Source organism: Ptychodera flava, chromosome 21 (assembly GCF_041260155.1).
Source record: "Ptychodera flava strain L36383 chromosome 21, AS_Pfla_20210202, whole genome shotgun sequence".
Classification (NCBI taxonomy): domain Eukaryota; kingdom Metazoa; phylum Hemichordata; class Enteropneusta; family Ptychoderidae; genus Ptychodera; species Ptychodera flava.
Window position 1 is genome coordinate 26,504,021 of NC_091948.1, and position 288,037 is coordinate 26,792,057.

At 36.9% G+C, this 288,037-nt stretch overlaps 9 protein-coding genes across 13 annotated transcripts; 6 read left to right on the forward strand and 3 right to left on the reverse strand.

Moving 5' to 3' along the window:
- The first annotated feature begins 7,258 nt into the window (after positions 1-7,258).
- LOC139121861 (CUB and sushi domain-containing protein 1-like) lies at positions 7,259-38,668 on the forward strand. Its single transcript, XM_070687118.1, has 19 exons — positions 7,259-7,602; positions 17,905-17,940; positions 19,264-19,290; positions 19,549-19,665; positions 20,153-20,212; positions 21,311-21,658; positions 24,015-24,131; positions 24,895-25,242; positions 25,821-25,937; positions 26,605-26,952; positions 28,221-28,337; positions 28,788-29,135; positions 30,661-30,777; positions 31,139-31,489; positions 32,727-32,837; positions 33,513-33,857; positions 35,681-35,800; positions 36,309-36,656; positions 37,949-38,668. The coding sequence occupies exons 1-19, from the start codon at positions 7,539-7,541 to the stop codon at positions 37,984-37,986; spliced, it is 3,477 nt and encodes a 1,158-aa protein (XP_070543219.1). The 5' UTR covers positions 7,259-7,538; the 3' UTR covers positions 37,987-38,668.
- Positions 38,669-38,750: 82 nt separating this feature from the next.
- Positions 38,751-43,651, reverse strand: LOC139121862 (sulfotransferase 1B1-like). The gene is made up of 7 exons (XM_070687119.1): positions 43,629-43,651; positions 42,654-42,875; positions 41,521-41,765; positions 40,914-41,040; positions 40,024-40,118; positions 39,367-39,553; positions 38,751-38,905 (listed from the first exon to the last, which is right to left on the reverse strand). Exons 2-7 carry the CDS (start codon positions 42,829-42,831, stop codon positions 38,793-38,795), a joined length of 945 nt encoding a protein of 314 aa, XP_070543220.1. The 5' UTR covers positions 42,832-42,875; positions 43,629-43,651; the 3' UTR covers positions 38,751-38,792.
- Positions 43,652-46,636: 2,985 nt separating this feature from the next.
- Positions 46,637-61,736, forward strand: LOC139121863 (uncharacterized). Its single transcript, XM_070687120.1, has 5 exons — positions 46,637-46,814; positions 47,904-48,041; positions 50,107-50,256; positions 52,131-52,280; positions 55,137-61,736. Exons 1-5 carry the CDS (start codon positions 46,733-46,735, stop codon positions 58,859-58,861), a joined length of 4,245 nt encoding a protein of 1,414 aa, XP_070543221.1. The 5' UTR covers positions 46,637-46,732; the 3' UTR covers positions 58,862-61,736.
- On the reverse strand, positions 61,672-68,147 carry LOC139121864 (aquaporin-3-like). The gene is made up of 7 exons (XM_070687121.1): positions 67,945-68,147; positions 67,394-67,520; positions 66,142-66,279; positions 65,241-65,359; positions 64,413-64,630; positions 63,956-64,101; positions 61,672-63,061 (listed from the first exon to the last, which is right to left on the reverse strand). Exons 1-7 carry the CDS (start codon positions 68,041-68,043, stop codon positions 62,898-62,900), a joined length of 1,011 nt encoding a protein of 336 aa, XP_070543222.1. The 5' UTR covers positions 68,044-68,147; the 3' UTR covers positions 61,672-62,897.
- A 2,856-nt stretch (positions 68,148-71,003) lies between these two features.
- Positions 71,004-91,873, reverse strand: LOC139121866 (mortality factor 4-like protein 1). 4 transcript variants are annotated; one of them, XM_070687123.1, is made up of 12 exons: positions 91,766-91,873; positions 90,416-90,462; positions 81,090-81,157; positions 79,194-79,280; positions 78,649-78,696; positions 77,088-77,206; positions 75,781-75,899; positions 75,107-75,208; positions 74,273-74,364; positions 73,661-73,763; positions 73,018-73,087; positions 71,004-71,962 (listed from the first exon to the last, which is right to left on the reverse strand). In XM_070687123.1, exons 1-12 carry the CDS (start codon positions 91,860-91,862, stop codon positions 71,793-71,795), a joined length of 1,122 nt encoding a protein of 373 aa, XP_070543224.1. In that variant the 5' UTR covers positions 91,863-91,873; the 3' UTR covers positions 71,004-71,792. The 4 variants fall into 4 exon arrangements, with proteins under 4 accessions (XP_070543224.1, XP_070543226.1, XP_070543225.1 ...); XM_070687125.1 differs by lacking the exons at positions 90,416-90,462; positions 91,766-91,873 and adding exons at positions 85,581-85,628; positions 86,274-86,408; XM_070687124.1 differs by lacking the exon at positions 78,649-78,696.
- Positions 91,874-92,075: 202 nt separating this feature from the next.
- Positions 92,076-100,684, forward strand: LOC139121865 (alpha-methylacyl-CoA racemase-like). The gene is made up of 6 exons (XM_070687122.1): positions 92,076-92,225; positions 93,878-94,181; positions 94,863-95,006; positions 95,642-95,802; positions 96,646-96,838; positions 99,968-100,684. The coding sequence occupies exons 2-6, from the start codon at positions 93,935-93,937 to the stop codon at positions 100,378-100,380; spliced, it is 1,158 nt and encodes a 385-aa protein (XP_070543223.1). The 5' UTR covers positions 92,076-92,225; positions 93,878-93,934; the 3' UTR covers positions 100,381-100,684.
- Positions 100,685-102,393: 1,709 nt separating this feature from the next.
- LOC139121868 (death-associated protein kinase 1-like) lies at positions 102,394-225,845 on the forward strand. Of its 2 annotated transcripts, XM_070687127.1 has the most exons (23): positions 102,394-102,634; positions 116,887-117,108; positions 147,148-147,286; positions 170,678-170,801; positions 171,668-171,716; positions 172,273-172,299; positions 173,089-173,241; positions 174,102-174,147; positions 175,377-175,466; positions 176,059-176,157; positions 204,442-204,582; positions 206,061-206,159; positions 208,429-208,527; positions 209,640-209,837; positions 213,202-213,399; positions 215,438-215,536; positions 215,919-216,017; positions 216,374-216,451; positions 216,859-217,174; positions 217,771-217,965; positions 218,526-218,785; positions 219,520-219,708; positions 220,274-225,845. In XM_070687127.1, exons 1-23 carry the CDS (start codon positions 102,573-102,575, stop codon positions 220,721-220,723), a joined length of 3,432 nt encoding a protein of 1,143 aa, XP_070543228.1. In that variant the 5' UTR covers positions 102,394-102,572; the 3' UTR covers positions 220,724-225,845. The 2 variants fall into 2 exon arrangements, with proteins under 2 accessions (XP_070543228.1, XP_070543230.1); XM_070687129.1 differs by lacking the exon at positions 213,202-213,399.
- A 2,765-nt stretch (positions 225,846-228,610) lies between these two features.
- Positions 228,611-241,050, forward strand: LOC139121869 (very-long-chain (3R)-3-hydroxyacyl-CoA dehydratase 3-like). The gene is given in 12 exon segments (XM_070687130.1): positions 228,611-228,839; positions 231,920-231,962; positions 232,455-232,528; positions 234,742-234,912; positions 235,266-235,341; positions 235,743-235,853; positions 237,328-237,423; positions 237,426-237,454; positions 238,097-238,209; positions 238,825-238,931; positions 239,640-239,774; positions 240,453-241,050. Coding segments are annotated over 12 exon segments (1,140 nt in total). The 5' UTR covers positions 228,611-228,737; the 3' UTR covers positions 240,536-241,050.
- Positions 241,051-263,543: 22,493 nt separating this feature from the next.
- Positions 263,544-271,055, forward strand: LOC139121870 (S-adenosylmethionine-dependent methyltransferase Rv2258c-like). The gene is made up of 4 exons (XM_070687131.1): positions 263,544-263,990; positions 265,567-265,769; positions 267,573-267,695; positions 268,754-271,055. Exons 1-4 carry the CDS (start codon positions 263,743-263,745, stop codon positions 269,323-269,325), a joined length of 1,146 nt encoding a protein of 381 aa, XP_070543232.1. The 5' UTR covers positions 263,544-263,742; the 3' UTR covers positions 269,326-271,055.
- The last annotated feature ends 16,982 nt before the right edge of the window (positions 271,056-288,037 follow it).

A 288,037-nucleotide genomic window follows, 5' to 3' on the forward strand; every position in this document is an offset into this window, starting at 1 on the left:
CGTTCCAGAACGATATCCGGGTACATGAGAAAGGAGCTACCAGCTTTACCAAAACTTTCGACTTCAGGAGGTCATAGCAGCCACGGTGATGCATCATCAGCCTCAAACATGAAGTCGATCATGGGAGCGGTGATCCAATCAACTTTCTCGACGACGACAACTGGAAAAGAGAAAGGGAAAGTGATGAAAGCACACTGCTAACATCAAAACCATGTAACACAACGACATCAGGAAGATGAACGTCTGCGTCAACAAGTGCGTTAGAAAAGGACAATTCAAAAGTAAGTTAAATTACGGTGAAAGGTAAAAAGAAGAAGACGAAAAGAAGAAGAAAATAAACTCGGAACTTTTCTCTGGTTTTCTTTGAACATAATGAACAATTTGAACTTTTTATCTGTAAATGTGAGAGGTCTAACAAAAACAAAAACGTCGACGACTTTTACATTGGTTTAGAGCACAAAAAGCCAATATTGTTTGTGTCCAGGAGACACATGCTTTCGGTGATGAGTGGGAAGAATGGAAATATGATTTTGGTATGAATGTTAACGTTTTCTTTTCAAACGGCAAATCAAACAGCCAGGGAGTCGCTATTCTGCTTCTTTCAAATTGTAAAAATGTTCTTGTTGAAAGTAAAGTTAGCGATAGCGATGGCCGTTTCGTCTCGATAACTTGTAAGCTCGAGACACAGAATCTCTCAATAGTTTGCATTTATGCACCAAATATCACTGATGCTTGTTTTTTGATAAAGCCAATGATTTGCTGAATTCAATGGAGAAATGTCATACGATAATTTTCGGTGGTGATTTCAATTGTATCTTAAATGCCAACCTAGATAAAAACTCAATTTGTAAGAAAAAAGACACATCTGCGTCAAAATTGAAAAAAGTAATGTCTGAACAAAATTTTGATTGACATATGGAGAGAACTTCATCCCAATTCGTTACAGTTTACTTGGAGAAGATTTACAAACAACTCTATCCACAGTAGATTAGACATGTTCCTCATTTCGAAAGACCTCAAGAGAAATGTCACAAAAGCAGACATTAGACCAGCCGTTGAAACGGACCACATGGCAGTTTTTGTTCAACTGAAACTGAGAAACGTGGTCAAGGACTCTGGAAGTTCAACAAAAGTTTAATTTGTGAAGAGGAGTACAACAACATGATCAAAGAAACCATCGCAAGCACTGCACGCGAATATCAACATTTCAAATCAGGCATTAAATGGGATCAGATCAAAATTAATATTAAAGAAAAAACCATACAATTCTGTAAAATAAATCAATGAACAAGAAAAACGAGATTAAACATCTAGAAGATCAGCTGAAGAAAGAGGAAGAAAGACTGTTAGAGAATCCAACCGATGAAAATATCCAGAGTTATGGCAATACAAAAAAAGAAACTAGAGAAACTGAATGTATGGCTGGCTGAAGGCGCGTACATATGTTCCAGAGTGAAATGGATTGAAGAAGAAGAAAGAAGCACAAGATATTTTTTAGGCTGTGAAAAGAAAAACGCAAAACTAAAAGAAATCACAAGACTTAAAATAGGACAAAATTCATTTGCTACTGAAACAAGCGATATCTTGAAAGAAGCTGCAAACTTCTATGAGAAACTTTATGAAGAACAAAAACAAAATATTGACCTTCATGAGTTCCTTGATGACGTCATAATGCCATCATTATCAGAAGCAGAAATAGACACATGCGAAGGTCTACTAACAGAAGGCGAGTGTCACATCGCTGTTCGGAAAATGAAGAGAAACAAATCACCGGGAACCGATAGCCTAACAACTTAAATTCTACCAACATTTCTGGAAAGAAATCAAGACACATCTCCTTGACGCCATAAATTCAGCTTACGAAGATGGGAAACTCAGTGTGTCACAAACCAGAGGAGTAATTTCATTAATATTCAAGAAAGGAAATGAAGACGATCTGCGAAATTGGAGACCAATAACGTTGCTTAACATAGATTACAAGATTATAGCACATGTACTGGCCAACAGACTGAAACGTGTACTGCCATCTATCATACACAGAGATCAAACGGGTTATTTACGAGGCCGTTACATTGGCGAAAACGTTCGTATTATTGATGATATTTTTCATTTTACAAAACGATTGAAAAAAAAAGGCTATGCTCTTTTTGTCGACTACGAAAAAGCTTTAATACTGTCAACTGGAAATTCATGCAACAAGTTTTGGAATATGTAAATCTCGGCGTTTCTTTTAGACAATGGGTGAATACGCTCTATGCGTCTGTATAGAGCTGTATAATTTACAAAGGGCATTGTAGTGCTTTCTTCGATTTACAGCGCGGTGTGCGGCAAGGTTGCCCGATATCTGCTCTTCTGTTTCTACTTGTGATCGAACCTCTAGCATTTAAAATAAGGCAAACAAGCGACATCAGAGGCATCCGTATCCCATTTAAAAGATCAGCTCACATACCAGAGAAGGAAATAAAGATACTACTCTATGCTGATGACACAACGTTGTTTCTTCAAGACTTGCACTCAATATACTTAAGTCTACGAGTAATGGAAAGTTTTAGCAAATGTAGTGGTTTGAAGATGAATCAGAGCAAATCTGAAGCTGTGTGGCTGGGAACCTGCCAAGGCTCAAACGAAAACATCAGCGACTTCAAGTGGACAACAGAACCTGTCAAAACACTCGGTGTCTATTTCGGAGGAAGCGAAGTGCAAGCAGCTGAATTGGGACAGTAAAGTCGCTAAATTAGAATCTGTTTTTAATGCCTTTAAATCCAGAAACTTAACATTGTATGGTAGAATTCTTATTACAAAGTCGTTAGCCTTGTCACAAGTACTTTATTTAGCCTTTTGTATTGCTATACCTGAGCATATATTAGACGCAGTGCAAAACCTGGTTTTCAATTTTGTGTGGAAATCCAGGAATAGGTGGTAAATTAACAACAAAAACAATGCTACAACGTAGGAGGTGTCAAATACCCCGACTTCAAAGCACAGGTGGATGCACTTAAGATTATTTGGGTGAAACGTATTATTGGTGCGAAAGATGAAAGCTGGTTATACATTCCATTGTATTATGTATCGCTATCGACTACGTTATTCCATCAATGTCATATGTCACAAAACTTTGCAGAACACACTGACAGTTTACCAGCCTCTTACAAGCAAGTTTTGAAATCATGGCTTTTAAGAAAGCGTTGTATTCAACCAAATGAAAACGCTTCTGTCAAATGGTCAACGTTTTTGAATATCTTATTTGTAGACAATGGATATAATAACCTTTCTGTTTTAAGCAAAAGCGACAGAGTTCCCTTACAGAAACTTACATGTAAACAAATGTATACGATTTTAACCATAGATCACAGCTGTCCTTCAAAATCTCTCAAAAAATGGTGTCACAGAATACAGATTTCACTTGAGGATATTAAACTCAATAAATGTTGGAGTCTAACAAAATCACTGACAAAAGAGTTTAAATTGATAGAATTTAGTTGGAAATTTTTGTCACGGATTATTCCATGTAATAAATTTCTCTACTTTTGGAACAAGAGAACGTCAATGAATTGTAAAGTGTGTAAGGAGGTAGATACCCTCGAACACAGATTTTTACGGTGTCAAATTGCTAAAGTTGTTTGGAATAATATAGAATGTATTCTTAGTAAACTTTTGAAAACGCAAATGTACATAAAAGAAAAACACATTGTACTTTATTGTTGTATGAATAATATTTCTCAAGATGATGAAACCTTTGTTAATTTTCTTATACTGATCGGAAAATGGACTATTCACAAGTATTGGCAAATGGAGAAAAATATTGCAATTGGTGGTCTACTAAAATATGAGCTCACTTGTAGAACTAAATACAGTCTTTACTCTGAAATGTACAAAGAAATTCATACGGTCCTATTTTAAATTTAATTAACTTGCTATTTGAATACGAACTTGATGTTAATGCAAACGTTTTGTTTTTTGAAGTATATATTTTAATAAAAGATAAAAAAAAGAAATGATTGCATAATATTTCACGATTAACAAAAATCCAAAAGGGTAGCCAGCATCAAGCTATAAAGCTCCGAGAACTTTTACTTTGATGCATTTTCCTCTATTCTTGTTTTGTAAGTTAAATGAAGTTTCCTATTCTATAACCTGTATCATGTCGCTTTAGGCGAGATGTTCCATTACAGTTGACAACTTTATTTGACAACTTTTTTATAGAGTGCATTTGTGGGCAATGACGTCGCATATTGTATAAAAGAGTGGAAAATACTTGGTATTTCAGCATACTTTAGGAGTAAAAAAGGAATTGTTATCGTGTTCTGGAAAGAAAACAATGGAAATGTTACCGTGAAGTTACATCTTTCTACCCCGGGCCGTTAATCTTTTGTGTATCTAACCTTTGCAATTGCGATTCTGGCGCAGTGAATTGTGCTAAGATTGACGCAGGTCACGCTGCCTTGACACGAAATAAATCATCAATGTGAGTGTTGCTTCTATAAAACGATAATTGAATGAGACAGGATTAAATGACAACATGGAGAAGTATGTTATTTAGGATGCTTACAGAACGGAGTTATTTCTTAAAACTTGATCCGTTGTGTTTATTTGTACGGTTCATTTATAAGGACGATTTTTCTAGAATCTGACCTCGCACGGCCGTTATTATCGCGGTGACGTCAGTATCCCACCCGACAAATAAGCCTCTCTACTTATCACTTGATATATTTTATCAGCTTGTCAATTCGCTGTGTGTTTTTCAATCTGTTCAAAGTAGGAGCACTTTCAAGAAATTTTGGACTAATTCTTTTGTTCATCTGAAATACGTAGCGTAAAAATGATATCTGAAGGGGAAGTTTCTAAATATTCAGAAAGCGGAATCTTTAAAACTTATGACAGTTAATGATTAAGTGATTATTGCCAAATATCAACCAGATCTTTCTGTGTCGTATTAGCATAACTATTGCTTTAGATGCTCATGGCACCGGTCGTTTCTTCATCTATATAGACGGCGCCACCAACGGCGATAGGATATTCCGCAGAAGTAATGGTGCACAAAACGTTTGCTCCACACCAATCTGACACGATTAAAATCAGATCTAAAAATGGCGACGTTTACACCTTCGCTTGTCGTTTGATGTTCTTGTCAGCAGCTAGTCGTCTCACCACATCTGAACAACTGCCATAGAAGATCCCGTTCAAATCTCCCGAGAACAGCCGACCTATCGGAAAGAGGTTTAGACCACCTCTCACTATGGATTGTAGTACATGTATTGTATATAAAAAGGCAACATGATGGCTGCCGCTAAGAGTGAGATTTGAAGGCGGTCCTCAATGGCAGTAGTTTAGATGTGTAGTGAAGCGACTAGCAGAAGCTAATGAGGAGGGCAAAAAATCAAGAAAAGCTGGAAACGTCGCCATCACTACATCTGATTGGCTTCAAATTTGACCCCGAGGTCATTGCTTAAAATTGTTGACCCGAACATAACTGTACAATAAATAAGAATACTGTAATTTTCTAAACTACGGCAACTGCGTATAACTAAAGCAAATTCTGAAAAGCTTGCGAAAGAATAAAAAAAGCAAAATGCCTGGCCCAGCGTTCATTTTCTTTTCTTCTTCTATTCGTTGGGTTCGATGTACATATTGCTATTGAAAACACCAACATGTGAGTGTACACGACAAACATTCAGAGCTCTGATATGGTGAAGCACTTGCAAAATGTTCACACAACTACCCCATGGAATTGGATACTGTCTATCACTATTGAGAAACGTGATGATTTGTTTCACATTTGAAATTTTAAAAAAAATTGTGTGAAATCTGATATATTGATGTTGATGTTTTGAAATTTTGTTATTAGTCTTTTTCACTTTGGCCTCTTGTTTCATTGGGGTTAGGTGAAATTTATGGTTGAAAATGCGTTCTAGCAATATTTTTAACAATCGCTATGCGTCTTTCATCTTAATTACGCCATATTGAGTAGCGGGAGCGAATATGCCCTCTATAATTAAATATAAATCATACTGTAAGTTTTTTGGTTAGAGAAACACTATAAACGTTTATTTTACTGCCCCCTCTGGTTTAATTTACATTGCAATCGCAATAAAGGACGCAAACGTCTTGCTTCTCTTTCACTTTTTTTCCAGTGTTTGCTCAGTTACAAACTTCATTTTTAAAGAAGCCCATTGATCCTGAGGGTGCACAGAATAGAGTTTTCAGGACACTTTTTCTGTACATTGAATTTTGAGTCTACTCAGTTGTCTGAGAATCACGTGTACTAATCAAGATAGTATGATAAATGTGACCCAGATTGTTGTGCTTGTTTACTGTTGCCACGCCACTCATGATACTTTGGATGTGTACAGAACGATGAGGCCGAACAAAAAAAATTGTGCTGTTCCGATAACCCGATCTACCCTATTTTTTACCTGCCGACCCTAAACTTTTTAGAGCTACGTAAACACGGAAGTAGTAAAAAAGACAGAAAAACCCGTAAAATCACGCGTTCGTTACTTGGCATTTAATTTTTGCTTGAACGAAGATGTCTTTATGGGGTTTTTTTGCTTTTTATATGTATGATACATTTTAGGAAATGTTGTGGCCAGTATTTGACCGCCCTGAAACTCTGAAAATGCATATTTAAAAATAAAAATATTTTGACCTACCTACCCTATTTTTGAATACAATGTTATCGAAACAGCGCAATTTAATTTTTTTTGGCCTGACGAACGGTGTCAAACGTTGAGAGTACTGGTATGTACTGGCAGCGTTAATATACCATATCCATTACCCATTGGCAAAAATGCACTGAGAAATTAACTTTTTGACATTTTCAAAACAAGTAAAGAGGCGGTTTCTTTTTCCAGTAAAATAAATTCACTCTTATTATCCTGGTAACTTTCGTAAATACCACACCTTACGTCAGTGACCAAAATTCTGTTACATATGCTAACAATTGGTATGAATGCCGGGACGCAATTTGCTTCACCTCGATGACTTTCAAAATGCTAAACTTTATATTTATTCGCAAAATTTTGAATCAGAAAGCTTGAAACACTTGAAGCAACTGACTGATTTATTGTACGTTTTTTCTGATAATTTTGTAGTTCGTTAAGATCGTTGAGAACAAACTGTTGACCCAAACACATTTTCTGCCTATTTGACCTTTGACCTGAGTTGACTGGTAGTTGTGCAGCGGCGGTGTCCTTTCAGCGGTATCTCGTGTGCAAAATATATCAGAGGCTACATAAAACGGTATTCAGGGAGCGATTTTAGTTCGATGTTTCTCGCAGTGTCAATATTATCATGACATCGTTGATGTATAATGCAAACAACGCGTCAGAGGAATTCTAAATCATCCGTTCATTTCGTAGAATGAAGATAGGCATATGAGAACGAAGCATCTGCCGAGAGATACGTTGCCATGACGAGCGATAACCCTAAAAACTCATTACAGATAAACACGTACAGACCTACACAGACATATAAACAGGCGTTTCTTCAACGGTGTCAATTATAGTTTCAACATAGAAAAGACTACAAGCGTCGATAAAATGAAAGCTCGAAAAGTGATTCATCTGATTAGCCTTATATTTTTCGTCTCAATATGGCCGAGTGGTAAGTACTTGTATTAGATTTTATCAACTTCGCCCACTGAAGTATGAAGTTCCTCACGCATCCGACTCACACGGTCGCATCGACTAGAGAATTTTACTTTGATATCAGGTGAACAGAACACCGTTATAAAAACTTAAAGTACTGACATTTACAGCCGTGCATGAACAACTGTTCAAATCCACAGTGGTAATACAAACGACAATATTTATTTCAGAAGCCTGAATTTTATCAGCAGAGCAACGTCTGCCGTCGTCTGCGATTGATCAGCAGACATACTTTCGCTTTGTTCTGCGCAATCTTGAATTCTTTTTATCAACTTAAATATTTCAAAATCACACGGCAATCGATAAAAACGAAGGCAACATTACAAAACGACAGGAATGACAGTATTGAACATCAAGTCTATCACGAAGCCAGCGTAAAATTCGCTCTCGGAAAAGATCTACGTAAAAAGTGGCTGAAGTGTGTCTTCTGCTCACGCTATAGTTCTGGTTTTTCAGTACGCGAACTCACATTCGTCAAATAAGACGCACGCGTGACCAATGAGCTTTCGTTAAACAAAAATACATTCAAACAGAGAATCGATACCGCTCTGGCGTTCTCACACTGCCAGTGTACCAGTTTCGTGGAAAAAATGTTTCTTGTCATGGAAGAGTTGTGTTTCTCTCGATGTTGAGACCCCATTTTGCTGTTTCTTACGTTGTCTTTCCGACGCGTCTGTAAAAAAAGCTGTGAAGCCGCCCCTCCAGCGAAAGCAGGCAATGTTAAAATGTATATCGTCACCAGGCTCCAGCCATCTTGAGTTCGATCTACTTTTATAATCGTGCCCTTTATGGCGCGATATCATATCATTCAACTACTCATATTCATATACTTTTATTGGACTATAATAGCTGCCATCGCTGACTGTATTTATCAATAGTATAACTGAATATTATTCAGTTTAAAACGATAAACACAAATGTAAGTATATGGAAGCAGGGGCGCGTTCGTTGTGCCGAAGATTCATCTGTTTCACTTCATCTTCCCCACGGAATCTTTTTTAAAAAACATTTCACTGCTTCAAAATAGAAAATAATACCGCTTTGCACTGTTTTTTAAAAGAAAACATATTGCTATCAAGACAAGATAAAATCTGGAAATCCATTATTTTCATTCTTTATTTTGGAAGTAATTCAAACTTATAAGGTTTGTAGAAAGATCAGTGTTCGATAAAACTTACGAGTTGGAGTTTCAAGGGAAGATAAGTGCTTCCTTGTGATTTTTTCATGATTTTGTTGTGTACAACATGTAATTGCTTTATACAATACAAAGCAAGAGCCTCGCAAACATATTATGTACACGATGCATTGTTATTGTTGACAATGGAAACGATCAGGACTAGTAGTTGGTGTTAAAAATAATAATTTGATGGACACTACATATACGGATTGTATTGACAAGTTGAAAATTGGCAATTCAACATGATTTCGGTTGATCTAGATTAAGGTACTACTAGTATTTACAAAGAGAAGCAATGATCATGTAAATAACTCTAGGAGTTACATCTAATGGAGCTTTAACAATGTCGTTGAACATAACAATTCGATTTCAGTTGTCAAAAGACTTACTAGGACAAATCCCTGATAAATATTGTCGGATTAAGTTTTAAAGAGAAGTGCTGGTATTTCGGTAAATTAAAGGCGTTGAGTTTTTTTACTTTTTAATTCGGCTCTTTACTCAAAAGCAGGGCTCGAAATTAGCGGTAGTCCCGCGTCCACAGACTACCAACTTTTCCCTGGGGCTACCAAAGTCCATGAAATGGTAGCCCACATGGACTACCAAAGCCTGGGATATGAAATTCAGTCAGTACTTGGCGTGCCATGTCCGGTCTTTCACTTTTGGACGAGCTAAATGCAGTCAAACCCAGCTGGACACAGTAAGGCCAGACTATGACTTTGTTTTGCAAATTACAAAGACGACCTTGCGATGGAACTTTGCAACAAAGTTTCAATATCTCAACTGATGTACTTGGATGACAGGCACAGAAAATGATGGCCAATGAAAACGTATTCTCATTGCATTTTGATCAAAATGTATCAATCACAAACCCTTCCATATTATAGAAAGCCCATGGTCTGTTTTTAGCCCTGCTGAGAAGGTGGTGGTCATTGCCATGACGATTATCAAAATTGGCATGCAACTCTGAGAATGAAACGGGTTGTCAATACAATGATAGGTCACCAAACTTTTTAGTGTCACTGTCGTCAATTATACCAGTTTCTTTTGGGTAATATAGGTGTGCAAGTATTTACATCAAATGACTAACAAATTCACTTCATGGCAGAATCTTGGAAAATAGCTTTTTCTTCTTTGATAATGAAAAAATTCCCTAAACTAATATATGCATGGGCTACCAGCCATTGTCATTGGGCTACCAACTTCAGGAAATGGGTAGCCCAAGTGACTACCAGGGAAAAAGTTAATTTCGACCCCTCAAAAGTATACCGTAACGAGGCACGCTGTTGCTCTATTTCGTCCTTTTCTGTTATTACCAGAGCTACGGTCTTGCCATCTAGTTATTAAGAATTATTGGATTACACGCGAATTCGAGATTTCAAAATGATAATACGAAGTGCCTGTATATAGGTTTCTGGGCTAAGTACCTTGTTTATGTATCGCTGGTGATAATACACTACAAAGTGTCCCGCTTTCTCGAGACCTACTCGGGTCGTGATAACCTTTGCTTAAATACCGTAGCATGATTTTCACAGGAGCTCTATTGTGCACTTGATTAATTGAATCCCACACCCCAATGAGCTAAGATGGGATTTCTCACACACTGTCAATACTGGCAAACAATTCAGTTCTTGCACTTTCAGTGAGTTGTCATCAGTGAGTTTTTATATCGTTCCTCCTCGAAAAATATATTCCACATAAAATGGTGTTCGAAAATATCCTGCAGTAAACTGAGGAAAGAAATCACATTGTAAAATCTGGAAATGATCCATTATATACATTCCTTTTTATGGTTGTAATTTAAATGGAATAACTTACGTGGGATAATGTACAAACATCAAAGTTAGATAAAACTTACGGGTTCGAGTTTCAAGGAAAGATGGCTGTAATTTTTTATCATTTCTTCATCATTTAGTTGTGTACAACATGTTAATTACAAAGTAGTGACCTCGCCAACACAACGTATTGTACGAGCTGCACTCCATATTGGTGACAATAAAAACAACAGCTCTACGGCGAGTGGAGAGGGCGCAGTCAGAATTGTAACATCCTTAGCTCGGTTATTGAACCGATCTTTTTTGAGATTGGGGATTTAGCCGAGCGGTCTTGTCTGTGGCCTCTGCGCTAGGTGATTGGGTACCTTGTGGGTTCGAGCCCGATTGAAACCATCGTATATCTACTATACATACTGGCTGTATTGAGAAGATATGGAACGTTTGGCATTTAGACATGATTTAGGTTAATATAAACCAAAGACAGTAGTATTGTCTATGCATAAACTATTCACGAACAGAAGTAAGAATAATGGAAATTACTCTGACAGTTACAGCTTATGGAGCTTTAGCGATGTCGTTGAACATGAAAATTTAGGTCAGTTTTCAAAAGACTAACGACAGATCCCTGAAAAATAATGACGGGATTGACTTTTGAAGAGGAGTTTCATGAGGAATGGTAGTATTGAGATAAAATTGGAGGGACTTTGCTTTTTCACTCACACTGACTTTTTAATGCTGCTGTTCACTTAAAGTGTATCACAATAAGGCAATGTGGCAAAACTTTTCGTTCAAATTAGCATTTAAGGCCTTCAAAGAAGGTATCAATTACAGTAACTTTAAAATTTTGTGGACTACATTTTCAACCGCGTGAGAACAGACGGATTTAAATTTACGCTCAATATAGTTTGTGAACATGACACTGCCTGTTCTAAAAACACAAAGAGAGCCATAAATTATCGTAATGACGGCACTGTTTGCAAAAGCTCGGTCGATAAATGTTGATTTTTCATCGTCAGCAGATGGGCTTCCTAAAACTTCGCAGCTTTACAAACATTGCAGCTCTTTCACCGATGCGTGCGTCGACACGTGTTACTCCTGATGTCGAAATGAGGTTATAGAAATCATGGCAAAACAATTTTATTAGATACATTTTATTAACATGTCACAGATATTGGTGACACTCAGTCCACATAAATTTAAAGTACTATAAAAATATGTGGGCTGAAGCTGGATCCTACTCCACTCTCCACTTGGGATCAACTGCGTGACATATTCACCTTCAGAGCTTTGAGTATTAATGGCGTGAGACATTATTACCCAAGACATGTGTATATCATAACTAATTGATTGCTAGGTCAGATTGAAAAAAATTTAGAGATAAGATCCGGAAATCATCTAAGCGATTGACGTCATCAAACTGAATATTTATCATAATAATGGGGGCTGTTGTCTCCTAAAATTGCTGGTACAGATCATGTCGAAAAACGTCGCATGCATTGGCATTGTGCAATATTTTCCTCAGGAACATGTGTTCAAAATGTGCGCTTCGAAAATCTCGACAAAACAGGGAAGTCTCCCTCATCGAGAAAGGAAATCAGTCTTCGTTCAAGCCTCACAAACATAGCTTGTCTCCACAGCCAGTTTACGCCACTGGAATACATTTAAAAGGTTTGAGAGCAGTAAAACTTTCAAATTAGTTATGTACACTGGTAGTTGGACAAAATGTACAAGACTGTGTAGAAAAATCAAATTGATACTGCCAATTTGTTAATTCGTGGAATAAAAAAATGGAGATTTATCTATTCATACACGTAAAATAAAAGAGGAATACGCGAAGATGAACCGTTGTTAGGTGCTCGCTCTTGACTGAATTTCTCGTCCCGAAAAGTTTCAAATCTGCAGTATGATTATATTCTTCATTTGTTGATAAAACCACGTGGTAGAATAATTTCCGATCTGAAATCTACACATTTTTCACACTTCTGTGAATGTCATCGTCGGCGAAGGAAGTACACCTGTGTGAGTAATTATTGCCTGAAACGACTATTGTGGACTATGATATTTGTTTTTACCAATAAAATGATCATGTAAGATTCCAAAGATTTCCAAAAAAAATCCGTTTTTTAATTTTTAAAAGAAAGAGTTGATAATAGTCAAGTTTTCATAATCCATTGAGGCACAAATATGATCGGAACGTAACTTTTTAAAACTCAAACAAAGGAAGTTAACGTTGTCTGCACACTGTGATATTGGTCAAGATATCTATTCACCATGAAACTAATAAAAGTTGTACGGCCGGTATGCCTTAGCTACTTCCATTTTTGAACACGAAAAAAGACAAATGATACAAAATTATTTTTTACCGTCGGAAATGAAAGATAAAAATGTCCGACTCAATGAATTCGCATTGGGGCTGCATGAAGCTATGCATCACTATTAATGTCTGCTTAGAGTTAGTTCCTTCCCTGTGATGCCAAATGTCAAGTCCAAAACGTAAGAAAACAAACTGAATAAGGAAAGTTTCACAAGGAAAATCACCAGGTCTAGAACACGCGTATAACAGGATTATTTGATGCATTCACACGAGAAATACCTGCTAATGAGAAATATATAGCCAAATTGTATGTGCAGTTGGGGCTTAAGTGCTTCCTACGGTGAGCTAATGATTTCGACGATGAAAGATCAAAAGTTTAAATTTTTACTCGTATTACGCACAAGAAAACTTTAAACCACTCTTTCTAATCAAGAGTACACATATCTAAGGTTTACAGTACAAATAGTTGAATAACAATGGACAGACATTCGGACTCAATTTTTTAATATTTCTCTTATCTACCACTTTAGGGTCTCATTTTACAGCTTGTTGAATATCGAAAATTTTAACAGTTTTAGTTTTTCCAAAATTGAAAATTGAAGGTTTTTATATAGCGTTAACACAGGGATGGCAGGCATTTTCAATTTCAAATATCGGTGACTGTCAGGTAATGCCTTCCTGTAGTACCATACTTTTCATGGTGACCCCAGATGTTTATTCTTGGTCTGATAAGAGTGTGGTTGAAATTATTTTAGGAAAGTTGAAGCACAAGTTCAATTCTTTCACTTTCGAGGCGCATACTTCTTATATTCGGAGTGGTTACCTTTGTCTGTGTTAACATGATAAGATTTTTGACTTAATTCCGACTTCGTAGAATCACGTCATTCACATGGCGATACGAGCCAAAAAGGACACAAGAACCTCAAAATACTAGCAGATTTGTAAAGCCATAGCCCATGACCTTGAAGCAAACTCAAAGACCAAAAGTCGCAGTCGGCCTAAATTTCAGTTGCGTGAATAATCTATGACAACTGATGAAAACTGGAATCAGTCATTTGAAAAACTAGAATGAGGAGATAAATATCCAAGTAGCTCGATGACAATAATTAATTTCAGTCTAAAAAGGGACGCATGAAGGGGATTCCCCTTTCCAAAGATTAGACTTTTATTGCCCTGGTATATCGGGTGAGGTCTTGTGATATCTTGTATGATTGTGTGAGCACAGACAGATGCTACAATTTACGCCATGTCATTTACAGTAACTCTGTCATATTGAAGGTTATGATGCTGATTGTTAACGACAATTATTACCGTTACAGCCTGCCATTTTGGTCATTGTCGAGAAATCTGACCGGGGCAGTTACAGCTCAAGCACGCAGAGGGTGTCAAACAAACAGTCATGTTTTTGAAATAATAGTGAGAAGTATCATACTGCAATTTTTAGACACATTAAATAGAAATGGTCGGTTTACAATTTATAAATTTGCACGACACGCTCTGTATTGATCGTACGTGGATTTTATATAGAGGAGGTTGAACCCGAAAAATAAACAAGAAATCAAACTCTTGCAATATAAAATTTGCATCACGAAACCATTCTGACTTTTTATGACAAGTGTTGAGTACACGTATAATGAAAGGGATGCGGTGATTAGAAGAAATGCAACAACTTTTGATATAAGGGAGCATTCGTTATTTACGGGAGGGGGGCCGGTGGAATTTGAGCGACAAATGAAACGTAAAAAGCGACCCCCCCCCTCCAAATCAAATTTCTAAAATTTGACCCCCCTCAATTCATCAATTGTAGAAAGCGACCCCCCCCCTCCAAATCAAATTTCTAAAATTTGACCCCCCCCCTCAATTCATCAATTGTAAAATGTGACCCCCCCCCATGAAAAAAAATTTCATCAGATTTGATTCATTATCCCTTCGCACCCTGTGGCCCCGGGCTGAAAAAGTTTCCTCACATACTAGAGAATCAACATTTTTGGTGAAATGCCAAAATCAAATTTTTTGCACACACATGAACTTGTAATCGCTCTAGTCTAATCAAGTACACTAATATCAATAATCAAGAGTACATAAATACACAGATTTACCCAGTTTTATATTGGAAAAAATTAATCATAGTTACCATATAGACAAGATAGTGAATCAACATTTCGGTGACATTCCAAAATCAAATTTCTTGCACAAACATCCACTTGTTACCACCCTAGTCTAATCAAGTAAATTAATATCAGTAATCAAGCGTACATAAATACACATATTTAACTAGTTTTGTAATGGAAAAAATTATTCATAGTTTCCTCTGACAAGATAGTGATTAACAATTCGGTGAAATTCCAAAATCAAATTTCTTGCTCACACATGCACTGGTAACTACCCTAGTCTTATCAAGTACATTAATATCAATAATCAAGAGTAGATAATACACAGATTTAGCTAGTTTTGTATTTAAAAGACATTATTCATAGCTTCTCATAGATTGTGTATGGAGGCCTGTGTATTTTCTATTTTGCCTGGGAGTTCTTGTGTGTTATCACTGTATACCTAGAGAGTCCAAGACCGGAACTTTCCAGAGAGTGTTTTACGTTGCATGCTGCACTGGCACTGGAAGGTTGAGTGTCAGCGTGTGCTTTTTAAGTCAGATATTTCTCTATTTTGAGTCTTACTCAAGTCAGCAGATATGTAAAGAAACCGGTGAGTTGCAGAGATCGAATTTTATGCGGACCGGACTGTTTATTTAAACCCTACGCCATCCTCTACTTTAGTCGATGGAACGAACATTGCTCACACAAGTGAAAGCCGTGCCGTATATTTGCAATATACGCACTGCACGCTAAGATGATAATATCACCACAAGTTGAAAGCTGATCTTTCTGCAGCAAATTGTGTGTTAACTGTGAACTTTATTCCGTTTATGAGTTCAGTCAGATGTCTGAGATTGTCATGAGAACATTATTTATGATCGTTCCACTGAACTTTTGTCGATGCGCGGAGTTTGCAGAGGAAGACTTCAGATTAGTTCGGCATGTCCGACCGGAAGTAAACAAAAGATCTAAGATGGCTGCTCCCGTGGTAGCTGAACTGGACGCTGCTTAGCAGTGAATTGCGTGTGTTGTCGCCGACATTCCTGTGTAGACATTACACGGGACTTACAATTGTGCTCATAATCGAACATTAGTTAAAGTCGCGAGTGAACTATTTGTGTTTCCCAGCCGCGTGGTCAAGTCTGAGGTACCTCTGCGGTAACGTTAAGTTTTCCATAGAAATTGTCAAGCATTTAGAAAGGGTTTGAACAGAGTTTGTTCTGAAAGTGTGTTCGACTCCTGCCGTCGGGAGGTCGATCAGTAAGGTTACTGTTACCATGGAGTAATATTTATAGTTTTGAAGTACGGTTTTACTATTTCATATGTAGACCCCGATATTTGACACAATATAGTATACAGAAGTTGTTTGTTACATTATATGACTGTGTGTTGGTTCCTCATTTCATGCCCCATGCTGTGTAGCCCTGCGTACAGGTGTGTGCACGTGTGTTCCAAGCATTATATGGCCTCTACCAAAGCCCTGCAATGGTCTTTGAACAGACTTGAGGTCTCTGCGGCCTGGATCTGGACCGCAATGAAGAATAAAGGGGCTTTTGGCCGAAATTCTGCTCTATTGGGGCAATCCTTTCCCTGCCTACCTTTACCTCCTAACCAATCCCAGAAAAGATGCGATTGACTTCTCCTAACGTCCAAAACCGCTCATTTTCTGAAACATAACATACTCGACAAGTTGTTTACCCATGGAGATCCCCATTTTGAATCTCGCTGCAGAGACCTCGTTGCAGGGCCGTGGTGGAGGCCGTATACGCCAGGAACACACAGACCTGTACTCAGGGCTACATGCTCTGTTGCTGCTCTAGAGAGGTTAACGCCAGTCTCAGACTTGTTGGCCCTGCTAGAGAAATAAATTTGGCTGAGCTTCGGTCGGTTATTATTCTGCCGTCTCGAAACATCGGTTACACAAGCAACATTTCGGTGAAATTCCAATGTCAATTTTGTTTTCCATAACTCAATACAAACCTTTGTAAAATTTTACCCCCTTCAATCATTTATTGTAAAATTTGACCCCCCCCCTAAAAAGCGGTTTTATAAAAGTCAACCCCCCTGATTTCCACCAACCCCCCCCTCCCCGTAAATAACGAATGCTCCCTAACCTAATTAAACGCGCATGAAATGGTAAAAAAACTACAATCTTTAGATACGTTGTATCAAGGAGCTTTATGCAGTCAAATTTTCTACAAGCGACTGTCAATACGATTACTTTACGGGCTTCCTCGCTCTCCCCTTTGTGTTTGTTAGCGTTACTCATTCCACATGATACTCCGACAATTCAAGGCCTGCGACAATTCCAACAGGTCATTTTGCGCCCTCGACGACGGGTCTAAGATAGTGACGTGATTAAACCTTGCGTTTGGCAACCTTGTTGCAGTGAAATTCTCAGGGTGGAAGTGTTACTCACACCATTTTGGTCTGCCTCAGATAAAAAAAATCCTCTATGGGACAGTGGACTATTTTAACAAAACTGATTGACAAAACCTTACATCAGCAATGTTTTGTACAATAAGCAAGTTATGGATAAGATTCACCATATTTAAAATTCGAAACTCCCCAAATCGTTTCATATAATTTCCTACATTAAAACAATTCAGACAACATCGATATCCGTAACACCACTTTTAACTGTACGGTTTAAATATTTCTGATATTTCTAGGTAGAGTTTGCCAAGTTCAGCACATCTATAGTGTCGTAACTCAGGGGCAACACAGTGCTCGTTATGAGGACCATGAACAAACCAAAAAATGCTAAAAGAGACAGTACATGTTATAGTGCAGATAAATCATCAATGCATGAAAAGATTGATTTGCTAATAAAAGAGCAATTACCTATTACCGAGGAGATTGGTGAAAAACAACTTACTGTTGGAATTTCTTCAAATTTCAGGTTATTCTTGGACAACTCCGTATTGGTACACTCAGGGTAAGGTACAACCTTCTACTCATTTCATAGGTTACAACGAGATTTCATTATGCACAGACTCTCAATGCGATTGGGTGGTTAAACATTGTGTTATTCACGCAATTAGATCATATAAGAATTCTATTTCAATAAGAGCAATACCTAATAATATTTTGTTTCCCCAGTGTCTTCTCAAAGGAGTGATTTAATTTTTTCGGAATGTTATCGGTGAAAGTACGCATTCGATCAGGTCTCTGCGGGCGACTTTGTCGGCACATCTGTGCACCGAAGTAGCACATTACTGTAATGTGTCAACAGCTATGTTGTGATATCCTTGATTGGTTCATCATTTCATTTATCATACACTCCATATGTGCATAACCGCATATCTTCAAGCTTCAGTTAAAATCACTTTAAGGTAGCGGAAAAGGCCATTATTGGTACCAATTCTTCGGGATGTAAACATAGCAGTTTTAATACTTGAGTTGTGATCATTTCCTCGAACCCACACGATACGTTCTTTCTATATACTGACCATTCACAACACAAAACGAAGTTGCTCTTGTTTGTCTTAATCAAGTAGTTTTCCACGAACAATATATCTTGAAATTCTGCAAGAATTAAGGCTAATTTTTCATGAGCAGTTTTAACTCTTTCATATCATGCACCTTTTCTGCTGTTTAGTATTAAGCGTGACTTTGTTTAACGGTTCATAGTTTTGAAGTTTTTTTCATTGAATACCACAGGAAAATTAATGAGTTTTGAGAAAACGATTTTCTTCAGGTTTTGCGATGGACAAAGCTATCAAGGACTACCTATCTAATACCTCAACCGCAATATTTTATCTTATCTCTACATCTACTGAAGGCACTCATATCAACCTGAAAAGAATAAATTCTGTGTATTTGTTTAAAGTTTTATCAATCGTGCCCTTGCCTTTTCCACTACCGTAAATAATCACATATACTCAGTTCGTGTAATATTGCACGTCTTTTCACAGTGCAAATGAAAGGAACAGTGTCACACGATCACTGTTTCCGATCTTATGCTATGTCATGGACAAATTTCCAAAATCATAAGCTCATAAATTAATTCGACACATTTTGTGATGAACATTCCACAGAATCTCGCTGTAGTATCAGCAAATTACCGCCCTTTTGTTTCAGCATTAAGCTTTTGAATTGATCGAGTGGTCGATTTTAGTATTATATTACCGCTACGCCACAGTTTGCGTCCGATCGTAATGGCGCGTTGTTGTGATATATTGTCCATTCCACTGCATACGTTCGAATATCTATCTTTGATTTGAAATTAATCGTTCTTTCTTTGTTAATATTTTATCAGAACCAACAAAGACCACCGGTCCACCAGGTAATGTATTATTTTCATATTTGTCACTTTAGTAGTCAAGGATAAGAAATGTACCCAAAATGATGAAGCACAGCGAAACCGCAGTTTGATGACGTCGACACTTGTGGTGAACTCAACATAGCTGAAAAACACAACAAGATTTGTTACTTACCTTGTCCATAACCGCAAAATGGAGTACTCCTTTGCTGCACCGTTGTCATTTCAATAGTGTAAATTTCGTAGAAATAAACACCGTAATCTTTAAATATTCCTAAACAGGTTCTTGTGCAGGAGTTTGTGGCCTGACCTTTCCAGGACAAGTTTGTTTCTGTGATCCACTTTGTACACTCTATGACGACTGCTGCCCAGATTTTTTCGATGAATGCGCGCCGGAGCGTGAGTATCAAAGTCTAATTATAGTGACTTTCAACTTTGCTGCAACTTTGTCATTTTAGAGTATGTAATCTCCATTTTTAATTCTAATTTTTATGGCAGAAATTGATTTTGTTTGTTGTTTTATTTACTTGTTTGATTTCTGATTTCCGCATTTGTTTGCATATTCAGTTTATTTACCCATTATTGAACTGATATTTTGTTCTCTCTGTTTATCTTTACTGTTTCGTGGGTTTAATTTATGTTTATGAGTACATGAATTTCCGTACATGGGATCAATGTCTTTATTTTCATCTTTAAACTTCCGAGTCTACCGGTGATAAACGACAAATTGACCATTACTCATGAGCACACCGTGGCATTTTATTTATGACGCCCTCAACGTTCATGTCCAGTTTCAAACGTTGTTGAACTGCATGCCGATTGCGATCGACTTTTCAAGTATTGTCACTAGTTTCGTCTTGAGATAAAATTCTTTTTGCTTGAACAGCAACAACAGAGGCACCATTCATACCCACGACGACAATGGTAAAACCTACAGGAATTCAATGTAAGTGAAACCACGTTAGGGGTTGTTTATATGTGTTTTGTTGTCATCGTTGAAAATAGCCTGAATGTTTAGACAATTACATGTAATTGTTTTATTAAAGAACTAATACGTGCATATCTTCATCCGTCCTCCATCATTTTGTCACATTCCTGGGGGATGTTTTTTACACATTTTCCCTAAAATATAAAAAAACTTTCACTTGTTAATCCCGTTAAAAATTACGTTAAGGAATAAGAAGGAAATAACTTCGTGAAAATAAAATTGATTATAGAAGATTGTTCAGACAGAAAAAAAGACGAATACGATGAGAAAAGAAAATGTTGGTGAAGAGACGAGCGGCGGTACAATAATGATATCGTGACAGAGATATGCGTATAATGTGTAAACAAACCCAAAAAATTGTAATTTACTGTATTTTCTCTTATTTTTTTACTAGATATTTCATATTTCACAGTTACTATGATATCGTTGCTTGTGTATCATTGTGACTAAAGTTTTCGGTTTGGAAATTGGAATATTTGGACGGTCCATCATGTAAAATATGTTGTCGCTGAGTAATAACATCACCGGAATGTCGCTGTTGTTTTTTGAAAATCATTTTAATTAGTATCCTCTCGCTTACAACGATTGCAATTGACCAATTATATGATCCTTTCTCCATATACCGATCAGACTACCAGAATGATTGTAAGCAGATCAGCTCTACTGAAATTTTCTCTGAGATACATTTCATACTCATTTTCATCTTGCGACCGGACGAGTCATTTACCGCTCCGCACATTGAATAGTAGAGTCAATTTTTCTATGTATTATTCAATCACAGGGAGGATTGCACTGTTGACTATGTTCGAGGGGGGCTTAAAGGATTTTACAGACTTATTTGCGGAAAATATCTGCCATTCAGTGCTTTTTATGACATATTCATTCCTCGAACTCAAAGTGTACGAACGTAGAACCCTCCAGATTAATATCAACATCATAAAATTAATTGCCATTTACCAACACAGGATAAATGTAAGAAGATGTTCAATACCTTTGTAAACAGTATATGATATCTGATTCTATGCGGTATAATTTGTTTATTGTTTTTTTTCTCAGTCAATTGTTCCGAGTTTCTAGTGATACCCGAGGATGGCTTTCTCGATGTGACATCCCCCAATTATCCCCAAGATTACCCGGATGACACAGCCTGTGAGTGGCTCGTCACGACGGCCAAAGGAGCAAGGATCTACGTGCAACACTTGGATTTTAACACAGAGGAGTGTTGTGACTTCTACTCGGCCGGCCAGGGACTATACCCACATTATAACTACAGTGAGGTCTGGCAGCATTCAGGAAGGTTCCTTCCACGGAACTTCGATTCCATTGGTGGATCTGTGTGGATTGTCTTCACCAGTGACAGTAGTGTTACATCCAAGGGATTTCTGACAAGACTGCATGATACTGGTTAGTTTCCGATAACCAAACTTTTAGGCTTCAGCTGTTCAAATTATCTCTTTCCCAATCTTGCTATTGTATGGCAAGTTCGTGGACATGATTACTACCTGCCCGCCCGTCTCTGTCTGCCTTTCTTTCTGTCTTTTTGCACATGTTTTGTAATAGTTGCCTTTGCCTATCTATCTTGTTTCTGCTCTGTTGCATCGTAACTATGTTTGCCTGGGTCTGTGTGTCCGTCTTCTCTGCCTCTCTGTCTGTCTGCGCATGTTATTCGCATTTAAGGATTACCCATTTACAATTTTACATATCTGCTAGTCTTGCTGTCTGTTTCAGTCTGTCCGTTCCTATCTGTCAATGACCTCCCTTCTGATGATACCTGTCTCTCTGTCACTCAGTCCCAACAAAGCTTACCTTTCGTACCTGTGCACTTGTCGAACGTTTGTATATCCAGACAAAAATTGCACATATAACTCTAGGCCTACAGTGTTGTCCTTATATCTAAAAGTAGCCGGGCAATTCAAGAAAGTAGCCGGGTGGACTGCGACGGAGCGAAGCTACCGAGGGCGAGTGAGCGTAGCGACGAGGGGGGAGAGCGCGAGAGGGGGTGTCCCCCCTCTCGCAAGGCGAAAAACGAAATTTTGGAGTGGAAATGGTGTTCTCTGGTGGCATCTGAGGTGACATTTAGCTGAGACTGAAACAGTACTTTTGTTGTGTGTCTTAGACGTGGCTCACATACAACAAAACAAACAAACATGATTTTGTTTTATTTGTATTATTTATGACACACTTATGGTTTTATTTGCATTGAAGATTTAACATTTAATCTTAAATCTCCTGCAGTCTGCTCATTTCATTGCTCATTTCCCAAAATGAGGTTTGAAAATTCAAAATACCGACAGTATTCTAATAAAAACACATTCGCTGTTGTTTAAAAAAACATCGGTAAGATAATTCACTGTAACATGTTCGCATTTACGCAAAAAAAAATGCGTATATCGAAAACTCATAACAATGAAAAATGCGTAGAGAGTCGATCCAATGTGTAATAATATTACGCATTGGATTGAGTCTCGACGCATTTTTTTTTATTATGAGTTATAATACGCAAACAATAATAGTTGCGAAAGCACTCTCCGCGACTTAGTCTCGCATGCCAGACCTCGAACCTGCATGCGGCGCGAGCGGCGAAGCTGTCCCCTAATTTGATCAAAGCAGATATGCAGCATGGCGTCGGAAGGAAACAACTCTATTTTCTTCAAATTTGCTCCACAAGTCCGTGAAAAAATGATTCAGAGAGTCCATCAAAATACACTATCGGGCAACCCAACATGGAGAACATGGAGAGGCGCAGTGAAATTGAACCCAGGGGATCAGCGCCACAGTGAAGCCGTGAGGCGTGACGATGATGCGCCGGTCGGCAACGGTCGGCAACACACATGCCTGTGACCGTGGATTCTAGTACGTAAAAATAATCAATGAAAAAATACCCATTCAAATAAACAGTTGGTTCTAAAAAATTCAGTTCTAGCTCATTGTTTTTAAATCTAGAAAATGCGTCGCTATTGCTCTGAGAATAACTTGATTTGTTGAGAAGATCATACTCGTACTGACCGTTGGCAGCCAGCGCGGCGGAGGAAAACTAGCTGCGTCATGAACTTCGAATAGTCGATCAAAATCACATCTTTTCGGCGCTTTTTTCTCTCACAAATTTAGCGAAATTGAAGTTTTTTATACATAAACTAAATGTATTGTTGGAATCAAGTATAGCTTTCGAACGGGCTTTCTTCGGGAAAAAATATTCCATCGGCAAGGTGCCGGTGGCCGACGCCACTTTCATTTTACGCTATCGTTAAAAATGACCTAAGATGACTTCATACTAATCAAACCAATTACACTGCTCGTTACAAAGACAACACCATAGACGCGTCCATCAGCCAATCACACTATTTAACAAATAAAAGATCGGACTCAAAAAGCCACAAACGGGTATTTAGAAACTGTTTTATGTTTGTGCAGTTCCATGCGGGGAAAGGGGTCGCGAAACTGCTAATCGTACGTGTGCCGTCTAACAGCTGGCAGTGCAATCCCGAAATTACAGGTCTATAAAAATAATCTACTTACGTTAAAAGTAGCCGGGAAAAAATGCAAAACAGCCGGGTTATTTACCCGGCACCCGGCTTCTAAGGACAACACTGCGGCCTACTATACCCCTGTTTTTCCAAACTCTAAACATCCAATTCGTCAACTTGAAGCCTAAAAAACAGGACGTATTAAAATTTCTGCTTCATTGAAGGTGGGCACCTGTAGTTTGGGAAAGATAAAATATAATGACATCAACGTGAAATGGATTTGCTTTCCTTTTCAGGTCATGGGTCATGTGATAGCATTTGTGGAGGCTATAATACAGTATATGACTGTAGCTGTGAGAGAGATTGTGCATTGAAGGACACCTGTTGCAGCGATTACTTTAGCTTGTGTGCAGGTACTTACTTTTAAATTTCTTTTTGTGAAAGAGCATCGACTAGCAAACGCAACAGAGCGTCTACATATATTGTATAACTACAGGCTCCATAACTTAACTCCAAAAAGTATGGGGTACGTAGCATGGAAGCCTTGTTTCAGGCAAGCTGAAATGCGAAATAAAACATGCCATTTCAGTTTGTTGTCCGCTTTCAGCGACTATTTTCACAAAATCTTATGGTTGAAAAATGACACACTGATTTTTATGATGGTTATGAAGGTACAACTTTAAATAACGGCAAGATGGCAGTAACTTTTGATACACACAGCACTTTGAAGCAAAACGTGATAATCTCACCGACACATTTGATTGTTCACAGTACGCAAAATAGCTGTCGACAAATGACAAATGACAAATTTGCCTGGACTTAAGTTCAGGAGTCATCAACAACTTTGGGACATGATACACGTACAGGCTGTGTTGACAGGTTGAGAAGAGATACTTCGAAATAGAACAAAACACTTGAAATCATGAATTACAGTTAATTTAGCAACATTATATATAACCAAAGTAACTCCACAGCTTGAATAAAACAATGAAGTATTAATTTCCAACAGCATTTGAAATATCTTTTTGAATGTCCCAGCAATAATTCAGTATCTAATCTCCTTGGCTTCTTCTTAGTTCCTGTAACGAAGATGCGACTATGTTATGTCGTGAATTGATTATAAAAATGAGAAAATTGACAAGAATTTGTCACCAGTGATCCATAATTCTCTTCCAGGCAACTGCACTGAATCTCTCATCTTACCGATCAACGGCAATTTAACGATCACATCTCCAAATTATCCACAAAATTACCCGGATGACGCGAGGTGTCAATGGATCGTCAGCACTCAGGTGGGGACTAGCATCGACGTGTACTTTGACGATTTCAACACCGAACCTTGCTGTGATTTCTTCTTTGCCGGCAATGGCGACACACCCTCAGAAAACACGAGCGTCATCTGGCTGTACAGCGGCTTTGCAAAACCAGACGACTTCACGTCTACTGGGGACACCGTTTGGATGAGATTTGCGTCAGACAGTCGTGTCAACTTCAAGGGCTTTCAAATCACTCTTACAGATATAGGTAAACGATTGTTAAATAAAAATGTCTGTCACCAACGTTGAGTTTTAAGTTACATCGTTGTACACATTTGTATCGAACACTGAGACGTCTGTAATTTTGTCCTATTCCTAGGAAACTTTGAACATCGCTATAATGACACATATAGGAACTTCACCTAACCTCTGCAAACAGAGTTGTGTATAGGCCCATGCAATTGCATCAGTGCACAGCTCCTTCCTCCACACCAATATTCAAATTTGCCAAATCTTTCCCGAGAACAATGTTAGAGAAGGTCTTTAAGCAGTCGTCTTGGTTACATGACTGAATTTGATCTCAATTCGCAAATAATACTTACATCTTTTTCCTCTTCCGAGCTGAAATATTTAAAAAAATCTCATATTAAAAAGCATAGCATCACTGCAATTTATTATATATTGCCCTACGAAAATAATTACCTAAAGTTTACGCATTGCAGGACCAAAGCAGGTCTCACGTAGTGGGCATTACGCTTATGTTCAGATTGTCCAGTCCGTCTGAAGCATGCGTATATATAACAGTTGACGAGCTGGTTTAATTGTTTCTTATCTTTCTCTTATAAGGAATCGGAACTTGTGAAGGACACTGTAACTCGTACCATTCAAGGTATGGATGTAGTTGTCTTCACACTTGTTTCTTGGATGGAGACTGTTGCCATGACTACTTTGAAACTTGCGCAGGTAATACTCCAAACAATACGGACATATTTGTCGATCTCCACTGGGACAAAAGCGGTAGCTTTTGATAATATTTTTATCATTACGTTTTATTTTCTCCTCTCTGTGGTATGTTGAAATACTAAGTATTAATCTTGCGAACACTCTGCATCTATAATGTATCCATTGCTTTAACTTGTTCAATCCGATCTGTGACGCTATATACGCTGTGGACAGAAACGACATAAGCTTATCTTCTATAGCTCATGAAGAGCTGCCCAACTTTAACACAAAAAGGGGCATTCCTAGTAAGAATTCTTGATAATCAGAAAAAAAACATGATGCCATTAAAGTGTTGTAATAGTATATCACCCGTTCGTTGATGTTAGTTAATAGGAACCGAATGCCGCAGGTGACAATCATTGGAATTTGTGCAATTTCGATGTACCGATAAAGAGGGGGCCGGGAAATATATCAGGTGATATAAGTTGTCTTTAAAGACATGGGTTTTCTGTTTTCGGTCGAGACTTCATGTTCATTCCCAATTCCTCCGTTAGATTTCGTTTACAATATAATGCACCCATAACTGCTATAGTGTGCGATGTTTTAATCCAAATTTTTACAAATTATGCTGAATATGTATAGCCGTCATTTACTAATTAAAAGCTTGGAATGTTGTCGCTCTTTTCAGGAAACTGCACTTCTTATCAAACAATTCCAATCGAAGGAAGTGTCTCCATTACGTCTCCTAATTATCCCTTGGACTACCCGAACTTTGCTCGTTGCGAGTGGATAGTCGACTCTGAAAGACCGACCTATCTATTGGTCGAATTCCGAGACTTCCTCACGGAGTCTTGCTGTGACGTGTACTTTGCTGGCAATGGGTACATTGCTGGCAACGAAACAAGTGTCATATGGGCCCACTCAGGCTTTGTGAGACCAAGTGACTTCATTTCGGAGGAGGGAGTGGTATGGATGAGATTTTTCAGCGATGGGAGTAACACTTTCAAAGGCTTCCATGCTATCGTCACAGATATCGGTAAGTGTTTCAACACTTTTATGGGCTTCCATGCTATCGTCACAGATATCGGTAAGTGTTTCAACAGACAGTTCCAAGTTGAATGATATGTCGAAGCGATATTATAGCCCGCACTTCAAAGACTATAACTGAGGCTTGGCATTTTTTATTATAATACTCAATGTTGTTTCTCCACGTGAAATAACTCCCAGCCACAGACATTGTCGGGAAATACGAGTGATACAGAAGGTCACAAGAGTTGAAGCGAAGGACAAAATACTTACCCAGTTGTCCGGACAAGTTCGACAAATTCAAAATACCTTACTCAAATCACAGGGTGTTGTCTAAATGTCCGTCCCCAGGGGTGGATAGGTGTTTTGTTGTTTTGCTAATAAAGATATATTCTACCAACCTTTGGTGTTTGGTCTTAAACTTAGCACTGCCCTTGACAATCTTGCGTTAACGTTTTATCAACATGCTGTATCTATTATCTGATGAGTTTGAGTGCCTAATTGGCCAAAGTAAGCAAGGGTAAATTACTAAGCTGTGGACGCTGTCACAGATTATCACCGGATTAAATTTGACAAAGTCAACAACGAACGCGCATCTTCAGTTATACCTTACTGGCGCGTTCGTTGTTGACTTTGTCAAATTTGACAAGTTGACTTTGTCAAAAAGATTGTCAAGGGCAGTGCTAAGTTTAAGACCAAAACACCAAAGGTTGGTAGAATATATCTTTATTAGCAAAACAACAAAACACCTATCCACCCTGGGGACGGACATTAAGACAACACCCCTTACTCAAATGTAAATCTACGCCATGATGGTCTTTCAAGATGTGTGTTACTAACACGATTGGAACTAATTTGGGATAATTGGATGGTGAAATATTGTCGGTTTAATCTGTAAATGTCAGCTCATCTACTTTTGAGTAATTTGTGATATTGCAACATTCAGCTATATGGCACCCTACTTTTTTGAGAAATTTGGAAAAATATGAAGATCCAATTATCCCAAATTAGTTCCAATAGTGTTTACTTAAAAATCAGGAGCATTTCCGCTCTGCTCCTTTACAACTTACGGAACATTTTTCGCTTTGCAGATTATTTTGCTAACGATATTGTTTCAATGGCATTACATTTAGATTTTTTTCAGATTATCTCCGCTGCAAAGCGGCGAAAGGTTAACCTATACATTGTGGCGAAAACCCAAATTCTTGGATTTTATGTTCTGACGATGCAGACTTTGCTATAAACACCTGACTTTCAAAATCGCTTCTTTTTGTTCAGGATATGGATTATGTGATGAGCACTGTGGCGAGTACAATGACATACATCAATGCAGCTGTCAGGATGACTGTATTTTCCGCGATAACTGCTGTGGTGACTATTTTCAGATGTGTGCAGGTAAATAGCCGTCATCTCCTGTCAGAGGACAATTAAATTTTGGCTCCATAGTATATTCAAAAATCCGAACAAAAAAACGTATTTATGAAGTATGTGCCTCGAAAGTTCCTCGAGGAATCTTTCAATCGTTCTCTTTCAAAATCAAGAACAATAATCGGGGTCACGGTGCAAATTTTGGTGCTAGAGAAACAAATTAACCAAGATTTACCAAATATTCAAAATTCAAAATGGCCGCCATCCCAGTGTTGACTCCATGGAGAAAAAAAAAAATTTTCGATTTTCGAACAACTACGACGGTAAAATATTTTTACCGTCGATAGCTTCAAAATGAGCTCCCACAAGTGGTAGATCAGAAAAGAATTGGAAAAGTTTGAAAACATCTGTACCCGGGGTGCATTTTACCTTAAGTAAACATCACTAGAGTCACTATATGTCTATGTTTTGTGTCAGGTGATTGTTATGAGCAAATTGAGATAGCACCGATGGGCAGTGTTGTGGTAACCTCTCCCAACTATCCGAACAATTACCCCAACAATGCCAGATGTGAATGGATTATTACGAGTAATTCACTTGGGCCAATAGAGGTCGTCTTTGAGGACTTCCGGACTGAGGCTTGCTGTGATCTCGTCTTCGCCGGGCATGGATTTCTGCCAAGCCAACAATCAAGTGAAATATGGGCATATGGCGGAACAAGACCTCCACCAGATTTCACATCGGATGAAGGAGCTGTTTGGCTGAGGTTTTTCTCTGACAGCGCCCTCAATTCCAGGGGCTTTAAAGCTGTTATAAGCCAGGAAGGTAAGATCGCTCGACGTTTGTCGAAACTACTACAGGTGTACCAGTGCTTTGTTTATTCTAAGTGATTGAACTTACACTTTTTCAAATACACTGCAATTAATAGACCACGGTCATCATCTTCTGATATCATCAGGTCATTTGTGTAGCATGTTCGGGTTGGGGGATGACCGTGTTACAATCGCTATATGAAGTGCTTGCTTGTACACACGTCTACTCAAGCCTGGTCAATTTATTTACTGTAATATACGCCATCCAAGGAGAAGTTTTGACCGCTGAAAGGATTATATTAAATAATAAAAAAGTGTCAGGATCTGTTTTCTAAAGGCCTGTATGATGCACTAACACACTATACACCAGTCCTAGTCATTTCCAAATATATATGCTATACCATAGTATGTCGTGATGGATTGATGGAAAATACGAGAGAAGGCAGTGGCTTGCAGCACTGAAAAGACTTGTCATCCCCATGTATTGAAGTTTGAAAGCTGTACATCGAGCAGGGACATTGACTTAACTGAATGTATCTCTGAATATATCCTTGAGGGTTGTGTAACTTTGAAATAAAGCCATTTATGTGCATGTGACGTGCAAAGATATACATCTATTGACATAATTGAATTAATGTTAAAGGCAAGTTGCTGTAATAATGTTCACTGATTATTTTCAGTACTTTGGCCCAGTTTCACTACAGTTTGTTGTTTTACTCTCAATGGTTACACACCAAGAATTACAGTTATTACATGTATACACTGCGTTATTATTATGCAAGATTAAATTTTAGTTCGGGCTGAGATTCATTTGTACACAATACTAATGTACTTTACATGTATACTTGTTGTGTTCACAAGCTGAATACTAGGTATTTCAATAAACTCTGAAGACTAGAGCAAGAATTAGTTGTTGGTGCACTGTAACACGATTGGAACTAATTTGGGATAATTGGATCTTCGTATTTTCCGAATTTCTCGAAAGTGTTAGATGCTGTACAGATGAATGTTGCAATATTACAAATCACTCACAAAACAAGTGTATAACTTAAAAAGAAAAGCTGATGAGCTTGTATTTGCAAATTAAACGAGCATTACTTCACCATCCAATTATCCCAAATTGGTTCCAATCGTGTTACATTTTAATACTAAAAAATCAGCAATAGTTACAGCTACATGTGAATGTTTTTGTTTGTTGTTGAAAAAAATTCATTGACTCTACTGCGCAAAAATAAAATTGTGTAAAGGTGACCTTCAAAATAATTCTTGCAATACCCATTTTCACCTCCCCCCTCAAATCAAATGTTCCAACCCTAGCCCAAAATTTTGACTCTGTGTATAGGATATTATGTATAATATCCAAACAGTTTATACAGCAGCTTTGACAAAATTGTGACATCACCTTCAAGCTGTGATCAAATAGCTTGTAGGTATAGCCATATGTCCAAGCTGCTTTTGTCCATTTTTACATTTTGCATTCAGCGATGACACTACTGTTCTGGGATTCAATTTCTAATAATTACCCGTGTTTTCTGCAGACGTTTCATCCTGCGTTGGGCTTTGCGACGAGTATAATATGGGAGCAGGCTGTAGCTGTAGGCATGACTGTCCCTTCATGGATGACTGTTGTCCTGATTACTTCGAAAGATGTGCAGGTAAGTGTTACCTGTTTTGATTTAAACATGTCGCACAATTCATACTAATAGTTTTCATACTTTAAAGAGGGGTGGTCGTTGGAACTCTGCTCAGAGGTTGCCAAGGACCCCTACGACCCATGTAAATACTGTGTCTAGGATACGTTGGTGATTGAAGAAAGTTGAAACATGCTTGTTAAAAATGAATATCGTAAACTTTATAAGTTGCAGCTATGTTGAAGTGATGCATATAGATATCATACATGAAATACATTGTTTATAAACAAGAACGTCGCACACGCGCAGTTCCGACGACCACCCCCTTTAATCTGCAGTGGCGTCTATGTAACCTTTACACTTAAATTATTTTCATCACAAACAGGTGACTGTACAGAAACAATATTTATCCCCGCTGGAGGCAGCGTAAATGTCACCACACCAAACTATCCGAGCAATTATCCGAGCAGTGCTCGTTGCCAGTGGATTGCCAGTGTTTCTAGCGGATCGTACATCAGTGTGGTATTTGAGGATTTTTCCACAGAGTCGTGCTGTGATTTCTTCTCAGCGGGAGACGGAGACACTCCATCTCAGAACACCAGTGTCATTTGGATGCATTCGGGCAGCACACGACCCCCTAACTTCCTGTCTGAAGGGGAGTCTGTGTGGATGAGGTTTCTCTCGGACAGTTCTGTCAACGCGAGAGGAGTTCACGTGACTCTGAGCCATGCCGAAAGTGAGCAAACCCTCAAAACAATAAATTTGAAAAAAGTCAATTAACAGTAACGTAGATAATGAGTTAGAACAACAGAATAGATTGATGTCAATGTCGTTGATTAGAGCCGTAGCTGCTAGAACGCAGCCAATTGATTAGAACTGAAAAGGTTTATAAATGATCATAAAGTTGTTCTATAGAGTTGTGCTACGGGCTGATAAGGCGTTTAGAGTTTTGGTATTCAACCAGGTTTGGGCTTCCTTTCCGCGCTCTGCACATTTCAAATTCACTAAACAGCTGATGGCGTGTCCACTATAGAATATATCTGTATGTAATAAAGGGAAAGTGACCAGCTCTCGCAAATTCTCTGTATATGCACATAATAGACACACCGTACATTGACCCGTGATAAGTGACGGTCTATGAACTGCAGAGCAGAAAGGAAACTCAACCCTGTGGAACCCGTCTAGCGATTTTCAGGCATTACAGAGCGTAAACGAAGCTTAAGCTTGATTAACTACCACACTGATTTTATCGATGCCATTCATATTTCATAATTATGTACATACTTTACTTAGACTGCAAACACCTTATCGGCATGTGCAAAGCTAAAAGTGTCGACGCCAAGGTTCCTACACTGGAAAATTATGATAAAATGATCAAGTCAGCAAAACACTGATTCAGTTGCTTTAGTTGACTTGCACGCTTCTTGGTATCGGAGGGAATTTCTCCTCGAATAGGAAGAGAGTACATTCTTTTTATCCTGGAAATGTTTTTGAGTCACCATGTTTATTTTTTTCAATGCCAAGAAGAACAGCAGCGTAGAGAGAATCAATATTCACAGAAAGAAAACAAGGGCACAAGGGAACCTCGTCATATAAAAAATCAAGAAACGTTTCGATTTTGCGAATCTATCCACTGGCACTAATCTCAACTCTTAGTCTGTGTGTCAACACATTGCATCTTTAAAAAAAATTTCGCGCCTAATATAGAGATGCTTTTTCCTTTTTTTCGAAGGAAAGGAGAATCAGATCTATGAAATGATGTTACCATACATTTGTAAAATTATCGTAAAAAATAATGTTGAGTCTCAGAGGATAGTTAAAAATACCAGTACTCTGTACTAAAATGTGATTTTCCTCCCGTGATATTAATAAAAAATAGCGTTAACTTCATTATCTAACAATACTTGTTCCCGTAAGCTATGGCTCCATGCATTAGTTTATCTTAACACACAACTCTTTCTTCCTGTGTCTAGTTGATTCATGCAATTCCATAGGATGTGGTTATTCAAGCGTTCTCTGCAGCTGTGAGTACGACTGTATGCTGACCGACGATTGCTGTGAAGATTTCTTTTCCGTGTGCGCAGGTTCGTATGACTACGATATAAGTTTGCGTTAACATGGGGTTGTGTTTTATTCGAGTGACAAGTATCGAAGTTGTGGTGTTATTAATCTTCTCACTTGAATGTTATGAAAACAATGCTTTGTGTACAATGCTTTTGTTGGCAAATTAATTCTCGTCCGGACTAAAATTCCGTCGTCAACAATGACATTGGACAGGTTTTGTTGACAGCTCAAACACGAGGCATTTTACCATGATTTATCTGTCAGTGAGAAGATTATCAAGAGACGATAGTGCAAAATCAGGGGCTAATATGTCAAAAGTTTCAGTTCATGTTGCTATAACCACTACATATTTTGCAATGAGAGACTTTGGATATTTACTTTTCTGAATCGCCCATTTCGATAATATCACGTTGCCGCGAAACAAGTCGGAAACATCTTATTCGATTTTCACGACCCGCAAATATCGAGATGTGCTTGTTTCCAAAGTAAAACATTCAAATTTCGTTTGTAAGTTCAAATACATCCACATTGACAAGCAGTATTTATATTTCACATTCATGTCCTCATCTGATTTTGCATTGACGTTTGGTTTTTCCCTGTGAGTTCTCTGAGTCGAAGAATTTCTAGACTGCCGAAGGATTCATTAGTGTGCGATAGTATTTCATGACATACGTTGCTTGCTTTTATTTCCCCAGGTGATTGCATTGAAAACTACACCGTGCCCATCGGCAGCTCCATCACTGTTAATACTCCCGGTTACCCTATGCCGTATGCAAATAACCTCCGTTGCCAGTGGATCACCTATGCAGAGAATGGAGGGGTACTTTTCGTGGAGTTCAGGGATTTCAGCACTGATCTTTGCTGTGATTTTCTCTCCGCCGGTGTTGGTGACTCTCCTGGCAACGAAACGGCTGTTATATGGGAACACTCAGGAACGGCATTGCCTGAGGATTACTATGCCTCTGGGTCCACATGGATGAGGTTTTCGTCGAACTCAGATGTTTCGTTTAGGGGTTTCCAAGCTGTGATTAGTGATATTGGTGAGTACTTCTTCTTTGAAGAATAACCAATTGACGATAAAGGACACAAGACAGTTTGCATTTTGGGACAATCAGATGTAGTTGTGTGATATTGTCTGATTGTCTCATTACCATGTTGGGCCAAATTTTAACCCACTATATACACAGTAACATTACACTATAGGAAAAAATTGCGAGACTGGAGCGAGAAAATGGCTCTTTCTCGCAATTGGTGAGAATCTCTTGTCATTCTCACTGCTACCAGTGAGAATTTTTGAATTAGGGACTGGACACAAATTACAGGGGGGGGCGGTGTTTTTTGGGGGTGGGTCGCCATTTTTCGCGCAAGCATTTTTGAAGGGTCATAAAATTTTGTGTATGCTTACTATGGGGGAGGGTCACCTTTTTTATGCATCAAAGCTGAACTTGCATGTGCACGTATTGAAGAATATGGAATACTGAAAAAAGAAAAAATGCCTCCCGGCACTTTCATTTTCTGCCATTTCCATTTTCGGCGCGCCCTTCGGGCGCAATTTTAAGGGTATAATAAACAATGTATTGATGATCCAAGCAGCCACATTGATTTAAGTTGTCATGATTTCTACTTATCCAACTCCTCTATTGTGCATAACTGTCCCCTATTATGACTCTTTCAATAACAATTTGGAGATCACTTATTTGATATCATTCTCCCATTGGCAATACATTAGGTACAGGTCGGTGTCAAATGTTCATGTCGCCGTATGTACATTTTTTATTTTTTGAGGACATTGACAGAATACAAACTATTCAGAATTGTGCAAAATGTCATCAATAACAACTGGAAGTTTCAGGTCGAACAACTTTTGAATAACAATTTAGGATCAGATAACCTATGAGTTATTTGTAGTGTCCTCATAGCCTACAATGTATAGTGAATCAACATTTCGATGAAATTCCAAAATCAAATTTCTTGCACAACCATGGACTTGAAACCACTCTAGTCTAATCATTAACATTAACACTAATAATTAAGTGTACAAAAATGCACAGATTTACTTAGTTTTGTATTGGAAAAAAAATATTCATAGTTTTGTCATAGACTGCTATGCATACCGTAGTGAATCGACATTTCAGTGAAATTCCAAAATCAAATTTCTTGCACAACCATGGACTTGAAACCACTCTAGTCTAATCATTAACATTAACACTAATAATTAAGTGTACAAAAATGCACAGATTTACTTAGTTTTGTATTGGAAAAAAAATATTATAGTTTTGTCATAGACTGCTATGCATAGTGAATCAACATTATCGATGAAATCTAAAAATAACATTGTTTGTACACGCATGCACTTTTTACCTGCCACTTCAAGCAAAGTACATTTACATGAATTATCACACACATATGATTTGAAATTTTTTGGACAAAGCGTTATATCAGCCACATTTTGCTGCCTTCCTTTTGGGAGGGGGATTTCAAAAGTATAGCAAGTCAGAAGGGGGGTCTTGAACACATTGCGGGTTTGTTGGGGGGTATTGAGTAACAGGGGAGGGTCATTTATTTTCATGCACGGATAAGGGGGAGGGTCACTAATTTTTGTGCATGAACTTTTGAAGGGTCACTATTTTTGACGCAGTGGTGTTTCGAAAAACACCGGCCCACCCCCCTGTAATTTGTGTCCAGTCCCTTATCACCGGTGAGCAGTGAGAAATGCACTCCTTGGCGAGATAAGAGATTCTCACCGGTGAGTCTGGCAATTTGTTCCTATAGAGTTAGCAAACCTGCTTTTAAAACCAACCCTTGGTGAAGTCTTATAACACTACAGCCTTCTATACGACGTTTTTAATGTTTTCACCTGCAGGTATTACTGACTCATGCACAGGACTTTGTGGAGAATACAATACGGCTTTCTCCTGTAGTTGTACAGACGACTGCTTTCTAACCGATGATTGTTGTCTAGACTATTTCGAAGTTTGTGCAGGTAAGACTACTCGTGTCGTGATAGATAACCCATGCTGGAGTAGCCTTTACTTCGCTTTTCGTCAGCATTTTAGTAACTTAAGGCTTTCTCTCTAGTGTTTATGATACAATGAATACACCTGTAGCTACCCAGTACGCGACGCGAAGACCCCAAGAGAAAAAGACAGAATGGCATGACAATATATGGAGTGTCAGACAAACAGTCAGTCAGACAGTCAGACAAATACAATATATATATATATATATATATATATATATATATATATATATATATATATATATATATATATATATATATATATATATATATATATATATATATATATATATATATATATATATATATATATATGCGCGCATTTGCGCAATAATACAGAGACACCGCGACTCCTTTGAGCGAAGGTGCTGTATCTTTTGAGACATTCGTTAACTTTTCCTTGCGCTATCCCGAATATTTTTTTTAAATTGAACTTTTTGATTTTCAACTGCAAGAATGTGTTCACTTTCAGGTAATTGCACCTACAGTATCACCGTACCGATCGGGGAAAAGAGCACTGTTATGTCTCCAAATTATCCGAACCAATATCCAGCCAATGCTAGATGTGAATGGATACTGTACAACGCCATCGGCAACAGGCTCTTTGTCGAATTTCACGATTTCTTAACCGAACCAACTTACGACCTTCTGTCTGCTGGGAATGGAGATATTCCGTCCCAGAACACCAGCGTAATATGGATGCATTCCGGTACCGAAATCCCGGCCGACTACGTTTCATCCGGGGACTCTGTTTGGTTCATGTTCTACTCAGATCATGCATTCAACTACAGGGGTTTCCACATAGCGGTTCACCACACAGGTATGCATAACATTTGTCTTTCACGAACCCCTATTATAAAAAAGAAGCGACGATACCAGTACATTCATGCTATTTTTATGTGATTCGTACAATGAATATCAGAATAATGTGTTATTTTGATGTATAATTCAGTTTCATTGTAACAGTGGGACTTTTGTTGTGAGTAATAGACGAACATAGGTGCGAAATTTGAAGAGGGGCTTGATTTTTCAATTATCGGTGTTGGTCGATTTCTTGAATACATTTGAAAAGTAAATCTATTCCAAGCTGCCGAATTTAGTCACCACTTTACTGTTTATTTATATGTTGAAGATTTTTTCTTATTGTAGGAAACGGTGCCAATATTTTATCGCTCTCATAAAAGGGTTCATTAAGGGACCGTCTCAGATTGTCGCAGAAGTTCAAAAGCGAAATTTATTCGTTTGGGGGGGGGGGGGTTTGACCTCCATTCAATTTGTGAACTTCACTTTCGCACTTTTATTTTGTGATCACAAGTTTTCGTGTGTTTTTTTAAATTAAAGAAAAACTGCACACTCGTGCCAACAAATTTGTAACTGTTTCCATCTCGTTTGTGCCCCAAACACAATTTACTGATAGGAACATTATATCCCAAACATTCCATTCATCAAGTTAAACAAAGACAAAAAAGTATCATTTTTTTTAAATGTGCTATTTATAAGCGTCTGCTCTAACCACTAGATGTCTTATTCTCACTTGTTATGCACCTGGTGATAGTCGTTTCAATATAATTGAACATGCCTGGGCCCCCTTGTCAAGTTTCTCGCTTATTTACCGCCCCTACCAGTACAAATTGGTGTTCATAAAGACAAAGAACAGCACAAGAGATGCAAAAAGGGAAAGTAAACTAAAATGAAACTTTTATGCGGACAAATGCCCTGTTAGTACTCAAATCTGATCGATTACTTTATTTGTAATGTGGCAAGGGGAATACGTCTTTAGTAGCTATAGAAAAATGCAACATTGTACTCTTAGGCAGACATGAACATTTCGCACTTTTGAAGTTTCGTTTAGAGGGAGGGGGAGGGGGTTTTGATCTAAATGAAGAAATTTCGTTTCTTGAACTTCTGCGACCATCTGAGACGGTCCCTAAGAGAGATGAAACTTCGATTTTTTACTTTACCATGTAACAGTTGCCTTCTTGTGAAGAAACAGAAAAAATGCTTCGTTTTAATTGCCCCTACAGTTATTAATATAATCAACTGATTTAGGGTTTCTCTTCTTTCAAATTGATAAAAACATCTCTCTATGACATTCCTTTTAATCACTTCCAGAACTCTCCGCGTTATCATCGGACGAAGATGAGAAGTAAACAAGACAAGAACGCCAAACATTTATAATTGATTCGGTTTTTTCAAGCATTTTGTGTTACAAATAATGTAGGACAAGTCATCGGTTATTTGACCCTTGTATTACTGGCTGAAGACAAAATAGCTGTCATTGTGTGCAATGAAAACAACACGTGACCAAACAGCTTACTAAGAGACAAAATTTTCACATAAAATTGAAAAGGAAGTTAGTATACATATATGGGATTCAAAGCTACGACAATTCTAATACAATACTAACCTTTACTTAAAACATTTCTTCCACGGCTGTTTTCTGACTAATTTCTTTCCAACGAAAATAAATCCAAATGTATTTGCTTTTAGACTTCCAAAGCTTGCAGAGCTGAGAAAACTGATGCCAGAGTTATTATACCGGGACATTAATTTTAATATATTATACGTGACGTGAAGTAATTTCCAATAGTGTTTTGTGGTCGTTTTTGTTTCAGAAAATGTCCTTTTATTTCCGTACAATATTTTACCGTACAATATTTTACTCGTGGAAATACGATACTTTTAGCAGTGACATTGATGTCTTGAATAATAAGCATAGAATATGATAGTATAAATTTTCTTCTTTCAGTTATTTTATTACAGACGATCAGTGATGATTAAATGTCTATTATTGTATGGACTATCCTTGATTATTAAATGTGTATCATTGTAGACTGTGAGTGGTAATGAAATGTCTATCATTGTAGATTATCAGTGGTAATTAAATCGAAAAACGTTATGTACTCTTTAATTCGTGTATGGTGTAGAACAGTATGAGAATTTTGCGTATTACGATTTAGATTTCAAAATCAAAATCCAACCCAGTTCCATGCATCCATCGGCGATACAAGCGATTTAGAGCCTCGTTCTGAGCCACAGTAAATTGATCTTTCCAACCACCAACTTTGCCTGGAAAAGGAAGAAAATACGTTATTCCTAGAATCTAACATCGAATCTCACTGCCGAATCGACAACTGCCAACGCTATTGTGTATTGTATTGTATTGTATGTTGTATTGTATACAAATTACTGGTATACTTGGTGTGGTCCATTCTTGAAAATACCAATTGACAGATGACAAATGAATTAATACGGTCATTTTATATTATAATTAATATTGATTGAAAATAATGTTTACCATACTTGTTTTTATATGTTAAATGATAGGCTCGACACACTCATCATGCTCTGTCATGATATATCTTTGTGCGCCACCGCGTTACATAAAATTCACTAGGAAATTTCGGCGACCCCGCGTCTCCTGTGTCTCACATGCGTCTATAAGCGCGTACATTCGCTCAAGGAGCAGAAATAGTTACATGGCTACGTTCATGAACCAAGTCAAAGTCTGTGAAATCAGTTTTGTTCACCTTTGCGGACGAATGGCGATTCCTTATCGGCATCAATGTCCATGGCTGCACACAGATAAGTCTTCAACGTCATGGGATTCTTCTTCATGCTGTCAAAGCTACAATGCTCTGCTATTCGGCTGATTGTGCTTTGATCTAGCTCTTTTCCCATAAACAGCGATATTTCTTCAGTTGCAGACTTAAGGTCCTGCAATAGAGATTTGAAATATTTTATTGAACATGAAAATCAAGAGAGTAGACAGTTTAAATAACAGAGATACCGAATGTAGTAAGTATATCCACTATAAAACGAAAAAGTCTGTAAGAAAACTGTAAATGGATCTATAAACTAAACAAGCTGGAGGTTACTTTTTCTTGCTCTGACAAGATAGGGAAGATGCTGCATCGTATTGTCTTTCCCACTATGGAAATCTGTGTTAGAATCATCCAATATGGTTACAATATACGTAACTTAAGCTAGAAACTTATTACTTTCAAGTTCCTTTGTTTAAATACGCTTTCAAAATTCGATGCTATTTTCAAAATAATTGTTAAAACAAATATGTTGATGACCTAAGACAGAGAAAACTTTCACTTGCAAAATATCTATCGAGGAACAATTGTTTTTGTTTTTTTTGGTTTTTTTGCAACGCGCAAACAAATGAGGAGTCGCCATACCTTCTTCATATCTTCATATTTCAGGAACAAAACATTATCACTATGTCTTTCCTTCCACCATGAAATCACGTGGTCACACCATTTCCCATAAATCACTGCGTATATGAATGAAGTTTAGAATTAACATATTCGGAGTCCTCGGTTTGTGACGAGGTCATTGTCACACATCAAGCAATAAATACATGCATGGCGGCTTATTCAACTGCCGTTTGCATCATTACAAAATCATAAAATTCAGGTGTGCCATAAGTGAGATTGTTATCTTATCGGTATCAGACGGCAAGTCGTACTAGCAATTGTACAAACTATTTGAGAGGGTATACAGACCAAATAAATTCTTCAAATGCGCGACCGTGATGTTGATGTTTCACGTTTAAGGTAGTACATAAACACTTTGTTCAACATGAAGAAAAATACAACTGTGTCCAGACTTAAGCTTAATGATATCATTGTAAGTGTTGCTGTTGATTTTCTGATCAGTTACATTTGAATTCCCTTCCTATAAGCTTATATTGTTGATATTCTTTACTTGTATACACAATCTGTTCGTGGTCAAATGGCTTCTTACTAGTGCTCAAAGTTTTGGTTTGTTAATTTTTTTCTCTAATAACCGTCACACTAGTTCGGGCAAGCTGTGGTCCTCACTGCTCTCATGGAAAACTTTGATGTATATAGTTATTATGACCATGAAATTACCAGTCGGGAGACGAAAACTTGGAACAGTAAGCTTATGTGATATGACCCTATGACCCGCTGCCAGCAATGCAACGAGGAATAATTAATATCGTTTTTCAGAAAAGTTCAAACGGTATTCCTAGAAACATAGATCAGGAATGATATACAGTATGTAGACTGGGACATCGAAAGTGTCAAAAAAGAGGTCATCTTACCGTCTCCTTTCATGAAATCTGTCAAAAAATCTCCCCATGCTTTGTAAGTAGCTAGAAACGGATTGACTTTGTAGAAGTGGAAAAACGAAACGGCAAGATCCTTGGGATTTCTTGCAACATAGATTACCTGATGGATGAAAGGAAAAAACACATATAAACATCATTACATGATAATGAACATAAAGATTACGCCGGGAAATGTATCTCTCCCTGTCAAAGGTTTTCATGTTGGATAAATCTATGAACTAAAATAATCACGGTGATCAGAGTGATAATTGGTGTAATTGTATTTATATTGGTTGGTTGTTATTTGGGAGTAATTCAAAAATAAATGCGCAACAAAGATTATTTCAAGATCTCTGAGTAAACATGGTTTGCATTATCTCTTTACCGGACATGGATGCACATTTGATACGCTCGACTGCCCTAAAGCAGCCAGCGGATAACGTGATCCCACAAGGAAATGGGGTTTAAATGAAATTCTGCGTTAATTTATGTGGGCGAACTCACAGCTAGACATTGATGCTTGTATTTACTGCAGAAAATATACACAATTATTATAATTGTTGACATTTATAATTACATCTAGGAACACAAAGTGTTTTACCTTTGTGCGTTTCTCTTTGATCTGTCGCGGTAGTAGGTCCATGGGCAAATGCGTTTTGATGAGTCTCGGCGAATCCATTGTTGCGATGCTCAAATATGACGGCGGTGCCGTTATGGTGCCCTGCCGGTCAAACGGCACGGTGATCTCCAGATGCGGCGCCCTGGCATCGACCGGAATGTCCACGACTTCGTCGATATCTCCGTCCATACTGATCAGAGAAACCAGTTCTTGAAGCCATGTCGTACCTGGTGTTTAGAAGAACCATCTCATTTGAATGCACAAAACTATTTTCTAAGTTTAGCGGTTTGATATTAATTATGCAATAATCAAGTCGATCTTAGATCTTTGCGCGTTATAGGTCTGTGAGAGGCTTAACCAATAGCAGTAGACATCTCATTTAAGCCGACAGATAACACCAGGTCAATTTTCTGCGATTTCAATTCAAAAATGATATGAAACAATTGTCAGTAATGGTTTTGTAATAATTTGGAAATAACATTGAAAGTACCAGCAAATTTGAAATTCTGTTTTGAAGGTACCATCAAATCATCCTCAACTTTGTCATAGCGTCGTTCTGTTTACTTCACGTGAGAAATGATCTCGTTATTCGGCGGATTGACCTCCTCATCATAAGATCATCGTTTCGAAGCTATTGACATGACGTTTGGTAACAATCTGTGATATCATTTTTATTACTTTTAGGCAGTTTAAAGCTCCATTAGCCGTAAACTTGCTGTCTTTTCAGTATTATGTTCGTTATTGATGCAAAATTTGTACCTCTCCCAAAACCATGTCGAAATGCCCAGAGTATAACCATTCAAAACAGGCTGTATGTGACCGATGCCCAATATTATTGTAGAGCATTGAATTTTGAGTTCGGACAAGAATTCATTTGCCATCAATAATGTTGCACAATGTACTCGATGCATTGTACTGGCAAGACTACTGCTGGGCATTTCAACACACTTTCAGGAATCAGATAAAGAAGAATATATTTGCTCTATAGATTGAGCAAAACAGCGAAAATACCATCAAAAGTTACTATCCCTTCAGTTCACAAGTAAACGCCGGAATGTCAGTTTCTACCTACGTATTATCTGACTTATATATCAACATCACTTAGTGTGACAAACCTGCTTTCGGATAAGTAACGAGGAATACATCGTCATCTCTGACTTCAAACGTTTTCAATGCATCCAGAGTGGATGGCATACATGTCCACATTAACTTGACCCCTCCATAGACATGTGTGTCTGTTTTATCCAAGCACTTGTTGTCTTCTGCTGTGGCAGTATCATTCCCATTAGACATGTTCAACCAACTGACACGTGACAAAGAAGTGGTAATAATCCTGTCTGAAACCAAACATTAAGGAATCGATATTTTGTGGTAAACTGATAATTTGACATCGTAAACTCAAAATGAAAACGAGTCTGTTAGTTGTGCCCCTCTGGACGTAAACGTAGTTTGCGAATACAACTTTTTACATTGATGAACAGTTACTGTTATCGATCACCAAAAGCATTAAAATAAGCACTAAGTATACAAAATGATTCGGGGAAAGAATCTGAAAATGAAGGCATATTCAGAAAAAGCAGTCGGAGCTTGCCTTGGATTTTAAGTTCGCCTGATCGTATTTCTGTGAATTAAAGCGTTTGATAAACCACCTGTCTCCGTGCTAGCGTGTTTAATGGTGTCTTACCCAAACGGCATCGTCTACGTATGTTTCTGTTGGATATGCTTGATGATGATGAAGAGAGACGCGAGAGAGAGAGAGAGAGAGAGAGAGAGAGAGAGAGAGAGAGAGAGAGAGAGAGAGAGAGAGAGAGAGAGAGAGAGAGAGAGAGAGAGAGAGAGAGAGCTAAATGAACGTGAAAGACGACCATCGCAATTAACGAATGAGAATGGCTGTCTTGTCAGAAATCTGAACATTTCATTTTATGAATTGCAGAGATGAGATATGTATTTTCGTACAGATAGCTGATTTTGGTGAAGCAAAAAAACAACTACAAAGTCCAATTAATTAATTAATTTATGTATAGCAACATCTTACCACGTTTCAAGGGGAATTGCTAGATAATATACAAAACATTGTTACGAGTCCTTACCTTTTAACCGCAGAAATTGCCCGTTTAAATGACTCGTTCTGGGAATTCCTTTTGATACTTATTCAAACATTTTGTTTATTTCGGTCACGTTAAGGGATCTCTAATTACGTTTACAGACCCCATAAGTGAAAAGTAAAAGTTCGTATGGGCATATATTTTCATTTAATTTCACGGTAAAACAAGCAATTAAGGACGTCTTCATTCCTTTTAAGGGATCGGGTAAACTAACCATTTTCTTTTATTCCACTTTCATATGGGACAATTAAATATTGGGATCGGAAATTTTCAACGCTTGAGGAAAATGTTCGATGACTAAGTAGCCATATTTTAAGAAGGAGCCAATTCCAACAAAGGATGCAATTTTCTAGATCGCTTTTGATGGTACTACCAGGATATGCACTCTTTCAATTTTAGAAAGGTAGGGAAAATGTTCCCGGTAACCCCAACTAGTATTTCTAACTATTTTCTCGTGTGAATGTTAATGATAAATCTATCGAAGTCAAGACACTTTCAGTCACTAACATCGCAGGACGAATTTGTTTGCCTAGAATACAGGTCGGCTTGTTTTGTTTTTACTCTGTTCATAATATTACACTTTAAACTCAGCTCTTAGCACAATTTTAAACCAGAACGACGTCGATAGTAAACATTCCAAAGACACTTTATTCTTTCTCGGCGATTGGAATTTTACTCCGACATCCATGACATAGATGGAGAAGCAAATTAAAGAGGGGAAGGTCCTGAGGAATGAAAACACACAAAGAACTTGAGACAGCGAAACGTTTACGGCACCCTCTTCCAGTGACTAGTGATAGGCAGGTGATTATGCAACAAGAATACGAACACCTCTTCATTACTGTGTAAACCGATGGCAGGGATCAAGTTTGTTTACCAATTTTACGGGTACCCTGCCAACCACCTGACCTTCTGAACGACGATTCATATTACGGCATTGTTACAAAAATACCCGTAACTCTCATTGAGCGAACAAAGCATGTCATACTTCATCTGTCCATTCATTCATTCATTCATTCATTCATTCATTCATTCATTCATTCATTCATTCATTCATTCATTCATTCATTCATTCATTCATTAACTCTTCAAGTGGAAATCGCTGTTGAAGCAACTGCTTGAAAGAAATTTGAATTTTCAAAATACACAATACAGTCAGACGGAAATGTCACGTAAAACCAACATGGAGGTAGTGGGAGAAAACTACAGAGGATAAATAGTGACGGAATATAAACCCATAACAGCTTTTTAGCGCCCCTAGGAAGATTTCTTGTATAATTTAATGGCTCTTTTTACTGCAAAACCAGTGGTATACACTACATTTGATGACATGCTCATTATGCGAAGTTGCAAAGGGAGTGTGTTAATTGCAAAAACAGACGGCCGAATGTTAAATAGATAAATAGCGACCACAATGGAGACAACTTTATGCTGTATTCCATGGAGAGGGGCAGTTGAAATTCTTGGGATGTAAGATCCAGTTTTGGCGAATTTTTAGATTGACGTCTCAGACGGTTTATATTTATCATTTCTGTTTGTTTGTTTTCTGCTTGCTAACTTTGGCTGGGTTCTTTTTCAGTTGCACCGCCCCCACAACCCCTTCATGAATCTTCTCCGTTAGAACTCTTTCAATTTCCCGCGCTGCAAGATATCAAATGGTCCAAAAATCTTTAAATGCCCGATATCATCCAGTTATTGTGCTGCCCGTGAATTGTAACGCTTAATTCTGGTGAGCACTAGTATAATGAGAATACAAACTTACTCGACGTGGGGCATTTAAATGAACTCATAGTTAGTCAATATTCGTAATAATTTCGCTGTGTGGTACTATTCGTCATGTGTGTAACAATAGATAAATTTATTTCATGAAAAAATCATATTCTCAAAAACTGTATTCATCGCAATAGAGTGACTACACTATATTTGCAAAATGGGTAGTCACATGATTAAATACTATATTGTTGGCAGTCCCGTGATAGCGCATTTTCTTCTAGAGAGTTTCGATGGCTGGACGGGGTCACTCACTCGAGCAGACCACTGTTTTGGAAAATATGATTTTTGTATTAACTTTTAATATGGTTGATGATGATGATGATGATAATGATGATGATGATGATGATGATGATGATGATGATGATGATGATGATGATGATGATGATGATGATGATCATGATGATAATGATGATGATGTATTAATTAATCCCAAAATAGCCTATGGCCAACTAAAAATATGAAGATTGCGGTAATTATGAGGGGTGGGCCGGATGAATTTAGGAGGGTAATTCTTTACAAATCTGTCCCTGGAGGAAGGTCACATTTTCAAGCTTAGCATCTACACGGATCACATTTACAATTGCTAATTTTATGGCGAATGTAAATTCTAACATGTGTTATGAGAAACTTTTGTAGTTAAAAAGATGATGATATCAGTAATGATGATGATAATGATGATGACAATGATGATATGATTTTAAATGTGCTTTAAAAAGTTGTTCAAGCTGTAGTGAACTACAAACAGTGACAATGATAGCGATACAGACACTGATATACCCCAGATTTTCAGAGCGACGCGACCATGTAGAGAGTACAAAACTTGGTATCAGTACTGATTAAAGTAAGTTTGAAGTATGTGATTTCCAAAGATCACGCATTTATGCTTGTCTAGCCATCGGTTCGAATACCTGTAATAATATTGAAAACTAAGTCAATAGTTCCGACAAGGCCACAGGACCAACATCAACACGCATTTCAAACTTTCAGATTTGGAGCGGGCGATTTTATCCATATTTCAAAGGGAGGGAGGGTTACAAAATAAGAAAGGGGAACATGGGAGGGTCATATTTTACATGATGGACCGCCCATAATTTCCTCCTATACCCTCCCCAATATTATCCCAAAGCTTCCTTTAGTTCTCTGACATCCATGGCGCCCTCTATGGCCTGCTATGAGAGGATCTGGGAAAGACAATAGATGACCTGTGACATGACCTGGTTGAACTTTGAAGCTCGCATGAGACCGACCGACCGTGCAGCTCATCGTGTGCCGTGTCCCTACAATATATTAACGAGGCTCTCGTCACAATTAGAATAATGGCAACCTGGTTTGTCGAACATGGAAGAATTGTACGTAGAAAAGATACAACAGTCGCCTCGGAAGAAGGTTGCGTTTTCGGTAAGTAAGGAAATCGCTGAATGATCATGATCGCGAGGAGACCAATTTCAAGTGGAACCTGTGGATACACACCTATTGTTACATGTATATTATTATTCGTACGTCTACTGCATATCCATGACGTACCGTGCCTACGCTACGGTAAAACTGCAAGATGCACGCGCTGTGTATGTATATAGGCCATGGGAGTGTAAGTGAAAGAAAAAATCCCAAATTACGATCGCCCGTGCCTTAACTCCGCCGCTCCCTGGCTATGATTTTGTTGTTTTATGACTTGAAAATCTGCTGCACAACCACAGGCGTGATGTTTTCTTGGTAGTTTCTATAAGTGTAGTTTATGCTACGTTCCGACGTTCTCGTCCGTAGCCTACGGACGAGAACGTCGGAACGTAGCATAAACTACACTTATAGAAACTACCCAGAAAACATCACGCCTGTGTGCACAACATACATGTATGTAACTGAGAGAGAAGTAGAAACTGATGTGCGAATCATTCATATGAATACTCATTTTTCAGTTGACGCTCAGTCACGATTTAATATTCCAAAGGTCTTTGCAAGTTGGTCATATTGTAGCAGCTCCCTCTCACACTCTCATACAATAACAGCGTGGCAATACCTACAACAACGTACATTATTTGTTACTTCTTTATTTGTTCAGTACTAAACAGAAGAGAGAGACACTATCAGAGAGTGCAGTAAGCAAATAACGTACATTTCATGAAAACATATGCCATTGAACTAGAACATTTTAACATTTTAAATATAATAAACTAGGAAAAGTGAGAGGTGGCTGAGGAAATAGAGGTAATAGAAGTAAACTTCATGGAAATGCCAATGGGTAATGCATTATGCTTATTAGAACCTAATTATTTTCTCAACTTCAACAATAAAATTGTATAAGGTCAAACCACACTTTTTGAAGAATATTTCTCAGTCTTCATCAAATTTCTTAACAGGAATTTTCTTAATATTTACCATTTACCCAGGAAGTCTATCGCAGTATAGCCAGGGTAGGTGTGTGATCATGTGACACAGTATGAACTTTTACCTTTTTTTTTAAACTGCAATTTTCTTTACAACTCACAGGCAACTCGTTTCGCAGGGCTCCAGAAAACATATACATACCAAGCTCATATGTATTAGGTATTAAGCGTGAAGCTGACGAAGGTAGTGTCATTACCACATCCAAGCGCATCAAGCAAGAATCTGATGCGGAAAACTCAGGTAGAAAATACCGTTATTATTATCACATTAATTCTGTAAGAGTCATCCTGTATAATGTACTAAACTATTAAGCAGTTAGGGTAACGGACTCACTATCGGAGGATGGTGAGTTCGAGACCCGGTTAAAGTCCCGGTAGATCCAGAGTAGCGGATTCACTGTCGGAGGACGGTGAGTTCGAGACTCTAACTCGGTGTTGTGCCCTTGAGCAAGGCACTTTACTCCTCTGTGCTCCATTGGGGTTGTGGATGATGGGTATTTAGAAGTATTCTACCTCCACGAAAAGAGGTGTTTCACCTATGGAGTTATCGAGTTTAAATATAGATTAAAAAAAAGGACCCTTGATCCAGAACTCTTCAATTGGATTCCAGTGACATTACAGTGCTCTGACACATGTTAAGCTTTACACAATTGAAGCACAAAACAACTGACTATCACAGCAGTCGCAGATACTAGCTCAGTCACCACAAATTTTGATTTATCTATGCTTATTAAAAAAGGCATGTCAACCAGGTTTGGATGTCAACCAAATCATTTGTTTTGGTAGTTTATGAAGACAAATTTGCAGTTTCTAATGAATCAAAGGTGTTGGTCTTTCAGTTTTCCATTCAATGTATATTTGCAACTCAGTAGTAGTCAGTGCTTTTGATTATAACTGATGATGGACTGGTAAAACTTCATCCAAGATACTTCTAAGCAATTGTTTATTGGGTTTAATTTGCACTGTTACAGTGTGTTTCAAACCAGTTCTACATATGTGCCCGAAATGTGTTTGAAATGTTTTTGCATTTGACCCAGAGACTTGAATCAAGTGTCTGTGATTTGACCAAAAATTGTTGTTTGGTTTGGAAGAATTTAATTATACGATGATATTGCTCATATCTCAGCAGGGATTAACCTTTCTCATAAACTTTCAGCAGTGTTCTCCCAAGGAATTTTTTACAATAGGGCGAAGATGTGGTGCGAAGCGCCACATGCGGGGGTAGGTCAGGAGGGGGGTGTCCCCCCCTCCTGCCGTTGCAGCTTTTGAAAAAACAGAGATTAAAATGGTGTTATTTGGTGGCACTTGGCGGGTATTTTTGTTTTCAGACTTTTTCGTATAAAAAATTCAAAGGAAAAGAAATCTGAGACAGTGTTCCATAACTTTTATTCCAAGTTCACTGATTTCAATGAAGATAACATTTTTTGAAAATGAAAACATAGCTACAGAGACATACATTTATTCATCGATGTCAAAATTATCACCATAACACTCACGTGTTCTAAGCCTGATACACGTCCGGCCGAGCCTAAAAATAGGTTGTTTTTTGCTTTGGCAAGGAATACACAAGCAAAATTCTAACCTCCTATAAAAACTTCAGTTTACTCTGCTGTCCTTGGTTACCCTCAAGCTCCTTGGCATGATTACTCAGCTAAGTCGGTTACCTAATGCACGGTCCCTATGGAGCACCGTGGCTAACGTTACGGCCTGAGCCATGCAAATATGGCTGCCATCGATGAGCTGCACATGAGCTTATGATCTCGGATGACATCACAAACTCGCAAGATTTGCAAGATCGATGAGAATTACGTTTGCAGCCTGCGGGATCGACGCTCATGCTTGCATTTTGCCTGTAAATCACTGTCAACTTTTTTCCCTGTATATTTTATTGCTTTATTTTTCAAAAAAAATAAATCCTTTCATTTCTGGCAAGGGGGCACTCGGAATTTACAAGAGGGCACCACGCCCCTGTTACCTTATTCAGGGAGAACACTGTTTCAGTATTAGTGCAGCAAATTGTATTAATCATGTGTGAATAACTCATTTACAAAAAAAATTATAAAACAACACAAGGCAGAATGCGGTCTTTGTGAAATTTTCATCATTAGTTTGTTGAAAAAATGAAGGGGACTCTCCAACACGAGAAATTCAAAATCTTATGCAGCAAGAAGAAGGCAGTCAATCAGAATGTTATGTGGCTTCAGCTTACTCAAGAGCCTCTTCTTTATGCCATATGTGGGTACGAAGCATCTTTTTTTTCTTTTCTTGAATTTCAACATTTCATTTTTTGTATTTTCTTGGCACAGATGCAGAGGACAAAGTGATGACTTGCATGGTTGCTGGCTGTACAAATGAAATCAGCGGACATGAAGTGACAGAAAGTGACGGTGAAGACAGATTCATACGCAATGGAGTGAAAATAAAAGGAAAAACTGAATCAACTTCACATAAATCAGGTATGTCATACATCCAAATATATTTTACTGTCAGTGCTATTGAATCAAAGGTGTTGCTCTTTTGGTTTTCCATTCAATGTATATTTGCAACTCAGTAGTAGTCAGTGCTTTTGATTATAACTGATGATGGACTGGTAAAACTTCATCCAAGATACTTCTAAGCAATTGTTTAGTGGGTTTAATTTGCACTGTTATAGTGTGTTTCAAATCAGTTTTACATATGTGCCCAAAATGTGTTTGAGATGTTTTTGCATTTGACCCAGACACTTGAATCGAGTGTCTGTGATTTGAGCAAAAATTGTTGTTTGGTTGGGAAGAATTTAATTATAAGATGATATTGCTCATATTTCAGCAGGGAATTAACCTTTCTCATAAACTTTCAGTATTAGTGCAGCAAATTCCCGGTGGTGGCAGTCTCTGGATGGGTGGGTACCCACGCTCGTTAGCAGAGTTTGAAATGTGCCCCTTTTCCCCAGATTTTTTCTCTGAAAAACACCCCCTTTTTTGGGAAAATCTGGGAGAAAGTCACTGCGAAAAACACCCCTTTTTTCCGATATCTGGGGGATTTTACCTAAATGTTTGCCAAGACATTTGAATACCATAATTTACCAATTTCAAAGCAAGTGTGCTGACTTAGAATCACCTTCACAATGTGATGTACGGTTCTCCCGGGACGGTTCTGGATCATGGCTTGGGGGGACTGCTGCTGAGTTTTACTCTCTCGAGTGAGAAAGCGTCTTGGGAGAAGAACCAGACCTATTTTCGGAGGATGATCTGAAAAAGTACCCCTTTTTCTCGATTTCATGGACCTAGATGTCTCCGTGATGTCCGACGAAAATCACCCGCTTTTCTGCGAAATTTCTAACAAGCGTGTGTACCCAGCTGCTCCGAGACTGCCACCACTGGGAGCAAATTGTATTAATCATGTGTGAATAACTCATTTACAAAAAAAATCATAAAACAACACAAGGCAGAATGCGGTCTTTGTGAAATTTTCATCATTAGTTTGTTGAAAAAATGAAGGGGACTCTCCAACACGAGAAATTCAAAATCTTATGCAGCAAGAAGAAGGCAGTCAATCAGAATGTTATGTGGCTTCAGCTTACTTAAGAGCCTCTTCTTTATGCCATATGTGGGTACGAAGCATCTTTTTTTCCTTTTCTTGAATTTCAACATTTCATTTTTATTAGCTCACATTTGGTTTACCAATGTGAGGTTATGAGCTGAATCAGTTCATTTGCATCTGATTTGCATGTCTGTATATTTGTGGGTATGTGCGGATGTATGTCCGTCACACACAAAGGCTCCCATACCGCCAAAGCTACCATCTCAGTATTTGGTGTACAGGTAGATGCAGGGGTTGAGATGTGAATTTGTTCAAATGAACACATCAGTGTCAAAAATGTGCAAATGAGGTAAGAAAAAGTGAAATCCTGCAAATGTACAGGAGGCATGCCATTGAGAAACAGGCAAACTCCACTGATCTTGACTCATTTCCTGTCATTGTTTATGAACTGTTACATATTAACTGACCAGCTGCAACCATGGCAGTAGATGGGGAAGACCGTTTATACTAAACTATATGCATATGCATGTTGCTAAAGTTGACCTCCAGTACCTAAAGTTATACCTAAAGTTAGACCTTAATTACTTTTGTCATTCTTGTTTTTCTGGTTTAAATATTTCTTGTCGTTTTTCTGGTTGTACTGTGCAGAAATCATTGTCATAACATCAACGTAGAATTTTCCTCCACTGAACAGATAGAAACAACATTTATTGTTGATCATTGGGAACCCATACTGGTACTTACCAATTCTGATCAAATTTGAGCGACACCGTATAATTGCGGTATTTTTTGTATTTTCTTGGCACAGATGCAGAGGACAAAGTGATGACTTGCATGGTTGCTGGCTGTACAAATGAAATCAGCAGACATGAAGCGACAGAAAGTGACGTTGAAGACAGATTCATACGCAATGGAGTGAAAATAAAAGGAAAAACTGAATCAAATTCACATAAATCAGGTATGTCATACATCCAAATACATATTTCATTTTCAATGCAAACTTCTCTTTAAATTTTATTGTCAATGTGAAGTATTTATATTGCTATCTATCGGCTAAAGCAGCTCAATGTAGGCTGCTGAACTGTTCATGTTGAGTATGTGGAGCTGTTAGTCTTTGTTTTGATCTCAGTCCTTAAATGTCCAGGGTGAAGAGATTGTCAGCCACTGGCTCAGAATTAGAAACAGTATTTTTCAACAAATGTTGTTTCATTAAAGCAATCACACTGTGTACTTTTTATATTATGCTTATAAAAACCTCTTCACATGCTTATTAGTCCCCACGGACACCGTCCGGGGGGACTTATAGGTTTGGTCGTGTCCGTGCGTGTGTGCGTGCGTCCGTGCGTCCGTCCGTGCGTCCGTCCGTCTGTTCACGCAGATATCTCAGAGATGCCAGAAGCGATTTCATTCAAACTTGGTACAAGGATTACTTCATATGTCATACAGATGCACGTCGATTTGTTTTGTGATACGATCCAATATGGCTGCCAGGCGGCCATTTTATTACGATTTTTTCATGTACAGAGCCATAATTCAGGCATGTTTCAACTGATTTTATTCAAAGTTTGTACAAGGACATTGACCAATGTCATAGATATGCACGTCAATTCTTTTTGTGATACGATCCAATATGGCCGCCGTGCGGCCATTTTGTTACGATTTTTTCATGTACAGAGCCATAACTCAGGCATATCTCATTCGATTATATTCAAACTTGGTACAAGGACATTGACCTATGTCATACATATGCACATCAATTTGTTTTGTGATACGATCCAATATGGCCGCCAGGCGGCCATTTTATTACGATTTTTTCATGTACAGAGCCATAACTCAGGCATGTTTCTACAGATTTTATTCAAAGTTGGTTCAAGGACATTGACCAATGTCATAGCTATGCACATCAATTTTTTTTGTGATACGATCCAATATGGCCGCCGTGCGGCCATTTTGTTACGATTTTTTCATGTACAGAGCCATAACTCAGGCATATCTCAACCAATTTTATTCAAAGTTGGTACAAGGACATCAACCTATGTCATACACATGCACATTGACTTGTTTTGTGATACGATCCAATATGGCCGCCGTGTGGCCATTTTATTACGTTTTTTCATGTCCAGAACCATAACTCAGACATGTATCAAGCAAATTTATTCAAAGTTGGTACAAGGAGATTGACAATGTCATACATATGCATGTTAATTTGTTTTGTGATATGATCCAATATGGCTGCTGTGCGGCCATTTTGTTATGATTTTTTCATGTACAAAGCCATAACTCAGGCATATTTCAACCAATTTTAATCAAAGTTGGTACAAGGACATTGACCTACCGTATGTCATACATATGCACATTGATTTGTTTTGTGATTCGATCCATTATGGCCACCATGTGGCCATTTTATTACGATTTTTTCATGTCCTGAACTGTACAACTCAGACATGTATCAAGCGAATTTATTCAAAAGTATTTTTATCACAGACCTAATGAAGAGGACTCTATCCTCTCTGAGGACCTGTAATCAAAGCACCCATTAACTAGTGGGGACTGTGTCATCAACGATGACTTGTTTAATCCCGTGTTTTTGAACGTTCTACCTTGGTCATGTTCTTGTCAAAGATATTTCCAAGTCCAATCACACTATGTCGTTTTACACAAATCACTTATTTTATTGCTTAGCAAACAAATTATCCTGAAATGCTGGTAATTTTGGTGTGTAAATATCAAAATCATCTATACTTCAACTTTAGCTGTTGCATGTTAAACACAAACCCTTTTAGGCCTTCAGCCCTGTCTAAGGGGCCGTGGATAATTAAAACACGCGCATGGTAAATGCAACTTCTGTGTTTAGGGGGGGGTTGGGGGGTTGGCGGTCTTTCGATTACCATGCGCAAAAATCGCACTACAAGTTTTCCTATCGCAACATCTCGCTTCATGTTTTTCTGTATCGCATAATATCGCTACATTGTTTCGCGTGTACCAGGCCATTACGGCAACGGTGCTACACCAGCATTCTTTTGACATACATGTGAATCAGTGAACAAGTAAAATAACTTAACAATCAGTTTGGATACACTGCTTCATTTCATTCTATTGGTTGCGTCATTGTTGAGTTGGCGCTGAACAGAGATTGATTTTAGAGGGAGTATTGGGAGGAAGGGGGTGGTCAGTAGCATATGCATGATTTCATAGCGATGTAATTACCAATAGTTGGTATGCAGATACAGAATGAGGCTTGGTTGAATTTCCGCACTTCCAAACTTTCGTTTAGGGGAGGGGGAGGGGTTGAGGACAAACGCACTTAGTTTCGTTTACCGTGCGCATGTTTTAATTATCCACGTCCCCTAAGTCATTCATTAAATTGATATATAGTTTGCAAATTTGTAGTGTGCCACTTCTAGCTGTGATTAATGAGAGATGAAACACCATATTGTGGCATTTTGGCATAATGAAGTGTCTTAAATTTCTACTGGTAGATGTAAAAATGTGTAAAGTAATCGTGTAGTTTTAGGGAAGTCTATGTTCCATACAAGTGGACATGGCAAGATGTGATGTTAATGATAATATGACAGTAGAGATAAATCTTTTAGGCCTGTAAAAACTGACTTCTTCACTCTTATGAACTTTAAAATTATTTGAGGGTTTTATCATCTCTAAATATTTCAGTTCTATCTTTTAACAATTCAAAATATAAGTAGAAAACCAGCTTTAAAAAAATGCAAACAGTGCAAAAACTGTGACCGGTCAACCGGCAGCAATCATTTCTATGTAAGTATCTGTTGTTTACGTGTGTTGTTCTGGCCAATTTCAGAGCAGAGCTACATTGATGATGGCTATGGAAACTCTCCACAGTGCTGTTGTGAGGGAAGTAAGTGCCGTACACATAGTCAGTGCAATTACAGCAACACTACCAGCAAGACAGATGATGATCTCGAAGATGCCAAGTCATTGTCCTGTGAACAGTATCCTCCTCACAGTATAACAAGCTCCATGGTAACAGATGCAGTTTCGATGATTCTGGGAGAGACTTCAATGCTGCCTGCGTCACAGGAGCAGCACACATCTCAGGAACACGAACCTGAAGTACATGCAAGAGAAAATGATGGTGCACGTGACAATTACCAGAATTCGCACCAGGCAGGTAATGACACTGTTGTAGATTCTGTGGATTTACAAGATCGTCGGCAACAGATTGCAGTTTCTCTACAGTCAGGGACAGTGGGTCAATGCAGCTCAAATGGTTGTGAACCCATCCTTCAAAGTTCAGCCTCATCTCAACCTGAAACTCTGCCTGAAATGAATGATGATAACATTGATGACGATTGTGATTCAGCTTATTCTGACAATTCTCCTGATGACTTTGCACTGCCGTTTCAAATATACCAAGAATGGATGGAACAGGAGAGACCAGATGAACTCCGACCTCTTCATCAAATACCTCCCAAGGAGCTGGATGACCTCCTTGAAGCTTTCATCTCAAATGCCAAACAAGATGATGGTGAGATGTATTCGACTGAAATTTTGCAGTCGGCTCTCGAACTCATTTCTGATCACCTTCAGAAACACAAGTATACAGTAACGCTTGAATCAAAGGAATTTGTGAAAACTTTTAGGGCTCTTGAACGTCACAGAGCCTACTACGACCTGGTCATGAAATGGAGTCAGGAAGGTGAGAGATTTGATCCATCGTCTACGAGAATCGATCTGATATTGTGGAGACAGGGAATGGTTAGCTGTGATGGACCCCATGAATTGTTGACACTTATGTGGCTCATGGTTTCAAAGTTAGTCGGGACTACATCTGCAGCCTTTCATAAGAACTTATCATGGGGTGATGTTATTCTGAGAAAAAGTTACTCTGGAAAGGAATACATCAAGTTCAACTGCAAGTCGAGTCTCAAGAAACGTGGGCAGGGGCGATTACTATATGCCAGCATGGTGGATACAGAGTTATGTCCGGTCCAGGCGTACAAGGAATATCGAAGACGTCGCCATTCAGATGCAAATAGTCTGGACTGTCCGTTCTACCTCCAGCCTCTTGACGACTCTGCAAGCACAAACTGTGTATGGTTTTCAGCAAACAAAGGATTGACATTGGCAGAACTGGTCGAAATGTCATTAAAAGTGCATGAAGCACGGGCCCTTCCAAATAAAAAGTTTATATACAGCACTGCCATTTCGAATCTTCAGGAAAAAATATGGTTTGTACCAGAAAACAGTGTTACCATGGAAAGCAGTGACTTACACGATGACTGGACTGGCAATATATTCAAAGAATGGCTGAAGAGCAACAGACCCAATGATAACAGACAGATCCATAAAATTCTATACCAAGAGTTGGAGGATATATTGCGAGACTTCGTTGAGACTGTTACAAGGAAAGACGGTGATTCGTACTCTGTTGAAACACTGCAGTTGGTGCTGGGCGGTATTTACAAACACTTAGCAGAACATAACTACCCGACAGCTGCAGATGGCAAGTATTTTGTACGAATTCAGCAAGCCCTGAGAAAGAAAAAATATACCACTACAAGTCCGGATTTTGAGGGAAGTGTGAGAAAGTTTGATTTGTACTCTCAGAAGACAGAAACGGTGCTGGTCGAGAAACAGCTGCTGGGCCTGTCAACTCCATTCAAGTTATTCACTGCAGTTTGGTTCATGAATGCCAGGCTTCTTGGATCAACAGAAGCAAGTGTTCACAAGAAATTACGCTGGAATGATGTATCTCTCGCAAAGACTGAATTTGACAAGGAGTATGTGGTATTGCAGTCTCCTGACGCCAACCTTCTCAAAACGGAGGAGGCTCCACAAAGGCTGTATGCTGTTGACTCTTCTTATGAACTCTGCCCTGTCACTGCGTACAAACTGTATGCGCAGCAAACTTCTCGAATTACCAACGCACTTGAAGATGACAGTCCATTTTATTTTGCTGTTAATGAGGATCTTGACTTTGATACTGACAAATGTCCATGGTTTGTTTGCCAGGAGGTTCTACAAGAGACGCACTTGAAAGAGATAGCAGTAAAAGTGCATAGGGCTGTTGCAAGCCTTCCCTGGCACGCACTGACACGAGAAAAAAACAACCTGCCTAACCTTTCAGACAAATGTGAACTTGAAGACATGTCTCAGGACTGGCTGCTTGATATATTCAAAAAGTGGTTGAAAAGGAGTAGAGAGGACGAAACGAGAGCAATAAGGGAAATTCCTCATGATGAGCTGGATTTCATTCTTCAAGACTTTGTGCTCACTGCTTCTTGGGAAGATGGCAGTCCCTACTCGGCTGAGACACTGAAGGCAGTGTGTGAGAAGGTCAGAGACAGCTGGAATAGAGACGGCCATGGGTCAAGTACAGGGATTCCATCCTTTGATCGTCTGAGAAAGGCACTCCTATGTAAACAGCGAGAAGAACGCACCTTAGCATGGAAAACAGATGATGGTAAGTTCGATCTGTTTGCACTGCAGACTGAATTAGTGCTGCGCAGGAAGAAGATCTTAGGTGTCTCCAACCCAAAGCAGTTATTAACAACCGTGTGGTTTATGAATTCCCGATTAATTGGAACGACTGCTCCTGCAATTCACCATGACCTCTACTGGTCAGATGTCACTCTGTTCCGGACAAAATCGGGGACAGAGTGCATCGAAATTCAAGCAAAGTACATTATTAAGAAAAATGGTGTCAAGAGACTGTATGCAAATAAGTTCAACCCAGAACTATGTCCAGTCAATGCATACAAGGTGTATGCCCATCACAGACAATGCAGAGAATCTAAGAGTCCCTTTTACATGCAACCAGTGGAATTTAAGAGTGCAATGGACATGAAATCCGAAGTTGGCTGGTACTCGAGATGGAAGCGTCTGTCTTTATCAGAACTGCTTCAACTGTCGCTGAGTGTCTCTGCTGCTGTATCGGGACCTGGAAGGTGTAACACAAGCCAAAGTTCCAGTGGAGCCAGTGGTGCTGTAGAGGGTGATCAGTGCCGTGGAGATAGTGCTTGTGAAACGGAGAGTAGCACAACACATTGTAGCAAGTCATCTACAACGGTGACAGAAATATCCCATCAACAGTTTTCTATGAGTGCTCTGAATTGCATGGAAAGTATACCCCTTCAGGGCACTTTCCGTACAGGAGGTGATCATACAACTCCTCCAATCACAACTTTGACTACTTTAGAAAGTTCAACTCCAAGACCATATCAACTATCTAGCCAATTTCCCAGCTCATCAAACAGCAACACAAACATTACTCTCGCTGCAAAAAATATCTCTAACCCCGCTTTGATACCTGTCAGACAGAAAACCACTCCTGACTCAACATCGTTGCCTCAATTTTTCACACTACAGCACGTCAGCAAATTATTCCCAGAACAACACAAGTCAATTTGTCATCACCAGTCAGTAACAATGTCCTCTCGATGTCACCTCAAGCGACTTCATCAACAGACAGAACCTCAATCGCACCTGTCGCTGTGGCAACAAGAGTCAATCAATCTGTTGATGAAACGAGCATTGGCAGTAATGCTGGTCCTGTCATTATAACACCTGTCAATTTCAATGTCTCGCAAATATTGTCAAAGACAATAGATGTCATGACAATGAATGCCACTGTGCAGGGATCAGTGGTGCATATACCAATACTGAGTAGTCCACCTCTATTCATGAATCCACATCCAACTTTATACTCAGTGCAGGGCCTGCCTCCAGCTCAAAATGCCAAGACATCAATGAATAATTCTCATAATCAGTCTGTGGTTGTGCCAACGCAGGAGCAACAGATCGTAGCAGCTGGTTTCAAAGATACATCTCACAGAATACACACTGAGTCAGTTGGCAGTACAACAGCATGTCCAAGAGGCAACACAGCGCAGCAACTGTCACAATCCAAAGACACCGACAGTACGCAGGTGACCTCATCAACAGAGAGCGCAGGAAAAACGCCCTCATCATCAAGTGAACAATCTGATACAGGAAACAAGAACTGTGAGCATGGCCCAGAGCAAACAAGACATGCTACTAATATAGATACAAATAGTTGCATTCAAACTCAGACTGACATCTCTACAGGTGATGAGGGTTTAGACAAGTGTTCTTCATCACACAGTGAAGAAAATTGCAGAAAGAGAAAGCAGACAAGATACAATCTAAGACAACACAACAGAGCATGCACAAAGGTCAATCGTGCAAGGGTTGCATACATGGAAAGACTTAAAAGGGCCAAACATCTGAGATACCGCAATAACAGTAGTAACATTAACTTATACAGGAATGAATCAGTGAACAGACAAGGAAGTGATAACATAGATGTAAGCGTAAGTACTGGACTGGAAATCAGCCAAGTACTGAGAATGAACAGGTTGCAACTAGGATGGAAAGCAGACAAGGCTGCAGCCCGGGGGAAAGTTTACAAGCGGGACATGAAGACCACACGCAAAGGCAACCAGCCATCAAAGCAGTGAGGCCCATTCAGGAACTGAAACGCTCTCGTAGAGATCCAGCTAGCCTCAGCCCACTGTCTATCTCAAGGGCCAAGCAGGAAATAAAGGTGCTGAGAGAGTGGAGGAAAGAACGTGGCAACTACCAGGACACAGACATCAGTGAAATTCCACCAAAAGAGTTGAATGAACTGTTGAAGGATTTCATTCTGAATGTTCAGAAGAAGGAAGTGTACTGGAATTCTGGGAAGTTGTTTGCTCCAGAATCTTTGACCAGTAAAGTAGCATCATTTGATGTCTACTTGAGGTTGAAGCAGTACGGATCGTCCATTAGAACTGATCCTGAATTCCAAGGCTTTAGAGAAGCTGTCACACAAAGAAAAGAGGACCTTGCAAAACTGAAAAGATATGATGTGAACTCTGGCCTGGCCTTAAGCAAAGAAAGGAGGCCAATCGGTGAGCTGCATGCTAATGAGGTCAGAACACTTGAGAAGAAACATTTACTGGGCATCAAGACACCCAAGGCTCTACTCAATACACTGTGGTTGATCAATGTAAAGTTACTTGGTACAGCTTACAAGCATGCTCATCAAAACTTGAAGTGGGGTCAAATCCAGCTTGAAAGATGTGACAATGGACAGGAATACATCAAATACTGGGATGCTGCAGACAAATCCACCTTGTCAATTAATATTATCATGTATGCCACTCCCAACAAACCTGACCTGTGTCCGGTGAATGCGTACAAGCAATACAAGAAATACAGACCCAAGGACATGAATCACAGTGATGCACCTTTCTACCTGGCACCTAGCACATCATTACGTGCTTTGATACACGGTCGATGGTTTCACAGCAGGAAGTTACATGTCAGAGTCTTGACACACATGTGGTCTGTAATAACCAGCAATGCCAAAGGGTGAACTCACTGGAAGTCGAAAAGAATCATGGAGTCATATCAGGTGAACCACTTCATTGTTGAGATGTGATAAATTAATGTCATCAGCGGCAATCAATTTTAGTCGCACAGACATTTTGTTTTGGGAAAGATGCAACTTTGTGAAAATCCAATCTGTATTAAGTCATTTATGTATTTGCCATTACCTGAAGAAAACAGTCACTCAAAGAATCTGGTATAATTTCTTGTAAAGCCATCTGTACTCATTCCTCAAAAAGTGATGTATGAAACTGTAAATATTTACACCACTCCAAGTGCCATTTATCTGGAAGGTTGCATTTACCGCATTCCATTGTTTGATTTTGTGTATTATTACATGAAAAAGTCAAGGAAAAAGTCACCTGAGTAAATATTGTTTTTTTATTGTACTGCAAGTTTGTAATGTCCAGAAAAAACTGACAAAGATCAGATCAGTAACACTGTAAACACACTCTGTATCTCTTTGCATACATCTTTGCTTGCCAATGTCTCTTGTCTTGGCAGCTTGATACTCCTAGTGGGAGACTGTAATCGAACTAATGACCCGTGCATGCGGATGATGCTTTTACATGTAAAATCAAATGCCTTCCAAACTAGAGCAATTCACCGACTTCTGCCAGGATCTTTAACTTACAAATGTAAACTGCCACCAACGTGGTATGCAAACCATAATGATACAAAATGACTTCGTCCATATAATTATGAAGGATAATCAACAGACTTTGTCAATTAATGAGATCCAGTACTTGTAATCATGTTTGTGGTGTAGACCAAATCTGATTAAAATCAGATGTAGAGTACAGTGAGAGGCGACAGCAAGAGAATACCGCGGAAGTATCAACGTCGCCATACTCTACATCTGATTTTAATCAGATTGGGTGTAGTCCATAATAATATCACATGTACATGTAAGCTTATGGTATAACGGGCAGATATATTTGATCTCATGTATATTTGTCATGCAAACTTACATATTATGAATAGTGTAATAAAATACTTTATTAAGTATTGTTTAAAGTTTAATAAAATAAATCTCTTGATAGAACTTTTTGTTATTTTATTGGTGTTTTCATGCACAGTTTTCATTGAAAACTGAAGTAGCTGGCCTCTGTATATAAATGTTAGCTCCATGACGAGAATACTTCACAGTTTATCTCATACCAGGATGTTGGTGTTTTTTCACACTGCACATCAGAGGGCTCTTCACGAGATCAACAAACTGTAACAATATCAGAACAAGTGCTTTGTATGCATCAGTACTTCCATTTTTACCATCCTCAATATTGACTGTCAGAATTGACATATGTGAGATGAAAACTTTTACTCTGTAAAGAAATTTTCAAAAGACATGAAAGTCATACGTCAGTATTTCTTCAAATTGGGAAAATGCATTTAATGTTCCATATAAAGTTTTTCTTCATGTTTTCTGATGTCAGTCAGAATAAACATTTATCCCCCGATGCAAGGAAAAGTGTAACAAAACAAACATACAGAACTTCATCTCAACAAGAACAGTATGTGAAGTCAAAATTTTCCCTGAACGAATCTAAAACATCAAGTTATTTTGGTTAGATATTTTGTGATCTTATAATTCTGCGTTCTCGGGAAATTAAAAAGATACATGCACTTTGAACAAACTGACTCGCTCACTTCTCCATGTGCTTGCTTTGCAAGTTCAATATATTTGATACAGTGCGTCATTTCTCTAAGATGAACAAGGTTAAGTCTGTTTTTAAAAAAGTGCGAACCTTGTAAAGAACAACGCACAATTCAGTCTTGACTTTTGGGAATCCATTCTGAATAATTGTATGTTCGCCAGGAATGCCATTCTCGGAAAATGAGTAATGGTTGAGGGCGCTGCACAAGATCGACTATCACCATCACACCCATGGAAATGTTAGTGGTGACTGCGTGCAAAGTGACCACCCTTTTAAAAGTGATAATTTCAATGCATCAACGTCTGGAAACTTGATGTTTATATGAAGTGTTACCGGTATTCAGTGCAAATATTGTAAAACGTCTTCCCTTGGAAGTTAAGATTCTTCGATAAACTACAATGCATGCAACCTCGAGGCTCCATCATATTTATCAGGAAGGTACAGCTCCGTTTATGATTCAACCAGCTATACAGAGAATGCCCACGAGCACTATGAACAAAATGTCTTTTATGGTGAATAAGCATTTGGTACTTTTTCTTTACGAGTACTCAGTACACCGGGTTGCCATGGTAAACAGGATTTACAATGCCGCTTTCTTTGTTCTGATGATGAGTTCCTGTATGTATTGTCGTTATGCTGTCTCCAACTCCAAGATGCTCGAATGTGACGTCGGATGGTTCCGTGGAGACAGGCGCTTCTGTCTTGGCGGAACCTATGAGTAAATCAAAAGATTTTGAAACACTAATTTAGTCAGTGAATTCCATCGGCGTTTTTCAGTGGCATGACGTCTCATCGTTGCGTAGAGAAAATACAAGTCAGTATTCTTAATGTGGCTTTCATGACGATAATGGTGAGTTTTTGTACATTTCTTTTATGCAGTTATATTCTCTGGAGTATCAATATAGGAATATTGTCGTGTTTTTGGTTCAAATTTGTAGTACCATTGAGCTTAGCCTAGACCCTATTTCTTCACTTTGGCCTCCGCGCCTCCGACCACAGTGGTCGAAGTCACGGAGGCCAAAGCGAAGGGATAGTGTCTGGGCTACATTGAGCTAAACTAATTGAAAAAAAAACTAAAGAAACGTGTCGGATTTTTACCGTATGATTTCCTGAGATGAATTAAAAGCAACAAATGAGCATGGAAATAAATACTAGACAGATTTCACCTCACACTTTTGACGCTTTATATACTCTATATTCGGAAGGGGTCTTGCAAAGCTGCGGCTTTCATTCTACTCATCAGATTCGGATTGTCGCAAAATATCGGAAACGTGGACGGCAACTTCGAAACGACACAAGATAATAGCCTTTAGGCTTTACGTCAGCTAAACGTTATACGGGAGGGCAAAATCAACTTGACGGTGGGAGTGAAAATTGGTCCCGAAGTATTCCCAAGGATAACAATGTGCACTGAAAACCCGTTTGGTCATAAATTGCCCCGGCGGTCATGTACCGTGTAAATGTGTGAATCATTTATTTCAGTTAGAAACTTATAATGGAACCTTCGTTTCTCCATGACAGGATATCTGAACATGCCTCTACTGATTGCCATTAGTATATAATGCACTGATAACCTAATATCCATTTTAATCTGCAACTCGATCACCTGCATTCTCTTCTTCGACATATAGCTCATGGTTTGGCGCCCTCTTGATGTGGTATCCCACAAACGTCGCATAAAGTACACCGCCGAGAATGCTGCCAAGGTATGGTCCAACGATAGGAACCCACCACCAGTGTATCCCCCGGGGACTTAAATACAAGGATTAGAAATACAAGGATTAGAAATACTTAAAGACTTTGTTTTGTTTAGTGAGATTTTCAAATACCCGCTCATTTTTCCCTCGTCATTCTTTCCTTCTATCTCAGCGGGTCTTGGCCAAAAGTGTCATTTCTGTTTTCCAAAGGTTCAAGGTTTTGCCAAAAGAAAGTCATAATAACTGCACATTTTTAAATTGAAAGTTATTTTTTTTTTCGTTCGGCCATTTCAATTACATGCAAAAAAATACGTTTTTCGAATATTTTCTAATCCCCGTGTTTGAAAACGCAGAATGTTTACGTACGTCCATACTTCTCGTCCATATCCAACCATATATGTGAAAAGTCTGGGCCCTAAGTCTCTCGCTGGATTGAGAGCGCCGCCACAGTTGAATGAAAAGGTGTTTCCTAGGGTGAACACAACTATCCCGATAAGTAACGGTTCCAGCCCTTTTGTCGGTCTGTAATTATCAGGGTCGATTATGGCTAATATACAACTGGCGAGCATCATAGTACCAAATATCTGTTATAAATAGGGAGATAAAATTTGTCAGGGTTTATGCTAGTTGCATCTCAAACATGAATTACTGAATATTGTAAGTTGTGTCTACTTGTTTTAATGAAGACGGATATGTTTTGCAGGGCTGGAATTCCATTGAAATCGTCAGTGTACAAGTGGGGTATGTTTTACATATCTTCACTATATATATCGACCCATTTACCTTTTTCAAAACGAAGTCACCGCATTTATCGAGGACACTTTTCACTGTCTTGTGATGAAACTTGTAAACAGGACTATCAGGAACGGAAAAGTGTGCACGACATATTCATACATTCTTTGTAAGTAGTTGATTGTGCTGCATTTAAAGTATAAATTGTAGCTCCTGCAACATGTCACAGGTAGTCTAAAATATAGCAGAGCTCACATTTCGATCATATTTTTAGGAGTTTACGGCTCGTTTTTCGTCAGATTACCAAACTTGTCCTTCACGTACCCATAGGTCTCAGAGAAATCCTACAAGTAGTATTTCCTTCACTCGTACTCCGTACTTTCTTTTTGCAGTAAGTTTCCAATACCGAACGCCCGTTTTTGAACTTACTGTAATTTTTATTCATGTCGATTGAACACGTACCTGGTCAGCCAAACCACCGCCTAGGGTTACATGTTCTTGGGGATATGTCGCAAAGATATTCGCCGTTGCATTGACACCGAGTACACTACGTTTCCCGCCATCTAGGTTGTTGATCGACTCTGGTAAATTAAGATTTAGACAGACAATGCTACATACTGATATATTCAATTATAATTAGAGGGAAAGGTTGTCTATCGATATTTTTGCCAAATTCGTATTTTCTTGAGAATTCACCCAAAATTGGTACCGACAGAGTTGTCGGCAAAACATAACCTTTAACCGTGCTACAGACACAGCAATTTAAAAAAAAAAACCCTGTGACATAACGTATTTGGCCTTTCAGAAAGATACGTTACTGCAGAGATAGTACAATTACAAGCGTCTTTGGTTACAGAGCTACAACAGTACCCAACAAAAGCGAAAACCCAAGACCAAAAACATACCGTACGCTACGGTGAACTTTCTTTGACATCGGTGTGATGCGTGATCAATATTGAGTTCATTTTTGATTTTGATACCCCTTGGAATATACAAAAGACTAAACAAACAAATACAAAAACACCGGGAAACTTTTATGCTCATTTTATCAGAAAGGATGTAATATCGAAAAACTCAAATTGCACGAGCATACGTGACAGAACCTCACATCATTCTCTTTTTCATGCAACCAATAGATCTTTTTAATTAAAATAATTTTGTTGAACGACATGGCATTGTACCTGTTCAGCGATTTTGTGAACTTCTCCTATAGGATCTCAACTAAAAGATGTATAAAAAATGAAATCGCAAACTTCTTAAAGCTCTTTAAGATTCATATCATAAATTTAAATCAGATCCAAAAGTTCAGAGGTACTCCGAGTCCACTCTCGATTGTTGGCGAAATCACTGAATTCAAAATTACCTAAGTATATTCCATAGATGCAGCCCGCCGCTACGAAAGCGCCTAGAATCTGGGCACAAGTGAATAGCAAAACCCTCTTCCAATTGACGACCCTAAGTATTCCCATGATCAGTGATATGGCTGGGTTTAAATGTGCCCCTGGGAGAAAGCAAATAAATAAGAGCGAAATTAGATCGAGTCATGGTGAGCGCATCTTAGTAAAATGTATTTTCGTATCTTATTGACATTACTGTTGATCGAGTCCTATTATACACGATGATCAATGCGATGTAAGTTTCCACCCGGAAGTTTCCATCACGCGTCGAGTATAAAGCCTGATGTTAAACTTCCTCTTGAGAAGAAGCGAAACCAAGTGTTTAAATGTCCCGGATGTAACATTGGCAAACGATATCCCGTCACGATCGATGATCTACTTTCGACAAGACACGCGCACGTGCCAGGCAGACGGCTGTGACATCACAGCGTCTTCCACGTTTGTGGCCGGGGATTCTATACTCTTACACTGGTGTGCAGATAAGAACGGACAGTGAAATTGATCTAAATGTTGTCACACTTGTGTAATTGGTTTGTAAAGTTGTTCCAAAACTTGCCTCAGAAGCTGCGGTGAAAATCAAAGAGCTTTTATGGACCCATAATAAACACACACCAGGGAGTACACTTTGAAGTGCACTTCACATACACAGACTCATTCCTTATATACTGCTGCTTTGAGTTACATTGTATCACAGCCAAGTCAGAGTCTAGTTGTCATTAGAATCTTGTTGCCTTTGCATTGCATAAAGTTCTTTGGCAAAAAAATTATGATCTACTGGAAAAGAGGTGTACACACACCAGAAGTAGTAAGTGAGAAAGTTGTTGAAATGTATGGGGATAGAAAGTCAGGACATCTTTACCCTACACACACAGACACTAATCATTGTCTACTTTATTGCTTTATATCAACAATTACAGCAGAAGCCTACTGTGAAACAACACTATCATCTGTCTTTAGTTTGCCGCAACTCAACTAAAGTTACCAATCCTGTAGTAAATTTTGGAACAACTTTACAAACCAATTACACAAGTGTGATAACATTTAGATCAATTTCACTGTCCATTCTTATCTGCATGCGACAGTAATAGCCATGCTCAGTATTTGTTTTACTTTGTAATGTGAAATCGTTTGCTTAATAATATAAGCTTATAGTGCATGCTGGTTTACGTGAGCCACTAGGCTATGCTTGCCAAAGAAGTAGAGTTTATCAAAGCTTACCTGAGATGTTGAATGCCCACTGCACTCCTAATGCGATGCCGAAACCCCAACCCCAGTTTATGTTGAGAGTCGTCCCGAATTCCCCTCGACTCAAGACAACCTGAGCGATCGAGGCGCAACCAAACGACTGGAGAGGAGGAGAGTACAGTCAGTTTAGTAAAGAGATAATTTGCAGAGTTGTGAATCTGCCACAATAGTTGATCGTTGCCAGGGTGTATGCTGAGTTTGTTATGACGCCTAGTAATGTACACAACTTCCCAATGACAGAACATTGCAATACCATGCCCAGGTGTCATGGAAAGTGACAGTTACCATATATTGTCACCCTACATGTTAATGTTATCGTAAGCATTGAAGATCTCTGTCGAATGACGGCATAACATGTCGCTTGCACCAGCGCAAGCGCGCATCAGCCATTCGGGCTTTACACTGAACAAAAACAGTCCCTCCATACACAGACTGTGCCTACAAACGAAGTTATATAACTGTAGTCAACGCAATTCTGATATACAGGCGCTTCCGTACCTACGTATACATTAATATATACTTACAACAAAAATAAAGGTCCCTATAAACTCGGCCAAAGTTTCTCGTATCAGCATATTGTTGATCTGAAATCGGTCTCGTAAACCCGGTTTTTCTTCAGCCATCGTCCAGGTGTGTCGAAATTTTGTTCAGAGCAACGGGACTGATACGTACGGTTATAAGCTGTACGCAATAAAATGTAAACGCCCCTTCACAGTCAAGAATACATATATATCTCTTCCTCTGTACACTTTTAAGTCGCGACATGATTACATAATTATTTGATACATATATATTACAATCTAGGGACCGTTCATAAACAAAGGACGCAGAAAATCTCTGGCAGGGATGCACACAGAGCTTTCTCCTAGGGGGCGTGGCCGGTAAAACCAAACAGACATACATACATGCTACCGGCACTGTGATAACAGGAACACCTCACACCAGCCAACATATATTTGGCGCAGTGACGACGCCACGATCAAGGGCTTGAATCAAATTTTGAAATGCACAATCAGGGGGCGGTAACATTCATAACTATTTATAGCTGTTGATCTTATGATCAACCTGTGGTTTCGTTGTGACAAGGCGTTTAGGGGGCTGCTGTTTCCTTTTCCTGGAGTGGGGGTTTAGGGGAAAAGCTGTCAGCGGGCTAGGAATCGAAATGTTTCAAGATCAACTTCGTAAAGTCTTACTGAAGAACTTTCCGCAACACTCTACGACATGCTATACATTTAAAGGGATAAAGTCGTCGGAACTGCGCTCAAAGGTCGTATGGGGCCATACTAAACACTGTATCCAAGCACTGTCCCTCTATCACAAGGTACTAGTACGATGGTGACTGATGAAAGTTAAAACATGCCTGTCATAATCCACATGGTTGCAGCTATGATGCTGGGATGATGAGGTGCATCAAGATATCGTGCACGTCATTGTTTGTTAACAAGACACTCGCGCAGGCGCAGTTCTGACGACGATTTGGGATGTCGGTTTAATCTGCCAATGTAAGGGGCTGTCGATAATAAAAGCTGACGCACGACAAACGTAATTCTTTCGTTGGGGGGGGGGGGTTAAAGCTTACTTCGTTTTGTGTGCGTCAAAATCGCATAAGGATTTTCTATTGTTTTCGAAGTGCGACTTTGCAGCGAGAACGCACAACTACCTTCGCGATCATCGAGAACAGAATGACCACAAAGTACGGAGACGGAAAAGACAACGAAAAGACATGAATGTGAAATAAAAACTTGTATGCTTTTTCAACGTGAAACATGTATGTAAAACATTTTCCTACGTCCTAAATACATTAAAATGTTCTGTCTTAAAAAGTGAAACGCGTAAAGTGGAGGTTTATTAATTAATGTGCTCTTCCGGTATTTTTTCATGGGCGTGCGGATCGGAGAGGTGCGTGTGGGTTTGTCAGAAACTGCATCATAATACGAAATTGATTTCGCATAAGAACTTTTTGAGGGGGAGGGAGGGGGTTTCAAGTAAAACGAAGGAATTACGTTTCTTGTGTGTCAGCTTTTATTATCGACGGCCCCTAAGCTCATTTGCTTTTCAAGTTATATACTTGTTTTTATGAGTAATTTGTAATATTGTAATATTCGCTATAGAGCACCTAACACTTTTGAGAAATTTTGAAAAATACGAAGATCCAATTAGGCCAAAGTAATTAAATTCTTTGTTTTGCGTCCCCACCCGCTTAGGTTTTAAGGTTTTCATGAAAAACACACACAGTGTATTTGAATAGGAAATTTTAGGACATGACCGCTTAGCTTTTCTGAACTGAAATTTGTTACAATTTTTTATTTGCTGCAATCATATTACATTGTGTTAATTTTATTGTGTGTTTTTCAGCTGCTTAGACGCGTACCTTTTCCCATTTAGAGTGGACGCAAAACAAAGAATTTAATTACTTTGGCCTTATTCCAAATTAGTTCCAATCGTGTTTTCATCAAATCTCACTTGTCAACTCGGTCACATTATGTCAGTCATCATATGACTCTAAACAGTCTCCCATCTCCTATCTGTGCTGTAAATAAGCATATTAGTCGATAAATGAATGAATGAATAATATGACTATGAAATGGGTGCTGGGTGACAAAAACGATCTATTGGTTAGTAATCTATTTGTGAAGGGAGGGGCATAGAACTTGCAAATGTAATGTTACTTCAAATCATTGTTCATTTCTCTCAGAACAGTTGTAATGTTACACAATGGCTGAGTTGACAGTAAATATATTACATTCTATCATAAGACTGGCAAAATTTGTCACTATTTGTATTATTATCGTTTATGGTATTAGCCAGTCAGCATTATACTCCTGTAGGGAAGCACAGCCAATTGTAAGTTGAGGATGTAGTATGTACCAGATAGTCTCAGTAGAACATGTTCCAGTATAGTTTTCATGAGGAAGTAGCTGCAAATGGAGTACTTTTCTTGGACAAAATAAATAACTGATTTTGCTAAATTGGAGCTGTGTGGGAGGAACATAACATTTGTATTTTCCACATTGGTCCTGCTACTTTTCAAGACACATGTACATTGACATATCAATTTCCTGCAGAGTACCAAGTTCAGTGTAAATGTTGAAAAGAAACACTGTCAAAAGACCAGAAATAAAGAGAGATCAGTTCAGCTAAGCTGCATTCTGGATACCAGTAAAACTGACGTCTTCCCATCTAAATGGTTTTGTTGAAGTAGAATGTGAGACTCTGGGACAGATACCAGGACTCTCAAATTGTTACAACTCTTTTCTGATCTACCACTTTTGAGGGCTCATTTTAAAGCTCTTGTAGTAAGAAAAATTTTCATATTCCTAGTTCTTTGAATTTCAAAAATTGTATTTTTCGCCATAGTTTTAACACAGAGGCAGCAGCCATTTTGAATTTCAAAAATTGGTCATGTTAGGTAATTTATTTCTCTAGAACCAAACTTTGCACAATGACCTGTGATTTTCATTCTTGTTTTGGTAAGAGAATGGTTGAAAGTTTTATTAAGGACAATTTGAGCAAAAGTTCAAGTTTTTCACTTTCAAGGAACATACCATGAACCCTTTCATCCAATGAAAAACACAATTCAGAGTCATTTCAAGAGACGGACCCTCTCTGATTTATTACAGATTTCAAAGTGAATAAGACACGGTGTACAGAGCTTACAAAGCCCAATCATGATCAAAGGTATCTCACTACCCTCTACATCCTACTGTTACGATGACCAACCAAACAGCTTGTGAATAACTTATAAAAAATACACATCTTGCATCATAAAAGGAAATTCAAGGAAAAAAGAAGAATAAATTTGCTGCTGGTACCATCCATGATCAGTTGGAAATAATTGAATCAGAGCATAGTTTTTATCAACTGCAAGACTGCACACATTGAGTTGATATCCAGGGTGTTCTAGAAATTGCATCGTATATTCTGATGATTCATTTCAAAAGAGTTACCGTGTCATCAATTTTGACAGTTTTATGAAAAGTGGTGTAACTCCGCTACAGTATTTCTACTTGATGTATACCGGTGACACATATTAACTATGTTTACAAGCTGATATTATTATTACAGCCACGAGGTATATGACAAATATTTAATACGTCACCAACACAGCTCATCCTTTGAGGTGAAAGGTTCAGTGAATAAATCTTTAGCAACACACAAACCTATGGCTGTCTAATTCTTGATCTCTGACATGTCTGAGGTATTCAAGTTGAGATAAAACATTCTTCACAAACAACTGTGAAAACACCTAACGATAACTTTGTCAAGCTTGGGATCAGAATTCAGCCAAGCACGCACAGAAGTACCAAGTGTATAATCTTCATTGAAATAGGCAGTACATGTATATAGACCTGTCTAACTCTCCATTGGAGATCTACACAGCTTTTCTGTGATACTCTGGAGGTGCTACTTCGTAGTCACTGACGCTGAACAGCTGGGAGGAGTTCTTCTGTAAATATTTCAGGAAATCATGGACATGTGTGAGCAGTAGCTGCACGCTCTTCTCATCAAGCGGTGTGTAGGCCAACATGCTGCCTAGTTTGACTGTAAGAAAGTATAAACACTTCAAAATCAGATGAGATTCCAGCAAGTTCATGGTTGATTTAACAATGCCTTAACACTCATGCAAAACACTGTCTTTTGGCAAAACTTGTCATTTAGCTAACGTAAAATGTGCACAGACTAAAAACTTTTACCTTTCTGGTCTACCACTTGTGGAGGTTCATTTTGAAGCTCATACAGCAACTAAAGTTTTCAACCGCTTATTTTTGTTAAATTGAAAAGTTAATTTTCTCTAGTGAACACAGGAATGGCGGTCATTTTGAATTTTGGGTAATTTTTTCTTTTGTACCAAATTTTGCATGGTGACCCTGGAATTTTAATCTTGATTTCCAAAAGGAATAGTTAAAAGTTCTGTTATGTTTGCACAAGAGTTCAAGTATTTCAACTTGAAGGCATGTACAACTTTAATTTGCCTTTTATCTTGTTACAATATGATAGGCAAAGTAAGTATTTTGCTAAGATTTGAGTACATTGGATACCATTTGGGTACCAATGTTTCATATCTGTTGTCCCCTATACGATTGCATTCATAACACTAGGGAATCTCCGTAGCATGACTTTTGGAGGGGGGGGGGGAGAGAGAACCCTGAAAAAATTTACAAAGTAACAGCCTTAGCAAAGACACATTCATAGTCTCTGAATGTAAGTTTTGTCAACATTGTATGATTCCAGATCTACTTATGTTGGACATCTAGAGGGGATGACAAAGGGTTCATTCATCTTTACTTACAGTGAAAACTGACAAAGGAAAGAATATGATTTTTGGAATCAACCTGAAATGCATACTTATTGAGGGCCAATGGTGTTCTGACACACCATGACCCTTACAGAGTCTTGAAATATTTGACGCTTATCACACTGAGCATTAGTGAGAGCTCTTTGCTGATATTCACAACAACCATTTTTGACTTAGGAAACAAAAAACCCCAGTAACTCTGTCTCCTTGAAATGTACAGAGTCAGTTTGTTGGAGATTCACCTGCATAAACATTACACTTTGTTCGACACAGAAAGGGAAAAGACAAAGTGACGACTCACCAAAAAGTCTGAGCAGATGAGGAGCACCATATATCTGTGACATTGTGGCATCTGGATGGGATGCTAAAATCTGAAGGGGAAAAACAATGGTCGTCAAATCTCTATAACAATTACTACAAAGTAGGCCATGAATGATGTATTGGTGTAGTACACAGTCAGGGTAGTTAAATCTTTCAGAATATCCTGCAATGGCGACTCCTTCCTCTGCTGTAACTTATGCACACAGAAGAACATCTCAGTATCTAATCCAATATCATGCAATCAGATAATGGGCATAAAATGTTCTGTTCTAAATTTACACGTTTTGTTCTGAATGTACTGAAGGGTGGTCAAATTTGCAAGTTTGATTTTCCAGAGGAACAATGCAGGCTCATTTAATGTGGACCATACACAAAGAGATAGGACACTTTACATGTAGCCCTATTTTTCTGAAGATCAACAGTGTAACCACTATAAGACACATCCAGTATACAGTGACAAAGTCCTGATCTGAAAGTTGTATTTGTCAATGCCATGAGGGCAGAAATCTACCGGTATATTCATAGTGAGATACACACTGATATACTGCACATACTATGACATAGTTAACAAATGCAGGCATTTCTTGGAATTCCCATTTGCATGCACATCAACGTAAACTCACCTCAGCATATTGAGGTCTTTCAAACTTATACAGCAGCTGAGTTCCTAGCATGACGTTAAAATACTCCTTGATACCAGCCGAGACTTCAATGATGGCACTCTCCCTGCAATGAATTGTTTTTGAATCAAAACTTGAAGCTGTCCAAAGATGTACATATCAATGTCCCAGGTTATAAGGACAGTGAATAAATTATTCTGTATAATGATCAATTTCACTTAGATGAGTTTTAGGCAAATGGAAAATACCTGTATGTAAGGAAAGTTAAATACATCAACCCCTTGCCTTCTATTGAGAATGCTATCTCCTATATACCAAAGACAGTATGAACATGTGTAGGATCATGTTGGAATTTTCTGGCACACAAGGTTCATAGTATGACCCTAGGAATTATGCAAGTTCATTATGCAAGGTTCTGGCATTCCAGATAACTGAAGGGTTAACAATGTGCAAGCTATGTTGATATATTCATTATCACAGTAGCCAAAGCTCAGTAGGCAGAAAATCAAAAGATAATATTGCAGAGGGTGGTGATTTGCAAATAAATGACCTAATCAGAAGATATGATGGCACTATTTCAACAACAATGAAACTTAATTAACATTAGAAACTTACTTGCTTGGAGTCAGTTGTCCCCGTGATGTTTTGTGTTTAACATAATCATCTATGACTTGGTCAACATTGGTCTTGGCTGGTAGGTGGACAAGCTGGGTACATGAGAAAATATAATGAGACCAACATGATATATATTTAAATGGCGTGGATACAGAGCTTTTACAGTCTGGTGTAAGGCTATGTTGCAAAAAATCTCTGGCATGATCACAACTTTAATATTCTTCTGACAAAACACTGTGGGCACATGTGTGAGGATGATACATGTCAACAGTAGATAAGATTATCGTACGATCACTATCGGAGTGAACCTTGTAGCAGAAAACTGCAAGCACTGTGGGATATTATTCATCATTAAAGGGTCAGTAGCTGTAATTTTTGATTCTTTTCTTCCCACTATTTTCGTTTTAATGCCAAAATCAGTTTCTCAACCTACTCCCCAAAGCATGCTGAGATGCACAACATTCAGCTTGAAGACTCAGTCTGCATATGTGCAGATTGCGTTGTCATTGTTGACAAGTGAATTCAGGTCCTGACTACAATTCAAACGTAAACAATAACAATGCATTCTCCACATATAGATAGATTCTATCTTGATGAGCTACAAATTAGGTGTTTCAATATTACTTTGGGGAGTAGAACAAGAACTTGCAATTGACATACAAAACAAGAATGGAGAAAAAATCATCAAAAGTTACAGCTGCTGGCCTTTAAAAACATACATACATACACACAGACATACAGACGCCACCGACTCACCATATAAGCTCTTTTTGGTAATTATATACATACCAAATATGAGCTAAAAATAGGGATGAACTACGCCTGTTAACTCACCTGTTTCTGTCTGGTTATCAAATCCCAATCATCAACCAACACTGGCTTCAATTCATCAGGAATTTTGATCTTTATTTCAACTCTGTTCACAAACGACTCTTCCTGAAAATATTTGGACAAAGGGTAATCAAAGATTTTACATGAACTGAAGCTCTGGAATGAATAATATACTTGGAACTGATGCAATAATAAGACGTCCTTGATCCTATGTATAATGTGAGTCTAGCAGCAAATTACTTCCAGTGTGATACATAAAGGTAGAGGGATCATTAGTTTTCTGGAGGAAGATTTCATACAAAAATGTGATAGGGAAGACAGTGCAACTTATTAATATTACTGTCAACAATTTCTTAAGTATCACTGAAATAAACAATTATGTACTTTTCAAATTTAGACCAATTGGCATATTTGACGTGTGAAGAGTCAGGTGAATGAGTGACAAGACCTGAAACTGTTCCTCTCAAATGTGATAAATTTCAAAGTCTATAGACATTTATACTTTACACAATAATATTTACTTCAAACATTTTCCTTTGATTGATGAAACATTTCATATAATCTTCATTCAGGATATGAACGCACTGTGCATTTTTAAATGAGTTTTACACACAGTGAGTGAAAATGATTCCATGCAATCTGTCACTGTGTCAAATCAGCTATAAGTGAAAACCTACGGATTCAACAGTGGCATCCATTCTTGCCCTTTTCCTCTTTGGCTGATCGGAGGTTGTGGAGGACGCATCGCTGGAGGCAGTAGGTGTAGAAGTTGTGGAAGTACCACTCAGACCAGAACCTTGAACATAAAATACAACTTTGTCAGCCAAAATCATCATATTGTGTGAACGTTATGCTGGATATTTAATGCTTGCATTAAACTTTTGTTTAGGGGAAGAAAAACTAGTTATCAACAATATGAACTGATGCAAACTCCAGATTGGATACCAGTAAACATGCCTCTCTCAAAAAAAATGCAAGGGTAAATGGATCATTGATGTTTATGAGTATTCCTTTAGAAACAACTTCACGGTAGAGCATGAAACTCAATGACTTGATACCATAGTAGGGAAACATATTGTGGTCACAAGCCTGGTTTCTCTGTTATTGCTAGCATGAGGCTTCTTTTCTAGATTCTAGGACAATAACCCCCAGACACTGACCAGGTATGCTTACCTTAAGGTAGAATGTGCCTCAGGGAAAGATATTCAGACCCTCAAATTTTTATAATTTTTTTCCGATCTCACTTGTTGGGGCTCATTTTAACCCTTTCACCCCCAATTTCCTGTATACAGGTCCAACTTTATCATAGAAAACAATGGATTTGGGACAAACCATGGTGGTGAAAGGGTTAAAGCTCTTGGAGTAAGAAAAAGTTTCACCATCTCACTTCTTCGAAGGAAAATTTGATCCTCCTGCATAGTGTTCACACATGGATGGTGGCCATTTTGAATTCAAATATTGGTAAATATTTGGTAATTTTGTAAGCTGTTTGGTCAGAAAATGGTTGAAAGTTTTATTGAGAATAGTACAAAAGTTTCAGTCTTTCACTTTCAAAATGTATACTATCTTAACCAAATCACACTAACTCTAGCCACAACTTGAGAGTAGGAAAGGTTCAGAGAGTGACCATACTGAAACTCTATTTTCTACTGGCATTGCAATGTCTGTTAAGTATAGGACTCCTGACTATACACAGCCGGATTTCAAGATCTGTCATATCATTTCATCAATATCAAGGAATTGTTTACTTTGCTCATCGTCATTTTAATAAATACAAAATAAAACAATGAAGAGTATGAACTATTAACCTACACCGCTTTCTGTATGTTACGGTGTTAGCAGTCTTCATTGTGATAAATTCTGGGCAGGAATCTTGGTGGTTGCTATTCATATAGTGTGAACAACACCCTACACTGAGCAGATTATTATAATAGTAGTGATAAGTCTGACATTTTTGCAATGTGCAAAATTCTAATATTCTTACTTTTCTTTGACTGTGAACTTGTCTGTCCTTGTCTTTCAGAAGAGGTGGTTGGAGTTGGAGCCCTTTCTCTCTCTTTTTCTGGTTTCTTGTACGCAGAGAGTTTGGATTTCTTGCCTTTCCTGGAAATTTCCATAAAAGAAATCAATATGAAAAAAAAGAGCGTGAAAAAAAGTGGTATGTCAAACAAACTTCACTATGACATACTGTTAAGTCTTTTTGTTCTACTGGTATTGAAAATGTTTGGTGCAATCATGGTAAAATGAAATAAATGGAGATATGATATTTTAAGACGCAACATGGAAGGAAAGAGTGAACGATATTTTGACGATTAAAATTGTTTGTCTTGCATGGCAGTTTGTGTACCATTTTACAACACTGGTCCAGTTTAAAGCATTTCTCCATTAAATAAAATCCATGAAATGATGTCATGATGAATATTTTATCAAAACACTCAAGTGGAATTTGATAAAAAACAACTTGTACAAAAGCAAAGCAATATCTGAAAATTTTAACACAAATAACGAATATAAAATATACATGGCAAAAGAGAATTTTAAATGCACTTGTTGGATGAGCAAGGCATGTTAACATTAATATATGCAATTTATCAAGATTTCTCCTGTCCCGTGTCAGTCATCTTTTCATCAGGAAAACTCAAAAAAACTTTCTCATCAAAGAAGTGTTGGATGTAGAGGTACTTTCCCTTTTCTTTTCTTACTTTGTTTATTCAGTTGCATAAATATGCAAAAGTCGCATTAATATGTAAAAAGAAGGCTGGTTTCTTTGTTCTAAGATTTTTCTATGAAACCTGAACATAAATAAAAGCGTTGACAGTTTGCGAAAAGAAACAGTTGTAGTGCTTGAGTGACTTTTGCCTCTGATCACAACTGGTGGATGTAATGCTCTGGACTTTTCCAAAATTGCACACATTTTTATAGAAATGTAAAATTGCAAATATTTACGAAGGATAGTAATAATAAGGCCAGAGTAACTGAATTCTTTGTTTTGCATCTGATCACACTTATTTTGTCCGACATTTTCAGGAAAACAACATTTTCTTGCAGAATTTTCTGTCATTGGTGAAAATCAACCCATGACTTTTACACTGTGACAAAACCCTTCCTCATTAGCAGTCATATTACAACCACTGAATCATGTGGTGACATAAAACGGTACCCCACAGACGCATATAGTTACAGGAACACAAAATCGCTTTGTATGAGAAAACTGTCAAATATAAACAAATTGATTATGTGTTGAATTGTTTTTGTGCATTCTGACCACTAGCCTGCCAACCTATCAGAATTCATAGCGGATGCAAAACAAAGAATTTACTTACTTCAGCCTAAATTGTTTTGTACGGCGGTGAAACAGGACATAAAATGAAAGACGTATCTTTGCATAGATGAACCTATTCATTCCAGTGTACTGAGCCATTTATAGGCAAAAACACACACTTACAAACTTTATTTGCCACTCTGTATACACATATACACACATTCATTCGTAAGCAGTACACAGAGTTTAATTCTTCTATAGTAGAGTTTCAGAAGACTATTACCCTATGGCTAATGTCCTTATTCCACTGTCAGATAATTGGTTCCTCTGTCTGAAATGACAAAACATAGCCAAATATACAAAGAATTGTGTACCAATCCTATGCCGAAACCAGCAACTCAAAGAGTGTTGCTTCAGCAGGTGTTTTTGATGTGAAGATTTTAAGTTTTAAATTAGATTGACAGTAGATAATCATTGTCTGCTTGTGCAGCTCTGCCGAGATGAAAAGGGTATCAAAATCGCATTGAGTAACTTTAACGACTGCACACTACGGGTTCTGCTAAGTGGTATAATTACCTTGAATCTATTCTACATTTTTGACATCGTTGTTTACAACTTCATCCACAGACGAAACCCTGCTCTTTTTGCTTACGGATAATATACTTTTTTCCATACTTGGACTCTGTCAGACATGGCTTAATCAACATGCTACCTGTGTGCAGAGATGTACAATGACCAGCATGCACTTATCTTGTCTCCATCACTTACTGACAACATGCATCCAGACCCAAACTACCAACGGCATGCAGGACTCTTTGTAATACTTACGCATGTTGTGCCTGAAGCTCCTTTTGCTTTTGTAAATTGGCTTCATTGTATTTCAGGACCCGGCTTTCCGGAACCCATTCATCCCAGCTGCAACCATCATATAAGAGTGAGAAAGAGCATAATATATTAGCACAAAATTGACACAGTAGTTCATTATCAACATATTTTAATTTCAAGTTGTCTACATCATTAACCCTTTTGAGTGCCAGTCTATTTTTGTCACCTTTATAAAATATACCACAGTCAATTTTTTTCAGATTTTTGCCAAAATTTTGGTAAGAAACTGTAGCAGATGAAATGTGATATCCATTTGGTCCAAAATTATGAAAAAACTTTCAGAACAGTTCACAAAAATTGGTAAAATATTGCACTAAAATTTTGGTGAGAAAAATTACACCAGTCAAAGGGTTAATTGACAGATTTCATCATATCTTTGTACATACTATGGTACTGATTGTTAGGGCAACTCTTGAAAACAGCAACAATAGTTTGATTTTATTAAGGTACATGCTGGGCTATGCTAAATCAACGTGTCCATTAATTCAATAAGAAACATTCACTACTCCCAACATTTGTACATTATACAGCAATTCCATAAGATCAGAGGATTCGATTGCATTTGTTGAATCCTACCCATGATGTTGAATACGTTGACCATGACAAAATGTGTCTTTCGGATCGGAAATTTTGCTGTGCTGCAGATATTAAAAAGTTGACCTACTGCTATCTCTCAGAATATACTATTACTATTGGAACTATCTATACTATTACAACAACAAAAGGAAAATTTAAAACTGGGTTGGATTTACTGAAGAAGAAAAAAGGTATGAAGCACTATTTGTAATGATAATCAACTAAGTGTATCCCTTATGTTATCTCTCTTTGATAAACTGATCAGACCTATCAGCGTGTATACTAGCGAAATGTTGGGAGACCAACATAACCAGTACTTCATTCATCTTTGTAATGTACACCTAAATTTTTCTTGATTTTTACGTAACATAGTCAAAAATTCTCCTCAGTTGGCAATTTCTAGTCAACCCCTTGGAAGATACCATACTGCAATTTTCATACAAATATAAAATATTACGATAGGATTTATAATAGTGATAACCTCTTTCTGAAAGATGGCTATGTAGTTAACAAAAGCTTGAACATTAACTGGTACACTCAACATATTGAATCCCTACTTGAATGTATGAAAGGAAATATTTTCTTTGAATATCAGAAGATCCTTTCACAGACAGAAATAATTTAATATATATAATGAATACGGAAACTGAGTAAATACTTACCTTTAGCAAAAATATACAAGAATGTATGAAAATCAGAAATGAGATAACCTAATATTCATCCATATTATATCTGATATGGTTTCCCTATGGGTCTCTTTGTTGTTTTTTTTCTTCACTTTTGTTTACATATGTCTTCTTTACTTTTTTCCACTCACTGATACAGTATTACTGTTTGTACTACATTTGGCCATACTACCTCTATTTTGGTGTAATGTCTTACCACTGTCCATCCTACATTTACCTACGGTGAGACTAGCGTTATGATAAGCTCTTACTATTGCTTTACATGGCTGTGCTTCTTGGTAATACAGACTAGCTCAATGACACCTGCTAGGAGGCTACATTACTGTTAAATTCGGAGGAAAGCAAATCCTCTCAGGATTGGTGATTGACAGGACATTGCCACTTTCACTGAAGTGGTCCTGCAATAGATTTACTCTGATAGTTCTGTATTCATTCTTTATAACAGCATTAAACTTAATCGGCCATAGTCTTGCGAAATTGCAAATTGACTAAGTAAGGCCTCAGACAAATGGAATTCCTCATCCCTGTTATATTCAAGCTATATTAAGAATAACAACAAAATAAACTTGATACCTACTTTTTATTCCAACCATTGTAGTGGATGAAGTATTTCGTCTGCTTTTCCTTCACCTGGTATTTCACACACTGTACAATGGAAATCAAAAGGAATAGCTAGATGATGAAAACAGACGTCTGACATTTTTGTCAGATTCTTCATTATAATTTTGAAAACAACCTATTCTCCTAGGGATCAGAAATTTGTGAACTTTTCTTGCTTTCTGAATAATCTCATGATAAAATCACTGGTAGATGTACTCTTCTGGAGACAGTTGCATATACTGGTAAAAAATATTGTCTCTCATCATTATCACATTCACATGAATCACTGATAAAACAACCCCACACTGTTCAAGAACAGCCATTGATTCAACATTCTATGAAGTTGAAATAAGGACTAATAATAATTATAATGGTAATTCCTTTATCAGATTCAGCTGAAAATTAAATTGTAAACATAGTGCCTGAAAATACAACCGGCTCAACATTGTTAAATGTTTGTATGGTAGACAATATTATATAAATGTTGTAGGGCTACATAAATGGGCTTGTGTGTAGTCCCCTATAACCCCTGGACATCTTCACAATACTTGCATTTCTATCAATGCCGTGTAACATGGGATTTACACTTGTTGGAAATATCTTAACCCTATATGAAATTTACTGCCCTTGAGAGAGTAATTAAGTCATATACAATGATTTTTTGAAAATTAAAGAAACCGTAAATTGTCTTAAACGTATTACCAGATACACATTCTTCATTCAAATTTTGCTGTACAATATAGATGCGGGTCCTACACCTCATCTGATGAAAGAATCGTGTGTCGGTGTATTGTGTATGGCAAGCATTAATGACAACAGTATCAGACGGTGCATATCATTTACAGCTCACAATGAGAACCTTTATTTATCTTAACATTGCTTCATACATTACAATCAGTGTTCTCCAAGGAATTTCTGCTAGCATAGTGGCTAATTTGCTTAACAATATAATAAATTATGTTACTAAATTTCTATTGTTTTACCAAAATTGAAGAGTTGTGGCCATCATGCTTAAATTGCTCTGAGCAGAACAATAGCAATATCTCCTGTATACAGTTAAATACAATCAAAACTTGAATCACTTTACACAAACCAATCTGGCACAAAAAATTAAAACACAAAAGGTACACAACGTTCAGAGTTGGCTAACATTAGTCAGTTGTCCATTTCATACAATGTATAGAACTGCAATGGTTGTGTATCAGCAATTTGTAGTGTGCCTGATTGACTGTTTACACTGTGAGAATCAATAGTTGCTTTATCATGCCTTTTGCAAAATGCATGAATACATCTGCAGAGATTATTATCATCAATTGGAATATGATAAAGAATGTTCTTCTTCCTATTGTAGGCAAGTCTATCATCTGTATAGTGCCTGCTGTCTCTTTGACATGTACAGTACACTAGGAATGAATCTGACATTCCCTTGGTAAATCTCTGGCACTTATTGTTTACAACACAGAACAAACTCTATGAACTCCCCCTCATAAGGTAGTGAGCACTACCACACCACATATTCCGTTTTAGTATGGAGACTGGGTACTCCACAACAGTACGTTGTTACTGGAGACACCAAGCTCTCTACAGATGCTCTGAAAAAATAAAAGATTGATGGAAGCATTAATCACTACTAGCTTATGAAAACTGGAAGTGTCCTTTCCTATGTTACCAACCTCTGACATTAGGCAACATACTCAGACAATCCAGTTTTTATCCAAGGGCAGTTCAACTTTGTTGATCCAGTAATTTTTAGTGTGGTGTTTTAGTGTACAGTTTTGGGGGGCATCACTCCGCAGTAGTTTTATTGGTTGTAATTTGTTTCTATACTATTTTTGTTGCAATTTTGGTGTTTTTATTATATTGTGTGCTGTATAGTGGGATTGTGTGCGTGTGTTTGTTTAACAACACCAAGTCACAATCCTTATCGACTCCATTCGGTAATAATAAAGTAATAATAATACTATGCTAACAAACTTTGTTCTTTAATGCTAATGTTCAAGATGCAATAACGTTAGGAAAACTGAATCCTATCAGAACATAATTTTGGTAAAAAACCTCAACTGTGTGTTCATGACTGATGTAAAAGTTCCTAATCAAAATGACAAAACACATCTTGGGTTTACTTTAGTACAGCTTGTAGACTTGGTTCAAGTCTGTGATTTGTGAATGTTTGAGTGGAGTAAACGCAATGATTTGTATTCTGCTTTCATGTGAAACGCGCGCGTGAGTGGACGCAATGAGTAGGGTGAACGCCATGAGTGGAGTGAACGCTATACAGCGGAGTTTCACCCGGAATCACAGACTTGGCTTTCTTGCACGATCTGCGTTGCTATAAATTATTCATGAGATGACGTTTTCTTTACTCATATATTATTCATAAGATGACATCACTAAATTTTACACATTGGGAGGAGTTACCAATTGACCCTAACGAGACGTGCATAAAACTCACATGGGGTTGTTGACAAAATGTCGAGTGCGATCACTCCCACAAAAGTCAGCACGACCTCTGTTGTATCACCGAAAACGCGTGAAAATATCTGTGTTGTTTGTGGGGCCCATGTGAAAAAATGCGAAAATCGTCGCCGGTTATTCAAGGATGGAAAAAGACACCGTCCTTACAGTTGTAGCCTGTTCTCTTACGTGCCTAAAGCGATGGAAATCAAAACAATGTGGGGCGACTTCGTATGTCAGTGATTTTCCGCTGCCGGTTGGTGCGCAGACGAACACATCTTTTCCCTCAATGTAACTCTCAACAAGCTTTCTTTGGTAATCTCGCATGATCAGCGATGGTCGACCGATCAGTTGTAAAATGTGGTTGATGTACGAACTTGATGCCATTAGGCCTATTCGCCCAGATATAAAACGTCCTCGATGTCTAGCTTTGCACGGAGATGACAACAAACGTTTTAATACATGCAGAGGTTTATTAGCATGCGTTCTTCTTATTGGCCAGAATAACGGCGGGGGCTGTCAATCATTTTGTATTTGCTCTACGTCACTGTGTACACAGTCCGTCTCACCGCCTGTACTTTGCAAGAGGTCCAAGTCGGTGAATCTGGCAGAAACTAACTCACTACTGTGCAGACTCAAACGTGACGCATTCAATCACTGGGAAAACCTGGTGTGAGCTGCCAAATTCCGGATAGGTTTGTACGAAATAGGAGAGACACAAGAGAAACTATTATAAATGATTTTATTTTTTTAAAATTCACCGACTTGAACCAAGTCTATACAGCTTGCTGAAACTCTTGCTAATGTAAGAATGTAATACTAACAATGTCAATGTTGGAACACAACAGCAGTGTTTTCTCTAGGGTTATGTCGTCCTCTTCTTTTGAAAATCTGGGGAGGGGGATTTGGTTCTGATTGTGGCGGACATTAATAAATCATGCAAATCTAAGGTATGCAAATTAAGATTTTGTTCAAGGTATTAGCAAATTAAGGTTATAGCATTGATCATATTTCAAATAAAAGAGAGTCTTTCAGCTTTATCTCATCCTTGTATAGATAGGAAGTTTGAATCACTTTACTGTGGCTACATATAGTGGATTACATCAACTGTATGATACCACATCATCGACAGTAATCATGAAGTGGAATGCTAAGTACCCAGTGTAAATTGTAATCTCAGACCTCATTATGGAAGGGCGACATGTTGCCTATTTGTGATTATTTAAAGGGGGATTTTGATCAGAAATGGAGGGGGGGGGGGAGGATTTGGTAATCAGGCATCCCAGAGAAAACATAGAAACACTGACATGTAACATCTAAAATCCTGCAAAGTTCATATGTTACTGACTGGTAAAGTTGGTTGAAACCAGCAAGGCATGAAAGAGATACCTACCTTTTTACAACAATGTTGAAACGTGTGCCCCTTGGAAAAACGTTTTCTTTACATTTTAGCACATGCATTGCATCATGATTATCATGAAACCGAGTGTTTTCTGATAATTTTTTGTCAGAAAACAAACAGGTGACATCTCTGCAAAGCATTTTTTTCAGCCATATCTAACTATATAAATGAAGTAGCCATGGGCACATATAACACATAAAATTCATTGAGTCAAGAAACCATGAATTCAACATATCACATAGCATACAGAGGCACTTGTCAGCTGTGGCATTTGAATACCAACTGGACAAATTACAAATGTCAACTGAGCTCATGGTTCATGAATCTCACGCCTACCTGAGCTATTAAATCAGCTAAAAATTTGAATCAGTGGAACAAGGGAACTCTGAATATTGAAAATGAAACTGGATGAATGGTCAGGATACTTGGCTACATAATTCTGTTGAAGGTCAAGTTGACCAGGGTCAAGCTCAAGCTGACTCGCTTGGGATCAAGGCAGTTGAATTTTAAGGTTGCCTAGAAACTGCAGGCAAAGAATATAAAAGTTAATGATGTTTTTCACAAAAAGAAAATCCCAACAAGGTTGTACTGTTCAGCTGTTAGAGTACCTACCTTTTTTTTGGCTTCAGACTTCTTCCAGTTTTTCTTCCGCGGCATTTTCTAAAATAAACGAGAAAGCTGAAGTATCAGTGCTTTCTCATTCCATGGCAAATATTGTTTCTCATAAAAATGCTCTAGGAAATAATTTTATCATTGATGATTAAGAAAAAGCAACATTTACATCATGTTTCTCCATGACGACCTACTCTTTATGTCACTTGTACGGACGTAAAAGCTGTACTGAAACGACTCGGGCCTTCGGGAACACGACCTGTACTGTGAGTGTCATGTCAGAGCGTGCTGGAAAACCTGAGCTGCTGACATGATACAGAAAAGTGACAGAACTAGGTATCTTTGTTGAACGCCGTCAATATTTACTCTCCTTGATAACAGCTTTGCTGAGTTTGTTTCATAGGTAAATGCCATGGACGCTTTCGACCGTCGTGTTGGTGTGCCATAGAATGGTGCAAGCTCTGCCGTCCCGTCCGATACGGACGTACACCAGTGACGGCAGCAGCGGCCATGTTGATCAAGAAATTAATATCCACTTCAAAAGTTGTTTCCAAAACAATGCCGAAATAACTAAACAAAACACCTTGAAATAACGGTCTGACATCCCTATTTCATGAAGAAATAAACACAGGATTACGTAAAACAACAGAATAGAAGGTGTTCAGTCGGGATTATTAGGACTGTTATACTTACCGGACGTGCTTCTTGCTGTCCCCCGCCTTTCTCCTTTGAAACGTGTTGGTGGCGCACTCAAAATGGCCTGCGATGTCGAAGTGAGCGTCGGGATATATTCGGTTTCGAATTCGTTTTCAGATTCCATCGCGCCAGGTATAACACATACACCACATTATTGGGGTTTTCAAGTTTTCAATTTTAGGAAAATAACGAAGGCATACCAAAAAGATGCTGTCGTAAATTTCATCACTTATTTCATCAATTAAAATCAATTAACATGTTTAAGAATCGCCGACGAAGATGTGACGAAGATGTGTCAGAGGTGAAAAAGCTATATCGCCCAATTTACAATAGAAATGACACTGATACGTTACAAAATGATCTGGACAGACTCCAAAAGTGGTCACAGGATTGGCAGATGAGTTTTAATGTCAAGAAATGTAAGTCCATGCATATTGGAGTGAATAATCCATCACATGTTTACCAGATGAGTAATATACCACTGCAACATACAGAGGAGGAAAAAGATCTTGGTGTAACAGTGCATTCCAACCTCAAACCTTCATCACAGTGTATCCAGGCAGCAAAAACAGCAAATAACATGTTGGGCATCATTAAAAGAACAATTACTCACAAATCAACTGACATAATTAAACGTTTGTACAAGCAGCTGGTGAGACCAAGATTAGAATATGGTGTGCAAGCATGGTCACCGTGGTTACAAAAGGATATTACCCTACTAGAGAAAGTTCAACGCCGGGCCACAAAATTAGTTCCAGAACTACGTAAACTACCATATCAAGAAAGATTACAGCACTTTGGCCTTACTACACTGGAGCAGAGAAGAACCAGGGGAGACATGTTGCAAGTTTTCAAGATTTTAAACGGATACGACTCATGCATGAGTATGTATGAGTGAGACCAAGATTAGAATATGGTGTGCAAGCATGGTCACCGTGGTTACAAAAGGATATTACCCTACTAGAGAAAGTTCAACGCCGGGCCACAAAATTAGTTCCAGAACTACGTAAACTACCATATCAAGAAAGATTACAGCACTTTGGCCTTACTACACTGGAGCAGAGAAGAACCAGGGGAGACATGTTGCAAGTTTTCAAGATTTTAAACGGATACGACTCATGCAATGTATCACTTCAACTGTCATCAAGTACTACACGTGGACACAATTATAAACTGTTGAAACCAACTGTCAGACTAAATATACGAAAATACTTCTTCTCTTCTAGGATAGTCAATACATGGAACAGTTTGCCAGCCAACATTGTTAATGCACAGTCTGTCAATGACTTTAAAAACCAGTACGACGCTCTGCCAATACTTGAGAACTAAGGGATTTTCATTATCCTCTGGATACCTTATCCCTCATCTAAACTGAACTGAACTGAACTGAACTGAACTGAACTGAACTGAATCGCCTGGATGTTTACCTGAATAGTCAACCAATGCAGGGTTAGCGGTAGGATTTTCAAGTTAGTAGCCACACTTACTCGGTGTGGCTAATTTGGTCCTCATTTTATTAGCCACACGCAACTTTCATTAGCCACACATACTAAATGCTGGTAGAAATATGCTTCAGTCTTCAAGTTTTTGATGTAATACATTCATAAATGCATACACACACACACACACACACACACATATATATATATATATATATATATATATATATATATATATATATATACGAGATACATGAGACTATACATTTCTTTTTTCACTGCAAAGGCTACATGGACAGTAGACATGATCTTTAAGTAAACTAAACATTTGTAAAAACACATTCAGAGACACACAAGACCTTATGAACATTTTTCAAGAACAATCAAATCATCATTATGTGATTTGGGAAAATTGTTTGAACTCAGATCAAAATAAAAATGAAAAAGAGTAAAATATTGATGAACATGTTACATCCTCATCTATATATACTCTTTTGTTGTTGATTTTGCAAAACCTGTATTGTACTTTATGATCAAGATCCCCAATTGGGATAGGATTTCAATAAAGGCTTACTTCACTTTACTTTACATGCCTACCCTACTTAAACCCCGATAAAGAAAGGTGATGCGCGTATAATAGATGATTACAGTTAGTAAAATTACTTTTCCGATCAGAAAAACTATTAAAAAGGTGTTACAACAATGAGACATTGAAGTTCCCGCGACAGCATCGCTAGGAAAATGGCACGTTTTGCCAGTACTTTCATGAATCTGTGTCCCTCCGTACCCCCGTTACCTAAATAGAATAGTCCCACTCCGCACATCCGCAATTGTTATTCTCACTCAAGGCCACGATGCGACGTTGGTTTTCCTTCTCTAAATATGCAATTTCATTTGTTTGACGCTATTATCCTTTTATCAGTGAAGAGTTTTTACCGGTGACTATTACAACTTTCACTGGTCTGTCATTGTTTTCACAAGATGTAGACCGTTTGATATTGCAATGTCGACTTGCTTTTTTGTGCAGTCAATGCACATGCCATGCCAGTTAGTTTACGTTTCACACTATGCTGTTGATCGACAGCATACACGACGTCTTTGTTTCACGTTTACTTTTTTCAAGTTATGATTAATGTGGAAATTTCACTAAATGTCGCTGATCTAGGGATTGTGTAATCAATTTGATTTGATACTGCGATATGAAATACTGTGTCAATAAAGCTCGGAATCGTCACTGAGTTTTGCTGCTTTTGGCTATGGTTGTCTATCTTAGTATCAACGTGATCGGAATGCCAGTTCATGGAGATCGAGATCGCGAGAATGTAATTGTAACTGTTTTCTGTATTTTGTCTTCCTTAACAATTTCAAGTAAGTGCTTTAACTAAAGAGTTTTTATGTTGTCTTATATCAGTGGAAAAGCATTAAGATTTGGACAGTTTAGTTTTATCAATTTCGACTATAGAAATCAGCTGTCGCCACGCTTTTGAGATCGTGGCGATTGCCGATGAGTTTTTGTTCGCCACAAACGAGTTTTAGTCGCATTTTGCGACTGTGGCGACCTCTACCGCGAACCCTGCAATGAAATACAACTACATCGAACAGTATCTCTACCAGAGTTGACAACTCAAAACTGAATATATAGAGGCACTACAGAGCCTGCGTTCAGAAGCAACATAACATAACATAACATCACATCTTTGAGATACCAATGGTGACATTTGCTGGCTTTGTTCACTTAAATGACATGCATAGGCACCCTGTCTTTCATGTTTTTTTTTTAATATTGAAAGTGTGATCAAGGTCAGCACAACTGCTTAACAACTACATTCCCATCATCGGCCAACTTTTTTAAATTTGCAAAGATGCATTGTCAATTATATCAGTAAAAAGTAAAGGCACCAAGACAGTGTATCTGTTAAAACCTGGGACAAACCAGTGGTTTGATATTAGTAGCCAGGTGGACATGGCACCTATTCACATGCAGGCAATTCATCGCCTATCAGTGCTAAATTGCAAATTTGCCGGTTTTTTTTCAGCGTCTCTCTGTCACTACAAAGTAAGTCTCTCACGTCTTTGGTATCTTGCTATTGTGATCGCACAGGGCTTGTTTTATCATTGCTCCTGGATGGGCATTTTATAAACAATCTACATTTATATTGGTAATAGTACTCTGAGACATCACTGTGCAGAAAGTTAATTCTTACATGAAAGTTATTCAGTAGATAACCATGCAAGTTACTTCTACAAGTTGAAGTGATAGCAGGTGTACCGTGTAACACCTAAAGGCGTATCAGATGTGTATGTGCAAATGTGCAGATTGGGGAGGTTGTATAGGGCCTTTAATACTTTTATGCATGAAACTTTAATTTCTAATATTACAGACATCTAATCCCCTGTATCTAAACAAAATCCCCCCCAAAATAAACACAAATGGTTGCTATGTCCCTCTTTACAATGGGATCTTGAGATATTGATATGAACTGAGTATTACAATAGGCGTTTGCACCATGATTGCTGCCTATATTTGATCCACGCTATTATTACCTTTTTTGCTATAAACATTGAAAAAAACTTCATGTGCATAACTTAAGTTCCCATAATTATGGTCTCCCCTCAGTCAGCACCAAATTTTTCCCCCACAATGGACATTTAAACGCTGCTATTCAGTCATAAAATTGGATGAAAATTCATCAGCCATACCTTAGCTTCATAGAGTAAGGGTCCATGGAAACACAGAACACGCTCACCTGTTCAAACATGCAAAACATTCAGACAGTTGGTCATCAAAGATCATAGAATGTCTCTGTTTGTGTAATGATAAAACAATATCATTTTTGTAAAACTAGATCTTTTGCATCTCAATTGAAGAAACAAATGAAATATAGATATTTACCTAGTGAACTCTCTATTGCAAGATCTATGTGAATGACAATATAAATTTTGTACTATAAGACAAAAATATTTATAGAATATTTTGAATTGCTGATTTCATTAAAATTTGTGAAGATATTTGAAGAAAAGTGACAAGTATGAATATGCAAATGTCATGCAAATTGTAACAAACTAATAGGTGCAATGTGGATTACAGAGTCATTTTGACAAATCAAAATTTTAAAGTTAATCACATTTAGAAACCTGTCTTTTAGTCATCCCAGGTTTTGAAAAGGTTTAACTCTCATTGTATCAGATAGAATTTTTCAACGATTCTTTCTTGAGTTAATTTTGCATCAATTCATCACTCTCAATCACATAGCAGATCTGGTCTTGTGATTTTGTAATCAATGTATTTTTTAGGACTGCTTGGGAGCTGTTGTCGACTTGCATGCTTCTCAAGTTTATAAGACATGGTTGAAAAGGCATGAAAGTTGACGAAATAGTTTAACACAGTGTGTTTCTTATTGTCTACAAAATTTTCGAGCCAGAGACTTTTCTCAGGGTTAGTATTGATCAACTCGGTACTAGTAGTAGTACTACGCTTGCACATCATGGAAGAAAGAAGCGAGACTTAGCAGGGTAGTCATATTCCTTTCAGTTTGTTTGGCATAGTTAATTTGTTTTGAGATATGCCTCTGAGGCTCATACACAATGTTAACTTCGACGGTAAAACATGCTCTGTCTGACTGCGATTCTACAAGTGAAGTCTGGGGGCGCTGCAGTATTCGACAACCACAAACAAAAGCGTGGCGAATTTTATATTCAGTGAAAATGTGTAGAAATAGATAAATGGATAGCGGCATCAACGGTTTTCGACCGTTGAAATGTAATTTTAGTTAATAGGTAGAGATGACTTAGCTAAAAGGTACAAGGTTTCGTCTACGTAACAAATCAACATTACTTAGGCTACGCATGGCAAACGCAAACCAGCATGGCAAACCGCAGCAGCTCCGTCAGTCATTGGAAAACCTGTCACTGGGCCATCGCGTAGGTGATGTAGTACATGCGTATTTCAAGCTGAAAACTGATAATATGACGCGATTTTTGATGACTGAGTATGGAATGGATAAACTCTACGAATAAACAGGAATGCAAACAAACAAAGGAACAACAAACCTTCTGCAAATTTCATTTTCGTGTCGCCGCGGTCTTTCGGAGGCGCCATTTTGGTATCATACGAGGAAAGTAATCCGAACATATATACACCGAGCATGTGAATACTAATACTCTGTTCGAGTGACTGACAAGACTGCAAATAAATTACTCATTTGCCTTTAAAAACAACATCTAATGTTGAGTATTTGATGATGAGTAATTGTGTTCGACTTGTAACGACTCTTAGCTTTTTGTCGTTCGTGTCGGTCGAAATTTCTGCAAAATCCTTTTTGAATACTTGAAACAGCAGCTGAATCTGAAAACTATCCGGTATGTGTGCGTACGCGTAGCAGACGCTCACATTCCCTTCTACCTGAGCCAAAAACTGACGACTTACTGAGTCATTTATCAGTGTTTTGATCCCAGAGTCCGAAGTATCATCTGTTCGCTGGTTCAAACTCCAACTTTTGCTGGATCACAGGTATTTCAATCTTTAAATGTTCTGCATGTGCTTGTGGTAGTACATATTCTGACACAGTGACAGTCAAAATATTTAAAGACGCACTTCATTTTCATTGCAATATTTGCAATGCATGTGACCGAGAACTTGACCCGATGTAGCCCCGCGCACAGTGCTGTGTGTTCCCGACCTCCAGCCACACGCCGGGAAAACACATCACGGTACGCAGGGCTAGACCCGATGGTAGTCACACCGTTGAGACATTTGTATTTGCAGAACTTGTTGTAGTTATTATTATTATTATTCTTTATTTCAGGCCATAAACCCATACAGTAAAATGTACAAAAAATACAACATTACATCTAAAAAATAAAGCTAGAAAAAACTTAATAAAGAATACTCTTACAATGTTTCCAGAAACTGGACTGAAAATAAGAGTCGGAATTAACACAGCTGCGAATAACAGGGTTTTCGCTTTTCCACAACCGTTCACAAAATGCAAACAACAATTTACGGTGAAGCGAGGTAAAATTCAGAATATTTCTGCTAACAAAGTTTAAACTTATACTTGTATCACGCTTCAGATTAAATATCAATCTCAATGCATTATTGTAGGCTACTTTCAGTGAAGACATTTGTTTGACACTGTAATTACACCAAACATTAAGACAATAAACGCTATATAAAAAACTCTTGTAAAGAGTACACTTCACTTTATGTGAGCAATTGCCAAAATTACGTAAAATAAAATTAGCTCTAGCATAAAAACACCGCAGCTGCCGTTGCACATCAGCATCATCTGTACCTGAAGAAGACATAATATAGCCAAGATACTTTTTTGTACACACAAACTTAAGAGGTTTACCATACAGTAGTACACAGGGTATTCTCATACTGTGAGCTTTCCAGGACTTTGGGAAAATTGCCATACATTCTGTCTTTGCAGTATGAAAGATAATGTCGTGCTGATTCCCATAATGTTCACAAACGTTACTTAGTTTCTGTAATGTTTTAACAGTGAACATTTGACGGTGAGACCGAGAAAATCTAGACACTGAGACAGTAGCGAACCTTTTCTATCCAGGGCATTTGATATACGTGCACAGCACATACAGTACTCTGAGCTGCTTGCCAAGGAAGGAGTCAGACCAAAGAGAACTCAAGCTGCAGTACTGTAGCTCGAGGTTTTGCCTGGGTATTTGGGTCGAACCCAAATACCTAGGCAAGACCTCGAGCTACAGTACTGCAGCGAAGGGAACTCTGGCTCCTTTTTGTTCATTTGTTTGTTGGTGTATAATTTGTTAGTCTGAGTATTTCCAAATACAATAACAACCAATTAACATAAAAATGTTCATGTTTCTCAATGAAGAATAGTGTTTGTTTGTGTACATGTATGTAACAAGTATAATCAATAAATGATACTTTAAAAAGTTTGTAATACAATTCCAAATATGAAATAAAACATACCCCTCCTTTGCCACAAACACTCATGCGTGTCCACCGCCCAGGCTCATACAAAAGCTAAGAGAGAGGCATCGTCTTGATAGGATTATGGTAAGCATTGTTTCAACCGTGGACAGTAAAACAATTCAGTTAAAAAAGAGATTTGGTAGCTGTACAAAGTCAAAAAGATGTCCCTTTGAAATTCATTCGTTCATTTTTGTCATTTCTAGGATTGCTTGGCAGCCATGAATTTTATTATTTCATGAAGAAGAAATCTTCAAGTAGGCATGGCACTGACCGGTATTCGAGTTCTTGAGATGGCAGGTCTTGCACCTGCACCAATGGCCGGAATGATCCTGTCGGATTTTGGAGCAAAGGTCGTCAGGGTTGACCGGGTCAAACAGAGTGACACTGTTGACAGGTTGGCCAGAGGAAAAAAGTCCATTGCAGTTGATGTCAAATCCAAAGAAGGGACAAATCTTTTGAGGAAACTGTGCCTGCAATCAGATGTCTTGATAGATCCATACAGACCAGGTAAATGTCATTGTCTGTATCAATAGTCATTCTATTTAACATGTGTATGAAATGATCATCATCTCTCATCTCAGTGACTAAACATATAATATTTATATCCCTTTTCAATCATACCGGTTTTAAATACTTAACCATTTATTCAAAAGAACAAAATTAAAACGTAAAGGTCAGGGACTTGATGCCAAGAATGAAGTTTGTTCTAGTTTGTAAGAATATTGAGTGTCATAGCTGTTTGTTTTCCATTGAAATTGTAATCTAGTAAGTAAATTTCTTTGCAAGACAATCTGAGGCTGACACAAGAGTATGTTAAGGTAAAAGTTTTTATTCACAAAAGTTAGTTTTTCTTTAATTTATTCATTTTTGTGTACCATTCTTTAAGTGTAAGAAAAACCCGTATCTAAATGCACAATATAACATTATAACTACATTTTATTACCTCCTATAAACATAGATAGACTCCTATGTGTAGAAGCAAAATGTTTTATTTTGATCAGCTTTGCTGGTGACAGATGGTGCCAGGTATTTTTATTTGTTGCACTATTAAAATTCTCCCTTTGACAAATAAAAAACATTTAACATTTCCATTCCCTAGGTATATATCACTTTTTGTTTTTGTAAATATGAGCTCAAAGTACTGAAGGGTACACCTGATTTTTGTAATGTCCAATTCGTTGATTGTAGGCGTAATGGAAAACATGGGACTTGGACCAGATTCTTTGATGAAGGAACATCCAGAGTTGATCTATGCAAGACTTACAGGGTTTGGTCAGTATGGACCTTTCAAAAGTATGGCTGGACATGATCTCAACTACTTGTCTATTTCAGGTATGAGGCAAGCAGGCAATAGGTTTATTACATATGTGACTATGTACCCTCTAGGCCTGAGACCATTTGCCTGATGCCGGGAAGGCAAATGGTCACCTGCCCTAGGGGACAGAGTCCCTTTTTGAAGGCCATCATATATTGATTGTAAATGGCATAAAAAATATATGTAACTTTGAGCACAGATTATGACAATTAAAATGTATGCCACGGAAAAGTGTTGAAGTTGTTTGAATCATAAATTAGAGTCATTCTTTCATTGCATTTGGGTTATCCAAATTCATTATGCCATTGGCAAAAATATGAAAAATAAGGAGAGAGGTATTCTTCAAATGGTATGAAAGACAAGTTTGATGCACATGCAGGGCAAACAGAATGAAAATTACTTTGTTATTGTACATGTCCTCCTGAAACACAGTGTTTAGAAATTTCCGACATCTGTACTTTCACAAGAGAAAATGTACAATACATGTAATTATATTTGTATGTGCTGATCATCCATCGATGGTCTTTTTTTGCCAACTGTCACAATTATATAAATCCTAAAAATACAAAGCATGCTTGTGCGTGTGCATGTGTCCACTCCTGGATCTTTCAGGCTTTAATCTTTAATTCAACATATCCTATGTCTTCACCAGGTGTTTTATCAATGCTTGGAAGGCGGGGAGAGAATCCACTCGCTCCGGTCAATCTATTAGCTGATTTTGCTGGTGGTGGCGTGATGTGTAGTATGGGCATTATGATGGCTCTGTTTGACAGAACTAAAACAGGAAAGGGGCAGATTGTGGATGCCAGCATGGTGAGTAATATACCTGTGCTAGTCAGAGTTGCAGTATTAGATGATATGGAGAGGACCAAAGCAGTTAATAATATACCTGATGAAAAAAGCAGATATGAGGATTTGTTCTATGTCTATGTATCTTTTAATTTTTGTCAACTTTTCCCCCAACATCTACTCTCCCTGTGAGGACAACAGTGACAATAATTAAGCAATAATGCACCCTCTCTTGGTTGTGCATAATGGACCCAAGCAAACTTTGCACTCCATAATGTACTCAGCTTTGCCTCGCATATTATGTTGTGCAAAGTTTGTTTTCATCCATTATGGACCGGGAGGGGGTACATTATCACTATATTTTATAGTTTTGACAATGCCAATGAATTTGTATATGCAGAAAGCATCTAGGGTCACAGTACTAAATAATGGGATACATTACCATTACTAATGTGGGGATCATATCACAGATTTCACTGGTATTGACAAAGCAAATGTGTAGAGTCCAAAAGTGTCCCTCTTAAGGCTTTAAGTGTTGTTTCTAACTTGATACTTTATTCTTTATGACTAAGGTTACTGTGAAATTAACATTGCAACCATATCTTTTATACTGGTTGATAAATTTTAGGTCATTTAAGTTACATACTGTGGTGACTTTGAGTTTCAATAAATCTGACAGATTTCACTTTATCGATCATCAATGGTATCGCAAATTAAGTCACTTTTACATATACAATTTGTTAAAAACATCCTCATAATGAACAAAAATTGTCGTGAAAAACCTACATGTGACTGTGAATGATATTTTGCCTTTGATAATTAAAATAATTTGCGCATCACCTTTCTATAACCTTTTACTGTTTACAGGTTGAAGGTGCAGCTTATGTGGGTAGCTGGCTATGGAGGTCACAAGACATGAAGTTTGCTTGGCCGACCGAAGTCCGTGGAAAGAATTTACTTGACTCTGGAGCACCATTCTATGATACCTACATGACAAAGGATGGTAAATACATGGCAGTGGGTGCCATTGAGCCGCAGTTTTATGCTCTTGTACTGAAAGGTAATTTGTTGTTTTTTAAGCTAAAACTGCATGTGTGTCATGAGAGAAAATGCCGAGAGAGTTTGACCGGTTGACCTCGCTGTTAATTTTATGCAGGAAATTACAATAACAATGCTTGGTCGAATGACGCAGTGCCTTGAGGGTGGGATCACCAGTGGTATATGGGGAGGAGTACCTTCCCGATGGTGATAAGTGGTGCAGATTACCGTCGCCTAGGTGACTGGCGTATACGCGTGCCAATAGACACCTATGGTTGATTTCCTGTTGACCAGTCGGATGGCAGAGTTGCAAATACCTGGACTGAACCATATGGTTTTTTGTGGGTGTCGGTGGTACGTTGACAATATAAGTAAAATGCACATATATTGAGTTTATTGTCTTGTTTATGAGCGGCCAGTATTTCCAACAGCATAAATTATGTGCATTTGCCCTTGAAGGAATAAATAATTTTCGAATAAAACATCGCGAATGTAACTACATTCCTTAAGCTCGACGTACACTTAAGTGCCCCAAAGAATCATGAAATCGCCCGACTTTCGATTGAAGAGATGAGTTTTGCCAAACCGCGTATACAGAAAAGGTGGCAGATGACTTTATTTTTAGAATCATAGACAGTATAGCGAGATGTAAAAAATTTGAAACAGGCTCCCCACCAAACTATCCTAAATGTTTTTGTGTCGAGTTTGTGTTTGATTCGTTTCGAAAATGTGTTCCTACATTCTTATCCGATTGTTTGTGTTAATGAAATGTTTGTTTCGCTTTGGATATTTGTAGAGAAGTTTGGATTAGTGTGTACGGTAATGTTTTGTTTGTGTGGGGAAAGCTTATGGCGAGACGCAGCCGGACCTATGTTGTTACAAAAGTTGATAGAGTCGCCCTTTGACGCTTGCGTTTCGAAACCCGAGTGTGGTTTCTCATCAGTCGCAGTGTAGATTCTTTCCTTAGTTTGTGTTTGTGAAAATTTATTTTAATGCATTTTAGTGGTCTTGCTTTCTGATTAGCGAGGCAAGTATATTAATTTTGGTCACGTTGTGAGTCCGTTTGGTGGTTCGGTTTGTTTGTTCTATACTTCTTTACTTCGGTAAATTTTGTTTTGACTGGTGTGTCTTTTAGATTTTTGCGGAGGTTTGTGAATTTTTAGGCAATAAGTACCACTGCGGGGTACGGATTTTATGTTTATGGATCAAGATACTTACAAGTATCCTGGTTGATGTGCTTGTTCTCGTACATTTTAATTAATAGTTCATTTACTTTGTTTACTGTTTGTTCTGGCTTGTTGTGTATAATACTGAGTGTTACGTAATTGCCTTTCGCATTCGAGTACGTAATCGTTTGTGTTGACAATAACGAAAAACCGACCCTTGTCGAAGGGTTATTTTCCCAAAATTTGTCCAATGTTTGCAAGCTGGTTTATCGCGATTCTTTGGCACGCGACATGTTTTGTTTCCTTGTTTGAAAGGGTATCTCTAGAAGTGCGAGTTTAGAAGCTTCAGATAGCTTTCAAGTTTTTGTTTTTTTGTTGTTCGTGGAGTCCAATTTGACTTTTCTTTGAATTGGTGTTGTTGCGATTGTTTGTGTCTCACGATGTAGCGTAGTCACATTATACGACTTTATTTGTTGAAATCCTGAGGTGGTTTTATTCTGTTTGGTTTTGTTGGTGTCCGAATGAATTTTAAGGCTTTTGCCTAGTACTATTTTTCGGAGTTTCATAGTTTGAGCGATGATAGGTTGTTGTTGAATTTCATGTTGTTGTCGGTTTTTCTTTGGAAATAGCTGATTTATTTCCACGGCCATGTTTTCTGTTACGTTACTGTGATTGTTTATTTTGTATTTAATGTTGTGTTTCAGTTGTTTGTTATGTGTACGATTTTTGTTATTTCTTTTAAGTGTTTGTGTGTTCTATGTCATCTTATCGTATTTTTTGGTAGTTCCCTTTTTGGAGTATTTGGTGGCCCTGAAAAGGGCCACTTGGTATGGGTTTTTGTTAGCGCTTGGCGCGTTTGTTTGGCGATAAGCCTAGCTTTTTATGCTTCTTTTCGCCGATTCGATGTGCTTGGTGAGTAGGTGTTTGCCGCCTTCTTGTCACTGTGTGTGCTTACATGGACAGTCTGCATAGCCCTTGAATGTGGTCTCGATTTTGATCAAACTTACAATTTAGGAGTATATATCAAAACTGATAAATGATTTATGTGATTACTGTAGCTATAGATAGGCTACATTCAGGACGGGCAGCGACGGGCAGTAATTAGTAGGCAAAACAGGTGGTTTTCACCGTGGGCAGAACTCGGTGCAATGATACTGAACATTAATAGTAAGCCTGTCACCTTGAAGGTAATGCTGTAGGTGAAACAAGGACACACGATGGTACAAACAACACCACAAGTGAAACGTACACACAGAAATACACGCGTTCCTACGTTGTGCCCACCCGGGCCACGCGATTAAAATATGACTGATACTGCTGGATAGTGTTAATTGGGTCGGTAAACAGTCAATTAATAGTTTAATTGACTACCTGGGTGATTGGCAGGTCGTGTCCAACGACGCATATGCAAAGCAGGCCAAAAGACAAAAGCCCCCAAAGTTATTGACAGCTGGCCAGGGGTCACCATGAATACGTAATGAAGCTTCACTACGCAGAAACTGCGTAGTCAAGCCCTTCTTAACCGGTCAAACTCTCTCGGCATTTTCCGGCATGGTAGCAAATGCATCGTTGAAGTCTATGGTGCCTTTTTCAATTCTATTCAATTACTTTGTTTAGTCAACTTTACTTAAATTTTTTTGGCAATCATTGTTGAGAAATGTTGATTACTTCACAGAGTGATAAATGATTCATGTTAAATGCTTTCTGATTTTGAATACAAGGGCAATTTGTTTTTTATTATCTCAAACAAACAACGTGTTCAGAATGCGTGTAATTGTTTAAAGGAATTTAGATTTGCTGAACACTTGATATATTTAATCACTGAAATGGTATTTTCATATGTAGGATAATAGTGCAAATTATGTATTTTTGGTTGAACATTTGACAATTGTGAGCATTAAGATAATTTAAATATGAATATTGTTAACTTGTTTCTCCCAGTATTTCAATTGATGAGTTTCTTTGAATTTCTCCTCTCATTTTAGGCCTTGATCTCACAGAGGATGAGTTACCTGGAAGTCAAATGGATGTAGAACAGTGGCCAAAGGTCAAAGAAGTCTTTGCAGAAGTCTTTGCAACAAAAACACAGAGTGAGTGGTGCTCAGAGTTCGACTCCACAGACGCATGTGTAACACCAGTGCTGTCACTAGAGGGCGCTGCCACTCATCCGCACAATGCATCAAGGGGAAGTTTCTTCATGAATCAAAACAAGAAATATGAACCCAGGCCAGCGCCACGGCTGTCTGCAACAACAGGCATATCAGGTGTAAAAGCATCTCCTCTCATTGGGCAGCACACCAAAGAAGTGCTGCTTGAAGCAGGGTTTTCTGATGGGGAGATAGCTCGTCTTGCAGACAATGAAATCATTGAAATTTCGGACTATGATGAACTAGATTGATGCAGAGCATGAAATAAGAGAGCATTTAATGATAAAAGTAAAGTTTCACTAATGTGCATGTAATTCACATTGATCTGCAAAATCAATGTGATGTTTTCATGTAATTGGGCTCAAGGGTATATTTTAATGGAAGACTCACCTGCAAATTACTTTATATGGTTCACCCAAGCTTCGGCATTAGTGGGAAACTATGCTGTATTTTGTACAGCTTTTTATGAAAATTTATCTGAAATAGTACATGTAAATAAAATCACCATAGATATTCTACTGCTTCACTGAATAAAATATAGTATCATCTACAATACGTCTGTCTTATTGACTTAATTCGTTTCAATTATATCAATCTCAAGTGATCAAGTGTTCCAGACTCTTTTAGTGTTGTTGCTGAATACACACCTGTGAATACTGCACCATTCTGTTTTGTCCTCCTATTAGGAGACAGTATTTAGGTATGGTTGATTCTAGAAACTCCTCTGACACCATAGAGTTTGCAGATTTCTTTCTTCAACTCGTGGACAGCATTGTAAGGCAGAGTGGCCAGTATTTACACAGTTGCATGTATTCTTAAATCAATTGAAGAGACGAAGCGTCATGCGGCATAAGTGATCACAATAAAAAAATAAATTGTGTTATAATATATCTATAGATATGAAGATTGTTAATGATAAACAAAAACCCCCACCTATCATTGACTGTCTACAGACAGTGGAGCAATACTGTAACTGTGATTGTCATACACATTGTGTCTGTGTCTGGTATAGTTTATAAACATCAGTATTGTTTGTATGGTATTTATGTAGATCTACTATGATGATAGCAAAGTCATTCTTGTTTACAGACAATGTTCATGCTTATAAATTTACTTACAATATGAACAGTGTAAATATTTATTATGACCTACTATGCCTAGTGACCCTATAAAGTGGCAGATTTTTTCATCAGCTTTATCTCTGAGCATTTTGACGAACCATGTACGACTTTCAAAGGAGAACAATGGACTGAAATCACATAAAGAGTCAATGTTAACAACCTCTAATGCAAGTACCAAGGATTGAGGACTGCCGCTTTTTAGTTGTCATCTGCATTTGCATTTTTATTATGTATGTATGTACAATTTCACATCATGAAATTGTTCCATCAATTTTGCTTCCTACTTATAAAGGTTTTTAAAGTTTTTTTCCCCTTTGATCAGAGCGTGGCATCTACTGTTGAATCTATCCACTCAGTGTCAATTTGTCAACAAGGCCTCCTGTTCTTTTTTGTATTTCTCAGAATACAGTCACAGTATATTTTCTCACGGTCCCTCCCTGGCACAAATCGGTAGCTTACTCGGTGAAAAACAAAAGCATATGTTCAAGTCACTGTGAGGGCACGCTCTGTTTGCAAAGGAAGAACCTGAGTTGAGGAACTGTGCATGGACAACACAACTCTGTTCTTATTGTAAGCGTATTGGGGGTAAGGAAAATCCATGGTTACTTGTCCAACAATAATCAGCCCATCTGTATTACGCAAAGGTATGATCAAAACAGGGAACAAAAATAGGTTGTGATAAAGGCGGGTGTTTATCCTACAGCACTCTCTACTTTCAAAATGATTTGACGACAGCCGTCGCATTGTAGTATATCTATGACGCAGACCTCCCGAACCAAGCAGCAATAATTTTGCCCCTTTTATGAATATTATCAAAGTAGTAGGTCCCCTGGCTGAGTCTATGCTACAACCAACTGGACTGGGTCCTGTTGGTCCAATTACGTCTGGCTACATTTTTTCAGTAAAAAGGGTAAATCTATTGTGAACTCTCGCGCGTATTTGAACGATTACATGCGCACCCTTTATCATCCCATTTCGCCTTCAAATGGCGAGAAAGACCAAAATAACAAATAAATTTCCAAGTAGCTCATTTCAAAGATCCCGCTGTCATGAAACAGGATTAGAGTAGGCGTGAACCTGTGAAATGTAAACGAATGGTCGTGAGCCAGTCAATACTCATTTGCATAATTGGTTGTCCTGGGTTCAAAGGCCTTCCATACGCGGCAGAGGAGTACGAGCTCGATCGAGCTCACCAAAAATCTTCCATTTCAGCAAATCTGCAGCTTTTTGTAAATGGATGACGTGAAGAACTGGTAAATGAGTAAGTTAAGTGAACACAAGTGGTAAAATCCGTTCGGGGACGGCATTGTAGCGCTGAGAAAATGGCCACGTTCAGAGACGAGCCGGTGGAAACATTCTACGAAATCAAAGAAGAGATCGGCAGGTAAGACTACGTACAGTGAGCTAGCTTCCGAAAAAGTATATATATATGGTAGTAGCGTTGACGATTTCCTTGTTTACCTCGAGCGATCAACTCCGGTAAGAAATATAAAAGGCGTTGAGATATTTATTAAGCTGATGTTACTCCAACTTTTGAGTTCAAGTCCATGAAAGCGGGCTTTTAATTTCGCCATGAACGTGTAACGGCCGTTCTCGTCCGCGTATGTACGTGGACTTCACCAGTTCGCATTCCGGGCAATGTCAGTTGCCACTGGCTTTTACATTTGTCCGCTTTCAATACTTTCTGTGTTGACTTAGTGGCTCACGGAGAGTTTGCCCGAATCAACTGTTTACAATGCAAGCAAAAATCAAGCAAGCTCAACAGTCAGAGCAGGGTCTTCCCTCTAGCTGAGAACGCTGCCCGAACACAACCGTGTGACAGCAGACCTGATCAGGGCCAGCCACAGTTCTCCTGGGGGACTGCGCGGCCCAGCACTATTTTTGTCTGACATTTCAGAATTATTTGAACAATAGGACGGGCGATAGAGACCTTGCTAATGGTATCTCAAATACCTTTACGGGTAGTATTTTCCCGCTAATGATGCTTTGTTTTCATTCAATAACCCCTAAACGTAAAATAAAAGATTGACAAGGCTCCAGGAAAACAACCTGTTGTTAGCACCGCTGTATGTGCGAATCATCTCAATTATCATGCACGATTATGGCAGTTAAACCAGTACACTGCACTGGTTCTCCGAGTTGTACGGCTTGCAATGCAAGACAATCATTCTGAACACATGTAAAATTACCAGGGTTACTTCAAGTAATATTAGACAGATATTTGCTACCGCGTTATTTACCCATTATCTTTTTTTCTCGATTGACACCATATCCATTCTTTCAACGAAATCAGATTTCGATGAACCCGGCGCTGACGTCAGTCAGCTTGAATTTACGAGCCTGAATTTATGAATTCGACAAGTGTGTATCGTACATTCTGTGCTAAGACATTTCATTCCAGAATTTTATTGCCTGTCTGTATGTCAAAATCATTACAATTCCGAGAAAGGCGTAATAAGCAGGATTTGTAACGTTCACACTTCTGTAAAAAAGATTGTACTCTCACAAATGTAAACAATCAATTGCCTTGCGTGGAACTGACTTCTGTAATTTTTATTGTCACAGTATATGTTTGTACTAAATTCCAATAGTCATTGTTCGCACTGTATTAGATGTGTTTATATTCCTTTGTGTAGCAATGTATTGACTCCCTGACTGCATTCTATGACGATGTTTCAGTCGATTCCCCAGCTTTGGTGGCCTTGCACATTATAGTATAGTCCGTGCTACCATATGCGTACACCATGACAACTGCCAGTGACAGATGGTGTCTGCATGCGGTCCATTATATGCCTACAGAGGCACACATTTCAAAAAATGAATTCACTTTATGATTCTTTGCTGCGATAACAATGCACGCATTTATCAGGTGTAAAATAAGACTTCCTGTGGACGACATTAATTACTTTGATTTTTGGCATAAAGCGCCTTGTCACTAGCAGATGGCGTGACCTCTGATGGATTCTACCACAGTACAACTCACAGAGTATTGATTAATCTGATATTCAATACAATATCATTCTGTAAATATATGCTGTGATAAAATAAAAGTAGGTCTATATGTATATGAATGAGTAAATATTGTTTTAACAGAAAATCGACATTCACTTTCAACCAGATGAGTTCAATAAATAAAACATTTACTTTGTTTTAGTTGTCTGCTAATAGCTTACAGAACCAACATTCATCACTGCTTTAGAAATTTAAACCAAAACTTATGTCACAATGAATCATTATTAGGGTCACCTTGGGGGGGAGGGGGTTCAGCTGTTCTGTTCATTTTTAGCTCCGCTGTCAGAGACGCGGAGCTTATCAAATAGGCTGATTCTCCGTCGTCGTCGTCCGTCGTCCGTCGTCTGTCAACAATTGCCTTCTTCTCTGAAACCGCAAGTCCGATTGCTTTGAAATTTCATATGCAGTTCACTTGGGGTGACCTCACTTAAGTTTGTTCAAATCGCGGTGAAATTTGCATATTTGTATTTTTGGGGCATTTTTTGGTGTTTTTGGTAAAAAAATCTTCTTCTCTCAAACCGCTTGTCCGATTGCTTTGAAATTTCATATGCAGTTTACTTAGGGTGACTTGAGTCAGATTTGATCAAATCATGGTTAAATTTGCATATTTGTATTTTTAAGGCAATTTTTGTCATTTTTGGTAAAAAAATCTTTAAAAATCTTCTTCTTTAAAACTACCGGTCAGATAGCTTTGATATTTGGTACATATGTCCCTAGGGATAATCTATTTCAGATTTGTTCAAATTTTGCAGAAATATGCAAATTTGCATTTTTAAGTCAATTTTTGCCATTTTTGGTCAAAAATGTATTTCTCAAAAAGTACTGGTCTGATAGTTTTGAAATTTGGTATACAGGTTTCTATAGATGAACTAAGTAATATATATTGAATTTCTGATGAAATCTGTAATTTTTTACTTTTGGGGCAATTTTTGCCATTTTTGGTCAAAAAATGTGTATTTCCAAAATTACTCATCTGATAGCTTTGAAATTTGGTATACAGGTTCCTACAGATGAACTAAATGATATTTATTGAAAGTATGATGAAATCTGCAATTTTATATTTTCGGGGCAATTTTTCCATTTTTGGTCAAAAAATGTGTATTTCCAAAACTAATCATCTGATAGCTTTGCAAGGTAGTATACAGGTTCCCACAGATCACCTCAATGATATTTATTGAAATTATGATGAAATCTGCAATTTTGTAATTTTGGGGCAATTTTTGCCATTTTTGGTCAAAAAATGTGTTTATCAAAAAGTACTGGTCTGATAGCTTTGCAATTTGGTATACAGTTTCTACAGATGAGCTAAGTAATATATATTGAATTTCTGATGAAATCTGTAATTTTGTATTTTGGGGCAATTTTTGCCATTTTTGGTCAAAAAATGTGTATTTCCAAAACTACTCATCTGATAGCTTTGAAATTTGGTATACAGGTTTCTATAGATGAACTAAATGATATTTATTGAAATAATGATGAAATCTGCAATTTTGAATTTTTGGGGTAATTTTTCCCATTTTTGGTCAAAAAATGTGTTTCTCAAAAAGTACTGGTGTAACAGCTTTGAAATTTGGTATACAGGTTTCTATAGATGAACTAAATTTGATCTTTTAAATTATGATGAAATCTGCAATTTTTATTTTTGGGGGCAATTGTTGCCATTTTTGGTCAGAAAATTTTATTCTCACAAATCTACTCATCAGATAGCTTTGGTTGACATGTTCTTAGGAATGATCCAATGTGATATATTCAAAGTATGATGAAATCTTCAATGTGTATTTTTGCAGCTTATTTTAGCCACTTTTCTCCGGCCACTGCATTGAGCTATCAAAGATTTCCACCTTCTTCATCAACATGTGTCAAAAATAGTTATTCTCTACATAAACACAGCGGAGCTATATCGGCCGCTAGGTCGCTTGTCTTATTGAATGTTCCAAGTTTAGCCACAGACATTTGTCTGTATGCAAGTTGCAACAGGATGTAAAGATAACAGGAGTGTGTGTTTTGTTTGTCTGGAGAGATTAGACCTGGTTTTCTGGAAAGGAAGTGCAATCCTTTTTTGAAAGGTAAAACTTAGGACAGTAGAGGGGGAGGAAAGAAATTATCATGACTAGCGCCTTAGCTGTTCTTACACTGTGTATGTGTAACAGCCAACAGATAAAGTGAAGCATTTGACAGCCTCACCATAGCCTGCAAAGACTACCAGGAGGTACAGGTATCATACCCCATTGCACGGGATAGAGGGACGTGCCCATTGGTATGTTCACAGATCCCGGCTAACTATGGTTTGTTGTACAAAGTAGTTTGATCAGCATTTTGTTTACGTCAAAAGTCACCATGGCAAAATTTTAAACAGAAAAAAATCTTTTATGTTCTGACCATGACAAGATTTATGGAGTACTAGCTTTTCTGTTTGTACTGAAGATACCTTTTCAATATTGTGGTGGAAGGTACAAGTAAAATTTGTAAAGCATCATGGAGCAGAAATAAAGATTGTACTATACTTGCAAGAAATTTTAGAATTGATATATGGTGGCTAAGACAACGCCACATAAGTTTTCTAGTGTTTTCCGAGGGAACATTCCAGTTGAGATATGCATATGCAATTGATTCTATGCAGATTTTATTACTAATATCTACAAATTCATAATTTATGTTTATGTATATTGAGCTATGTAGATTCAACATGGCGGATTTCGATTTTCAAGTTACGTTTTTTCTGTGTAAATTAATAGCATATACAGGCATCTCAAGTGTTGATTCAAAGACCAATCAAACGCATCGCCAGGATATGTAATCCTAAATCTGAGCCTGAATAACGTCGTTAATTGTCAGATAATCTGGCTGCAGCCATTAAAATCAATAAAAACAATAAATTATTACATCACCCATTTTAACAGTACATTAAAAAGATGTTATCTTGCTTATTCAACCATGATATCATTTTGCAAATATGATAGTGTAATTACATTTAAAATACAGATAAATAATGCATTACTTATTTGCATATGCCTTTTGAATCCAACTCAGCTGATAATCTCTTTTTACATCAAAATTTTTTTCAGCCTTGGAAATACTGATTTATTTGCATTTGCTTAACAATTGAAAATCGTGAACTAATTAGTATTTTGCATATCAAATGTGTTCTTTGTTTGTAAGTTTAACAAATTTCTGTTTATTCGACCGTGTAGATTAAGCAATTTCAAAATTGTAAACAAACAAAATACACTCTTCAGTACAAGATGCGACACATGTATCTAGTTTCTATCAATTCCCCTTAGTTCAAATAAGGACCGATTTTAAAATAAAAGGCAATTTTATTGGAGACCTTTGTACATTGTAAATGCTGGTCACATAGAAACATACATGGCAGACTATCTAGGGTTGCATCGCATAATGTGCAACTTAGTTAAACTCTGATTAATTAGAATTGCCAATGTTAGAGAAAATTTATTCAGATATCATTCAGGATTATATCCAGGTACTTCTGTTTCACATATTTTCACGTCCAGGTACAGTCGGCCAAATACCAAAGTGATATAGCCAAATAATGCGTACATTTTAGGCATTCTACAACAATTTTATCTCCCTAAAAATTCCCCAAGCAATGATTTTTATCGCCGACAAATTATCAATGTCAGGTCTGGAATTTCTGATGCGATCTTAATCATGAATTTCTCATTTGCATAAGAATTCCCAAATTTACTTATGTTCTTTCGATGATGAAGTTGTAGATGACAATCGCACATTTGTCAATACATAATCATAAAGAATATGACACCAGCTTATCAGTGGAGTTTATCAATATCAAATATAATATGTGGAGGCATAAAGGGCACAAAGATACTAACTTAAGGTGACTGGTTTGCGTTGCATATGCTACATGTGCAATATGCTTCCATATGAAAAGGCCATATGTCAAAGCATGTGATCTGTTTGATATGAATATGAGTGGTTGAAATTTTGGCATTTAACCGTCGTGTGACTTTCCTGTTTAAAAGAAAAAAAAAAAATGTAGCCTTTCATAGGGTAACATATTTATTAATCCAAATGTGTTTTCCTATAATGCATCATTGAATTTGAACTTGGAGAATGTAGTGGTAGCTGTTGTGTTTTTGTCCTTTTGAGGACGAAATACCTCCAGAAATTTTGGTTGGGGAAAATTAAACATTTTGTTCATAGTACCGGTAATATAGCCAGCCAGCAGGAAATGTAATTATTTTGTATAGCTGATTCCAATGACGTCACTGTAACATCAATGTGCAAAAAATAAATATTTGTCAGAAATTTAACAAGATTTGAAAATAATGGCAGAAAAGAATGATGAAAATGCTGCCCTGTTAGTTCTATACAGTTATGGAAACTGTAAAAATAACATGTTAAAGGCTCAACTACATGCTGCATCACAAGTAGTCAATGTAATTGTAAAATGGCCAAATTTCTGTCAGTATAGGTGCCAACTTTGTACACATTATGTATATTTAGCAACAAATCTATGATTGCATTCAGTGTTATGGAAGCAGAATGGTTTTTATCAATGGTTCAACTGAATGGCCGATTTATAGTGACATCACATTTCCCATCATTAATATGCAAAAATAAATATTACTGAAAATGGAAACAAGATGTTTTGAAATCACCATTGATGGCATTGGCATGATTGAAATTTAAACCATCACATAATCCATGGGTGTGACCACGGGCTGCAGTAATGGAGGCTGGTACACTAGGACAAATTTTTACATGAATGTCTGTCTGTAGTACGTGTTGCAGAGGCATTTCTGTATCTTATCTACCAATTTGATCATGTCTATTGTGGGTCATTGTCATTATTGGTGATGCAGAAAAGTGTAGGTGAGCAAGGTCAGGTGTTAGAGATGTTGCCATGGTCCCAGTGAGTGTAGGCACAGCAAATGTACATTTTTAGCATAGCACTGTTCGTCAGAATTCAATGTGTCTGCAGGCTTTTAAATTTCTAAAACAATGCCATCTTATGTGAAAACAAAGGAAACTATGCAGAACATGTACTGTAATTAGCAAACGTCACTGTTTACCATGACTGAGGACAAAGCACATAGTGTCCTTCCAATTTCCAAAACAATGGTGCACTCTCATGTCTGTCAAATCATGGGTGTAAAAAATAGACACATCCATGGTCAAATGGAGGAAAGTCCATCCGTAGCCAATGCAACACAATAGAACGGTATAAACAGCTTGTTTGTGAGAGTCTTATAATTATTCATATAAAATATTCTAACAGTAACACAACAAAATGATCATTCTAGACTGATCAATGTTCTCAAGTTTACTGATTCCACCAACAGTGAAAGCTGATCAATATGTGGTGCCTACCTTTGACCATGAATCAGCTGATATAAACAGGTCATGGCAGTCTCTGGTGAGAGAATGTACCTATCAGTATTAGTCCGTGGGCTGGAGGGGCCCACCGTGCACCCCCCCCATAAACCTACTACATGGGTATTTTTTTGTTCTTTGGGATCTGCTGAACTAGAAAAAAGATGTTAACATTGGATATTTTGGGATGCACTACCTGTCTGCACTGGTTTTTGATTTGTATGTACCGCAAAAAATGGCGAAAAATGGGTAGGGGTAAGGGGTACTATATCCTCCCCTAAATTGAGTAAACAAGCATGAAATAGCACAAACCTTACATTTTTGGAAAGCTCAGATACTGCTCTTTCTAAGGAATACCAACTTTAGCAAAATTAATTTGTGTACATAGAATAGGACGACTTTAAAATGAATTTTTTTGACAATTTTGAAATTTTTACCCAAAATACCATGTAACAATTGTGATCTACTTTTTATTAAGCAAAATTTTCACAACTTTTTGTGTTTAAATTATTCATTCCGACATATTAAACAAGAAAAAAAGTGTTAACATCAGATATTTAACTATACACTACTTCTCTGGCGTCAATTTTGAATTGCGTGTATCTGTATGGGGTGTGCAAAAGCTAGGGGTAGGGGTACAACATTCTTTCCTTGATGAAGTAAACTGGCATGAAATGGCATATACCTTATAGTTTTAGAAAGCTTAGATACTGGCCTTTCTAAAATGCATAAGTTTTTAGTAAAAAAAATATGACGTCATAGAATTGGATAACTTTAAATCGATTTTTTCTGGTAATTCAGCAATTTTAACCGGAAGAAAATACGATAACTATTGTTTCCTCCCAATGAAGCAAATCAAACAGATTTATGGATGTTATTTACTAATTGCAATGTGCTGAAGAAGAAAATAAATGTCAAAATTGGGTATTTACAATCCATTATTGTCCCTGCTCACTCAAATTGCAAGTTTTGCTACATTGGTATATCGTGAATGGGCATTTTATTGTTATGCAATGAACTAATGCACAGCCTTAAAAAGAAGATTTTAAAACGCACACACATAGTCATATTGCCATTTTCTCCTTAAAGTAAATAGATTGTTGATGACTGTCTATTTTTATAATTTACTTTTTAAATATTTTCTATGAAATAATTTTGATAAGACATATTTGGAAAATTGTGTATGCCTCCTTGTCTTACTTATACAGCAAGCATTACTAACAATCTATTAGGCCGTGGGCTAGAGGGGGCGTCTACGTGCACCTCCCCCCCCCCAACCGCACAGGATAACAAACCTGTATTTTTCAGAAGCCTTGGGATCCCTAGAATAAGAAATAGGATTTTAACAGACCAAATATAGGGACTCAATAGCTGTTACGGTCATGTTTTGAAGGGTGCCGCAAAATCACGATTTTGTGACCCACATGGATTTTTGTCAAACCTGTCTTCATGTACGTCATCTGCTGAGCTTACTGTTTAACATGACCTGGCTTATGGGGTATCATTAGAAAGGTGATGTATTCTTCTTGATAATGTTATATAGCAATATGCAATATCTTCTATAGTTTTTATGAAATAGGGCCATGATTTACCCCATACCCCAAAGTTTATGTCGCAAATTACTGTCAAAACTAATCTAAGTTCTACCAATTATTTACCTAGACATAATACAAAGGGTAATGCTGTGTATTAACTTTGTGTTATTTGCTACAGGTACATGTTAGAAACTGAAATAAACTTTTGACAGAAAAAATATTGGGATCCTGTAGCTGTAACAGTCATATTTTGAAGGGTTCCGCAAAATCACAGTATTACTGAATCACATTCGTTTTTGTTAAACCTGTCTTCTTGTAAGTCTTCTGCTGAGCTTATTTTGAACATAAAGAGGCATATGCGATATCATTTGAAAGTTAATTTACTTTTCTTCAAAATGATATATTGCAATATGCAATATCTTCTATAGTTTTCATGAAATGAGACCAAAACTTACCCCATACCCAAAGTTTATGTCACAAGTTACAGTCAAAACTAATGTCAAATTCTACCAATTATTTTCCTAGACACTTTACAAAAGGCAATGCTTTGTGTAAAATATATTTTATTTGGTACAAGGACATGTCAAAAATATGAGTTAGACTTTAACAGACAAAATATTGGGGTTGAATGACTGTTACTTGCATGTTTTGAAGGGTACCGTGAAGGCAGAGTATTACCGATTCGCATATGTTTTTGTTAAATGTGTCGTCTTGTAAGTCATCTGCCGAGCTTACTTCTTACCGTAACCTAACTTATGGGCTGCAATTAGAAAGACAATTTATTTGGCTTTAAAATGACATATTGCAATATACGATATCTTCTATAGTTTTCATGAAATGAGACCAAAACTTACCCCATACTTCAAAGTTTTATGTCGTAAATTACTGTCAAAACTAATCTTAAATTCTACCAATTATTTACCTAGACATTATACAAAAGGCAATGCTTTGTATCAAATTGTTTTATTTGATACAGGTACATGTTAGAAACTTGAAATAAACTTTTAACACAAAAATATCCGGATGCTGTAGCTGTAACAGTTATATTTTGAATGGTACTGCAAAATCACAGTATTGCCAACTCGCATACATTTTCGTTAGACCTGTCTTCTTTAAGTCGTCTACTGAGCTTATTTTTATTATAACGTGGCAAGTTGGGCATCATTAGAAAGTTAATTTACTCTTCTTTAAATGATATATTGCAATATGCAATATCTTTTACAGTTTTCATGAAATAGGACCACAACTTACCCCACACCCCAAAGTTTTATGTTCCAAATTACAGTCAAAACTCATCTCAAATTCTGCCAACTTTTTACCGGGACATAATACAAAGGGCAATAATTTGTATTAAATTTAGTTTATTTGGTACAGGTTCATGTTAGAAACTTGAAACGAACTTTTAACAGAAAAAATATTGTGATGCTGTAGCTGTAACAGTAATATTTTGAAGGGTACCACAAAATCATGGTATTGCCAACTCGCATACATTTTTGTTTAACCTGTCTTATTGTAAGTCATCTGCTGAGCTTTTTTTTAAACATAAGTTGGCTTTTGGGGTATCATTAAAAAGGTTTTTTTCCTTTGATATAACATATTGTTATATACAATATCTTCTTTAGTGTTCAGGAAATAAGACCAAAACTTACCTCATACCCCTAAGTTTATATTGCAAATTACTGTCACTACTGATTTCAAATTCTACCAAGCTTTTACCTAGACATATTACAAAAGACAGTGATTTGTATGAAATTTGTTTTATTTGCTACATAGACATGTCACAAATATGAGATAGACTTTTAACAGACAAAATACTGGGATTGAATGGTTGCTGCTGTCATGTTTTGAAGGGTACCGTAAAGTCACAGTCTTGCCCACTCGTATGTGTTTTTGTTAAATGTGTTATCTTGTAAGTCATCTGATGAGCTTACTTTTTACTCTAACCTATCTTATGGGCTATCATTGGAAAGACAATTTTTGCCAGAAAGCAACCGACATATTGTAATATGCAATATCTTCAATAGTTTTCATGAAATAGGACCAACACTTACCCCATATCCCAGATTGGCAAACTGCAAAGTTTTAGAACAGATGTAGTTTGCAAATCAAACTAAGGGCTGGGGTGATGAGATGTTTGCTATTTCATTACAACTTAAGATGATATTACAATATTACAATGCATATTACAATATGTCAGTCGCTTTCTGGCAAAAAATTATATCAAAGGAAAAAAAGCTTTTTAATGATACCCGAATAGCCAACTTATGTTAAAAAATAAGCTCAGAAGATGACTTACAATAAGACAGGTTAAACAAAAATGTATGCGAGTTGGCAATACCATGATTTGTGGTACCCTTCAAAATTTACTGTTACAGCTACAGTATCACAATATTTTTTCTGTTAAAAGTTCGTTTCAAGTTTCTAACATGAACCTGTACCAAATAAACTAAATTAATACAAATTATTGCCCTTTGTATTATGTCCCGGTAAATAGTTGGCAGAATTTGAGATGAGTTTTGACTGTAATTTGGAACATAAAACTTTGGGTGTGGGGTAAGTTGTGGTCCTATTTCATGAAAACTGTAAAAGATATTGCATATTGCAATATATCATTTTAAAGAAGAGTAAATTAACTTTCTAATGATGCCCAACTTGCCACGTTATAATAAAAAATAAGCTCAGTAGACGACTTAAAGAAGACAGGTTTAACGAAAATGTATGCGAGTTGACAATACTGTGATTATGCAGTACCATTCAAAATATGACTGTTACAGCTACAGCATCCCGATGTTTTTTGTGTTAAAAGTTTATTTCAAGTTTCTAACATGTACCTGTATCAAATAACAACAATTTGATACAAAGCATTGCCTTTTGTATAATGTCTAGGTAAATAATTGGTAGAATTTAAGATTAGTTTCGACAGTAATTTACGACATAAAACTTTGGGGTATGGGGTAAGTTTTGGTCTCATTTCATGAAAACTATAGAAGATATTGCATATTGCAATATATCATTTTGAAGAAAAGTAAATTAACTTTCAAATGATATCGCATATGCCTCTTTATGTTCAAAATAAGCTCAGCAGAAGACTTACAAGAAGACAGGTTTAACAAAAACGAATGTGATTCAGTAATACTGTAATTTTGCGGAACCCTTCAAAATATGACTGTTACAGCTACAGGATCCCAATATTTTTTCTGTCAAAAGTTTATTTCAGGTTTCTAACATGTACTTGTAGCAAATAACACAAAGTTAATACACAGCATTACCCTTTGTATTATGTCTAGGTAAATAATTGGTAGAATTTAGATTAGTTTTGACAGTAATTTGCGACATAAACTTTGGGGTATAGGGTAAATTATGGCCCTATTTCATAAAAACTATAGAAGATATTGCATATTGCTATATAACATTATCAAGAGAATACATCACCTTTCTAATGATACCCCATAAGCCAGGTCATGTTAAACAGTAAGCTCAGCAGATGACGTACATGAAGACAGGTTTGACAAAAATCCATGTGGGTCACAAAATCGTGATTTTGCGGCACCCTTCAAAACATGACCGTAACAGCTATTGAGTCCCTATATTTTGTCTGTTAAAATCCTATTTCTTATTCTAGGGATCCCAAGGCTTCTGAAAAATACAGGTTTGTTATCCTGTGCGGTTGGGGGGGGGGGGGGGAGGTGCACGTAGACGCCCCTCTAGCCCACGGCCTAATAGATTGTTAGTAATGATTACTGTATAAGTAAGACAAGGAGGCATACACAATTTTCCAAATACGTCTTATCAAAATTATTTCATAGAAAATATTTAAAAAGTAAATTATAAAAATAGACAGTCATCAACAATCTATTTACTTTAAGGAGAAAATGGCAATATGACTATGTGTGTGCGTTTTAAAATCTTCTTTTTAAGGCTGTGCATTAGTTCATTGCATAACAATAAAATGCCCATTCACGATATACCAATGTAGCAAAACTTGCAATTTGAGTGAGCAGGGACAATAATGGATTGTAAATACCCAATTTGACATTTATTTTCTTCTTCAGCACATTGCAATTAGTAAATAACATCCATAAATCTGTTTGATTTGCTTCATTGGGAGGAAACAATAGTTATCGTATTTTCTTCCGGTTAAAATTGCTGAATTACCAGAAAAAATCGATTTAAAGTTATCCAATTCTATGACGTCATATTTTTTACTAAAAACTTATGCATTTGGAAAGGCCAGTATCTAAGCTTTCTAAAACTATAAGGTATATGCCATTTCATGCCAGTTTACTTCATCAAGGAAAGAATGTTGTACCCCTACCCCTAGCTTTTGCACACCCCATACAGATACACGCAATTCAAAATTGACGCCAGAGAAGTAGTGTATAGTTAAATATCTGATGTTAACACTTTTTTTCTTGTTTAATATGTCGGAATGAATAATTTAAACACAAAAAGTTGTGAAAATTTTGCTTAATAAAAAGTAGATCACAATTGTTACATGGTATTTTGGGTAAAAAATTTCAAAATTGTCAAAAAAATTCATTTTAAAGTCGCCCTATTCTATGTACACAAATTAATTTTACTAAAGTTGGTATTCCTTAGAAAGAGCAGTATCTGAGCTTTCCAAAAATGTAAGGTTTGTGCTATTTCATGCTAGTTTACTCAATTTAGGGGAGGATATAGTACCCCTTACCCCTACCCATTTTTCGCCATTTTTTGCGGTACATACAAATCAAAAACCAGTGCAGACAGGTAGTGCATCCCAAAATATCCAATGTTAACATCTTTTTTCTAGTTCAGCAGATCCCAAAGAACAAAAAAATACCCATGTAGTAGGTTTATGGGGGGGGTGCACGGTGGGCCCCTCCAGCCCAGGACTATATCTTATACATTTATGTCAATCAAAGCAAGGCAGACATGTTAATGTAACAGAGATCCAGTCACAGTGTATGACCTGTTACACAACATGTAATAAATTGTACAGAGGTTATTTCATTCTCCTCAAAAGGCTACAGAATATCAACAAATGACGTTTATGAAGCTGTTGTTCCATGTGCAGACTCTGTGTGGACGGACATATTTGCATGACCAAAACAATGTAGTCAGACATTAAGTTGAATGCCTGTCAGTAGTAATTGACAGCTCTGAAGTCAAATTGTTGAAAACTTCACACAGTGGTACATGTCTTTGTAACTTTTGTACCCATTTAGGTATAAACTCTCAGGGCTGTGTATACTTTTTCTTCTTTTAAGTAATTCAATGAACTCTTTAAAAAAGTTTTAAAAAATTGAAATAAGCATGTTTTAAACACCACTGTTTCACATCCATGCATTGCTGTAACCCCAATGCCATGTTTGAAATGTGGACCCTGTGTTGAAATAAAGGAAGATTTTTTGAACATTGAAGTTGACCACATGTGCTTATCTTTTGTGACATATGTTATCACACATGTTCAAATTTTTTCTGAGAAATCATCTTCCTTTTCCATATTTTAACACATGGTCCACCCTCTAAACATGGCGTTCATCATGTTTTGCAAGGTGAACGTATTAAATCCATTTGGGTGTTCAGGTCTGATGTGCATTAAATACAGGGATAACTCAGTCTAGTCTTCACGTACAGTATATGTGTACTGCAGCTGAAAGATCCACTTGTACACCTTTAGCCATTGCCCAAGGTAACAAACAGTTGGTCTTGCATTCATCAACTCTGTGACCTTACTTTTTTTCTCTTGCAGTGGCCAATTTGCAACAGTCAAGAGAGTAACGGAGAAAAGCTCAGGAACAGACTATGCAGGAAAGTTTGTGAGAAAGAAAAAATATGCATCGTCAAGACGAGGTGCCAAGAGGGAGGATATCGCACGAGAAGTTGACATCTTGAGTGAGATGGACCATGGGAACGTTATCTCTCTACATGAAGTTTTTGAAACTCAAACAGAAGTGGTGCTAATCTTAGAACTGTAAGTATAAAACAGTGATTAAATTCACATGAAGGTGATACGCACCTTGAGAATTAAAGTTGTAAACTTCGCTCAAGCTGTGCTCATGGAAACTTAACCCGCTCACCCCCAATTCTCTTTAAATAGATTTGAATTACCATAGACAACAATGGATTTGGGCTAAACCATGGTGGTAGATGGGTTAAACTAGCTTGCTTTCATAATGCAGAACAAGAATTTTGGTCACAGCACATACTTTTGGATCAGAGGAGCAAAATCAACATAAATGTACTGATATTTGAAATTTTAAAAATGGCTTCTATTTTATGTACGGATTGTCTTCATTGAAATGGAACTGTGTAAATTTTTTATTGCATTTTATACACAAGAGACCATAAAAGCTGTGTACAAGCAATGAATTGGATGATTTTAATTGCCATGATATCTATTGCTGGGGGGGCTTTCTGCATGAAGACATTCTAGATAAGGCTTTTTATCACCGTCAGTTTAAATAACTTTAATATGCCTTCTCTTTTGATAATGTTAATACATATCTTCACATAACTACACAAAGACAGATAATAATTAAGCAAAGATAGTTTGTTCATTTTTAGGGGATATTTATTATGGCAAAGTGTCAGATTAGAAGTTCTGAATTTTGCTGGTGCTTCATGTATTCTGATAAAATTATACAGTCATCTTACGTGACCGTATTTTTGTGGTAGCTGCCATCATTATCTCTGAAATGGGCTGTACAAGGTGACCTCACATGGTACTTTCAGCAGCTCTGAAATCTGTAGTTTCCTACATGCAACCACCTGTTTGATTCTGAAGAACATTTCTTGAAATTAACAAGTATTAGAGTATCCTTCATATTAAAAAACCATGAAAATATCCTCAAGAGACTCAATATATGCATTTAAGGACTCTGCATTGTTAAATCAGTATTATTATGACTGACCTCCATTTTAACATATGACATACCATGTGTCGGCCTTTTACCCGTACTTTAGCATGCATGTGACAACATTGTCGTTGCATTCCAGTCACAACCGTGTCATTGGACTTTAAGTTACTGTCGTGACAACTAAATCAAAAACACATGAAAACTTATCACTCATTTACGCCGTATTTAAAAAAAATCCTTTGATTTTTCTTTCATTATGTTCATCTTGGTTGTAAAATATTTGTGATTCTACTCCCAAGATCATGTCTAAATGCCCACTATTAAACTTTTCAAAAAGCTTTATTATATATGTCAAATGGCTGTCCAGGCTATTGTTGACTACTGAATGTAGTTTCACCTAGAATCCATTTGTCACCAATATGATATTGCATATTGCACATAATAGGCAAATACCCGGTACTTTTGAAAATGTATTTGTTTTACAGAACAAAGATAATAAAAATATTATCAAAAGTTATGGATACAGGATATTGACCCTTTGATAAATCATGTGCATGTAACACACATGTTAACCAGTTTCCCATGGTCGTTTCTCAACCCTTTCTGCAACACTTCAAAGTTCAAGTGTTCAACCTTCATGTGTTTGTTTGAAGTCGGTGACCGTGAAATCGCCAACCAGGACCAGTCCTTACGATAACCCCTTGTCTGGTACTTGCTATGCTGAACAGCTAAATTAGATCACAAATGCTTACTGAGACAATTTCTTCATATATTTCCCTTTGCATTACGACCATAATTTCAAGAGAGAATCGCCTCTACAGGCTTAGCAGAATGTAACATAATTGTGTAGCATTGGAGTAGTACCTGGAGCTGTCTCTTATCATAAGATTTAAGGTCTAGTGTGTTTTAACATTGGTGGTGTTTCTCTGTGGTAAGTCGTGGCCCCTTCGTCAAAAGTGATTAAAGGGAGACTTTCGGGTATAACCCTTTCACCACCATGGTCTAGTCCAACTCCATTGTTTTCTATAGCAAAGTTGGACCTCTGAAGAGGAAATAGGGGTGAATAGCTTACAACAACCCCTAAAACCAAATTGACAGTTCTAAATCTGTATTCAAGTCATGGAATCAAGTAATGACAAACTTCACAGCTGCTGAACACCATTGATATATCTTGTGTTGCAGTCTGTCTGTGTTCATAGGCATGACTAATAAAAGTAAATGGTCCGTGTTTTACCTGCAAGGGGTTCCCACAGGTTTGCCAACCACAAGTTCTTCATTCTTGACCAAGTCTAGGTCCATCTCCCATTAAATCCTATGACACAAGCTGAACAGAGTGCTAGGAAAATAAGCAAAATTCTTACTCGTAACGATGATTCCTTACAACCCATTTTTCAATGCAGAATGTCTGATTGTAGCATTTGTCATATCAATCCTCTTCTCTATCAACCATAAAATTGCAAAAGATCTATAAAATGGGCATGAAGCTATACACAAACTGTCATGTCTGATTTATCTAATTTGTTTGAACAGAAAAACATATTTAAGTCTCAGATCAGCCAAATCTGGGGATTGATATCACTTTGTAAATCACCAAACCTCAATTCACAGAGAAAAGGGAACAAATATAATCTTGCTTGATTAATGTGTTTATCTGAAAACTTTGCCCAGCTTGAAGGTAATTCTCAAATGACACATTTGTTATCTTGTCGAAAATTTTCTGGTTTTTGTGTTAAAACAAAACTGCATCTGTACCTGTGCCCTTGTAAAGGATATTTTTGTTCATTTCACAAAGGAATACATTATACAACACTACATGCACAGCGCTGCTTACTAGTAATGTTATTTACGGCGTAACAGCTGGCTAATAATAACGCTAATTCCAATAGATTGCAACCAAGCAAGGCCATTTGTTCCTTCAGACTTTCACTCACAATCAAGTAGATGCTTATCAACATTTGACAACTTCGAAAATGTACCCACATACATTTTGATGAATAATAAGTCATTTAGGCGTTGAATTTGCAATCTACGTATGCAATGATTATCGGACAAATGAAATTGATTGGTGTATGTTACGTTCCACAAGAAATTAAAGAGGGTTTGTCACCAAATTTATTGCAATTAATATCACTGACACGTTGTAGGATAATTCTGCAACCCTTGCAAAACATGAGTTACTTTCCTGATGGTTTTATGATATGAAGTCCTGAAGCAAATTCTCCCAAGCCTTGTCTAAAAAGCTATATCTTATAGAAATAAAATCAAGTGAAAGTCATAGCATTTTATACCTCAGTAAAGACTGATGAATGTGGCTTAATGGGTTGCTGTATTGGTGGCCATGTAAAGTCCTGGTGCAACTGGAAAAATAATGAATAGTGTTGTACCTCTGGCCAAATTGTATTGTAAGACATTCGACCTCTCTCTATTGTAAAATAAGGATTCTGGGAAGCATAGAGTTAACACAGTCACTTTTTAACCTGCCTTAGTTCCATTTTTGGAAATATACCTAGTGCATGATTGCCAAGCAATGTTGAATTGGTTCACAGTTTGTAATTATGTAATTACCCAGGTACCAACACTTTTCCAAACACCAGTTCAGAGTAACTTGACATTTAATCAACACCGGGAGAAATCCAAGGATTTTGCACAGTTTGCAAAACCAACAGTCTTTCCACTGGATCTATATGTACATGTATATTCTGTTGAGTTGGCTCATTCACTCAGTGACACCAATATCCAGGTGAATTGCTTTGTTGGGATGCAAATTGCTGGCTATTGTCCTGATGTAGTGGGCCGAAACTCAGTGTCATTTCTTTCCTGTCTCTGCATCACAGTTTAGTTTGTTGTGGTCTCCCCCTTCTCAGCCACTTTTGTCCAAGGCGTATTTACATTTTGTTAAGGGCTGGCTGCATTTTATGTGTCCTTAGGGTATACAGATGTGACAATGTTATGAAAACTTGATTGTGTTCATGTTCTCTGAAAGAAAGATATTAAGAGCATTTCAGTAATACATCTGTCATCTACCCATGTTATTCAATACTTTTCAGTTATACCTTTCTCTTGTTTCTTCATCATTGCTGTCCTAAGGTTCTTCCCACTAAGTTCAAATTGACACTCCGTGAACATGATGGACGTATTCTTTTGGAGTTACTCACACGGAACAAATTGACCAATTCATGTCTTTGGGAATCTGGAGGAATTGCATGAAAAAAGAAATACGCTTTTTGTGTTGTTTGTATGTTGATGACAATTAGAAGAAAAAGGGTGGTTGTTGTACTCCGTTTCAATTCACTCTTAGCGTTTAAGTTCTCTTAAAAGTTAACACACTTTCTTTGACGTACAAACTGTATACACTTGGACGGCCATTCTCTGTGCTTATTGGCAGTGTACAGTGAGATAGTGCTATCTTTGATTTACCCAAACTGTTCCAAAGCTTTGGAAACACAACACCCAAGAGGGACATTGTAGACAAATGTGAGGGCAGAAACATTTCACATCAAATATAGATTTATTTACTTCTCACAGATTGATGGTGAATTTTGTACTTTTTATCACAACTGGAAGTTGTGATATAGAGGTGGTTTCAACCGGTGTTTGATGTCGTCCATTTCCGTAAACGACAACAAGTCAAAAACTGCTGAACAGACTGCGTTGATATTTGATACCGATACATAGACTGGTTCCAAGGTTCCAATTCGGAAAAATGGAGCCAAACGGAGTGCCGGTTAGATAGTTTTGGGAAATTTCTAACCCCCCTTTTTATCTAATTGATTTTAGGGGTCTTTCATATATGTAGTTTTGGAATGTACACCAATCCTGCATTGTGGACTGTTTTATGAGTTGTTGAACAGAAATGAGGTTTTGATGAATGTTAGAAATATGCAGGATGGCTGATTCGAAGTATAAGAGATTTCTATGGTCTTTTGGGCATCAAAAGCATTAAAAAAAACATATTTCATAGTTTAGATTCTCACTTTTGAGATGACCCTAGGCATTTGTTAAGTAAACATCCTTGAGTCAATATACAGACTTTGACATTCCAGAGATTAAGTATCCACAACCTCACATGTTACAGTCTTTCACTACGATGGTATGGCCCAAACCCATTGTTATCAATGGAGAGTGTGGACCTGTCTACAGGAAATTGGGGTGAACAGGTTAGACAATGACGTTACAAGTTGTAGGTTAGTTATCAAGGTAGCACCAGCATAGAGTCCTGAGCATCTGTCCATGTGTTCTCACAGCAAATTACAGGGAAAAAAATTATTTGAGAAGTTTCTCTCCTTTAAATATTACAATTTAAACCTGTCATGGATAGATTGCTCTCAAATGATCTGAAACACAGTTATTGCCCATTAGCAACAAATCTATAGCAAGATTTATGTAAAGTTCATGAACTTACACAAGGTATTAGACAAAAGATGACCATGACTTTGCTACTTTTCAACATTTATTTCAATCAGATTTCCCCAGCTTAGTGTATAATTTTGTAATCTTAATTACTGTCAACTTAGCTTTACTAACTTATTCATACCTCATTATTCTTACACTACTGTTATACCTTATAACCACAAAATTTCAAGGGATGCATATATGATTGTCACTTAACAAACAATTTACAAATATGTCTTCTGCTTTTTCTCCATATACATATACCGTTACATGTCTCTTTTCTCATAAAAATGAGCTTAAAATCGCAATGTGAAAAATAGCCTTTCAGCTGTATGTTGCTCATTGACTTTGTGGTCTGTCTAATTCACAGTGAGTGTGGTTGTTGATAAATGCCGATAATACTAGGCGGTCATAATGTCCAAGCGCCATTGGCGGTATTTTTTAACATAATGACCATAGGTCATTATCACATCTGGAAGTTGTGATATAGGGTTAGCTTCAACCGGTGGTGGACAGTGTCCATTTTCCGTAAACGACAAAAAGTCAAAAACCGCTGAACAGACTGCATTGATATTTGGTAGAGATATTCAGACTAATTCCAAGGTTCCGATTCCGAAAATGGAGCCAAACGGAGCAGCAGTTAGATAGTTTTGGGAAATTTCTAACCCCCCCTTTAACTAATTGATTTTAGGGGTCTTTCATATATGTAGTTTTGGAATGTACACCAATCCTGCATTGTGGACTATTTAATGAGTTGTGGAACAGAAATGAGGTTTTGATGAATGTTAGAAATATGCAGGATGGCTGATTCAAAGTATCAGAGATTTTCATGCGCTTTTGGTGATAAAATTGATAAAAAACAACATATTTAATGTTTTAGATCTCTCACATTTGTTATGACCCTTAACATTACAGACTTGATGACATAACCCGCTGCTGGACCTGTTTACTGGCGCATTGATTTGAAGACAAAGATCGTTTTATTTTGTAATAAGGACGTGTGATTTCGTAAAACATAGTCTATTAGCCTGGAAATGTGATTTGTGCGAATATTGCTTACCCCACTGACAAACAGTGTGGTTTGAAAATGGCTGGAATTCGCTACTTCGGGACTTTGTTTTCTGTGTGCATTTACTGACAAACTCCAAACCCGCAGCACCTACCCATTCAGTATTTCATGTACAGGTGTACCCAGAGATAGAGTAGTTTCACAATGTGCCAGTTGTGATCAAGTGCAATTGGCGCTATTTTTTCATTAATGTAAATCTCTGAATAACTGATTAATACATGAAGATCACTTTACCAGGTGAAATTGTCTCTGAAGTTCAAGACTTATTGTCAGCCCCAAGTGCAATAAATTGACCAAGTCAATCTACTTACTGGTATTAGAATAAAAATAGTTATAAAAGTGTAAGATTTGATGCATGTCCCTTTGTGTGCAAGACAGAGTAAGTTTATTGTTTACTGACAAGCAATTGAGAGTACCCAGTGAGTTTGTAACATGTCTACAAGTATTTTCTTTTAAACTGTAGCCCATGGCAAAACTCTCCATAAATTCAAGGCTTGTCCCATTGTAGCCATCAGACTGCTACATTGCTGATGTTAGGTAATGTACATGGGGGCATATTGAAAAGTAACCAAACATCAAAGGGACTACGGAATGTGTGTGTTGATAAGCTAAGTGGTTTGAGACCTTCCTCTAAAAATGTTGTTCTTTAGTTAATAGACTTTGCCAACAATAATGTCTGGGAATGCACTAAACTTGCAAAGAAAAATAGACCTGTTGACAAATATCTGTGAGTGATGTCTAGATGTATAAAGTGAATCTGTCGTACGGGGTATGGTTGGCACACGCAGCCTGTATAGTACCATAGAGTGGGCTTAACTTATTTGCAGAGACTATACCAGCGCGCTAATCATGACTCAAACACCGGGACAAAGTGTTCAAACCAATTGAAGTGAATTTTCATATATGAGGAATAGCAGTATTAATCAAAGCTTTCTTCCAAATAGAATGAGCAGTTGAAATAGTTTGTTATTTGTCAAAAACATGGGAGGAAAAAGTCACTCAATGTGAAAAAATGGACTACATGACTACATGTGAGAAAAAAAGACTGCAAAGGGGCAGCTGCTTACAAGGCTTGAGCGTTATGAATCTTTACCGACCAAAGAATGCGCATTCTCTAATGTAGAATTTATTGATCACGTACAATTGTGTGATTGTTGCCGAGTGGATGTCGGAATTACATAGCAAGCCCTAATTAGGCTCATAACTTTCGTGAAACTATGCTAGCAGTAATGAGTTGCGGAACGTTTTATTGCCCACATCAAAGGTACACATGTAAGGTGGTGAGTGTATCTGACATGTTATAAGTTGATTGATTGGGTAAACGTTGCTACGTAATTTTAGCTATGATATCAGTTATATAGGTGGCTGTCCTTGATAAGTATGCTTGCTTTCAGAAGAGATTAAACATTGGAATACTTCCACTTCATACATGTAAGTAGTCTCACTGTGGAATCCTGTGAACAAAAGGTGTTTGGGTATTGCTAATTACCGGAGACTCCAACTTGCAGTTTCAAGTTCAACAAGATAAACAAATGACTTTGAGGTTTAGTTCTGGTAGATTGTCATTGTCCAATATATAAATGACAAAAAGGTGGGCATGTTTTTTGTTTATCATGGATGTCAATTGTAAACATCAGAGTATACTGTGCATACTGGTGTATTAAATTTGTAAATTCACTTTAAAGTTTTCTCGTTGTAGGCATATGCAATGTATTCTTGCTTGTCTGAAATATTTTTCCAGATGTGTTATGCAGTTCAATGGATGTCAGTCCAGACCCTCTCCATAGTTTTGGTACGTAATGTTTAGGGTACGTACCATACCAAAACTATAGGAAGGACTTAGAGGTTCTAGACTGAGTGAATGAACATGACATTGTGATTAGGCCCACTGTTAGTACAGTATGTACACAAAGGGCTCTCCTTTCTCGTTTTTGTGGGTTATTTTTCAATTCATGTTTCGCCAGGGCACAATCCACTCAGGTCACATTGTATATCCACTTTCATGTATGGACGTCGTCATACAATATTAGATACAGAATTATTCACAAACAACTGAAGTATCATTGAAGAAGAAAATTTGAAGTTGCCATGGTGCTTGAATTCCAATCCTACCGGTGGAAAAAATCCATAACAGTACAAATACTAAATGTCATGCTTACCCGTGTTGTGCTTTTAGTGAGTCACTGCCTATTTTTTGGCTCTCTATTTTAGGTTTCTATCTTTAGATTTCTGGGTGTCAACCTCAAATTCCAGTGGAGCACAATCTATTGAGCTCGATCATTACATGCACATTGATTTTGCACTCAGAAGGGTATGGGTTCCCACAAAGGAAGTCATGCAGAACATACGTATCAGTTTTCGAAAGCAGAGAGAGGTTGAGAAAAAAATGGTGTCACTGTTAGAATCTTCAGTGTGTTTGGCCATGGCATAAAAGGGAGAAGGGGTGATGACTTTGTGCAGGCTTCAAATGGTTTTTGCCAGTTCATGGATGGGTCAATTGACCCATCACTGTTTTTTGTGTGTGTGTGTACACATTGCCTCAACTTCACCTGAAAAATCAATCAAAGTTTTGTTTATTGTCTCTCCCTAAGTCCAAATGAGCAGTTGAAGGTCTGAAACACTTGCCTTTGTGCTCGCCTTTCACCGTGTTAGGTTGGAGCAACTCAAAAAGGCAGCCTTGAGAGAAGAGACTCTTGTGTTTTGTGATGGCAAAGTGTCAGCAAATAGAAGATGATTAACCATTGAGAAGTTCTGTCAACACCAGCAATTTACCTGGTGGTCCATGTTTTGACTTCAGTGGATTTGTTTTTCAGTGTACTGTGTAAGCCCATTATTTTAATGAAACCATGCATGGGTCCCTTCCTCAAATGGTTTAGGTGATGTTGTTATTCAAACTAACATCAGAATCAATACATCCATGCATTGTGCGAGTGTCACTGATATGTTATGGGTGGTCATTTTCAACGATGATTAGACAGTTCCATTCACCTTTTACAACTTTGCATGGTGACCTTGTCTAGTAGTTCTTTAACGATGGCTATGCATTGGTATAGGATTATGATTTCACAGGGATCTGAGTAGAGCACCACAGAGTGCTAAACTTCATTTTGCAAATTTTAATGAGTTCGATTATTTTGTGATTATGTCTTAACCATAGTATTTTTGTTGGCGTTGAAAAGCTGGTGTAAACCACCAGGGTGTGAAGGATTTTTGTTTAATTAGCCATGGTGGTCTGGATTTTGGATCTCACTTGTCACTTGTACTACACCACTGTCAGGTTTATATCATAGTCTTTTACAAGGGTTTTAATGATTGAAGCAGATGCAGATGCAGCGGGTTACCAGTCTCTTAGCAGACCATACAGTTCTGGCAGTAAATCTTTAAACTGTGAAAATTAATGTGCCACCATCATACAGGTTGATGACCTCATCTGTAGTTGCAGATGTTGCCTCGGGCAGATGACATCTTGTTTGGTCAGCATCACCTGTTTTAAATCCATTTCACTTTAACCTATGACCTTTTGGATGTCTACTGCATGCAAGTGTATTTACTATTCATTCTGGCTTTAATTAATCAATCAGTGAATTTTGCTGTTTTATTTTACTCATAAAAATTTCTTTATTTTTTTTAGATACTCATATATTTTCTCCCTGCAATCAGATATTTTAAGTGCTGGTAACAAAAATTTTGACAATTCACCATAAATATGTGGCCTGGATCTGAAAATTTCCATTTGCATTCATAATTAACACCAAGCGGGACATTGCGTACTTCAAGGTCTTGCATTTGGGTAGCAGGTACTTCCATATGAATAGTGTCATGAAGTGGATTTACACACACTGTTCTCATCATGTATTATACAGAAAATCCACTGAATTGGAGATTGTTAATGTTATGCATTATAAAACTGGATTCCAAGATTTAAACCACCAAAGTTGCATGTGGTGCTCAAACACAGATTGATATACACTGTACATACATGTATCATGATGGAAATCCAGCTTCAGTTCCTTGCCCAAGAGTAAATAAATAGTGATGCGACTGCAGCATGGACATTTCTTCAAGATGGCATCTCAAGGAACTTTTTACAGAAAATTACCTGATGAAAAGGTCAAACCACTTTCTTTCATTAAGTACCATTAATTTTGGCTGATGAAGGTATGGGTATAGTAAATTTTGACAATAGTCAAATGAAATTTGTCATTTTATGTGCATTGTACATGTAAATAATCAGTTGTTTAAATTAGATGAGGTATACTGAATTGTGGAAAATGCGAGATTAAAGAGCAGATCACTTTGCAATTTCATGACTACTTGAAAATTCAGTGACAGTGACAAATTATATAAATTGTACTGTACCTTACGTACCAAAACAATGTCGGAAAGGGCACAGCCAACATGATATTGAAGTCCCCCCGTCATTATCTGTTCCCACTTTCTGAGCCAAAAACTATTGCTGTTAAATATTTTGTAATTTAAGTTTGAATTTGCCATGGACACTTGCAGTTTTTTTTCTGTAATTACTCGTTTGTTTGATATAGTTGGTGGGATTTTTGTCTAGTTATTGCATTCTGTTGAGCTTTTAAATTCACAACACCAACTGTGCATGCCCCTGGTATGACATTGTCTGTATTCTATTTCATAAACTGTTTAAAGGTATGGCAATCGATCCCAGGGCCTAGGAGTGGTACATGTAAAACAGTATGTATCTTTGCGTCAGAGGCGGAATAAACTATGAGTGTATCTATTTATCCAGGAAATCTTAATCCCGACTGCTATGTTTGTACGCACATACAGCCAGTCGACGTTAGGGACACAAAAAACAACGAGGAGCAAACAGGCAGTGGTTTTGAACAAAATCAATGTACCGGTACTTCACCGATGTCTGTAACTCCATACATGAAAATATTTGTAGCTTGACGCACTTTGAACATAGCTCGTAACAAGGGACTGAAGGGACAGTGGAAAGCCCATGGAACTACGTGTACAACTATAACAGCCACTCATGTAGTTGGTGCACTGTGCAGATTTTTCCGATCAACAACTTTGACGGATGGTGGACTGACCTTTCCTACCGCAATTGTTATCTCCCTCGATTCAGCACAAAATTTTCGTATGGACTGTTGATGCGGTGTTTACAGTTGTTACGTGGTGGTAAATCCTAGTCGTATTTACGACTGCTGCGTAAACAGTCACTGAATAAACTTTGCAGGCATTTACGAGCACTGGATATTTTTACCGTTTTAAATCAAAAACCGTCCGTATACGCGTATGACGGTGACAAAAACAACACAAAGAATCTGGCGTATATTGTTACTGAATTACTTTGACCAAAAAAATTCACCCAAATGCCGAACGGTGATCATACAGCACTCTGCAGGTTTCTGGACTAAACGACCCCAAACCGACTTTACCCTACAAACTTGGAATATACTAAATTTACCTTGAAAAAAATTCAAACTGTGTATCGTATTGAAAAAATTTACCGGGGCCACGGAACAAATTAAAAAACCAACAAATCCCAACAGAAACAGTGGAATGATCATTAGTGTGCAAGGTCGCTGTATTATATGTCAGGGTAAAAAAATTCTAGCTTTGAAATTTCTGGACGGTACAAAAGGCGGGGCAGAATTAGACAAGATTACGACCAATGTGTTACCGCCGATGGTACATAACGTACTGTTGATAGCAGGTAGTTCGGTGTCCAGTGAGAACACTATTCCCGATATACTACGGCTGTTGATTTGAGCTGCCTCCGATAGAAAATTTTCAACACAAAGACATGATATCAATAATATTGCGAGATTATAAGTACCCGCTGTCTTCTCGCCAAATCGCTGCGATCAAGATCATTATGATAGAAGCAATTGACCGCCGAACACCTGCTTGCTGATCTTGCAACGTATAAAAATGGATTATTCCTGCTGAGAAATACGACAGCAAATATTGCAATGTGAATTTCTTACTATCTTCCTCGCAATGGTTTTACATCTGTATCTATTTTATCGCGGCCACTGGACCATTTCTGACGATTTTTACGAACAAAGAATCAGTTCACACTCATCGTGGAACACATGGCAAAGCCGTTCAAAAAAATTCATCACATGAAAGATTACCGTAATCCCCGTTTCAAAGATGTAGGAAATGTATAATGTGTTGCTGTTCATCTTGAAAAATCCCGAACTGCAGCCTCTAAATACAAAATGCTTTTTCTTCTGAACAACTTCCTGACAACTTTACAATCACACTCCGGTCATCACATGACGGTTGTAACCGTACGTGTGCTGCTGCCAATGGAGAATCAAAAGACTTTAAATCAAAAGTCACAAAGTATAGAAAACATATCAATATCCAAGCATTGTAAAACAGAGTGATTTTGATAAAGTCAATTTATTGTATATTATAAAAAGTCTCCAGGCCACTCGGAACAGCGTAAGATTTTGATCTTACTCGTTCGAATACTACACTCACACGCCGTAGGTAAAAATGGGAACTCAGATCGTTATTTACTGCTTCCGCCAAGCCAGTCCGCTTAGCTAAAGAAGGTGAAATGACCATAATTATTATTGCTAGTCTCTGTAAATTTTGCCGACTATTCGTTAGTAGTTGTCGAATTTCTTCAGTTTGTCCGAAAACTATGTCAGTGAATGACGTAAGTTTCGAGACACCTGAGTGCGAACTCAATGTCGATATCGGGATAGCAAAATCAGTTACAGACAATCGAGGGAGAACATAAGAGTCTATAAATTTGCGAATTAAATGAATCCTAAGTTACTATGAAAGTAGAAAAGGTAATGTTGTGCCCTGGTTGGGAAAGAAAAGTTGATTAAGATTTCAAAAAAAAAACGTCAGATAGTAAAAAACAAGCCCAGAAAAACGTATAGAGAAGAACGACATCACGGCGATCTTCAGACCTTTCATCATGTTTCAGTCTGAACGGTCAACATTTGGTGCTATAATCTATTTCAAGTGTCTATTTTTGGTCAAATCTGACAGATCTAGAGATGAATTGCGATTTAGTTTCATCGCCCCGACCCGACAGGAAATAATGCAGCTCATGGGTACCTGTATAATCGTGGCGTGAACGTATCCAATGGCCGTCCACTGCATGGGCCATTGACGTGCATCGCCAGCAAACAACGGTTTTGGACGTCACGAGAGCATTTTTTCGCAGTCTGTGAGCAGTTGAGTGATTTGGGTAGGCTTCATAGATCGGAATCAAGCTGATTTCGTCCGAAAACAGTTAGTATTTTTCGTGCTCCGTCCAAATTGGATCCGCATGTTGCCGGTTTTATTCATGGCAATCAACAGAGCTGTGGTGGGAGGCCGTATAACGCCGGGACACCACGGCATCGTGTGCAGGGCTAAGCCACAACATATTTCCAAAAGAGATCTATCGTAAAATATCGTACTGCAGGTCAATATACACATCACCCATTCATAGGCCTACAGGTACACAGATCAACAAACAAACAGGGAGAGGCAATCTGCTTGAAACCATGAAATAGTCCGTTTGTGTCTGAACTCATCTGAGACTCGTGTTCAGTAACCGTTGGTCAAGTATTTCGCTCGGTTGTAAGAATCGTTTATTCATTGTTGACATCGTAATCGATCCGATGTACACAACAAATGTTTGATCGTTTTGCACCTTTGCGCGTCCCCTCGTGATTGACAGCTGTTTGAATGCTTTCATCTATTGTTCCTTGGACGCTTCGAACACAGGATCGAAGCAGTTTTGGCATAAAAAATCAACTTAAAATGGAAAAAATGAGAGAATTTAGCCAACAAGGTGATGCCACAAGTATTCACAAAACGTAATATGTTGGAACAGTGCTTTAATTTACACCATGGTTCTTGAAAGCTCCAGATTTTCGGGAGCATTCGTTGACGCTGTTACCGTGTGCCACTCATGTTGGATTATGAATGCCCAGGGAGATAGGGAATATTTATAGGCTCCCCCTGCCTTTAAGCATGTCATAAAAATACATGTGCACTCTTGCACACATCACAGAAATGGAATTTCCAAATGCGTTCAGCTGCTGTGCTGAAGCATTGCTGTGTTTATGATGTCACAGGTGATGTAAATTTCAATTGGTATTGAAATGTACATGGCTGCAGGGCTGCCAATCTGCAGTACTCAGTGTCTAATGAGGATGGTTTGACAACCTTGGTATGCAAATAATTTGTAATTGTCATGATGCTCTCCTTCACAAAACAGTCTTTAAACTCTCATCAGTAGATAAGTTGAAGAATATGAAATGTCATAGATTTGGATCTTTGGCAATTGCAGTTTAAAATATATGCGTATTTTGGTAACATTTTGATGTATGAGGAATGTAAATATTGACAAACTGATAGCAAAGTTGATTGAAATTTTATGACAAACCGATTAGGACTGTTTATTCAGAACTGCCAATTATGTGCATTGTTATTTTAAGAACAAAAATATGAAATGAGAATATCAATGTTTTACTTTATTATCTACATACTTGATCAAATATGCTGATGGACATATACTTTTTTCCCTGTTGTCAGATGTCAGATGCTTGACGTAATTAATCAGTTTTGTTACGTGGATTCCTACCATGGTGAATTATTGCATCAGGTTGAACAAAAGACCAATATCTGTGTAAAGGGGACTGAGGCTATTGTGACACCTTATGGTATGATGAGTCACTGATGGCTTTGTTAAATACCATATAAAAATACTTACCGCAGATAACAGAGGCTTCATTGTCAAGTCATGTTGTGGTTTCTTTGATGTGTAATTTTGCATTTATACCATGATTTAGCAAGTCCACTTCAGCCCTGATTTAGTTCATTGCTTATTCTATTATTTTTGAAATTGACTTGAAATTCAGTTAGTTTCACAAAAATTGCATCAGCTCAACAAAAAAGGTACATTTAGGACGTGGTCTATCGCTGGCGGGTACAATGTATCAAGAGAATTGCTGTTATTTGCTTTTTTGATTTCTAATGCCAGTGACTCATATAAGATTTTATCATCTGCAACATTTTCAATGATAAGAAAAAGTAATTTGCTAATATGTGTATATATACCAGTACCATAAATGCCGGAATAATTATTTGTCAGTCAGAGTTTTATCCTTTTAATTGAATCTGCATCAAAAGACGTTTCTTGTATTTCATGGCCTCAGTGTTTTTAACCCATTTCCTGCCAGGCTATACATATATCCAACCAGGGCCTACACATATTTCTACCTTCTAGCATGGTACAGGTATGTCATAACAGACAAAAGTCAGTAAAAATCATGTGTATAAGTGTCTATGTTTTTTGATCCTTCAAATGTTTAAGTATTTGGTGAAATGCATCATGGGGGACAATGCTATACAGCACTTACTTTAAAGGGAGGTGGTCGTCAAAACTATGCTCAAAGGTTGCCAGGGACCAAAATGACCGATGTAAATACTGTATCTAGGGTATGTTGGGGATTGATGTTAGCAATGTATATCATAAATTTACATGTTTTTTTGGAGCTATGTTGAAGTGATGCATCCATATGTATATTGGATACAATGCATGAAATATATTGTTTGTAAACAAGAAAGTCGAATGCACACAGTTCCGACAACTGCCTCCCTTTAACCCTTTCGCCCCATTTTCCTCTTCTAGAGATCCAACTTAATCATAGAAAACAAAAAGATTGGCTCAAACCATGATGGTAAAAGAGATAAACCAACTTGACCTGATGGTGAAATATGAACTTGGCAGCTAGGAAAAGGGTTCAGGAACAGTAATAATATCACTTGCTAGTCGTTAAATATTGTAAACGTAATATTTAAAATGCTGAAAAGTGCGGCAGTGATGTCTTTCATAATTTTTCACTGCAATAAAAAGAAACTTTTTGTCATAAATGTTTTCTCTGTTGTATTTCAACACTTCATTAAGGGACCGTCTCAGATTGTCGCAGAAGTTCAAGAAACGAAATTTCTTCGTTTAGATCAAAACCCCCTCCCCCCTCCCCCTAAACGAAACTTCAAAAGTGCGAAATGTTCATGTCCGCCTGAGAGTACAATGTTGCATTTTGCTATAGCTACTAAAGACGTACCAGGTATTCCCCTTGCCACATTACAATTAAAGTAATCGATCAGATTTGAGTACTAACAGGGCATTTTACCGCATAAAAGTTTCATTTTATTTTACTTTCCCTTTTTGCATCTCTTGAGCTGTTCTTTGTCTTTATGAACACGCAATTTGTACTTGGTAGGGGCGGTAAATAAGCGAGAAACTTTGACAAGGGGGCCCAGGCATGTTCAATCATATTGAAACGACTATGACCAGGTGCATAGCAAGTGAGAATAAAGACATCTAGTGGTTAGAGCAGACGCTTATAAATAGCACATTTAAAAAAAAATGATACTTTTTGTCTTTGTATAATTTGATGAATGAAATGTTTAGGATACAATGTTCATATCAGTAAATTGTGTTTGGGGCACAAACGACATGGAAACAGTTACAAATTTGTTGGCACGAGTGTGCACTTTTTCTTTAATTTAAAATAAACACACGAAAATAAAAGTGCGAAAGTGAAGTTCACTAATTGAATGGAGGTCAAACCCCCTCCCCCCCTAAACGAATAAATTTCGCTTTTTGAACTTCTGCGACAATCTGAGACGGTCCCTAATATTATTGAAAATAAGGATTCTCAAATGTAGCTGTACTTCATTAGCCTGAATTGTACCTGGACGTGTTCACTTTTGACAAGGATATTTGTAGCGTGAAGACTAAGATGTTAACTTTTTTGAGATAAGCCTCCATCATGGCAATTACACTAATTGGCAAGTCAGTGTCCTCAAACCAGCTTGTATGCCGTGTTTACAAAACTGAAGGAAACCCGCCCCCAGGAAAATCTAGCAGTGGTATTTAACTTCTGCAAAGGGAGAAAGATTGCCCATGGCGAGGTCCATGCCTTTGTGTGTGCATTGTATGTATACACTGGTTGGGTGTTGCAGAAATGCCTGCACACGACAGTCAACAGTTTGAACATGTTGCTACTTGATGTGTATAGTCAGTGGTGCAGTGCCCATAATTGTCCAATTGAAATTCCAGTATGATGCTCCAATATGCTGGATACACCACAATGTTATGGACACACTTTACCTGTTTCCTGTGCCCACGACAATTGACTTAAAAAAATTTTTGCAGAAATTTCTCTCCTTCCTTTTGTTGTTGTTAAGTTCAAGAAATATCTGGTGAAAAATTTTAAGGACAGTACAGTCGATCAACAGAACTTTTGGTATGTCAATAGCTAATATTGACCATAGCTGGAGGCTGTACAAGGATCTATGTTCATTGTACATAATAGAGTCAGACAGAGGATTGAGTGTATGTATTGTTGACGTTTCACCCATTGCATGCTGAACCCTTTCAGCTTTTTCACCTTCCAGTTTCTCTGTATTTCCATAGGCAATTTGTTGAAGTGTCTGTCAAGAGGAGAGCTGGGGTTGTTTTTTAATTGACAGCAGTGTATCTTTTGTGAACAAAATGCAACCAGTGTTGATTGATCATACAGTTTTCAACCATTGGTCCCTATTTATCCAAACTGTAATGGACAGTCATAGCAGAATCTCTGGAGGAAAAAGAGAAATTTGATATTATGAAGGAGTGTGTAAACTGCATGAAATTCCTCTTAAAGTATGAAAATATTGTTCCTTTCTTTGGAAAGATTTGTGTTCATGTTTTCTGATGTTTCACGGCAGTTAGAGTAAGAAGTCAGGTTTTGCTATTGGAATGTTGCACAAATTAATTAATATGCAAACTCCATTTGCAAGTACAGGAGGATTTGCGTGGATTTGAAAAGTCACCGTGCACTAATTGAAGTCAAAATCGCTGATGCTTATTTGCAATATTGAATAGCTGTGACCATCAAGATCCAAGGATTATAATGTCGTGTTGGTCTATGGGAATCAAAGATGTATATTCTGTGTAATAATATATGGAATAGTGATACGGCTGTCACTCAGTAACTTCAGCTGTACGAGCTTTTCCTGTCAAACCTGGCGGATGATATAGTTTACACCACATTGGTACAATTTCATTGATTTAGTTTCTCCAACTGGTTATGTCATGCAGAACCATTGCCAGATACAATCAATTCTGGTCCCAAGCTCTTGAAATAGCTGTCTCCTTTAATCACAAAGGAGATCAAGATATTAAACCTTTGAAAGTCGTAAGCCAGCCAAGAATTCAACTTGAGTTCCTTCCTGCCGACGTTACATACTGATGATTTGGAATGCCAATTTCAGGAGAAATACGTGACAAGCTCTGAGAAGTACAAAGATCATCAATAGATTCAGATTACAAGAGTAGACAAGATCGATAATTGATCTTTAATGGCAACCTTTATTCAACAGGTGTCAATCTTTGACATGACGGTAAAGAAAATATGTATAATTTTGACAATTCTACTTAGTGGCAATGTTGCTGAACTATCTTCTGAAATTATCTTCATTATTAGATTTGACATTTTGAAACTGATAACCTCGACATTTCAGGACTAAGGGATTTTTCCTATGTTTGGTGTCTTGTCCAATGATTTGGGCTAAAGATAAAGACTTCTAAAATCAGGGTTGAATGTGTTATGTAAGTGGTCTTGGGTTTAGGTCTATGCCATACAAATTTAGACCAACATTTTACTGCAGGTTACTGTGGGCATGTGTTCAGACCATACAGCTGATTAGAAAAAAATTAAGTTTGAAAAGAAATTCAGTTTACGTTATTCCAATATTAGGTAGACTATGATCTGGATTGAAAATGTTATGTAACAAGTAATTTGTTTTAATAGGTTTGATGAATTGATACAAAGTTTGACCAAACTATTAGCGCAGGTTACTCTGGGCGTATATCCTACTATATATAGAGTATTGGGGAAAAAATCAGTTACAGTATTCCCTTGGGTAGACTTCTATGATCTAGAAATTGAAAGTGTTATGTAACAAGTATTCTGTTTAGATTTGATCATGTACACAAAATGAGACAAAAGTTTTTCTGTAGGTTACTCTGGGCATATATCTAGACCAAAGAGTATTGGAAAAAAATTCAGTTCACTACACTCTGTTGGGTATTTGTCACTCATCCCTCTTTAATTGGTATCGAACACCTGATTAATCAGAGCTTTATGTCAAATGCACTTGGTATACACATTTGAAATAAAGCTCTATGAGCTATAACTTTGAGAATATTCTAACATTTTGTACAGTTTGGGTTTTCTTGTCCAGCTCCCAAAATCATGTCGTACTATCTCAGGTCCAACTTGACAAGACAGCCTGTGTGTTTGTAATGTTCAATGTTATTGTTAGCAATTGAATTCCTGTCAAAACCAGAATTTAATCGGTAAACAATAACACTTTGTATTGTACACAATGCATTATTTGTGCAAGGCTAATAATTAGATATTATTCCCTAATATTTTTCTTCGTTCAGCGAAGGAAAATACGAGTGACGTAATGACCGTGTCACCACGAGTCGAAGACGAGTGGTGACACGGTCATTACGTCACGAGTATTTTCCGAGCTGAACGAAGAAAAATATTAGGGAATAATATACTTATCACATGCACAAGCCAAGAATTCGTTATTTTTTGCAAAATAAATAAGTTTTCCATGACGATTCCGCGTTTAAACTTTTGAACTACTTTAGGAATAAATATCAGTACGCCGTGCACAAGTTGTCAATCATTTCCAGTCGTCGGTAGTGTGCGTTAACGCTCACGTTCGTTCGTGTGTGGAGCAAATGACAGCTCTCGGTCTACACGTAGGCTACCTTCCGCAAAGTTATACTCTATTTCAAAGATAGTATAGTCCTAAAAATTTATCACAGACGAGATACGCTATTTTTCGGGAACAAATATCGACTGAATCTCGACGGCGCGAACACTGTAAACGTCGCGCCTGACCCTGCCTGCAATGCGTACGTACGGAACCCACGGTATACGCGACCAGCTTCGAGTTCGTTGTTTCCGCAAATTATTCACGTAATTCCCTCGGGATATACAGGCGGTACACTCTTGTGTTTACATTGTTCGGATTAGTAATGTCGTAGTCTGTGAAAATATCGATTTCATTACTTTTGATCGTGAGAGAAACATCGGCCGCCATGTTGTTTGTTTACATATTTACGAGCACACCGAAGATCGACAAAAAAAAGTCCGACGCACCAAAATTGATGACATAGACGCGGGTTGTCGTGACGTAGAACGACCAGAGAATAAATCCCGTATTTTTTGTTCGGAGACGACAAACTTGGCTTGTGCATGTGATAATACTGATTATTTCAACATACTGTAGGTGGATTAATAAGAAAATGTATTTTTTCTGTAGAAGCAGAACATATCAAAACATGTCCCTTCTCACAATAATTTCTCACCTCATTTAGTATTCTTTTATTGCTATCATGTATTGATCTTGAAGAAAGTGCTGTATACCTTAAAAAGTTATCAAACTTGCTAGTATACAGTAATGATATTTGCATGATGCACCCCAGTATATTATGCATCTTACGATGATGTATTGGTGTGTGTGTCTTCATGATCAGGAGCATAATGGATATAAAGAGAACTGTATCCCCTACATTGCTGATTTTTCTTCAAACTTCATTATGTATAGTATCCCTGACCCCTAGGTGTCACTTTTAATGATTTATAACTGCTCCAGAATTCAAGACCCAATGCTCAATGGCAGGATATACTGTGAATAAAAGTATCAAAATCAGAAACCAGTATTAAATTTAGACAGCTATCATATTGCAATGACAAGGACAAAGAATGGGTGAAAGCATCTACCGTGAATTATTTATGTTCTTTGGTATGTCAGACTATATTAAAGGCACATCTTGAAGGACTTGTGTCTCAACTCCACAATGATTTCTGTCTTGTATGTGATGCTATCTGAGATAATCATATTTTTAATAGTTCAGTGAGCAGCAATTGATGAATCTAATTTTCCAGTGTCTTATGTATGGTATGTCTTTCAAGAAATGAGATTTGCTACCCAAGACTGAAGATTGGTGAATGATAAGTTCATGGAAATTATAATGCATGTTGGGTTCGCTGCTAGATCTATGGGACCAAACACTCCCTTGTTTCGTGCTAAATTTTGTTCTTTCCTCATTGACATGTATGACAAATTATTAGCATGCGGCGATGACCAAGTTTTTTCAAAGGGTTACATCGATACTGGGTTAGACAAAATGGGAAAAATGTTGACATTGCAGACTCATTCATGTATATGATAAATGGCCAATTATAACACAGAGAAATAACCAGATTTCCATTGAAATTTTAGTTTTCCACATGTGGAAACTTATCAATGTATTTGTAGCTTTTAGAAAAGAGCATTCATAGTGTCAAATCATTCAGTGGTGGCAGGTGCTATTGAAATTTGAAGCTGACACCACAATTGTCCAACTGTTTCAATGTCAAGCAGCTGCTAACCTTGACATTGACAGAGTACGTGCAATATAATCTGGTACAGTTGTTGTTTAGGTGTGGTATTTGCATCCCAGCAGACTTGCGGTTCAGGTTCGTTCATCATACAACATTTTCATGATATTGATTTTTAAAGACAACACAAAACCTACTAACATTCTTTTGTAGAACTTGAGGCTCAGTTATATCATCTTTGATTAAAATGATCTGCAATTTAGTCAGATTTGTTGTGTGTGTATGTGTGTGTGTGTGTGTGTGTGTGTGTGCGTGTGCGTGCACACATGTGTGTGTTAGAGAGAGTCTGAGAGAGAGAGAGAGAGAGAGAGAGAGAGAGAGAGAGAGAGAGAGCATATTATAAAATACACGTAACTAAATATCTGCAATGAGTAGATACTGCCAAAGGCAATGAAAATGAAAATTTCATCTTGATCAGATAGAAGGTAGATAGGTATACAAAGTACCATTATCATATCAGTTTGATTACTAAAAAACCTCCAGCAATCTTTGTGAAAGTTTGATGTGGGCTGTTCTAAATTATCAGTTTGGCTTTTGAAAATTTGTTTTGAAAATTTTGTTGTCTTGGATGTGAAAAATGTCATCAAGTAGTTTGATTGATCAGTGGAAATATTCCACAGCTTCTCATAAGTTCAGACCCAAACACATGTCATGAATAAATTGAAGAGTTTTATGGTGATCGATAACCTCCTGAATTTTCAAGGTTTTTACACACAGTGATTATCATACAACCTTGAATATGGCTGCCGTCTCAGGGTTTCAAAATAATTTATATGATTTCTGTAAAAGATAAATTGCTATTGTAAAAAAGTCAGTGTCGGAAACTGTCAACATTTGGAAGGAAGTTGAGAAAGATGCATTGGCAATGCAATGAATACAGACAAGGTCAAAATATTGTGATTTCATGTGGAAAACATTTCCTTGACCACAAAACCCGAGAGGATGACTTATCTATAATCTCTTTTATGATGTCGCAGAAACGTGATCAAAATATCCAACCCAGATGATTTCATATTGTAGCTCATTACATGTCATTGTCAGCAGTATTTACCAATTAGTCAATTTTCAAAACTATTTTGTAAAAACTGGCAGAATAATGTATCATTAAAGATAAAAAATTCCAGTAGAAATTTTCGGTGTTACGTTTATGAATGTTTTTTTAGTCCCCAAGGACACCGTCCAGGGGGGGACTTATAGGTTTGGTCATGTTCGTGCGTGTGTGCATGCGTTAGTGCATCTGTCCGTCCGTCCGTCCGTCCGTTCAGGCAGATATCTCAGAGATGCCCAGGTCAATTTCTTTCAAACTTTGCAAAAGAATATTACCCTACCTCATACAGATGCACGTCAATTTGTTTCACAATGCGATCAAATTTGGCCGTGTTCGAGGACTTTTTAGTTTACATCTCCATAGACTCCCATTTATAAGGCAGCTCTCCATAGACTCCCATGTATAAGGCCAAGAACAATAAAAATTTAGTTTCTCATCGTATTCATATTGCAAAAAGGATGCAGTGACACAGTTTTTAGTCCCCACAAATAAAGTGCAGGGGGCTTATAGATTGGGACATGTTCGTCTGTGAGTCCATCCGTGAGTCCATCCGTTCACGCAGATATCTCAGACACTTTGACAAAATGTCATGTGACCTTGGTGACCTTTGACCTCTAATATACATATTTGTCCACAACTCAGTATTACCACAAGTGGGAAACCTTTCATATTGGGTATAATGGGACACCTTATGACGCCACATATTGTACCTCATTAATTATGCACATATCTAATTATGAGTGAGCCAATAGAGCTAGAGGTCTGATTTTTGGTATATAAGGATAACTTAGCAAAACAATTTTTTTGACAAAATGTGACGTGACCTCAATGACCTTTGACCTCAAATATATATATTTGTCCATAACTCGGTAACCACAAGTGCTACACCCTTCATATTTGGTATGATTGGACACCTTATGACGCCACATATTGTACCTCATTAATTATGCACATATCTAATTTTGAGCGAGCCAATAGAGCTAGAGGTCTGATTTTTGATATTGTCCATACATGTAACTCAGTAACCACAAGTGGTACACCCTTCATGTATGGTATGAGGGGACACCTTATGACCTCATTAATTATGTGCATATCGAATTCTTGGCAAGCCAATAGAGCTCGAGGTCTGAATTTTGGCATATAGGGATTTATTAGCAATACCGTTTTTTTTTTCAAAATGTCACATGACCTTGATGACCTTTGACCTTGATTATACATTTATATGCATAACTCGTAACCACAAGTTCTATACCCTTCAATTTTGATAGGATATTAGACCTTAAGATGTCACATCTTGTACCTCATTTATTATGCACATATGTATTTCTTGGCTGGCCAATACAGCTAGAGGTCTGATCTTTTTTCCTGATTTAGAACCATAACTTAGACATGCGTCTTGTGATAAATTGGGAAAAATGACATAAACCTATGTGCCCATACATCTGAACATATACACTCCAGTGATACTTCTTAATGACCAGATTTCCCTGCCCCATCAAGACTAATACTCCTATTACAAGTGGGGACTATGTCATTGTCAATGACTTGTTACTCAAAAATATGATTATTGTGTTCCGTGATTGATTGTCATCATGTTTTAATGTTTTATTTGTATTTTCAGCCGGCAAAATTTTCAAATTATAAAGACAATATTGACACATAGCTCTGTCAATCAAGTGAACATGGTACAAATTGAGTAATAGCTTCAAACTCATAGGATTTGTGTGCTCAGTGAATCTGTTCCCAGTGAATTCTTTCGTATTTTTTGTGATCAGTTTAATTCATGTAAATATTGTAAAGTACCATTCAACAGTACACGATTCATCCAACTTCTATTTGCAAATATTGCAGTATATTGTTCATGCTGCTGTGTTTATTTTCATACCAGTGACCACCAGCCAAATTATAAACATGTACAAACATCTAATTTTAGAAAAATATTACTGATCGCTTTTCAACTATCTCTGGTGAAATAAGATATTGAGTGGCAAAATTCTCAGAATGCTGAAATATTGTTCAAGATAGTACGTGTAGCCCTGTCACACAAAGCTAAATCACAACCTACCTTTCTGATTTTTCAGGATTTTAATGTCATGTGGCCTGTTTCTCTTTCACCAAGCACTTTTGCTCTTACTGCTTCCACTATAGAGGGACAGCAGCCTAATTAATCTTACGGTAATACCCTCATGATATTTGTTTCATTGAAAGTAGCTTTATTTAACTTTTTATAAAATTATAGAGAATTTTTGATATTGACATTATTGATGTTTTCTTTAGGTGTGTTTTAATGCAAAGTATTGCCCTTTCCAGCATAATACATTGACTACAATGTGTAATGTTATTGCCCACAAATGAATTCTACATTTGGTCTGGACTACAAATTAATAACTCTTGACATAACACACATACAGACTGTGTGTAGAAGTTGAACACTAGGTAATCAACATGACCTTGAAAGCAGAACAAGAAACTTCATTTTAAGGGTAGCGCTGAGCTGTTGCCGCAAAGAGGCGCGTGGTTTACGACGATGTTTGCAAACTGCAAACGTTCTATAAATGATTCCAACAGCTAAACGTATAGTTCATGGCTCTCTAATCCATTCCAATACTATGGTCTACATGTGAGCTATACCCGTGCATGTACATGTATGTGTTGATGTATGTGCTTTGTTGGCATATATGTGGAGTTATTGGTGACCAACAGGATTCATGTAATCATCTCTTGTGAGTGACAGAGATCTACTTGGTATCATACGCTGACATCACCTATTTTTAATATTTTCATGAATAAATGAAGAGTCTCTAAGTCCACAGGAAATGAAATCAGAGATAACAATCTCCACGGCGGACAGGTACAAAGTCCTCTTGTTTGAATGTATGATCGATAAAATGTCTGACTTTGTCACAGAATGTCAGAATCTCCGGAAAAGGGTGACATTTCCTTGTTAATTAATGTTTATCATAATAAGACTATCATATTTTTGTGCCAGTACAAAAATATGAATTTGTCATGTCATACGTCATACAGTTGTCAATCTTCAATAAGGAAATTAGCAGAAGTTTACAACTGATGGTGTATTACATTATTTGAAGTGTTTTTCTCCGGTAACAAAACCGCTTACTTGTATATATTGTCATGCCAAATGGTATGAATAGGTTTTAATTATTTCAGTCTCAGTTGGTTGCAGTTTACGACAGATATAAATTAAAATCATGACAAGTACATGTATCAAGATATGGCAGCTTTAAAATTGTGACAGAATTGATTGAACAAAGCCATGTCTAATTGAAGACTTGTATGTCATTAATGTATAAGTTTATCAAGGTCCATAAAAATGTTGTATTTCATATGTAGTGTGTGATATTAGAAATGCCAGTATGATTGTATTTATTCTAGAATTCAGTGACTTTAATAGATGTGTATTAGTTTGATATGCAGTATGCACATATAGAGAGATTATGTTATTATTTCCGTTTTTGGAGTATTTGTCTTATAAATTAAATAGTAGTTTTGCATGTGACAAATTAATTTCATCTCAAGGGTTTCTATAACTAGACGTTTTAATGGTAAAAACACTTTGGTCCTGAGGGCAGTTTTGCAAAATTGTATGCAACCTACATTTAGCATGGTACTTTATGATCAGTAAACGTCAGCAGTAGTTTTCCCCAGTATGTTTGAAGTCCACGATTTCAGCTGTTCAGTCCTGTAACCTCTGAGTCAGGTTAAAACTACTAACAAAACGCAGCTGATAAGTTAGGTATTGTGAGATTGGCATGAGATCATTTCCTGAAATGTCAAGAGGAAGCTCAGCCAGGAAAAAGGTATATCTTTCATGTATACATTATTGAAAGACTAAAGGAAGAGCATGGCAACGAGATAAGATGATTCTTTTCTCTTTTATTCATCATAACTTAGGGGGTCTACTTAACCCCAGTATGGCTCAGCAGCAGCTGCATGTGATGAGAGGGAAATGAGAAACTTGTCATTTTTACAATAAAAGAACATTCATCACTGAATGTGTGTCTGTGGGTTGAAGCAGGAATTTCCTGTGCAGTGACTATTTTCATCCAATGTATTTCAAACATACAATACTGGAATGCTCCTCAAGTCAGTTGTACATTTACATAACTGATGAAATGTTTGACTAGGCTAGGCTGCAAGATTTTATTCATACACTGTGACCTTGTCTTGAGAGGTACATGTACAACATGTACAGATGCACACCTGAATGTGGTGGATTCTGGAAGATAGTCTCAAAGCAAGCAAATTCCAGGATTTAAAACAATAGAGAATATCACTCCATGGTTTTAGACCCCCAGTCTGTTGCTTTGCATTGTTGTCCAACAAGGGAACCCTGGGAAAACAGTTTGAGCACATAAATTTATAAATATTAATTTCTCATATCTGTTTGATTTTTTATGTGTATTCAGTTATGCAAAGTGTATTTATATGCATTGTTTAATGATAGAAATCAACCAAGAATTAGCCATTATCAATGAAGAATATCATTTGGCCTTAATCTTGAGCTATAGGACTTCAACTCCTTACATAATCAAATATGCATTGTTTTCTCTGAAGTATATGGCCAAGTATTATAATATATCCCTGACAAATACACAGGTATTACAGAACTCAAGAGTTGTGTATGTTAATATTGTACAGATAATCAACACAACACAGGTGTCGGTGAAGTTGTAGGTAAATGTTGGTTCTATTTCAAGTGCCTCTTGTGTTGTTACCATGGGAACAGTGTATGAGTTTGGAGCAAATGGTATTGGCCACTCAAGTGCTACTCAGTAATAGATGTAAAAGCTATTATTTTGTGCAGTCTACATCTGTGGAGGTCATTAAACCTGGCCAGCAGTGCCAAAGATCAATCGACTTAGACTGAGTGCAAGGTTATGTGCCCTCCGTAATCACCGTTTTCTTTGATTGTAGTGATGCTGTTTCTATGGAAACACCAAGGGTCAATACCCTTCTCTTCAATAATAGATGAGAAACCGTGATTAGCAAGAATTTGCCATTCATTGGCAAAAACAATTACAATGAATGGTGGAATTAAAGGTGGAATTGAAGAGATTTGCATAATTTGTCAGGAACACTCACTCTCATTGATGATGTTAAGGGTTATATACATGTATACCCATGAGGCTGTAAATGGGTGTGTTGATTTAAACCCATGAGGATTTGCATGAGCGTGTAGATTTTCATCTCAAAGTAATTGCTTCTAAAACAAATCTGCTGTGTGTGATTCAGCCCTTTTTTTTCTGAGAGAGACAGAGACAGAGAGACAGAGAGACAGAGAGTACATGCAACTGACTTTATATTAATTAGTATATGATAAATACACAACAAAATACTGAAAACATTTTAAGACATACACTCGTGTAAAGACCATTGCTTGAGTGAAAGAAAGTGAATTCCAGAAGCTATGAGAAGGAAAGTGCATAATAAACATCTAACAGGTGTCTGTTGTGTTGAGTACATTCCATTGCTATGACATCACTCTCAAAGTACACTCTCCATTGGTGGGAAATGGACTTCTCTGACCTGCCCTATTTGCTCTGTGGATGTATATCCACTGTTAACCTTCTCTGTGTAGAGTCTTTCAACCTAGACGTTATCCCTACTGCAAAAGCTAATGTGAATATAATGGAGAGGCCTGTTTCTTTGCAACCATGCGGCGAGGGATATTGTGTTGTTGTGTGCTTCTCACTGGGTGTCTGGCCAGGAATCCTGGTCAGATCAACGAGGGGGGTCAAGCAGAGTGGGGATAAGTACAGTGCAGGGATGAAAATCACGATTGAATTGCTGTCAAAATGTTTTGTCGCTGTAAATACAAACTTCTTGTGCAATGGGAGGTATGCTGTTCTAGTACATGATATTCCATCTGTGCTGATCACAGCTTTAATAAACATAGCATCATTGTGTGATGCGATGATTTAAAGTTTTCACTGATTGTAAAATTGGTGGTAATGATTTGCCATTCCTGTGAATTTTGTCGTGTAAACATTTCAGACAAACACTTATTTTTGCATATTGATGATAAAGTTTGATATCATTTAATCAGCCATGTTGTCAAGGATGGCTCCATGGACCCTCAGTACTAAAACTGATAGACTGATGGCATAATAATTTGATATATACATGTGTGTGATATATTTTGCTCATGAAGAATTTATAAACCCATGATATTAAACCAGGAGAAGTTTATGTTCTTGAAAATCAAAGGTATCATTCATAAAGTAAAAGCTATACCCATTTCAGTAAGACAGCGTACATTCTGTTGACCCCCCCCAAAAAAAAGACTGATTTGCTTGCAAGTCTAAGGTAACATTGCAACTTGACCTTGCCTTTGAGGTCATCATTGTTTACTTTGAATCACCATCTGAAAGAAAGACAAAGTCATCACTTGAACTGAAACTACAATGAAACTTTTCAAGTGAGATTGTGTGACATTGAAATTTAATAGAGAAATGTACAAAGAACACATCTGATGATTTTTTTGTGTTCAAAGACATTCAATATTCTGTATTCATCATCTGATATGTACTTGAACAATTCTACCCCGGCGACATTGGAAGAGCAAACTTTGAGAAAATTCTTCTCAGAGTTCCAAACCTTGCCAAGGGCAGCAGTCATTGTTACATAGTTTTGTTGTTTCAAGCTGTGACAAGTCACGGCAGGGTTCAACTATGAACTTATGTCACACTGGTATTGACCTTCAAGAACTTTTTAAAGTTCATCAGGTTAAACAGGGGCACTCACCTTTGCATTTGGAAATGACTGTACTGGTTAAGTTGAAATCTTCCGAATAATGTTTGGTTCAAAACATTTCAATAATTGAGATTTCTGTAATTACTGATTGATTAACACATATAGCTAAAAGTACTGATTTTAATGTGCCCCAAAGAATATTTTCATGATTTGTGCATGCACTCTTCAGCAAGAAATGAACCATTCAGCGACTTTGGATTTTTCTTGTGATTGAAACATGGAATGTCATGAAAGAGATGCAACATACGGTTTGTAGGGCTACGTCAATGGTTCAACTTTGATCCCTGTATATACCAATGTGCTTGACTTTTAAAGTGTATTTGAACTATAAAAGTCAAGCCTGAATGAAGTTTAGACTCAATATTAAAATTTCCCTTTTTTTCCCCACAATTTGTCTATTTTGCAGAGTTGCTGGTGGTGAACTCTTTGAATTTCTGGCAGAAAAGGACCATGTGACGGAAGAAGAAGCAGCGTTATTTACAAAACAGATGTTGGAAGGAGTCCGACATCTTCATGACAAGAATATTGTGCATCTTGATTTAAAGGTGAGTCAGACTGGACATCGGTTTAAGATGTCAACAATAGCAAGTATGGCATTTCAAACTTCAAGATCAACTTCAAATCTAATAACATGAGTTACATCCATTCAGGTTTCAGTACACATTTGATATCATATTTACTCGTTCACACCTCTTGATAACAAGATTCAAGTTTCACATTTGATGTTAACAGTTTGTATTGTCGACATATCATCAGTGATGTGGCTGAGGTCAGAGAACATCAGTCAATGGTTTTACAATGTCAGTAACAGCAATGCCTTCTCCAAGACTGGTTTGCTGTGCATAGCCAAGGGTAAAACCTAGTAAAAATGACTTTGAAACCATGGTAACATACATCAGCTTATCCTCTTTATCAAACGCAAGTTTCCCACAGTGCAACATTGATACAGATAGCTGTTATAGTGCTAAATATCCTCAGATATCAAGAGAATTTCAACAATAAAGGTTGGAAATGATTGTAATAAGAGTGCAAATCATAAGCAATATGTAAAACATAAGCTTATTCGGAAAAATAAATATTTCAAAATTTTGTTAACCCTGTCTTAGGCACTGCTGTTTTCATATGTATTGTACAACTTACAGTGACAAGAATGCTGTCAGAGAAAAATTTACTGGTGAGAGGACATTAATATCAGAATACATGATACAATGTTTGCCAATGATATGCTCTCCATTCCATTAACATTTATTACATATTACCTTGGTTCCCCATGAGGTTGGATCTGAAACTCCAAATAGCAAAAAAACAGAGCACTGTGCTCTCTGTAAACACACAGAAGAGTAGTAAAGTGAAACCAGGGTTCAGTGTTTGACTTTCTATTGGCAAACAGACAAACCATTCAATCTATATTGAAATGCAGTGTTCTACGCTCTACTTTCATATCCAATAGTTTACATGGTAAACAGATCAGTGACAGTCAATAATTGTATTATAGACTAATGTCCTAGGTGAACCAACTAGACTACACAGCCAGAATCAGGAAAATCACTGCCAGTTTACTCTCAGTTTCTACCCATCTTGAGACTATCAATATTTTGAAATAAGCTCAGTGAGTTCAAACCTGTGGTATGAATATGAATGTCTATTTTTACTATTTCGTATCTTAGGTAATTTATTCCTGTATTAGTGTTGAATATAACAATTTTGTAGTGGTCATTTTAGTAGTAAGAACAAACATGAACCAATGTACATATCGTTAAATATACTTCAACTTTGAAGCAGCAGGCTCTTGAAAATTGTACTGATAGATAATGGATGATTTTGTGACCCCTGTATGACCTCACATCCTGGCATTTTTGTTTGTACTAGTGTACCAGTTCATGGAAAAACATAGTAACAGCAGTCATATTAACTGAATTCTACTCTGGATTGCAGCTATCAGTGCCTCAATTAAATTTTATGGAACACAATTGCAACATGCTCATGAATATTAAATAGTGAATCCCATTTACAATGTACAACCCCAGAGTCCAGGACCTCAGTTCAAGTGGAGGTCAGGAAAATTGACGTACAAAATAAATATCAGCAATGTATGCATGGAAGAGACAAAGTTAGGTTTTCCTTACTGTACATGTCATGTACTTCTACACTGTAAAAATTCATAAACTGAAGTAAGATAATCATGCTTGCACATCGTGTATTTCATGCAAATTATCACAACAGTACTGTGATACGCAGAGGTTTGAGATTTATTGTAGCAATAAAGAAAAAAAGTTGATTTTGTAGTCGATACCAGAAATTTTCATCCTTTTGTCACCTTTCTGTCTGTAGCTGGGGTTAAGGTTTTATTTTGTTACCCAATCTTCCAGTGTGTTTGAAGATTCTGATATACCTGACCTCTCAAATTCTAGAAAAGTGATGACATATTGTCTCGTTAGTATTTTCTATGAAGATTAACTTTCAGTTTGCTGTTTAGTAGCATCAAACAAAACCCGTTTTGATATACAGAAACTACATTCCTCAAATACCTGAAAATAAATTCCATTTATAATTAAAGTATAGAATTGCCTAATAATTTAGATTAATCTTTAATAGTAGAAAGTACATGCAAGTACGTGTAAGATGAATCAACAAGCCAAACACTGGGACACTCAAGAACACTGTGAAAACACTTGTAATTTAAATCACTGAGAGTGATTTATGTCAGGTGATAGTGTAAGTACATGTGCTAAAACACTGATGTTAGTCAGTCATTTAATTTGTCTTGACTCCAGTAATCTGATACAATGATGAGTCAACCAGACCTCTACACACATTCTGATGTATCAAATGTTGATACTGTACACGTGCACTTGTTTAGCATCTGGTGTCTTCCACTTGTGTTTTAGGGCCATATGTCATCAACATAGATTTGGATGGTTAGGAACACAGCGGGACATATTCTTGATTAATTTATTATTCTCACTGAAGTTTTACAAATGAACAAAAGAATGAATGGTTTACACCAAAGATCTCATCAGAATGTACATGTAGAGGAAAAGTAATATGCAAATGTCCCATCCTCACTATTGATCTACTGGTACATGTAGTGTCTGTACGTGTATTTTGAAGTCAGGGTTTACATGCCCAAATAACAGCACAGATACTGGGCTTCCTCTCTGTAGACAGTGTAGGTAGAGTACAGTTGCAGTCCTTTTACTATTACATGTACATGTGAGTAGCTCAACAAAAAATACATGATTTTACCACGATTGTAGTTTGCTTTTCCTTACTTTGAATTTCCATCCAATGTTAGTCCAGCAATTGTGACAGAAAACACCCCAGTACTTGAAGGAAATATGTCATATGGAGACTGGCTTTTGAAGTAGTCAAATACACTTGTCCAATTCATTGCTGATGGAGAAGTCGGATGGCAGCTGTGAGAGACCATAGCTACCTTTCAACCACAAGTGACATGCATGCCCACACTGCAAACACATTTAAGACATGGATGGAAAGATAAATGTATTGAATGTGCTGTGGAACGGATAGCCAAGTTTGACGAAACCGGACAGTGGTGAACCTGAAATTTAGTAAAAATTAACGAACTCATAAATGAGGTTGACTCAGATAGGAGTTCCTAATTATGATTAAACGATGAAATCAGTGACACATTTAAAAGGAAAATTGAATCAAAAATCCATTTGTTCAGAATCAAATCACTCAGAATGTAGCATTATCAGTGACACAGTTGACTGCACTTGTAAAGAATGACTCACTCATATAATACCTACTTTCAATATGTACTAAACTGACCAATTTTCACCTGATAAAAATGTCATGGGTTCGATAAATAGGAAAGTTTTCTCAGAGTTTTACACTTTCATGACATCTGTAAATGTACACCGCAAGTTGATACAAGACAGGTGAACAGGCCTATTTGTACTATGTATTTGTTGATAATTTTGTTTATCTCGAGAAGCAAATCCTTCTAAGTCAGGATTTGAATACGCTAGAATATATCCAGGAAACTATTGGTCGTATCAAATCTCTGACTAGGATTTGGTTGAAATGAGACATATGTAACAAAACCTGTCACAATATTTTAACACTGTATATGAGAATATTACATGTTTTCAATGTAGAAATTTCCAAAGAACAAAACAGAGCCCCCTACAATATTATTTTCCTCATTGATATTTTTCAGATATGTTCCATTCATTGCAGTGAATTACTCTACAACTATGATTGATCAGAGTGAGTCATTTGTAAACAATGTTTGATTGGAAAGTACTTATAAATAACCGAGCAAATTGACCAAAATAACAAAATCTACTCAGCATTACAAACATCCACTGTGTGACCTCAGAGGCCATGATGGTAGCAATTTGTTTAAATGGTGTCAAATTCTTCCTCTCATATTTCCTGTGAATGCATTCATATCATATTTTGGTTTTTTGCAAATGTAGCGAAGTTATACTTATGACTTATAGATTTAACTGACAATCACTGTGACTCAAGTGGAGATAAGATAACCTGAGAGACAGAGAGAGCACAAGTGAATAAATCTCTCTCTCTCTCTCTCTCTCTCTCTCTCTCTCTCCATTTATTAAATTGAAACAAGAGGGTTGTGTGAAAATTTTACATTGAAGGGGTTTAATACTTCAGAACTACACTGGTTCTGACGATTTGGTTTCAGAGTACCGTACTCGTCCGAGTATAAGCCCCTGCTCGTGTATAAGCCCCCCTACTGATTTTAGAGGATCTTAGAAAATGCATTACATCCGTGTATAAGCCCCTACCCTAGTGTAACTCAAATACAGAAAGGTTAGGAGAGTATATTTGGTCATTTAACTTGGTAAAATTAATTTTAGATAATAAAGAAACCATTAAAAGATGTTAAAACAATGGGAAACTGGAGTTCCCTTGACAATATCGTAAGGAAAATGACACGTTTTTCCACTACTATCTTGATTCTTTGACCCTACTCACCCCGTCGCCTAAATAGAATAGTCTCACTCACTCCGCCATTGTTTATTTTCATTCACGGCCACGATGTTTTCATGCTTGAAACATGCAGTTTCTTTTGTTCGAAGCAATTATCCTTTCATTTGTGAAGACTTTTCCTGGTGACTATTACAATTTTCACTGCTATGTTGTTGTTTTCACAAGATGTAGACAGTTTGATATTGGAATATTGAGTTGCCTTTCCGTGTGGGCAATGCATGCCTGTTTACATTAGTCACTGTTGATCAGCAGCATACATGACGTCTTTGTTTCAAGTTTAGGGTTTTTTTCGACGCTGAAATTTCACCAAAATGTCACTTCTGTATTCAGAGATTGTACAATCAATAACTTTGGATGTGTAAGTCGATTTTGAAAGCGAAAGAAAGATCGAGTGGTGTTGAAAAAAATCGTGCATAAAATTAGCATAAATTAAGCGTCCATGCCAGATAACATGGGGTTGCTCGAGTATAAGCCCCTCCCCTAGTTTTACCGCTGTTTAGTGTTGCCGAACCGGGGGCTTATACTCGGACGAGTACGGTAATACTAGTACATGTAGGTCAAATCATTTACAGAGAAGATTTGAGTTGTCAAATAGGATAAGACAAGTACATGTAGTTCATAAACATATTTGGTAAAGACAGACTCTATAAATCTTGTATAATCATGGACGTCTTTTTTATGTCCATGATATAATCCAGTGCAATGTAGGAGTATGCTATATGAGCCTTCCTTATGGGTTTTCTGTGACAGCCAATCCAAAGGGTTAAGGTGGTTAGAAAGGCTAGAGCGTCAGTTATAACTTTCAACAAAACTATTAAAATATAAAAGTAGTCAACATTCTCTATGGAATAAAAAAAAACTAGACATTTGGGCACAAAGGCATCGCAGAGTTATAGCCTGTTAAAACTTCTGAAAAACTGACCAAATAAGAAGAAGTTGGGGAGTCCTTGGTGTATTAACTATGGTAGAGGTCCCCTAGCTTTTAATAAAATGTTTGAAAAGGGAAAGTCATTAATTGCGGTTTTTCAGGAAAGTTTGACAAGGCGGTACTGGCATTCAGAGTGAGTGACTGCTATTGTAAATGCATTTTTAGATTCTTTGAGTGTCAAAGAGGTGTCAAAAGTGAGATTAACCAAAAAAACTGCTCTATGACTTCAAAAGAGGGGTGCAAATATGGCTTGTTTTCAACATTTTTGACAGAATAACAGTTTTCCTACATAATTGTATACCAATTTAATCCAACTTTGAAATGAGATATGGACATGGAATTTTTACAGCCTATTAACAAGGTTACAGATAAGATTTGTACGGCACAATTTTCCTGTATTCGAAGTACGTTTTGAAAAATCACATTTTGAAATTTGAAAGAATTTTTAATAATTTTTTGATATATAAACCCATGTAAAATCATAAAAACAAATTTTATTTACAAATCCTGCCGTACAAATCTTACAATAAATAGTGTCAACATATTTATAACTAATTTGGTAATATTAATACTATCCAATTATTATTAAATTCAAATATGTAAAAAAAATATGAAAAATTAAATTTTAATATTTACTGGTGTCATATTTCAAAATTATGGCTGTAAATATACAATTTTTATATTCTTTGGAGAAAATATTAACTGAGGGAGTCATCCTGAAAATTTGAACTAAATATCTTGATTTTAACACCACAGGCGCACGACGTCTTTTAAAATCACTTGTCTGTAATTTTAATGTCGAAACATGCATTTTATTAAAATCTGTGCAAACGGAAATCGTGCGGGCAGCTATTGAGGCATACAGTGAACAGTGCCCGGCCCCGTGCACGGCTGTGGCCGCTTAGCTCAACTGTTAACGTTACTAATTTTATACAAATGGCGAATTTTAAAATCACTTGTCTACCATTTTATTGTTGAAACATACATTTTATTGATAACTGTGCGAACGGAAATCATGCAGGCAGCTTTTGAGACATACAGTGAGCAGCGCCCAGAACACGGCTGTGGCCGCTCGGCTGTCTTGTACACATTACTCTAAAGGTACGAAACTATTTGGAAAATAATTTTTAAATTAGACAAAATTAACGGTTATTGCCCATCCTCGAGATTCAAACTTCAACATAATCAAGGGGATACTTACAAAAATCGATCGATCGGCTTCCTAACTTGTAAAGTTAACATCGGCCCTAACTACGGCTGATAATTAGCGCAATGTTTTTTACATGTTTTTTTACAGACAAGTCCCCTGCCAGCGCCATTTTCAAAGTGTGCAGCTTGAAGTTGACGCATGCGCATACTTTCCTTTTAAACCAATACGTCATTGTTATTCGTACTGAGGAATAGCCTTCAAAATGGCGGTGTCACGGGAGTTGTCCGCAGGTGAAATTTAGCGACTTACCAGCAATTACATGGCACGGTGCAGTTTTTGTGTTTCAAGAACCCAATCGATCGATTTGGTACCATGCATGCGACAACACAGAGAAGTTTAAATCCCCAGGGTTGCCAACAACGTTTTATTTTACGGATTTTATTTAAATTATTTTCCAAATAGTTTCGTACCTTTAGAGTAATGTGTACAAGATAGCCGAGCGGCCACAGCCGTGTTCTGGGCGCTGCTGTATGTCTCAAAAGCTGTCCGCATGATTTCTGTTTGCACAGTTATTAATAAAATGCATGTTTCACCATTCAATTACAGACAAGTGGTTTTAAAATTGGCCGAGTGTATACTATAAGTAACAGCAGAGCTAAACGGCCACAGCCGTGCACTGCACTGTAGTGTAGTGATGGGCACTGTTCACTGTATGCCTCAAAATCTGGCCGCACAATTTCCGTTTGCACATTTGTTAATAAAATGCATGTTTCAACATTAAAAATTCAGATAATTGATTTTAAAATTCGTCGTGCGCCTATGTCTAACACTTGAAACTTGACATTAACTCTGAGAAAAGAATTGGTGCAAAAATAGCCTTTCCAACAACCTTAATTGTGGCATTTCTTCCTACATTTTACCAATCAAAACTATCCTTGCCAAGGACCTGACAATGTTTTAGCCCAGCAAGGCACTAAATTCCACCACACTGTGGATTCCTAATCAGCACTTACAGAGATAACACATACTGGTCTGGTTTGCAACTCAAGGCCTCATCAATACTCATTTCATATTCATTAGTCCCAGACTTCTCATTAAACCAGAGCATTGGTTTGCTGAATCAATCAGCCATTTATCCTGTTTTCACTGCCTGATGATCCAAGACAGGCAATTCCGGATGCGACATTGGTGAAATTGAGCATTGTGTCCTTGGAAATGAACAGAAATTGAGACTGATATGATCCCATCTTCAGCTACTGGGATCATGACAAGGCCAGCCAATTGGATGCAGGATTTAGACGGATAAGATCAGACTGCTATACATATAAATGGCTTCACTGTTTAAAGCAGACAAACTGATGGAATGTTATTTAATATCGATATTGATGGTGTTAGTGCAATTTCCCTCTGGTTAACCTCAGAGGAAATTGCATACAAAACCTCAGCTATACGTTTGTGTACATGCGCAGACAGCGAATAAAAGACATCAACAGCAATCTTCTCAACATGAAGCTCCAGTCAATTCATACACAGTAAAACCTGTCATCATTGACACCTTATGAAGAATTGAGGTGTAAATTGCAAGTTGAATAGAGTTACATCACTGTTTATTGAGAACACATCTCTATCAAGGACTCTGTATGTTCCAAAGAAAAGACACGTTTTTACTCTGTACTTCAATCATATGTGTGCAAGCAGTAACCAAAATGATGTTTTCTAACCAACCTTTGCAACAACAGTGTTCATATCATTCTGTTGTTGATGTATTTTCATGCATCTTTGAATTGTGCATTCATAATGAGGTTTTTTATAATCAGGTTGTGTAGTGACCTACAGCTTGATTAGTTACAAATGTGAAAGTACATGTACTTTCTAGTACTTTCGTTCCGTTTATGAAGTACAAGTTTTTGTTCAACCCCCGAAATCATGTCAATATGCATACCGTTTAACTTGTCAAGATATAATATCCAGTGTGATTGTTGACAATTGAATCCTACTTCAGACTAGTTTGTTCATTAACAAGAACATTTCAAATTGCATTGTATTAGCTAGGCATTAATACTTGTTGATCAATATGCCCCATGGAGAAAGATAGGAAAATGTTTTATTTTATAGAAAGAAAATAATAAAAATATTTTCAATCCATGTAGGTGTGTAGCAAAAAGGCAAAGCTCCATATTACAAGATGTAAGAAAACAGAGTCCCATATTTGCCAACTTTAATGCATCTGTAAAACAGAAAATGACAATTGTCAAAAATTACAGCCATTTTGCCTTTAACCTGTTGGAATCTGCAGCAGTATACTGCCTGGTATGTCATTTACAGTGTAGTAGCCCACCATTATCAGATAGTGAGTCACATTGCCTGTGGCCGGCGCAGCAGTGATCAATGTATATAGCCCCATTTTCACCCGGAATTCAGCTTAGAATCACCTCTCTGGTCACGTAATGGAAGCCGGGGCTATCACTGATGATCTAGAGATTTTTCATTGATGATAATAGAGAGTCAGGTCACTTCAGGGCACATTCTCTTGAAACAATAGCTGCTCGTGGAGGTTAAAGGTCACGATGAATTATCAGCATTAAATTGCAGGGTTATGCCACTAATGATACAGTTTGAGTAATATTTCTTCGTGAAAGTGTACGAAGCATGCTTAGTTTGTTCATGCCAGCAATTTGACAATCAATCAAATGACTTCCAATGCCAACAGCGTAGTGCTTTCATATTTGTTAAATCTAAAACAGTTCATGATAAAGCTTTGTTTTAAACAGTAGAATAATTTGAAAGAAGTGTCTACCAATAACTTATGGGGCTGTGATTTTTGTGTTTTTGATCTTGAAAAAAACTGTCAACAAATTCATCATAATTCACCATCATTTATCCTTTACACCACAAACACTAATTCGTATCATTACACGGTAGTCCATCTTTTACCATATCCCCTATAGCTTCTCAAAAAGGGATTTGATTCAACGGCTGACTGTACCTGCACAGACTGAATAATGAACAATCAGGTTTATCCTAGGGTAAGCCAAGACCAGCAGCTTTAGGGAATTCAAAACAAACACGTCAACCAAATACTCAGCAGAGCAAAACACTTGCTGTATTGCACAGATTCATCAACTTATTGCACTGTTTGTCGTGTCTCCCTGTGCGTTGATCATGATCCATCACATTGAGATGTGTGAATCAGACATCACTAAGCTACACTGAGTTATTGTTCACACTGTCATTGAACTGGATTCGGTCTACATAATGTACCATAGTCAGATGATGATAATACTTTATAGTCATAAACGAATAAATAGGTAAATAAATAAATAAATAGAAACTTTAGGAGAAATTAATCAATCCTTGAATCAAAATCTGATATCTATAGGAATGAAAGGCATAATACTTACTTCTATTGATGTTTAATTTTACATACATACAATGATACACACACATACACACAAACAATAGAATACATGTACATACATAAACAAATACATACACACACACACACACACACACACACATGTGTGTGCACACATTTGTTAAAAGAAATTGTAACATTTTTTCCTTTATTTAGCCTCATATGTTTATGTTAATAGTAAAGGACAAACTACCTTCTTAAGATGTCATCATTATTAAAGACTGCAAGTGACCAAGTTCAAGAAGCAAGATGTTCAGGTGGTGTGAGTGGACCAGCTTATAACACGCATTAGCTATAGCCAAAGTGCATCCGAAGCATTTGGTTGGCTAGTGCTATCAAGTAGGCCACCCAAATCACATGAAAAATGTCTACAACCAATTTACATACTCTTCATGGTATTTCTCAAATAAATGAAATTAATGATCAAGAAGAATAGAAACCCATGGCGGTATAAACAAAGGAATTTTGAGGAAATTGAATTTTTCAACTGGTATGGTAGACATAATGGTCATTATCTCCTATCTGCCAGTGTCCCATTTCAGGAAATTAAAATTTCTTGCAACAATTAATTAATTAGAAAGTAATTTCCTGTGCTTTCTCTTGAGTCCAATTGTCTATTCAAAAATTTACGTAATGGTTTAGGCGAAATTTTCTGCCGATCCAACGATCACAAGTTCACTGTATGCTCAATGCTTACACTCACAGTGCATGCAAATGGAAATACCCACCAGTAAGTACAGTACAGTGTAAAGCTTTTGTACTTCACATACACAGAAACAAAACTGGATAAATTCTATGTACAGCATTTTTTTCTCAATAACCTTTTTTTGCTTTGAAAATCAAACATGAAAACCCAAACAAATAACATTGAAAATTAAAATTTTGTCATAAAAAACCCAATAAACAACCAGTTCATCTGCGTCTGTGCATATCAAAGACAAAACTAGATTTGCTTTTTTCAATTTTGGTGATAAGAGAGAAGGATGATAAATTCCACCATATCAAATTTCTATCATTTAGAAATTACAGTTGGTGGGGGGAGTAACAATAGTGAACTGGTAATAATAGGGAAATTGTGTATATTTTAATTGTTGGAAAAACTATGATGAGACAATATTCACTTGTAATAAGTCATCGGATCATGTGACTAAAGATCTTGAATATATTCTCTATTGCCTTATTTGATGTTTATGAAAAAGTGTTCTGAGTTTCATAAATTGTAAGAAAATCAGTTCAGAGTAATTCTGTACTGTCAATCAGTAAAATGCAAGTTGTGGCCTAGAATGCACTGAAATCTGATGACTTACATATACGATTAACCCCACCCCACCCACCTCTCCCTGGTACATGTATTTTAGACAGAGAATGATGGGCCACAGCTACATGAACAGCCGTGGCTATAAGTGTATGCACCGGTAATGTGTTTTGAGTCAGATAAGTAGGTGAGTCTTTTAACAGAATTTTGTTGGGGAAGACACTGGTTAGTTTGACATGAGTCATCCATCAATTTGATGAACCCACACTGGGATATAGTAGAGATAATACCAGCCTTCCTAGTCTAACTGTGCTATTCAGAGATGAACTATAATTACACAGCAAGTGCGTGTGTGTCAGATAACAATTATAAAGCAAACAGCCGGTCAGATCCATGACTTAACCAGTGGCTGCCAGCATTGTTTTCCACCAAAATCATCTTACAGCTGACTCATCAGCAGTTGAAATAATAGTTTTCACATCATGCTGGTAATTATTCACAAAAACAGCAGTTCACTAAGTCCAAAATAACCCTACTTCCTGTTGTGTGCTTGCTAATGAATCATAACGAATTTTGATGAAGAAAGGTTCTTTAATCTCTCATTTACACAGACCGTATCGATTACAACGATAACTGTAACATTGAATGTGATTTATTGTATTGCTTCTGCAGACTCCTTGACGATGTTTAATTTCATTAAATATAAACAGACTTTTACGTATGGAGATTGAATTACACACTTTCTCCATTGGATTAGCGCCCGATAAGGATCCACTAGAACACCTGAGGTTCCCTTTGCAAATAATAGAACTGTGCAGTTTTGGTAACTCTCAATGTTCACATTAAAAGCAAGAGAATTATTTGTGTCCTAAATGCATTAACTTACCGTACAACCCTAAACCCTAAAATTGATGCTATAAATACATGGAAGGTGTTCGAACAGCTGTGATGTCATGGTTACAGGTGACATTTTGCAAAGTGGCTACCTGTACATCTGTTTTACACATGCTTTACTTGGCTTGTCATGATCAATGATACATGTACCAGGCTTGTAATGGTCAATGATACCAGCATATTTTTGCTATGGAAAACATACATTCTTTTATGAGATTGAAGGATTGGTGACCGAGGCATGTGTGTACCTTGCTCCTGGCACTGACTACGGTATATTAGTGTGATAAAATTATCGCTAAATGAGTGAAAAATATTTTTTGTTAATCAACTATCATGGTATTTGCCATGTGAATTATGCTGGAGCCAACCAACATCATTGAGAAATATTTTTAAAGAAGCTGTCTTTGTATGTTACAAGTGATTTGATTGGTTAAGCCAAGTACCAATTAGGTAAAGAATTAGGCTCTGATAATATGAAGGATCATAATATGACCATTTGACATATATACTGACTGGGTGACATTTCCAGTACACACATATGTACATATACAGTCACACATTAGGAAATACTGGGTACTTGACTTGAACATGTTGTGAATGTTAATCCTCAGTATAGAGGGACCATGTCCTCAGAAATCCAAGAGGGTAATCCAATCATATATAGATATACATACGAACAAAATTAGCTTCAGGCGCTGTAATGGTGCACCACAGTTGCATGGCTATCATTTCATCCAAATCTCAGAGACAGATTCTTGTTACATCGATACACGAGAGATTTGTTCTATCTGGATCGTAGGTAGCATCATGCATATCAAGAGCCCTGTGTTCACATACATCATGAGTGTTTTCTCCTCTGATTACAATGAACGAATGCTCAGTTCTACGGATGAATCTCAATAGTCCCTCCTCACACTGTGATTTAGCCAACTGAAAATTTACATATTATGATGTGCATATAGCCATGGATGTTTAAAAACAGTTCTAGTCTAGCATCTAATCGTTTATGAATTAGGGTTCTTAAAACCCTTTGAGTGCTGTAATTTTTCCTACCAAAATTTAAATGCAACATTTTGCAAATTTTTATGAACTTTATAATTTTTTTTTGACAATTTTGGACCAAATGAACATGGCATATCATTGAGTACAGTTTTTTATCAAAATTTTGGCAAAAACTTGAAAAAATTTCACTAGGGTATATTTTATAAAGGTGACCAAAATTGACTTTGGCGCTCAGAGGGTTAATTCCAAATGGATAGCCAGAAGGTGACATGATTGAGTACATGTAGATACTAGACTAAAACAGTTCCATTGAAGGTACAGAAAATATTTGGCCAGTCCTCACATTTATTATACATTTTACCTTTAAAACACTCTCCTATAATGTTATGACAGTCTTTTCTGTCTGTGCAAGAGTTGTTTGCCAATAATGAACCCTCACACACATCTTCAGATAAGCATATTAAGGCTGTCTGTTGTGTACTTTGAAACCATTTGCAAAATTTACATCATAATTTCTCTTCCAAATTCACACGTTTGGAACCCTGCCAGGGTATTTGCCACAGATTTTCAGGTAAACAAAAGCACATAGTGAGATTGCAAAAATTCATAACCTTAACCACTGATGGCAGTTGCGGTATTAAAAAAATCCATTCACAGCATTTCATATGGTGTTGCTGAATGACATTGGCTGTTATTACTTGACAGATGCAGTGCCATGAAATAGCATAGGCTATGATTGTCACAGTTAAAAGTCAACAACGTCATCAAACATTTATGATGTCTCACAAAACTGTAACCAGAATGGTGTTTTTCTGTTAATAAAGTTGATATTGATCCATTTTGAATATGAATGTTATTCTGTGTTGGCTGTAAAATGTGATTTACATATATATAGTAACCAACTTTTCAAACTGGAACAAAACCACAAGGTTTCATCCAGACGTCTTTATAGCTGTAAAGAGTATTTGAAAGCAGACAGTGTTTTTGTGAACATACCAATAAGCTCATCATAATGTCAGACGTTGTAGTAATCCACTCGATAGACAGTTCAGATTTTGTGGTTGAAGATAAATTTTCACATGAGGTGGAAGAAAACCCAATAAGTGCTGAATTCAAGACAGTCTTTGGTGGTGCTTAGTCACAATCAAATTACATCAGCTATTGTGATGGGTGTTGGTGAGATTTATGTTGACATTTGAATTCACCGGATTTATATGTAAATGACTAGAAGCCGTAACTGTCTGGATTTTAAACATTAATTTTTGGTAGTCCATGCAACTAGTTCTTGTTCTTCCCCCGACCACGTTGATGCACCAAATATGATATTTAGTTCATGAGCGGCACCTATTTGTGTAAAATGCACTATTGTTATTGTTTACATTTGAATTCTAGTTGGATCAGAATTTACTTGTCAACAATAACAATACAGTCCACAGGCTGAGTTGACAAGCTAAGTGCCATGTAAAAGCTGTGAAAAAATCATCCAAAATTACATCTATACTGTCCTTTAATTGTTAAACTGTGTTGATGTCTGTCAACCATTTATGAAAACTGTTGAAATTCACAGAAATAAATGTAAATAAAACATTTGATAAAACATCACATTTTGATGGAATACTCAAGTTGAGATGAGGTTAAATGGGGTTGTACTATCATTGATGATGTCATCACTGACCTCCCGGCATTATTTTAAGTAGTTGTCCAGGTATCCGTAGACAATTTCTAAAGTAAAACTGCTTCTGTCAAGTGTTCTTTATTTGCTAAGAATACCATAACAAGTTCCAGTCATGAATAAATTTACCATTATATTTCAATCACTGATGTATTTGGAGTATTATGATTCAAAAAATATTTTGGGAAAGTTACATGTTGAACTTTCATCAATTGAAGATGTGCATAAAACAGTGTGATATAAAAATATGCCTGTGATTTGTGTGAGATTATGAATTTGTAACTCACATGGATATTTTTTCAGTGCCGAGAGGAAAATTAGCAAATTGACAAGATTTTTATGAAACCAGATTATACAGACATTCTCCTTTTTCTTCCCAATATATTATTGTATGCAACGTATTGTCTTGTAAACTCAATACATTTAATACAGTGTTATTGTTGACAAATGAATTCTAGGCCAGACTGAAACAGTCAATGCCCAACAATAACATTGGTCATTTAACTCACATATATGTCTTACTGACAAGTGGAGTACTGGACATCTGCACATAACTTTGGACATAAATTTTGGAAACAGAAATAAGTTGATAATATATCAAAAGTTACAGCCTATGGAGCTGTCAGATCAGGAAGAGTCACAAAATAAAAACTGAAACAGTTACAGCAGTATTCTTATGTCATGTACATTTTCATATCACCAAGCAAGGTCAACTATTATGATTGGAGATTTGTCCAGAGAGATGATCCGAATAATGTCACCCTCAGGTAATAAGATCGTTTTTTTTAATTTGTTTTGAAACGTCAAGACAACAATAGAGAGAATGTCAGTAATTTAAAATATGCAGTATGTGTTGTGTTGTACATGGACAGACATGAAAAAAGGGAAGTCTGATTTGCCCAAAGTCTATTCACTGAAAGCTGTTTGCTGAGAGTGTTAGAATTTGCTGTATCAGTCAATTAAAGGTTACTTGTATTACCAGTACATTTATGCAACCAATATTCTGAGGAGCAAGTTTTGTTCTGTACAATGAATTTCTCACTGACCACAAAAATACTAAAGCAAATCTAGAAATGAAGATCCAGTGACTTGTTCTTTTGTGCCTCAGATGTGACAATTTTCTCCGTCGGTAAACATTGAATATTTCATAACGAAGTCAATCTTGCATAAAATGGATGTCAAGTTCAGTTTCATAACTCATCTTTTGCCCTCTGTGAGATATCTTGTGACCCTTATTTTCAAAAGCGTACAATTCTTTCCAGTTCCCTTGATTGTATGCTAAACCAGACAACGTATTTATGAAATTAACCGTAGAATGTCAAACGATCAATATCATTAGAGAGAGTGATGCGAAATTGATGACACTTTAAATGGATTGTGCTAGCAATCTCCTAAAGGAATGTTGTCTCAACAAGTTTGTCTTGTGTCAGAATTCAATCACAGAAAGCCATGTTAAGAAGGGTTCTTATTTCTGTGGATACAGAGTCTTGCCTCATCTTAAGTAGGTCTGCATGTAAATTGAGTTTGGGGTTCATCCTTTGATTTCATTCCAGGTTTTGACATCCACATCAGTTTATCAGATGAAATGAGAGCATGAGAATTATTCATGTTTTCAAGAACTTGGTGTAAACAGACATAAATTTTATTGTAAATTTCTGAAAAGTACATGCTTCCAGAATAGGTAACACTTTCATTAAAATTTACTATATGCATATTGCCTTTACCTAAATCATATTTAAAAAGTAAAATTGAATCAACATTCTCAAAAAGAAACGTATATACCTGCACAAACATGTACAAAGAAATGTTCAGTACTTTAACCTTTAACCCCAAGAAATCAACAACAATATAACACAGTGTTTTAGTCAACAAATACAGAAAAAGATTTATACTTTTGACCATGTACCTTTTATTGTGAAGGTTTTAAATGTCCAGGCCTCTTCTTTGATAATACGTTCTGTAAGAATAATGAGAGGATAGCTTGAAATGTGTTGCAGATATATCATAGCAATTTTAACAATACAATCCTACATATTGGGCATTGTGTGTATACAACAACAGACAGTGGAATGTAGGTCACCTCATAAATATTCAGGTAAGATATCTGTGGAGACAGCCTGTAATTCACTGTAGAGCAATTCCCATCTCTGACTCACTGTCTTCTGGCTAAATTGTGTTCAACACCTATGCTATCTGTGCCACAGACGTCAGTGAGTTCAAAACATCAAATCAAAGAAAGGAAAAACACAATTGTTTCAAAGTAAGACACTATCAGTGTAGGACGTTGATATCTCAAAATAAGTTTAGGCCTAGTTCAGGCAAAATTGATGTGCAGAAATGGTTTGATAAGGTTGATCTTGAACTTTTAGAAACATTGATGATAATTCAAATGAATTATACTAAGGTTCCTGCCCCACTGTGTGGTTTGTAATCATGGACTTGGGAAAGCAATTTTAGGAAAAGTACATACAAACATAAAGTTACCCTACAGTGTACTCTACATTCCTCAAAATAATTTTGCCAGAGGAATATGAAGGATAGATAGAGATCATAGAAGTACACTTTATTGAATCAAAATGCAACAATTCTGAATTTCATCAAACAAAGTATTCACAACTTAAAAGATGTGTACGCTGTTCAATAAAAAGTGAAATCTCTCCTAATTGCATATTTCTCCGTGGAGTTCAACCAAGGACAATAGCGTGACCTTAGAGTCAAAGGTCAGCACTCTTTAGTGACCTTGGATGCCTCTGTGACTTCAAAAAATGTGATTGTACACTTTGACATTTGCCAACACCTACGATCTGTAAAATCTGTAATCAACAGAAAATATGCCTGATTCGATGATCTCTGTCTGATTGTGTATTGTCAAAATGAATTGTGAGTTTTTGTAACTTTTGTAATCAGCAAGGTCATTCATAACAATGTAACAAAGTTTTAAGTAACAGCCATTGTCGTTTTAGCCATTTTCTATGAAAGTCTGTTAGTTTTCAGTCACATAACATCAAGGTTTTGAAACATCTCACATTTACTATTAAATATGTGCTTTTTGAAAGAATTTCTAGAATAGAGATAATTACCATCCAATTTTAAACTGATATTTCAAATCAGAGTTCAAATAGCCATGTTATGAAAGTTTAAATATCATTAACTGTCATTAATATATTTGATGTAAGGAGAGCCTTCGGAAGATATCTTCAGTCAGTTGGTAGACTGTCATGAAATACTAGTATATCTAGTAGGTCAGCTTTATAAACTTTGAATTATGTATGCTGAAAGTGAATTAATCTCTTAGATTGTGTACTTTGCTTGAATCTTAGAAATATATAATTCATATTTTGTTGAGATATGTCTGTGCTGCTATTACAGATGAAATTCTCAACTGTCCATAAAATGTAGCTGTCCTTATGAACAGTATGAAAAGTGACAAAATAATTCAAAGCAACATCCATAATGAATGAAGTGTAGGTACTTTGTTACCTGCAAATATAGAAAATCACAAAGTTCAAAATCGTTGGAGACAGTCAAAGGTTCCAATCTCTTCAAATGCCATTATGCATAAGAAATTTGAATTATTTTTCTAAATATTCCAGTACAAAATCATTGTTATTCATACAGAATTGTAAAGTTTCCACTACATTGAAAAAGTGAATGCATCAAGAAAAAATGTTACATCAAAATTTCAGTCTTATGAAGGTCATAGACGTTGTTTGACATCTGCGAGGCATATTTGATACCTTTAGAAACAAACGTGCATGACTGTGTAAGACTTGAAGTGGCACAATGTAAGTACTGGTATGTGCAGAAAAAAAAATTTATTAATATGAGAGGTGAATCAGCAAAAAAGTTCCAGGATGTCTAGTTTACATGAATTCCAATCTGTACCCAGTGTGTGCATAATCTGAATTAAATAGCATGCACTCATGCAAAGCCCATGTAATGCGGTTTTGATAAGGCGATGTCTTTAACTTCTGCAAATTCCAGTCTCAAAGGGGTTTCAATGGTTCAATCTTATTGTTCAGTTTTTACAGAGAGGTAACCCTGTTTTATGCAAAGACCCATTGAAAACAATCTTATAAACATACAGGTACAGGTAACGCCTCAGATTCTGACTAACTGTCCAAGAGACTGTAGCTGTAACTGTTGATATTTTTTAAATAAAGCACTATGCTTCTTCTGTCTGTGTACATAACTTTCTCATTCTGCTGTCTATAAGCCAAACACCGCACTGAACATACAGCTTGCCGTTTACATAAATATGTCCTATGCTATTGTACATAAGTTACATAGCACGGATGTGTAAATTCATTTTGATAAAATATGTGTATTATTAAAGACTTATATCTGGCGTTGTGTTTGTGACCCAGTACTCTGCCTGTCAACACACCTCATTGCTACCAGTATAATTAGATTCAGACTTACCTTCATTGGACAGTAATCTACATGTTATAAAGTCTACCAGTGCTCAGTGTTTTCTGAACACAATATATCATGCCTTTGGGAGAACTACGCTATTGAGTTTCACCTCTGTCAGAGGTAAACTGAAAAGTTTTCTCCAGTTGCAACTTGTCCTTTAAATTGTGGATACCATGTGCTTATATTGCAATAACTAGTACATCAATATGAAACTGAAGAGTTTGATCATAGTATGAAACTTCCAGAGTGTAACCTTGGTGATTTATTACCAATAAACTGTAGAAAGAATCAAAGGTGAAAATCTGCAATAGAGATGTTTTCTGGCGAGTCCAGTGTGTCTTCAATCCTGGTCAGTGACCTTAATGTGTTGTCAGAATGATGTGCAGAAAATTTGGGTCTGAGTACGGTTTTAGTAACAACGCCATGACACAGGATTCCATCTGCCGTACGACCATGGTGTACACCTACCGGGCCGTGTGGTTTGGCATGATTCATAGTTTCATTGTCAGGAATTTACAAAGGCAGCTCTATTAGGGGAGAACCATTTGATTTCTGGGGGGGGGTATGGAGGATTTTGAGAAAAAAAAAATTGTCGCCAGGTGAGATAGAAGAAAAAAAATTGATCCTGCCATGGCCTGAGAAAAAAAAAATTGTCATAACAGGCAGACGTGAAAAAAAAAATTGTCACAATGCACCAGAAATTAGCAAAATTTGGAAACCCTATTCTCATGTATTCTTTGCTGGCGCGCCGCCATAGGCGGCGCAAATGTTTTTACCACAAGCAATTCTTATGTTTTTTTCCAGCACTTATGATATAAGCATGCACTACGGTCTACTTACACCTCAGTGCACTCAATGTTTTCCTTCCCTTTCCTGTCCCAAGAAATCATATTTCAGGATTTCTGTTGCAATATCTCAATGGCATAGGCACTATCTAAAGGGGACTTTTTGACTTCTGTAAATTGTGAAAATTTTAAAACACAAGACAGGAGTCAATATACTAGAGTTAAAATCTTTATATTCTCTCAATATATTCTCTCAATATAAATATATTAGGAAGATGTACAAGTTGACAATGAAAAATTGAGGAACAACAAATGTAATGAAATACAAGGGAGAGGGTCACTAAAAAAATTGAAAACTTCAGGGGGCATTACTCAAAATGTGGAGAGGAAGAAGGGGGACGGGTTACTCAATTTATTTTGCCGAAATAAATTGAAACACATCTCAGATTGCACCATTGCACACATCCATTTCTCAAAATTTTCAATACGAGAGCTCTCCCCCCTTGGGTCTTCTAACAGTTTTACTGGTAAAAGACATATTTAAAATACCTATCGGATTGCACTACACTGCACCGTGGCACACATCAATTTCTCAAAATTTTCACAGGATCTAGGACAAAACTGAACTGTTGTGAATTCATCCTTTATTATCACAGAGACATGTTTTCATTTACCTCAGTTCAATGACCATTTTGACAGTTAAACATACCATATTCATGCTTTTCATTAGAAGCTGGCAGCTGGAGAAATGACACAAGAAGGTCACAAATTTTCCGTTCCTGTATATTTATTTATCTTCAGTCTCTGGCAAACAGAACTGTTTTTCACAAATTGTATTGTCATTGTTTGGTTGTTGAATATTGTGACACAAACACTGATCATGCATAAAATGTAAAAAAATATTGCTGTGTTCAATGTCATTTTCAAACAGTTTTACCAAATGCAAAATAACCTGAAACTCCTCTCAGATTGCACCATTAAACACATCAATTTCCCAAAATTTCCAATACGAGAGGGGAAACCCCCTCTCGTGCTCTCCCCTTGGGGTGTTCTAACAGTTTCACTTAGTAAAAAAAATTAAAAAACACCTCTCAGATCGCACCAGACTGCACCATTGCACACATCAATATCTTAAACTTTCCATGCAAGATAGGGGAAAGCCCTGTGACACTTTCCCCCTAAGCCTCTCACGTGTTCTCCCCCGTACTTTCAAATTCTGCCCGGTCAGATATCCTCGTGAAAACCTTGTCATAATACCCATCCAAATTAAACAATATACTATATGGTTAGATATTGCGTGAGCTTTTATATCTTTATTTTATTGTGACTTGCAATTTCATTTTGATGGGTTCACCTTTTTTGAACCATCATGAGATAACTGATGATAATCTAGCAGATTACATCAGGATTTCAAAGGTCTTTACTGTTAAATTGCTGTATTTTGTAAATTTTACAAATACATGTATTTGTATTTAACTTTTCTAAGTGGGGGGGGGGATCAGTCAAAATTTCAGAGTTTCAGAGGGGAGTTACTCATATTCATCATGGTTGACGGGGGGTGGGGGGGGGTGTCACTTGAAATTTCTGATTTTCAGGCCGTAAATAATGACGGCTCCCTTATATACAACGCATCACAAACTTGATGACAAGAAAAAAAAAATTTGCATTGCTACTCCATTTGAAAAAAAAAAATTGATGCAGCTCTGACAGTAGAAAAAAAAAATTGCTGTCACTGTGACAGGAAAAAAAAATTTGCTCCCATACCCATTTCCTCCATACCCCCCCCCCAAAAAAAAATCAAATGGTTCTCCCCTTACTAGTATTAGAGGCATTAGCCAGTCTTGTTCCCCAGTGACAAGACACACACTCAAGACATGAGGAGACTTGTAAACTGTATCTGGACACTAACGTTACAAATAGACTCCGATTTCTAAACTCTTGCAATATGATAACGGTCGTGAAATGTTTTATTGGGAAAATGTGTTTTATGGAATTCCCTCATGGTTACAAATATTGCATACATCAAACAAGTGTAGCATGTTCACGCAAATTAATTTAACTTCAGCGCTACGGGTAATTAATTAAATGAACAGATGAACATATGAAGTGTTGAAGGTTAGAATATGATTAATTTGGTGTGCAACAGATGTACAAACATCACAGTTATTTACATCAGACAAGATATGAGATAAACTGTGATCTCGTAATGGTTTTATTGACTACAATATTATCCAATATGATGTCAGGACTATTGGAATCTAGTAACATTTTTCAAAAACAAAATATTGGCATCTACCGTCCATGCACAAAAAACCAATTTTTCACAGTTCTTTGTTGAAAGTAATTACCCCTATGTTGATGTTTCACCGGCAGATTAATTCTTACAGTATTTTACAACACCATGTCAATTCAAGTGGTTACAAAATAAATCATATACTCTGTTTCAAAAAGTTACTGATCAACAAGGAAGTTGCAATCCTACGACAAATAAATTGCATCAAAATGACGCCGATGATTGTGGGTCACCCCAAGGTCACAGGAATCACATTGTATGGCATGTCAAATGCCATCCTGTTGTTATCATCAGCAGGTAGGCAAAGTACAGGCGGAGCTGAGATAAGCAGATTCAAGTAGGGAGGTCAAAAGGTCAAATATGTGAAACTGATTAGGGTAATGAGGCGGATATTTTAAAAGCTGTGAGAAGTGTTAATGATCAATGTGATGTGCAAGTTTCCCCACCGGTAAATTTCCATGACAACAAAGGTGCTGAAGAGCTGTGGGAAATTAAAAGCTTTGCAGACTTATGCCCCTTGAGAAATCACAACTTCAACAGGTCCTGTGGGTGTCTAGTTACACAGGCAATTTTTCTCAGTGATGTTCAAACAAATGGTTTCAAAAATTAAACAATTGTAAAATCCAATGAGAGCTAGGCTGTGACCCATCTTTTATCAGCATAATGAAGAGATCTCCAGCCATCCTGTTAGTTTCGAGTCTTTCAACTGCTGAATTTTTTTGTGGTAAAAGTTCAGCAGCACATTTTTGTTTTTTTGAAAGCAACCACAACACATTTACATTGTCAAATTTTTGTAAAGTGTATTTCTACACATCGTACATTAAAAAGAAATAAAATATCGTTCATTTATAGTTTTAATTCATGGCATATTTTTATCTGTAGCTGTAATGTCTTTTCCCTATGATTTTAACAATGCATACTCATCTACCACGGTATAAACGACTCGGACATCCCAATGTGAAAACCTATTGCACCGTAAAGCATTTTACCATTTTGCTGAGCGATATTGGTGAAGTGCGCCCTCTCTATTGACTTGGAAGAAATCTTTCCCTTTCCTCAGCTTGGGAGAATAAATGGTGTTGTGGTCATATAAGTGAACACAGCCAGTAATGAAAGACCTATTTTCTTTTTTACCCACAGCCTGAAAATGTGATGTTACTCAATACCAATAAGCAGCACATCAAGTTGATTGACTTTGGACTGTCACAAAAGTTGATACCTGGCAAAGTTATCAAAGATATGATTGGAACACCTGAATTTGTCGGTGAGATAACCTTAAGTTTTCCTTTTACTGAACAAGCACTTTCATGTATGGAGCTTTTTCAATGGAAATTCATAAAGTTGTTCTCAACAATATAGTCTCCGTGTAAACAGGTTCACCAAAAGTCCAATTGAAACAGCCAGGCATAAACAGAGTCTCAAGGACTGCTGGGATTCATTTGAACATAAACACACTTTTATCAGGCAAAGACGCCATTTCAGTTAGATGATTATGTGCATCAAAGAATTAACTTGCCAGTTTATTACCAAAATGTGCTAAATTTTCTCTCGTTAAAGTACTGTGGAAATAAACTTGATAGTTATTTCTTCCACTTTATTTCAGTGACTATGTTATATCTGAAAGCAGTGATTTTATAGGCATTATGTTTTCAAGCAATGTTATAATACATCAAAAAAAGTGCTACTAGTGCAAGATATGGGGTCAATTAGTATTAATTTATGCAAAAATTATATTAATATGCATTGTTTCAATATTGAAATTTTATGCTAATGATTCTTTATCGATGTGGAATATTCATCTGCCCTGAATTGTGCATTATATAAAAAAGTGGGATTTTTTGATGTATCATAACATTGTTCGCAAACAAGTTCTCAAAGCAATTACACAAGTGTGATAACATTGAGATCAATTTCATTGTTCATTCTTATTTGGCTTTCACCATAATAGACAATGGTTAGAGTCAGATCACATCACCCAATCTTTTTGCAAAATGTTTTTTACATTGATTGACCAATTGTAAGTTGTGAAAGGTCCTAAGTTGGCAAACAATTTTTAGGTGGCAAATATCATGAAAATTATGTCAGAATCCAGTAGATTGAAACTTTAGTTTGTTCTCCTTATATTATCAGCTCCAGAGGTTGTGAACTATGAACCGCTTGGACTGTTTACTGACATGTGGTAAGCTCATCCATTCGTCTGTGTGCCATGATGTCTTTTCTGTGAAAATCTGACTATCCTATTTATCATGAATTTGCAACTTGTCTTTTCTGAAACATTAAATTTTTTTATTTTTGAGTAAATGTAATATCATGGAATATATGTACATAGCAAATTCCCTGATCTCAACAAGAAAACCTGCAAAACAATGTTTTTTAATGTACTGTATATAGAGGTGTTGTGACATTATGTATTGAAATTAATGGGAAGAAACCGGCATGTATGCCAAACTCACGAAATTTATATGTTTTTGAAGATTTCTCAGTTTTGCTGCCCTATATAATCATCTGCTATATTCAAATATATTTGATATCAGGTATTTGATATCACATGTAAAGATATGACACCCATGTTTCGTTTACCAGCAATGAATCATAAATGATACATAGCTACATGCTCACTCATGAAATGTGATCAATAAGTAATAATGCAGTGAATGCAGTCATGAATTTCACATGTCACAGCCAGAAATAAAGTTTAACAGGTATGACATGTTGATTCTGGTATCTTCTTCCAGGGCTGTTGGCGTTATCACGTACATTCTGTAAGTACGAGGTCATTCTTTCATTTGTCTGCATTCCGATCTGCTTTGAGATATGATAATGATTTTGCTTTGCAGTCTACGTGACAAATAGCATGAATATTGCATAAAAGGTGTGACACACAAACATTTCAAGAAACAAGCTATATTTTTAGGGGTTTAAGAATTTATCGGCTCCGAGTGTTCTATAGAGTAAGGGGTCCATTTATCAAGCCATTGAGTGCAATTAGGATCATCTGATGTCTAGTTGAAAAGACTCACCTGTACACCCCTAATTCCTTGTAAACAGGTCCACCACAATCACCAGTGTAAACAATGGGTTGGACCAAACCATGCATGGTGTAAGGGTTAAATACCAGTTACAGGATGTGTTTGATATCCTTAATGTAGTTTCATGTGTAGGACAACCTGATAGTGATAACAAATTGGATGCATTGTAGATTTCTTACACATTATTGTTGAGTTCTGAATCCTGTTTGTTATCTGTAATGCTACGGGACTACTAGTGTCCTTCCAAGAATCTCAATATATTGTACACCATGATTTTGAGTTGGCACAGAAGTCATTCCCTCTCTTTTATATATTTCTAGTTGATATAACACCCCCTTTCAGCATGCTCTGAAGTACTAAATAATATAGCTCGGCTCTCAAATATCATCAATAATGATGTCTGAAAACTGTGACTCGACCCTATGCTATGGCAGTGAAAATCGCTCAGCAGCAACAAGTGTGACTTTATCATGGAAGAATTTCCTCAACTGCTTGCCTAATTCTCATTGATTTGATTCACAGACTCAGTGGTGCTTCTCCATTCCTCGGTGATGACCAGCAGGAGACATATGAAAACATTGTGGCCGTAGATTTTGAGTTTGATGATGAGTATTTCTCACACACAAGTAATCTGGCCAAGGACTTTATTGAGCGATTGTTTGAGAAGGACCCAAGGTAAGTCTGTATGCAGTGATTTCAAGTGACTTTCCATATTGCAACCTACAGCTTCACATGAACTCCATTCGTCCTGCTTCCGTGTACCGAGACAATCAGAAAGAAAGTGACTTTATTCGCAAGCCACAAGAAAGAGTGAAATAATCATTGATAATTTCAGAAAATGATACAGAAAACATAACTTGCAGTAGACCTGTACACGAAGTATGTACATATCTCTACTCTCAACAAAAAATAAAACCCTCTTCTGTGGTTGCTGTTATCCCAAAGGAAGCATTGACTCCCTGTTTAACATTCCACACCTCAGGGACTTTTTTCTTCTCAGAGTTTGATATTTCACTCATATGATATAGCGCCACCAAGAGGCCATTACAAAAGTAGAAAACATACTCTGGAGCATGTAAATATGAAGTGGACATTAGCCAAGCTAGGCACGCTGCAGCTGTCTCCTAGTAGTATTAAAAGCCATTAATTAAAAACAATTAACAAATTAAATCAAGTACCATAAAATACAATTGTACAACAAATTCATATCTAAACAAAAGCTTTCCTACAATTTTAAAAGAGTTGCTGCATCTGAAAAATATTCAGTGATTATTTCTCATATTTAGGTGAGAAATAACAGATTAAGCTAAACCAGATGGTAATGCATACCTCACTTCAAATAGATTCCAAAATTTAGGTTTTCAAGAGATACAATAAGCTAAATATGGGAGACACACTGATACACACAAATTTGTATGATACTCATGCCAACACATGAACATAGTTTCTTTCTTTTTACTGAAATGTTTTCAGACCACATACAGTTAACTTAAACCAAGTATATTAGAATAAATTGTCTATTGTTTTGATTTCAGGAAAAGATCAACTGTCCATGAATGTCTGAACCACCCCTGGATAAAGGTAACATCTACATTACTTGGTATACTCAGCTGATGGAATTACATCCCTGTTTGTGATTGATACCTTTGTCAGTCTTGGTCATTGTGATCGAGCATGTGCGCGTATTAAGATGAATTAATGTCAAGAGACTATGGCAGGCTCTCAAAGCTTACAGTCACAATATATTATTTTCTGTTTCATACATGTTTCATACAAACTCGACTACTGCAACTCCCTTCTGTACGGCCTTCCGGATAACACTATTTCTTTACTACAACGAGCACAAAATACTGCAGCCAGGATAATCACACGCACCAGGAAATTCACACCAATCACTCCAGTTCTGGCCCGTCTCCATTGGTTACCAGTTCGTCTCAGGATTGACTACAAGATTTTGTTGTTAACGTTCAAAGCTATCCACAACCAAACGCCTGCATACATCAGTGATCTACTCCAGCCTTATATTCCCACACGCACACTGCGCTCCTCTGCCAAGAAACTTTTAACTTGCACAACCTACAAAAACATAACCTATGGTGGCCGTGCCTTCTCTCACGCTGGCCCTAAACTATGGAATGCACTACCACTTGACATCAGAGAATCTACAAACCTAGAAACTTTCAAAAGAAAGCTGAAAACTCACATGTTCACCAGAGCATACAGTGTGGCTTAACCATTGAGCGTCACAGAGCAAAACTTCTGTTTTGGATTTTGGCGCTATATAAACTCTTGCTGATTGATTGATTGATTGATACATGGGAGATTTTCAAAGAACAATGAGAATCATCTGAAATTTCAATGCTACAATCAGAGAAATTTGGTTATGACTGCAATGATCTCTATTTGACAGGACAATTGTAATGTTTCTTTTAAATATGTGTTACCATCCCACAAGTATTCTACATGACTATTCCATAGTAATTGATGTTTATTCAATAATATGGGATGAGAAGTGTGAAAGCTACACAGATGCCATTCACCAGAGTTCACATAGACCTGTGAAACTGTGATGATCTTGACTGGCACTCTTTGAACTACTTTTACGTGATTGAGGCCAGAAAAGAGAATTGTTATATTGTTAAATGAACTCTAAATCTCAAAACTGTTCTCATGAAAGTGTATATTCATGGCAGTGTTAAAATATCTCATCCCTTTTAAATCTTTAAACTTTGTCATATCTGTGATAGAGTTTGAAATAGATAAATAACTAAATTCTCAACTTGATTTCTTTTTTCCTCAATCAATTTCAGCCATTGACAGAGAAACAACAGAAGAGTCGAAAGTTTTCCATGGTTAACATTGCTGGTTTGAGAACATTCAATGCTAGGAAGAAGTGGAAGGTATGAGATTTGGCCTGCCAAGATTTTATCATCATACCATTATTTTCAACATTAATGATGTGACTTCGTATGCAAATCTACAGTGTTTTTTTTGAAAATGGGAGATAATTTTTGTAAGTTTCTGATCACAAGAAGTGCAAAAGTATCCCGCAATGACTTCCAATGTTATCGTGATGAATGTTGCAGAATTTTAAAAATCTACAAGTTTAGTAAGATAACTTATACTACACAGACAGATTGTCAATGGCGAGCATTACTTTTTATTGATATAGAAGGTCAAAAAATACTTTTTGATAAATCGTTTTAGCAAAATTGAAAATATATTAAATGCCAAAATTTTATGATTTGTGAAAATGAATATTTCATCAGCATAAACATTCTGTGGGATAATGGTACATTGGTACATGATAGCAAACGAACACCATCGTTGCAGATATAGCTTTAATATTGAGTTTGGTCACTGGCAAATTGCAAATACCACTTTTACAAATCCTGATATTCTGTCCTCAGAATGTTTATGTAAAGAGTTATTATCTACACAGTCTTGTGCCACAAACCCTCATATTGTATACGTCTGTGTAATTTCCTCCAGCAATCTCTACGTATTGTGTCCCTATGCAATCGTCTTTCAAAGAACTTCCGCATCAGAAACAGCATGAATGGGAGCACAACACAGACCTCTGACCTTGGGGTGAGTACCGCCACAAATAGTTTACAAAAAATTCTCCCCCTTCGCCCCTCCAATCACTGACACATTCTAGTCGTGACCATCCATCACATTCACGATTTCCCTTTTGCCCTCCGTCACGATTCATCAACTTTCCACTCATCAACAAAACTTTTGATTATAAGTTTTGTCAACATACAGGTTAGTATGGATGGAGATATTTTGAAAACCACTCCCTAAGTAACAGTATATTCACAATTGAAATGTAAAAATCACCACCCTAGATCACAATCTATACACAAAGGATGAAGTTATAAAACAGTATATATGTGATAAATATACAGATGTCCTGTATTTTCATAGTGGTGATAATTTTTCTATGACAGAGACCTATTTTTCATTGTGGTAATTTTCTTGCCTTCTAGTGTTTTTCTCTTTAATGAGATTGCACACATAGAGTACACCCTATTCTTCCCGTCTTGGTCAAAAACACGATGCCATTGTATATGCTTGGCGCCCCTTCCCCCTCCCCCCATATGTTTGCAGCAACTTTCCGAATGTGTTAAAGTTGAATGTTATATGCTTCCCCACAATATATCAGACAACGTAATAGCGATATCTAAGCTAAATGCAACTCAGTATAGCACAGGATAATGTCACTGCACACTTTTTGAAGTGAATCCCACTTTGAGAAAACCCGTTGATGGCTGTAAGTTGCACATGAGTATATATATATATACACTCAAGTTTCATGCGATAATGGAAACACACTGGTTAAAAAATGGCTTGTTTGCACCTTGCCAGCAAGCTTTTAAAGTAAAATTAGAAATAGAGCATGTCAGATGGGACTGTAACTTGGGAAAAAGATCAAAGCTACTGTTTCTAATTTTAAAACAAAGTAAGAGCACTACCTTATGCTGTTTGTACTTACTGCAAAGTACGCATTGAACCTATGCGGACGGAAGACACAAAGTTTCTCAACACATAACAAATCGTACAGACTATTGCAAGTATTGTTTTTTGAAAACAGTACAATGAAAACACAGAATCGTTGCATTACTCCAAACGTAGCTTTGTAAGGAGTGTTATTAAACTGTAATGTGAACACATTTATCATCAGAATGTTGTTTTTTTATAAGTTTCTGCGACCAAATAAATCACCAGAAATCATAGCACAGTTGAAAATATAAATCAAGCAGGAAGAAATATGTTCATTCAGGTCAAAAGTTTGCGCATACTTTGACTTACTTATGGAAGACGTCAGCTGAAAATCCAGACCATGTCGCCATCTTGTTTTGAAGAACTACAACTGTTGTTTGTCAGATTTTTAAGTCTTGTAAACCAGCAGACTCTCAAGTGACAGTAAAATCTGTATTTATGTCCCTTGTGATTGAAAAGATAAAGTTAACGTGGAAAATGTTTCTGACCACGGTATATACAAATGTCTTTCCTACCCATGTGTACTTTGAAATTGATATCGTTTCAAATATGTTCATAAAATATGAGATTATCCATGCTTTTCTGGTTAAAAAATTTATTTCTTGATACAAATTAGATTTATGGTTAGAAATAATGTTTAATCGCCAGCCATTGATTTTTTGCCTCCCAGCTAGTGGCTTTTTCACTGAACTGAAAAGAATATATTAGGTTGTCAGCACTTTTTGCTGGTTTGACAGCTTGCTAGTGCATGTTCTTCTTGTAAATTTTACTTGAAATTTTGAATGGCAGAGCTGAAATGGTTTTTTTTGCTCAGAACAGCTTTCATGTCAAAGGTCATCAACATCTTCAGATATCTGCCAAAGGTCTGAAGAATTGAAGTGAAAAGTATCACTGTTGTTCTGTTTGTGCTGATTGAAAATCACTGCCGGTCCTGTACACCACTAAAATTTGGTACAACCCATTGTTTTCTATGGTAGTGATGGGCCTCATTACAGGGAAACGGGGGGCGAAAGGGTTCTTACTGCAAACCAGCTGAACTCATCAGATATCTTTTGACTACAGTCCGTAATCAGTTTAGATGGTCCCACTTGATGTCTGCTTGCGAATTGTCTTTTCATTGTTGTCATGGTAACACATTCATCAGATATTATTCATCCAGTGATGCAAGATCTTGCATCAGATGTAATTCACGTCACTGGACGCTACTGGTTAAATGATAAAATAAATGTACTTCCCCCGTCTGATTAAATTGGTGATGTTTTCACCAACAAACAGGGCTTGTCAGACTGTGAATTCAAAATGGAATGTTAATTGCAAAGATTACCTGTGTTTTCATAAGGAATTAATGAAAGCATTGTAAATGGGACAAGGAAGAAGACTGACAGTGCCACATAATCTAATCTGTAGAGTTCTTCAATGTCTTTTCCTAAACTTCATAAGGAATATTGGAATATTAATAAAGCATAGGAAAATAACTCACAGAGTGTTGTAACAAGAAGTTCTACAATTTCAAATCACAGAGAGATATCAAGATTGCATTTCCATGCAGGGCTGAATTCACACAGGGAAGGCCAGAGAACTAGTGTTCAATTTATGAGCATTTGCAAGTACCGGAGGAGATGTTTTCGCAAATGAGATTTTATTTCAGCAAACAGCCAGCAAGCACAATCAAAACATAAAAACCAATATATGACGTTATCACGTAAAAATGAGGTGCTGTATCCTCACTGCAGTGAATTGGCTCGTATTCTCGTGCATACCGGGGAAGAAATGCTGGTACCATATTTTATTTGTTATGAGTCTAGGAAATAAATCCAAGGAGAAAAATGTTACAGAGAGCAATTGTTGCTATTGCCAAATATTTGACTTTTAAGCTACGGTACATTTTTGTAAGAAATTCTGCAAGTCGCATCAAGCTGGGATCCTTTCCCATCAGACGGTTGTCTACTTTATTCGTAAACACTCATTTTACTGTAATCATATATACAACATGCAGAGAAAAAATGATAATATCCAAATTTCATTTCAGAGTTATTTTGAAGTGAAGGTTACAATCAGTTTATCACAACAGCAGTCTTATCATGTTTTCTCCAAGGTGACCTTTGTGAATGCATACGGAGAATTTGCATATCACTATATATTATCAGTAATTCAATTCACTACCTCTCCAAGTTGTGTTATCAGAATTTTTTATGATTGTTATCTTATAGAGTACGCAGAATATTAAATTTCAACTGCATACAGTTTATCATCACTGTGTGTCTACAGTATAGTGTTATGATCCCTCCTCAAGTTAGAAGACAAGTTCAGGTGAAACACTGGTATAGCCTAGAAAATAATGAAACATGGCAAATATGTATTGTACCTGTAACTACCTTATGAATAGTACTTTGTAGGGTGATAGCTTTCACTGTTATCACAATGCACCAATTACTTGAAAATACAGTCCTGTTAACACTTTAGCCACCGTGGTTCAGTCCAAACCTATTGTTATCAATAGTGATTGTGGATCAGTTTATTGGGAATTGGGGATGAACAGGTTGGGAAAATCTACTATAATTGTAGGTGTTGACAGCAGCTTGCACATTTGTGTATTTCTTGTAGTATGCAAGTTTTGTTTCAATGGATAAATAAAGACCTTTGTTGTAAAAGGTATCCGTTGGGCAAACTACTGAATCTGATCCAGCTGGTACTACAATAAACACCGGAGTATAAAACTAGATTTTGTCAGTTTTGATACAGATCAGATACCTCGGTAATGAACTTGGGGAATCATGTCCATACCATCAGCATCAAACATTGCATCATTCGTCAATGCCATCATAGTGTTTTGTCATTTGTTCATAAATGACTGTGTCACTGAAGCAATCCTTGTACTGTTGACCGCTGAAAGTGACCTCTGACCCTTGACCTTGTAATGCCCGCACTAGCTTGCTGTGGTTATCAACTCTGCAACAGCAGCATGCATTAATAATAATGGCGATAGTAAAAAGTGTAATCTATCTAAGAAATGCCCATTCTATTTGGCAAGCTCTGCATGCATTTCACGCATACTTCTGTCCTCATAAAAAAAAGCATCATATTCCAGCTGTGTGACTCTGATAAAGAATCCACTCTAGAAGAAAAGGTAATTTGTTCCCTTTGTTTTTTCTTTCTCCATTTTTGTCTTGCATGCTCTTGTAGGGTGTTGAAGATAACGGCATGTCTAGTTCAGTGGCCAGCTCAACCTAATTGCTTGATATTCTCTCAGCCACTACCCATTGCTGTCTATTGTACACAGAGTACAACGTACTAGTCCAACCAATCAACAGCCAACAACTTCACGTCAATTTCAAGCGCTGATTTACATGTGCTCATCACAACAACTTCCGGGAAATGTCATTTTGGTGCTATGGAGCTTATGGTGCATTGTATATATCAGATCATAAATTCAAATATGCGTTTTTTACATATTCATCAAAATAACATGCTAATGTATAACATACATAGATTTTAACCTTTCATAACATAGCCTGCAAACCCCTGTTCAAACTGAATGAACAGGTCCCATATAACTTATAACCAGTCGGAGTGTTCTATAGTGTGAGGATGTAGGGGTGTAATATTGTCAGTAAAAGGTGCTGCCCATCTTTTAATGGCATCAATCTGCTAAGATGTCATTGTTTTTTGAACTACAACACCACAAACTTTATTTTCTTGTCAAGCGAGATTTTCTGTAGGATATGGTCAAAATTGCAAAGTATCCCATGTATGTTTCTTTCCCTCCTTCAATCCAGGGTATACTGTACATTTCATTATTTTTTTGCATGTTCATTGTGAAACCTAAAATTGATGAAAAAATTATAGTTTTCACTGCAGAAAAGACAACTGTCTATCAATGAAAAACAACCACATGCTTAAACCTACCAAGCAATAAGTGGACAAATACCCATCAATAATGGGTATCTGTTCATTGATGCCAGCGTTACTTCATTTTGTTGAAACATTACGTCAATGAACGTACATTTTTCATTGAAGAAAGTGTATTTCATTAACAAAATAATTTAAAACAATGTGGTACATTAATATAGTAAAATGTGGTCTTCATTGATCATTTTAAATGACAAAGCTTACAAAATAACTTTCTCTAATGACAATATGTATCAATAAAAACTAATCATTCATTAATGACCCTTTGAACCCGGCTCGGACAGAAATGTCCGATGACGTCATAGAGTACCAGGGGGTCAGGGTGCAAAGGGTTAATGACTTATTGTGGATTAAAAAAATTCCCATTCATGAAATTGAAATTTTGCCATTTACCAACATTCTTGTAGCCAGCAATAGTTAAACATGTCTAATATTTAAGAACACTTTCAGTGTTTCTCCTTTATGACAATATGCATCTTATTTACAGCAATTAAGACCATTCATCAGCAGAGAAAAACTGATCCAAGGAAAATATACCAATTATACCGGTATAATAATATGCCATTAATGATAATATCCCTTCACCTAAATTACAATTTACCTCAACAACTGAAAACACACCTTGCATCCCAGTGCAACAGTACTGTAACTTGCAATCGAATTTGCCAAATCTCTACCAGTGAAATGTATTTCTAAATTTAATAAAAAGTATACCTATCAACATAGGCATACCATGCAATAAATAAGAGATACCTTGTTTTCATGAAACGTACCCAGCAATATATCTAAATACCTGCTGTCCATGATGATATTAATAACCTGCATGTACATTGACTTGCTTGAAAAAAGTTGTCATTGACATACGTTTAATCTTCATTGATGACAATATTCATGTGAAAACATAACCTTGCATGGATTAAAATTAATCAAAAACAGTAACATACCCTTTATAACATTATATATCTATTCCTTGCTTCAATGAAAATATACCTTTCATGTGATGAAAACCCTCAGCCGATTATGATTATAATAATGATATCCCCTGCATGCTCACCATTGTTTAAAACATAATCATCATTGATTGAAATTTAACCTTCATTGATGATATTGTACCCTTAAAGATGACAACATGGATTAAAATAACGCCAACACCAGATTATAACAATCCTTGTATTTACTCATACATTGTCTTCAATGAAACATACCCAGCAATGTAATAACATGCCTTCATCCATGATAACATGCCCAACATGTATATGACATGCTTGGCGTAATATGACACATGCTTCTCAATAATTGAAATTTAATCTTCATTGATGGCAGTGTGCCCATCACTAATGACAACATACCTTCCATGGATTAAAATATCATCAGCAATAGATTAACATAAGAATACCCAAGTATGATGTAGTGAAATTGTACAATACCATACAAACTTGAAAATAGCTAAACATACCATTCATTGATGCAATCGTACTCTGCATCAATGAAAACATTCTGTGCATTGTTGAAAACATATACACATTAGAGAATACAATAAAACATGCCTACATGTACCATAGATAAACAGAAAAGCCATTTCCCTTCATCCCTCCATCTTTCTACATGTCAAACAATTTGCTACATAACCGCAAGGACAATACAAAATGAAAAGTATACATGCGTCTTTTGCAGGTTTAGTAGATGATGCAGTCATTTTGATGAGTTACTGAATAATCTTACTTTCAGGACAATACTTCACTCACCTCATTGGTCATCCATGGACCGTACAGGGTCTGTGAACGAGCTGAGTTTGAAAGTTAACGTGCATTATGAAACACAGGGAGCAGAACATGAAGTATTGTCCATAGATTTGCTTAAAATAACCTTGGTAGATGTGCTTCCATTTTCTGCAACAAAAAGAACTCTTCCATGAATTAATCTACATTTTATGTGTAAATTTTGTATTTTTAGGTCAAAAGTTGCAACCAGGCGTAAGTGTCACTTCTGAAATCTTGATATTGTATTTTGTATTTTCCAGATTTTTTTTTTCATGCATGTTATAATGAGGTGACTCAGTAAAGTAGAAAACCCAATGACCTTATTTTTTTGGAATCCTTTTTATGGTTATCATGAATTGCTGTAATCATAAAACAATGAAAAAGTTTGCTTTAAACCAAGGAACCCCTGCCAGTTTTGTTCTAAACTAACTGATATATAGTTGCACAGTTGCATGTAGCAGTGTGAATTTTCTAACTTTGTGCACTCGATGCCATTATAGAAATAATTAAAACCCCATTAGCAGTAACTTTTGATGCATTTTCAAATATATTCTGTTTCTAAAATAAAGCTCCTTGTTCTGCTGCAGAAGCATGTCAAAATGGCTAGTGTTCACGCCATCAATACAATCTTCATGTTTGTTATGTCTTTTAGTGCTTTTTGTTGACAACTGAATTTTAGCCTTGACCGGAATTTATTTGTCAACAAGAAAATTGCAAATTGTACGCAATTTGTAAGATTTATATTCCAAAACCGAGTCGAGAATAGGAGGAAAATGCACCTCTGTTTTTCCGGACGACAAAAAAATTGAAAGTGTCATCACAGGTTACAGCTATAGTCACTTGAAGCTGCTGCAGCCATGGCAACAACAACTCTAAACATCACTCAAATCGCCACGGTAGCAAAACACTGACTAATGCCAAATTGAAATCAGAGATTTGGTAGTCTTTGCAGAATTGCCAATAGCCAGACTGCTTGTTTTGTCGGTATTACATTCCATTTAATGGACCAAGCCATGCAAGGTAAATATACCTGTGTCAACTTTGAAATTGAATCAAGAGTGGTGCATTTTAAATCCCTGGGAACTGTGTAACAAGCAATTTACTGGAAACCATTCCACAAGTATAAAAGACGAAAAGCAGCGTATAGATTAATTCAAAAACATGCCATTAATTTTAAATTGAAATTTTCTCAAGAAAAATAATTCTAAGAGAGCGGTAGCATTAAGAATAGAAGGCAAGACGTCCCCATTCAGAGTGAAAATGTAGATGATATGACTTAATTTTAGACAATCAACTTCATTTACTAAAATTTTTTTCTTTCTTAAAATATTTCATATTGTGTGTGCTTCTGTAGGTAATTATCAATAAGTTAGATTCATTATGAAATTATAAATAATATTGAGTCAGAAAACATTCATTGTTCATTATATTACAAGTTCCCACTATCTTGTCATACGATTGTTAAATTTCAGTAGCGTGAGAATTAATCTGAGTGTGATCGTATCGCATTTAAACAATCTAATATTTACAATCCTGAAATTCTTCAGGAAAAAAGAAAGAATTGTACGAGTTAGAGAATAACTTTAGTGTGCTATTTCTGTATAAAGCTAAAACAATGAATCAACAATCGTAAACTCCAAAGTAAATGAAATATTTTTTGCCTGGCAATCACTTTCAACACGTCAGTATACTGCTTTTAATCCAAACAATACAGGCTGCAAAGTACAACCAAAAGGAACAGATTGGAAAAGACTAGACTGCATAATATATTTTTTAAACTTTTATGATTCCAAAATTTATTTTGAATGAAGAAAGCTAGCGATATCTGACAAAGCAATGCAAAGCAGTCTAGTGGTGCTGAAGATATTAGATGTGCAATTAAAAAGTACAAAGATTACAATTTTTTTTGCAAGACATTTAAAATTTATAACAAATAGCAATAATTATGCATGCACCAACATTAATCCATGACAAAGTTGTTCGCATGCAAAGAACATATCTCATGTGGTAACTTCATTTTTATGTAAAATAGCACAAAGCAAATTTTGTGTCATGTTTTAGTATTCTGTCCAGAGTATACTTTTTAAAGTTTCACCTCCATTGTATCTATAGGTCATAATTTATTTGTCAAGTTTTCATTAGACTTGCAAGGTAGAAGCTTTAATGACATATTTTTGTAGAAAAAAGAAGAACTAGAGAAACAACTTTCTGTATTTATCAAGAAATGCAAGGTACAGAGAGAAGTCAAGCTGTTGTGGAAAAGGGAAATAAATGATTTTAAATAATACCTGAAAGATAAATTTTAGATTTTTTAAAGCCAGAATGAAGTCATGGGTGTTACATACAGCACCAATTCTTTCCTTTTATTTCAATTGAAAGATCCCCAACTTTCAGTTTTATAGATTCATTGTATTCCACATGGTGCTGCTTTCCAGACTTTCTGTTGCCATATCCATACTGTGAGGTGCACGGAATAATCAATAATACTCACATTTAGTCACGATTTTTGAATTGTGTGGATATTGGCTCTCAAAACTGGTCAACGACAACAGCCATACTCTGTTGAATCAGCTTGTTTTAGTGACCTATTTAAACTTTCTGATTCAGCAATGTACCATTTTTTTTCCACCAGCATTCTCTCTTTGCTTTGTAAACTGTCAATTTCTGGCTCAGATTTTTATGTCTTTGTCCAGACTCTCTACTGTCATTTCTTGTCTGAACACACCTCAATTGTAAACCAGCAGTTATGTGTCTCTTAGATTATTCTCAAGTTTCCGCGAAACCTTTCTGTAAAATGTACAGCACTTGATAAGTCTAAATAATGGTGCTTGGTATTGGTGATCTATTGTGATGTCGTCAAATTGATTTTTAGATTTTGCTGCAGTAACATTTTTTCTCATTCTGGTATAATTTGTTAGATCTCAACACTTCAACAAAGCTATGAAAAGGTCATTTCAAGCTCATCACCATCGATTTTCTGACTTTCTATGCAAAAACATTCCAACAATTTCAACAGATTTCCAATTTGCCAGCATCTAGCAAAAGTAAAACTTTCAGTATATCTTATGACATGCAAACAAGGAATGATTGACAATTTGAATACGAAACTTGATTCAGTGAATTTCCATATGAAATCATATAGATTCTCAACTACAAAATTTTTAAAGATAGATTAAATGTGTATTTCAATAATTGTCACAATTACATTAAATGCATGTGTGAAATTATAATACAATCAGTTTGAACCAGTCAAAATAAATTGATTTTCTTCCAGTTTATTTAAACATAAATTGATCAAGTCAGCTGATAAGACTAAAGTTCAATATTTTAAACTTGTAAGAAATCTATCCAGTATTCCTGACAATCACCCAGTATTGTTTTATATTACTATCAGTATAATGGTATCTGAATAATTGGTGAATAAGTGTGGTTTTAATAATTTAGAAGTGAGAATCATTTCCTAGGTAAATACTATTTTAAAGATAAACAGATAAAAGGTCTATATTCAGTGTACTGTCACAAATATTTTTTAAAATCTTGATTATTCTGACCAAATGTCTTTACAACAAAAACTGATAAATATCTCTCTAGATTGTACGTATCATTTTTTTTCTCAAAACATGCACCCACTTTGAAGTCAGTTCTGCAAATGATCATTTCTTTTTTCCACATTCCTTAGAATTATTATCGAATTATTGTTACAGTGCACATGTTTCTGTCATAAATTCTTCCATAATTTTTGTATTTGAAGATTTTCAAGTATATGGCTATTTAAGACTCACCTATAGAAAACAGGGTCAAGTATATGGCTAAGTAGTGTAACACAGGGATATTTTGGCATTGAATTTCTTAGATTGACACCAAAGAGTAGAATGGCTTTCGATAGTGCTTGAAGCTCAATTTACAATGAAAAGAGTGAAATAGCATTCGTCATTTCCATTAGTGTATATTTATTTTTTATTTCTGTCCAGTGGGAAAGCTCAGTTTAGAATCAAGAGATTGGAATTTTTTCTAAAAGTTTCGATTTTTATTACAATTATTATCGATTTGCTTTTACTAAGCTGGTGTCAGTGTTTTGTTTAGATTTAATCATGCAGTTTACAATGCTAATTATTTCAATATGGAATTGTCTGCCCTTTTTTTTGTAAGCTACATTGTATTTTTATGCCAATCACATGTATAGCTCAAATTGAAGCTGAGGACCAGTATTTGCTGCAAGGCCACTGTCAAGGCCATTTTGTAGATTGGCTTTCCAAGCAGTTCCTCCATTTTAATCAACCATGATCAGATCAAGGGCACAGTGTCCTGTTGTCAGCAGAAAAGGATTTATCAAACGAAAAAAGGATAGTTTGTAGTCAGCCACTTTACGTGAACATTTTTTTGTGTTTCTGATAATTTTGTGTCTGTAGCACATATGAAGTTTCAACATCCACGGGTTTTCCACATGTAGCATAGCAAATGAAATCATGACAATATTGGGGCCATTTTATTCTTTAGCAAAATTTTAAATAATGTTTCCAACCAATGAATCATTCCAGTTCACCTCTATTCTCAATAATAAAGCGGACATCAAAGTCAATCATATTACAGCTGTTGCTACTTATCAACCCTGTCACAGATGGTGAAGTCCAAAGATCAGAAAATGTAAAGTTAAGTGGTGATCAAAATGACTAACGTATTAGTTCAATGGAGCCTGCTTACTTATTGGTTAAATGGAACCTGCCTTCTGATTGGTCAAATGAAACCCATAACTCTACATTTTAATTTGTGTATTCTTTGGAAACATCTTCTGTATTAGCCATTTTTTTGAGAAAACCTCAAGCAACCCTGCAATTGCTTCTGTTCTGTTCTTTGTAAGGATCACCGTCTCCGTGATTCCTGTCCCTCGGGGAGTTATCCGATAATCATCAAGTCACGCAAAAGTTGATTCACTTCCCGAAAGATGAAAGTGAGCTTTTAGACAGGAAACCATCAGATCTGCGAATGTTAATTTGTGTCAAGAGCTTGTTTGAACCATCCGCCATCAAGATAATAGGGTTAAAACTTTCTGTACAAACCATGTTCAGTGGACCACCTAAAAAAAGAGATTTTTATTAGACTGTGCAATTTAATTGAGAGGCTGTTCAGAATTTGAGCTTTAACCTTTGTTATCATTTTCTGTGGAGTGCGTGTACATTTGGCTCACCCCATAATGATTGGAGGTTTGCAGAATCCATGTGAGCGAGTTTGGTACATACTGTCTCACCAGCGTTCTCTTTGACTTAAGACAAAAGAATGAGCCAATAATTTTTGTCATCTTGTCTAGCCCTTCAACGCCAGATGTATCATCTGCATGGTTTGAAGAAATACAGTGTACTTTACTTGACATGCAACAGTTGTTTTCATCTGCAATGTTGTACCGGTAATAGCACCATATCTTTCATTATTCTCACCAATGAAACCTTTTTACAAAAACCCACAGTTTATACTGTTGATGTAAAAGTGTTCATATATGAAAGTATAAGGAGATTAAAAAAAGACAAACACAGAGAATCAGTCATATCAATTCAGCTTTTAAAGCCCCAGTAACTGTAACTTCTGACAGATTTTGGGATATCTTAATTCCATATTTGTCCAGGTCCTCTCAAAACTTATCTTTCCAGTATACAGCTAATCAAAGACTATAAGCATGTGACTTTCATTGATGTTGTTGACATACATTATGTATCCAAGTCTGAATGGAATTCATTGTTTACCAATGACTGTAGACAGTGGAAATCACACAAGTATTGATTACTTTCACAAGCCCAGCACTGAGTCATTAAACATTGCAGTTGATAATTTTTAACGTCAAATAACTTTGGGCTAATAGTAAAATCAGGCTAAGAGCATATTGCATCGTATTTTAATAACTTGATGTAAGATTGACATTTTAAAGAGCACGGAGTGGTTTCGATATCATGACATATTTTATCATATAGTATATTATAGTGAATGCTAGAAATCAGATATTTTACTCAAATTTGAATTGTATATTGCACCTTCACCTAACATAAATAAGCAATAAAGCACTTGTGAAAATTTACGATATGTTATTGATGTGTGATCAATAAGTTTGTGCGGTATTCAAGGAAAATAAAATGTCGGTGGGATTATCATGTGAATGATGTTTTCCTCATATCAACCTGTTCACCCCCAACTCCCTGTAAACAGGTCCGCAATCACCATTGATGTCAATGGGTTTGGGCCAAACCATGGTTGTGAAAGGGTTACTTAAAAAAGTGTTTCCTCTTTAAGTCAGTGAAGTGGCTCAGTGTTGAACAAAGTCTGGATCTGAACTTTTCAGAATAGTCAAATTAGTCTTTGTCACTGTGAGACAAGGTCTGAACAAACAATTATCTACTGTTATTGTTTTTTTTTTCAATTATATGTCATGAAATATTTTCTTTTGCACTGTGTTTAGGTTGAGCTCCAACTTTCATTCTGTTTTAGAAACTTTACACAAAGAGAAATTTTGAGATTTTTCATTCTCAATGGGATAAATCTATTAGATTTAACCAAACCGCTCCTAAATGTTTGTATCAGAATTTTCCCGATCAACCTTGATTTGTCAAATAAGCTTGCGATCAAACAGTGTTCATGTTCTCCAACTAATTTTCCCTACAGCTGCTTTTAAGTATTCAAACCCATCTCTTAGAGATTTCCAAAATTATATCAATGAAACTTACCACTGGTTATGTCACATGATTTTGACATTAATCCAGAATGAAAGTCCTTCAGTGAAATGCACAAAAAAAAATTGTAATGCATATAGAGAAAAAAAGAGATGAACATAATTGACCATGGCTATCATTATTGAGTTGCTCAGAGATATCAAACATTTCCAGGCAGCTATACACTGCAACAGACTCTTCATAATATGATGAAAGTAATCCCTTTTCATGCACTTTTCCTATGGAGAGACCACACTGTAAATTAGTTTCAAGAGGAGTATTTTTCGGGTGATATTTTGTAAAACGCCATCAATGTAACATGCATTATTCCCCAGTGACACAATTTCCTTTTGAATTATGATCATTGTAGCTTCATGATGTTTGACATTATAACAACTGGGATGCATTACATGCAGACGAGAGGCATAATTATAAATAAGATTTTTCTTTCAGTTCACACAAGAAGCCAGCATGTTGAGTTAAACTTTTGTACATTTTCTGATGCTTTAATGGACCGAATTTGGATGAAATGATTTCAGTAAAAAAACGGTTGAACAGTTTTGTGCTAGTTATGAATGTTATTTCATTCATGCATACATACATAATTCAGTGGAATATTTCCACTCTGTCCTAGAGGAATTCAGCAGGTTTTGTGAAATCCAGGCTGGTGCGTTGCAGGATCGCCATCAATTGTGTTTCAGTGCTTTGTAATGACTGTCATTTGTGCACAAAAGGCAGTAGATGAAATGAGCTCACAATCATCCTAGTTGAACTACTTTCACTTCATGTTATTGTAATGTGACGTCTCAGTTCACCACCCTTGTCACTGAAATTTCTCGAATCAATTTTGTACGCCATGGATTTGCAATTACCCATAAGGGCCTAGCCCCTGACCCTTGACCTCAAAAAGGGTAATTTTCATTCAGAAATACAACAGGAATACAATGAATACAATATTGGACTCAAGAATATTTCAATAATGTAGACAGGCTAATCATGGCAGATTTAAATGAATAAAACTTAATTACCTGTAATCGTTAACTCAAATATCAATCAGTTGTCATTTCAACATGTAATGTGAGAGGAAAGGTGTTTATTGACAAAACCATTTTTCTATAATCATCTACAAAGTTACCAATGTCATGAAAGGTCAATGAGAGTATCATTGAAAATCACAAATCATTTTCACTCTGAAAAGTGAAAAAATTAGTTTGAGTGAAGTGGTTGGTGTTATAACAAACATCATGTTATGTCTGGCCTAGCACCTGTCTACTAAAATTTTAATTTGAATTTATTATGGTTTTAATAATGGAATGGTGAATTACACATCCCAACATAGTGCCTTCGTACCTCACAGTCACACTAAAGCTCTTGCTGTAATTCAGCTACCTTTTACAAATTTGATGTTCTCTTCAGAATCATTCAAGCTTTGAACAAGAACATCGCCTCCTCCAGTGCCATGCTCTAATTAAACTTTCATTCCATGAAAGAATTTAACTCTAAACATTAACACATTTCCAAAAATGTATTTATACATATTGTTTCAATGCATTTTCGAAATGCATTTCCTAAACTTTGTTCAGTATTAGCGAAAAAAAGAAAGTAAAAGTATATTCGATACTTAACTCATGTTAAAACCATGCTATTGTTAAATTGTTACCATTCAGATCCAGTCTTACAATAAAATTAAGAGAACAGAATTTTTAAACTCTCAAAAGTGACAATTCCTGTTCTGGTCTATAAATTTTATAGACTCATTATGATCCCCAGTGGAGATAATTTAAGTTTCTGTCATGTTGTTTTGGTTTTCTTTTTGTGTATATGTGTGAAAATTGAGAACTACAATTTCCCCGTAGAGTTAACAGAGAGAATGGAACTCATTTGAAAATTCAAACATTTGTAGATTCAGGGCAATTTCTCCAATCCAAAATTGCTTGTGTCGGCCATGGTTAAATAGAAGTCCCCTGAGCAATATAGGAACACAAGATAAACAATTTTATATTTTTGAAGTTCACAATGCATGTGTCAAAATTTTAGTGTCAGGAGAACATTGAGATCACTTCAAATTTATAAAATATAAAATAATTGGTCAAATTTTGCCTTTTCTGCCTTGAGTACATGATTGTTTATGCCAGCGTGTGTGTGTGGGTGTTTGTAAGTGACTGTAATGCAGAGAGCTGTGAAGGGGAACTGGACTTTGCTAGCAAAACTACATTTCAAGGGCTTGCTTTATTCTCATGGTTTTGTCCCAGCTGACTGCTTCTTTTTCAAGTTGTCAAAGCGATGTGTACTGCTGTCAATCAAATGTATAGCTAAATCTACTGGAGATAAAGAGGTGACAGTGTGCACACAGTAATTACTACATCTTTCTCTCCCTTTCAGCTCAACACTTGTTTTTTTTTCATCGAACAAATAAGCTGAAGATACAGAAATCAAAATTGAAGTTTTTGAGAGCTACAACAACAATAAACCTATGTCTTGTACTTCACTGCATGGTAGCTGCTGGTGTATGTGGCTGTTATTGTCGTCTATAATCAGTTTCAAAGCCCCAGAATGAAATACAACATGTTGAGTAAATTTTTTTGTAAAGTAAATTTTAAAATCAAATTTTATAATGCAAGTGTGTTGAAATTGAAGCGGAAAAACTTTCTGAATTTCTGGTATTGTTGTAAAATCATGAGTTCTTGAAGAAGTTGACCGTGTGACATCCATAACATGACTACAGAGAGACCTTATGCTTGTCAATCAAAACTTTATTAACAAACCAATATTTAGGGCTGAATATTAAATGTCAAAATAATATCAGCATCTTGATATCAATGGGAGAAACATACTCCAAAACATCTTGTTATTATTTGCCTGTTACCATGACAATTTGCATCTTATGGCGGTCTCCAACAGTTTCAGTGTGCAAGGCCTGTCGTCTAGTGTACACTGTTGAATTTGCATATTTGTGATTTGACTTGCAAATGAGGTGACTGGCTTACATGCATACACACCAGGCATAGAAAATCGTAGAGTTAGAACATCTATACACAACACACAGTGCTCAGCAACCTTTGCGGTTCACAGAATACGCGAGAGTGAAAGACTTTGAGAACAGTCTGTTGAGGGTCCTGCTAGCTTCATCGGTCAAGGTAAATAACATCATTGTATGCTGAATCTTTAAGCTGTGCTTTGTGCATTTAATTTTATTCAAAGCATGTGTCATCGACAGTCTGCAAGTACAAGTGAATGTCTTCATTGGCAATACACAGCTCAGGCCACTCAAGGGGTGTATATCTTCACAGGCAAGCCAATACAACACATGGCGTTGTTTTACAAGACCTCAGAAGCATAATTGTCACTTTTTATGAGCCTTGTCTATTTTCTTGTGTATTTCACAAATTTCATGGTGCTGTTACAAATGGTAAAGATCATTTTGACAATTGCAGGCTCCAGTTCTATGATTGTCCAGATATATAACCATTCGTTTTAGCATTTGACTCATTCTTGCTGTCAAACGGTTATTATAATGCCTCTAAAGACAGGGGGAAAAAACAGCAGGCCTGCTCAAGGATGTTTACTGAAATATCTGGCATGCTTTGGATGACATGATAGCCCTTAGACCATCGGCACCACACTGGCTGTATAAAGGACTTCATCAATCCCTCAATGGTACTTTGAAAAGAGTTGCAGGCCATCTTTGTCAGCTATTTCTGTGACTATTAGAAATAAAGAAATGTGCAGGTTATGGATTTTTAACTGTTTGAAGAAGACACAAAGAACATGATTGTTGAATTTCTAAAGACTGGCAGAACACGCTGTGACATATAATGCAGTAGAGTTTCAAAATTTTGAAATTTGATGATGTACTTTAATCTATTTTATATTTAATGGCGCTAATGACATTTGTGCATATTAAAGTGAAATTTATTTCAGTTTCATTAATAATTTAAGTACTTTGCCTGTTTGTACAGATAAGTACTGCCAAATTGGGCTTTCATTTTCTCTTTCCAAAGAAATTAAGTCATAGATATACATTGCAGCCATAAAATTGTACAAGTAATTTTTTTCATGCAAAACAAAACAAAACAAAAAACTACAATCATAACTAGCAACAAAAAAAATTTTTCTATATGGTCCGTCTGAAGACATGTTAATCTAACTTTTTTCACTGTGTGGTCAAAAACTAATAAAAACTTGTTGTTGATTTACTCCTCGTAGACTACATCTGTCAGTCACATTTGGGTGCCATGGTTTCATAGTAGTGTGCTAATATTCGTCAAGTAGTGAAAGTTAATTAGTAAGTAAAAACAAACATTGAACATTATTCACGAAATATAAATCATTTTTAAGGAAAAAACAATAGAAAAACCATTGCCTACTGTGTTTACTAAATGCCGTATTAACACTGTATTGTCTAGAAACAGAATTTCAATCTAGTATATGAGGAGCCTATAGCTTTGAAGTTAGGTTTGATTTGTTTTATTTCAAGATGTTCAAAATCCAGATAAATTGAGTTGGCACAGGGAAAGTCTTGGTACCAGCTGCGAGTCATACAGTGATAAGCCCTAGCAAAGCCAAGATTTTGAATGATATCTGATTACACGTCTTCTGGAAGATACCTGATAGATGGTATTATCAAGTTTAGAAGTTTGCCAAGAGGCTATTAAACGTAGGCTAACCTGTTGGTTGAGTTAATGTCAAGTTGAAGATTTGTTAGAAAGTTGCTGATCAACAGACATGTACATATGACCAATGCGACTCTTTGGAAAACAGGTATGCTATGCTTGTTGAATGTTGATGATGGAGCCTAGTATTAAGATTCTGAGAAATGATGAAGTCTAGAGTGGCTTGAGGCAAGAAAAGAGTCGGGTATCATATAGTATGTCTTTAAATAGTTGTTTTCTGAAAAGAATATGAATCCAGTGTTAGGGGAATATTTATGGTCTATTGATGGATTCCTGTAAGGAGTAATCCTGTCGTCTGGGTCAGAATTATAAATAGCTAATATATCAGGTAGAACTGGTGCATCAGTGAAGGTTTTCACAGGGTTAGGCATTTACTCATGTATAAAGTTGAGACATTGCTCTGCCAAGATAGTGTGATATTCAGAAATCAGCAATGATGAAAGTAGAAATTTTTTTGAAGAAGAAACATTTATGAATGAGGCATGCATGTTATTGATCTAGTGAACTGCAGTCAACATTGTCTACTTGATCAGTGGGCTTACCTATGAATTTAAATAGCAGTTAGAAATGTAGATTTTAGATAGTGCATGTCTTTTGTTATGTCAAATAAGATTTGGAAAATTATAGCGTTGTTTAGGTCATCACATCCATAATTTTTTCCCCCAATTAAACGTTTTGCAATGATGTAACATGCTTGAATTGATCATGTGACACAAGATTTGTCTGTGAAAGGGAATGTATACATTGCTATTTGATGATAATATGGTCTCACAATATGGACGCATGGGATGCAAGTAGATAGCAATACTAAAATTGTTGCTCACATGCTGGTTTGAAGGAGCACAAATACCTTACCTGTAGTGTGACAGCCTGACTATTGGTGACCAATGTGATGCACACTCTAAGCATTCTGTCATATTAAAACTACATCAAATAGTTTGATTCAAATTAGCTGTTTGAATTAATTACCTGACATTTGCAAGTAACGGAAATGCTGACACTTGCTCTGGCTTAGATTGTTTCTACAATTTGTAGTAAAATGTATAAATGGTATAAATTTCTTATTATTCTACTTTATTCCCATTAGTGTACTCGTCCAACCACACAATTTGAAACAGTTGTCATTATTTGCACACTGGGTATAAGAAACTGAAAAGGACATCAAAGACAAAATTTTGAAATCACTTAAATGAAATTCAAGTCGGTATGTATTTGAGATAGATACCATCACAAGCCCAGATAGGTTTTGTGTTTTATCATTGTCAGGATTGGGAACCATGTTTTAATATTATCATTAATCTGCGTACATTTACAGTTCATAACAACGGTCCTTTTTTACCGTTCATTATCCAACCCATGTGTAACTCCAGTATCTATTATCTACACTCTTTCTTATATCACTAGAATCCTGTCTTCTTTGCATGCTAGGAAGGCGTTCACAGCAGTAATTTCCGGAATAAACAAATACTTCCGGCGCCGACAGGGTTGATTTATTAAAATTCTTCATATTCATGATTCTGATATCAAGAACGTGGCTGACAAATAACTTGAACAGAAACTCCATGACTAAATTTGATTGATGTCCGATGCAATATTCAGTTGCATTTAGCTTTTTTTCCCAGCCCAGCTTGTGGATTTAATTATATTATTCCTGTTGCAAGAGACCACACTGTTTGCAAAGAAATATTATGAGAACGTTGTCACACAGTACCATAGACAGGATGATGGATAATGTAATAAAATCGGACAAAATTTCACCACCGGCAATATTTCTATTTTTTATTACACTAAGTAGCATTGATAGTGTTATGATTCATTGATTTATGCCATTAATTTGCATAGAGATATAATCTGACGTGCGTGGGGGAAAATGTCATTGCAATTTCCATGAAAAAATTCAGATTGTAAGCTAAATATTTGTTTCGTACATTGTCATCCAAATTCCAGTATTTATCAGCTTGTTACAAGCTGTATAGTATGGGTAACATTATTCAAGAAAAAAAATTGTTCACTCAAATTTCTGAATTTCGAGTAAAAGTCATGGTTGTCTTTTTCAGAAGCAAATCAACAAAAAAATCTTACTGATTCTTGAATCTTTCTGCAATATCGACAATATTGTACTGTACTTTCAAGTCAGTCTTCTATAATTCATCATAGTGAATGTAAAATGTTTCAGGTGAAAAAAGGGATTAGGTACACTACATTATATGTCGTGAGATTTGTCTGCAAATCTGGATATTCATATGACAAACTGTTCTCTTGAGATCTCAAAATCCTTTTTGTTGAATTTCACAATATACATGTAAATATCCTGCTCATCGCGTGTTTTCATGAATTCAGACTTTAAACTTTCATTCTTTCTGTTAAAATTTAATGCAATCTCAAAACTCATGCTAAAATTCCCATACTTGATAATCTTTTTATTGCAGTCTTGTAAAATGTTTAAGTGTTCCAGAATCTGTGCAGGTCAAAGGTCAGATTGGTTTAATGATCCATCAAAGAGTTACTGGCAAGGCTCGTCAATGTTGAGGTTGGAAAGAGCAAATCAAATGCATATGTTTTACTTACACCTGATGCAAAATGTGTAGAGATGATATTTTATAAGATTCTGCCTTTTCATCCAAATTTGTGCAAATAATGTCTTTCCAAGTCATACAGATACAGCTATAGTTTGCACCTGTTGTTTTTCCAAGTTATTAAAACAAAGAGCTGCAATACATTAGAGTTCTGATGTGTTTTTGAAAAACATGTAATGAATTCAGACAAGAACAACTAAACAGCCAGCCCAGTGGCATTCATTAATATCAGCCGTCACTTAAAAAGTAAATGACATATTGCAATACAGTGAAATAGTCTTTTACTTGATCGGTGATGTGGTACTACATACACAGTTAAGCTTAACATTCACGGTGTTTTATATGTTTGTTCACATACACAATAGGTTGGTACCTGACAATTCACAAAGTGTACCAGATTTATACACTGGGGTAACATGTTCAACAATGTTTTGTTTGCACAGTAATCTTGATTTAAGGCTGTAACAAAAGTGAATGCAGTGAGTTGGTTCATCCATGAGGTGACTCCTTCATAATGGCTAAACTAGGGACTCTTACTTTCTAATGAAACATTCCCATTGGACAACAATTCTCCTAGAGCACTGGGGTACTCTGTCATGCAAATGATCTCATTTTCATATGGATGAAGTGGGGTGGGCAGGTCGGCCTGGAGATCTCACAATCTCCCCAGGGCAAGGACAGACATTGTGTGTGTATACAGTGGCTGAAACATGGCAAAACAACAGCAAGTAAGTCAGGATATGTGACTCCATCTTTGCTGTTTATCACTTTTCTTGTTCATCTATTCAAAGTTCTCCTCACTTTTTCTTCACTTGAAGATGTATGGTAGTTCATAGATTAAGCTCGTAAAAAGACATGTAAAAAGACTTCATGGCAGTGTATCACTTACTTCAGTTTCTGAAGAAATCTTGTACATAAACAACAAGTGATTGTCCTGTCCTCTGTACACTGTAAGATGCTCTGCATAATATGTACATGCGTACAGGCATGTACATATGTGTGAAACAACGTGACCTAAATTCCAAAAAGTCCTTAAATCACAGTGTGATACGACCACATTAATACACCGCTGTGCCAGAATGCTTCAATATTTACAAGTGCCAATTCGAGGCATGCGAGGGTTTTTAGGACTGAGTACACTTTTCATTCCAGTAGTTTCATTCAAAACAAATTCAGACGGGGAGATCTAATGCTATTTATTCTTTATCAGCAAAGTCAGCTTGACATCTGGCTGTGGACAGCTTCCTTCGTTTTTACACAGTGCACATAGCATTTCTAAATATCTGGTCTGAGTCCATTCCTGAGTGCTATTTTCACTGGTTATTGGAAACTTATCAGTGATTTGTGTGTTGGGAACTTTTATGTTAAAGGTAGAACGTACCTTTGGGACAGATATTGTGACCCTCAAACTTTGACAGATTCTTTTCTGATCTACCTCTTGTAGGGTTCATTTTAAAGCTCTTGAATGACGTAAGAAAACTTTTCACTGTCTTGGTTTTTCAAAACTCGAAAATTTTATTTTTCTCCATAGACTTAACACAGGGATGACGGCCATTTTGAATTTCAAATATCGGTAAATCTTGAGTAATCTGTGTCTCTAGTACCAAAATTTACACTGTGACCCCCGATTTTTGTTCTCGATTTTGAAAGAGAATGGTTGAAAGATACCTTAAGGAAAGTTTGAGCAAAAGTTTAAGTCATTCACTTTTGAGACGTATACTACCTTTAATTGTCCTGCACACAGGGTCAGTTCACGGTGAATCAGCTGTAAACAAAACACTTTTACATCGTCCAAGCCCTTCAGGTTTTATGAGTTACCCCGACTGACATTAATCCTGCGATGAAAATCAATAATCACATGTTACACTGACTGGTAATGCTCTCAAAATACTGACATGTCATGAAGTGGCAGTAAAACAGAGGTTGTTTGAAAGACTAATACAGCACATACCACAGTCCTTCCACCACTTTGATAGAACTGTCATTTGAACTATGACCAAACCTTTTATACTGTTTTGGCTTCAACATTTATTTTTTCCCCTTTCTGTAAAGCTCGGTGTCATCGTAATTTTTTATTTCAATAAAATGACGACTTTATTGTCCTTGGCACAGGTGATAAAAAGCAGCAGTTAAAAATGTACTTTTATTTGTTTCTTGTTATTTAAATTTTGCAGTCCTTCATGCCAAATAATTGACAAAGTTAACAATTAACATGAAACAAATTTTATGATAACAAACTTCTGATTGTTGTTTTGGCTGCCTAAGATCATGATTTACAGGTGATTTTTGTTGGTTTAAATTTCTGTGCTGTTCTGTGTGTCCTGGTCATGGATGGTGTATTTCTGCCGTAAAAATGATTTGAGATGGTCAAAACACTTGATGCTGCCATGTTAAATTCATCAAGCATTCAAAGGAGATCTAAATTTTGCATCTACACAGTGGTATTAGGTCTGTTGTAAAAATCTAGCATCATGCATGCATATGGTTAACAAACATAACTGGATTTTGTCAGTGATATTACATCATTAACAAAATGATCAGTGACATGGTTTGATGAATTTACTTGTTTGTCAACTTGGCCTTGGGGAAAAAACACAATGAACATTCAAAATACAACATTACTGTTGCGAACCTTAAAATTAACCAAGAAAATTAGCATGTGATAGGCTTTGGCATGACGTGATACCTACAGTGTGTTTTAAAGAGAACCATACATGTTGTTGCATTTCTTTAAGTTATGTAAGACCTGCTGCAGTTCCTTGAAAAACTTTCAAAGCAAAGGCAAAATTTCCCCTCTGGGGCTGTTGGCGGATGATTTCTTACCAGTCATGGTGCTGCTGTCAGAGTTAACATTCAAATACACAGATATACGTGTCCAAGATTTACTGTTTCTTTGCATAGAATGTTTAAATCACAAACAGATTGTGAAGACTTGCTGATGTCCTCACTAAATCATGTCAAGGTTACTGTAGGTTTAAATGAAATATCAAGTTACGTACCTGTCTTTTCCTTATATTATTTGCATGTCTACAATACTGTGATATCAATGTAGCTGTCTGTATTACATGAGATTTGAGTTCACTCATTTATTCAAAGCTTTATTTCCCACATCACATATGGTACCTGCTCTGCCTATTAATTTGCACTCTGCCAGTCTCTAACATCTTCACGCCAGTAAATCAATTTACAATTAGATGGAAGTCTGATAAACAAACTAGTCCTGGCAATATTGGGCCTTCCTTTTTTGTGAGAGAGAACATCAAATAATTCTGATTTGACCAGCAATCTCTACAGAAAGTAAAATTCATGCTTTTTTACATGCCATCAGAATATGTTTTACCCATCATATTTAAAAACAGACTATAAAAATAGTCTAAAATTTCCAGTCAAGTTACTATGTGAAGTATAGCTGGAATCCTGAATCCTTATCATGTTCTCGACAGTTTGCGGCGAATCATTAGATATCCGGGAAGGTAGCTGGAGGAATTTTGGGAATGAAATTGCTGCAGGGTAGATGAGGAGAAAAGTGTGTCCCTGCAATAGAAAGAGAAAAATAAATTACCTTCAAGGAGGTTGTAGAGAAAAAATTGCTGTGATATGCATTGAAAGCAACAGGGAGACTGACTTCAGTGTTCTCTGCATGGAGATCTGCTGTCTTCAGCACCATATGCGGTCAAGTATATTGAATTCTTTCAGGCCCAGCTTTCATGATATATCTGATAATCTTGCAGTATAAAATGTAATTAGTCTGTGCTCAGTGGCCGTTCAGAAGCATTGCTGTCAGACTTTAAAAGCTACATGAAATACAAAATAACAAAGATCAGCCCCTGCTTAGCACTAGCACTGTTGCATCATTCACATGTCAGTCTGAGTAACCTTCTACATATTATGCAATTGATAATTTTCTGTAGACTATAATGTTAGCCACCATTGGTAGTTGGTAAGTGTTAAGTAAAATAAAGATTGATTGATTGAATTCAGTAATTCCTGTTATTTTGTTATGAACACACGACTGGAACTAATTTAGGATAATTGGATGGTTAAGAAAGGTCGTTTTAATCTGCAAATGTAAGCTCATCTGCTTTTCTTTTTAAATTAAACACTTGTTTTTATGAGTACTTAGAAATATTGCAACATTCAGCTATATGGCACCTAACACTTTTGAGAAATCTGAAAAATATGAAAATCCAATTCAATCATGTTTATGTATTTTGATTTACAATGTTCTGGTTGTCTATCCAAATTTTCAACTACCAGCGATTAAATAGACTGATGTCAATTCTGCCAAATACATGTGCGCAAACTCACATCGCTCATATTAGGAAAATACATCATCATTTTAATACTGGTGCCACATTCCAAATGTTGAATGCATAAGAAACCTCAGAAAATTGATCCCCTGCATGGTGACTGGTTGTAGTGGGTTTGTGTGTTATAGGTCTACAAATCATTATGACGTCTGCTACAAAAAAATTTAGCATAAAAACAAAAAACAATAGTCAGACAAAACGTTCGCACACTAACAAACAAGTGAAAGGAACAAACTTGCTTTAAAATCACCCTGCTTGATATGAAATTTATGTCTTGAGTAGCTCTTGCTTTGAAAGAATGCTTAAAATGCTGTGTGCACATAAAGGGCCCCCTAAATCTAGAGCTTCTGTTGGTATTTTCGAACAATTAAAATGATGTAATTTTGTAATTTTTATAATGCCTCAAAATTTTCAATACGGACATATAGGCAATGATATCTGTAATGTCATTGAACTCTGTTTACTAAAGAGTGATGGCAGACTGTTTAATTGCCATGGAAACATGAACGTCATAAAATTGGTTCACTTTATGAAAGCCTGCATCTGTTAGGAAGTATGAAGTTATGAAATTCTCAAAATGTTCCTTAAAGTGATGAAATTATTCTATCAAGTAGCTAACCGAACCCCATTGGTACTGATATTGTGAGAACATTTTACTTTATGAATTACGTCAATGCCGCCATGAGAATGACTATCTGTTTCATATTAAAATTTCATTTTGTGGTCTAAAGTGTCTCTTTCATGATGCAATCATCGAAGTTCTTCTCTTTCTCCCGCGAGGTTGAATTGTCCAGTCTTCATGGCTCCACTTGACAAAGGAAGCCTGAAACTAGAAATTTGATATTGCTCTGAGGACACAACAGTGAGATCAGTATCCACACCTGTACTCATTTGGAGAGTGACAGAGTAATTTCAGTTCTATGTTAGACTTGTGTTTATCATAAGATTATCAGATATGCATGGGAAACCACACTCTATTAGGTGATTAGATGGCACAAGAAAGCTAAATTAGTTTTGAATAATTTTTTATCATGCATTATATATATATATATATATATATATATATATATATATATATATATATATATATATATATATATATATATATATATATATATATATATATATATATATATATATATATATTGATAACAAGTAGAAAACAGGACTTAGGTATTACTCAGAGTTTCATGCTACATTTGATCTCTGTAGCGATCATCAGACAAATGGCTCAACTTATCTTAGGCTAATTGACTGTTGCTTTGTTGTTGCTTTGTTCTGTTGTTCTGCGTGTAAGTTGAGCCATTCCTCTAATGATCGCTACCGAGGACACATGTAGTGTGAAAATCTGAGTAACACCTTAGTCCTGTTTTCTACTTGTTATCAATTTTTACTGTAAAACGCTCTGCCATACAGGTATTGAGCACTGTTTTACACCGTGAAGATTTCCGAACCTTATAGGATTTATATATATATATATATATATATATATATATATATATATATATATATATATATATATATATATATATATATATATATATATATATATATATATATATATATATATATACATATACATACATAATATATATATATATATATATATATATATATATATATATATATATATATATATATATATATATATATAATATATATATATATATATGTAAGTAATATTCTCCTTGACTCTTCAAAGAATATTCTAGCAACTGAGACGTTCTTGCAATAAACAAGAATCATCAATGGAGAAATGTCATTAATGTATTAAAGATATCTGCAGCATCATTAGAAGAGAGATAAGAAAAATGCCACAACAGGAAAATACATTCAATCAAAGTCTAATTTTCGTAAAAACGACTTCTATTATCATGTGTCTTCTTGTCATCGAGAAGCAAGAATGCAGTATTTGTGAAGATGTAATGGATCGCATCAAATAATTTGTATGTAAGAAGTGCATCTGCAGTGAAGCTTTACAACCCACAGACCACAAAAAAATTGATGAATTCCCTATTTACAAGGGTATAAATAGGGCTTTCCAGTCAAATTTAAGTCTTCAGCGAAAAGCCTCAAGACAATTTAAATTCTCATTACCTTGGCTGACAGGGCAATTGGCCAGAAATTGACCAGGAGATATTTCCAGGGAAATTGCCAAAGAAATATTACTCATTCTATCCAATATGTTACCGCTCTTGAGTTAAAAGATTGTCCAGATTATTAGAACCAGTGTAATAGTCTGAATGGCACTGTCACAAAGGCTGGAATATTTTATCCCAGTGACACTTGCTGCTATGTAGACAGTCCTTTGCTGTTACCAGGTAGAAAGTCAAACACGCCCACATGTCTAGTGCCTTTTTGTGTTTATCATGGACAGTTTCAATCCTTATTTGTCTTTTAATATCTGGTGTTCATTTTAGCAATGTACTGAATATACTCTAAGATCAAAATCGTTCAGAAAATTTCAAGGACAAATACATATCTTGATGATGATGATGATGATGATGATGATGATGATGATGATGATGACAATAATGATAATTATGCAAATGATGCTGACATTCTGCATGTGTAGGGGTCACTTTCTGTAAATTGAATAATATGAGGTAATTCAGAAAATACCAGGATTTATGTCGGAGTATATCCTACAGCTGAGGTATTGTCTAGACGTGTAACATTTAGGGAAAATACCAATGCATACAATTTAGGAGGATATAAATCCTGGTATTTTGTGAATAACTTTGTTATTATACATTAATTTTACAAGAAAAGTAAAAAATAAAGCATTTTCAGAACGCCGTGTTGTACATTGCATTGTGCAATCACGTGCACACTGGGAACATGAATAACCTTGTAATTATTCATCTTTTAAGTGAATTTTACAAAAGGAAGGTAAAAAACAAAGCATTTTTAGAATGCCGTGTTGTACATTGCATCACTCCATTACATGCACACTCGGATTGTGTTCATCGCATCAGCTAAGCGTACAGAACGAAAATTCAACACACACAGTGTAGCACACATGAAGAAACTTTATAGTTCAGCAGGATTATTTCACATAAATTCAAATTCTTTGGACTAGCCATCTATTACTGCATGACTTGGTGATGGTTGGATTGTATTTTTTTGAAGAAAATAGTGAATCTGGTCAAGTGTTCCCAGTGTTTACATAAAACTATTGAGAAGTCAAAGGTCAAATAGCATCCAATAACACCCAAAGTTACAGAACTCTGCGTCAGTGTTACTGCACTTCACTTCCACTGATACTGAAACTTACTGTACAATGAAGCTCCATAGGTTATGGTCATATGTGTATAATAATTACCCTTAACCTATTCAAAATTTGTCTTTTTATTATGTATTATGTGAGGTACAGAACAAACTTACTGTCTCATAAATCCAATGCATTTCTTTTATGAATCATGATTACTTTTTTGTTGTGTTTGTAGAAATCCAGTACAGACCTGATAGATGAAGAAGAATCCTTTGTCCTGATGGCTGTGTTTCATGCAATTGAGGACGGCAATTTTGGCGGCATCACAGAACTAGTGGATCATCTGACAAGTTTTGATCCGGATCAGAAAAACAAGGTGAAAATCCTCCCACATATTACCTTGTAATGTGAAAATCTGCGTACAATCAGCGTACTGTTTTTATATAGCTGTACATTTTCTCAGGTTTGTTATTATTCGTACATGAAGGATATCAGATTTTGGCAGTGCAGTCTGCCGCTTTGCTACAGGAATGACAACATATCCATATGCGTTCCAAAGTTAGCTATGCCATCCTTTAATAGGCTGTTCACAAAGTTTTAAAATAAAATATGAAATTGATTTACTCATTGCATGAGATATGAACGCAAAGAAATCCAAATCCACAGATGTACATGTGTTATTTTTGTCTGATTAACCATTTGAGTGCTGTAATTTTCTCCCGCCAAAATTTTAATGCAAAATTTTACCAATTTTTATGAATTTTTTTGTAACTTTTTGATAATTTTGGAGCAAATGGACATCACATTTCATTTGCTGCAGTTTTTTCTCAAAATTTTGGCAAAAATCTGAGAAAAATTGACTGGGGTTTATTTTATAAAGGGGACAAAAATAGACTTTGGCGCTCAAAGGGTTAAAGGTTGCTGAAAAAGGAATTGGCACATTGGACACATATCAATTACCTCTGGTACTCGCCAAAGCCTCTGTACATACTGATTTATTGAGCAAAGGTGTTCTTTTACAGCCATCTGTTTGCAATCAGAAAATCTCCATATTAACAAGAAAAATATAAGAGTGTCGTTTTGCCTCACCATTTATCTCAGAGATATTGAAAATATGACAGCTAGTGTTGATACTTGATATGTGGGGTTTACTGTAGCATCCAAGTTGTCATGGCAACAGAGATTTATTAACACTTATTTTGTGGTTAGGCCGGGATGATAATCAGCGTGGCAGTTTTGATTCGGGGAAGTTTATTGTATTTGACGAACGCATTGGTGTATATCTAGTGAAAGGTGTATTGACTGACTCTTGCCGACATCACGATATATGCCCTTGTGTATTACGGCAGTGGTGCTGCTTGAATACTAAATAGTAGTTACTGCTGGCCATTATGTCTGGCAACATATGTTGGAAGGAATAATGATTTGAACTGACAGGCTACTTGAAAAGATTGCTGATTTTCAGAAAATTGACTGTGAACATCTGGAGTCACATTCACAACTTCATTCGATTCACAGTGACAGAAAATCAGAACATGTTGTTATCACTGTGGCCAAGTAAAAGTAAATTTCTATTTTCATAACAATTTACTGTGAAATCCTTCTTTTTTGTATTTTTCCCCAAAATGTTTTACTATATATACAAAAATCCTACTGTCAAAAAAGAAGTGCACCACACTTGATTAATATAAAAGTGTTTCCAATGGCTTTTCTATGATGGATGAAATCCAATGTAACTATAAGCACGGACACTACTCAGATCAGCTTTGATTTTGATAAAAGAATTTATTAAATTTTAGGGGACCTGTGTATGTAATTTCAAATGTCTTTCTCTGTGATATCTTTATTTGTTAGCATGGTGAAACAGCAGTGCATATGGCTGCAGGCTACGGTCACATACAGATATTGAATTATCTCAAAGAGAAAGGTGCTACAATAGATATGAAAGATAAGGTAAGCCAGGTCAGAAATACTCACAAATGATATGGCTGCAGTCTTTATCACAGTAAATGCAAAAATATGCAGTCATCTTTCTCTGTAGCCACTTCTAAGACACTTTGAAATAACTGATTTCATAGCTTTTTCAATAATATGAGATAACAGTTGCTAGTCAGTGTGTGTTTCATGTAAAAACTGCTGCATAAGTCATGAACATCAGTACACTTATGCACTTGCCAACATGAAATATGTCAACGAGTTTTCCCAATGTTTAGGTATACATCATATAATATTTTCAGTATGCTGGAGATATGTACTTATTCACAGTCCCTGCATTCCTCTGAGTTTATTTTGTACTTGGTAAACAAAAACACTCAAGATAAATAAAAACATTTTATTGAACACCAGCTGATAGCACAACAACATACACTTTATTCCAGAAAAGATCATTTCTATGTGCAGAAGTCAAAATTTGACTCAAAAATTCAGAGAAAAATCTCCTTCTGAAAACGCAATCAGTATCTGGTACCTGTGTGATGGAATGTTTGCACCAATCAATGATTTATGCGTGATCAGCACCCAGAGACTTGGGTCAAATTCTCCTGTCAAATGGAAACCGCATAAAGTAGAAAGATTGATGAAATAAACTTAAAAATATCAGGACTTAACTGTGAGTGATGAGTGACCCTGTGGAATAAACTAGAAGTAATTGTGTTGCATTTGGGGAAAAAATAGTGTTTTAAAGAGTCTGGGAATTTGCAAGTAATGCCTTGGGATATTGTCTTGCTGATGGTTTTGCTTTCGGCTTGTTATCATTTATGGAAATTGTTGCAGTAAAATTTGTTATGGATTCATTTTGAATTAAAGAGGCAGCGACGTGTCATTATTAATGAATACATGAATGGGGAAAGGGGAAAAAAGTTCAGCTTTTACAGGTGAAGTGCCGGTACACCGAGAAATTGGATTTCTTTCTTTTTCTGAGCATTGTTGAATAGCCCATGAATAGAGCACTGTTTGAACCTGTTTTTGGTAGGAATATGAAATATAGTACATGGCTCCAAAAGTACCGTGTGTACACTGAGATTGCTATATTAAGTATTAATATACTTGTATGATAGATTTACTAACAAATCATGTTGTTTTAATGAAAATATAATGAAGTATCATAGGTGAACGGCATGACGTCATGAGTCAGTATTGTATGGCTAAACTTGCCAGGAAAAAGTCCATGTGATCAGATGAAGGATCTTAGAAATGTGATCTTCAAACAGAACACATACAAACCAAAATCTGTCATACATTATGAAGGGCTGAACCAATGCATTTGTTTGCCTGAAGGACCAATGTGGTGCAACAAATTCATACAGCATTAGCACAGCTCCACTATCAATATTTTAAATTTCAAAAAGGCTATTAAATCCAAGAGAGTACTGTCAAAAGTTTGCGTTCATGAACAAAGTATATTACTGAGTAATCCTGTAGATCTTACAAACCTGAAATAAGGATAATTTTATGACAAAGAAATGTTCGGAAAGCCAAAGGCAATTGCAAAGAAGAGCATGTCAATTCACTCTGCATGGGCTATAAACCATGGGCTTGCTTTATCAACAGAGATGTTAAACCCTGTGGCTGCTGTATTGAAAGATATAAAACGATGTAGCCATATTCATGAGGCAATTTTCCATATCAGTGTCAAGGCCCTGAGGCTTAGTTTGTCATTAATATGATGAAATTATTTGTAGGAATGCTTGAAAAGTGAAAGTCTGAGCTAGGGCTGGATTTTTTTTTATGTACAGTCATTGCCAGTACTGCTGCAATGATTCATTACATGTATAAGCCATAATTTCAAGCTGATGTCAAATTCTGGGGATCTTCTCGATAAAACAAGTGGCCATGAAATATTAATTGTATGGATTGCAAAAAAAACCCCAGTTGTTAATCAATCATTACCACATTCAAAGATTGCAGTCGCACTGCAGTGGAAAGAGCAATTAATTATTATGCATGAATCTGAAATGGCATTGAAGATTTCATCAGAACATGCAAAGGCCTGAATTGAAAAAAAATAGTGACAGAAAAGGGATACAGATGGATACAAGTGCTTGGCCAATCTAATCCTAAAATCAAATTCAGCCTGCCATTATTTCAAGGTGGATAGAAATAAATCATTACCAATACTGTTGTGTTTTCATTATCTCTGAAGACAGATTGTGAATCTGCAAGGTTCAGATCGTCAAGATTTGAATACAAGATGTAAACATTTATTTTGTAATTTTGTTTAAAGCATGGTGATAATGCTGTTTACTGGGCAGCTCGACAAGGCCATGTCGATGTTATTAAATATTTACATGAACAGCAATGTCCAATAAATGAACAAAATAAGGTGAGTAGCTTTCTTTTCATGCTGTGCCAATTTAATACCATTCTATTGAAAGCAACTGTAACTTTGGACAATTTTTTTCAGTGTTTTTGTTTCGTGTCAAGTACAATTTCTTGGTCTACTTCCTCCAGCATTTTGAAATATCCTGTAACTTGGTTTGTCAATGCAGTGTGTCTGTGTGACGTACATAGTTGCCTGATCCTAATTCATTGTTAAGGCTGACGAGGCAAGACACATAGCAAGTGTTGGCAAACTGAGGATGGGGCATTTCAACACACTGCGAGACATAGACCAACAAACTCATTCAATTTGATAGATGCAACAAAACCTGAAAAAACATTGTAACAAGTTACACTTATGAGGCCTTTAAGTCTGCATCAGCATGTTCTGCAATACCGTGGACCTAACCATGTCATGCCGTGGAACAAAATTATGGCAGAAAATAGTGCAGCTGCAAAACATCACAATGATATATCACCATGTACTTTTCCTCATGCGGGGAAAAACTTGCAAATACCACCGAAAATTGAGATAAAAAACCTGGGCCAAGTTTATGTTATACATAATAGCCACCAAGTGTTAGTTTAACTGAGGACAGTATGCAGGGAGTTTCTTGCAGACAAGATATAAGCATCACAATTTTTTTTTTCAACAAATACCAACTTTATACACCATTAATTCTGGCAAACTTTAGTAATATTTACTTACAGCACAACAATTCTTCACTTCAAATCTGTCATAACCTGTATGACGCATTTAGTCCGATGACGTGAATACACATGCGAAGGCAATAATCACTCAACACTGAGTGATGAAATGGAAATATAAAGCAGCAATATCAGCAAATATTGGAGCGAGAAGAAAGTATTTCTATCGTCAATACTCAGGAAATTACTTTGGTGGAGAGAGTTTTCCAGTAGAAAGTAATGCATTCAAATATCTACATGTGGTAAATTGAATTTACTGTATGTTATTTCACAATTTACCTACGTGGCCAACCTCTATGAAACGTGTTTTTATATCGTAGATTATTCTTCTTCCTTTATGCATAAGATTCCACTGTACATTAATGTAAAAATGAATCACATTTTTCATTTCATTTTGCCTTTTTCAAGTCTGGAGAGACGCCGCTGCATGTAGCTAGTCGTTACGGCCAGATAGAAGTGGTAGAGTTTCTCTGTAACATTGGTGCTGATACCGACATCCAAGACAAAGACGGGGAGACTGCGTTACACTCAGCAGCGTGGCACGGGTATTCCAACATTGTACAGGCTTTGTGCAATGCTGCATGTAAAACCAGTATACAGAACAAGGTGAGAATAAAGAGGCTCTATCAAACATCAATGGAATATTTAAAATTAATATTATATTTAAATTAAATTAATTAAAGGGCAGATAAGGTAACAAGTAAGAATATTTTCTGAAAGGAAACATTCAAAGATACATTAATGCTGTGGTATTTCTGGTCAAAATTTGCTCCAATGATTGACAACATAATAAATTTAAAAATTGTGTCGATCATTTCCTTTCTCTGTTTTGATTTTTGTATTCGATACTCTTAAATATCACGACTTGAGAGGTCATTTACCTGTCAGAAAATTGTCGCATCATCGATCTGGAACCAGAAACAAACATCACTGATACACTTTGCAAGACTGATATGACACCTTTTGATAAGGCAAATTTCAACGGAAAATATTTCAGCATTTGCACAGGGGAAGGTAAAAACCGATTTTTGAGAGGTTATTCAAATTGAATCCACTGAATCCGCAGGTAAACAATGATTTCAAAATACAAATCTCAAAATTGGTAATCAGAAAACGCATTTATTTTTAAAAATTTATTTTTGAATCCTGACAGAAAGTACCGGTATCATGTGAAAAATAAACAATCCTAATGGTTCAATTCGACAGCAGGAAAGGAAAACTAACTCATTACGTTTCTCTTCAAACAAAACTTAAACCATATCCAACTTTTCCATTACTGGTGGGATGACAGATATGTCATATTTTTTCATTGCTTTGACAAAAAAGACTGCTGTCATTTCAAGAGAGGCAGAGAAACAGCCGTGGCTGCTCTATGCCATGAACAAATGGGAATTCCAAATCACAGGATTGATAAAAAAATAATTTAAACCAAATGTGAAAAGTGCAGAAGACGATATCAAAAAGGAAATTGAATTGAAGGCCGTCAATAGAATTATGCATATCTCATAAATAACCAGTGTTATCAAAGCATAATGTAGACAGCTGGTGGTTAGTGATCGATGTATCCTGACTCTGAAGATTGGGTTGAAAGATATCTCGTAATGTTTAGGTGGTAGCTAATGTAATTTTCCATTTTGCTGCGTGTAGTTCAATTTAGAAATGTGCCCTCTTGCTGTTTTTTCAAGCACATAATTTTGATTGTAATCACAATTTAGGTATTGCACTTCGAAGAGAAAAAAAAATCTTAGCTCAAGTGCTAAGAATCAATCAAGATTTATTCATCAAGGCTGATAAAGCAAAGCACCTTCAGATTAAAGTTAGCATAAACTTACTCAAAGAATTTAAGTTTTAAAAAATGGAATTTGAAATTTTGAGAAGAAGCTTTTGAAAGGATAACAGTTCATCTATGATACAAAAGTATCTTGTGATGTTGTACTTGTAAGTCATAACTCTTGATAATAGGAGTGTCAAGATCAGGGAGCAATCATATTTTTCTCCAAAATGACAAAACTTTCAAAAGGGCATAATGGAAGAGGTGAACTTGATCAATTCTTTCTGACTTAATTCATTCAAGCTTCCATGATAGCATTTATCCAAAACCTGGTTATTGATACATAGAGCCACATAACCTGCATAGGTCCCCACCCTGCTACAGCTTCGGTAACAACCTATTGTGATGTAGGCTTTTATTGTTTGCTATTGAGAGGTGACTCGCTTTGCTCAAGCCATAGTGTGAACAGTTCAGGGACAAGAACTGAACAGTAGCGTCTCTAGTGAATATGTATGCCAGTAATGGGAGTTGTAAATCATCTGGCAAATACATTTTCTCATCTGGTGTCGCTGGAAAAAACTATTTTTTGTTCAGTATACAGTATCTTTGCTAAGGTTGGAGAACATTCATGGTAAATTATTTTGGAACCATGGTAATATTTTGGCTGTCGCTTTATTTTATTGCATTGATATACCAAGGGAAACCCCAGTAAAATAGCTGGGTAGCCCCAGTAATATTTACATGCTTATCGCCCTCAACAAAAGCAATGGTTGAGCTCACAAAACCTTTTACAGGCAATTTTCTCATGGAATTTTGCCAGTTAAATTTTCAAAGAAACCAACGATAAATTTTGCTGTTTGATCATTTTGGGATCACGGGAAAGACATAACTATGAATGGCCCATCATATTTTTATCTTGTTCAGAATTATTGTGTAGATTATAATTATCTTGGAAAACCTAGAGACTGGCCCGGTATCAATTAATCATAGTACTTTGCCAACACACCGTGAAGATCAGGTCATTTATTGAGATGAATATATTCTTGATGACATTAATGATCACCAAATCTGGCAAAGAATCATTTTTGTCTGAACTTTTTATAGTATGTCACATCACTGAAATAACTTTCTTAGAAATTTTAAAAGAAATTGTGTGATATGAGTCATAATATATTTCGACATACACTAGAAAGCTTATTTATTTGTCCTAGGTTTTGATGTTCTTGTCATGGTAATTGATATATGGATTTAAGCTTGTATTTTACTGAAAACTGAATTTTGGGATATTATTTTTGTCAGGGGCAAGTATGTGCTTAGCCAATTATCTGTAATTTTCAATTGAGCTGAAAGTTGTACCTTGTCTAACAGAGAGAACCTAAATTCTGTGTATGTTTCTTTTGTGTGCTTCATTTTAATTTTGCAGGATTTCCTTCTCGTGTGAAATTCTACCATACCTCCAGGCCAATTTGCATTCCCCTATATCAGCTTATGACAAGAAGTACACTTCAGTTCACTGCTCAATGCACATATCTGCTAGGGGCCATAAATCCATTTTCATGATTGACATCATCACTGTAGGAAATGTCAACACCCCCCCCCCCCCCCCCCTCCCCATTCTCCAGGCATTTTGTTAACCATAAAAGAACTGCCTTTAGCTGTTTAAAATGTGATAATTGTTGAATGAATATGGGCATTGTTAAAAGTGCTAGCAGTGGTGCTACCTGGAAAACTATTCCATGCATGTCTGTACAAGCCAGGAAACATATCAACTATATCATTGACTTCCTTTCTTAATAGTCCCCTTTTTATGACAATGACAAGAAATTATACCTTTCACTTGCAACAAGACCCCAGATTATAGAAAAGCCAACGGATCTCAGAAGCATTGGCTTGATATAATGCACACTTTTCTCTATTCATGATCCATGTCATAACATTTCTCAAGATTATTTCCATTCAATCCAAGATCGAAGTGGCATTTTTCATTCAGCCAGAATTTCATGTCAACTAACACAACCAATGAGCACCTGTATGAATTGTTACCATGTTCCACCCTGCATGTGATCAGCTTTGTTTAATTGTTTGTTTGTTCTTTAATGCCTCACTGTATGTTTGTTTGTTATTTCTCACCATTAAAAAAAAGGAAAAGTTACTGCATCCCACCGTGTGACCTCTAAGGGTTTGTGTTTTTCCCATCAGGACGGTGAAACACCGTTGTTGTGTGGTGCTGTCAGAGGACATTTAGATATTGTTCACTGTCTAACAGAAGCCGGTGCATTGCTTGACGAGACTGACAAGCATGGGCTGAGCGCTCTGCATTTGGCTGTACGTCGACATCATGATCACATTGTGCAATATTTGTGTGAAGAAGGGTGTAGATTGGATGGCCAGGATAAGGTAATCATGCCAAAATAAAAACCACTTCTCTGACTGGGCTGTATCTGTGTTTGTATTATGGCCTTGGAAACGAGGCGAGTCGGCACAGCTACCACTTATAACATATGTACATGTATTTCACTCATAACCAGTAATAGTTTACTCTCAACAAACCCATTTGGAAAGCTCACAGCACTGATGAAAATTCACTTTGCATGTCATAGCAAGAAAAATTCACTCTAATTCATTTACATTGCGGTTGAATTCAGATTCTGAACTCATTGTATATGTTTAAAACTGAAACTAATAAAAGTTTCATCAATAAACCCCCAACTTGAATCCTATGGAAATTACCGTGATAAATCAAGTTTCCTGATGTGTTGTCCATGATCATGTTCATGTCTCCAGTTATTAATCATCTTGTCATCAGGTATCCTGTGCTGTTTGCAAACACAGACACACTTCAGTCAGAGAAGTCTAAATCCATATACGTTCCATTTCAATACATTGTGCACTTATTATTATGAACAACTTGAATATTTCTTTTTTTCACTATCTTATCAATACGCATGTAATGTTTAATTTTAACATGTTCATGGTTTTCAAAGTATCCACACAGTAAATACCATGTTTACCAGCACTATACTGATCAACTTTTGTTTACAGAAACACTCGGTTACCATTTCCTGAGAGACTTTCAATCATTTTTTGCTGGATCCTCATGGCGCTATATCCAGTTGGTTGATATGTGTTGCCAATAGATATCGCCAATAGATCTTCATTCATGCCAGTTCTCTTTTTATTCTATAACATGAGATATTTTAAACCTAGCCTAAAGGTTATCACACCTGACAATTGATCTGGATGCGATGGTTATTTTCCAGGTTTAAGATGAGATCCTGTTGTCAGCCTTTTAGTTTATTCACCTGTAACATACCGGTAATGGTTTATTCCTGGTAAAAATTTTCTTCATATCAGACACTGTAGTGTAGAGTGAACAGAGAACAGCTATTACTACTATTTTGTTGATATGACTGTCTGTGAATTGCCATGACTACCACTGTGCTGCTGAGTCATTGCATAAGTTAATGAGTATCCGGAGTGTCCTTGTCGCTATGGCTATCCCATGCTTCTATGACAACCATGTCACATTTTTTGTCACTATGACAACTACCATGCTACCATGACAACAATGTCACATTTATGTCATTATGACAACTACCATGCTGCTATGACAACCATGTCACAGTTTTGTCACTATGACAACTACCATGTTGCTATGACTACCATGTCACATCTTTATTGCTATGACTACAACCATGCTGCTATGGTTGTGTGCTTTCTTTTCTTACCTTTATCTCCTAGTGCTGCTTTGATGGTACTTGAATTTCCATCACTACACCCATGTTGCTCTGACTACTCCTTCATCACTTCCCATCCTTTGACTATTTCTTCATAACTTTGGCCACCTTTTTTTTGTCCCCAAGAGAAACTTTGCACTGCTGTGACTACCTTTATGTTAATCTTACTACTCATGTATTGGTATGTCTACCCAGTTATTGCCATGACGATGTATTTGTCAATATAAATACTTCTTTATTTACTGTAAAACGTGAAATACTTTGGTTACCCCATCGTTGTCTTAACCATCTTTATGTTGCTATGGCTAATAATAAGTCACTGATACCTCTCATCTCTGTTACCATGACAACCCTTGATTGTGTATTCTGCAATATTTCTAAGTAATTAGGGCTAATTTCCAATGATTTCACAGTTCTATCATTGTCATGCAAATATGTCTGAAATTGTCAGCAAGAATGAATGGATATGTAGGACAATGACTAGGTATCAAGAGAGAATATATATGTAACTTGGATCTTGCACTACAAACTTCATTCTTGCACGCATCCTGATACCTGATACAATAGGTATATTAATAGCTTTGTCTTGCAGCATAAGGGAAACTAGTTTTTGTCCACTGTTATCACATGTATAATTCCTTTCAAAATTGAATTGTAATTCTGACAAGTGTTTTCGGTGGTGTGTGTGTTTCTTTCAGTTTGGTGATACTGCCTTACATTCTGCTTGTCGGGATGGTGCCTTACCAATCACTCAAACTCTCCACCAATCAGGTTGTAATATAGATATTCCCAATAAGGTAAGACTTCATCAGTTTTTTTCCCAATATTTTTGTTGTGTAATAAAGCACTTTCCATCCCAATGAAGATTTGTATAGTACCGTATTTTATTTCTATCTAAAGAATATTTCCAACTAAAACGAATATCTGCAGAGTAGTTTTGTGATTTCCTCCCAAAATTATGCAAATGATATTTATGAGATCATTATTTATTTACAGATTCCCTAAAGACTTTGGTACAGTATGAGTTGATACTGGAACAATGATTTGACTGAGAATTAATTTTAGTTATGTAAATGAAATTATTGATCCCACTTTTAAAATATGGCCCTGAGCAGTTGGATGTTATCACCGATAATAATCATTCACAAATTGTGATTTTTTTCTTATCTTTCTACCCAGCATGGTGTAACAGCACTAATGCTTGCAGCAAGACACGGCCATTTAGAAGTTGTCAGGTATCTTTGTTATGCTTGTGCCGATATAGAAGCAAAAAATGAGGTAAAAGGACTTACTGTATTACTTTTCCTGTAAAAATTGATAACTACCAAGAAAATCCAGAAGACATAAGTTCAAATAAACCAATTTAGTGTTGGTTTAAGAAATCAAAATCTGCAAAGAAAACTGAAGACTGTAGACAATACAGACAACTGTTGTTTTCTTACAATTGCACACAATGAAAAAATATGATTAACACTTGAACACACAAGAAAAGAAGACAAGAATGTGATTGTTACTATGATGGAGTGGATGTTTGTTACTAGAATAATGAGCCGTACTTTATTTTGATGTTTGGATAGTCTTTTTTCAGTTTCAGATTACATCATCCAAAAACCACTTGTTTTCATTTCTCTCAGGATGGCCTGACAGCTGAGCAGGTAGCGGTGATGGAGCAACAAGAAGAAATTATAGATTTACTGTTCAAGTTGAGGACGGTAGGTTGAATTCCCATGGCCAGGTTTTACACAGTGGTTGCACCGTACAGTGTTTCTATGCGCTGGCCTATCTTCACCTAAATCGCTGTATTTGAGATGATAATACAGACTATTTGTGATAATTGCATAATTCATTGATTTTTTTATTTAGAATCTTCACTGAAGTAATAAAGATTTTAGAATGAATACTGCTTAAAAAATACTGAAATACCATGACAATATTACTGTTGATTACAAGTGATTACATTAATTTTGTCAATGTAATATTAGCAATCAGCAAACAGGTAGATAAAGTAAGTTTGTTTGTCGGTTTATTTATTTATTTATTTATTTTTGTTTATCACCCTCCTGCTGAACAAACTTTATACCAATCATGTAATTATTTTCTGTTCCCTCTCACCAATCAGGAGAAGTCGCGTGACCTCTATGTCCAACAGTTACAACCAACGCCGTCCTTCATCAGCAGGGTGAAGATAAAACTGTTGGGTCACACAGGGGTCGGGAAGACGACCCTGATTGACACGCTGAAGTGTGGCTATCTGCGGGGGCTGTTCCGTGTGTCCAAAAGCAACCTGTCGTTCATCGGGAAGTCTTCGCCAAAGAGGTATATCAACAAAGATGGCCACAGGCCGGTCAGAGAGCAGAGACGAATCAGTTCGAATAACAACTCCGTGGAATATATCAGTACTAAAGCCATTGACATAAATACCATTTCAGTGCCAGGTGTGTATTCCACAGATGTCTTCTACATTATCTAACATATTTTGCTTTCTAAAAAATTTTAAGAGCGTCTTCACAGCAAATGCAAAGGAAGTTTCTCAGATAGATAAACTTTAGATTTGTTGCCACATTGCAATTACAGCTCCATTTCAGTTGGTAAACAGTTTGATATGATTTTTTTCTCTGAACAAAAAATTATAAATATGACAGAGATGTATCAGATGAGGTACCAGTTACTTGCTCTCTGTAAGCTGACTTTTTGAATGTGTGTATGTTCTGTTTCTGTACCACATCTTATGATGACAGATTAGAAAAATTGTGCAAACAGTTTCTAGATCTGTTTACCATCATTTTGATGTTGCAAGATGTTCCACATACCTTTGCTCCACTGCCCTATATTTGGGATCAACCACAGCATTGTATACTTGGGGTTAATCAAATTTTTGATTTTGACAGGGTCAAACATTTATTAAATGGCATCACTACACGTACAGTACATAACTGTATGCACTGGTACATGTATGCATGTATATGCCAAGTACCACTTATTTGTATTACCTACAACGTCTTGCAAGTCTAACACTTTCTTTTCTTAACAGGAGCTGGTGAGTTCAGTGTGTGGGAGTTCGGAGGTCGCGAGCAGTATCATACAGCATACAGCCATTTTGTTGGTGACTCCAGTGCCATTTATGCAATAGTTTTCAATTTAGAAGACCCCTATGAGGTGCAGTATAGTCAAGTCTGTTACTGGATGAACCTCCTGAAAAGTCGACTGCCTGTCACCGAACCTATTGGTAAGACTTTCTCTTGTAAATTTGCCAATTCACCTTCAATTCACTCCCAGGGTTGTTTTCCTTCATTTGAAATTCATGTGATACTTACACAGTCACCAAGATTAAACTGTATATTAATGTGTTTCTCATTTTAGAAGCATATCAATTTAAAGGTCACTGATACCATGAATGTGCTAGCGTTTAGGTTCAATTAATAGTCATTTATCAGTAATTATGGCTGAATATTGATTTTTCCCATGAGACCATTGTCGATCATAATTAAAGTGTATATTCAGATGGACTGCAGTACAGCAGTGATGGTTATAGGGCGCCCTCAATGTCAGTAAAGTGGGGAATCCACTTCCACAATGTACATGCCCTCCAGACTCCTAACAAACTCAATTTTCCTTTCTCAACTGTTGTTAAACACTTTATTCTTTTTGTTTTGCCTAATTTTCTTTGTTTATTTCACCAGTTTTAATCCAAAACAAACAACTATAATAAGGTTAATGCATGTGATTGTCTTTCTGACCCTTATCCATGACCTGATCCGTAACCCAGATCCATCTCCTTTGTAACAGGGTTCTGTGGAAAATACTCCTCTTTAATGAAAGTGATTCTAATTGCTACCCACCCTGACATTGTCAACTGTCCTAAGACTTCAACGGGGGAGTACGTGAGTGGGGAGGGCAATGTGGTCCTCTACCAGGTGAAAAAGACCTACGGAAGACAGTTTGATATCTGTGACATGCTCTTTGTGTCGGATGCGCATTCATCGTCATCTAGGGAAATGAAGCTACTGCGGACGTACCTCGCAAATCTCAAAAATGCTGTCGTCAAGGTAACCAAACACTACTTTGAAGAATGGCCAAAATTCTTTAATTTCTGGTCAAACAGCAGCCATAGTTGTATCACAGTATTGGCTTGAATTTGTCACAAATTTTCATAACATCAAACCAAATAATGTGAATTATTTGGCCCTATTCTTCTATGACCTTGTGAATTAATACCTCATTTTCTGCTAATAATAATTGTAGGATCAATACCTATCTTCAACCAGTTATATACTTATATAAATATCTGTCGACTCAATTGGCTTAGTCCAGAATAAAATGTCATACTCTGACTTGTACAGTGTTTTATGGAAAAGGGACAATGAAGATGTAATGTGATAATGGTACAAACAAATACATGTGAATAAATGCCCATAGAGCAATACACGTAGTTCTATCAAAGTTTCTGAACGTGGTTTTGTCAGTATCGTGATCCATTCAAATTCTGGGTTTAACTCATTATTAAAACTCAAATATTACTGGTCTAGGTCAATCAGAAACACTTTGATATGCTTTTCCAAAAATATTATATACTTGTAAGTGTATAACAGTGAAATGTCTTTACAAATTGGTCAGACAACTTTAACTTCAGCAAGTGTGTGGTTTTGAGTCAGAAATGGTTTACAATGATAAGAGGAAACTTTGTATATAAATTACTTTAAAATGTATACTTTTAGTGTATGGTTGAGAGCTCATGTTATTATTCACAATCAACCAATATTATGCCATTTGTTACATGCAGACAGAGCCCAGCGTTAGCACACTCTACGATACGATACTGGGCATATTACCAGCATGGAGGAAGACGCACGCATCATTTCCTGTGATGTCATGGCAGCAGTTTGTGGATGCAGTTCATAAGCAAATCAACCCATTGGTTGGAGAGGAGCATTTCATTGAAATTCTCAGACAGCTACAGAGTATGGGCGAGGTAGGACAACCCTTTCTCTGATTTGTAGAATCAGTTTTGTATTTTAATGTGAAAACATGACCTCATTATGATATAGACAAGCAATAGAATTAAAAATTTGAATAATTAGCAGTCCAACAAGAATGAATAAGCTGTTAAAGTGTCATTTATAGTTACCACAAAAAAACCATATAGTATATGTGAATAAGATTTGATCACAGCTCAAATATGCCGTACAATGCAAAAAAAACTGTAATATCTAGTAATGGCACAGCAACCTTTTCGTCTATCATTTCTTGCCCTCTAAGCATTCTATCAGTGCAGACTTTTACATTTGTCTGCTTCATATATTCATTGAAGAAATAGTAAGCTGCAAGCAAGTGTTCTGATGCATTTATAAGAGCTTTGAAGTTACTTTAAAATGATTTGGATCCGTTTCCTGATTTACACCATTCTGCGTGAGAAAATCGTCATGTACTCCAGTTAATAGCATGTATGTTTAACAATTTAAACACACACACTGACCATGAATTACCCATGTGTAATTGCTATTTTAAAATTGATCTTTCGTATTTTCATTTTCCAGGTGCAATGTTTCGACGGTGAACTCCTTCGAGAAATCATCGTGATTGACCCAAGGTGGCTTTGTTCAAGTGTCATCGCCCGCCTCTTGTCGTACGACCACATTGACCAGGCCACGGGTAACTATAGCCTTCAGTATATGCATCAGTTGTTTCAGAATTCTGAGGAACTGGATGACCTGATTCAGCTTTTGGAAGCCCTTGATATCTGCGTCCAGGGCAACGGTGCTACCTGTGAGTTCCCGAGTCTGATCAGGACAGAGCCGAGTTCCCCTAGTTTGTGGGAAGAATCGGATGAGAACGGGAACTATGACGTGTACGGAGGAATACGAATACAGTTAGCAGACTGCAGTGGTGCCTTCCCAGCAGGACTCTTTCCCAGAGTTCAATTGGCCCTGCACCCGAATTTCCAGCAGGATTCCAGCAGGAGAGTGATACCCTTGACAATGAGTTGACTTTGTGGCAGCTTGGCGCCAAGTGTGTCGGTGGGAACATGGAGGCGCTGGTCATCCTGACTGACGATGGCGAGGCTGTCTTGATCTGTGTGCGAGGTCCCAGCGAATCCAAGCAGGCATGTTTCATATTCATGGAAGACTTGTGCCACTTGATTGACCAAGTCATCACGGAATGCTACCCTGGGTTGTTGACCTCCAAGTACGTGCTAAGTGCCGCTCAGCTGAAGTCTATCAGCGACAAGCAGCCTATTGACAGTCTCCAGGTTACTGCCTTCCATCCCAAGGAGATACTGCAAGCCCAGCTGGAAAATAAAACTGAAATTGCCAACAGGAATGACAACAGTGTGGAGTCGTTGACAGACCTGTTATGCTTCACCAGCCAGTCGCTGGGTTCTACCATTACTTTTGGTGCATCATTGCATCTCGGTCATTTACATCCACACACTCGCAGACAATTAAGCATGCTGCTAGATCCACCGGAGCCGATGGGAAGAGACTGGTGTCTCCTGGCCTTGTCACTCGGATTAGGGGAAAGCTTGCCCAGAGTAGATCCACAGATGTGTGCAAGCCTCAGTGAGGCAGAGAGTCCAACTGATCGGATCTTACAGGAGTGGAGCTGCCGCTCAGACTGTACCATAGGAAATCTTATCCTCAAGCTGAAAGAGCTAGGTCGAGTTGATGCTGTGGAAGTCGTCATGAGCAGTGCGCCTTTGTTTAAATTTCTTCCTCAGCAGCAAGTAGTAGAAGATATGCCAACTAGTAATTCTGCAAGCTCTGTCGCATCCAGATGAAAGCCTCCGGACTCCTCTCAAACCAGTCAGATCTGGTTGCAACTGGTCAGATCTGGCTCTGGTTGCGACTGGTCAGATCTGGCTGGAACTGGTTAGGTCTTAGTGAAAACTCTTTGTTATGGCTGACAGCACATGAAAATCATTTGGGGTTAAATTAAAAACAGACTTCAAGATTGGACTCTAGAACAACACAGTCATTTGTGAACTTAGCCAGTGAACTACTGACTTTTAATAAGAAATTTAGGAAAAACGAGCACTCCATTACACAATAAATTTGTATTCACTCTTTAAAGTTTACACATTTTCTGGACGTGATAATTAACTTCAAAGGGGAAATTACTTAAAATTGAATGTTTAAGAGGAAACAAGAACAGGGCCCTAACATTGAAGTCATAGGTCAAAGGTCAAATGCAAATCTTATCTGTTCAGCATTCACATCTCATAATGATGAAGGGTTATGATTTCAACTCAAACATTGGTCAATCTGAACACTTACCTTGTGCCAATGCAGTCTGCAACTCAAAAAACTTGCGTAAAATTTTGTAAATAGAAACTTTTATACACATACACCAGTGAAAATTTTTAAAGTCTGATAGAAATTTTTACCATGTTGATGCATGAGACGTGAATTTTACAGAAGATGGAAAGTAAGTTTTACCGCAATGATAACTGAGTTTGTGAAATTTCCTTTTTTTTTCTTTCCAGATGTCTGTTTTTGTTTTTGTGTCAGTGTGTTTGTACTCAATGACGAAATGGCGTAAGTTTTGAAGAATTGCATTCATGCTTTTTCTTCACAGTTTTTCTTGTATTTAATTCTCTTTATTTATTACTTTCAAACTTGAACTTCACTTATTTATTAAGTGAATTTTCTTTGCAATTTGCCAGCGGGTACTGAGCTCTACATATTTTTTTCGAAAAAGAGAACAAAACATGAACAGTCCTTTCCTTGATTTGGGAGTGTTTTAAAATTTTAATGTTTTTATGGTACTAAATTTTTACAAGAAGTAGAAGTCAGTTTGGTTTTTTTTGTCACTGTCTTTTACTAAGCAATGAAATTTTAAAAGAAATTATGATACTTTTATTTTCGTAAATTTTTCAAAACAAAAAAATATTGATGCAGCGTTATGATGAATTTGATAAAATACAGGAAGATAAATTTTCTTCTTCAAGAAAACCAAAATGCAAATTGGGTTGACGAAATGAAAGCAACGGTACTCAAAAATTATGTAAAAGAGAATATTTCTGTTTGTTGATTGAATTTAGTATCAGTACATTTATTTGGTTAGCAGTACAAAAATGTTTTTATTCAGATTGTCTTCCAAAATGGTGCCTAGGACACACAAAATGAGAACAAACGAGAACAACTACACTTGAAAATTATAAGAAAATAGGCGTAGAAAATTATAAAATTGACAGTTTTTATACCGTTAGTAGAGGAAATTTTATTTCACTTTTCATTATTGATTGCTCATGAACAAACTCTTACCTTGTATGCTATGAAATCCCCTGCAGTTTCATGTTACATGTAATATCTCAGTGTCACTATCCAAAACATTCATTTTTGTATATGACCCTATGTAACTTGGTCTACCATACATACCCCAGTGCTTTTGGTAAGGATTTTACTTATGTTAATACCCAGAGGCTTTCTGTTGTATCCCATGATGCCAAGCACATTCTATCACCCAAAAATTGTACAAGATACTTGTTTCAATATTCTACGTTTGATGAAGAAGGAAAACAAAGCCATATATAACATCAATTACATGCACAAGCCCCTGCAAGGAATCAAGTAAAACTCCCTTCTCGCTGTTCAAATTACCAAAAGCATACTGTCAATCCCTTTGAAATTTTCAGTCTTAGACTCTCTTCTCTCTTAATCTTTCATTTATTTGTGATCCCTTAGGTAATGTCCTGCAGTGAATGAAAAATTTTAGTGTGTAAATCCCTATACCTCCTCTGTATTCCTACATGCCCCTAGACACAAGGAAGGCGTCAGTAATACAATGACTGCCTGATACAATTGTTCATGAAGCCTATATAAATCGAATTATTCATTAGTTTTCAGAGTTCTAACACAGGCCTTGCTCCTCAGGAACTATCGTATATTGAAGACAATATCTCAAACTGCTAAAAAGTGTTACCTGATTCATTGCACATAAGCCAGTATTTAGTTCAAGCTGGTCCACAATCTGGAGGCTGCTTGTAGAACCTTCCCACCTACTGAAAACCATGTCCAAGCCCACCAATTACCAGCATCAACCAAGATCCACAACCCATGCCATAAACAACCCACCAGATATTGTGATTGCTTCATAGTCAATGAAAGTTCAGAGCCATTCCATCCACTGCAACATCCATGACAAGCTAATATTTCAACCTAACCCAACTCAGCCACAACCATTAGGGCGCCCCACCCAAGAACCGGTATGAATCCCACCCGCAACCCAGCTAAACCCATTGTAAACCCCCCCTCCAAAGGATCTATCTGAATGCCCAACCCCACCCTGGCCAAAAACCTTGGGGAGCCCCCTCCTGTAAACCTATCTGAATGCAAAACCCAACCAAGCCAAAACCATTAGGGACCTAGCCTACGAACCCATCTGAATCCGCAGCCATCAGACCAACACCAGTGGCAGTTTCTATTTGCTTCCAAGGGACACCTTGGTGACTCCCAGAAACCTTGATTCCATTCCCAATCTTTTATTCACTATTTGAAATGTTGTTGAACTTGAGCTTTTTAAACTCATTACACTTGTTATTTGAGGAAAGGGATTTGCCATATTTTATACCTAGTGGATATTCCTGTTTTTAATTGATAACAAACAAACAATGCCAAAAAAATATTCCAGTATTTACATTCATCAGCTGATTTCGCTGAACTCAATATTCTTCAGTATTTTATAAGTTAAGAATAATGTGAGATTCATGTTGCTAGTCTTTTCACAGTACATCGTACGACATTTCAGTTGCTTGATTTATTGTGTACAACGAGAAAATTTCATTTCAAGTTCACATTTTAGTCCAAGTACTACAAGATTCTCGGATTACATTGAAGCGTGGGAGTTTCAACAATGCTACATTGTTTGTAGAAATGAAATGAATGGATTGTAGTTCTGAGATTATTTCATACTCTATTCATTGGTACAGTGGAGATTATGAACTTTCACCAAACAAAGTTTGGTACTGCCCTAAAAGTTTGAAATCGTAACAGGATTTACAAATGCACTTCGAAAGACAGTGGAAATTTTGTACTTTCAAAGTTGATTCTTTTCAAAAATTCTTTATGTTCATACACAGGCAAAATCATCCATTCATAACTTTCTACAATAATGTATCATTGTGTCCCTTTGACTGAACACATCATTGGTATTTTACCAAAAGGCAAAAGTGATGTTGGTATGTATATTAGATTACACAGGATTGTAAGTTAAAGGTCAAAAAGATCAAGTACCGTAGTTGTCTTCAGGTATATCAGTGCCCTTGCTGATTAAGCAATGTTCACCCTATGAGGAACAAATCTGAATTGTTTTCTTTTCAGCAATAAAGTACTTGCTGTCTCGTCTTTGAGTTCGAGAGAGAATATGTATACATCATGATTTTCTGTATTAAGGTAATTTGTTGGGTTCAGAGTTCAAAGTTCACGAAGTACACTGACCTCATTTACTGGTTTCTAACATGTTTTTACTTACTATACCACCACCATTGTAATCAAAGCATGACAACTAATTCCTTCAACCTCAAAAAAAAACTTTTTAATTTGAAATTATTGTAATAATTATTTTGACGATGCATATCTGAACATGGCCTGTTTGTTTTAATTTCTCATTGCAGTGCAAATCACTGCATAGCCAATGATGGAAGACTAGTACATGATAGCATTTCATTCATGCTAGAGTTGAATCACTTGCATTGTAATGTTCAGATTGTATACTGATCAAAGATGACTAACACAGTGACTCTGCATGGATCTGACAGGATATGGATGACACAGACATGGGGACATCAAACCAAATATCGTAGCCAGTTTTATACACAAAATGAACAAAACATTTGAATGAACATGGTACTGTTTAATAAATTTGGCAGAAAAACCCACCACCCTATAGTGTTTTCAATTCTCTGTCAAATCCATGGAGAATCGCTTTCTGCATTATTATACTCCCTTATGAATTCTGACATTTACCCAACAATTAATATTATTTCAAAATTGTGGTCAACTCATTTCATAATGACAGCTATGGTGCATGTTATGAAGTGTTTTGGTTTTTTTATGTATCATTATCCATATTTATTATTTATGACAATAATAACCATTAATATATCATGAAGTTCTGTGCCCGGTCTTTGCAATTTTTTCATCAATGACACACACACATGATATATGACACGCTCCTTTCCGGCCGACATTCTTCCACATGCGTGTATCAGTTGTATTCACGAAGGATAATCTGCAATCAATCAACATTTTCTATTATATTTTGTTTTGTTTGTTGCATACAGTTTGTTCCATTATCAAAATCAAAATGGCTTACTGTCCATCTACACAACTTGTATCTCTATCACATCCAATGCTATCAATGACAAGTGAATTTTAGCCAGGTTGGAATTCACTTGTCAACAAAAGCATTGCATATTGTACCATCAACCCTTCTACTTAGGTCTATGATATAATACACTGTTCGATGCATTTTTTACTCAACGCTAATACTTTGCATGTCAACATCTTTTAGCAACAAAAATTTACTAATATTTTTTCAAACTAAAAGTAATGAAAGTATGACCAAACGCTAAAGCTAGTGTCCCTATGATTTTATATTCCAATGATGCATCAAATTAAAGCAAGACTGACCAAGGACAAGCATGTGATGAAGCAGAAATTACACTCAGCCCTGTGTGTATTTTTATATGCACTGTCATGATGTCATTGCCTGCCATCATATCTAATATTATTAGAAACGGTATCTTTGGCACAATAACGCACACTTATAAGCACAATCAGCAAACCCAAGATTGCCACTGAGGATCAAGATTTTCAGTATGAATATACATGCACAGATGAAAGAGACACCTCTCCAGACCAATGGCTATATCTGTAGAAACCAAATCTGCATGATGCTTTCACACCAACATTTATCCACATGTATCACAAAATCAGATCCTATGGGCATGAAGTGAGTATTTTCATAACTTGCTGATAAGAGCTATGACTTGAACATAATGGATCAGTGTGATAACATATGCATTCACAGAATTGAGACATTGTAAGAAACCAAGGTTTTATATGGAATCTTAGCAAAAGTGATGGGTACACTTCACACCAAAGATCAGCAAGCTGTGGGACATACAAATGTATTAAAACATCTATTCGTAAAACGTGTGTATAAAGCACTCCTATGTAGCACCAATTTGACACAACATGATTGACATAGTACCTTACATTAAGGTTACTTTTGTTTTTTGTTTTTACATGTACTATAGTTTGCTGCATAATATCACGCTTGTATACTTTCCAAGTTCAGTGTCTCACTTTTATGTTCAAAACTTTTAGAACTTCTTATACGAAGCAAACTTAAAGCATGAAATTAGCCAGGACAGTGTAACGTTCATTTCCATAGCCACTCTCATGCATGGATTAAGGCCCAGTGTCCACAAAATTGAAAATTTGAATCCTACTACTATCAGAAAAAAGGTTGGCATCCTTTTCAAATTGAGACAGTTTTTACCACGCAATATCCTTATTCTTTTATACAAAACTTTCATCCTACCACACATCACTTATGGTCTTGAAGTTTGGGGTTCAACATATTCCTCACATCTCAATAGTATCTTTCTTTCGCAAAAAATGGCAGTCAGAGCTATAACTTTCAGTGACTTCACAGCAAACTCAGCTACTCTTTTCAAACAACTTAATATTCTCGATATATACAAATTACATAAGTTACATATCAGTACATTCATGTATGATCTTACAAATAATAACTTGCCACACAGTCTTACAACATACTGTCAGTTGCCTTCTCATTGCTACAGTACTCGTCATAAAATTAATGGTAACCTTTATGTCCCAAGTGTCAACACTTCCTTGGGTAAATTCTCGATATCATATACAGGCTGCATCTATTGGAATACATTACCTAAACAAATTAAAACAAAAACCACTAGAAGTTCGTTCAGACACTCCCTTTCAAGTCTCCTCATACACGGTTAGTGTTTTACATGACGAAGAGTTATATTCAACTTTACAAATATGTATATCATAGATATATAAATATATATATTTCACTATACATTTTGTTTTTTGGTTTTTTTGTTTGTTTTTGTTTGTTTGTTTTTTTTGTTTGTTTTTATTTTATTTACATATTTTCTACTTATTCGTAATGTATTTTTTGTAGTTGTTCTTATTTACTTAGTTAGTTACTTAGCACTTTCAAGTCTACTTTTACACGATTGTTTTTTTTTTTTGTTTTTGTTTTTGTTTTTTTTTTTTTTTTTAAGTGATGAAGAGTTATATTCAACTTTACATATATGTATATCATATTTAAATATATATATATTTTATATACGTTTTTTTTTTCTCTCTCTTATCGTTTTCTTTTTTACGCATTTCTACTTACTCGTAATGTATCTATTTAGTTATATATTTATTTATGTAGTTGTTCTTTTATTCACTTAGTTACTTTGTTACAATTAGGTTACTTTGCAATCCCACTACTTTCATGTACACTACCCTCGATATACTTCAGTTTTCTTTTTTCTTCTTCGTTTCCTTGCTTTAACATCAAATGGCTTTGGGAACGGACTAGACTAGCATTTGCTATTTTCCGTTTCCATTTACCCTTTATCACAGCACAACTCAGATGTACATTCATCATTGAATTGTAATATTATTATGATTAAGGGTAATAAAGATTATTATTATTATTATTACACATATTGGGGCTCTGGGGCTCTGATTCATTGCATCTAAATAGCGCCCTCTTGAATGCCTTTGCTAGTCAGCCGTCTCATTTGGGCTCAGCTACACAAAAAGAACAATTGCCTGAGGCGATCCCAAAGTGTGTTTATTAGTTTCTTGGGGTTTGTTTGAAAACTTTACTGAAACTCCTTGTCCCCTGGAAATGTTGCATTTGACCACACATGCAGATGCTAATAAGTAACAGTATTTTCTGGAAAGTTCAGATCAAGGTCTGTATAAACGATAGATCTGGTTGTCTTATTCGATGGTGGCGCGCATCATCATGGCTGAACTGCCGTGTCCGATTGTTTTGTGGGCTCAAAGTAACGATAATATTTCGTTGAAAGTGGATTTGAAGGACGTGCAGGTAAGTACCGATGTGTTCTAGTTCATGGTTTTTGAAAGTTCACATCGTAGTATGGAGATAGTGTTCATTCATTGTAAATGCTTTCTTTCGGTTTTATCATCGTCTGCGTCCACTGAAATGGGTCCTACTAATTACTGCCCGTGACTGCCCGTAGCTGCCCGAGGACTGCCCGAGAACTGCCCGAGGACTGCCCGAGGAGCAAGTAGGCCAAATTTCGCCCTTTTAACACTAAGCCAATCGTTTCAACTAAATCATGCCCAGCCAACCAAAAATATCATTGATTTGGTGTTTTCTGTAGCGGTTTTAGAGCCCGAAACACGCCGGGCTTTCGACTAGAAAGACGTCCCCATCTTGCTTGTTGAGATCATACCATTCAGTGCAAGGGGTGGTAGGCTGTCAGGCTGTACGCGCTCGGCGAGGTTATTGTGCCACCTCTCGGACTGAATGGTATGATCTCACTATGGGGCCTGCGACGTCCTTCAAGCCCGGCGTCTTCCGTGTTCCAAAACTGCCGGAGAAAACATTAGGTTAACGCCAAATCAATGATATTTTTGGTTGGCTGGGCATGATTTAAGTTGAACGATTGGCTTAGTGTTAAAATGGGCGAAATTTGGCCTACTTGCTCCTCGGGCAGTCCTCGGGCAGTTCTCGGTCAGTCCTCGGGCAGCTACGGGCAGTCACGGGCAGTAATTAGTAGGACCGCTGAAAAAATGACCCAACCGTGAATGAAAAGGACACATTGTACATGTTGTACTACATATACAGTATGATACACCCTGTACATGTTCATGATTGTATTATGCCATGCTTGCCCGTATCATGCGCCGACGGGCGGTACAGAATAACACCCAAAACATACGGGTATGATAAAAATGGCCGATGTTCGAAGCAGCAAAGTTGGCAATAATTTTGCCATTGAAAATGGTCCAGAAACATAGCTTTCGTCAGGAATCTATGAAAAAGGACCGTAAGCAGTTTGGTTGTACGCAGTCTATGTTGCCTTACATGTAACAAACAATTTAAAATTTTGTAAAATATCGATGCAATCGTCTCAATTTACCACCGTGGAGCTTGACCGAAAAAAAAAAGTTTGACCTTTGACCTTTAACAAGCGCAAAGGTGAGGGGATACTGTGAATTGTAATTGTATATAGCCGGCTATCTATAATGCTAGTTCCATTTATAAATATAAACTGTACCATAAGTACACTTATGTGTCAACTGGTTTGGATCAAATATTTTTTGCTGATTTCATCATTCCGTCATTTAATGATATTTATATCCAGCGTACCTATATAATGCCAGTTCAAATGATAAGGTAATTATATAAACATGTACTATAAGCATGATAAGTACACTGCAGTAAAATGTCAACTGGTTTTGTTCAGATAGTTTTTGCTTAACGTCATCCATGGATTTCATAATTTCATGGTTGTTGATTTCGCAATACCGGACATTGTACAGGACAGCCATCATTCATCAGCATATGTATTATATGTGCAGAGAGAGATGTATAGGGACAAGAAAATGAATTGGAATCCTGGTACATGATGAATATCGGTTCACTAGAAAACTGACCGTTGTCATTTTCATGAAATTTTGCACATTGGTCATAGAAAAGAAATAAAATTCAAAAATCTGAGAAAATATTGTCCGCTTGCTCAGTATTTCAAGTAAATTCATTCAAACATTGTGATCATCAGGAAAAGTACGCTGAGTCAGCATTTTATTCATGTCTTAGCTAAATTCATAGTCTTCTAACGCTTACATAAACATTACAATGACCGTTATACTCTAGTGTACACACTGATAATTAATTTATTAATGATATTGAAAGTAAAATGCAAAGACAAAGCATATATCTTGTAATTTTTGTAAACCTGGTTGCTGTAATCATGTTCATCCAAATGTTGGCTGTCGTACCAGATGAAAAATATAACATATCTAATACTCAAATTTATGACATTGCCCCTGTAAGTGAAAATGTTAAATTACCTTTTCATCAATGAGTATCTGTTTGAGACAAAGATCTTTGGATCAAAGAAAAGTTTATTAAAATTCAAACTTAAAAGACCAAAGAAATTACAACTTATAAACTGAAGTCTCACCTGAAAGCCACACGAGGCATTACCGAAAACAAATACTGCAGAACTTTGCCCGAGTGAACTGGCGAGACTGTCATGTACTTAGCCTGATCAAAAATAGCATTTGTATCTTTACATATGATTTGTGCAAAGTAATTATTTTTATTTAAGAATATGCCAGATGTAGACCGTATATGTCACGGCCCTGGTTCACCACACAGCTTCTAATCTGTTACAGACACTGATAAACCCTCATGCCACCCTAAGGACAAGCATCTCAGTGCAATAGCTCACTGAGCCAGGCTATGCTCAGCTCAAAATCAGGGCAGGAAGTTGCCACACTGCATATATAGCCATTGAGGGGTCTACATGTATGTCATGTGGAGCCTCTTTACCTGGTGGACATCAACACTGTTTCTACCAGGATAATTTCTTGCTGTCAGACAATATGCTACATATTATGTATTTCAGTTGTCTTGATCACTTGAAATCTCCGAAAAACATACATCTGACTTGTGGATATATTCCTGCCTCAGTGTATTTTAACTTTAAGGTTTGATTGCTGTTCAATAAATCTATTGTTTTACTTTCCAATTTCAGTCTGACAATATTTTTGAAAATGAAATTATTGCAGGGAGACCCTGACAATGCAATCTTCATGAGACTGAGCCATGCTTTGTCCTCTCTCTGCTTGTGTTACCTTTGCCCCACTTCATGAAACAACACAACTGCAGGCGTGCTAGGGCTAGATAGCAGCAATGCTGCCCCTTGTCTTGTGAACAAAATGGCCAGGAACCGCTCTTAACTCAGTTGTATTTACAAGTAATTTTGAAGTAACTTAATCATACAATTTCACCAAACAGAATTAAATAAGGGGTTGTTGGCAGAGATTTACTCAGACTCCATACTGATTTCATAACTACAAAAGATACAACAAACTTCTTTTAAAATCTTGCTAATTTGTTATCTTTCTTTTGTCATATTTCGTTGTCAACAGCAACAGCAAGTGGACATAACAAATGAAGCCGTTCATTTCAAAGGTCTGGTATCCTTTTGATAATGCATTGTTTTCCATTCTAATCCTCTCTGTTTTGGCAAAATAACAGTATCTGTGATAAAGCTTTACTGTTGGTAACATTTTAGATTGCAAAGAATATAATTAAACAGGCTTTCAACTCAAGCAATGACCTGTGTCAAACATGCACTTTGTAATGCATATCTGCCTTGATGTTTGATATCACTAATGCTTGATCATTCCACTCGGACTTGAACATCAGAGAATTTTATTTTAAGTCCATATGCTTTCAAAAGAGTACTCCATATTTACCATATGATGTACTTTTCCTGTCTATAAAACACTTTGATTCAATTTACTTTAATCAAAGAAATAAGAATCCATACAAAAAAGATTTCACACTGTTGAGTTCCTTTGTTAATAACTAAAAAAGCACTGAACACAGAAATGCATGCATACAATACAAGGTGTTCCAAATCATCAGAGAATTATCATTTGAAATTGTCCATCTTTGCAGGCATTGGTGTCGGAGCTGGTGGAGAACAGGTGTACGAGTTCATTCTGAAGTTCTATGATTACGTCGAACCAAAGGTAAGGACAACTTTTGTGTGAGCACTCATCTTCCTAAATACAGTGTGTTGGTTGTCTAACTTCAAGATTGGGGTTTTCTCGAACTACGTGCAGAGTAACGAACTTTTTTCCAAATTCTTATCAGAAGTTACCCACAGTAAATCAAACACTAAGAATACATTGTCATAAAATATCTGCTAATTACTGAATGTACAAGTACGTTTGATTATCCTGTTATTTGTGTACTGTAGTCTAGTTAGTCATTGTTGTTTTTTTCTTTCATAAATATTTTGATGCTATTTATGGTTCAATACCTAGCCTTTTAGAGTGGATGACTAATGTAAAACTCAATCATTTAATCTTTTTATGTATATCTATTACTTTTGTTCCGGTTGCATAAACTCCAAGGCAGTTTGTTGCTTTTCTGAAATCATGTCGTAATGCCTCGTGTACAGCTTGTCAATGTTTGTAATAATGCACAGTGTTATGGTTGACAAATAAATTCAAGACAGAACAGTTATTCATTTGCCAATAATAACATTGCATATGTTGTGTACACGGTGGTACAAGGTCAGTAATTGACTTTCGGGTTCGTTGCCCACACAGATTCAGATTGTTTGGGTAAAAAATAGTGCAGAGCTTTGAGTTTTGATATCTGCATTGGTGCTTGCTAGATTTGAACTTTGAAGTATTTTTGTAAAGATAATTGTCTGCTTGAATCAAAATGCAGACTCACTGCTGTGAAAAATTATGGTTGTGGTAATGTAGGGAGTTATAAGGCCCATTGAAATCATCGCGATGGGCATGAATTTCTGCAAAAACACCACTGGGGTGCTATTTTCATCACTGACTCAAATTTCCATTGACTTGCACACACGAAAAATTATTCAGTACTCAACTTTGACATTGATCTAATACCTGTCTGACAAGAGGATTCATCCAGGTGATTTTTTCAAAATGGGAAAATTTAGCTCAATGCTACTGTGGTGGCCTATGGAGCTGTGGATAATTAAAACATGCACATGGTAAACGCAACTAATTGCATTTGGCCTCAACCCCCTCCCCTAAACAAAAGTTTTGAAGAGCGAAAATCCAACGAAGCCTCATTCTGTATCAGCATACCTACAATCGGTAACTCTTCTATGAAATTGCAACAAACTGCAACAATGTTTTAACACACTGCATCTTTGTAATCTGATGATCATACCTGCTACGCTTTCTTTTTCTAACAGTTTCTGCCATTTATCTTATGGCTATCTGGTAGCTTGAAATCACAGCAGAATCTCGCAGATTCTGCACAGGTAGTGCCACTTCCTGACTGTAGTGGTACATGACTTTGCGGCCTCCTCATGCCTTTTTCATATTTCCACTCCTTTGTCAGATTTCCTTTCACTACCATGAAAAAGGAGGTCATGCCTCTCTCTATCAGTCTTTGAGTTAGATATGTAAGTGTATTTTCAGGGGCGGATTACACTTTCCAATGTCTGCGTCGACTTAATACACTAGGGCATACTTCATCAAGTGTTTGCAATTTTTAGTCGAGAAGTTGCGATATAAAAACATGCAGTACGTTAGGGTTTTTTGCACACTGTAATCAAAATACAGCCAAACCTCCTCTCCATCTGAACACAGAAATTGCATTTACCATGCATGTGTTTTAATTACCTATGGCCCCTATAAAGGACTTTAATTAGTTGTTTTGAGCCAAATGCTTTGTTGACAAAGCTAATACTATGGGGTTACTATAAAAATACTGCAAACAATGCACAAAGACGTTTGAATGGCAAATTGTGCATCCTTTGCGGTATATTTGTGATAATCTTATTGTTATACATCTTATATTTGTGACTGGGGGTTTTTTAGCAAAGTTTTTTCTCCATAGCAAGTTTGAAATGCTGTCCTGAATGTGCTTCTAGATAGCCTGTGAATGACACCGTAAAAAGGACGAAACATAATCTGGCAATCAATCAATGTTTTCTTTAAACTGTTCAATAGTTTAAGTGTCTTTTCTCTGAAGTTTGTGCACAGAAACAGAAAAATCAGATTTCAAAACTAAGCAGGCATTTTTGAATGAAAATTCAGAGCCTGGGACAGAACAAAGTACATGCTGTGCCCATAGCTGACCTGTTAAACAGCAATTGATTGTGGAACAGCTTGCTGTTATTTTGTCTCCATGAGGACAAATGCGATTTCCACTCATTTTGTTTATTCTGTCATTCTTTGTTTGACGATAGGAAAGTACATACAGGGTGACAGCAAGGAGTGTAGACTTCAACATCGTCAAAGATGGTGCTTATTTCTGGCCCAGATTGGCAAAACAACAGAAGAAGCCTGCGTGGCTGAGAATTGATTTTGATAAGTGGAAAAATGAAGATGACACCGAGGAAGAGGAGGAAGTCAAAAATGTACGTGAACGGTTTTTATTTCTTTTCATAGTTTTGAAGTCAGAAGAATCTAAAAAAATTACCCTCAGAAATGGAAGAGTTTGTAAGTACATCCTGTGCGACTGCATTTTGAAGTTTACTGACAAATAGAGACCCATTGCAGGCAGTGGTGTTCATGTGTTATGGTACCAAAGTACAATTACTATCAACGCATTTATTGAAACGTGTTCCACATCATGTCGTAAAGTTAGTCGTATTGTGACTTTATCATCAGATCAAAATTATGAAAATAAAATGCAAGCTGCGACTGCGAGTGGTTTCATAATTTTCTTGATTTGACCCGTCTCATTTTTCTGGATTTTTTTTCTGAACAGGATATGGAATTGCCGGAAGATCCCAACATTGCCCTGAAGGAGCTGGAAAAGAGATTGCTTGACACTGAACAGGCTTGTATGTAATACTTTTAAGTGGGAGACAGAAATAGATCAGACAGCCAGACAGTCAGTAATAAGACAAATACACTCAGACAGTCTAGCCTAAATATAGAGACAGTCAAATTGACCTTTTGGTCTCTGTTCGAGCCTTTTTCATAATTATGTGTTTGACTCGGTGCATATTTTTCGCCAGTTTTTGCAGTGCTAGGATACAGAAATGGGGAACAAAAAAGTGTATCAGCCAAAGCACTGTACATAATTTTCACGATAAACCTTTACCAATTATTTTGAGTAATGTCGTTATTCATATTGTACTGCCCAGCAGTATAAATGTCCGTTTTGAAATATTTAGGTTTAAGCTTTTGACATTAAAATCATAAACAAACACTCATATTTCTGTCTCCTTTTTATTTTCAGCATATGATGACATCAAGAAAGGATATCTTTTCATTTATAATCTGCTTCAGTTCATTGGTTTCTTTCTTGTTGGATATCTGTTGCTGTCCGGACTTCAGCAACTTGGTGCTGGTACAGTAATATTGAGATACAATATATCTGCCATTGCCACTCTGTAATTTATGTCTTGGCTGATAAATGCACAGCAATTTTATATGATATCCGCGTTCAAATTTATCAAAATCGGTCTCATTTTTACCTGCTATTATCAAAATTAAAATCAGCTGGCTTCAAGCAGCAGAGGAATGTTTTGAAAAACTCAGGTATGATTTCACTGAATATTTTATCGCATTCACCAAGGACGCTTTTCCATAACAGGCAGTTTTACAACTGCCTACAATAATACAATCAAAGCAAGACAGTTTTCGTAGTGAGTCAGACGATTTGGTTCAAATGTCAAGCATGAGATTGAGAATCAAGTAGTCTGATCAAAGAGTTGATTTCCTTTTGGGACTTATTATAGTGAAGGTAGTGTTTGCTGACGATCTTGACCGCAAAACTATTGCTACAGTATGGACCACATCATGAACTTTTCACCCCATTTCCCTGTATGGAGGCCCAGCTATATAAAAAACTGAAATTCTTGTCTAAAAGGAAGACATTTCACTCTTATCTAGGCCAGTAGAGTACAAGCTGCTCTAATAATGAATATATAATATCACATATGATATATAATTATTTAGAATTATAATTATGCATGCGCTGCCAGTGTACATTACAATCAAAGGGTTGCTCGGTCATCAAAAATTGTTGTTATAATACCATTTTTAGCTCACATTTGGTGTACCAATGTGAGGTTATCGTATAAGCTTAATCAGTTCATTTGCATCTGATTTGCATGTCTGTATGTCTGTATATTTGTGGGTATGTGCGGATGTATGTCCGTCACTCACAAAGGCTCCCATACCGCCAAAGCTACGTCTCAGTATTTGGTGTACAGGTAGATGCAGGGGTTGAGATGTGAATTTGTTCAAATGAACACATCAGTGTCAAAAATATGCAAATGAGGTAAGCAAAAGTGAAATCCTACAAATGTGCAGGAGGCATGCCAGCGAGAAACACGCAAACTCCACTGATCTTGACTCATTTCCTGTCATTGTTTATGAACTGTTACATATTAACAGACCAGCTGCAACCATAGACAGTAGATGGGGGAAGACCGTTTATACTAAACTAAGAGGGGCTTGTTTCTGCTATGCATGTTGCTAAAGTTGACCTCCAGTACCTAAAGTTAGACCTTAATTACTTTTGTCATTCTTGTTTTTCTGGTTTAAATATTTCTTGTTGTTTTTCTGGTTGTACTGTGCAGAAATCATTGCCATAACATCAACGTAGAATTTTCCTCCGCTGAACAGATAGAAACAACGTTTATTGTTGATCATTGGTAACCCATACTGTTATATACCAATTCTGATCAAATTTGAGCGACACCGTATAATTGCGGTATTTTTGTTTGACTAGAAATATTTTATTTGGTTGCGTTTTTGTTATGAAATCGAATAGTCAGGTGTTTTTGTGCCATTCTCATTTCTCCTTTCATTTGTAGGCAACTTTGATGAAATATTCGACAGAGCAGGGGGTGTTTTATCAATCTGTCAGATAGCTGCAGTCTTAGAAGTTATCCATCCTGCCGTTGGTCTGGTGAAAACAAAGTTGCACCGGCTCTTATGCAGGTATGTGAGATCGTCAAAAATTGAACACTTTTGCCATCCCTGTGAATAATGGCTTAACAACTTGCAGTTTGTGCAATCATTGGGTGAAAGTTTCAAAATATATACTTTGGAAAATATGTGTATTTATCTTTGAGTTTCACTTACCTGTAACTACAATTTACTGAAATTGCTATTCTGCTTTTGTTGTGGAGCCGAGTCAAATATCTGCAGATCTCAGCAAAAAAAATCCATAAAATAAGTTCAAGCAAAGAAAATGCAAACACACTTCTTGTAGAATTCTGCTTGACCAAAACTTTTGTCACTCGTGGAACTCATACAGTGTTCTTGTAGACTGATATAAAGGCAGAAATTGTTTATCATTTGAGCTTCCTCTAGACACTAATGAGAATGAATTATGAAAATTTGGTTGACCAATTAGTAAGACTTCATGTGTAATGTCTATTATGTTTTAATCATTAACGATATCATAATATAGTAATGTATACGTCTTTCCTTCCTTTTCCTTGATAGCGCATCAGTGACAATATTCTGCCAATTTGGAAACCTAGTGTATAGCTCATGATCCTAGGACACCTGTAATTAGCACAAATTGTATTTTCTTGAAATGCTTTCATCAAACTGACGTGTTCTGTTCTCTGACAGGTCTATGGTCGCAATTTTCTACTGTTCTTCGTAATCATACCAGAGGCAGAGATGTACGGCAAGTCAGCCGTATTCTGGCTGTGCATGGTATGGACAATGATTGAACTGTTCAGGTACGATCACGGGTACTGGCCGATTCCTAGGATGTCTGTCACTGGCCAAAATGTTGCCTTTCGAGATATATTCAGAGAACATACAGACTGTCTTTACAAGATTTGTGGTGACTAATTTTATCTTTACACAGTTGACAATTTGATAAGTTGGTGCATTTATGAGTTGGAAATATCATAATAAGTCACCTTACCTTTTAACCTCCATAAATTCTCCTCCGATAACATGTATGGTTCAATTCCCTTAATATAATATATATTTAAATTTATGCAAAAGTTTATTATTTTAATAGCATTGTGGGAGTTTGTAAATCAAATATAATGACCCATTATCAGCGTGTATTGGCTTACAATCATGCACTGTGTATTCTGAAAACAAGCAAAACAATATGCATAGCTTTTCCTGTTTGCCATGTGTAATATCTGTTTTGGGTTCCATCAGATGTCCTTCTGGAAAATACACAGTCAAATTTGATATGTTCTATATGCACATGATTGTAGTTTGTGACTTTCACAGCTGCCAACAAACTTACACACAAAAAAAAACCATTCTTCGCTGTTTGTGACTTTCACGGTTGCCAACAGACTTACACTTAAAAAACAATTTTTTTGCTGTAGATATCCATTTTACATGCTGTCAGCATTGGATAAAGAAAGTCAGCTGTTGACATGGCTGAGATACACGGTGTGGATTCCACTGTACCCACTGGGATTTCTCCTTGAAGGTAAGGATTGGCTGTGTGGAGGGGTGAAGCTTAGTCCAGGCGAGGTCACAGTGAGTGCTTGGTAATTATTGAAACACTGAGCAGAAATATGACTCGTGTTTGAATATTGTTTACATGGAAACAATAGTATCAGCATGGAAAATGTAATATTTGTAAAAACTCATCATATCAAGGATAATTTGCTGCCAGGTGTGTGTACCATGATTTATTTTGTGATGCAATCTTATATGGATACAAAGTTGTGAAGTTGGGCTATACAAATGTCATGCTCTTCCCATTGTCAAAAAGTTATCAATAGTTCTACTTCAGAATAAAATAGATGATCAGTGTTCACCAGACTCAGTACGCCCAAGAGATTATGTGATGGCATGTAAACAAACCAATATGTGCAAACACGTTTGGAAATACACACATTTCTGTATGCGTTGTGCATGTGGTTTTGTTTGTACAGTTGTCCATTTCAAAATCTGGGTTTAATCCATTGTTAAATTCAGATGAGTATAGCATGTATAGTATGTTTATCATTATTTGGCATGATACAATCCATTACTCCAATTTTATTAACATATTTTGCATTTAACTATGTAGATGTCAAGGGGTGTTTAGTGAGACATCACTCATAACTAGTTTCTTAGACATTTTGCCTCAACTCAATACTAATTACCCATTGCAAAGACATTCACAAAGAATTGCCCTCGTCTTTTACAGCCATTTGTCTGTATGAAGCCATTTCACTCTATAACAAATCTGGAAAATTTTCCGTGGAACTTCCAAATGCATGGAATTTTTCATGGAACTATCCGCTATGGTTATGGATTGATCTGTGTCTCAGGTTGTTTGTTGGTAAGTATTACTTGCAGCCCTATGTCAGGATATGATCTTACCATTACGGTGATGGAGGGACCTTGGTCAGGCTCTTATTTGTGAGTCTTCAGTTCTTGGCTAGGGATCCGTGTATTCAGACCTAAAGGTCTGGATTTATGGAGGAATTAGTCTGCATAGATGACCCAAGGTGCTATCAGATGTTTTTTACCGTGAGTTGGTAGGCAACAGCCCTTGTACAGTAGAGATAGGGGAAACAAAAAAGGTACTTCTACATATGGGAACACAGAGAGGAGCAATGGGAAACAGAGAGAGAGAGAGAGAGGGAGAGGGTATGTGCGTATTTTGAACAGCAAAATGCCTGAAAGACAGACAGACAGACACATTTGGAGGGGAATTTTGAGTTCCATGATGAAAACTGCAGAACAAATGTTCAGTTTACTTTCATAGAAATGATCATTGAAATTTTTTTTAGAACTCAAAAATGTTAGATATTTAATAACAGAGAAATATACACACCAAAAAAGAGGGTTATTTCACGTAATTTTCACTTAACAGATTACAAGCATAAATACGTTCTGAATTGGACTAGGGGCAATTGTGGGATCAAGAATGTTGTGTTTGATCAGCAATGTACATGCATACATTGAAAGACAGAAAATAAAGTAATATGCATGTGCGTCTTCATTTCATTGCCAGGTGCTCCAATTCTTTTGAAACACATGTATGTCAGTAGAAAAAGAAAACTTGGTCCGAAGAAACAGAAAAAGAAGACTTCATAGATGTGAAGATGAAATGATAGATAGATATCAGCTGTCATGGTCAACAGGATCAGGGAAGACTTTTAAACGTAAATTCACAGAGCTTGAGGAAATATTAATTATTTAACTATGATTGACATTTTTTTTACGATATTTGAATTTGTAATTAATGATTGTTTGGTTTCAACCTCAATGAAATGCCTTCAAATTCATTTTTAAAGTTTATTTGTTTTTTATGAGGAATGAAGGATTATCTGGTGTATTCTATTTCATGGGTATTTTTGTCAAGTTTAATGATGCATCGTCATCTCAACAATTTTTGTAACAGTACAATTTTTATATCTTTTTATGTCAGTCAATTTTTTCACGTTAATTTGTCTCCAAGAAATGTTTGAAACAAGAATGTGGAGTGTGGAACTTGTCAATGGATATTTGAAATGACTCTCAGTTTTTATTGAGGAATTCCTTTGTGTTTGAGCAGTACTTTAAATTTGTTGTCTCTACCCTCTAAGGGGAACACCATTTGATTTCTGGGCGGGGGGGGGGGGGGGGTATGGAGGATTTTGAGAAAAAAAAATTTGTCGCCAGGTGAGATAGAAGAAAAAAAAAATTGATCCTGCCATGACCTGAGAAAAAAAAATTGTCATAACAGACAGAAGTGAAAAAAAAAATTGTCACAATGCACCAGAAATTAGCAAAATTTGGAAACCCTATTCTCATGTATTCTTTGCCGGCGCGCCGCCATAGGCGGCGCAAATGTTTTTACCACAAGCAATTCTTATGTTTTTCCCAGCACTTATGATATAAGCATGCACTACATAGGTCTACTTACACCTCAGTGCACTCAATGTTTTCCTTCCCTTTTCTGACCCAAGAAATCATATTTCAGGATTCCTGTTGCAATATCTCAATGGCATAGGTACTATCTAAAGGGGACTTTTTGACTTCTGTAAATTGTGAAAATTTTAAAACACAAGACAGGAGTCAATAAACTAGTGTTAAAATCAATATATTATTCTCTCAATATAAATATATTAGGAAGATGTACAAGTTGACAATGAAAAATTGAGGAACAACACATGTAATGAAATACAAGGGAGAGGGTCACTAAAAAAATTGAAAACTTCAGGGGGCGTTACTCAAAATGTGGAGAGGAAGAGGGGGGACGGGGTTACTCAATTTTTTTGGGCGAAATAAATTGAAACACATCTCAGATTGCACCATTGCACACATCCATTTCTCAAAATTTTCAATGCGAGAGGGGGCACCCCCTCTGGTGCTCTCCCCCCTTGGGTCTTCTAACAGTGTTACTGGTAAAAGACAAATTTAAAATACCTATCGGATTGCACTACACTGCACCGTGGCGCACATCAATTTCTCAAAATTTTTACAGGATCTAGGACAAAACTGAACTTTTGTGAATTCATCCTTTATTATCACAGAAACATGTTTTCATTACCTCAGTTCAATGACCATTTTGACAGTTAAACGTATCATATTCATGCTTTTCATTAGAAGCTGGCAGCTGGAGAAATGACACAAGAAGGTCACAGATTTTCGGTTCCTGTATATTTATTTATCTTCAGTCTCTGGCAAACAGAACTGTTTTTCACAAATTGTATTGTCATTGTTTGGTTGTTGAATATTGTGACACAAACACTGATCATGCATAAAATGTAAAAAAATATTGCAGTGTTCAATGTCATTTTCAAACAGTTTTACCGAGTGCAAAATAACTGAAACTCCTCTCAGATTGCACCATTAAACACATCAATTTCCCAAATCATTTAATACGAGAGGGGAAAAATCCCCCTCTCGTGCTTTCCCCCTTGGGGTGTTCTAACAGTTACGAAAAAAAATTAAAAACACCTCTAAGATTGCCCAGACTGCACCATTGCACACATCAATATCTTAAATTTTCCATGCAAGATAGGGGAAAGCCCCTGTAACACTTTCCCCCTAAGCCTCTCACATGTTCTCCCCTGTACTTTCAAATTCTGCCCGGTCAGATATCCTAGTGAAAACCCTGTCATAATACCCATCCAAATTAAACAATATACTATATAATTAGATACTGCGTGAGCTTTATATCTTTATTTTATTGTGACTTGCAATTTCATTTTGATGGCTTCACCTTTTTTGAACCATCATGAGATGACTGATGATAGTCTACCAGAGTACATCCGGATTTCAAAGGTCTTTACTGTTGCTGTATTTTGTAAATTTTACAAATACATGTATTTGTATTTAACTTTTCTAAGTGGGGGATCAGTCAAAATTTCAGAGTTAGAGAGGGGAGTTACTCAAATTCATCATGGTTGACGGGGGGGGGGGGGGGGTGTCACTTGAAATTTCTGAGTTTCAGGCCATAAATAATGACGGCTCCCTTATATACAACGCATCACAAACTTGATGACAAAGAAAAAACAATTTGCATTGCTACTCTATTTGGAAAAAAAAAATTGATGCAGCTCTGACAGTAGAAAAAAAAAATTGCTGTCACTGTGACAGGAAAAAAAAATTTGCTCCCATACCCATTTCCTCCATACCCCCCCAAATCAAATGGTTCTCCCCTAAAGTCTTTGCAATGCAAGGAAAAAATGGGCAATTTTCTTTGTCTTCTCAGTCTACTGGCATTCCAAAATTATGCTCTCTTTCAAAATTTGGTATTATTACTCCAAAGAGAATCTCAGAACATTTTTTTTTAAAGTAACAGAAGTTGGATAATAATTACAGTAACTTGGTGAGATTAAAATTAATTGGTGCAACAATATAGTGGAATCTTACTTGTCTTAATTGGTCGTGACTTGATCAGGTGACAACTTTAAATCAAAGACGAAAGTGGTTTGTATTTTGAGCTGCCTGCCTTGCTTATTGGATCCTGAATCTTGATTGTACATGATTTGAAACGGATTGTGGCTGATTTCTGGACTCTTGTCGGAGTGATGCTATCTTGTCATCCTGCTGGACATCAACCCAGCTGTCTCTGATAATTAGAGTGTACATGGATTGCTAGCAAAGTAAAGATACAGTTTTTTCTCAGCCCTCAAGACCTGAATTCACAGGTCAAGAAGACCACTCATAATTCCATAAATGAAAGCAGCTATGACACCTATCCAGTATCCAAAAAATGTTAGCTTTATTAAATCGTATCCTGACAGATTCAAGAAATAGTTTCGAATTCCTATTGATTACAGTCAGGGCATAAATATGAGTACACTCTGGGGTCGAGATAGATTTTCCTATTGCCAATATTCATACTGTGCCTACAACATTTTGTATCAGCATGCCAGCTTTCCACTACATGCGCAGGTTCATCAATAGTCGTTCTCGCCTTCATCTCGGGCAAAGTCCCCTTTTGCCCTTTTTGGTCTTCCGTGTGTTTAATCATCGTTGCTTGAAAGTTCAAGTGCAGGGCCGCACGTACACAGTGCAGCGGCTGATCAGTCAATAGGTCGTGCAAGAAGCCAAATATCATATTATGATGAGATTTGCCTTGGCCGGTAGAGGGCGTTTTGCGTTATTGAGACCATGAATCTTGTAGATATTGGTGAATTTCAAACAATTTTCAGAACGTTCAAAATAATGCAGCTTTCAGGGGTTTCCACCAGGAGAGGGGAGTGCGGGGCAACAGGGGAAATTTAATGCAAATCATTTCTTGGTACAGAGGAATTTGATCGCCACGATACGGCTAGCTGGGGGAATTTGACAATGCCGCAAAATGGTATCAACTAAATGTATGATGTTACCTCTGTTACCTCCGCCTTTGAATATTTGATATATTTTTGTAGCCTTTGGGAGGGGAATTTGACATGGCTCGGGAAAATAATGTCAAATCCCCTGTTATGTTAGGCCCGCACTCCCTCCACCTTCTTTTACAGGTAGAAAACATTGATAGGTGCGTCAATGATGCTCCGCTATATTCTGAGATGCGATATACTATGGGAATTGCCTTGCTGCGAATCCGTAGCCTCTGCCACCACTCCCAGCAGAACACGTCAAGGAGTGGCAGGGCTCGTTTTCGCAGCAAGGAATTGCCATGAGTTACGCCTACTGTGATGCGCAAAACAGCTTATTGCGTCCAGGGCAGGACGGAAATGTTTAAAAGCGACACCTGTTAGCTAGCAGCTGCGAAGTGTGGGCTGTTTTATGACCCCTTCATAACAAAATATTTCAGTATTGTCGTTGGTTTTAATTCACTATTTTTAACTCGACCCAAGGACTACGATATACGGAGTACACTATAAGAGGTATAGTACCGGTACGTGATAGTTTTGGTGCGATCTGTACCTGCCCCGTAGCACGACCACTCACTCGGCTGTTTTGTGTCGGGGATGTGGGGTTTACGAGTTGCAATTACCGAATCTAAATGTTCATCTTCGGTTCAGAAATAAAGTTTCACGGACAAGGACCAGAGATCCCTGTCGACCTACCAGCACAAGGGTACTTCTTTTCTGCCGTCTTCTCACTCCCCCTGAGTAGTACTACTTGGTTTTCCGATCTTGTGCGTATCTGACATCTGATTTACTTCATCTCAAATCCCTCCGCCCCAGAACACAACACCACGGTAACCGAGAGAGTAGTAAGGGGAGAACCATTTGATTTCTGGGGGGGTATGGAGGAAGAGGGTATGGGAGCAAATTTTTTTTTCCTGTCAGAGTGACAGCAATTTTTTTTTTCTACTGTCAGACCTGAATCAATTTTTTTTTTCCAAATGGAGTAGCAGTGCAATTTTTTTTTTTATTGGTCATCAAGTTTGTAATGCGTTGTATATAAGGGAGCCGTCATTATTTACGGCCTGAAACTCCGAAATTTCGAGTGACCCCCCCCCCCTTTGCCAACCATGATGAATTTGAGTAACCTCCCTCTCTAACTCTGAAATTTTGACCGATCCCCCACTCAGAAAATTTAAATACCAATACATTGTAAAATTTACAAAATACAGCAACAGTAAAGACCTTTCAAATCCTGATGTACCCTGCTAGACTATCATCAGTTATCTCATGATGGTTCAAAAAAGGTGAACACATCAAATTGAAATTCAAAGTCACAATAAAATAAAGATATGAAAGATCACGCAGTATCTAATCATATAGTATATTGTTTAATTTGGATGGATATTATGACAGGGTTTTCACTAGGATATCTGACCGGGCAGAATTTGCAGGTACAGGAGGAGAACATGAGAGAGGCTTAGGGGGAAAGTGTCACAGGGGCTTTCCCCTATCCTGCATGGAAATTTTTAAGATATTGATGTGTGCAATGGTGCAGTCTGGTGCAATCTGAGAGTTTTTTTAATTTGTTTACTAAGTGAAACTGTTAGAATACCCCAAGGGGGAGAGCACGAGAGGGGGGTTCCCCCTCTCGTATTGGAAATTTTGGGAAATTGATGTGTTTAATGGTGCAATCTGAGAGGAGTTTCAGTTTATTTTGCACTTGGTAAAACTGTTTGAAAATGACATTGAACACTGATATATTTGACATTTTTTGCATGATCAGTTTTTGAGTCACAATATTCAACAACCAAACAATGACAATACAATTTGTGAAAAACAGTTCTGTTTGCCAGAGACTGAAGACAAATGAATATACAGGAATGGAAAATCTGTGACCTTCTTGTGTCATTTCTCCAGCGGCTAGCTTCTAATGAAAAGCCTGAATATGGTATGTTTGCGATCCGGTGTTTGTGGTCAGAAAAACAAGGCTCACGCATTGTATTTCATTATATTTGTTGTTCCTCAATTTTTCATTGTCAAGGTACATCTTTCTAACAAATTTACCGGTATATTGAGAAAATAATATATTGGGTTTAACACTAGTTTATTGACTCCTGTCTTGTGTTTTAAATTTTCACAATTTACAGAAGTCAAATAGTCCCCTTTAGATAGTGCCTATGCCATTGAGATATTGCAACAGAAATCCTGAAATATGATTTCTTGGGTCAGAAAAGGGAAGGAAAACATTGAGTGTACTGAGGTGTAAAGTAGACCTATGTAGTGCATGCTTATATCATAAGTGCTGGGAAAATAACATAAGAATTGCTTGTGGTAAAACATTTGCGCCACCTATGGCGGCGCGCCGGCAAAGAATACATGAGAATAAGGTTTCCAAATTTTGCTTATTTCTGGTGCATTGTGACAATTTTTTTTTTCTCTTCTGTCTGTTATGACAATTTTTTTTTTCTCAGGCCATGACAGGATCAATTTTTTTTTTCTTCTCTCTCACCTGGTGACAAATTTTTTTTTTCTCAAAATCCTCCATATCCCCCCCAGAAATCAAATGGTTCTCCCCTAAGGCCATCGATCGCGCCAAAATGATGAAGAAGTCGTCATTATTTACGGCCAGGGGACGGTCGGAAGAATGGGAGGGGGTCTCACTCAAGATATTATGACCAGTAGGGGGGTTACTGGTTACTTCACATATGACAATTGTTCTATGTATCACGAAATTACGTTATTTTGACGTCAAGTTTTCAAAAGTTTCTGCATCAGAAAAGGGTCTCCCCTCCTGACCTCCGCCCAACGCATCCACTGCTCTGCAGCTGTCCGGTCATCAAACATACATAACAATAACGCATCTAATGAAGCAGTGACTTACAAGCACCGCACCTGGCTTCAAACGATCCCTGTATTTTCTTGCAGTGTGTGCATGCCTTCGTTGCATCTCAGAGCTAGAAGATTAATTGGTATAGATTCAATGTTGACAAACATGTACTGTTTTAACCCTTATCCTGCAAGGTAGTATCACTTTTTCATGTCTGCCAAGTCAAGATGATTTGATAGCGTTGAGGCAAAACCTTAAGTGTTTTTAACTACTTGACATGGTATGTCATAACAGGTTTAGTCAGTAAAAAGCATGTTTACAATTTTCGGTCTTTGTTAAAATTGTGTTAAATGAAACAGCTGGGACATTTGTAATGCCTCACTACTTTTAAATACCAATAAATGCTTCGATGACGTATTTATGATACTTGCCAGAAATTATATCACCAACACAATAACATGCTATGTGTATACCCAAGGTGTGAGCAGGGGTCTTATGATTGCTACTCCAACATGTTTAATGGTTTTGCAGTACTTCGGAGTAAAAAGGACACGCGGGTTTTCGACGGACAAAGTACGCCCAAGACATCATGTGATGGCGTTACAAACAAACCCATTACGCGTATGGAAATACATGCGTTTCTATGCGAGTTTCTCCACGTAGTTTGTTTGTACCGTGGTCTATTCGAATTCCGGATTTAACCTTTCCAGTAAGCAGAACAAGATAGATAATTCTCATTTGATAAAAACAAAGCGAAACGATTTGAAAAGGTAGTGACATTGTCCCTTTAAATGTTCCATAGTTTCTTGACACACCCTGCTGATCTACATTGCACACTTGATTTCGAAGAAGAATGGTAATGGCAATGCTTTACTGGGTGTTCAGTATCTTGTCAATCAGACTTGTGATATTTGCTCTTGAGTCGAAATGAGCAGCTGCATGACAGGCAGATACGTTGCCATCCTGTAAGTCAAGTGACAAAGAACGTGTGCTGAAAGGGTCTAATGTTCCTCATGCATACATTGTAATCAGATGCAGCAATTCATTACAAGAGCACCGCATGAATACTACACTGTCAAATCATAGAACAGGGTATAAACGAGATAAACTTACTTCAATCCTACTTTGCAGTTTTCGCACATTCTCAGAAAGGAAAATCGGTGAAAGCGATGGGTCATGGCCGTAAACACGATGGGTTCCGAGAACGGGCACCAGACAGTACACTAAACATTCAAAGTCCCGACAAAATTCCGGGGTCCAAGAGAGGGCCATATATATATTATGGATGACGAGAAAATTTCAGGGTCCTAGAAAGAAAAATAAACATACGATGGGTTCGGAGAAAATTCTAGCGTTCCAGACAGTACACTAAATATACAAAAGTTTCCCGAGGAAATTCTAGGGTCCTAGAGAGGGCCATAACTTACGGCGGGTTCCGAGTAAATTCCAGGTTCCCAAGAAGAACAACATATATACGACGGGCTCTGAGAAAAATGTAGGGTCCCACAAAGGACAATTAACATACAGCGGGTTCTGATAAAAGTCAAGGGTCCAAGAATGGATAATAAACATACGACATGTTCCGAGAAAATTCTAGGGTCCAAGAGAGAGCCATAAATATACGATGGGTGACAAGAACATACGATGGTTTCCGAGAATATTCTAGGGTTCCAGAAAGAACAATGAACATACAATGGTTTCCGAGAAAATTCTAGGGTCCCAGACAGTACACTAAATATACAACGGGTTCTGAGAAAATTCTAGGGTCCAAGAGATAGCCATAAATATACGATGGGTGACAAGAACATACGATGGTTTCCGAGAATATTCTAGGGTTCCAGAAAGAACAATGAACATACAATGGTTTCCGAGAAAATTCTAGGGTCCCAGACAGTACACTAAATATACAACGGGTTCTGAGAAAATTCTAGGGTCCAAGAGATAGCCATAAATATACGATGGGTGACAAGAACATACGATGGTTTCCGAGAATATTCTAGGGTTCCAGAAAGAACAATGAACATACAATGGTTTCCGAGAAAATTCTAGGGTCCCAGACAGTACACTAAATATACAACGGTTCTGAGAAAATTCTAGGGTCCAAGAGATGGCCATAAATATACGATGGGTGACAAGAACATACGATGGTTTCCGAGAATATTCTAGGGTTCCAGAAAGAACAATGAACATACAATGGTTTCCGAGAAAATTCTAGGGTCCCAGACAGTACACTAAATATACAACGGGTTCTGAGAAAAATCTAGGGTCCAGGAAAGGACAATAAACATACGACAGGTTCCGAGAAAGTTCCAGAGACAGCACACAAACAGAAGACGAGTTTCGAGAAAATTATAAAGGACAATAATCATACACTGAAATTCTGAAACATTCATCGATTACCCCGATTCATATGAAAGGAAGATCACGTGACAATTTGTCACATGTTTATATATTTCTTGTTTATTTTTAGTCCCCGCAAGTCCGGGGGATTTTAAAGATTGGGTTCCACGAGTCCGTGCGTCCTTGCGTCCACACAGAGATCAGACATGCCCCTGTTGATATCTTACAAGTATAATCAACTATAGGATACACATGCACGTCGATGGGTTTTGTGATACAATCCCATATGGCCGCCAGACAGCCGTTTCGTTTCCATTTTTTCACGTCCACAGCCATTATGCAGACGTGACCAGGCCGATATCATTCAAACTTGGCTAAAGGATAACGCGCCTTGAATGACGCATCCAAGTCAAATAATCAAATAAGTCAAATAATTTTGCGATTCGATCAAATATGGCTGCCATGTGGCCATTTTGTTCTGATTTTTTCATGTCCACAGCTGTTACTCCTTGACAGATTTCTTTTAAACTTTGCACAAGGACAACACACTCTGACTTACATATGCATATGAAATTATCTTATGATACGATCCAATATGCAAGAGGAATTCTAGACTTTAGTGATGAATTTTCCTGAATAAGTACATGCATCTGAATATCCATGTGCATAAATCGATGCCACACATAATGCAAGACCATGCGTCTACCCTCGTGCTTTAATACCGTTGTTTGTTGGTCCCAGTTAGACTTAAATTTTGGACTCCATCCGGCCCATCTTTCCGTGCGTCCGTCCGTGCATCCGTCCGTCTGTCCAAGCAGATATCTCAGACAAGCCCAAAGCGATGTTGGTACAAGGATAATACACTATGAAATACATATACAAGTCAATTTGGCTTTTGTATATGATCCAGGCGGCCATTTTGTTTCCATTTTTTTCATGTTCAAAGCCATCGCTCACACATGCTTGGACCGACCTCATTCGGAATGTGACAAGGACAACACACTATGACTTTACATATGCATGTCCATTTCCCGCGATACAATCTAATATGAATACCAAGTGGCCATTCTGTACTGATTTTTTTCATGTTACTTACTTCTATCCCCGGTAAATCAAAAGTGCCCATCCATATAGATACAAGTCATACACAAGCTCTGACCAATTTCACTTCACCACGATTTCCGTCAGTGGTTTCCAAATTTAGTTTTAAAAAGGGGACTTTTTTCTGGGATAAACGTTAATTCCAGTGTACCATATAATATTACTAGGGTTGTGTTCAGGCTTTGCAAGTTATAATTTTGCCTGACTATTACAGTAACGATTGTCAAATGTGGTTGTTATGCTAGGATATTTAATGAATTTGCACGCGATCTGATACACATTTACTCTGATGTGCGAGTGTGAGTTTGGCTGTTTGCAGTTGATATACAATGTATGTAAAGCTTGCTTTCAAGTTCTCTTTATGACAGCTACCAGTCTCGCACAAGCTTGAAGTCACCGATAATTGATGGAATTTTCAGTAAACTTTCACCAATTTCAAGTAAAATAGTAAATTTTAAAATGTCGCACTTGTTCAAATGACAGAATTGAAGTATGTAGTAAACCTACTTTTCACGGGTCAAATATCCATCAAGTAATACATTTATATTTTCCAATTAAGGTTGTTTAAAGAAGGGTTGAAGTAATAATTTACCAACTCATTTGTCGCACCTGGCTATTTTTCGCCTTTTTTCACAATTTTTAATGATGAAAACCAATCAACGTAGACCAAGAACCTGCGAAAGTGTTTAAATTTAAGTGGATATTGCCGTAACTGAAAACAATATTTTCAATATTACCTTTGTTCCTTAACACATGACAGACTTCTTCTTCTGCGCAAACTTATAAACACGATGCATTTTATACACAGTCAGGTATTTTACTGTTGACAAACTATACACTGGGCTTAAGTTCAGTTGTACACTATAGTATGGGAAATTGCACGAAGACATGCCTGACTGCGTTGACAAGTTGAATACTAGGTATTTCCGATAATTTCGACCCGCTTTTGGGAATAGGACAACGTTTTACAACAAGGGTTTTTAAAATCGAACATATACAAGTACAGATAATTAAAAGTGCCTGAAATTCAGCGGCCAATAAAACTTTAGCTACAGTTTATGCTCACGTACTTTATAAGGCAATCTTTTCGATTGAAATTAATCCTAGGGTGTTTGTCGAATACGTCCCTAGATGACCTCAATTACAGATCAAAAGGACGATTGAAAAACTCCAATGTTTTAAAGACAATGCAAAAAGTTAAGAAATTTATCTGCTCCACTTGTCGTTGCAACGTCTCACGTGCAACCAACGGCCTAATATTGATACTCTACAAACATGACTCGACGCATGCCTGTGTGTTTTATCGGTATACGTTTAGCAGTTCTGAGCTCATTTTAGATCACCGGGGACTGGAGTCCAGACGATCCATCTTTCCCCAAAAGTTCTGCAACCCCTCGTTAAGGAAAACAATTTTCCCGACTAATCAGCTTACTTCATACCTATAATGCGATTCATAATCCCTAAGCGCGACATTCCAGTTAATTACCCTGGCAATTTATTTACAGGTGTCTTGTATGCACAAACACCAAAGTGTAGTAAGTGCGGAAACACATTCAAGTAAACAGTGGTTTCAAAAATTACCTGCTTCATCATCGAATTTCAACGGTGAAAAGAAGTTCTATCGAAAGTTTTGACATCATTTACACATCCTATGCTGCAATGGTCTACCAGCAACTGCAACAACCTAAGGTCTGTCCATTTTGCTGATTAAGTGAGAAATTTAGCCGTCCCATGGAATAGAAATTGAATCACCATCTCTTATTTGACGAGGAGGGCTTAAAATAGCTTTTGGTGGTCGCCTGCTCAAATTCACGTCCACCACTCTGTATAACTGCAGTTATTAAACGTCTGCGAAAAGAGCCGGCGAATTAAACAAGTGTCTGCACATGAGAGGCCCTAGAATGTTTCTAGCATATCTACTTGCTCGAATTGAATAGCTGGAGGCAGAGAGGGCTTGGGCAGGATGTAAAAGACAGACAGACATTTAGGAAAGGAATATGAGAAAGACAGTCAGTGCCACACCTGAAAAGGTACTTACAATTTGCGTGTGACCAGTCTTTGAAAATAAGATGTGGTTAAGAAGGCGATCGACCCACTTACTTACATACGAAGAGTTTTTTTCTCTAATAGGGCCTATTACAACTAAGCTTATAATTTTAATTTTTGATATCACATCTGTGGGGAGTATCATTGTTATGGCCTTTCTAAGTAATTGTCAGTTTTATGAGATTGAGTCCTTGTTGTAAACAAAAAAGGTCTTTCATTCAAAAGTCATAAACATCGCTATACTAAATCCCGTAATGACCTAGAAAAGACAAAAGTCAGCAATTTGGCACGTAGCCAAATTGTGGTTTGGCTGTATGCCATCATTTGCAGCAGTGTCATTGTCCGAGGAAGAATATAGGGCATTGGAATTCATTATTGCATGAGAGCAAGTACCTGCAAGTGAGCGAGATTGTTTTGAAGCATGTGATTGGTAATGGTCTAGCGCGGAGGTTGCTGAGAATTACAAAAAAGATAGAGGATTGAATAAAGATGACGCGAAAGGGACTGATGGAAATGGCCAGAATTATGCAAAAAAGCCATCCAAGCATACAATAGTGTGTTCAAGACTGTGGATAAGATTCAAATAGATTTCTTACTGAGTGGTACAACGACATAGAATATACGACCCTGTTAAACATTTTGTGAAGGGCAAACTCAGATGCGAGAGTGCGAAATATGGCATTTTCAGGGTCTTATATATTGCTATTTTCTGTTTCAAATGTTATTTGCTAAAGAGTGTTGATAAATGGGCGAGAAACTACGGAGCAAGAAATCCGACTCCTCACAGAAATACTGAGCATTTATTTATTGTGAACCAGTCAATCTGTCACGGGTTTCCATCAATCCATTGTCACTTTCCTGCCCACCCCGACTCAACTGCCCGTACCCATCTATCCCCCTATCTATCCAACCACATATCTATCTATCTATCTATCTATCTATCTATCTATCTATCTATCTATCTATCTATCTATCTATCTATCTATCTATCTATCTATCTATCTATCTAACAAGCCATCTATAGTTAGCTAGCTAGCTGTCTGTTTATCCGTCTACCTGTCTATCTATCAAGTTGTCTATCTGGTCAGGGGGTTAATGACTTACCATGGTATCAGAGAAATGTCAAATTCGTAAAATACTTTTTTAAGGCACAGAGGCCAAAAAGGCATAGAACAAAACGAGCAACGTCCTTGCTCACACAAGGTCATAAGTACCATAAGAAAAAAGGAATACTAATAAGTTAGTAGCAGTTGGAAGTCGTAACAACGCATTGTTGGGTGAATTTGCACATAAAATGCAACAAATATGTTCAATTATTTGTGTGAACAACGAAACCCTACCTATGTATGATACTGCTGAATGCACTGTCGGTTGTCTCTGCACCCACGATATTTTAACTATGAAGAAACCATTCGAGTGAGACACCATAGCAAAGAGTGGATCATTTTCCTTCTCAGCATCAGGATTACTGCTGGCTATATGTGATTGCTACAGCTCAACCAGGTGTATCAATTGTAACGAACAGTTGATGTAGTGGCTGTAAAATACCGCACAAGACAAAAGTAAAAAATATCGTGTTTCCCGTACGGTTTTTTGAAATAGGCGAGGCGGGTAGGCCTTTGACTTTATACGACAGTAAAAAATGCTAAGTTTGGCAATATTTCACTAATTTTGCACAGAAGAAATCTTTTAAAGAGAAGTTGTTTATTAGCGACTTCGATTAAAAAATAAGTCTAGGCGAAAACTTCATTTATTTCAAAAGCTTCAAAAGCCGCATACAATTTGGGGAACTGAATATCAGTCCCTATTCTAACTCAAACAAAGTAATGGCTAGTAAGTGTGCAAGTAATACAAGCTTACTGGAAATTTTCGCGTTTGTTCTGCTTTCGTTCAAGACATCGCATAAGGCCCTGGAATGTACTGCCTCGTTGATTCGTACTCAAAGGATCACGTCACCCTGGAGAATAAAAATTCACAGGTTAGTGATAAATGAAAGCGAGCTTTTCTGAGAAATCAGCAGTTTGTTCTCGCCCAGTGACCAGCAGCGAAGCAACGGTTCATCTGATTAAAGAATATCAAAACGGTGGAATTAATAAAAAATGAATGCGATGTGAATACCGTTACTGTACTGATCTGTACTATGAGCAATTTATTGGGTTGTTGTTTGAATAAATGATAGTGTTAGACAAGGTATACTGTCAATTAGATGTTGTTAAGGCAACGAGGTCAAGTATACCACCAATTTCTTTCAATAGAAGTGAGGCAGTTATATAAATTATCCTGAGAGTATACATGGTTTCCGGAACTTTGGGTTAAAGAAGCCTCAAGCTTAATGAACCCGGCGCCGGTGTAAAAGCCTCCTACATATGACTACAAGAAGCATGTAACCTTTCCAACCCTTAATATCGAAAGTTCCTGCTAATCATTGTAATGTTGAAGCCTACTTATGACTGCAAGAAGTACAGTTATCCCAAAAAGGATGTGACCCATCCGTTTGTACCGATTTGTACAATCATAGACAGTAGAGGGGGAAGAAAAGAAATGTGGCAGAGATGCGTCCGTCTTCCCCCCTACTGTCTATGGTACAATCTTACCTTGTACCATTGTTTGTTTGTTTCTGTTTATTTGATTGCTTAATATTCTTTTTTCTTCGTTAAGGTTTGTAGATCCGCTAGCTTTGTAGGAACAGCAGAATATGACCTCTGTTAGCACAATGACCTTGTCATTGTACGTTGGCCGAATTGATGTCGACATTGACATCATGATTCAAAAACAAAACTGCGCAGAAGCTGGGTCACGTCAAGGACAAATTTTAACTGATTCCAGGTACACTCTTTTCCGTTTAATGAAAGAACTAGCATTTTTTTTTCGATAAAGCTTACCTTGGGTGACCAATGCATGAACATGAAAAGCTACCGTACATACTATTAATATCGGCATATACGTTGCAGGCTATTAAACTAATATAAAAACCCATACAAAACCACTGCGAGTGAATGTTCGCACTGTATGTCATCTTTTGAGTCCCTGGATCGATATAATTGCAAATGCCTCGTTTATCGCCGTTGCGATGGGAGACGATGCGAAACAGGTAAAACAAAGAGACTCAAAAAAGCCATTTGCAGACTCCCTATGCCGACAAGTTTCTACAAGTGGAAGCAGTGGAACATTCTGCAAAAGCAAAGCACACAGCAGGAAACCGTCGCAAATAAAAACACGTGCACTACGTGCACCTATACGTAGCTGTATAATATATTAAAACAGAGAAAAACAAAAATCGCAGTACATACACTTAGCGCGATTTCTCTTAATCTTTCCCCGTACCTCGCACAGCCAACGGTTATCGGCATTTTATGCTTAGGAAACTATTATTATCGAATTAAATACTCTACTTTTTGTTTCACATACCGTAGGGTAAAAGCAACCATTACCCTGTTATTGTTTCTGTTGACAAAATTATCATCTCAAATTGATGAATTTGCCATTGAGGTACCCTAATTAGGTGTCCTCCCTGCTCCACTGTGTTTCATAAACACTTTCCAAGAATTGCTACGGTTCATTGGGTTTATCTACATTCCGTGTTTACCTTTCGTTTACATTAATCTGAAATGCTCTGTACTCGACCCTGACCTGTTTTTATGGCCTCTACAAATTTCAAATGATAATTAAATAAACATTATCATCAATCTGGCTTGTACCGGTGCGCTCCGGCACGTAGAGGTTTTCTTGATGACCGAAAGAAATTTAATAATTGAACAAATTTCTGATGCAAGAATCTGGAAAGACGTTTCTGATTCATTGCTTGCGTGTAGTTTTGCAATCAGAAATAAAACTGAATGTGACCGTGTTCTCTTCTGTTCTGTAAGAAGTGGTGCACAAAAGTGAAAATGAATGAAAAGAGTTTATAACGGACTTGAAATTGCGTGGGCTTCCAGACATCAACCAACCTGAACAATTTGAATTCTTGAATGGCACCTAAATAGGATAATCAAGGTCAAGTCCGTCACGATCAGCATAGAAACCAAAGTTCCCACAAGATCGCTGTGACTCACTTAGTGTAATTTACATCATTACAAATCAGTAAGAATCACCATGTTCATGTGTCTTGGCAAGACGAGTCGATGAAATCTTCCCCTCTACAGTCTATGATGAAACTCATGTTTATGCGCGTTAATGTGAGTTCACAAGGTCAGGTCTGTTACTCAACATCAGAGATGTAATGCTCGACGTGTTTTAAATCAGCTTGACTTGACAGCGACTAATGAACTTAACCATTGCAAAAAATATGGTTAATTCAAGGTATTTATTTATTTGTATTCATTTTTGGGTGCCAATCTCTTGAGCTGTCTGCAATTTTGTCGATTGAATTGTTGCAAGTGTGTACGCCGGTCTTGAATATTCTTACCAGAACAATTGGAGCAATCGGCAAACAAGTACAGTCTGGGTCATGTCGTTTTTGTAAATACAGAAAACAGTACAAAAGTTAGCAAAAATCCCTGCGTTGTATTGGCCGGGAGCTATTTATAAAGGAAACGTCCCTTTCAATTCATCAGATAAATTTTGCAATAACTGTTTCAGCATGCACAAGAATTGGTCTTTGTAAAGTATAGTAGTAACCCTTCATCATTATCAATCGAGAATTTTCATGCATCGAATTGTGCACGGTATAGTCTCGTGTGGTTACTGTGGAATAACATTAGCCATCTCCAATATGTACAGTGAATCCGAGTGCCAACTTTGAATGAACTGCTGGCAATATTATGACGAGCCGTGACCTTCTGATTCGTTAATTTTTCCCCATTCGTTGCACAACCTGAAAATTGCTGATCAAACGGACCAAAATTATTGCGGGACCCAACGTTTATATCGTCAGTCATACGATATTCAGCCAAAATATTTATGTTTAGTTGTATTGTTTTGTTTGAATGAGTCAATGAAATCGTACCTTTTTTAAGTAAAGTATGATTCATTTGAAATTTTTCACGTGTACTGAGTTCAAATGCACAGCCTCTTATACCATAATCTGTAAAGTACTGCTTGGTTCTGTAAAATGGAATACAGTCCATGATGATAGAAAACACTGAATCATGGAATATCTATCAACTAACAAAGATGCAACAAGAGATAATGTCAAAACTTGTAGTAGAAGAAGGGGAATCATTTTTAAAATACTTTCCAAGTTAGGAATATATTTTTTGGAGATTTTAATTCGGTATATTTAGTGATAAGGCTGACACCTTGATAATGATCTGACGACACCTAAGTTGTATACGTATTTTGATGTTTTACATAACAATATCAGATTTGTGGTGTGATTTCCATGACAAGGAGAGTTTGATTGTTTAAGTTTTGAACTCTTTAATATGACGTCACTACATGTGTACCTAGTAGATCCATTTTTCGGTATTGTTTTTGGTTCATGACTTGTTTACTCCCTCTACTGATATAAACTACTACTTTACGTATAGGGTACGTGCCACTAATATAGTAAACCTTTATTATTTCATTAACGACCTTGGAAGCTCTCAGGCTGTACGTGCCTTTTCCCCTGTGATACATTATTGCCATCGTATAATATCTTCAACAGTTATCTCGCCCCCACTGCTCATCCAGTCAACTCTTAAACGACAAATTAATCCGAGTTATATCGTTATGGTTCATTGCAATGCCGGGGTAGAGCACTTCTCCTAAGCATAAATGAAAGTGGGTCGTGGCTCACCAAGCTCCAGAACCATCAGCCATATACCTGAATTATCTCGTCTATCCTCGTCTTGTTGCGTGACCATACGTTTTAGAGACATATATTCATGCATATATTCATATTATTATATATATATATATATATATATAATATATATATATATATGCATGTATGTATGCATATATATATATATATATATATATATATATATATATATATATATATATATATATATATATGTAAGTATAGAAATGGGTTCAACTTGAATGACAGACATTCTCACTTTGTAGTTGGGATATATATATTATATGTATATATATATATATATATATATATATATTGACAGCTAAGAAAGTTTCTGCTGTGTAATAGAATCTGTAGAAATTTCAAGTGCTTTGAACATTCTTCTTTAAACAGGACGCTTACAATGCCACACCACAATTTTATTATCTCTAAAATAACTGACGGTTTTGAAGAATTGTCGTTGTACACCTGCCCTACTAAAAACTTTTCTTGCCGAAGAATGTATTTTGCACAAAGTTTACATTATTGATCCCAAGTACTGATCTCTACAGAGTTTGTGAACTAAGCATGTACAACTCGAAGAAGACATGAAGATCCGGGATGCAGATTCCGGTGTTTGTCATTCTTTGCATGCTTCACCGACCTCCGGTCACCAGAGTACCATTGCGTGACGATGATCATTATGCGGTGATCTCAAATGGGCACCTTGATGCACGTAATGGCTTCAGTGACTTGCTGACTCGTAGGGGGGATCTACAGAAAATGACCGACCATTCAGTCACCTTTCTTCTCCAAAGTTCAACGAAGTTTATTTACCTTTTTGAACGCAATAATAATGGCGACAAGGCGCTTCAAGACGGTGAGATTAGAACTCACCAGAGCGTCGGGTCTTTTACTCAACTTTAGCCCCGAAGGATTTACAGTCTGATGTGTACCGGCTATAATATAGCTATAATACGTGTTCATTGCAGTGGAAAACGTTTGTTTGCAGAAAAGCATGCCGAAATAATAATTGGCCAACGGAAGATTGAGGGCAGAAACAACCAAATTGAATATTTGAAATCAGCAATAATTAAGTCCGGAAGTCCCGTTCAAAGATCGAGTTGTCATGGTGATGTGTTCCTCAGAGAAGTACACGCTTGCCAAAAAAAATGTAGCGCAACTTTAGAGAATGATGGTTCTGTTTGTTATTGTGTAATTACCACATGTAAAATATAAAGGGAAATGCGTTTTTTTAGTACATAGTGTTCACTGGTATACGCATAATCTCGAGGACTATGGCGTTACGGTTTGAGCACTGGGCATGGTGTCCGGAACGGTGTACAACGACGTATACTTGTACATACATCGTGTGAGGAAAAACTTAATATTTGTGACGGTAGGTCAATGACTTTGTGTGCTTCAAAATCATCTCATCATGCGACTCGAGTATGATCATCTGATGACAGTAAAGGTATAGGTGATGGCACAAGCACCTATGACATCACTTTAATTTTTCTACAGTGGAAGAGATCAAATGTTAGATATAGGCGAAGAAGAGTAGTGCGGATGAAACGAGCTTGCTAACAGAGGCAATGTAGAATAAAGAGCAAGCTTGGTCGTTGACAAATAAAGGAAAAGTTAGGCTTCCCGATGGAATGAAATAGTTGCCTGGTTACTTATTGATCTGTTGACCACTCGAATCAGACAAGGCGTACTGAAACGATCTCTATCTAAAACGCATATTACAACTTCAATGCGGAGTTTATTATTGAAAAACGTAAGGGACTCTCCGGAGACAACTCTTTCCTGGTTGAAAATGCACAGGTAGAAAACAAAAACGTTTTCCGAGAAATATCCGGGGGGAAATATACTACCCGTGGATTAGCATATATAGGGGAGGGTACTTGATCAGTCTACCATGTTGTCTCACCGAAGCGTGAGTTAAGTCCTCAAAGACATACCTTCACTTTAGTCGAAACAGAATGTACGCGACCAGCGGGTAGTTTTGTCGCAGCATAGTTACGTAACGTAAAACGCCTATCTTCCGCAAGAGGCGATAAGTTTTCGTGATGACAGTTTAGTGCGGAAACGTGGGCATGGGGTTTCCGCGTCCGTCTCTTTGGGTAATGAGCTGGCAGAGATTTCGCGTCCGGATGAGGTTTTTAAGTTTTTCGCACTCACAGTAAACATTCACCACCAACGTTATAATTCAACATCATACTAAATACCCAATAGATTGTTTTCACAGAAGGTCAAGTTGCATAGTTTTAGCAATGTTGGCGCTGACTGATGTTTTGCAGTCGCATAAAAACATGGTTCTAGTTGTTGTCGCATTTGGTGTTGACAGCGCTGCAAAGAGTCGTGCTGTAACCGGGTGGTATTTTTTCATTTATTTCAACGGAAAACTTTCTTTGGTTTCCACCAACGCACGTACCTTCAATTGGTCATCGGAGAAATAGACGAGGGGCCCCAGCGGATTTTCCTAGTTTATTCATGTCTAAAGTAATCCAGCAGGATTTAGCCCGATGATTTATTCTTCGAATTTTATTGTTATTAGTTTGTGGACCATGTACACTAAGATAGAGAATCTGTTGACATATGTAGAAACCATGACAACTACAGCTGGGTTTGACTTTGAAATGATCTCACAACCCGGTAATTGGGAAAAGGCTGGCAGGTGCTACCGTATACCCTGGATGATGATGCGACCACCCCGGATCCAGGGTTCGGTGACGTAGTCAAGGCTATACATTATCACGTCTCGCGTATCCGTTGCAGTGTTTTGTAGACATTGTGTTTGCTTTGCAAATGAGCGACTTAGCGATCAAAAATATTACACTTTCCTACGAAAGAAACAAGCAACCACGTAGATCATTCTTATATTGAGAGATTAAATTTCCCAACTAAAAATTGAAGGAAAATAAAACACTGAGTATATCATTGCCAACGAAGTGCCAACAACTGGAAACAACAACGATCGACCTAAACACGGACGGCAACTATAAGAAAAGGCGAGAGAGAAATTTCTACACCGTTTCATGATCGTCAGGTACTGGGCTTATATCCCAATTAAAAGTAACTTAAGGCAAATAAGATATCAGTATGGTTAGCTGTCCCTGTGAATGGCGTCGGCTTGGATTACTTGTATGTGGCGTGGAACGATTATATGTACCAGCATTGCTTCCTGTGCACATTGTCGCTGATTGGCATAGATGTACTACCAATCTGCACGCTATCTCTCACCTTGCAAGAACGGTATTCGTCGATGGATACAGTATCTCAGGCGCAATTCCATATTCAGTAATCCTAGCAGATCAGGGTAGTCTACCCGGCCGGTTATACCTTCACATAGCTAAGCTGGTTCGGTTTTAAAACATAATTCTAGACTTTATTTCGCATCAAAGCTTGTGTGCCGCCGCAATGCTAGTAATCTTTCTTCATTGCAACCTAAATTCTTTCTCTTTTCCCCCAAAAGTCACTCAGCGACGAATTTTGGGAAAGTTTCCATATTTCCTACATTTTTGTCACTAAAACTGGTACAAGCCCAGTCGGAGAATAAATTAAGCAAGGGTGAATCCCCCGTAGGATTCTGCTCAGCCAGGGTTTTCAAATGATCCGTGCATGCTTTGTTGATGAATACTGAAAAAAAAATCAATGACACTCGAGTTCAATGTCACAACTGTCTGCTGCCAGCGGAATCGAGTTATCAAGTTTTGTTGACCTCGCACTGAACGAACTTGGCAATTTTTCGTGGAATACAAGTATACATTGCTTCCGTATATATATGATTTACTATTGGGGCACAAAGTCACCGGAGATCGAACACAGACAAATACACACACGTACACACACAATTTACATATACTCATATACTCTATAGTATATATTTACATATATATCACATATACATATATCACGTATACATATATTACGTTCACATGTATATATCACGTATACATATACATACATACATACATACATACATACATACATACATACATACATACATACATACATACATACATACATACATACATACATGTATAATAGCATTTTGAACAATTTAGAAACGGTAGATATGTTCAGAGCGCATGAGAGACGCTTATTCGTTTGCTAGTTTTACAATGTAAAAATGGTAAACTGTTTATATTCGTTAACATGATGCAAGCTTATGACTTTGTTCACAATATGTGTGTAAACCTTTCCTAGTTGTTGAAGTATATCAAAGTTACTTGCACATACAGTAGATCCATTGTCAAGTGGTGTAAATATCGAGGTTTGTTAAACATTGTCGTTTACATGTGAATAACATGATGCCATGCCCCAAATATAAAACTGCATCGCATCGCCTTGATGATACCCCAGTTGTATACTGCAGTCAGAGGCTGCAACACTGTTGTATGATTCACATGGAATCTATCAAAGCGTACGTTCCAATTACGGGAAACCGATGGAATAAGATGATCCGCTAATATTAAAAATCGAATTGTTTTTGGTCTTTTATTTTCGTCGCTTTTGTTTCTGTTTTGATTATAACTACATGGTGCATGCTTTCAGATGGCAGTGACACAGCCACTTCAGATGATAGGTACGCGGCAGAGAGGGCATGTGACTCTGTGCTACAGTTGCTGTCCAAAGAGGACCAAACCACAAGCAACAGTGGATAGTGTTGTCTTTTCGAAAGCAGGATGTGTCTTCCGATATTGCATGTGTATGATCGCTCTTGATGTTTTAAAAAAATAAATACTCCCTGTATATATGCATGCATATATGTATGTGCAAGACATTTTAGCATTCTCGCGAGCGAGAGCATGATTTCCGCTCGGCGAACCAATGCAAAAAAAGTAAGGTAACGCCAAGCTGTTGCCGTAAAGGGGCATGTGGTTTACCGTCACGGTGATACATTTTACAAGTTTGTAAAGGTACCTTGGTCTTCCGAGAACCTGATTGCCATGAACTCACCTGTCCTTAGCTAAGGTCTGCAGGTCAAGCTCATACGACAAATTGACCCATCGACCACGCCAAGCGTTGGCACGTCGACATTGTTACCAACATTTTGGCAAGGGTTACGGGGACCTTTGATTTGTTCGTCTGTAGACTTGGAGGTACGCACTGCCATAAACTCCAAGTCGCTGAAATGACAATGAGTGTGTGTGTGTTTGCGCGTCAATTAGAATAAAGTGAGAAACTGCGTTTATTGCGAAACGACACGTATTTGCTATTTAACATCGTGCGGAACCAAATCACGCAGACAGACCCCCTGCATGTATAATGGAACATTCTTACGATGCGTGTTAATTTTATAGCGTTACACATAAGAACTTGCTTTGTTTGTTGTTGTGCATTTATTTTTCTAACTAACGCATGACCAGCCAGCCAAAACCGCCCAAACTATATAAGATCGTAGTGCTAGGAACGACGATCAGATCTCACTGCCGAAGGGACTGAACACGAAACTACCATTCCACGAGACAGCTGCAGTTACACAGCTATGAGTCTGACGGAGAAAGCGACCATCGCCCGTACTACAACCAACGGTCACCATCAACAACATCACCGAAAGATGGTGATATCGGAGGAGGAGTCACCCCAGCAATTCGCTTTGCGTATTAAAAACATGGTGACCAACGGCCTCCAAGCGTTGGCGATAAGTGTCGCGGCTCGACACGGTGTCTTCGAAGTGATGAAGAGTCCGAAGACATCGTATGAAATTGCTCAAGAGGCTGGTCTTAAGGAACGGTAAGTGCGAGCAAGAATATTCTCCTGATACTTATTATTGCATAGAGTGTTATTATAATAGTGAAAGGGAGTTCAATGAGCGACATTGACCTTGAAAACTGACACTGTCAGTGGCTGGCCTTACTTTTGACATTAGATATATCCTAGAGCTCAATCAGCAGTATTTCAGAACAGCGAAAGAGATGTTTTACATGGTTTCGCGTACGCTTCATTCTCGACGCTCGTCAAATTACAAACGTGACTATCATGAATATTTTCGATGGTGTGTTGCCTTCTAATTCTTTCTCAGGGGATTGCTTTCTGAAGATGTGAGGCCGCGGTGTATTTTAAAACTCAATAGAAGGCGAAAACAACTCACATTTTGCAGAGATTTGTCCGATTGAGGGGTAGCATCGTGATTGATGTAGTCATGCAGCGCTCTATTGATGATTCACCTGGCCAAATCCCGGAACCTACTATACGAAAACGTTATATGTCGGAAGGTGACACAAGGCCGCAGAGGGGTTGCTGAATTGCCCTTCAGGGGTCACTTAATTAGCCTCTTGATGCAAAAGGTGGAATGCTCAGATTGGGGTAACACACGAAGGCAGCCGGGGCGTAAAACATGTAAATCACACTGCAGGAGTGCAGTCACTACACAACTTAGATGGATATGTAAGACGACGCTCACAGTACTTCCTTTACAGCACCGGTGGTACGCAACGCATATGGCTATGACGTAAGCGACATAGCTATGCAATATTGTAATGGTTGTAGCACAGCAAACGTGTAAGGCAGACATAGGGTGTGAGGCTTGGGGTTAGCCTTGCTACTGTTGCAACATACCCAGGCAATTGATAGACATGAAAAAACGTGACATATCAATGTCTCACAACGTGGGATGTAGTCTTCAGTCTATGGGGATGTTACAAGGCACGGAAAACCCTATTAAATTACTCTCCGACCGGAGTAATAAATTTTTATCATAAGCTATAGATTCTGCAGTTCCACAGATACAAATGAATTGACACTAATCCTTGCTATGAGTTATAGTTTTCTAAATTCTCCTCTGCCTTAATGCTTTTCTTTACGAGGTAACTGATCACTAACAGTCCGCTGCTTGTCTGGAAACCCGTCTATAGTCACATGCTATCAGTGTGCATTTATGTGCGAGTCATATGTTGGAGAGTTGTTACAGTCACACAGGTATTTAGCTGTAGCGTGAAGATTAATTAGTGCAATAAATATGTTTTCTGTCAACTTCAATGCTTTACTTACGGAGTAATGGCGTCTCAACATCAAAGCAAAGCTCTGTGTCATTTTAATAATTCTCAACAGACGCAAGCAGGACTGAATCTTCCGATGACGCTTGACGTGCGCGCAGCCGTTTCTCAGCTGTTCATTATATTTTGTGTCTGTATTTCCCACCACCTTCTATTTCCCAGTCTCCACCTTTCGCTCGGTTTCCATCCATATATATTGTTTCCGTATTGTATGTCTGCCTCTACCTCTCCCTTAAACTTGGACTACTTATATCAATTTATGCGTTCTGGGGAGCTATTTCGATGCACCTTTCCGGGTTGTTTTCACGTTTTAGGTATGTCCGCGAACTTTTGCACAGCTTTGTGGTGAGTCGGATTGTTGAGATGAACCCTGACAAAAACACGTACCATATCGCCCCGCAACACCTACCCTTCCTGACTGGAAAACACAGCCTGGCCGGTATGACGTGCTTGGTGCCTATGCTTTGCGAGGGATACAGCCAAGTCAATGAATGTTTCAAGATTGATGGACCGAGCGGTAAGTCAGCCACAAAACGCGTTCGCACTATAGTGTTTGCAGTGCTGTTGAAATATTTACACATCTTTTTACCAGAGGTCACTGAAGAGAGGCTATAAACAGCACAAACGTCACTTCATCGAAAAGTGAAAGAATTTCACAAAACGCCTACGGACTTTATCACGATCCATAAAATATGCTGATGCAAAATGAAATAAACGAAACGTCTCGTCACGATCATAGATATGGTTGCGTAAAGAAGAGGTATAGAGTATCAAATTCTAAAACTCCAATAATTATTTGCTGGTCCACACCTTGTGTGACGTCATTTTGAAACCTGAGGGTTCATGAAATTTTCATTGACTTATTAAAACTTTAACGGTTTTCTCTCAGAGCTAACACGCTGGATAGGAGCCTCTTAATTTTTCAGTATCGTCTACTTTGGAGTAGTATGTTCCTCTAATCCAATACTTTACCTGGTGGCTAAAGGGTTTTATTTATTATGAAAGAACTTTAACGTCTCCTGGATCACAGTATGATCAACATTTCAAAATATGACTCAGAGTTGCATACCTTTAGAATTCTAAAAAAATAGAACGTAACTGAGGAAGGAATCACCTGTAGGTCAAAGTGTTTGTTGAACTTTTCGATGACGTCAATGTCATGAGATGTTTGAATTCAGGATACTGCGTACTTGATGTGTTTCGTGGGCAGATGATATTTGGAATGTTGCAGCAGGGACTTAAAATAGCAAAAGATGTCAAAGTACGCCATATTACTCCAAGTCCCGAGAGTAGGCGTGGTCATTCAGGATTATGTGAACTACTTTGTCCGAAATTAAGCCAACTGTGTGAGTTGCAAATGTTGAGGTATAAACAGTTTCCGCTATGTTTAACACGGCCCTTGAACTTCTCACATGCATCTTAACCTGACGCTAGAGGTAGAATGAAGCAAACTCTTAAATTCATCGTATATATATATTATATATATATATATATATATATATATATATATATATATATATATATATATATATTATATATATATATATATGTGTGTGTGTGTGTGTGTGTGTGTGTGTGTGTGTGTATATGTATATGTATATTATATATACACAAAATGTATACAATGTGCCCTCCCGGTTATCACCATAATGGCTTTATGGCAACCTCTGAACTTGGGCACAGAGAGATATATATATATATATATATATATATATATATATTATATATATATATATATATATATATATATATATATATATATATATATATATATATATATATACACTACAATACACAGTGTATATTACCTTTTGAAAACTTTGTATATTTAAGCCACCGTAAACTTGTAGACCATTCTCAAACTTGTAGACCAGTCTCAAAGTTAGTGAAATATCACAAAACTTTGTTGAACCATAAAAATAGAAGCTAATTAATGTATAGTTTTTAATTGTATTCGTTTAACTATGCAATGGCAACCAGATGTAACAGAGCTCTTTCCTATGAATATAGTTCCGTGCAATAAAGTTAGTTTCAGTATGCAGTACGTTAGACGTATATTAACAAGAGGGGAATCGATTGGTGGCGCTTTCAGATGACATCAGACGTATTTCGTCTTTTGGCAGTTTTGGCATTAGTTTGTGCGGTTTATCTTTTGACATTATCTAATCCAGTCCTTGATACTTTCACTTCATTCGCGTTCGACTTTTGAGATTAGACGCTATTCATTAAAGTTGGAGTCCGTCTTCTTAAGTCTTGTAAACATAAACCCTTCCTGGATTTGAGACTCAAAAGTGACAAAGCCTCACTGGATATTTTACAGGGGTTTCATATGACCAGTATCCCGGATTTCAGGAGTTCATGGATCACATGTCAAACATGATGCACAACCAGACCCTGCTTTCAGATTTCGTCCCATCAGTAGATGGTCTTGAAAAACGCCTGGGTAAGTTTGTTTCAGCTCACTTATTCTCTAGGTTTTTGCGTGCTCCATTTTAATCTCAGGTATTCGTACACAACCAGATATCCCTGCACAATGGTGTTTGATTAGTTTAAGAAATTTGTACACGATCGCTACGTTCACTTCAAGACCTAACCACAAACTAAACCATACAAACAAACAAACCAACGACGCTTTCCAATATTCTTGTGTGAATAGTACAACCATACCTCCCCCACAAATAAGCTAAAATTGTTTCGCATAATAATGGATATGAAGTTAATATTGTCAGAGACTAACGAATTGTTGTCATGAAAAGACATCTAGATCTTTATTGTCTATGCTACATCATCACATTTTGCTCAAAGGTCAATCAGCTAAAACTTCTTTTTAATTGTTTCATTAACTTTTGTTCCGTTTGTAAAGCACAGTTTCTCTGTTTACTCTCAGTTACACTTCCAACTGCTCACCTTGTCAACACATCCTGCATGTAATGTCCTATGTTATTGAATGCGACTCATTTTTTAATCCGGAATTCCTCGTCAACAAGAACATTATATATCACTCACACAGTGCCTCGCATTTGCAAATTGATGCTAATACTCCGTGTTTCACAGTACTGTAGGGAAGAGAAAAGGCAGGGTTCTCCATAAGGGGATTTTTAGTGGTGGGCCATCCCTCTGTTTTTGGAGCAATCTATCCATATTTTAATAACTATACAAAAGAATACATTTTAACAACAAAATAATATGCAAATCATGCATTGTTATGTAAATTGGCTGCCACTCTGTTTCTCCAAGCTGTGGAGAACACTGTGAAGAACTTGTTTCCAAAAAGCAAAAATAATGACAATATCATACAAACCTTACAGGTAATGTCCCTGTTACACGTCTGTCTGACGAGACATCTATATTCTGTTCTACACTCTGCATGAGCAACTCGTTCTCTCGTTCCTGACTGTTTGTCTCTGCGTCTGGTTCTCCGATTTGACGTCTCTACCTACAGCCAATCGGCGTCTCTCACAATGTTTCTGAGACCGTTGCCGCCTTCTCTTCTATTCACAGAGTCGGGGATCAGCGTTCTCGACATCGGTTGCGGACGGGCCCGTGCTCCCCTCATCTTGGCTCAAAGATTCCCCCACAGCAACTTCTACGGCATCGACATCTCCGTCGACGCAGTGGCGACAGCTCAGAAAGAGGCCAGCAGAAAAGGCCTGAAGAACACCACCTTCCTCGTCAAGGACGCAGCGTCGCTCCCGAGCGAGTGGAGTGAAAAGTTTGATTTCGTCACGGCATTTGACTGCATCCACGACCAAGCTGAACCCGAAGCGGTACTCCGCGAATCAAAACGCGTCTTGAAGTCAGACGGCGTCTTTTCAATGTTGGAGTTGGCGGTTAGCAGTCATCCTTGGAAGAACATCGGCAACCCACGCGCCCTTGACGGCTACGTCATCAGCATGTTTCACTGCATGCCGGTTTCGCTGTATATGGAAGGCAAGGGATTGGGTACCATGTGGGGCAAAGAAAATATTCTTGAGACTTTGAGTCAAATTGGTTTTCGTGACGTCAAAGTACACAAGTGTAAAGACATGTTCAATTTTCATTACGTCTGCAGAAAGGAAATTAATGAAATTTAAGTAAAAAGAGTCACTTTAATGAGACTCTGTCGCAAAAACAAGAGCTCGAAGAAATCCCTTTTCTGCAAACCAAATTTCCATTGAGGGTTGTACATTTTGGTGTGAAATAGAGATAGAAATGCGCACCTTTCATGGACAAAATTTCATGAGTCTGTCTCAGAAATCCTACGATAGAGGTCACATACTGTCATTCACTGCCATACGGAAAGTTTTCACAATAATTTTGAAAAGTCATCAGTTTCTGATTTCTATTCGAGTATTTTAAGTTTCATGTGCTTGAGTAGCACTGTATCAACGCATGTTTCTATCACGTGATGTGCATATTATGAAGGCTAGACCGGTATGTCTTAAAGTTAATATGAAAGTTCTTCGTTTACATACTGAATATTAGAGATATAAACATGCTCTACAAAGTTTTCCAATCTTCGATACATTCCATTTTTTATGTTAGAAAATTTAGGATAGGTACACATCATGTTTTTCAACAAAATCAATTGTTTATACTGAATGAAGCTATCTGATGTTTCACTTATATAAACAATTCTGTAGATTAGTGAACCGACGAAACACGTTATTTATCGTGATAGATTGATCAATTTAATACGACTGCTTGATTTCGACCACGGTCAATGCCCGTCTGAGGAAAGTTTTGCGAAGATGTTTGTAAATATAACTTTATACTTCGACTTATTAAATGGATCGGATAGATGTTGTGGATTTAGAGTAATGCTGAAGGAGTTAAACGACTATTTAAGTTCCATACAGTACGACTTTTACTTAAATATTGTCCATGTTGGTACTCTTGGCTGTTATATTTGAATGTTTTAATTTTTTTAAAAGATACATTATTCATTTGGAGGTTGTCTTCATTTAAGTCTTGAGGATATCAACGTCCAATACTTTTCGCACTTCTGATTGATAAGAAGTCAACATTCCTTTGAACTAACCTTCGAATTTTGTGTATATATTTCAATTTCAAAATGTTTGGCAAAAATTGTTGTTACTGATACGATAGATTTAGCATCGACCAGTGTCACTGGCGGTCGGAAGACCAGATATTCGTCATTCCGTTGGGGCGTATATTTTGAATTCCTTTCGTCATTGTTCGGCCACGCGATTTTGATCAGCCCCTAAGTTTTAAAGTCGCCCTTAGAAGATAAGATGAAATACAATAATCGTTACTAACATTCTTTCCGAAGGGAAACAGAGAGGATGATGTAGCTGTACTTGACTGTAAATAAAATGTTTTCCCGAACTTTGTATCAGTAAATATTTATCTCTTTTTCGAAAAATAAAAATTTACAGTGATGCAGAAATACATCTTTTCTAACCATGGCAAAATAAAATAACGAATTAGGTTGTGGAGTTTACAGATCGATTGTAGTACTGAACATGCTTTTAAAAGTTTTTAAGAACTTACCTGAAAATTCACTACTCGGTCAAGCAACTCTGTTACTTTCGCCTGACTATATTCTGAGAATGACAACTCGCAAAGAGGCATTCGATGATGTCGTGAAGGTCACGAAACAGGTTAAAGACACGTGATTGCTGAATACAGTATCATAATTATTCAGCATTTGTCATCAAAGTATAGGGATTGTATGTATTGGACAGCTGAATGTCAGAATGAATAATAAGTGTATGTCACAAATCTAATTTTAGGAAATATTGTTTTGAATATGTGTAAATATCCTGTTCATTGTTAATAAATTTTACAGTTTTGCACTTTATGTTTGCTTGTGAGTGGTTTATGTGATGTGTGAAGAGTCAGTTGCAAGACAGTCTAGAGTAAAAATTGTCGAATTTGCAAAGCATGAAACATCAGTGTTGAAAAACTAAAGCGATAAATTAAATATTTATCTGTTTTATTGTTTACATTTGGCAAGCCATTAGATTTATGTACCACGATCGGTATATTTCCTATGCTCATCACATGCTTCCTCAGAAAGACAGAACTGACTTTCCTTGGGTCTTTACTCTCATTTACATGGTTGGCACGTACCATTTTACTGTGGTCTTTGTGGTCTTAGGTGGTGTCGAATTAGATAAACAATATTTGTTTTGGTGGTGGCGCTTTTAAACAAGCTCAGAGCGTTTTTTTTGACAGCGTAGATTTATCAGCGTTGATCAATGTGATTAAAAACCTAAGGAAAATTTAGTTCTGTCTGACCGATGATTGAAAAATGTATGAAACTTATCACTCTCTACTTCTGAAGTAATGTGTGTTTGTGTGTGTTCATATATATATATATATATATATATATATATATATATATATATATATATATGTGTGTGTGTGTGTGTGTGTGTGTGTGTGTGTGTGTGTGTAATATTTTAGCTATTCAATATTCTAACCACCTCTCTATCTCTGTCTGTCTGCCTCTGTTTCTATCTGTCTGTCACTGTCTGTTTCTATTTTCCCATGGGATTATTTAAAATTTTTCCTTATTGTTTCTTGACATCGTTACATTGTGATTTTAGTTGAAGTTGTTGGTTCACCTAAGTGTGCTGGAATACTCTCCTGTCTCTGTAGAATTATACATGCCCGTGTATGGTTACACCTACGTGTAAGATTATTATTATGTCTTTCCGTTTTCAAAAACAAGTTAATCTATATCATTAAGATTTTAGCCTTTCTACCCGTCGCAAATTGAATGTGTCATGTACATTTCGAGTCGAATTATGAAATGGACAGCTCCATATATGATTCAAATCGATGAAGGACTTTATTTATTCATTTATTTATTTATTTATTTATTTATTTATTTATTTATTTATTTATTCGGAGAGGTTTTACTGAAATAGAGAACAATCCAGTAGGAAAAGATGATTGCAACATAAGCAAATGCAGATGGTAAGGATATAAACTCAAAGGAGGACGCTATTGGCTTTTTCCTTTATAAGCGCAATAAAGTCGAATTTTAATACTAGTATACAGCATTATTGAGCCTCGGGGAAAGAAAACTCTGGCCCCTGGTGTATATAAGCAGTTCTTTATCCTGTTACCGTCCCAGGGATATGCTATGAAAATGGGTCGAAGTCATAGAAAACGTTGACCTATTTATACAGTAATTGCAAGTTAAAATAAGGACCCCTTTATGTTTAACGTGAGCAGCTTAAATGCAATACCACCATCACCGTACAAGGTAAATGCGTAAATGGTATTTTGAATAAGATGCTGGATGGACTACATGTAAAGCTGAATTGTGCGATGTAACTGTTTTTTCAGATCGGTAGTTCACCGACCGACGAGGAAGCGTTCCGACAGTGTTTTAACAGGTTTTGGGAAAGAAACCACCTGGATAGTTGGAAGAGAACATCGGGTGACACAACCAACAATCGTAGCACCTCACCTTAAAAAAGCGAAACTACAGGCTTACAGTAATCTTCATTTTCCGAGCTCAAGCCCGATTGTTTTTCACAAAACTGTAAATAAAATATGTTTATATCGTTTTATCTCTGCTAGCAGTAGAATGCAGCACTCGCGGTTTAGCAAAATGTTCGTGACGTGTTATGGTTTGTGAATTATTTCGAGAAGTTCATCTCAACGTCAATTATTGTTGAATTACACTTTCTCGGACCTGTATCAATTTAAAGCAAAATCAAGAGAATCGTCACTGTAGTACAACTGACTGATGCGTCTGCTTCCGTAAAAAGTCAAAAAGTGAAGAAAACGCCTCTCTATTATATTGTATGGCTATCACATAATTAACGTTGAATTATGATCAATGTGGTAATTCTATTGTGACTTTTGAATTTAGAATAATATATCTCTTCCTGGTATTTTCCTTTCCACGTGACAACAAAGTAAATACTGCCTTTCAAGCCATTTTTGAGGTCAGTGACAGGACCTGGGACAGAACTTCAAGTTGATAAAGTTATCAAAGGAATGCAGCTACCCTTAGAAGAACCATCATGCTATAGTTGCAGGGCCGTATTTTTCCGGGGTTTTGGAGAAGGAAGAGAATAGGGTGTAATGTGACGAAAGAATAGCCTAGTCTGAGCGATTTCAAAGTGTACTAAAGCCTTTCGTATTCCGGGAAGGTAGCTCCAAAGGCCTGCCATGAAGACTGCTTAATATATTAAAAACGTGACAAGAACTTGATGCAATTATTTGATGCTGATACACAAGGGGCACCGGTCTATCAACAAACAGCAAAGTACCGGGTATGTTCATGTATTCACCGGCCACCATATTAATGTCCTAAAATGGCATATCCCGATTTCCCGAGTCAGAACAAAATCTAACGATGGAACAAATGCTATGCAAGTCTTTACTTAACTGACAAGCGCCCTCAAACCTACTTCGATTTATCTATTCGTTTATAGATGGTGGTAGACCTGCAGGGTGGTAAGTTGATAAAACTCTACCCAGTACCTAACAGTTTTGTTTTATTTTTAATATGACCAGTCCTTGTCAGTGTCAAAGGCAATCACTCACATACAAGATGATTTGTCAAAAAAAACTTGATAAAAACAAATCGAGACAATGAGAGATAAGGATAGAAAACAAACGTGCAAAGGGGACAGCAAGAAGGTAGTACACTAATATCACACTGACAGAGACCAAAAAGGAGCCTTAACTTTTGTTAAAATGGTGTGTTTGATTCTGAAATATGTAAGTTTACTGCCAAGTAAATTGAAAAGACACCTCATCTCAGTAACTTCAACGGGTTTGTTGTGAACGAGGGAATTTTTATTTCCTTGCACCTGAAAGAAGTAATCGAGGCTAACAAAAGAAGCACGATGTACAATGCTGAATAATTAGAAGATATTTTCAAAAAAACAAACAAACAAACGAATAAAACTTGGCGCAGATGTAGTTCAGGATTGTTGTAAAACACGGAGAGAGAGAGAGAGAGAGAGAGAGAGAGAGAGAGAGAGAGAGAGAGAGAGTGTGTGTGTGTGTGTGTGTGTATAGGTGAGTGTTTGTTTGTGTTTGTGATTGTGTTTTGTGTGTGTGTGTCCATTCTATGGAAGGAGGGCGCTGTTTTGACATTTTCTCATACAGGAAGATTCCATCTTGTAAAACAGAAAAAAAAAACAACGATCACATGAAAAAGGTATGGAAGCAAGATTACTTCCCTCACCTGTCAGGAAAACTGAACATAATTAACATAATTGTATAAAAGGGATATTAGCTGTACCTTTTGGCCAATTTTTAAGTACGTTTCATTTTGTGTTTTAATTGCAGTTTCTTGTCTTACTTCCCACAACATGCTTGAATAACAAATATTCTGACATGCAAAATACTCTGTATATGTGTAAATACCTTAATCATTGTTATTGATGACAAATTAATTCTACATGTAGTCAGGACTTGAATTAAATTTTAATTAATATTTCTGTTGACATAAACAAAACAGAGGCTGAAACGGTTCCATGTGATCTATGGGTGTGAGAATGTACCTGTATGTTTGTGGACGAATTTTTAACAATGAATATACGACAGAGAATGTTTTCATACAATTTATTTTTGTGACTTTTTATTCAATAGACAACCCAACACGTATTTCGTATCAAACAGAAAGAGTTTCGTTTCCAGCCCCCTCCCCATAAGTTCCCAAATCCCTTCAAATGCCCCAACATACACTATTTTCAAATTCCCCCGTCAATTTTCCCGCCCCTCCAGAGGTTTTGTGAATGCAGCCATGACACTTATACCACGTCGTGAGGGCTTTTATGCCCATTTTATATAAATAAGGATTGCAGTAGACAGCTATTTCCCTAGGCCGTGGCGATTTGTTTCTGGTAACGTATGGCCGCGAAGGGAAATAAAAAAAGAGGTAAAGTCGAGATAAAGAATATAGTCCAGTCAATCTACGGGATTTTGGCACCTAACCCACCACAAATTGCAACAGAATTTTTTTCTTCAGAATGCATTTCAGAGAGGTACCCAAAACAACATATTAAAAGTTTACTCGAATCCACCTTGGGGAAATATGTCTAATTTGCATAAATCAAATATGGCGGCCAACCATCCGACAAAATAACATAATTGGCTATATATCACATGTTAAACAAGCTATTTCAGTGATTTCAAAGTCTGACACTAGTTATTTGGCTCAAGGAATCATTTTGGAGGTATAATGTTTCATATAGGCACTTCATTAATTTGCATAATTCCAATATGGCGGCCAACATTCCTACAAAAGACATTTTCGGTCATATACCACGTATTAAACACGCTATTTCAGTGATTTTAAAGTTAAAAGTATATTTTAGGCATGGACAAACGATTTTCGAGATGCTATGATTTGCATAGGTAATTTGTTAATTTGCATAATTCCAATATGGTGGCCAACATACCTACAAAAGACACTTTCTGTCATATACCACGTATTAACCCTTTGGGCGCCAAAGTCTATTTTTGTCAACTTTATAAAATGTACCACAGTCAATTTTTCTGCTTTTTGCCAAAATTTTGATGAAAATATGTAGCTGCTGAAAAATGATATCCATTTGGTCCAAAATTATGAAAAAACCATACAGAAAAGTTCACAGAAATTGGTAAAATATTGCATTAAAATTTTGGTGTAAAAAATTACAGCAGTCAAAGGGTAAACAATCCATTTCTGTGATTTCAAAGTTAAAAGTGTATATCTTTGGCATGGACAAACAATTTTCAAGATGCCATAATTTGCATAGGTACTTCGTTAATTTGCATAAATCCAATAGGGTTGCCAACACACCTACAAAAGACATTTTCTGTCATATACCATGTATTAACCCTTTGGGCGCCAAAGTCTATTTTGTCAACTTTATAAAATGTACCACAGTCAATTTTTCTGCTATTTGCCAACATTTTGATTAAACTGCTGAAAAATGATATCCATTTGGTCCAAAATTATGAAAAAACATGCAGAAATGTTCACAGAAATTGGTAAAATATTGCATTAAAATTTTGGTGTAAAAATTACAGCAGTCAAAGGGTTGAACAAGCTATTTCTGTGATTTCAAAGTTAAAAGTATATTTCTTTGGCATGAACAAATGATTTTTGAGGTGCAATGATTTGCGTTGGCACTTCGTTAATTTGCATAAATCCAATACAAAAGAAATTTTCTGTCATAAAATGTATTGAACAATCTATTTCAGCCATGTTGAAATTTAATTATATTTCTTGAGCATGAAGAAACACCTTTTGTGGTTCAATGCTTTTAAAAGACACTTTGATGATTTTCAGAAATTAAATATGGCTGCCAAATTAATTCCCAAATAGCTTCTAATATAGATAAGGTTATGGTAGAGTTTTTAGGAATAGGAATATCAAGAAAAAACTGTCAAGAGGGCACTGCTCCCAACGCACTGTATTTTGTTCAAAATATATTTTTGCAAATATTCTTCCAATTTTTATTAATTTGTTAACCCAAGATTAAAAATTGGTTAGGTTCACCTTTTAGCTTGGCAAGCAGTCATAAGTTGCATGATATAGAAGGGTCAATGTATGCAAATGTATGCAAAACACCCAAATTCCTGCTTCCCTTTTATCCGAATTTCAAGATTTCCAAAGAATATAACTCTGTTCTGGCTGGGTCATATTTTCTGAAATTTTCGTATTATGTTTTTCAATGCTATATAACAAAACAACTATTTTGTTTTGCAATAAAATTCTTACATTTTGAATTAGAGGCATTTTTATTTTGCTAACCATGATTTTAAGCACTTTTTTGAGTGTCAGTCGTTCAGCCCATGCCATTTTAGAATGAGGATATACTCTTGTTTCAAATGAAATATTACATTTCACAAAATAGTTTGTACGGGTTTCCTTGTCATCTTAGATGAGAAATATTCCTTCGAAAAAAAAAACTTTGTTGGCAACATGCAGCTCCACATTAAGTCCTTGAACATTTATTTTTAAAAATGTGGAAACTGTACAATAAATTTACTTACAATAACGATCCATTGACGAATAAAAGTTTATTTTAATAGGTGTCTGTGATACCTGAATTCGTTAAAATACCCTATAAATATATTGTATTTTGAAAAGAATGTTAAAGCAAATTTGGTAGACTTACATATATGACTTCCTAAGGGATTAAAATACGTATATGTTGATGTGCGTTTATTAATGAGATGTAAGAAAGTCATGCAATTTTAATTAATTGTGATTTTTCTAAATATGACAACCGTTAAGGATTGTTAGTCATCTAATAATAATCTCTTTCTGAATATAACATTGGATTCATCTGTGTCTGGCATTATTTGTGATTTTATAGGTGCTTTATACTCTACAGTGTTAAAACATGTAATCTTTAATGTTTACTGTTTTAAAAAAGTCGTGGACAAAATCTTTAGTTTCTAATTTAGACTGAAACCCTTCCTTATGGACGAGTGCATCTTTGGTACATTCCCCTAGACGATAGGCAAGAAGTCATCACATATAACAGCAAAAATACAATAAACACAACAAAGCTAATAAAAATGCAAAAAAAAAATAATGTGACCAAAAATAACACATGCCACAATAAAGACAAATTAAAACTTAGCGCTGATGCAAACAATGTCAGACTCTTAAAAAGTTGATCAACACACAAACTCACAAAAATTGAAAATTGCATGCTTAGCAAAGACTTAAAATTAATTCAAACAACTCATTAGCCCAACAGAATCCAACTGTTACACGATACAAACATGTACATTGGAAAAATGACACTTGGAAAAATGACTCAAGATGTACTTCTTTGCATTGTGTAATAGTTGGATTCTGTGTTTGGATTAATTGTAAGTCTTTGCTAAAGCATGCAGTTTTCAGATTTTTTTTGAGTTTGTGTGTCCATAAAGTTGTTACGAATCTGACATTGTTTGCAATAGTGCTAAGTTTCAATTTGTGTGTATTACGACATTTTTTATTTCGGTCATATCATTTTTTCTGTTTTTTAGCTTTGTTGTGTTTATTGTATTTTGCTGTTATGTATGATGACTTCTTGCCTATCATCTAAGGGATCTTATAAAGATACACCCATTCATAAGAAGGGGGTTCAGTCTAAATTAAAAACTAAAGATTTTGAACACGTCTTTTTTAACAGTAAAACATTACAGATTACATGCTTTGTCACTGTAGAATGTTAAACACCCTTACAAATTACGAAAATGCCGCACACAGATGCATTCAATGTTATATTTAGAAAGAGAATATATCATTCAGAAGACTAACATTTATTAACAGTCGTCATATACAGAATAATAAAAAAAATAAAAAAATGAATGTCCAAGGACTTAACAGTTTCTTCTTGATAGTTTCCTAGTGCTAAAAACTATACCAAAACTGTTATATATATTAGAACCTATTAAGCCATGACGCATTAATATGGCAGCCATATTTAATTTATGCAAATTATCAAAGGGCCTTTGTAAAAATTGAGCCACTAAAAGTGTTTCTTCATACCCAAGAAAAATATTAAAACTTTAAAATCAAAGAAATAGCTTGTTTAATGCGTGGTATATGACCGACAATGTCCTTTGTAGGAATGTTGGCCACCATATTGAATTTATGCAAATTAACAAATTACCTATGCAAATCATAGCATTTTAAAAATCGTTTTTTCATGCAAAAGAAATGTACTTTTAACTTTAAAATCACTAAAATAGTTTGTTTAATACTTGGTATACGGCCGAAAATGTCTTTTGTAGGAATGTTGGCCGCCATATTGGAATTATGCAAATTAATGGAGTACCTATAAGGAACGTTATACCTCCAAAATGATTCCCTGGGCCAATTACTACTGTCAGACTTTAAAATCACTGAAATAGCTTGTTTAACATGTGATATATAGCCAATTATGTTATTTTGTCGGATGGTTGGCCGCCATATTTGATTTATGCAAATTAGACATATTTCCCCAAGGTGGATTCGAGTAAACTTTTAATATGTTGTTTTGGGTACCTCTCTGAAATGCATTCTGAAGAAAAAAATTCTGTTGCAATTTGTGGTGGGTCTAACCCTATTTTGACTGGACTAATATGCAAGCAATTTTTTTACAACAATCCACATGGTACACGATCTGTTATTATTCTCTATGCGCTTTGATTTACGCAAAATACTGTTATACAAAGTGATAACCGAGTCCTCCACAGTGGTCACAGTTTCTTCAAAAAAGGAAGGAAAATGTCAATAACATACTGAAAAACATCCTTGGTTGCACTTGAATCTTTAATGTGAATAAGTTCTTCAAGTTCATCCTCTGTTGGAGTGGAAAATCTCGCTTTTTTGAAAGGAAGAGTGTCGCTCATCACGCCGCTGTTGTTTTCAGGTGTGTGCGACAGCACTCAGCGTAAGGTCACATGAGAGGGCAAACTGTTGTAAATCGTTTCAAAAAAAATCCCCTTGGACGTTACCTTTTTTTTCGAGAATAAGGACACTAAAGCCTTATCTCTTTATTCGTCATGTGACTTGTTCTTGCCAATCTTGTAATCACATGTACAGTTACACAATTCAACATCCATTTTGAAACTCTGCTCAACAGGGAAGTCTCTAAATCCAACATGACTTTCATGGACTTAACTGTCTCAGCCTTATCATATCGAATTGAATTAACATGAGAATATCACATCCAAAATAGCCGGCCGAACACCTACTCATATATGACTTACCTTCGATACTATCAGTGAGTTATAAGTCTTGAATGATGACCAGGTCTCCCCAAAAGTAACATGCTTCTTTCAATTAGTACGCGCCTCGAAAGAGAAAGACTTGAACTTCTGCTCAAACATCCCTCAAAGAAACTTTCAAGGGTTCTCTTTCAGAATGAAAATTAGGGGTTTTGGTACTAGAGAAACAAATTACAATATTTGAAGGGTTGGTAGAGCATCCGAAATGCATTCGGGGGATGTGGGTTCGAGTCCCGCATGGGTCACTTTTCATTTCATTTACTACAAAATATTTGAAATTCAAAATGGCTGCCATCCCTTAGCTAACTCTGTGGGAAAAAATGAATTTGCGATTTTCACAATAAAATGAGAAAATGGAAACTTTATTCTCTCCAACAGCTTCAAAATGAGTTCACTCAAGTAGATCGGAAAAGTATCGTAAAACTTTGAGAGTCAGAATATCTGTCCCAAGGCGCATTCTACACGTTAACGGCACGTAGTAATGCGTTTTGGTATTAAAAATAAGACAGCCGCGCCACCAATTGACAAAGCGAAACTTACGTATTATGAAAGTCGTCAATTTTGTAGAATAGTTTGCATCATTTAAGGAAGATATAATTAATACACTGAGTTACTCTGAGAGGAATAGTTGGTTGTATTGGAGGTAACCTCGAAGAATTTCTTTACATTTTAGGGACTGGTCGGTTTCTTCGGCCTGGGGTGGCGGTGGATCAATGGGCGCTCACGTTTGGTAAATAAGGGGGGGTTAACCAGGTTTTGGAAATGCTCAATAGGGGATCAGTGTGTTTTTAATTAGACACGGGCTCATCCTTTCATAAAATGCACTGTACCAACAACAATTTGTATAGTTCAGATGACGTTTTCGGCGAGGCCTTCGGGCGCTTAACTTTAACATATCAGAGATCGTAGATATTAGAGATATCTGGATGTTTGCAAATTGAAAGTCTGTTTTGCAAAAGTATCATAACAGCCAAAATTGCTTCATTCAATTACGGTTTTCGGTACTCCCTTCGGGCACGTAACTTAAATATATGAGAGATATATCAGCGATGTTTGGAAATTGGAAGTCTGTTTTGCAAAGCGCACTAATCATCATGAAATCTGCAGTTCATATGAAAAGCATGACAAACTCCTACTTCTTTACTGTTTTCTCTATAAGAATTAAATATAAGAAAGTAACATGCACTAATATTTCACAATACGGTGACACAGTGGTATATTTCAGAAAGAGAAAAATGACAAGATATTTTCATTTATCAAAGCGACTATTTTGTAAGCTAAGCATGGGTTCATAAACACTTAACATGATGACTGGCAACGATATAATTACTCACTGAATTTTTAAATTTACTGCTATTCTCTCTCTTTGATATTAGTGATTGAAATAAATTTCTGTACAATAGTTCTGGACATCTGGTTATGCATAGAAAGTGTGAAATACATTCATAGCTCATTTCAAATGCTATCTTCACAATTCAAAATTGAAAATCTGAATTTCTTGTACATGTACACTGCAACTGAAATGTCAACAATTTCACCAAAACAAATGATAGAGTGTTACACGTGTTACATATGTTACACACACACACACACACACACACACACACACACACACACACACACACACACACACACACACATATATATATTATATATGTATATGTATTGTATATATATATATATATATATATATATATATATATATATATATATATAATATATATATATATATATATTATATAATTTATATTTCACATTTTTGTTTTACCTTTGTCTCGGGGGGGGGAGGGACACTGTTTTCGAAAGTTGGAATCGGGGCAACCCAATTTTTACTTTTCAAAGAGGGTAGCCACTTTTTGCTATCTGCAAAAAATAATCCACCGTCTCCAAGGTCGAAAACACTGACCAGACCCTTAGATAATGTTTAAAGGGTCGATGACCAGACATCACGAAATATCGACAATTGAAACACTGGACAGTAGGGGGTATTGCAGACGACCAACGGATGCTTGCGTATTGATGTAATTTACTGGCATGTTTTGAAATGTGACCAGATGAACACACGTGATATCTACGCGTGATAGTTTTATAAAACGTGTCAGTTATGGATAACTTACTTCTAGTATATTAGCTTACACGACAACTTCAAGAGCTTTTATCATTTCCATGATAGAATGTCTATCTATCGTATGATTGAAGCCAATCTATCGTTTTTAGCTCACGTGTGTGAACACGTGAGCTAATATCGCAACGATGTCTGTCTGTCTGTCTGTCTGTCTGTCTGTCTGTCTGTCTGTCTGTGTGTCTGTCTGTCTGAATGTCTGAATGTCTGTCTGTTGGCCCTATAACTCAAAAACGGCTTATCAGATCAAAATTAAATCTGGTACATAGATTCAGTTTGCAAATGGCAGAAACTGATAGGTTTTTGGTGGGTGTGGCTTGCACACTCTTTGCTCATTTAAAAATATTAGAAAAAACGGATATACATTCAGAACGACCCCCCCCCCCACAATTTGATAAGATCTGCTATAAATGTTAATCACACAAGGACATATCAGCCGTGAAGATATTAAGGGGTTGCATGAAAGATAATTGCTAATTTGCATATTCAATGAACTTTCTTAATTAGGGATATATCTGAATTGACTCCATAAAAGTTGATGAAACTTGCTATGTGCATTAAAGAGACTACGGTATAACGTTATTGAAAGCCATTAAGCATTTTCACTTCAGCCAATTCCTAATTTGCATATTTAATGAACTTTCCTAATTAGGGATATATATCTTGATTGACTTGACCAAAGGTGACGGAACTTGGTATGTATATTGAAGAGACTATGATTTAACATTATTGAAAGTCAATTAGTATTTTTACTTCAGCCAATGTCCAATATTTATTTTTCCTAATTAGGGATATACATCTGAATTGACTTGGCCAAAGTTGATGAAACCTATTATGTACATTAAAGATACTATGATACAACATTATTTAGAGTCATTAAGAATTTTTACTTCAGCTAATTGCCAATTTGTATATTTAATGAATTTTTCTAATTAAGCACATATATCTTGATTGGCTGGACCAAAGTTGACGAAACTTACCTTGTACATTAAAGATTCATTTACACAGCACTATTCAACCGCAATATATGATGAAGCACGTGAGCATTTTCAGATCATATCTGGTTAAAACACGTGCTTCGACAATATCGCTCTCTCATGCCTCCTATTGATGTGTAAGTCCGGAACCAAGAGACACGGAAGTATGTTCAGCAGTTTCCTCTCTGTAATGACTTCCGTGCGTTGCTTGCCAAAAGGTAATATGCACCTCGGGGACGGATACTCAGACTCTCAAATTTTTACAAATCTTTTCCGGACTACAACTTTTGTTAGTTCATTTGAAATGTCTTTGCCTTTGAAACATTTTCACAGTATTAAACTTTGTACAGCGACCCCTGTTTTTTATTCTTGATTTGGTATGAGAATGGTTGAAAGTTTCAATGAGGCAAGTTTGAGCAGGTGTTTAAGTCTTTCATTTTCGAGTATTACCATAAATATAAAATAAGTGTGTAGCTGCTATGTACTTCCGCCTGCATATGTCAAGGCTTTGAAGATCATGGTGGTACCTCCGCGAGCCAATTCTTCATCATCAACACCATCTACATCATCGTCACCAGCATCGTCATCATCATCATCATCATCATCATCATCATCATCATCATCATCATCATCATCATCAACAACAACAACAACAACAACAACAACGCCATCAGCAGCAGCACCACCATCATCATCATCATCATCGTTATCATCAGTATATTACTTCTGCAAGGACAGTTAGGAATCAATTTTGCTGATTTTAGCTTTATGACTGAGAGCACGTACAGTTTTCTTTAGTGGAACTTGCAGGATCGAAGGCTGGCTTTATCGGCATAACTTCTGTTTGCCAGGACTCGCAATAGGTCTAAGCAAATAAACTTATTTTCATAACGATGTATGAAAATTTTGTTTTGAATTCATGGCAATTAGACAGAAATTTACCCAACTCAAACGCTCGTACTTATACAGAATCACGTTGCGTGGCTTGATACCGAGGAAGCGCATGGGCTGCTAAAAGCTTGTGCATAACACAGGACGACATTTTAATCGCCTATTGTGATTATTCTATCGTTTCAAACAGTATAGTTTATAGCTATAGTCTATAGCTACAGATTTTCCTTCAACGAGGTCAATGACAGTAATATTGGAGATGTAAAGACATAAGAGCCTTCTTAGGATTTTCGATTGATTAAAGGATGAGATATTGGCAACACTACATCTATCTAGATTAAACCATTGCTGACAGTCTGGAACGGTCGTTGTCCACCAATGACAAATGGCAGAATTATCTCTTGAAACTTATTTCCCTGGCAACGTCATTGTACGAAGTTAAACTGTGAGACATAGGACTGTTTTTTGTGAATCTGGACTTTCCTCGCACACGCATGTCATACCAGTGACGTGACCTTGGGTCAAACTTAGAAACAGTGTTATAACCATCAGTGACACTGAAGCCCTTCAATTCTGTATCTGACAATAAGGTCATGTGGAGAGGATAATCAAGATTGTTGCAGAGTTACTGGGTATGTTTTCTGTCGTTCCTAACACTGTCCATTTTTGTACAAAGATGAAGGTCTGCTCTTCAAAAAGGACAGATTTCAGGCGATTATGCATACGGCCATTAGGGAGCATTCGTTTTCAAGGCAGAGGGGTCGATGGAATTCAGGGGGTTTTGACTTTTACAAATCTTTTTTTTAAGGGTTCAAATTTTACAATCAATGATTTGGGGGTCGCTATCATTCGCTGAAGTATTTTCATGAAGGGTCATGAAACTTCACATATGCCTGTTGGGGAGGGTCATCATTTTTTGGGCAACGATTGCAACTATAGAAGAAGGTAAGATGTGGCTGATACTGTGCTTCACCAAAAAATATCATATCATAATACATTGGAATCTATTGGGTAAAACGATCAACAATTTTTCTCCTTTTTATTTCATTTATATGTGTTTTATTCCATTTATATGTGTTTGCTAATATATGTAATTTATACACTTAGCTTGAGGTTGGAGTTAAACAGAAAATGTGTGTACAAAAAATTTAATATCCGGATTCCATAAAAAATGCTTATTCACATTACATGGCAGATTATGAGAAAACTATGACCATTTTTTCCAATATAAAACTAGCAATATCTGTGCATTTATAGAAGTTTGATGATTGATATAAATCTACTTGTTAAGAATAGGTTAGTTACTAATACGTATGGGTACAAGTAATTTGGAATTTCACCGAAAATGTTAACACAATATACATGTAAGCCTATGAGAAAACAATGAATAATTTTTTCCAATATATAACATGCTAAATTAGTGTATTTATAGACGTTGGATAATTGATATTAATGCACTTGACTAGACTAGGGTGGTTACAAGTGCAAATTAGAAAATTTGATTTTGGAATTTCACAGAAATGTTGATTCACTATACATTGTAGTCTATGAGGAAACAACAAAATATGATATTGGAATTTCACCCTAGTGATTATTTGTAAAGAGGTTGGAAATTATTCTTTGATAGTTCAATGGTCAAATGAGAAATTATATGTCAAGCAAGATATTATTGATACGTACTGTGACACATGGGGGGTCTCTGTATTTTGCGCATGAAATTTGGGGAGGGTCACTCTTTTTCTTGAAAACACTTTTGAAGGGTCACTATTTTTCATCCCAGGCCTTAGGGTACAAAGGGTTAATCAATCAAATCAGATGAAGATTGGGTAGGGGTCACATTTTACAATTGATGAATTGGGGGTCAAATTTTAAAAATTAATTTTTTTGGGGGGGGGTCGCTTTTTGCATTTCATTTGTCGCTTTAATTCCACCGACCCCCTCCCCGTAAAAATCGAATGCTCCCTTACTGAAAGTTCTCGACCGATGTCAATTACGAACATTCAGCAAGCACATATGTGCGATTGAATGCTGTACGTCGGACGCGCCATGGCTTCTAATTCGACCTCGTTGAGTTCAGTGTGCACAGGGTAGCAAAACTATTTAAAAACGCAAGAGGGAGGTCAACTAGGTTTTTGCAAGGGGAAGCCTGTATAGATCAGATCTGAATGTCACAACATCATTGAGGTAGTACTAAGAACCATGGTAAAAAACGAGGATACATAGCAGATCCTTCAAGGAAGTAACACTTCCCAAGGACCCATGGCTTTTGTGTATTATTTTCAGCTCTCAAGAATAAGACTACATCCACCGGAAATAATATCTAATTGCACTCCCTTGACGATTGACAACTTTTTGTGTATCCGTTGATGCCGCTGACTTTGGCAGTTTCTGCCTCTACAGTTCCGCCGTGAGTGGCGCAAAGCAGAATTTTCCAATTTTAGCAAGCTTGTCAGTTCCTGGCGTAGACAACCGAGCAGTCGTCACATTGTAAGTGGGCGAAAATTTTGGGACAACTCTATACATTCCTCTAAAACCCGGCGTTGGTTCCTTCTGTTCACAAGACCGGAACCATAAAATTACTCATACCCGGTATATATTGTCAATCAGTATGCATCGTGTACAGAATTTCTCTATATCTCTACATTGTATTGAGTAATAGCATTTTATTTTGCTGAAGAAGATTACATCATTGAAACTTTTTCTGATAGTCACCTTACTTTTGCAGAGCAACGATATCCTTGGCCAAATGACCGATACACCAACTAATTCAAATGTATGAAGTTCCTAATCTGCCTCTTTTTGGACGTAGGATATTCGAAAGCTCTGGAAAACTTCTGTCCCAACAGCGTGTAAAATATGTTTCTGCAAATAGAAGATCTAAACATTTCGTATGAGTGAGCATTATCAATCAGGGTATGGTAGCTATGATGCCAACTGTCATAACTAGACAATCCTTCCGTTTCGTGTTATAGTCCTCTCCGTTTACAATTTTGATGGCAGATAGTCAGCGCATACAATTAGTCAGGATGCCCGAAATATGACCATAAAATACTTTCAAATCTGCAAATCCTGCATAGCGAATCAGAGATGTCCAACCTTTTAATTTTGACGATCATCAACTTCAAAAATTCCAATCATTATAATTCTAATTCTATTTTTAAAGACCATACGCTTGACTACATTTTAGAGGATGTATTACATTGTAATATCGAAAATCAGTGTCTGTAGCATATATCAGTATTCTTTTGGAAATTGAAGAAAGAAACAAGATACCAGACCTTATCAGGCCTCCCGCGAGCGCTGTGCGCACACAAGGACGTCAAAGATGTGACTGATATCGAAAAACCGGATTAACCGGACAAAACTTGCAATGACATAAATGAAAGTAGAGTAAAATGCCCCGTGGCTGTGATAATCGTCGGTCTTACTGGAACTGCTAGATCAAATGATAGAGGCAAATTTCAGTCTGGCATTGTTTTTACTTACACTACTTAATATCCCTCTTCCTCCGCATCGACATCGCAAATCATCATCATTAACATCACCATCATCATAATAATTGTCGTCGTCGTCGTCATCATCATCATCATCATCATCTTCTTCTTCTTCTTCTTAAAAGCAATTAGATGCCAGAAGTTGTAGGACATTGTTTCGTCCGTTCATTAAAATTTTCTGTAACGTTAGTTTATCAAGGGTCCTATACATGTAAAAGCTTGTGCATCTGCTTGTCATGTCAGCTGGATCATGGATTTCGGCATAAAAATAGAACACATTTTTTCTGGTGCTTGTTCGCAAGAAGTATTTTAGATAGTATATTTTAATCTATTGGGAATACTTCAACAGATGCTAAATAGTTCGATACAGGGCAATTACATCTCGTTTTGCACCAAATACCGATATATGTAAGGAGTCATATTACAAGATATTGCAATGCATTCTGGATGGATTGTCGATCATATTTCATACTGAGTCCGAAGAACATTTTGTACATATAAATGATAGTCTATTGCCTCATTTAATTGACAAGGCAAAACAGTTCAATCTCGAAAACAATTACAATACATGCAATAGAAGTCCAAAAGTATGGCTTCGTGCCAGCTAATTCCAGCAAAT

What these genes read in the sequence shown, in the direction of transcription:
- LOC139121865 (XM_070687122.1), top strand. Translation starts at nt 93,935, where the DNA reads ATGGCACTGACCGGTATTCGAGTTCTTGAGATGGCAGGTCTTGCACCT. An exon ending in GATAGATCCATACAGACCAG is followed by an intron (nt 94,182 to 94,862) that starts GTAAATGTCATT and finishes CGTTGATTGTAG; the next exon opens with GCGTAATGGAAAACATGGGA. An exon ending in AGATTGTGGATGCCAGCATG is followed by an intron (nt 95,803 to 96,645) that starts GTGAGTAATATA and finishes TACTGTTTACAG; the next exon opens with GTTGAAGGTGCAGCTTATGT.
- LOC139121861 (XM_070687118.1), top strand. Translation starts at nt 7,539, where the DNA reads ATGAAAGCTCGAAAAGTGATTCATCTGATTAGCCTTATATTTTTCGTC. An exon ending in AAAGACCACCGGTCCACCAG is followed by an intron (nt 19,291 to 19,548) that starts GTAATGTATTAT and finishes ATTCCTAAACAG; the next exon opens with GTTCTTGTGCAGGAGTTTGT. An exon ending in CGATGAATGCGCGCCGGAGC is followed by an intron (nt 19,666 to 20,152) that starts GTGAGTATCAAA and finishes TTGCTTGAACAG; the next exon opens with CAACAACAGAGGCACCATTC.
- LOC139121866 (XM_070687123.1), bottom strand. Translation starts at nt 91,862, where the DNA reads ATGCTCGGTGTATATATGTTCGGATTACTTTCCTCGTATGATACCAAA. An exon ending in TACAATGGTTGGAATAAAAA is followed by an intron (nt 79,281 to 81,089) that starts GTAGGTATCAAG and finishes TGATGGTTGCAG; the next exon opens with CTGGGATGAATGGGTTCCGG. An exon ending in GGACAACTGACTCCAAGCAA is followed by an intron (nt 73,764 to 74,272) that starts GTAAGTTTCTAA and finishes AATTCATTGCAG; the next exon opens with GGAGAGTGCCATCATTGAAG.
- LOC139121870 (XM_070687131.1), top strand. Translation starts at nt 263,743, where the DNA reads ATGAGTCTGACGGAGAAAGCGACCATCGCCCGTACTACAACCAACGGT. An exon ending in GAGGCTGGTCTTAAGGAACG is followed by an intron (nt 263,991 to 265,566) that starts GTAAGTGCGAGC and finishes TTCACGTTTTAG; the next exon opens with GTATGTCCGCGAACTTTTGC. An exon ending in CAAGATTGATGGACCGAGCG is followed by an intron (nt 265,770 to 267,572) that starts GTAAGTCAGCCA and finishes GATATTTTACAG; the next exon opens with GGGTTTCATATGACCAGTAT.
- LOC139121864 (XM_070687121.1), bottom strand. Translation starts at nt 68,043, where the DNA reads ATGGCTGAAGAAAAACCGGGTTTACGAGACCGATTTCAGATCAACAAT. An exon ending in TAGGGACCTTTATTTTTGTT is followed by an intron (nt 67,521 to 67,944) that starts GTAAGTATATAT and finishes CCTCCTCTCCAG; the next exon opens with TCGTTTGGTTGCGCCTCGAT. An exon ending in GTGGGCATTCAACATCTCAG is followed by an intron (nt 66,280 to 67,393) that starts GTAAGCTTTGAT and finishes GCTTTCTCCCAG; the next exon opens with GGGCACATTTAAACCCAGCC.
- LOC139121862 (XM_070687119.1), bottom strand. Translation starts at nt 42,831, where the DNA reads ATGTCTAATGGGAATGATACTGCCACAGCAGAAGACAACAAGTGCTTG. An exon ending in AGATTTCATGAAAGGAGACG is followed by an intron (nt 40,119 to 40,913) that starts GTAAGATGACCT and finishes TCATATACGCAG; the next exon opens with TGATTTATGGGAAATGGTGT. An exon ending in AATATGAAGATATGAAGAAG is followed by an intron (nt 39,554 to 40,023) that starts GTATGGCGACTC and finishes TCTCTATTGCAG; the next exon opens with GACCTTAAGTCTGCAACTGA.
- LOC139121868 (XM_070687127.1), top strand. Translation starts at nt 102,573, where the DNA reads ATGGCCACGTTCAGAGACGAGCCGGTGGAAACATTCTACGAAATCAAA. An exon ending in GGACTGTTTACTGACATGTG is followed by an intron (nt 171,717 to 172,272) that starts GTAAGCTCATCC and finishes ATCTTCTTCCAG; the next exon opens with GGCTGTTGGCGTTATCACGT. An exon ending in AAATACCATTTCAGTGCCAG is followed by an intron (nt 217,175 to 217,770) that starts GTGTGTATTCCA and finishes TTTTCTTAACAG; the next exon opens with GAGCTGGTGAGTTCAGTGTG.
- LOC139121863 (XM_070687120.1), top strand. Translation starts at nt 46,733, where the DNA reads ATGGCAACCTGGTTTGTCGAACATGGAAGAATTGTACGTAGAAAAGAT. An exon ending in ATCTGATGCGGAAAACTCAG is followed by an intron (nt 48,042 to 50,106) that starts GTAGAAAATACC and finishes TTCTTGGCACAG; the next exon opens with ATGCAGAGGACAAAGTGATG. An exon ending in ATCAAATTCACATAAATCAG is followed by an intron (nt 52,281 to 55,136) that starts GTATGTCATACA and finishes GGCCAATTTCAG; the next exon opens with AGCAGAGCTACATTGATGAT.